Genomic DNA, 267381 nt, shown 5'->3' with positions numbered 1-267381 from the left:
TCACAGTTCACTCTGAGAGCCAGTTATTGACCCCTTTGTCATAATGTTACAGAATTCCCCTATATGACTCTTACGAAATATACGTTTTCTTGTGAAGCTCACAAATTAGAAATACGTATAAAAATTACGATTTAAATGTAATTAAACATTAAAAGAATAAAATGGTATGCCAAAACACAAAGTATCAGGTCGGTCTTCAAACCTAAGCTTTAGGGGAATCTGAGGCAGTAGTAGAGGAAAGTACTCTCCCTACGAACGTTCATGCCTTCGAATAATGTGAATTTTCTTTTAGTTTTCCTAAGGGACTTACACATTTCTATTAAATATTAGTTGACTTATCATCAGTTGTTGATAATTTCGTGATAATTTAGTATAAATCTCTTACGAAAAGCAAAAGAAATTCACATTATTCGAAGGCATGAACGTTCGAAGGGAGAGGACTTTCCCCTAAACAGTTGTGTTGTAAGCATTGATTTTTATGGATACAATACTTGGACTTACGTCGTTACGTCAACCATTAATTCAGTGGACAATGATCAAAATACTATATATGAATTCATATAGGTCTCGTCCTCTTGAAGTCTCATACCTAACTTTAAAAAATCGTAGTGTTTACAACTACCCCATGTTTACTACAGCCTCAGTTTCCTTATCCAATACGGATAACTTTTCTTATTTCTTACCAGACCATAGTTAAAGGGTACGAAACGAACTAACATAATTTCGAACAGGTTTTGAAAGTACAGAAACAGTTGAAATCGTTTATAAACCGGTTATACATCGCAAAGTATAACGCAGTAAATGAGACTGATGGTTTAACCGGTCTAACACTGGTTTCAAATCAAATTCAGACTGGAGACTTAGTCTAGTTCTCGAAGGATTCTAAATCTAAAAAACGTGCCTAATAAAAAATTATGAAAGTTCAGCCATGTGGCTAAACCTTAGGTCTCAAGTCCGTATTATTCCTTTTGCTGCCATGAAATTTTACCACATTAATTTTTTTTTTTAAATTTTTGCGGCTATTAAAAGATAGCCGGACTTTCCGGTTTCTTTAGGCTCGGTTGCCAAATATTCATTTTCGTAGGGAGCGGCTGGGGATTCTGACCGTGGAACTTCCATCACGCTGCTCGTTCGCCTTACCCCCTAGGGATTGAGGCTTGGGGTTTGTCTGATGACTGCCCCCCATTGATTACACCCGCCTCTAGGGTTTTTTTCTGAAGGTCAGAAGAATACACTATAAATACTACAAATAAATAAATAAATAACATTGAAAAATTACAAGATATTTCTTAGATTTTATCACATATTTTTGTATCACGGACGGTTTACGGATTTCAGCTTTTTTCTGTCCTTTTGTTTAAAACGGGGACGACACACGAATAAGTTAAATAAAACAGTCCATAAAAAGTCAGGACTAAGTAAACTAAGTAAATAAGTAAACTCTCGTTTACCCGACCACTCTTTGTTCGGGTTACATGAAATAATCCGTGAGACGCGTGAGACAGTTGAATTTTCAAAATGTTGTTGGCAAATGGTTCACGTTTTGGGGGTTTTGTTAAAGCAAATGTGCTCTAATCTACAGTGATTCTTTCTCGCTGTGACTTTTTAGGAACGTATGCATATTAGGGCGTTTCAACTAGGAAAAATTTTTTTTGGCACTATTCTCACGGTGCTGTATTTGATGAGACAAGAAAGTTTTTCTGCTACGACAATATAATCAGACGCTGTTTAGAGGTGGCTGAACGACCCTCTCTGTAGAACAAATTTCTGATTTTACCGGATTTTACACTACAGAGAGGGTCGTTCAGCCACCTCTAAACAGCGTCTGATCATATGGTTGTAGAAGAAAAACTTTCTTGTCTCATCAAATACAGCACAGTGAGAATAGTGCCAAAAAATTTTTTTCCCAGTTGAAACGCCCTAATGCATACCCAGGGAGAATCAGAGTTTGTCAGATCGGTCAGGTGAGGATTCATTCCACAAATTTACTAAGTAAACAAAAAGAAGTTAGATTTGAAAATGACTCTCATCTGGTAAATACAAATCCGTTTTCAGTTTTAGGATTTTCCGAATAGTTTTTCCTTCGAAAATACTTTTATTAGAAGTGATGACTTGAGAAAAAAGTTATGGAGAAAACAGACTACACTGAGAGTGGCACTTACTCTGTCCACTAAATTGTCTCCAGTTCGCCTTTTCTGCCTTTCTAAACAATTCAAGAAACTGTTGCTCGCCAAAAGGAGCTTATGGAAAACACTTTGAAAAGCATATTATGAAACATTTTCAGTGAGTGGAAAAACAAATGTGAAAATTAAAAAAAATTCTATTCCAAATTAAAGGCTTATGATGCTACATTTAATCTTACCTCAAAATTTTAAATTTCAGCTTCGTTATAGTGAAGTCATGGAGCTAATCTAATGAAAAATGAACATTTTTTAACACTTTACTGTTCTCAAGTGCTTCTGCATTATCGACTTTTCTTTGCATTTGTACCTGTCTCGACTATTTGGTGGTTTTAGAAAATGACAAGGACTGTGGAAAGCAGTCGAGACAGGAACTGACACTAAGTCGATAATGCAGAAGCACTTGAAAACAGTAGTGTTAAAAAAAACTTTTTTCATTGGAATAGCACCATAAACGCTTAAAAATTTATCATAGAAGTGAAGGGAATGTTGTAAATTTAAATATTCTGTATCAGTTTTAGTAAAGCTGCATAAAATCAATGGTGTACACCTGTAAGCAAGGCGTTGTTTTCCCTTGGTTAAGCAAATCGAGGGTTTGGGTCTCTCATTCCCTCCGGAGATAGAAATAGCACCAGGTAGGAGCTCTTCAGTGAAATTACACACCAACATACATTGGACGTCACGAAGCAGGAGCAGAAAATGTAAGAGACAAGGAAAAGTGAGGGAAAGCTTTTCTCTCTCGCCGGCGAAAGTCATGCGCATGGCACCCTCGACAAGGTGACTGGGAATTGGCGGGGAAAGAATACCGAGAGCGATTGTAGGGAGAAATCAGTGAGACAAATTGAACAAGTGTCTGGACAAAATGTCACATAGAACAACAAAATTATCAGTTTTTCTTAATGCCTTCCGGAGACAGAAGAGGAAAAGCACCATCAATTTCCCCAGAATGGAAACTTTAGGATATGTCAAATAGTTCTAACCGGCTTCAAGCAGAAAGTTAAAGAGCAATACCATCAAAATTGCTACATATAATCATGTTTAAAATACTCAATAAAATTTAATTGTGCTTTTATAGAGATTAATTAATTCAATTAGGCACAGTTTCAGTTGCAAAAACACTTCCTCGATATTTTCAATAAATGCTACTAACCAATTCTAACCAGATTTACCTATCTTTAGACCATGGCAACTGATAAAAGCATTAAATATTTATTGGAAATGCAAATAGTGTTCAATAATTGAGAAATTATTGCTACATTAAAGCTATATTTTAAGGCGAATCTACCACAAAATTCACGCCTTTTTTCAATCAAACACAAACACTCTTCCCTAACATTTTTTTTACGAGTTGCATGCAAAGTATTCATTCCATTGGCCTAAAAATTAGTTAGGCATGAAGCATACTATAAAATTCAGCGCTAAAGCTTTATAACCTAAAGGGGATTGTGATTATTGCATTTTAAATTCTGTTTTTGATCCCACTCGAACGTATTTTCGAGACAAATTTTTTCACATTACTTTCCTTGGTTTATTTAAAATTTTGCGAATATTTACTTGGAAAAAAAATCAATTAATAGGATAGACACTTTTTTTATATTAAAATAAACAAGGCAAGATTGATTTTCCGCAATTTTCTTTCTTTAAGTTTTTACTGAAATACTGAATTTATTTCAATTTATTGGTAAGTTAATTGTTCTGCAACTAATTAAAATTTGCTGCTATTTCAATGAAAAAATGAGCATGTTTTTTTAGCACATTACTGTTCTCATGTACTAAAAAAACCATGACTGTTCCCACATGTCATTTCAATGAAATACCTACCAATAGAGATTATTAATATTACCTACAAACTTTGCAACACTGAGCATTCACGGGAAAGCTCGTGGAAAACCTACGAAAGCTCGCGGTTGAGGCTTAATTTGTCAACTTACGACGATCGAACTGACCAAAGACTGACATAACAGGTCATGCCACACTATACTGACTAAATGTCAGATGGCATTGTGATCGAGTGAAAGCTTACTCGGTGGCGGGAATATTCTGAATTCGAATGATAACTTTTCGACATTATCGAATCGATACTATCGATACATCTATGTCTGTTATTAAACGAATATAGACTTTTTACGCATTGTTGGGCCATTCATTGTGACATTCTTAAAAGAATGTTACTGTTGATAAATATCTATATTAGTTACAGGAAGTTTTGCTATCGTTTAAATTTTGCAGAATCGACAGTCGATAGTATCGAAAATAAGTTATCATGTCACCCCAAATTTCAGTTGGAAAATCGACAACATTAATTTATGAAGATTTTGTATGGAAAGAAGAACCTATCATCTTGCCTTTCATGATAAAGGAAATGTACATAACACAATGAGAATAAAAATAATAAATTAAAGTTGTCAATTTTCCAACCGAAATCGAATTCGAATATTCCCGCTGTCGAGCAAGCTTTCGCCCGATTACGATGCCATTTGATATTCATTGAAATAACATGTGGGAACAGTCATGATCTTTTTTATTAGTACTTGAGAACAGTAATGTGCAAGAAAAACATGCTCATTTTTTCATTGGAATAGCACCATATTGCACTAAATGGCACTAAATTAAGTACTTTATAAGTGTTTAATGTCAACCGTGAGCTAACGAGAGAGTAAAATATGTATGTAATGTGACCAACGTTCTTATGTATGGTCGCAAAATGCACAACCAAAGAAGGGACTTTCCATCGTTTCCATTCTGTAGGTTAGAATCGACGCTAAGGCGGCGATGGTCGCATGGGGGGTGGGACAACAAACAGAGATGACAATAAACAGATCAATCAATATGTAATGCGATATAATGAAATTTGTGGTTCGTGCTACTTAAAAATGAAAAAAAAATACTAACAACGGATTATCACGCAAAAAACTATAATGCCCAACGCACAATAACTTTTGTTTATAAACATGTTTTTAAAGTTTCCTATGAGAGAGAACGAGATGACTAGATCTCTGTTTCATTCACTCTCATTGAAATGTCAAAAACATATTTACAAAACAAAATCTATTGTGCGTTGGGCATAAGAATAAAATCCCCAAAATTAAATTGATCTTTGTTTACATGAAAAAAACATCGTAAAATCGTTCGTAAATGCTCCGAAATTCTCACTAATGACTTACACAACGTTGGTAAATCGTATAGCCAACTAAAAAGTTCGTAAAACTGTGTACTTTTTTCACAAACATTGTATACTTGGCGAACATTTTCTATTCTTTTACAAATATTGTCATTAACAAATATTTATTGGAAAATGCTTGTAAACACACATGAGAATGTTCGTAAAATTTTGTGATTTGTCCGTAAAGTTTTGCCAAACAAAACTGTATGGACAAAATGTATATAAAAGAATAAAAAATGCACGTCAAGTGTTCATTTTACGAAAAATGTTTGTGAAAAAAGTACAAACTTTTACAAACTTTTTAGTTATACGATATACGAACTTAAGTAAGGAAGTTTCCAATAAGTTTCCAGTAAAAATTCACTAAACATTTACTATTTTACAAAATATATTTTTTGTCTAGTGAGAAATTTTCGTACTGCTACCAAGTCTTTCACTAGAGACAATTATATCTTATTAGTTTGATATACTTCAAAATTGTCTAATAAAAGCTGTCCGAAAATGCACAATTCATTATCCTAGTGTAAATAATAAAAGAAATACGAGCAAACTTTTGTTTTAATAGAGATGCAAAGTGTTAACAGGGTAAAGTCATTATTGAAGTCAATTAGTTATATAATTTAAATTGGCCATTAGATCTCTTGAAAAAAACATAACGTTAATTATTCAAACTTGTGAATTAATAAAATTATCTTTATTGAAATAATTAAAACATAGAATATTTTACTGTTAGAAAAAAAATCAATTTACAGACTATATCAACTTTGAGATGGTTTTCTGGAAGATTATGGTCTATTTTAAATTTGTAGTAAAGACAATATAATTAATTTCATCTAGTCCCAATTTTTAAGCGTAAGGTAATTTTCTCAATGCAATTATACGCAGCGTGCTATAATATCCGTAATATTGATTGAAAATTATGACGAAATAATAAAAATGGAAGTAGGGGAAACTGGGGCAAAATATTACGAATCGAAAATTTCTACACTGAGAAAAAACGGGGGTGAGATTAAGTTTTTTTCCTCATAACTTTAACACCTTTTAGGTGTAAAAATATATCAATTTTTTAATGTTAATTTTACACCTTTTTAAGTGTAAAATTAACGTGAAAAGGGTAACTTTAACCCCTAATACACCTAAATAGCATAATATTTACACACACACAACCCCATGGCAAGTTGCCTGAAATTTGAAGTCACTTTCTCATACTTCGATTTAAATTTATATGGGAATTTTCTTGCACTCGCTACCGTTATTCTAAATATTTAAAAAAATGAGAAGTTTTTCCATATTATAAGATATCTTTCCGTATGTAGGGATAAATATACTAAATTTTTGTTTAAATAAATTTTTTGCTCGGAGCACTGGGGGCTGAATCCGAGATCAATTTAGGAATTGGCTTCAAATAGCTCCATATAAAAAGGCCAACTTTCCAGGGGCTTGTTTACACAGATTTCGGATGAATAATGCACGGTAAAATAAATATCTACGGAATGTTATTTTAACTTTTTCGGATTTCTCTCAGTGTAGATTCGATATCTTCCAAAATAAAAGAGGTTGAGGCTTCAAATACTTATCATAAATAGCTTTAAACGCATCAGGGATTCACGTTCAATTTAGGTTCCCGAGGTTTTATATCCTTATGTTCAGAGTCAAAATTTTTCTCTGCGTAAATTATGTGAAAGTGCTTTTGAGGTATAGCACTTAAGTCAAGAGTTCGAGCACTTCACAAAGCCTGAAGCGTTTTTCCACCCCTTTTCGAGTGTAGTTGAAAATTTTCCAAGAAATTCATTAAGAAATTTCTCAAAGGAAATGATCCATTATAATAATAATAATTTATTCAAACCCGACATTTCCCACACTACCATACGTCTGTCGCCGTCTTAGCATTGATGACCAGCCTCCGTAGCCAAACATCAGAAATGCTTCTTCACTGGCTGTGTAATCTTTCAAACACTTGATATTACAAATTTGCATTCAGAATGTTACCATAATGGCAGGAATTTAGCGCAAAGGCAAAGGAATGTAGAGTGCTTTTGTTTTTTAGTTAGCGCGTAGCCAAAAGGTTGTTCGCACTCTCTAAATGGAGATGAGATCTCCAGAAACTTAAAATTAAAATTATTCAAATATAGAAAACAAATTGAAGAGAAAAAGAACTAAAAAAAGAAGACTAAACCATGCCTAATTGTTAATATTTTTAATAAACTCTCAACTTAATTGTAATTCATAGAGCATTCGAAGTTTCATTTCTATTCATTATCTTTTTGAAAAACTATCTCAAAATCCAATTTGCACTTCAGGCTGAAACAGCCTCACCCTCTCCTATTGACCAAGTTAATTAAATTTATAAGAATTTTATATTCGTATACGACGTTTCAGGTACGATTTTTCCCCCTTCCTCAGTTATGAAAATCAAAAAGATAAATCGAGTCTTGGAATTAATTACTATACCACATTCACTCTGAAACAAATTGATACCCGGATCAAATGCTGCATTGGGCTGGAATGCCGTACATATCAATTTGTTCCAGAGTGAATGTGGTAGTAATTAATTCCAAATCCCGATTTATCTTTTTGATATTTATATAAAAAATTTCTTATTCGTTTTTCGAATTTTTCAAAATTAATAACATAAAACTTTAAATACACTCAGTCCCGGGATTAAGTACATTTTCGTGACCGAAAAAACGCGCGAAATGGTATTACGCATCGAGAAAAAAATTGCATACCCGCAGGGGCTTTCTTTTAAATAGATCGGCCGTAGAACGGACGTCGCGCGTAGTAAAAGTAGTTAAAACAAAAAAATTCAACTGTTTAATAGAAATGCATTAACAAACAGTAGGGGAGACTGGGGCAAAAAGTCACAAATCGAAAAATTCAAAATTCAATATCTTCGAAGGTAGGAAAGATAGTGGCTCAAATTTTTTTCTATAGATAGCCTCCATAGACCTTTAATGCCGTTAAGTTTCTTTGAATTCGAAAAAGAAATTTAGAAAATAAAAAAATATCGAAATTTTTAGCCCTATTTTTGAAATATTTTCCTTGCAGTAGATATCAATTATTACCTACTTATTTTCCAAAATTGATGCACTGATGAATATTTTCTAAATAATTTGAATTTTTTGAATACGAATCCTCTATCTATTTTAGAATTTCACAAAAGTTCTTTTCTCCAGAAATCCTTTTATTAAAATGGTCACTTGGGGTAAAAAGTAACAAAAAGCAAAGCAATTTCTGATGTCTCACGGCGAAAAGAAACGTCATTATCATGTCTCGCCGCATTGTTGTTTGCATTGGTCAAACGATTTGCAGTCTTTTTTGCGTTTTTTTTCTAAAACAGCTTGAAAAGCGCTTTTCTCGTTTTCTCACTTTTTTCGCAGAGAAAACGGTGTTTTACAAAGGTGTAGATGAATAAATTTTCTATGAAAATATGTCCTCTAGGTATTTTTTCAAATTTACGGAAACCCGTAATGAAGCGAATCAAAATATGATAATTCCCCATGTCTGGTACTATTTGCCTCAGCATTTTTGAGAATGCCCACAAAATTATCTTTTAGAAATCGGCTCGATAAACATATTTCCTTACAAAATAGAGGAATATTACTTTCACAAAGTTGTAGAGCGGCAAATTTCCTATAAAACTGCGCTAATTGGAAATTTTTGAAGCGCTCGAGTACCCTGTAAAAAAATAAAATATCCGTTTTGTGACTTTTTGCCCCAGTCTCCCCTACTTTTTAGTCAGAGTTCTTCAATAAATGGTTAGAATATTTAAAAATTTTGCCTTAATAAAAGAAATTAAAGTTTTTTTCTAAAAAAGTTGCAAAATGTTTTGAAATTTCCCGTGTCGCAAAGTAGTATACATTCAGGCGTATTTCAAAAATAATTTCATAAATTGACTCCTAATGGCAGGCAAACTTGCATAATTGTATGTGCATAATTCCGTCAGGTGCATAATCCCGAAGTACTTAATGCCGGGACTGAGTGTATATTATTTTAGCAACTAAATTAAATGTTTATCTATTGTATCACGTAGCTATTTACAGTCAAGTGTGCTAATCCGGGCGCTTCGCTATCTGGATCGTTTGTGACTAATCCACTTAAAATAATATTTTTATTTTTATTTCCGTAATAGTCACTACAGTAACATAATATAACTATTCAAGTTTGAGAAAAAGCAAAAATAATATTTTAATCCATTAAATAAGTGAGTGTAGGGTGAAAGGAACGTCTATTGACACTTTAAGAACTCGTGTCAGCACCTATTGACACCCTACTCTGTACTATTTGGAAAACAAAATTTGAACATCTCTGTTTATAGTAAAAGGTATATTACAGAAAAAACGTTATATTACTTATATTTTACTAGATACATTAAATAATTTTCAACATTTTGACAAAAATGTCAATAGGGGTTCCCTGTCGAAGAGACGTTCCTCCGACCCTAAATCGACTCATTTCAATCTTGTGCCAGCTGGGTTTTTCACTAAAAATTTTCTAGCAGTGATATTTTCGCTAATGACGGCTGGTTGATTGAAAACATTTATTGTTTTTTCCTTGTAAAAAAAAAAGTATTTTAAATTCAAAGGTTTAATTAAAAGTGAATTAGCCAAAAAGGAGATCCAGTTAGTGCATGATGACTTATTTCAGTATTATTATTATTTTATAAAATTTCTTTAATATTTTTGATAATTTTTTTTTATATTATGTTTCTGAATGAAACAGCGAATAATTCTATGGATTTAGAAGAAGTAAAAACGAATTTCATCAGTTAAAAAACAAGCGTTTAAGTAGCACTGTTCGGAAAAAGATCCAGTTACTCCACCTTCCTATACTAAAGGATTTTTAACAAATCTGTTTCTAGTTTCACTGTGTACTATTTTGAAAGGTTTGTAAAGCTCGTAAAGCAGCCAACACAATTTTGTTAAAAGTTTGTCAAAAGCATGTTCTTTTGTAATTTGAAAAAAAAACTTTTTTACCTATTGTGACAAAAACAGAAGAACATCTTTTTCACAAGTTTTTAAGAAACACAAGACCCCTCGAGGATTACAAAATCAGTGATTATGAATGAAGCCTAACTAAAAACAAATCACGTCACAATAATAGGTAAAAAATGCACAATGAGTGTGATAGGATTGCTAAAGCTCTAAATCAGGAGGAGGATGAGAAACTTACCCAGATAAAAATATCACAGAATTTCAATTCCCATTTAATTCACTATACAAATTGAATTAATTTCAATCACATCATACTGATAGAGAACTATCACAAAAAAAAACTATTTAAAATTATGCATAAACATAATTAGTAAACTCATTAAGGATTTTAAACTAGGAACGTACAAATACATCCCTAATTCACTCACAAAGTCACCCTTAAGCACTCGCGAGGCCATAAACAGGCCAAATATCCATTTTATTACACACTAAATTGCTGCTGTAACGCACTGCAGTAGCGAAAAAGCACGATCCGGACAAGATTAAGGGGAATATGCAGTCCTGCAAATTTTGTGCAAATTAAAAACCCCTTCAATTGAATATTTATTCTGCATTTCATCTTCTGCTTTTTTATTCCATTGTTTTTTTCTTTTATTCACTCGCTATTTTGGGGAATGTTGGTAAATTTAAAATTCCTTAATTGTTTAAGTTTTCTTTTTAATCTAATTTATGCAAACAAATAAAAATAAAATGAAAAAAAAATCTCTTGAGACACAAAACAAAAAAAACTGACATTTCCCAAATGGAAAATACTGAGGAGACATTTTTTTTAATAGATAAGCCCTGTCAACAGAAAAGAAGAACTAATAATTTACCAAGAAAGTAAAAGTCAAAAGTTATTCTAAAATCAATTAATTAACTCAAAAATCTACAATATTTTGTTTGTTTCTTTTTTTTTTACGAAAATTATACCATTCAATTTTATTATAACTATCCTAAAACTTAAAAAAAAAATATTATATGGATTGAACCCCTTAAGAAATCTTGTGTTGGAGAGACTTTAAATATAGATGTGAGAAATATATTTGCTAAATGTATGCTGATTTATCCATCTCCTGAATCGAAACACAAATATCTCTCACAGTGCAGCGTTAACGCAAAGATAACGTCTTTTCCATGCTGAACAGCTTTTGTTATTTCTCAGAAAAAGACACGCTACACAGCATTGAGAAGATTTTAAAATTCAATGATTTGTGTTTTACTGAAAACAACAAGAAAAAAGTTACTTTAGTCTTGGAATTTGACCAAGTGTTATTGCACACAATGAGAATCGCCAGAAAATGTTACTCAAGCTTCAGTTGTTCCATCCAATCTTTGACATCATGAAAGACAGCTCCAAAATTCAACATTTAACAGTAAAAAAGGAATCATCTAAGGATCAAAAATCCAACTTTTACATAATATTTTCAGAAACATTTAAATTGAAGTATAAATAGAACCGAATATCAACCTAGAGACCATTCACAGAACATCGCATGATAATAAAAATGCCGCTACAGGCGTTAAACCTTCTTAATTGGTCAGTCTGAACACAGTCAAAGTTTTAAAACTGAAACCCATAAAATTAATTTCCTACTAAAAATTCCTTTGCTAAATAAAATGAAATAATTTGAAAGAGAATCACGAAAGTTTAAAATGAAAACACTTTAACTTCCACAAATAAAACTTTCCAAATGTCACTGGAGCTTTTGTTCAAATAGATTCGTATTTATTTTTTATTTGTCTGACTCTATTTTGATTAAAAACTATTTTCAAAACTACTATAATATTTCCACAATTGTAAAATCAAAAAATCAAGATGTGGAGTGTCTTGGAAAACTTGATATCTAAGACACACACCATCATTTCAAGACTTTAAAACGTCAAAAAGTCCATAGAATCACCCACAACCATAACCATGAAGTTAGTCGCAGTAGCTTTTGGATTTTATTTTACTGCTCGAACTCAAAGAGAGAGAGAGAGCAGTTTATATAATCGTCTTTTTCATGTTATGACCGTCCTGGAGCTTAAGCGGTAAAAGATATCAACCCCCATGATGATGATGACCCCCAATAAAAAAAAAACAATATCTCCAGACGTTTTTTTCTTTCCTCCCAGCCCCCCTCCATCTCCTGAAAACCATGTCTTTTTTAGTTTTTCTCAAAATTTGTCCAAGCTTTTTCAATGATTTTCGGATGTTTTAGTGGTAGGATAATAATGTCCTAATTCAAAACCATTTCCAGACGCTTTAACTTTGACAGAAGATTCAACACATTAACTTCAATTTTTTCTGAAGAGAATTACATAAATTTGCTCCTTGACTCTTCTAGAATGTTACTGTTTAGTGAAAATTCTTTAGATATAATTTGAAAACTTCTTAAATACAAGAAAACACACAAGTGCAAAATGCTTCTAATGGAAACAAAATAATCCAAATGGAGACAAGGGAAAGTTTCTTATTGGAGACAAACAGTGTATAAATGAAACCGTGACGACAGACTTCCAAAACCTTGTTAAGTTGCTCTTGAGTGCAAGATTTGTACTTATTCGTGGTCTTTTCTCCTTTCCCATCCAAAACAATAAGAAAATCTCTCCAAAAAAAAATCATATTTCCGGAGTTTCCAATTGAAGCATTTGCAGACACTTCAGAAAAAAACCTTTTTGTTCACGAAATAGGTAATTATTTCATTTGAAAACTTCACGTACCGTTAACAATAAAGATTATCACTTAAATTTAACTAAAATTAGCCAGAAATATGACATAAATATTAAACAAAACGAATAAATAATAGGCACTTATTGTGTTTTTTATTGGAAAACATGGTCGATCGATGAAAATTTGATAGTGAAAAGGTACACTTTTAATTTTTCTGAGAAATTAACGAATTAAAATTTGTGAATATGAATGGATTTTCGCTTTATTTAGAGCAAAATTAACTAAACAATGAAACTGAGGTATTGAAAATATAAAAATATAGCAATTTAGTACTGTATTTATCATGAAAACAATGACGTTTCCATTTGGAGTAGCGAAAAATTTCCATTTGGAGCAAGTTTTGAATTAGCTTAATTTACCGTAGTCCTGGCGAACATTTCGTCTAAACATACCTATGACCGGAATATTCGTAATTTTGATTTATTGATGGTCAAAGGTCAACCACTTTGTAGGGCCCATTTTCAACTGATTTGGTTAAATTTGGATTTTTTTGGAAAGGTATTGAAATTTCCAAAACGATTTCATCAGTCACAATCGATAATGAATCAGTTAAGTACCCGTAAATGACCAATCCTTTTTAAATGTTTTTTTTTTCTGTCCGTAAACTTGTTACACATCTCGAGACGAAACTGTAAAACATACGAACTTTCGATCTTCGGAGGACCCCCCATATATCGACCCTAGGAATACTATGATTTTTATTTTACCTCCAAAACCATGTTTTTTAAAAATTTTTTCGAAAACGGCTTCCACGATTTCTTTTATTTTTGTATACGTTATAAGAGTGGTTCAGACGAACATTTCGTTCAAACATACCTATGACCTAAAAAAAACGCCATCCTGAAGTTTCGAAAGTTAAAGTTTAACTGGTCTTAAAATCACTTGAATCACTTAAATATCCGAAAACGACTTATCTTTCTCGTGTTTACATTTTTTTTTTGTCCATATGCTTGTAACTCATGCCAGAACATTCTAAATGATTATACATTATGATTATATACTAAATTTTCGGACAAGGTGGGGAAAATTTATCAATTATCACACTAAAAAGCTGGCAAGAGTTACTCAGTGTCTATAGAGTGATTAAATACTGGGACAAGAACTGTAAAAGTCGTTGTTCTATTTTTTTCCTCACAAAAATGTGAAGACCGTCACATTTTGACACTTGAGCACTTCGAAATTCGAACAGGATGTACCTCAGCCACCTTGCGGAATTATCAAGAAGAAAGTCTCTTTTCTGGATCTTCAAAAAGATTTTCGAATTTTTCAAGATCTACTTCTGTATGGAAAGAATGAATATTCCTAATAACGTTTTTTCGAAATCAAATGTTTAAAAGGTTCTAGTGCATCCCACCGATGCACAAAGTCAGTCAGCAAAAACACGACCTCGAAGGCTACACGATAAGATGATGCCTGGCTTTAGTGGGTGCATCTTGATGGATGATGAACATACGTAAAAGGAAACTTCAAACAATTACCAGGACAGCAAGATATTTGTTTGTTCCAAAAAGTTTTCTTTACAGTTTCGCTACGAAATATAGTTACAATTTTGTTAGAGTTTTCTTTTGGAACCGTTTTGATACGGTGGAATGTCTACAAATTTGAATTGATTTCGTTTTGTACAAATTTGTTCCTGAAGGTTGGAATAGAATTTGTTGCACTCGGCTGTTTTGTTCCCAATGTCAGGAACAAATTGGTACACTTTTTCTTTATAACAATATTATTCCTACATCTGTGACATATTTGTTCCAAAAATGTTCAGTGTCCGTGGATAAGGTAATTTTTGGAACGGTGTTGTTACTCATATGGGGAATCTTTTTGTTCCCATTGTCGGGAACAAATTCGTGTAAAAGATTTCGTCTTACAGTTAAGGCTTATACTTCAGTCGAGATGGATTTCGGTGACGAAAGAAAGGTGGAGGAAGGGAATCTCTAATTAAAAAAGTGAAACCATTTCAACTGATTTGGTTAAATTTGGATTTTTTTGGAAAGGTATTGAAATTTCCAAAACGATTTCATCAGTCACAATCGATAATGAATCAGTTAAGTACCCGTAAATGACCAATCCTTTTTAAATGTTTTTTTTTTCTGTCCGTAAACTTGTTACACATCTCGAGACGAAACTGTAAAACATACGAACTTTCGATCTTCGGAGGACCCCCCATATATCGACCCTAGGAATACTATGATTTTTATTTTACCTCCAAAACCATGTTTTTTAAAAATTTTTTCGAAAACGGCTTCCACGATTTCTTTTATTTTTGTATACGTTATAAGAGTGGTTCAGACGAACATTTCGTTCAAACATACCTATGACCTAAAAAAAACGCCATCCTGAAGTTTCGAAAGTTAAAGTTTAACTGGTCTTAAAATCACTTGAATCACTTAAATATCCGAAAACGACTTATCTTTCTCGTGTTTACATTTTTTTTTTGTCCATATGCTTGTAACTCATGCCAGAACATTCTAAATGATTATTTCTTTACCAATTTTTGATTTTGAAATGCTTTTGTGATTTATGAAGCATTTTTATCTCTGGTAGATCAGTAAGCACCAAAATATCATGCGAAAAACTAGTTCACGGAGAGCTCTATTTCGTGAGTTCGAGCATTCCGCAAAAGTGGGACGATTTGCCATATCTTTTTTCCTTGGTATCGTTTCAAGAAAATTTATTCTGCTTTATTTGTGAAATTCTTGTAAAAAAAACAAAAACTAAAATTTGTTGTAAAATTCCAATGACATTATCTTTACGAAAATACATTTGTTTTTTTTTTGCACACTGTGGTTAAAATTCGGAAGCCAGCATTTCGATGGGGAAATTTTCTTCGACACACTGTAATACTAATTAATTTAATTTGAAGATTTATACGAAATGCATTCTCAATCATAAGTATATTGCAAAAAATCTCAGCTAAAAAATACCTGTTTTAAAAATAGAATCAAAAGCTGAAATCTTCTAAAACACGTCCAATTCTACCATGTAATTAAATGGAAATGGCATAGGGAAAAACCTTCAGGCTTCGGACACATTTGGCTTCGAACACTTCATATTATTTTCCCGTATTCCTTTTGGAACTGGCCCTTTTTTTCAGTAAAATACCATAGGCCAGATTCTTTAAGGAATATGGGAAAAATATGAAATGTTTGAAGCCAGAGTGTGTGCAAAGCCTGAAAGCCATCCCCTATATTTCAAGTTATCTTAATCTAAGGAGGTGATATCATAATTGCACATTAAAATTTTAATGTGATTCACATTAATTGCTACTAATGAGCGTCAACATGTATGATTTGTGTCTTTGAATCACTGCATATTTCGAATTTGACCCATTTATTGATAGAAAGTTATACGTGACCCGCAATACTTGGTTTAAATTGATTTATAGCATTAATGAGATTTCCTATTAATTTGTTTTAATAAGCAACATATTTATGCTCTAGGTCAATTTAAACTTGGTTTTGCTTGTCAGAACCACCGTTTCACCCAGTAAATAGATTAAATTCTGAATATTAGATGAATCAAAGACATAAATCATACATTTAGTGACAATTAATGTGAATCACATTAAAATTGTGCAATTATGATATCAAGGTAAAAGGCTTTAATACTAAAACGCATTAAATTTCACAAGAACCAAATAGAAATTGAAGGAAGTCAAATGAACTAAGCTCTTCCACTTGTCTTTAATTTTAAAACTGACCTGGTTTCAACAAATTTAGCCTTTTCTTTTTATTCTTATTCGATTTTACATTTTAGTTTGTCAAACTTACTTGCGTCCATACAATCAAAAATTCTACAACACGAAAATTTTTGTCAAGTGACGTTTTGTTAAGTGTGGACACACTTAAAATTTTGATTTTTAGCTAAGACACAAATTATGTTCCACAAATTTGTTTAAATCACAACTGAAGCTGTTTCTTCTGCATTAAAATCAAACTCCAGCTGTGAATGGGAGAATTCTATTGCGACACAATAAGAAACATTGATTTTTCAATTATTGACAACTTAAAATCTCAATCTTGCTCTCAAAATTGAGACTCAACACATCACTCAAAGTCAATAACTCACTTGAAGAGTGGAAATTTCCTTTGCTTTTAGAGTTAGGACTTATGGTGCTATTCCAATGAAAAAATGAAAAGGAGATCTTGATGAGGAGAAAAATTACTCTACTCATAACTCATGAACTTTAGCTTTATCGACTTTTCTTTGTATTGGTTCCTGTCACAACTGTTTTTCTCAGTCCTCGCAGTGTTCTAAAACTACAGTCAGTTGAGACAGGAACCAATACAAAGAAAAGTCGATAATGCAGAAGCACATGAGAACAATCATATTGTGCCCTTACCAAGATCTCTCCTTTTCGTTTTTCATTGAAATAGTACCATTACTGAATGAAAAGACTCTCAGTGGTTTATGCGATAGAGAACTCGTTCTATGAAGCACATGTTGTAGGTTTGAATCTCCTTTTGGCCACTGGAAATTTTTCTAGCTTCAAAAGAGTGTAAAATGTATGTGATAAGCTTATTATTGAAAAAAATAATAACGCTTTTTTCATGAAGACATTTCGTTCTTATACGAAAACACCAATGAGCCCAAACAGAAGTAGATTTTGATTCTCCAATAGTGTCTTGGATAAAAGGTAAATGGAACTGTATTTGCACAAAAAGTCGTTGAAGTTCGAAGAATTCAAACTCAATTTCGAATTTTCATACTAAATTTTCGGACAAGGAGGGGAAAATTTATCAATTATCACACTAAAAAGCTGGCAAGAGTTACTCAGTGTCTATAGAATGATTAAATACTGGGACAAGAACTGTAAAAGTCGTTCTATTTTTTTCCTCACAAAAATGTGAAGACCGTCACATTTTGACACTTGAGCACTTCGAAATTCGAACAGGATGTACCTCAGCCACCTTGCGGAATTATCAAGAAGAAAGTCTCTTTTCTGGATCTTCAAAAAGATTTTCGAATTTTTCAAGATCTACTTCTGTATGGAAAGAATGAATATTCCTAATAACGTTTTTTCGAAATCAAATGTTTAAAAGGTTCTAGTGCATCCCACCGATGCACAAAGTCAGTCAGCAAAAACACGACCTCGAAGGCTACACGATAAGATGATGCCTGGCTTTAGTGGGTGCATCTTGATGGATGATGAACATACGTAAAAGGAAACTTCAAACAATTACCAGGACAGCAAGATATTTGTTTGTTCCAAAAAGTTTTCTTTACAGTTTCGCTACGAAATATAGTTACAATTTTGTTAGAGTTTTCTTTTGGAACCGTTTTGATACGGTGGAATGTCTACAAATTTGAATTGATTTCGTTTTGTACAAATTTGTTCCTGAAGGTTGGAATAGAATTTGTTGCACTCGGCTGTTTTGTTCCCAATGTCAGGAACAAATTGGTACACTTTTTCTTTATAACAATATTATTCCTACATCTGTGACATATTTGTTCCAAAAATGTTCAGTGTCCGTGGATAAGGTAATTTTTGGAACGGTGTTGTTACTCATATGGGGAATCTTTTTGTTCCCATTGTCGGGAACAAATTCGTGTAAAAGATTTCGTCTTACAGTTAAGGCTTATACTTCAGTCGAGATGGATTTCGGTGACGAAAGAAAGGTGGAGGAAGGGAATCTCTAATTAAAAAAGTGAAACCATGTAGCACGAAAATTACCATAGATTTGGCGTCCTCCTCGCTTCGGTGACGGGTGACTGAGTGTGAGAGGAAGGGATACGATTTTATACTAGACGAGCTATTTTTTGGAACAAATTCGTTACTAATGTTAGGTATCTTTTTGTTTCTCTTAGAAAGTACAAATTTATTCCAAAAATTTTCGGTGTCAAGGTTTTTCAAGGTCAAAGGTTAAAAGGCTCTAGAGAGGGCATTTATCAGGCAAATGGGGTCATGTTTGCGCTCGTTGGAAAGGTCTTGGAATTTCCGACAAAACTGAACCGGTTCAAATCGGTTGTGAACCGCTAATGAACCGATTATGGACCGATAAGTAATTTTTGTCAGAAAATCAAGTTTGTTATTCATTAAACTATTTTGTGTGTAGTCGAGATTTTCCACCTGAATTTTAATTTGTTAATTTTTTAAGACAAATCAAAAGTGTACCTTTTCACCATCGAATTTTTCATCGATCTACCATGTTTTCCAATGAAAAACACAATAATCATATTTCTGGGTAATTTTAGTTAAATTAAGTGCTAATCTTTATTGTTAACGGTACGTAAAGTTTTCAAATGAAATAATTACATATTTCGTGAACAAAAAGGGTTTTTCTGAAGTGTCTGCAAATGCTTCTATAGGAAACCCCGGAAATATGATATTTTTGGAGAGATTTTTTATTGTTTTAGATGGGAAAGGAGAAAAGACCACGAATAAGAACAAATCCTGCACTCAGGAGCAACTCAACAGGGTTTTAGAAGCCTTTCGTCGTGGTTTCAGTTACACTGTTTGTCTCCAATTAGAAAATTTCTCTTGTCTCCATTTGGATTAATTTGTTTCCAATAGAAGCATTTTACGCTCGCGTATTTTTCTTGTATTTAAGAAGTTTTCAAATTATATCTAGAGAATTTTCACTAAATAGTAACATTCTATAAGAGTCAAGGAGCAAATTTATGTAATTCTCTGCAGAAAAAATTGAAGTTAGTGTGTTAAATCTTCTGTCAAACTTAAAGCGTCTGGAAATGGTTTTGAGTTAGGACATTTACCCTAAACGATAAATAACGTGAAAGTACTTTTAATTTTTGTACTTTGTCACGAGTTCGAGCACTTCACAAAGCCTGGAATCCTTTGCTACCGTTTTTTTTTTTTAGAAAAACAACAAAGAATTTCCAACAATCAAGGCCTCATTATTTTTTCCTAAAGCCTTTTTCGTACCACATCTTGGAATAAAGACACGTCATTCTCACTAAATTCTTATTACAAATTTAACTCTTCATGATCCACTCTATTATTCTTACGATGACTGATGTATAAATCCACGATGAATATAAGAACATGACTTTAAGTAATGCCATTGGATTTCAACAAGCTTTCAACAAATATTTTATCCATTCCCAAAATCCCAAAATCAAATATTTCGCTTCAACTTCCTGAATTATTGAGCAATCAGTTTAGCTACTAAAATGCCCTAAATTTGTTCAACCACACGAAAGTTAATCGAAAGTAAACAAGAACTGTTCTAAAACCCAAAAAGTTATCCTCTTGAATTTTTTTTCCTTCTTTTGAAACTTGAGAAAGTCAAATAATCTGGCAATTGGCGATATTTCTCATTGTGCAATGGAAAAGGAACAGGGGAAATGATTGCTATCTTACCTGAGATGTGGGGAATCCCGTTGTTGGTTGTCCGGGAACGGAAAACTGTGGTCTGAAGTTACCAAAGTTGCTTCCTGGACCGCCAAATGACGTCAATGCTGCTCCTTGAAATCCAGTTGGGAACTGGGGCATATTTTGTGCTGCAAATAAATGTCCTGAGTTAGTGGGGAAAGAAGCAAAGTGAGCAGGGCCGTAGCTAGAGTTGAATTTAAGGTAAGACATCAGTAGTTAAAGATAGGGCATTAGTCAGACGTTTGGTTGATCTGTTTTGGTTAATCGATTTCCATCCCACTTCACTTCAATGTAAAGTGAATAAAGTAAAACAAAATGATTCAAAAATACAAATTTTAAAAATAAAAAATATTATTCTGATTCTTCGATACATACACTTAAGGGGTTATATGTGTCAAAACCGACAAAAGAAACAGCATATTTTGTTCTCATTTCTTTTTAACATAATAAAAAATATAATTAATTAAAGCTCCTAGGCATATCAAAGTACAACATTCATACTATATTCCTGAAATTTTCATTTAAAAACTCATCCTGTGGGACAAAATTTTTGGAGAGATTGTTTGAAAAGAAAAAATATACTTTTTGGTGAACAATTTCTCGGAATTGGTTCATCTGAAAACCAAAAACCAAATATTTCCTGTTACCTGATCAGTTGAACTAGTTCTTTGAACAAAGGATTTTTCAAAAAATGAAATTTGATTTTTTAAGAATATTTTTATACGCAAAAATACCAGTTTTGACGTGTTTTACACTACGTTTCGTCTTTTAGAATGTAGAATGAATAAGTTTTGATAAAATATAATCATAAAATCTCAAAAATCGGGTTTTACTGAGTAAATTTTTAAAATTTTTAAACGAAAAAATTAGAAAATATTATATTTTTATAATCTCCTTGACCATGAATTATTTAATTTAATTAATCATCAAATAATTCCAATTTCAACTCATTAATAATAATACCAAATTGATTTATATATTTATATTATATTTTATTTTTATTTTAAGATGTTTGAGAAAATATTTAAATTTATCACAAAATTATCGTTAGACTTTCCTTACGATTTTAACCAATTGCACTAAGCACTTCAATCGATCATTCACGAGCTTACGAGATTTAGAAGCGTTATCGTACGTCAATAATAATTGTTTTTCGAACATGGCATTTTATTGTTTCTTTTACCAATAAATTGAAGTCAAACTTCAATTATATTTATTTCAGTAGGGGAGACTGGGGCAAAATTTACCAAAACGTGTAAGGGACAAACCAACAATCCGTTCTATTATCTATAATAATTGGGAATGACCTGCTTATGCATCGACTGATGTGGGCTCCAGACTGTCGCGAGCTTACACTTCAAATACCATTTATGAACATAATAAGAAAAGGATACTTGTGATTAAATAAAACCGTACACTGAGAAAAAAACGAGGTGCGATTAACTTTTCTCCCTCGTAACTTTAACACTTTTTAGGTGTAAAAATATATCAATATTTTTTAATGTTAATTTTACAACTTTTTAAGTGTATAATTAACATGAAAAAGGGTAATTTTAACCCCTAATACACCTAAAAATAATGCAGGGTAAAATTAACATGCCGGAAATGTATATTTTACCCTGCAGTATTGATCCAAAATCGGTGTAAATATTACCCTTTTTAGGTGTATTAGGGGTTAAATTTACCCTTTTTTTTGTTAATTTTATCCTTACAAAGGTGCAAAATTAACATTAAAAAATGTTGATATATTTTTACACCTAAAAAGTGTCAAAGTTACGAGGAAAAAAGTTAATCGCACCCTCTTTTTTTCTCAGTGTAGGAGATAAATCTTTTTTCTGTCATACTACAAACAGTTTACTTAGAATACTATCTTAGTTTCTGTTTTTTTTTAAGGTAGGGCATTGGAAGTTTTAAGGTACACTGAGAGAAATAACATTCCGGAAATGTTAATTTTACCCTGCATTATTGATTCGAAATCGGTGTAAATATTACCCTTTTTAGGTATATTATGGGTTAAAGTTACCCTTTCTCATGTTAATTTTACACTTATAAAGGTGTAAAATTAACATTAAAAATGTTAATTTGTTTTTAAGAATGTTTTTTTTTTCTCAGTGTAGGGCATTGTCTCTCAATGCCCCCAGCGCTACGGCCCTGAAAGTGAGACTAAGTGGGTTAAAAGAGAAATTTACACTCACCTGCATTGGGTACATTGCCTGCAGTAGCAGCCAGACGGGAGAGTATAGAACGCTCAGACATTTGCAAACGCTGGGCCACCGGTGGAATTCTAGCCAGTGTAGCCGGAAGGCGTGATACATCACTCTTCATATCTGACAGGAGTTCCTCCAGCTGATTGAGCACCTTATGTAGCACCGCATTGGCCGGTTTATTGCCCGCCAGGGATTCCTTACTGAGATGCTGATGACTCTCAGCCAGACACTCAACTTCCGCAAAGCGTGCATTGAGTGACATAGCTGGATGATTTGGATCCTGCGTCAGATTGAGATAGGCAGCACGACGTAGTTGTTCCTCAATCACCAATGCCTGTTCCAGCAATTTAAAACGCCTAGCTAGAAATTTATTTTTAATCTCCAGAAAATTACCCTTTCCAACGTCCATCTTGAAGGGTTCATTGATAATGGCAAATCGAATGTCATTCTGAATATCTTGCCATCGTCCATATCCATGTGTCACAATTCCTGCCAATAGCCAGTAATCGTGACGTCTGTGCCAGATTTCATATTCACGCCCTGGCACAGCTGCCTTCTCCTCATTGAGCCAGAGTGTATGGAGTTCGGTGAAACCACCATCGGCAATGTTAAACATGAAATTTCTCTTGTGCACCTCGAGATTCTCATCAATCTTTGATTCTTTTTCATCCTTCTTTTCACTTTCATAGTCATCCTTGACCACAACAACATCATCATCTTCTTCCTTCTTTGTTGTCGGCACCTCACTCTTAACCCCGTCTGTTGCTTTAACTTCTGGCTCTGAGGACTTCTCTGTTTCTTCAGCACTCTCTGCTGGGGTTTCTTGCTTAACGGACTCTTCGGATTTGATGTCTTTTGATTCCTTCGCATCGGATTCTTCTGCTGAATCTTCTTTCTTTTCTGATGGTTTCTCTTGTGCATCATCGGGGGATTTTGTCTCCTCTTTGACATCCTTTGTGTCAGATTTCTTATCATCCACCTTCTCCTCGTCCTTTTCCACTTTCTCCTTGTCTTCCTTCTCCTGATCCTTATCACCCTGCGGAATAGGACTTGCAGCTGCTGATGTTGCCGGTGTTGCACTTGTACTCGTAGTTGCACTCTTTTCACCATCATTGATCACAATGGGCTTAACCGGTTCACAGGGTTTCCTTATCAATTCCGGCATACTGTAGTATCCGTTGATGTGCTCAAACTCCTGAACTTTCTTCCTTATGAGACTCATAACACCAATTCGCGTGAGAACATGTTGCCTACTGAGACCTTCCCTGGGAACACCATCGGCAAAGGTGTCAGCATTGTCAGTACCAGGTTCACACAGATGTCTCATGAACAGTGATACGTACGCCTTGAAATTCCTCTCACTCTTTCCCCTCAAATCCCGCACGAGCCATTGCGAATTGAATGCATCCTGCGGTGGCATTCCATAACGCATGATAGCATTGAGAAAACTCTTTCTCTGTCTCGCATTGAAGCCCAAAACTTCAATATTACCTCCAACTCTTGCCAATAGAGGCGGCAGTGGACGATCTCTGTCCTCTTTGCGTTCCATACGCCTCTTACTCCGCCTACTGAGATCGGCATTTTCATTCTTCTCATCAAAATCATCATCTTCCTTGTCTTCGTCACTTCCAGCTGAAAAGTCCGAATTGTAGTCCGAAACATTCTCCTGCCAATTTGTATCTTCCCTGGATTCTGTCGCAACAACACCACCATCTGTATAATTTACCTGTTTCCTCACACGTTTCCCCTTCCCAAGGGTACGTCCCAAATCTTCCTGATGTTGCTCATAGTGATGCCTTAGCAATTTCACCCAGTACGCAGGATCAGAATTTTCAGCTTCTTGCTTAATAATTTCCGTATCAACTTCTTCTTCATTCTCCTCTTTTGTCGCATACGATGCCACTTTGAATGATGACAAATACTCATTGGCCCAACTTTCTTTCTCCTCAATTCCCCGATTTGATCTATCCAATAATTCAGCTACAGCTTTATCATCATAGTGAATAGCTTCTTCTTCCTTGCCTTCGTCCTCCTTGAACAATTCCTCCGTGCCAAATCGCAAGATATCATCCAATTCTTGTTTGGTAAAATTGGCACCTTTTCCACCCATTCCCGGACGCACAACCAAATGTGTCAACATCATCTTCCTCTTAGCCACCTGTGTCACACGTTCCTCCACCGAATTCCTCGTGACAAATCGATAGATCATCACTTTATTTGCCTGCCCAATACGATGAGCACGTGAAAATGCCTGAATATCATTGTGAGGATTCCAATCAGAATCATAAATAATAACAGTATCTGCAGTTGCAAGATTAATTCCCAAACCACCAGCTCGTGTTGACAGCAAAAATACAAATTGTGCCGCTCCTGGTGCATTGAAACGATCAATAGCCTCCTGACGCAGTGCACCAGTAATTGATCCATCAATTCTCTCATACTTGTACCCCTCTCCCTCGAGATAATCCTCCAGGATATCCAACATTTTGGTCATTTGGGAGAAAATCAACACTCTATGGCCCTGTTCCTTCAGCAACTTCAGCATCTTCGACAGAAGAACGAGCTTTCCGGCAGCCTTCATCAAACTCGTAAGTTCATAGCCACCACCAGGTCCAAGTGGTGCTTCCTCGGCAGCCGATGGAAACAGATAGGGATGATTGCAGCACTTCTTCAAATCCATCATGACATTGAGGAGGGAACAAGCTCCGCCACCGCTCTTTGAATTCAACGCTTCGTAGTTTCTCGTAAGGATAAATTTGTAGTATTTCTTTTGAAGTGGCGACAATTCAACTCGCACAATAAATTCTGACTTTGATGGCATATTCTTCAGGACATCAGCCTTCAGACGACGCAACATATGAGGTCCTAGCATCTCATGCAGACGCTTAACCTAACAGACGAATAAGGCAATGAAAAATAGAATTATAAAGAGACCAATCTAACTAGACTAAATCGTTATATTCTAAGATTTATAGAAAATTTAAAGATTGAAAGCAGTATATACAATCCCCTTTTTTCTAATTTATAACCGGTTGGGACGTGTGGAACTCAAATCAGATTAAATCGTGTGCGTGAATCAATTTCTCCAACGCCTGACATGAAGTCAGTCGTAATAGGCTTTGGATTTTGTTTTTTTTTGTCGGCATCATTTCAGGAGAATTTAATTAGCTCTCTTTTGGTAAAACTCTTATTAAAAAAAATATTGATGTCTGACTGAGTTATTGCAAAAAGAAGAAGAGCATGCAAAGATTAAAAGTTGACAATCATCTCATAAATTCAAATGCGAGTTATGTTGAGATCTCGAAATTGACCGAGAAGTGTTCGGCTCCACTGTCCGGAAGATTATAATTCGGTTCAAGGAACTCAAGTTTCAATGTTGAGAGTCGACGGTTAGGATGATATGAAAGGAGATGAAAAGAGTTTACCGTCTTTATTTACTCTATAATCATTCTTAATACATTTTAAAATGAATAAAAATGTAGACATAGCTTTGGTGCCCTATTTCGGCCACCTTCATTCTCGTAGTTCTTTGCCCTTCGGGAATTCTTCTAATATCTTTTTCACGTCATCTCGTTTGTCGAAGTTACATTTTTTGTTATTCTTTTACATTGTATAATCTCTAGAGTACGTAAAATCTAAAAGTTCATGGAAATTCGAGGAACGAAAAAGGTGGCCGAAATTGCAAGCTGGCCGGAATTTGGCACACTTACCCTAAGTCAGATTTTGGAATTTCGGTCTAAAAAAAACTTTCTTTCTCTTCTTTATGTTTTTATTGACTGACGTTTCGATCCTTGGTTGGGACCTTCTTCTGGTCATCAAAAACTGAGAGAACAATTGTAAACATAAATTCAACACCATCAACATTTACTGACACTACACATTGCTCCTCATCGATCGGCAGTGGAAGATTAACGTCAATTTTCCACTTCAATTCAATTAACAATTTTGATCAATTATAAATCTAAGTTAAATAACTCAAAAATTCCTTTGTGCATCGGGCTGAAATTTTAGTATGTTATAGCCGCTGATTATACCTATCAAACAAAAAAATACTTAAGTCGATCGATAACCCCTGACCCGAGCTATAAGGGGTCAAAATTTGAAAATTAACCGGCCTATATCTCCGGTTCTAATTAACATTTTCACCTAAATTTTGGGGTTTTATTGAAATAGAATCACTCCTGAAAATTTAGGTATACTAACTTTTGTTAACTTTTTCTAGTATAGGGTAAATTAAGCTAATTCAAAACCTGCTCCAAATGGAAATTTTTCGCTACTCCAAATGGAAACGTCATTGTTTTCACGATAAATACAGTACTAAATGGCTATATTTTTATATTTTCAATACCTCAGTTTCATTATTTAGTTAATTTTGCTCCAAATAAAGCGAAAATCCATTCATATTAACAAATTTTAATTTGCTAATTTTCTCAGAAAAATTAAAAGTGTACCTTTTCACTTTCGATTTTTTCATTGATCGACCATGTTTTCCTATGAAAAATACAATGAGGTAATTGTTGTTTATTCATTTTGTTTAACATTTAAGTCATATTTCTGGCTAATTTTAGTTAAATTAAGTGCTGATCTTTATTGTTAACGGTACGTGAAGTTTTCAAATTAAATAATTACCTATTTCGTGAACAAAAAGGGTTTTTCTGAAGTGTTCGCAAATGCTTCAAAAAGAAACCCGGGAAATATGATTTTTTGGAGAGATTTTCTTATTGTTTTAGATGGGAAAGGAGAAAAGACCAGGAATAAGAACAAATCCTGCACTCAAGAGCAACTCAACAAGGTTTTGGAAGCCTTTCGTCGCGGTTTCACTTACACTGTTTGTCTCCAATTAGAAACTTTCCCTTGTCTCCATTTGGATTAACATGTTTCCAATTGCAGCATTTTACATTCGTGTATTTTTCTTGTATTTAAGAAGTTTTCAAATTATATCTAAAGAATTTTCACTAAATAGTAACATTCTAGAAGAGTAAAGGAGCAAATTTATGTAATTCCTGCCAGAAAAAAATATGAACTTCAGGTATTGAATCTTCTGACAAAGTTAAAGCGTCTGGAAATGGTTTTAAATTAGGACATTTACCCTATTTAAAAAAAAAATAATTTAGAAATGTTAAAGTAATTGCCGTAAATTTCAAACGATTATCGTAGCACGGAAATTTGAAAAGCAAACAAGTCGACTTTTTTTAATAAATTTAAATTAATTATCAAGACACTAAATAATTACTGACATTACACTAAAATTTTGTTATTTTTGAAATACTCGAAATGAATTTCAGTTTATGACTATACATGAAAGTGATTCTATTTTTTGTCCAAGCAGAACATCACTATTGACGCATTTTGAGTCAAAACACAGACTTTTTGTGGGCAATACTGTACTTTTTCGACGTAAGGCAATTACTTTAACATTTCCAATTAAAATTTTTTAAACAAACTAGAAAAAAGTTAACAAAAGTTACTTAATTACTGTAAACAGCCTGAATGGCTCAGCATGTAGTACACTCTTTCTGAACTGTATGTTCCTAAAGATTGAATAAATAGAATTGAATTGAATTGAGTTAAAAAACTGTTTTCACGAGTGATTCTATTTTATTGGCCGACACTGTATTACTGATTCACTACTGATTAAGCCCGACGCTGGCGGGTTGGAAATTTCATGATCTTTCAAAAAAATCCAAATTTAAGCGAATCGGTTGAAAAATAGACCCTCCGAATTGATTAAACTTTGAAATTCGAAAATTCTATATCGAAATGGTTTTCGAACATATGTGTCCAAGGACGAAATATGCGCCTTGACAACACCTCTAAAACATATTCGAAAATGAAAAGAATCGTAGGAGCCGTTTTACGAAAAAAAAAAAAACAAAAAAACATGGTATTGGAGGGGTAGGAGTGAGTGAGGGAAAATAAATGTCCCAGATAATGTCGACTTATGGAGGGGGTCGTCGAAGACCGGAAGTCGATATCTCTTACCGTTTGGCCTCTAGCCGTGTCACAAGTCAAAAAAGTGGATTATATTACTGCAATCTCTTTGACTTCAAGCAGTAAAATTGAATTATCTCGGCTACCGAGCAACCGATAAGATCAAGTTTTGCAGCAAAATTATAGAGGAGATTCTGGTCTATATTCCACTATCATCTTTCTGTCAGTTTATTTACATCTTAGATATTTTAATTTAAATAAAAAGTTTGCAATTTTTCAGTAATTTGATTCCAAATTGCTGTATAATACCTATCATCTTTAGTTCCAAATCGATTTTACATACAATTCAAGTTTGCTCGCGTTAAGAATCGCACCTACAATAAGCTGATCTAGGCTTATCACTAGCTTTTATATTCAAACTATTTTAATTTTTAAATAAGTTGCTAATAAAATTCTTTAAGAAAATTAATATTTGAAAGTAATCCACATAAAAATAAATCTTGAATCCTGTAATACAATTTTTTAAATTCATTCTGACTAACCTGTTCCTCCTTGGAAACATCGGCAAATTCACTCTGGAAAGCAGCCAAATCGTTGAATTTGTCCTTTGACAGGAAGTTCAGCAGATGGAACAATTCTTCCAAATTATTCTGCAACGGAGTTCCAGTCAGCAGAAGTTTGTAGGCAATGTTGTAGTTGGCCAGAATTCTGAAGAATTTACTCTGATTGCTCTTCAACCTGTGAGCTTCATCGACGACCAGAACAGCCCAATCGATACTCCCCAAGCAAGCAGCATCAATTGAAATCAATTCATAACTCGTGAGCAAAACGTTAAATTTCATGCTAGCTGCTTTGAATTTCGACGGACGTCCAGATCTAACAGCTCCCTCCTCAAATGAAAGTTCATTCTCTCTAATCACTGCCCGGGAATCCTTATCTCCCACATAGGTGATGCAGTAGAAATCCGGAGCCCACAATTCAAACTCTCGCTCCCAGTTGATAATCGTGGACAACGGAACAGCCACAAGGAATGGTCCTTTGCAGTGGCCCTCCTTGTACAGTGAATACAGAAATGTTGCTGTCTGAATGGTCTTCCCCAGACCCATTTCATCTGCCAAAATGGTATCAATACCCTGTCCCCAGCTGTATCTCAACCAATTAATTCCCTCCAACTGATACGAATGCAATTGCATGCCCGTATCCGAAATATACTGAGGCTGAACATCGTATTTCTTCTTGAGGTCCGAAATTGGCTTATCCGGAGGCGGAGTATATCTTCGTGGGATGAATTTATCTTCATCTTCCAACTCCTTTGTCCTACTCTTGCGACCCTTCTTGCCCTTTCGCTTAACCGAAGAATCCTGAGTGCAAGCCATCCTCAAATCCATGTAGTACTCAACGGCCTGCTTCAACCCGGGAATATCCTCAGTCTCTTCCTCCCAGGTCGTCTGGTCGTACGCCAAATCACGCCACTTTACTAAATACAGCGTTCTGCCATCGCGCATAGTTCGATGGTTGATCACTCGGTGGACAATCAACCATTCCGGCTTCACGCCGTACTTGTAGTAACGCTCTTCCAGATTGAGATCGTCATCGTCTTCCTTGCCACCTTTATGCTTCAGAATCCTCTTGTACCTCGTGTCAGACTCATCAAGCATTTCTTCTAACTTCGGTGGCTCCTCCATGTCATACTTGCGCGTATAGTATCTGCAATTCAAAATGATTCAAGCTCGGGGCTGTTCTTACACAAAAATGACCTTGAATAACTTCTTGTAAGGGGTTTTCAAGGTCAAAGTTTAAACAGAGGCCTAGAAATCTCTATCAAGATTGAGGTTATTTCAGTCGAATATGCATGAAATTAAATCAGAGTGAGTGACACCCAATCTTCATAATCTTTATTACAATCCCGAAAATCGTTTGAGAGGGTAGAGAGGAAAAAATTGCAACCTTCACTCAGTTTTGTTTTGAGGATTCCTCGCTATCTAAAAACTAAGCTAGACTTCCAGTTCAAAACAATTAAAATACTCAATGGATCAAAAAAATCTGGAATAATCCTAAGTGCTTGGATTCTCATGCACCAATTTGAACCTTTTAAACCAATCTGAGATTGTTTTAAAAGGAGAAAATTTTGAGATTTGTATTCTGTTTTAGATCAAATCGAAAGCTAGAAAAGTATTATCCAGATTCTGAACTGACCACTAAGATTATTCAGATTTGTGTCGCTCCAACCAAGAGAGGGCTATTTAAATAGTGAAATGCAAAAGATGGAGTAATTTGGAATAATGTCTAATTTTAAACTTTGACATTTTCTAACAGTTTTAGATGATAAATGAATAAAAAGACAACGAAGAAGTACTCTCGAATGTAAATTCTTGTACTTCTCCGTAGTTTTCTTTTTATCTTTGACCATTTGAAACAGTGAGAAAATCTCAAGATTCCAAAATAGACATGATGCCAAATTACCCCATTTTGATCTTATCCTACGCACAATTTTTCTAAATATTTTTTTTTACTGTGTATAGGCCCTTTTTGGTCTGAGTATTTCATTTGATTTTACATTTCGAAGTTTCGTTGTAGCCATACAAACACCAAAATGACCCCTAAAATCCTGGAATCCCTAGTATCCCAGAATTCCGAATTTCCTAGGATTTTAAATATTCTAAGAACCAAAAAATCGTGTGATTTTGAAAATTGCGGAATTCTGAAAATCCCAAGACCCTAAAATTCCAGCTTTCCCAAAAATCCCGGGATTCCGAATATCTTGGAATCCCACCTATCCGAGGATCCCAAATTTCCCGAGATCTTAAAAACTCCAGGATTCCGAAAATCCCGGGATCTTGGAAATTACGGAATTCCGAATATTCCACGACCTCCAGGAGTTCTGAAAATACCGAGAACCTAAAATTCCAGCTTTCCCAAAAATCCCGCGATTTGGAAAATCCTGGGATTCCGAAGATCTTAGGACCCCTACCTATCCTAGGAAGCCGAATTTCCCGAGATCTTACATATTTTAGGATCTCGAAAACTCCAGGTTCCTGAAAATACCGGAATTCCGAATACTCCAAAACATTCCAGGATTTTGAAAATCCCGAGCCCAAAATCCAGTTTTCCAAAAAATCCCGCGATTCCGAAAAACGTGAGACGCCCAATTTCCCAATATCTTAAATATACAAGAATCCAAAAAAAATCGGGAGCCTGAAAATACCGTAATTCCGAGTATTTCAAGACTTCCAGGGAGTCTGAAAATCTCGAGCCAAAAAAATCCAGCTTTCCCAAAAATCCCGCGATTCCGAAAATCCTGGGACTCCCAATTTCCCGAGATTTTAAATATTACAGGATCCAAAAAATCCCGGGATCCTGAAAATCCCGGATTCCGAATATTCAAAGACTTCCACAGAGATTCTAAAAATTCCGACAGCCCAAAAAACCAACTTCCTCAAAAATTCTGCGATTTCGAAAATCCTGGTATTCCGAAGATCTTGGGAACCTGGAAAACCGATGATCCCGCGTTTTTTTGGTGGAATCCTCAAGTTCTAGATTTCGGAATCCCAAAATTTAGGATTAGCGCAGTATTTTAATCCCAGTAATTGTCACTTTTCATTTCAGTAGACCAAAAAAATTAGTATTAAAAATTGAAATCACAGAAAACCAAATGCATTTGAAGAAGAAAATTCTCTATTATAACGATAATGTGTTTGTTCATTCATCAATTGGTCGAAATTAAATTTGAACGGGTCTTTAAGCCAGTGTATTCACCAGAACTGGCTCCCAGCGACTTTTACTTGCTTCTCATCCTGAAGAGATTACTCAGCGGTAAACAATTTACATCTACAATTGTCTAAGAGAAATTGGGTCCTATTTTACAAGACTTTTGAAGCACTACTATGATATGATACTATGATATGACTTTTGAAACACTACTGTGATAAAAACGTTGTAAAATTCTTATACACTTTGTATACTAATTTCTAAGGGACATTTTGTTTAAAAAAAAATCAATTGAATCATATATTACTTATACGATTGATAATTTTGATTCAATTTTAAAATTATTTCAAATATCTTTAAATATTTAAGGAAGTTTATTATGCTAATTTTTGGTTAAATATCTAAAAAACTAAAAAATCATAAATATAAAAATTTTAGTAATAAAAATAATAAAAAATAAATAAAAATTTAGATGAAAAAAATAAAAATTTAGATTAAAGCAAAGACTTCCTAGATTTTAAGAAAATTATTTTCCTAATTTTTAAATCATTTTTAAAATTATGTATTTTTCCTTTTAATTGCGATAACTTTGTCAATTTCTTTTAGATCTTTTTTGCTGGAGTGTTTGGTTAATTCTGATCATTTTTCAAATAGGGGAAGGCTTTCAGACTTCGCACAGACCCTAGCTTCGAACACTTCATATTTTTTCCCGTATTTCATAACCCTGAGAGCCTTCTCCGAATTGTTTCTCGTGAAAAAAATGACTGAAAAAAGAAACATTTGAAAATGTGCCTACCTGAACATGAGAGGATGATAGACATCCAGCTGGAGCTCCGACACCCAGTCACAATGCCAGTAACTCCTCTCGTGCCACTTGACAAAGTACTCCCGGCGTCTCACACTGCGTGACTTCTTGGAAGTACTTGGCTCTGACGACGGAGCTTCTTCTTCAGTCCAGCGCCACGTGAGTATCTTAGCCACTTTCCCATTGAGCGGTGGGCAACTGCATCTGGGACACTTCCAATCGCCATCGGGAATCTCCGACAGGGGCGGATTGAGACAGAAAGTGTGATAGGCCGATGGGCACGAATCGCAGCAGAGAAGTTCTCCACCATCTTTGCACACTCTGCAGAACTCCTGATGTTCATCCTCATCCTGCTCCACGGGTCCATCAGCCTCACAGTGGGGACACGACCACTTGCCCTCGGGCGCCTCCTCAAGTTCCGGATCCAGACAGACCAGATGGTAGGCTCGTGGGCAAGTGTCACAGAGAATAATTTCTCCGCCCTGCTGACAAACTTCACAGTAATCCTGATGCTCCTGCTCTCCCTCTTCGCCATCCGGAAAACGATTGGTAGTCTTCTTGCCCTTCCTCTTGGACTTATTCCCAATCTTCGTTTTAGCCTTCTTCCGGACAGCCGGAACAGGTGGTTCAGCAGATCCTCCCTCTTCAGCCTTCTCCACACGCTTCGGACTCTGTTCCTCTGACTTCTGCAGCATCTTCTCAAATTCCACATCAGAATCCCTCTCAGAACCTCCTGATCCTCCATCAGCCTCATCATCGGAACTCCCATGGCGTCTCTTGCCAAATTTAATCTTCAACGTCGGCACCTTCCCCGAAGATTTCTTCCCCTTCTTACTGTTACCCGATCTTCCACGTTTCTTCTTCACCTTCTGCTCCTCCTCATCTTCTTCCTCATCCTCCTCACCCACATACTCTTCCGCCTTCTCAGCCTTAGCCCGACTACGACTCGGCTTGGGCTGATACTCTGGTGATGGTGGTGCTGGTTCCTCCTCTTCTCTCCCCTCCTCACTCTGCAAATTCGGATTGAGTTCCGTGAATTCCCTCCATTTTGCCCCAACAAGCATCATCAGCTTCGACATGGGCACCCTTGGGTTTTCCTTCTGCAGAATCGGTCTCACGTGCATCTGGAACATCTTGTAAGTCACAAGATTCTGGAAATCCGCTTCGGTGTACTCAATAGGAATGTCCGTGATGTCAAAGGATTCACAAACTTCCTCCACCGTCGGCATTCCTCCTGATCCCGAAGCTCCCGAATTCGATGGTGGATTTGTCGCATGACGCTTCTCACTTTCACGCTTCTTCCGACCACGCTTTGGTGTCGAATAGTCCGAATCTCCGGCTGCAGCCTCCTCATGCTGATAATCACTTTCATCTGCACTATCATTCTTCTTCTTCTTTTTCTTCTTCTTCCCACGCTCATTCTTCAACTTTCGCTTCTTCCCCTTCTTCTTCTTCCTTCCGTCCTCCGGTTCGTAGTCATCGTCATCGTCCTGGCAAAAGTGAAGAATATTTATGGAAAATTCAGAAGTACATCCCGAGTAACTTCAAATAAAATGCTTTTCTGTAGAATTTTTTTTCACCGAGCCTACTAAATTTTTCGACGAAATATTTTTGCCTCAGTTATAACCAAAGCACAATAACTTTTGTTTTGTAAATATGTTTTTGACTTTTCAGCAAGACTGAAAGAGATCTAAATCAAGTCATCTCGCTCACTCTCGTAGGAAATTTTAAAAACATGTTTACAAACAATATTTATTGTGCGCTGGGCATTATGCCCAACGCACAATAACTTTTGTTTGTAAGCATGTTTTCAAAATTTTCTATCAGAGAGAGCGAGATGACTAGATCTAGATTTCATTCACTCTCACTGAAATGTCAAAAACATGTTTACAAAACAAAAGTGATTGTGCGTTGGGCATTATGCTCAGCGCACAATAACTTTTGTTTGTAAACATATTTTCAAAGTTGCCTATGTGAGTGAGCGAAATGACTAGATCGAGATTTCATTCACTCTCATTGAAATGTCAAAAACGTGTTTACAAAACAAAAGTTATTGTGCGTTGGGCATTATGCAAAGCGCACAATAACTTTTATTTTTAAACATGTTTTCAAAATGTCTTATAAGAGTGACCGAGACGACTAGATCTAGTTCTCACTCACTCTCATTGAAATGTCAAAAATATGTTTACAAAATAAAAGTTATTGTGCGCCAGGCATAAGTGAGATCCAAATCTAGACATCTTGCTCATTTCCATGGGAAATTTTGGAAACATAATTCCAAACAAAATTTATTGTGTGCTGTCATTATTCCACTTTTTTTACGTTAAAATGGTTAAATTGTAAATAAGGTAAAGTGCCCCCGAGTCGACCGGTCCCTCGACACGACCGGGGGTCAATATTTGAATGTTTGTTGGTAAATTTCTATAAAATTGCCACTGATTCGTATTTATTTATGGAATAAATTGAATAAATAACTCTACCGGTCGAATTGAGGAACCGCTCGACTTGAGGTCACTTTACCTTAGCTAATGACTTCATTTTTCTTAGGATCCAAATTAAAATTCATTTTTTAATCCAATTATTAAACAAAAATTTCAACATTCATTTTACTGCTCAAACCCAAAGAAAGGGCAGCTTTTCTTTCAACTTGTCGCACAACATGACGCACAAATATTAAGAGATATCAACTTCCGATGTTCCGTAACCCCCCCCTCCCCCAAAGTAATCATCACCGCTAGATATGTGTTCTCTTCTTCCTCCCAACACCCCCTGCTTCCTCACCAAAATCCTATATCCTGGTTTATTTCGAAAAATCCTCATTTTTTCTCTATTTTCTGTTTGTTTCCTATTTATGTAAGGGAAACGTAGAATGTCACAAAAAGCCCGGAAACTTTCCATATCATTCATTAAAGTGAGTTGACTTCGGTACTCCAAGTACGTGCGGATTCGCGCATTCCCTGGCCTTTCCGGGAGCCTTTCAAGGCTTTTCTCACTAGGGGGAGGCTTTGAACTTTCGCACACAAAAATGATGTTCAAGTTCAGTGATTTTTTCTGACTACCATGCAAACCGTATGGATTCTCCAACTATGCCAAAAAAATGTCTTACTTATAAGGTTCATAATCCCACCAAACAAAATCCCAGGAAATCCTTAGATTTTCCTCCAGAGGAAAATGAAAATTTAATGGCGATTTGTCCGATAGATGAATCAAGTTTCTATTATCGCACACGATTCACGCCATCATTGAACACCCCATTTTCACCGTAAATTTTGCACCGGACACTAAAAGTTGCACATCATTGTTTAAAGGGAACTCTAATCTACTTGATTAAACCATTTTTATAAGGAATAAATCATTTTAATATCACTTTTTTGGAACTTTTCTGAGAGATGTTTTATTGACATTAAAAACCATTTTTTTGCTTGATTCTACGAGAATTTCACTCCGGAAACGGTTAAATCTGATGAATACTTTCTTGAAAAGTCCAAATATCACTAAATTTACACGAATCAATAAGTTTTTAAAGCTAAAAATTGACTAAAACTCTGCAAGCGAGAAGACCACACAAGATTCCACCATTCCTCCACGGAGCCGGATATGCACAAAAAAGTTTGAATGCGCATCATTGAAGATTTCTCTGTTCCTGCAGCTGCAGGAATCGGGATTTAGCACAGATATTGAGCTTCAGCAGGTGAACAAGCTAAAATTTTCACAAAACATCTTCTTACGGACAATTTCTTTTCTTTGTCATGCAAAACAACACAATATAGTGAGGTTATGTCAAAGATTGTCAAAAAGCAGTTGTAAACTGTATGAGCTTATTGCAGATGTGATTCTTTCATTGCACATTCAGTTTATGCAAGCTTGAAAAATATTTTTATATCAAAGAAATGCAAAATTGTTTAATAATTACTTAACTGCAGCCTATTTGAGTCAAATTACTTCTTGTTTATCAACTTTACGATTTTTAAGTTTTCCTTTTTAGTGGTGGATCAAATCGGTAGATTACAATAGATGTGAATATGAGGGATCGCATCTAAAATGAAGTTTCTTGGAAAATGTGAGAGAAGCCATGTCTTCTATGTGCGATCGATGAATCTGAGTCAAGTTTGTGAATTTTGTTCCACCCACAAAAAGTGCCTGTTCAGCCTAAAAGATTTTTACTTAAATCTGATTCCTAATAACCCTTCTACCCTCTGTGATAGTAGTTTTTCAGAAAAGTGATATTAATTCTGCACAATCGTATGAAATATTGCACAGCAAAATTACAGTTTTGGACCTGTTTTTAATTTTTGTTTCCTAAAACTAGGGGAAAAAGATTAGACTCCCAATTTTTTCAGGAAAGGTGTGATTTAAGACTAGCTACTAAAATATATAGCCATCAGTGAAAGTTATAACGTAATACCGGAGAAATTCGAAGTGTCCGATGGTAGCGTATGTGCGAAACATAAAAGCCTCCCCCTACATCTCGTTCGTAAATATGATGCTTCTTTGTTTCTTCAGGCATTTATACAACCTGGTTATCACAAATGCTTAAAGCTTAAACTTTCCTAAATTTCGAGGAAAAAACACCTGTCCAAAATAAGGACTATTACCTCACTGGTGAATCTCTTAGAAAATGTCAACAACTTCCCCTTAAGTTTTTTTAATGGGATTTTTCCTCTTAAGTTCTGTAGAATGTTCGTAACATTCCCGTAACATACTTAAGAATTTACAAATAAGCGTAAAATTCAGTCGAGACAAAATTCGGAAGTATTTCTTCATATATCGATGAGATATTTATATATGGGAAAGAGACGCGTTCAGTTTACACTTACACAGGGACAATATGGATTTTCGCAAGTTCAGAGAATTTCGCGGTCTCATTATATCAGAAAATTGTGGTTCTAGGGGAATCTAGGCAACCTTCGCACATTTTTTCGTGCTTCATATTCAGGACTTTTTTCTGACTAAACTGTAAAATGGGCAGTGAATTGCTCTACACCAAAAAGTTCTCTGTGATATTTTAGGTTTCTATGCATAGGGGAGACTGGGGCAAAATTTGTCAAAACGAAAATTTCAATATTCACTATTTTCTAAAATAAAAGAGACTTAGGCTTGAAATTTTTATTAGATAGCTTTCATGAACCTTCTTAAACTTAGAAAGTTTCAAGGGATTCGAGGAAGGATAATGTAAAGTAAAAAATAATGAAATTTTGAGCCCTATTTTTGAAATATTTGGTTTACAGAAAATATCAATAATGATTGGCTCAATTTAAGCACATTTCTCGTTAAGATAGAGAAAAATTATCTTCGACAAAGTTGTAGAGGAATAAATTTCCTATAAAAATATGTCTATTTGATATTTTTAATGTTTGCGAGAGTAAAACATCACAAATTATCCGAAGACTGACAAAATTTACCCAAACAACTTTGAGAATCTCTACAAAATCGACTTTTAGAAAATGATTCGAAAATTACATTCCTTTCGAGATATAGGAACATAGTCTTCTGTAATGTTGTAGAGCAGTAAATTTGCTATAAGAATTTACTCATTATAAAACGTTTAAGTTTTCTCAGAGCTCGTAAAAGAATTAAATATGCGTTTTGACAAATTTTGCCTCAGTCTCCCCTACTGGAGCTTTTTAAAAGTGCGCTATTTTTACCATAGAAGGGCCTCTCTGACTATTTTAGAAGTTCTACATATACAAGCATTATTTCAGAAAATTGTGATTGTATATGCCGTACTTTGAGAATTCTTTAACATTATTATGGAGAAGAAAATGCTAGTTGGGTAAGCAATTTCACTATTTTTTTTTTAATATGGTTAAATTGCTCTTATATCCATACTAATACGAAAAATTTAAAAAATTTCACCCATTTAGAAATTCCAGAATTTGCCTTATGGCTAAACGTTAAATCTTAAGGCCGTGTTATGTATACGAAATAAAAATTAAGATTGGACAATACCGGAATCACTGAATCATTCTGTACACGACGAACTAAGAACAAATTACTGAAACAGAATAAAAATTTTGCTTAATCACGTCTCCGAAACGAGTACGGATGGGTCCCGGTCAAAATTCTGAATTCTTAAAAGTATCATAGTTTACTAAAGGAATTTAATCTGTATTTTAAGAAATTATTCCACACATTATTCTCCCCGTCAGAGATTAATCAGGTTTTCGTAAACTACGGACTAGGGCTCAATGGACAAATGATAGGAAATAGGATTTTTTTTTAATAATAAAATATGAAAATCTCAAGATTTCCAAGCTTTTAGCATTCAACTAAAATACGGACACGTTCGAAAAAAAACAACATTTTTTTCTAATAAGTATTTAAAATCGATAATGTTAGAGTTCTGATAGGTGATTACAAACTATAGGGATGTCCTAATCTAGGATATTTTGATCAGTGAACCTTTTTAGGAAATATAAATTAGATATTAAAAGGGGTCTCGCACAATATCTCGAAAGCCGAAATTCTGAGAGTCCAAAATATTGAAACCTCGAATTCGACGGTTTCACGATTTTGACCATTTGGGATTTTGGATTTCGGAATTTTGGTTTCTGGAATTGTTGATTTCGGCTGCCACCGATTAAGATTTGTAATTGTCTTAAATCAAATATCAAGGTATGTAGAAAAACATTCAATACTACGGAACATGGCATTATCCAAAATTCTAAGCCCTTATTAACTAAGATTTCCATAATTTAATTTAATCCGCTTTTGACAAAAAAAAATTAATTTGCAATAAAGGCTACTCTTCTTTTTCATAAAAACAACCAATAAAAATATTATTTTTCATTAATGTATTATGATTTTTCAAAATTTTTCAAGATCTTCATTCCTAGAAATTTTATTAAAATTTGAAAATACATTGCAATTTTGCAATATTTTAATAGGATTTGCATTTTTCGGCTTTTTCGCATCCTATTTTCCTTTTGAATATCCACCCACGTAAAAATAGTCTCCTGCCTCCATATATTTCCAGCTTTTTTTTTAGGTCTCGTATCCCTCGTATTAACGTATTAATGTTTTTTCTTTTTAAATAAAATGCATTGGTCGTCTTAAACTTTAAAGATTACACCGATTAATGCGCAGTATATTGCAGAAACCTCTCTTTCTCCAACTTATCTCAGTTTCCCGGCTTTCCCTATCCCGGCTTAAAGCCTCATCTTAAAAAAAAACACCCAGGAACGCTGACTCATTATTCAAAAACTTTACACTATTCTTTCGCATTTTGACGTAATTGGTTTTTCTTCAATTTCACCTAATTACGTAATTAAAATAAATTCTAAGATTTCCAGTCTTATCAAAAAATGGACATGGATTACCTTTCAGAGTTCTTGGAATCCTCAGCAGTATCTTTATTTTATTAGAAAAATACCTAGAATTTCTAATCCTCTATTTTTGGATGTTTAAGAAATCCCTTTAAATCTAAAGACACCTTTAGGAGCCTTCCAAGAAATAAACTAATCCAAAAAAGCACCAGGAATCCCAAAGAAAAATCCACAAAACAAATTAAAGCAACAAGAGTAAAATGCAACTTACATTCCTCACTTTTTCCAGAGCCTCATCGGAGTCCCCGGACGCCTCACCGCCGCCTCCGCCCTCGAACTCCTGCCGTTCGGCGTCTTCGGCTGCAAAGCAAGAAGAACCAAATAAGAATTGAAAAGGAAAAATATGGTAAAAGATAGTTTCTTCAGTAGCTCAATTCTCTCGCTGGCTCTTTTTCCCACTTTACTCTCTTCCGCTTTGTCTTGTGCTTCTTTTTTTTCTGCCTCTCTTTGCGCTCAATTACCGTTCGCGAGTTTTTTTTCTTTTGCTTTTTGTACACCTGAAAAAAAAGACAGAGCCTTCCCCTTCACCGTCCATCTTGGACACCCTTCTTTGGCCAATTTTCCCACACAAACCACGAGAAAACTGCCCATTGGGGTCACGGAAAATGCTCAGTGGTGTGTGCTGTGGAATGTGGCGGTGGTGCTGATGGGACCAGTGGGGGGAAAACTAGTGAAAATTGCAGTGAAAAGGTGCATTACCGGTGAACGACTCAATTTCATCGTCAGACGCCATTGAAACAATGGGGGCCCCTCAGTTGTCACAGCGGCAACTTTGGACACTTTTTCACGCCAAAATATCGCACTCTGGCACAAAACACCACACACTACGTCTCAATGGGATGCCAATTGACAATTTTGCAGTATTTTTGCACAATTTATTCACTTTTTTGCCACGAAAAAAAGCTGTTTATTAAGCAGAGAGCACGCTTCCTTTTGCCACACAACCTACAGCGCCGCCTGGCAACTCAGCGGTGAACGACTAACCCAGCTGGCTAAACAAATCCCTTACTCCATACGGCATTCGAAGTACTTTCTAATAATCGCTTTGTACACGGTCTTTTAAAAGAAAGTCCAATAAACCCAAACATATTTTACTAATTAATTTTAAAAAAAAGTATGGATGGGAATGCATTAATAAAAATTCTATGTAACATACATTATTAATTTTTCTTCTGTTTTGTTGCCATATTAAAATTGTAATTTAATCTAAAATCAATATTTCATTTTTTTAATACACTTTATAATAGTATTAAAACTGAAATAAATAACATAAAACTTATTTTCTTTCGAAACAGTTTAAACAAGCAATAATAAAATTTACTTTCTAAGAGTTAAGTTAAAGTAACATAAAATTGTAAAATCAACGTACAACGGTACAACATGTTCCGGGATTAAACACGTCATGTAACATCGTCAATTAAAGACTTTCTCCTATTATTGGGAGTTAATTTCTAAAATTATTTTTTTAAATACACCTTAATCATTAGGCATTACAGTTTTTCATGTAGTAAATTTAAAAAAAAATGTACCTTTATTGTAAAAATATTAAAACCATTTCTTTTTTCAGGATTTTTTTAACACAATAATAATAATATGAGGAAATCATGTGAAAATTCTTTATATACAGTGGCGGCCAAAATAATAGAATCAGCTCCGCAAAGACTACTATTTTACCTTTAGCATTTTTGTTTATTCCAATTCGTTGAAATAATTTTGATATGGAAATGTTAAATAATTACCTTACGTCAAATAAGTATTGTTTTGGCCGAAAGAGGTCTCTATTTTTCACAGAATACATCAATAGAGAAATTTGGTTTGAACAGCACGATAGGACCACTTCCACTTAAATTAAAGAATGTGGTCTATAAATCGAATAAGTTTAAATAAAGCCATATTTAGAAACCATAAATGACAGTTTTCCAATTTTTTTGGCTCAACTGAATTTCACTGTAGACGTATTCTGTGTAAAATAGAGACCTCTAGTGGCCAAAACAACCCTTATTCTACGATTCTAATAATTTGAAGATTTCTACTTCAGAAATATATCAACAATTTGGGAAAAAATATAAAAGTTAAAAATATATATATATATGCTTTGCAAAGTGATTCTATTATTTTGGCCGCCACTGTATATCAACACGTGTCTATAACTAATTCTAAATATATCTCTTTATCTAACATTTCATACATCCAGAGACATCCAGAGAATGCCATGAAATGTTTTTTTTTTTAACAATAAAACTTTTAAAAACGTAGTAATGATCTTTAAATTTCAGTTAAGCGACATTTTCGAGCACAGCCAGAGATTGTGTAAGAGCTATGGATTATCTAATATCTAATAGAAATTCTAGGAAAATATTTCAGTATTTTCGCATAAGATCCTCGTCAATGCAACTTCTTCATTAAAATTTCAATGTTATAAAGAATTTTGACTTACAAATTGGCACTAAATCACACCCTACTTAAATAATATTTTCCTCCCTCTGTCTCCACAAAAAATGTACGTTTGAGAAAATATTTTATCCGAGCTAGGCTATTTTTTCATTAAAATTATGGAGAATAAGGAATTTTTAGGGGTAATGTTAAATGTTCTGCAAATTTCTAATGTATGAGCATACTTAAGGTTTTTATCAATAACTAAAGAATTCCTATAAATCGTTTCATAATCTGAATTTTTCCAAACGTACGATTTTTTCGGGAGAAAGGGAGTGTTCATATTTTACAAATTATTTATTCTGTTTAGGATGTATCGTGAAATATGTGTGATTCAAGGTGTGATTAGAAGAAATCACACCTAAAAAGTCTCTCCAGACTTCAGGTGCTTTAATCATTTGCGCCGGGTGGGACTCGAACTCAGAAACTATGACAATTGAGTCGAAAGTCTCACCGCCATATACCGAACACTCTCTCCCAAATTTTTATAAACAAATTATAAATGCAGCAATCAAAAAGCTCCTGTTGACTGCTTATCCGGTTGACAAAGGTAATCATAACAAGCCAGTAAAGATTTTCCTGAATGGCCTTAATATATATAAATATTCAATAAATTTTCTTTCGTTGAATTTTTGTAAAAAATGAAAAAAATTACAAAACAAAAAAAATTTAATGAATCGTAGATTTATGTGTAAAAAAAAACAAGCCTTAAAGAACGATTTAATTTTTTTTTTCGCTTTTGGAAAATATGGAGATCAGACTGATAACTTGAGAAACATATTTGAAAAGACATTTTTTAAACTTTTAATGAGCTCAATATGTAATTTTATATTGCAAATCGGATCAAGATTTTTATCAAGGGGTCTAGCCTAGCCGGACTAGCCAGCCCAGAGCGGAGAATTCTCATATATTTTTTGTACAAAAAAAAATGATTACATTTTTACTTAAGTGAATTTTTAATTTGGGTATAAAACCAAATGCAATGTTGAAACATTTTCCAAATGTAAAATATTCAATGTTATGTTTTTGGAACAAAATTTACAATGATTGCAAGAGAATAATAGTTCCTTAGTCTAAAAAAAAGACGTAAAATATGTAATTTTCTACTTTTTTCAAAAAAAACATTCTATCCCGACAGGTATTTGAAAGTCGTAATTTTTGTCTACTTACAATTGGTTATGAACATTTAATAATCATAATAATTTTTTGTTTCCAATTTTACATATTAATTATTCATAAAATAATTTTTATTAAGCCTACGGCTGCGAATTTTAAATAAATTGCCGAATGGTTAGTGGTCAGCTGGGTTGATCGAATCTCCTTCTTTGCGATCACAGTGCCCTCATTCCGGAAACTCGTGACGTGTTCAGTGTCAAAAAAACCCGAGTATTTGAGAAAATTTCACTTAATCCTCTCAATTTAATTAAATTTGAGGGTTAAGGAGAGTGAATTTGGTGCATTTTCCAATTGGAACTCCTTCTTCACATTCTGTTGATGCAATTTCACGTGTTTTGGGGATAGACGGGTGGTGTTTGTGTGACATATTGGGGTGGTGAAAACAAGTCCCCCAACTAGGTTAGTCAGTGCTTTGTGGCAAGGGAAGAGTCCTCCGGAGGCGTTCAAAATGATGGAAGGAGAGGCTCCCAGTAGAAATATTGTATCTCAATTCTTCATCAGAATATCTCAGGTGAGTTTGGGCATCGTACGATTGTGATGATTCACCCAGCTAATTGGTTTTTTTCTTCCATCCGGCAGCTCTATCAACTCCAACTCGACCGGTTGACTCCGCACACGAGAATCCGATGGGGCGGTGCTGTTTTCCTCATTTTCCTCTTTCTGCTGCGCGTCTTCACCAAGCAGGGATGGTACATTGTCACATATGCCTTGGGCATCTACCACCTCAACCTCTTTATTGCATTTCTAACGCCTAAAATTGATCCAGCGCTGGATTTAGACGGTAAGACCTTTAACCATCTTTCCGGGATGAGATCTCCCTTTATTAAATCCTCCTTCTGGGTTTGTCTTTGCAGATGATCAAGGACCAGAATTGCCAACACATGCCAAAGAGGAATTTCGTCCGTTCATCCGGCGATTACCGGAATTTAAATTTTGGTATGCAGTGGCCAAGAGCACTGTCATTGGCATCATTTGTACCTTCTTCGAGGTGTTCAACGTGCCAGTGTTCTGGCCAATTCTCGTCATGTACTTCATCACACTCTTCTGCATAACGATGAAGAGACAGATTAAGGTAAGTCCCTGGCATCACTTAGAAATTTGATCTAGAATAGGGTCAGTGACCTCAGTTCAGTGATAATCAAATCGACTTTAGAAGGTTAGAGATTACACGGAGACCCTCAAATGACCCAGAAATTAACTAAATTGAGACAGAACTTTTCTTTCTTTTTTTTCTTATGAAAATCAATATCGATAAGACTTAAAATTGATTTTCTTTGGTGAAAAGCTAAACGTTGAGGCCAGGTGGTGATTAAAAAATATAAATTTATATATCCAACACGATTCAAAGACTTCGGACCTTGTGACATAAAAAAACTGAACATAAATTCGCAGGTTTTCGCTATAAAATTTATTTTTTCTCTAACAAATAAACCGGTAGTACTAAAAAATGGAGATAATTACAAAAAAAATGATAAGAAAAATATAGAGATATTACAAGATATAAATGTCTATCCGAATGAATTAATTTTTCTTCTCATTTCCTGAAGATTTAGAAGTTTGAATGCTTTTACACTTTACTTAATCATAGTATTTTTTTCTCAATCTAATTAAATTGTAAATGGCAATTTGCGTTTAAAAACCAGCATTATATTTTTCCTGGATTTCGTTAGATGTTTTTCGCCTAAAAATTGACAATTGTTTAACTTTTAGTACACGCATGTACTAAATATTTTGATCAGCATTTTTTTACGAATTAATTGCTAAGTGTTTTTCTTAAAAATCATAGATACGCATGCCAATGGATAACGCTGAAAAATATTTGTAAATACAAAAATATTAGTACACATATCCGAATTAAAAAAATAAATAAATTTAAACAAGCCAAATTTTAGTATCGAAGCTACGTATCGTTTGAATAAGCAGATAAGTAGCTATTCGCGTTCTTACAATAAAATGATGCTTTTTGTACATTTACGGTTTTATTATTACATTTTATAATAAGACAACCAAGTTTAGAACATAAATTCTTGATAAGGAATAAGATTATCAAAAAAAAATCAAAAGGGACGATTTTATTTAAAAAAAAACTTTGAGTATTTCCCTAAAAAATCTTAATATATAATATAAAATATTAGATATGAAAAAATAGAACTTTAGTACATAGTGTGCTAATTCAATTTCGATGCCGGCCAAGATACTGAAAGCCGAAATACCTCACACTTAAATCTCGAAAAGTCAAAATTCCGAATCGATCACAATCCCGAAAAGCCAAAATCCAAAAAAGCCAAAAATCCCGAACGGAAAAACCTCAATGTCAGAGTCCGGAAGGAACTACAATCCCAAAAAACAAAATTCGAGAAGGGACCAAAATTTTAAAAAATCAAAATCCTGAAAACTCAACACCAAAATTCGGAAAGGGCCAAAATCCTGAATAGTCAAAATCCTGAAGTGGCCAAAATCGTGAATGGGTCAAAATTTCAAAATAATAAAATCCTAAAAATCAAAACTCAGAACACCAAAATCCGGATAGGGCCAAAATCCTGAATAGTCAAAATCCTGAATGGGTCAAAATTTCAAAATAACAAAATCCCAACAATCAAAACTCAGAACACCAAAATCCGGAAAGGTCTAAAATCTCGAATGGGTCAAAATTTGAAAAAATCAAAATCCAGAAAATCAAAACTGAGAACACAAAAAAAATCCCTTTGCCTCTAACAACGGCGAGTGTAATCGTATGTGTAGCTATGACATTTAAGTATTCGGGATTTTAGCTTTTGGGATTTTGACCTTTGCGGGATTTTGCCATTCGGAGTTATGGCTTTCGAGATTTTGCGATTTATGAAATTTGGCTTTTCGGAATTCTGTCACTTTCAGAATTTTTATTCATATGGGATTTTAGCTTCCGGAATTTCGGCTTCCAGGATTTTGGCTTTCGAGATTTTGACTGGAAATGCGCTGTTAAAAGAGTATTAAGTTTGTCCCAAAGTAGGCCCAACCACTGACTGATCTTAAAGCTTTATAATATACTTTGCCATTTGCCCAAACTTACCGTGTAAATTTATGAATTTGGCTTCGTTCATGTATACTAAATCTTAGACTGAAATCTGAAATACATCCGGTAATGAATTATGGTGCCATTTCAATAAAAAAATATGGGAAAATCTTTCTCTTGAACATTTTTTAGTACATGACTTAGGACATGGCATTTCTTTGTATTGGTTCCTGTCACGACTGTTGATGGTTTCAGAACACGACGAGGACTTAGGAAAACAGTCATGACAGAAACCAACACAAAGAAAAGAAACATTACTAACGCAGAAGCACATGAGAGCAGTCGGATCCCGACCAAAAATTCCGAAAATCAAAATCCCGAAAGCCAAAAACCCGAACACCAAAATCCCGAATTCTTAAAAATACCATAGCTACTCCCACGATTGCACCCGCGCTTGCTCTAGGGAAATTTTCTGTGTCTTGGGAAATTATTCTACACATTATCCTCCAAATAATTTCATCACTTTCAGGATTTTGAATATTCGGGATTTTGGCTTTCAGGATCTTGGCTGCCTCCGTGGACAGTCCTGTACTAAAAAAATTTTCAGGAGAAAGATTTTTCCTTTTCATTTTTTTCATTGCAAAAGCATCAATATTTTGTGTTTCTCGGCATTTTTGGATTCGAAAAGTAATCTTTAAAATCTTAAAGCAAAACTAGATATTTAGCACATGCTTATACTAAACTGACAAGTCTAGAAAATAGAAACAAAGTGTTAAAAATAGCTTTTCAAACAGAAAAAATATGTAACTTATTCTCAAATAAATAGAATTTTACCATTTAAGTTGCAATATTCATGTCAAAATTATAAATTTCAAATTTTGAGCGATCATTAGCCTATACTGTATCACTCAAAATTTGGAATGTTCAATTTTGACATTAAAAATTCAATTTAAATCTTAATGGCGCTGGCACACCTTTTCAACTGAGTGAAATTCAATCGATTGAAATTTTACCTCTTACTCTTTCTGTAAATTTTCTGTATTTCAAGATTTAATTTAAATGGTCCTCTGGTTCTAAAATTCAACATTTTTTATTAAGTAAATAAATGTTTAAATTTAGTACAGATATGTACTAAAACTAATAAAGACAGACATGCACTAAAACAAAAAAGGACAAAAATTTAATTTATTTTGTGGGAAATAATGGAGTTTTTAGATTTTAGAACACTGGACAATATATTTTTTCTTAGTACTATATTAGTACTAAATCTGTTTCTTCCTTTATGTGAAAACGCCATAAATATTTCTATTTTTTGAAAAATTTTTCAAGTTTCTATAAAATTCTGGCACCTAATCTAATCTTTTAAGTCCTTCAAAAGATTATTTTTCTCATCAATTGCAATCACATTAATGATTGTCTATTTTTCTTTTAATTTTAGCACATGATAAAGTACAGATATTTGCCGTTTACACATAGTAAACCGCGCTATCAGAGAGTTCCGGAGACACAGTGACAATTAAAAGCACAATCACTGCTGCCCCAAAACGTGGCCCCAGCCGCGACAGCTGAGGCGTCGCGGAATGAGAAGGAGATGATTGCACCATCATCGATTTCAACAGTTTAAACCACGGGGGATTTTTCTCAGTCCATTTTGCCTCTTTTTTTCACCCCCCTTCTTCAGTTTTACCACATATACACCATCAATGTTGTTGTTGTTTCCTCGAAGAAATAAAAAAAAAGACAGGAAGAACCAAAAAGACAACAAAGATCCTGGGCGCGGAAAGGAGACAAAATTTTTTAGAGGAAAATTATTCGGATGACAAAATGCAGTGAATTGTGCTTACTTTGGACGGTATTTCTTTTTGCAAATAATATTTCTTTTTTCTGTTAATATATTGTGGAAAAAGATCCCATTTATTATTTAACAGTCTCTGTAGTGATTTTTGGAAAGCTGGATGGAAGCGTTTAATTATAATTTGTAATTAAAAATAACATTTTGCTGTTTCTCTTGTTGGAGATGTGTTTCATTGGTGTTTCGAGTATGTTTTCACTGAAGGGAAGTAATGTTTCATTGTGGTTTCATGAGACAAAGCTGTCTGAAATATTGTTCAATTGATAGCCACTAGAGGCGCTAATATCAGGACGAAGTCGTAAGAATTTCTTGAGGAATTAGAAAACTTTTTTATTTAGAATATGTTCTTATCAGCAAAAAAGATATTCCAGAATTATCAAAGAAATTTCCAAGCTACTCCTAGTATTATTTGGTAGAAGGATACCAAACTCCCTTTGCAGTCGGAAGAATTCTTTTGCCGTTTTTGGGACTCATTGCATGAAAGAATCATCACATATTTATAAAAACCTTGGAGTTTTTAGCTGTTGTATGATAAAATAAGATTTTGCAATGGATATAAAGGAAAATTCAAATCAGAAAATTTACTATAAAACGGTTATAGCATTCTTACTTCAAAAACAAAAAAACGCGAGAAACATTTTAATGGCGGACATGGCAGTTTCAGTTTCCATCATCGCTCCGTATCCACGAATATCGGAGAGAATCAGGTGAGATTTTCGTGTGGAATTTTTTGTGGAAATCGTTTTTTGACATTCCGCGCGTTGGTTTTGGTCACAAAAGAAACTGAATACTGAAGTAATTATAAATTAAATGAATGAATAAACAATTAACCCTCTAACGGGTAAGACCGCCTCCAGGCGATCTTCACAAAAATCACATTTACAGCGACAATAAAGGTTTTATTTATTTAAAAGTGCTATAGTGTCCTCGGTAATAGTCTTATAAACATCTCTTGAAAGTTTGAACTCATTTTGACTCTTCGTTTTGTTGCTATTCCCAGTTTTGTGTGACAGGTCAGAGAAACCCACCCGGCAAATTCTGCAGAAATTCGTCAGATTTGAATTACTAACTGCCGAAAAATCAGCAGAATTTCTGCAGAATTTTGTTCTAAGGTGGATCCGATCGTTGTATGAAAATTCTGCAGAATTTCTATAGAAAATTTTAAAATTATCGGCAGAATTTCTTTAGAGTATTTAGATGATTTCTACATTTCTTCTACCCTTTCTAATGTTTCTAAACATTATTTTAACTACATAAAAATATGTATTTCAATTTATTTAAAATTCAATTTTTGTTCAACAATTTTACGTGAATACTCTCTTTTTTTACAATATTATTATAATGTTATAATACAATATTATTAAATCAGCCATAATAGAAAATACGAAGGGGAAGGAAATGGTTAGAAAACACGAAAGAAATTCGCGATGCTCACGAAGTCGCACGACTATCCCGAAGCCACACGAAGTATCCGATTGAATGACAAGAAACGTTAAAATTTCAAAAGTGCAGAATTGCAGATCGAAGTTTTGCTGGGAAAAGCAACAAAAAATATTTGTGCAAAAAAACTCATTTCCAATTTCCATAAAAATAGCGATTTAAAGTTATCTGACTAAAATAAATTTATTTTTTACTGAAAGATATATATGTCATTCTACTTTGTATATTTTATTTAAAAAATTTGAAAAAACTAAATGTGAATTTTAGAAGCAAAAAGAATTTCAAAAAATTTTTATATTTTCTCACCTAGCGGCCAAACTAAAAGAGGTAATGAAGAATGGATGGGTTTTTCGACTTTATTGGGTCATAATTATCCTAGAAAACATTGTTTTAGAACTTTTTTTCGCATCCCGTCAAATCATTGCTCTACCTGCCGATTTTACTCTGAGGTTTTTTGAATTTTAACGGTATATTCTAGTACATTCAGAGAAAATCTGCAGATTCTCGGCAGAATTTCTCCCTAGAAAATCTGCATAACCTCCATTACTTCACAAAAATATTGTTGATTTATGAAGAAACTGTAGAAGTTATAAAGAAAATTGTATGCTCTGCTTAACAAGCATTACCGAGTACACATTTTAGATAAGTAAAAAAACTGCGAGCAAAAATACTAATTTCTTAAAAATCACCAATCGAATGATACAAAAACACGAAATTTTGGTCGACACTCTGTTTAAAGTTTTCACTTCACTTTTCTGTACTTGTAACACGGCGTCGCAGAATTCTTTATTTTATATAAACACCGTGATATCACTAAGAATAACTCTATAGAATTTTGCAAACTTCAGTGAAAAATTTTTCCATCTCTTCTGACACATCTTGTCTGGAAAGTCTGGAATGTAGAAAAAATCTACAGAATATCTACAGAAATTCATCAGAGATTCGTCATAAATCTGCCGAAATATTCTGACGAATTTTGTCCCAAGCCCAAATAAAATTCGTAAGAATATCTACAGAATTTATCTGCAGATATTCTGTAGAGGTGTAGATTTTCTCTACAGAAATCTTAAAGATATCTGCAGATATTATTTGACGGGATATTAAAGAAAACACCGTTAGAGGGTTAAATAACATTGTTATAAGCTTTGATTTATTCATCGCGACTTCTCTTAACACTTAAATGACTGCACCGGAATTTTTGCCAAATTTCTCTTTTTAATATTTTACTACAGTAAAAAAAAAACTTAAAAAAAAATCCTTTGCATTTATACTAATTCAATTATAAAAACGTATTTATACGTATAAAGATTTTCTCATTTTGTGGTTTTGTATAAATTTTCTAAAAATTGTCAAATAATGCTAAAGTGAATTTTCAGAGATTTTTGTAAGAAAAAGCCAATTATCATTTAATTTTTCTTTTTTTAAAGTAATTTGTGATTTTTCAAACTAATTTTTTTTGTGATTTTTCAAACCAATTTTCAATCGACAAGGCATATTAAATGTTATGAAGGTTACGAGTTTTCGCCAAGGAAAGTTTTCATAGTGGTTAATTAGGTATTGTTTTCGGATTTGACGAGTATTTTTGTAACGAGAACCTCGACAAACATTCATGATAGTTTCGCAATATTTGATAATCATTTCGAACTTCCGCTATTTTAATGACAGTTTGAGAATTTTTTGATATTTCGATTATTACAGAATTATTACAGAATTATTTCAGAATTCGGTTTTATCTCTATAAGAATATATATAAGAACTATAGTCAATTTGAGAAATATTGAAAGATCGTTGAAAATTTGAAATTTATAAGATGCTGATATACATTACAATCACTCAAGAGTAAAATTCAAAATTGATATATGTTTTTCTCGGAAAATTCTAGACATTATCCGTTTTATTTTCTATTTTCCATTGAGTATTTGAAGGAATTTTCTCGAATAAAAACTTTATTATCCTAAAGAAAAGAGTTTCTAATATTGTAATTTGTTTTTCAATAGAGATGTAACAATTTTTCTTAGATTGTATGTCGAATAAAAGAGAATAATATAGATGCAAATTTAAAGAATCTCACTCAATATATTTTTTCCTAATTTAAGGAGGAACACGTACATATAAAAAATAAAAAAATACTTCTTTAAAATATTTGTTTTGTTAACTCTTGAGATCTAACAATTTCAACTTACTAAAAAAGACCTTTTTCCTGATAAATTATGCGATCTTTTTTCTCCAGTTTTAGTTAAAACAAAAATTAAGAGTTTCAAAGAGTTCACGGCCAAGAAAACTGCTAAAAATCTGTTCAATTTCGTATTTATTAAGAATATAAATAGGTTAATCAAAGATCTAATCATTAAATGGTTACAACTGTTTTCTTATTCACGAGAGCTGAAACAAAATAAAACTAAAATAATAAACAATTTGGAAAATGATTGGTATCAAACTCAAAAAATTAGAAAAATAATGAGATAATAAGAAAAAAGTTCGAAATTCCTGCACAGTTTATTAAGAAAAAAAACTTCATTGAAATTTAAAATAAATATACGGAAATTGAATTTGTTAAGACAAATAATCATTTAAAAACCATTTAAAACTTTAAAAACGCGATATTTTAATTTATTTGCTTATTTTCTATGTAAATTAATCAAACTCTCACCGAGAATACCACTCGAGAATTCTCCCCGGTTTTCCCGGAGAACTCACCAAATAGGTGAGTTTCACACGGAGAGTTGGCTTTTCCCACAAAATCAAACTCTCACATCTGGAGAATACGGCCCCAGGGAAATCTTTTCAACTCTAAAATTTGAAAATTTATGACAGTCCCGCCATTTTTCATTTTATAGCACGTCAAACAATCTTCAACCAACTTCACAATGTTGAAGTGACAGTGTGTGTGTGAAGATGGCTGCCGATTGATTGTCATTTTTCTTGTTCGTACGTGAAAAAGTTTCTGTGAAAAATTCCGTGGAAATTCACATGAATCATAAATCAAAGTAGTGCAAGGATATCCATTGGCATCCCAAGAGGTGATTAATTGTGCAGTATAGCAGCAAAAGTGGGTGAAAGGTGGTGAAAAGTGCCATTGAAATTCGCGTAAGAGCTATTTGATTTTGATTGTGTGTGTGAGAACTCCAAGTGAACGAGAAATTTGCTTGGAGACTTTTTCCCTCGATACTCGCGACTAAACAAAATGGGAGACAGAAAAAACACACCCAGTCGACACTGGTGGACTCCTCAAGCATTTTGCGCAACAATATGGGGTCATTTTGGATGATAAAACCAACCCCGGGAAAATTGGTTTGCGGGAGGGTTTGAGTGGCTTCCCAGGAAAAACACCCACTTGGGGTCAAAAGCCACAGCTATACGAGTGAATTTTGTCCCCAAAAGCCACCCACGGTTTCCCATTGGCACGGTCTACGTGTCCAAATTTCCCATTTTCCAGGTCAATGGGCGAGAAAAGCAGCATTTGGCGAAAAAAAAATTGGTGCATCTCTGTATAGAGAGCACACAGAGTAGGAAAAAAAATGTCCGAGTTTCCGACAGAGACCACAGTACGTCTGTGAAGGCGCGCAACAACACAAAAGGGGGAATGAGAGATGGCGTTCAAAAACACAAACACATCGAAGCGCCACGTAGCGTCGTTCAATTGCAGAGAATGCATTTTTCCTGCAAGTGCGAATGAGACACATTCACATTTCCCTCCTTGTCTCCTCGGGGGGCATTCGCGTTCTCTCATTCCCTCTCACTTACACACACACAGGCACATCCATAAACAAATACAAACATTTGAGGTGAAAAAAAGGCCATTTCAGCGACTTTTCGGGCGTTTTTTGGGGCGCTCGTTCGCCGGACAGCGCTCATAGATTTCCAACAACTTTTTATTTCTTTCCGTCAAAGCATTTGCGTGCGTTTCGCGTCGGTATTTCTCCCATTTGGATGATTTTGCCAAGCGCAACGCAAGGGGTTTATCATTTCCACGAAATAATTCCCCATAGAAATAAATGCATAGAAAATATCAATTTAATCAATAGTTTTTCCCTCCAACTTCCCAGAAACGTCGCAAGACGCAGAGTTTAACGCCTTCAGTGGGATTTTTTCTCGCTAATTCTGGCCTGAATGCGATATTCTGTGGAGTAGCAAACACTTTGGTGCTAATGTTTTTCTTTTGTCGCCGCAGCAAAATGAAAACGTAGCATAGAGTGGACGAAAAAGCAGAAGAATTTGATAACAAAAACAGCAATGAAACGGTTTTGAAGTGAGAAAGATGACAGGATAATATAAACATCTTCCGGGGGGTATTCATTGAGGTTGATTTTGTCTAAACATTTATGCGATCATTAAAAAAATAAAGCGATAGAAACTCATGTTAATAAAAAAGACATTTAGAATTAGCAAGAAATTATATCAAACACAAATTTAAAGTGAATTCATTAAGTAATTTTTTTTTACAATTAAAAATAATAATAAAATATTTGAAGAATTGTCAATAGTCTCATTCTCTGCGAAATATAGTGCTATTTTTTGTTTATTATTGCTTTACGTCCTTAAATTTTGAATCAAATTTTGTAAGGCTCACAATACAATTAGAAAATCGTAGTAGGGGAAAGCGCGCTACCTTCTACGATTTATGCTTCGCACAAATCATTTTTTTTTCAGTATGTTATAAATGAATTTGACTCATTATATTTTAATTGCTAGTTCAATGTTTCAAATTTTCAGAAAAGTGTTATGGGTGAAATCCATAAGGGACATAGAGAAAAAATTGAATTGTGCGAAGCTTGAGTCGTCCAAAGGTAGCGCGCTTTCCCTTACATGAGAGTCTTTTCAGATCGGTCAATGGCACGGCCCTCCAATTTCAGGTTTAACGATATTGATTTCTTTGAAAAATTTTGATTTATGATTTTATTTTAACGGCAAAATTATCAATTAGATTTGGAAAATCAGTAAATTTTCCTTTTTATAATTTTGAGCCCCTTCTCCAGTATAAAAATGTCTAATGCTCTTGACAGATTTACAGCTTAAATCAAGAAACAGCTTATTAGGAAACTAATATGAATGTAGTCTAATCATTATGTTGATTACAATAACGTTAAGCCGTTTCTCGGCTTAAGTTGTAGCTGTAGGTGTGTCTATCTTTAGCACACTTGATAAGATGGGGTAATTCAGAATGATGTCTATTTCGGAATTTTGAGATTTTTTTTACTGTTTTAGATGGTCAAATAGAATAAGAAGTAGAAGAATTTACATTCCAGAGTACTTCGTTGTTTTTTTCTTTTTGCCATCTATTTTTTTTAGAAAATCTTGCAGTTCCAAATTAGAATAATTCCAAATTACTCCATCTTACCCTAAGGTGCTGGACATACTTACTAAGCTAATCAGGAGACGACACTAAACTAAACTAACACACTAAACTCACACTATTCTCTTTAACTCATAAGCCATAACTGGACTTTAGTAGTGTGTCCAGGTTCTTTTTGAAGTAAAACATCTTCTCCATGGTAATAAAAAACAAAGAGTAAGGCTGAAATCTTGATACATTTGCCAAATAACTTAACAAATCAACTACATGCCAGACTCATTCTGTAGAAGGAAATCTTTACATCAGATTTTGTCGAACTAAAAGAAAGCCTTCCTTCTGGTAGTAACCAAGACGAACATGGAAGCATATCAATCGTTTAAGTAGTGTATCTCGTCGAGAGACAACTACAGGCAGTGATGATTCTCTGAATGTGATGTCGTATGTAACTGTAGGGTAAATCCAGTAACTCAAACTATCCTCCACTCTTGTTTTTGTTCGTTACACCCTAGACACACAACTTAAGTCGAAAGACGACTTAATGGCAAATGATGGAAATGAAGTTTAACCATTCTATCGAATATAATTACGCTAAGCCGTCTCTCGGCTCTTTCTCAGGTCTGTGAAGGCCCTTATATGCATTACTTCATGTGAAGTTGAGGACTTAAACCATTTAGTCAATGTACCAGTAATACTTGAGATAGAATGTTCATATTTTGGGATTAGTTCCCCATAGATTAATAGATGATCAAACACATATTTTAACGGTCACTGATTTTAAATTCTGTGCATTAATTCATTACAAACTCTATTGCTTTAGATAGAGTAACTATAAAAAAAAAAAACAAATTGGCAACTAGAATTCAAATCAGGAAAGAGGATGAAGGCCAATTTTAACAAATTCGACCGAATGTCGAATTTTCCATCCGCCATTTTGAGCAAAAATTTTGCATGACCTTCCGCGAAGCAAGAAAATAATAACAAAATGTATTTTCATCACTGTCGGGCTATTTTTTCCAAGTAATTGAAGGACTAGTTACTAAAAATCTATTCCCGACAGCAATTCGGATAGCAATTACCCAGAAATAAATCATCTAAAATCACTCAATTTGCGTATGATGTATAATACCATGGTAAGGAATAGGTTAATAGTCTATTTCTAAGTCAAAATTATCCAAAAATTGTCGACTGATAAGAATCTAGAGAAGTTAAGCCTTATGGCTAAGCCTTAGGTCTGAAGCCCGTATTACTGTAGCTGATATTCTTAACAGGTAACCTAGGAGTGCCTTGTAAATCGGAATGCGAATCAACTAACAATCGAATTTCCACGCATACCGAATTGCATGCATTCCTTAGTCGCCTGCAAAGAATCTCAGGTACCATAAGCTTATTTGGGCTTTTATTTTTATATAAATTTGGGAAATTTTCGTATATTGACATACCCCTTTTTCATAGTAAATTAAATCATTTTGCAATATAATGAAATTTCGACATTTACAATTTTTCTCTCTTTCTCTGTTTTAGGACTACGCAGAAATCTGCCACAGCACTTAAAGCAGAAGCAATAAACAGCGTTTTTTTTTAGAAGAATCTACAAAGAAAATCCTTAGTTAATTGAGCAAGAAGAGGAACCATGCGGTGAGTAAATTTATCCAAGCAGAGAAATGAAACATACATTGACCATTAATAAATTTATGATGCCCTCATACATTCGACTTAGTCACGAATGAAATTTATCTAGTGACTTATGAATTTGACTAAGAATAAATTGAGTAAAAAAAAATATCTTTCGAAGCAAGTATTTTTGCAATAAGCTGAGACACATACCATCGTATTCTACTTGATTATTTGGAATTCTTATTAGTTCCATGGTCCTTATTTCTTATCAGAATTTCTAATGGTTTCAAATATTCGAGAATGAACAGTGGGAAGTCTTCAAAGTCTTTCTATTTGCAGTCCTAATATTTAGCCCTTATTTTTAAACATATCGGGTCTCAATATATCCATGTTACTTCATTTACCGTACTCACAAATCAATATTGATTAATCTCATATTAGGAAAATTAATTGCTATGAAGTAGTTCGTTCTATTTTTGTCTCACTGTAATTCATCAAATAAAATCATTGAGCAACTTCCCTTTGGCCTTCTTAGTGCAATACTCCATAAATTCTCAGAACTTAACGTGAAAATGTAGTTTCTTTGAATATTCGAAATTCAGTTTTCGTTTTCGAAAATCAATGACATTTTGTCCTTATCTACAATTAACGTTTAATAATTCGAAGATCGGTTTCGAAAGTCAAAGAAAAAACATTTTTACTTCTCGTTTCGTCCGCATGGTGACCGAAGTGTTTTCTGTTCGAATGTCGAAGTGTTTCGAGAGTTAAAATGTATCTTTTCTTTTGCTTTCTTGTGGGGAAACTCAAAGCAATATGGCTCACTTCATAGTAATTCCCTTCATAATCACTGAATGATTCTTTTAACAGCTTCTAAGTGTGATATTTCATAAAGTTAACCCACCTTGTACGAAAATCTTGTTTGAAAATTCGAAATTGAGTTTGAATGCTTCGAATATCAACGACTTTTTGTGGAAATAGTGCTCGCTTTACCTTTTATCCAAGACACTATTGAAGACTCATACTTTAGCAATGAATGAGCCCAAACAGAAGTAGATTTTGATTCTCTAATAGTGTCTTGGATAAAAGGTAAATGGAACTCTATTTGCACAAAAAGTCGTTGAAGTTCGAAGAATTCAAATTCAATTTCGAATTTTCATACTAAGTTTTCGAACAAGGTGGGGAAAATTTATCAAATATCACACTAAAAAGCTGGCAAAAGAGTTACTCAGTGATTATGGAGTGATTAAATAATGGGACAGAAACAATAAACGTCGTTTTTCTGTTTTTTTCCTCACAATAATGTGAAGACCGTCACATAAGAAGTAAGAAAGTCTCTTTTTTGGATCTTCAAATAGATTTTCGAATTTTTCAGGATCTACTTCTGTACGGAAAGAATGGGAAGATTATGCAAATTGTTACGTTCCTTTTAGCTGAGACACTTTTATATAAACTTAATCTGTGAACAGATAATTTGGATCAAGGCGTCACTTTTTGTACAAACACGAACCATTTCGGAAAGGGAAGTTTCCAAAAATACGGAAAAACATATAAAAATAACCGTGCTTTTTAAGTTTCTAAAAAAAAAACAGAAGTTAATTAACAATTTTTTTCAAGATTTACCCGTTCGGTGGGATTTCATTTTTTAAGTAAATACTGAGAGGTTGTAGAGAAAAAGGCATTTAAAAAAATCGAGTGATTTAATTTGCCACCGATATGTGTCTCGGTTAATAATGTTCAAGTTTGTTTTTTCAATTATATTTTTTCCATAATTCAAATTTCTATAAACAGAAGAGTCCAAGAGTTTTAAAGAGCTATTCTTTCGAATTGGATTATATTTTTTCTGACTAAATACTGAGAGGATGTAGAGAAAGTTGAGTATTAGTTTAATTTTTAAAGTTAAGTATTAGTTTGATTTTTCAGTACGCTTTTGTCCTTATTTAAGTCTATGAAGCTGAAAATAAGTGACAATTTACAGAAAAGAGATAAGTACGTTTGGTATTAGAATGTGTCTCTGCTAACAATTTTCAAATTACATTTTTTCTAAATATTTCTGCCCTTATTCAAGTTTCTAGAAAAAAAGAAACACTTTTTTTCTAGAAAAAAAAGAAACAAGAAAAAAAGAAACAAAAAAAAGAAAAAAAAAGTTGCTCCTTCAGATTGAATTTAATTTTTAGTAAATAAACTCTTAAAGGTTATAGAAAAAAAATAAATAAATATAATTATGAATGCCATTGGTATGTGTCCTCGCTTAAAATTTCTTAGTTCGGTTTTTAGATGTTTTTAGAAACAGAAGATTATAAGTGACATTTTTCATTGCATTTCACTTTTTTTTTACACAAAACACTGATAAGTTTTATAAAAAAAATGAATTAAATATGATTTCATCAATATATTTCTGCCTTTATTCAAGTTTCTAGAAATAAAAGAGACGCTTTTCTAAAGAGTTACTCCTTCAGATTTAATTTAATTTTTAGTAAATAAACACTAAGAGGTTATAAAAAAAAATAAAAAAAGATAATTATGATTGCCAATGGTATGTGTCCTCGCTAACAATTTCTTAGTTAGGTTTTTAGAAGTTTTTAGAAACAGAAGATTATAAGTGACATTTTTCATTGCATTTCACTTGTTTTTACACAAAACACTGATGAGTTTTATTAAAAAAAATGAATTAAATATGATATCCATTGGTATGTGTCTCCGCTAACAATTTTCCAGTTTTGTTTTTTTTTTCAATACATTTTTGCCCTTACTCCAGAATCTTGGTGATAAGAAATGCAAAATTGGTAATTGCAGTGATCCGTCGTTGGTGAGATGCTCTTGGACGTGTGGAAAAAGCGCGAGACTCTGGCCAGGCGAGGTGTAAGGATTATTGTGGACGCTATGACACGCAAAAGGCGCCCAGTTCGTGACACAAAAGTGCCCAAAGAGGCGAATTATGTGAAAGACACTTACTACGATTCCCTGATTGACAGCACCAAAGTGGCTGGGGGACGGGTGAAGAGTGAGACTGTGCAGGGTAGGGGGGAATCCAATGGTCCGTCGTTGCGCTCAAAGCGTGAAACGTGCAAACGGATCAACTATACAGAACCCAAGGATGAGGAGTGCTTGATAGAGAGGCGCAAAGGGAAGCCACCACTCTACAAAGTTATCGACAAGAGTATGTCGTATACCAAGCAGAATCACACGGGTCGCGATAGATTTCCGGGGCGACCGAAGCCCAAGGTGCTATCGAATCTCGTGGCGAAGATCCGGAAGAGGCGTAAGACGGCACTGTCGGTGCTGAGTGACGAAGCGGATAATTTTATGTTTCCGCGAACGACAACGAGGGCAGACACCGAAGACAGTGATTCCGTTGATCTGGACAGTAAGATAGAGATGCTCAACCATGAGATGGGAGAGTCTCCGGGACGCACCAAGGATGCTCCACCGAATGGACTGAGGCCAAATCGGAGGAAGAAGAATCACGTTGACAGCTATTTGGATGACAACAATTCTGACTATGGGAAATTCTCACCGACAGCATCAAGGCTGTTGGGTCAGGATGCTGTGGAGCCAATGGCTGAAATTGAGGATGTTAAGCCACAGACTCCGGTGATTCCCAATCTCACCAGGATCATCAATAAGGAGGAAATTGTGCGACATAGATTCGCATTTGAAAGGGTGCCAACGACTGAACCGTGGTACGATGCATTCCTAAGGCAGGACGAAGGACGCGAAAAGGTCTTTGAGTACTACGGAAGCACAGGTTAGTGGATCAATTCTCAAGTTGTTCCTTTCCTTTACGATATCTCTATTTGGACGGGAAGAAAAGTACATAGAAAATGCGAAATTCCAGACAAAGTAATTTAGGGTTGGGGACAACTCTCGTAAAACTTGACAAAAAAAACCAATCAAAAAAATAGTTTTGAAAAGTAATCTAAAATTGCATTCTTACCAAATGATGACTAGATCATCAAAATTTATTATCTTTCAAATTGAAATGAAATTATTGTAGGGTAAGGGCTCATAATTTTGACCAGTCTGCTTATAAGTATCGATGTTCCAAGTTTGAAGTGCCATATTTTCAATACTAATTGACTTTTTTTGTTGCTCTCTTTTCAGAAGGGTTGTTTAGAAACTTGGCAAGCTATTTATCGTCTTATTTTTACTAAAATTAGTTTTAATACGTTTAAAAATGAATTGATATGTTGAGGTGAATTTGAGTCTTATTTTGGACAACTTGGTTATTAATTTGGACAACTCCGCTGTAAATTTGGACAGCTAATCCGCCTCAACAGGATGCCCATTGTTCTCCATTTCAAGAACCAATCTTACCAAGTCCTCTTCCTGTTCATGTAAGGGAAACGTAGAATGTCACAAGAAGCCCGGAAACTTTCCATATCATTGATTAAAGTGAGTTGACTTCGGTACTCCAAGTACGTGCGGATTAGCGCATTCCTTAAGCTTTCCTGGAGCCTTTCAAGGCTTTTCTCACTACATCTCTTTCGTAGAGATGATGCTCCTTTGTTTCTCCAGGCATTTGTCCAACCTAGTCATCACAAAAGCTAAAACTTCACGAAATTTCGTGAGAAAAACAACTGTCCAAAATAAGGAGTATCACCTTCCTGGTGAATGTCTTAAAAAATTTCCCATTTTTCAGACGAAAAATCTAATGCACAAGGCAAATCTCACGTCAGGTCAAATATACAAATCACCATTAATGTGAATCAACACAATATTCAATGAATATTCAATAATGTTACTCAAAAAAAAATGCGAAGATACATTGTTAGTACTTCATCACAGCTAAATAAGACTGAAGTAAACACGAAGTTCTGTCATATTTCTCGTAAGCAATTGCTCACACTGAATTTTCAACAATAAAGCAATTTCAACTCAAATTATATTCAAAATTTAACGTATTTAGTGTTAAAATCTTCCAAAAAGAACAAATATTTAGATAGAATGTTATTATTCATCAAATATTGGAATAATTTCATTTTAATCAATTTATTTTTAGTGTAAAATTTTATCCTCAAAGTGTCCAAAATAAGAAACTGGACAAAATTATGAGCCTTTCCCCTACAAAAGTGAAAACATCACACTACGTGTTTTCTAAATTAAGAAAAAAACATGGGTTCGGCGGGTAGGGAAGGGGTGGAGGGGTGGTTGTTCCCTGAAAGTACCAAGTTTCCATCTCTAATCCTTTGGCTTCTAAACGTGGTAGCTACTGAACGGACGGGCGAACAGTGTGACGTCAACAAGCTCGAAACTTCAGATTTCCAAAATTCTACCAAAATACGATCCCGTAGGGGGTCAAAAATCAAGGGATTATAACTGCTCTCTAATCGGAGTAGTACAGGCTTGGACGAATTTTCCGAAAATCAAAGAAAAATCTTGGTTTTGGAGGGCTGGAGGAAAACGCATAAGGTCAAATAAAAAAAATAGTGTACGAGAATGAACCGTTTGATTTCTAGCCGTGTTACAAGCTTTCGACAAAAAAATATTTTTGAAAAATATTTGAGAAAGATTATATCAATTACGGGTACTACACCGACTCATGACCGAAAAAGTCCGACGCAGCAAAATGCAATTTTAATAAGCGAATCTGTTAAAAAGCAGGCACTGCAAAGTGGCTAAAATTTGGCCTTCGAAAATTCGATATCGAAATGATTTTCGAACATAGGTGTCAAGGATGAAATATTCGCGTTGACTACGTCCAAAACATATTCGAAAATGAAAACAATTGTAGGAGCCATTTTCTAAATAAACCAAAATTTATGGATTTGGTGGAGTAGAAAAGGAGGTGGGGTCGTCAAAGACCGGAAGTCTTTATCCTACCTTTATCTTACCGTTTAGCCTCTAGCCGTGTCACAAGTTGCAAAAAGTGGATTATATAACTACCCTCTTTTTGAGTTTGAGCAATAAAATAAAAACAGTAATCAGCGCCACATGTGGGAGATAACAGTGCCCTCATGCGGAAGAATAGGCTGAACGTGTGAATAAATTATATTGGAGTTTTTTCTTAAGTATCTTCGTGACAGTAAAGCTATTTAGCTCTCCTAAAGTTAAAAAAATTAAACAATGAAATATTACCAAAGTGTTTAATAGTAATTCTTCCAACGAGAATTACTTGAAACTCAGATAAGGGAAACCGGGGCAGAGTTATCCGGCAATAGGATTAGATAGTGTGGTGGTATAATTTGTCTTAGAAGGAAGATTGGGCAAACTATTTTTTATTCAGAGTAATTAACTCCTGTCCTATCCATTGAAATATTTATCAGATCAATTTAAATACGTTTTTTATCAATTATAAGCAAGGAAAAAAATTCAGTTAGGGGAAGGTTTTGCAGGTTCGTACTAAAAAAGGAGTCCAAGATTTATGATTTTTTACTGAATGCCACACAAACCGAATCAATTATATCATTATATCAAAAAAATGTCTTACTTATTGGGTTCATAATTCTGCCTCACCAAATTTCTGGAAGTCCTTGGATTTTCCTCTACTTGGATCCTCTGAAGTCTCATTTTGATAGGGAAGTGCGTGTTTTCTTTCGAGATTTTAGTGAAAATTGTTTAATATCCCAAAATTTTCTTGTGAATTTATTCAGTGGAATCTCTGATGAGTCAAATATCCCGAGCGACATGCACAGTTTGGATCAGAATAGTGAGGAATTCTCAAATTCGGTGGTCAATAATTTTGACAGATGTTTTTACGAACCTGCAAAATTCAATTATCTTGAGCTGCAAGGGTGGTAATTTTTATGAATTTTCCTACACCCACAAAAATGACCCCCTTCAAACAAAAGATTTTCACGGTAAATATTAACCCTGATAAACCCTCTATAACTTGGAATAGTTGCTTTTTCGAAAAGACACTTGCAGTGTGCAAATATGAATAAAATATTACACATCAGAATTACGATTTTAGGGCCATTTTTTATTTTTGCCTTTTGGACCCAGGAAAAAAGGCCTAGGCTTCCAAGTTTGTCAGGAAATGTGAGATGTAGGACTAGCTTATTTCCATAGATGAAATTCATTTAGTAACTTGGAAAAAAATCAACTTTTACGAAGCTACAACATTACGAAGGTACAACACCTTCCCCTATTGGCTAATTTTACACTGGTCTCTCCTACAGAAAATTTGGAATTTTGTCTTTTAATATAATCAGAGTTTTATCATGATTATTTTCAATGTATTTTTTGACCATCAGGAATAATTTAATTCTGTTGAATATGAATAATAAATTAATACAGAAAAATGAGGAAAATATAAAAAATTATTTCGATGAATCATAAAATAAATATATTAACTGAAAATTAAATAAAAGTGACAATGAAATGTGCAATTTTAGCTTTTTTTATAAATATATTTTATTAATCAATATTTTGCAAAAGAGAATTAAATTGAAATCATTGTCATAGTATTTTATTTACGTCGTCGGCAGTAAAAGAGAGATATTTTATTTCAAAATATAGGATGTGTAGGGTAAGTGTGCCAAATTTCGGCATAGTTGCATGCAAGCGTCAAAGTCTCAAGTTTAAAATGTAATATTTTCTGAGAGCTGTTCTTGTAATTGTTATTATTATTATTTTTTATTTGTACAGAGGACAGATTGTCCTATGAAATATTAATAAATTGAATTGAATTGAATTAATATTTTAAATACAAATTGATTTTTTTTATTCTTCATTCTGAAAGAGTGTTGCTTGGAAACTTGTAGACAGTTCATCGTCTTTATTTACTCTAAAGATATTCTTAAAACATTTTAAAATGAATAAAAATATAGACATAGCTTTGGTGCCCTATTTCGGCCACCTTCATTCTCATAGTTCCTTGACCTTTGGGAATTCTTCCAATATCTTTTTCACGTCATCTCGTTTGTCGAAGCTACATTTTTTTGTTATACTTTTGCATTGTATAATCTCTAGAGTACGTAAAATCTAAAAGTTCATGGAAATTCGAGAAACAAAAAAGGTGGCCGGAATTGCAAGCTGGCCGGAATTTGAAACACTTACCCTATCATGATTATTTTCAATGTATTTTTTTCGACCATCAGGAATAATTTAATTCTGTTGAATATGAATAGGAAAATGAGGAAAATATAAAAAAATTATTTCGATGAATCATAAAATGAATATAACTGGAAATTAAATAAAAGTGACAATGAAATGTGCAATTTTAGCTTTTTTATAAATATTTTATTAATCAATATTTTGCAAAAGATAGTTAAATTGAATGTGTGTTTTACAGCTTACCGGAAACTGCCATTTGAAATGGGACCTCTTCCTCCCCTGCCACCCAATTGTTGCTCCCTGATGGTGAGCAATTCCAAAACCACCTCCACATGCACCAAAACCTCCGCCACAGACTCCTCCAAGGAGGATCCGAAAAAGTCCTCCTGTCCCTCCTCCAAAGCCACTGGCAGCAGTTCATCCAGCGAAGTGCTGTCGAAGGCGATGAATAAGAAACGCCGACAATTGCTGGACATTGAGTATCCGCGCAAGAGTCCGCGTAGGCATGCATCTACGCTGGCCATTCTGAGTTGTCTGGTGCAGCAGCGGAAAAAGGAGGAGAGTGCCAGTGAGTCGGAGAAGAATGGTGGGTGCAGCGATGAGAGTGATACGCAGAGGGAGAAGAAGAGAACAAAGACTGCCTCGCCAAAGAGGGAACGACGGGACTATATCAATGTGGCTCAGTTAAATCGGGAAATTGAAGAGCTGCTGAGTGATCCGGGCAATGAGAGTTTTGAGAGTGTCGATGTCAATGTGTTGGAAAATGAGAAACTCTTTGTGCCCCTCAATACATTGCCGGATTTTATGAGTTTGGTAGAAAGTGCAGAAGATGAGGGAATAGTTAAGGAGCAAATTGGCAATGAGAGTCAATTGAAGAATACCAAGAAGAGGAAGAACAATAGGACAGGATGGCCAAAGTGCAAGAAGAATCGAGGAGTGAGAAAGAGCACAAATAGTGAAACGGTGGTGAATGTAAAGAGTGAAGATTTATGCGTGGGGACAAATGTGGTGGAAGCCAAATCGCCAGACAGTGAAATTTTCACAGTGTCATCGTCCACGGAGAGTCTTCAGTCGGGATTGAGTGATTTAGATGGGAAAACTGCCACGAAAGATTCCGATACGTTGAGTTTCAGTGCAAAGAGTTGCTTCATCAGTGACGATCCGGAAGAGATCAATGGGACAAATTCGTCAGATAAGGAGGATGTGAGAAAGAGTCCGAGTCCGGAAAGGGTGAAAATTAAGGTGGAAGATGAGGAAGAACGTCGTCTTACCCGAAGAAATTTCTATCAGCCAGTTATTGCGCTCAATCGACTGGATACTCAACTCGTGTACAATTCCTACAGTCTGAGATCATCGGTGGTCACGACCAAGGCCAAAGGGAAGTGCAGACGAAATGAAAAGGGGCAGTATCTAAAGGCACTATCTCTGTCGCCGAAGAAGAAAAAGAACACATACAGATAGGCAGAAATGGACAATCCCGAGCTCTGAGAGACAGGTACTAAATTTTTAGAGAAAAAAAGAAATAACAATAATGGCATAATTTTACTTTACTGGATATTTTTTTGAGAAATAGAAAAAGTTCCTCCCACTAAGAAAAATAGGCCACGCCCCTTCGTGAATTATCGCCAAATAAGTTAAGATTGTTTTTATTTTCAATATTAACTATTTTTAGCAGAATTTAATAATGGAGCTGTTCTTCATTTAACTTTACAAAGAATCTAAGAATGCCGCTTGAGAAAAAGAAGCCACGCCTCTACACTGAGAGAAATCCGAAAAAGTTAAAATAACTTTCCGGAAATGTTTATTTTACCCTGCAGTATTGATCCGAAATCGGTGTAAATATTACCCTTTTTAGGTGTATTGGGGGTTAAAGTTACCCTTTTTCATGTTATTTTTACCCTTAAAAAGGTGTATAATTAACATTAAATAATATTGATATATTTTTACACCCAAAAAGTGTTAAAGTTATGAGGAAAAGAAGTTAATCGCATCCCCTTTTTTCTCAGTGTAGGGTGGAATCACCAGTTCTCGCCAGTGCCCCACTTTTCGCCACCTATATTGAAATCGCTATTTATTGCAATTTATCAAATAAATGAGCCACAAAGTTATTTGTATTTTTTCTGCTGCTACGTATAGAGTCGAAAAATAATAAATATTCGTTTTGGATTTACAATTTTGATAATTTTTTAGAGTAATATTTATTTTTTATTTTTTCAAAAGCCTTAAGAAAAGACATTTTTCTTATGATATATCTTGTTCGAATTTCGTAGTGACCAGACTAGTGTGTGGAAAAAGTCAAAATGAGGCTCATAGTATTCTTGAGTCATTGCTAAATCCTTTCAAAACGACTGAGTTTCTCTTTTACCAGATATCTACTATGGTATTTTGTAAATTTTTGTAACCTTGTGTTTTCGTACAAAATTTCGAAATTCTGTTTAAATTTTTCGAATATCTGTCGATAATTTTTGCAAAGAGAAAACCATTTGCTTTTTAGCCGAGACACTTTAAAGGAATCAAATTCCAGACGAACTCAGCGACTGGTCGGTTTATCAACAGGATAACAATTTTTACAAAGCTGTGAAAATTGTTATTATTATTAATAAATTTTACAAACTTGGATAAAAAAATAATAGAAAGGGAAATTGAGTAGTCTTATGTCCCTTAATGCTCACATTAACTTTTGTTTTGTAAACTTGTTTTAGACACTTCAATGAGAGTGAATGAAATCTAGATGTAGTCATCTCGCTCAGTCTCATAGGAAACTTTCTTTGTAAATATGTTTTCGTAATTGCTTATGAGAGTGAGAGAGATGACTAGATCTAAGTCGCACTCGCTCTCACTGAAATGTCAAAAACATATTTACAAAACAAAAGTTATTGTGCGCTGGACATTACACTATCTATAATGTTTTTTTAAGTGTTTTAGTTAAATCTTTTATTGCTATTTGAAAAGGATTCCCCTTTGTGAAATTATTGGATTTCCATGTAACAGAGAAATTATTTATTGTCTGTCAAATGGGCATTGGGGAAAATCCTTACTGTTTTGTTTTATTTTCATTTTTGTCAACCGGATAAGCATCCAACAGGAGCCTATTGAAGCGTATTTGATTGATGACCGGAAAATTTACACCATTTTATTATTTGTTTAAAAAATTTTGTCAAATAATAAGACCGTTCAAATCTTGGATGGTGAGAGACCTCTGACTCGACTGAGTGTCACAGTTGTGAGTTCTAGTCCCGTCTGGTGCATAAGATCGAAGCGTCGAAACGGATATTTTTCACGATACATTGTAAAGGGGTGGCAAAGCGTACCAGACTTTGCGAAGTGCTCGAATTCGTGACTTTCGTGTTATAGGGTAAATTAAGCTAATTCAAAACCTGCTCTAAATGGAAATTTTACGCTACTCCAAATGGAAACGTCATTGTTTTCATGATAAATACAGTACTAAATTGCTATATTTTTATATCTTCTATACCACAGTTTCATTATTTAGTTAATTTTTCTCCAAATAAAGCGAAAATCCATTCATATTCACAAATTTTTATTTGTTAATTTCTCAAAAATTAAAAGTGTACCTTTTCATCATCGAATTTTTCATTGATCGACCATGTTTTCCAATGAAAAACACAATGAGGTGACTCTTGTTTATTTGTTTTGTTTAACATTTATATCATATTTCTGGCTAATTTTAGTTAAATTAAGTGCTAATCTTTATTGTTAACGGTACGTGAAGTTTTCAAATGAAATAATTACCTATTTCGTGAACAAAAAGGGTTTTTATGAAGTGTCTGCAAATGCTTCAACAGGAAACCCCGGAAATATGATTTTTTTGGAGAGATTTTCTTATTGTTTTGGATGGGAAAGGAAAAAAGACCAGGAATAAGAACAAATCCTGCACTCAGGAGCAACTCAACAAGGTTTTTGGAAGCCTTTCGTCGCGGTTTCACTTACACTGGTCTCCAATTACAAACTTTCCCTTGTCTCCATTTGGATTAATTTGTTTCCAATAGAAGCATTTTACACTCGCGTATTTTTCTTGTATTTAAGAAGTTTTCAAATTATATATAAAGAATTTCCACTAAACAGTAACATTCATGAAGAGACAAGGAGGAAATTTATGTAATTCTCTTCAGAAAAAAATATGAACTTAATGTGTTGAATGTCCTGTCAAAGTTAAAGCGTCTGAAAATAATTTTGAATTTACCCTAATCTCAAAAGTGCTTTCGCACCATTTATTGTTTACCGGTTCTTAACCGATTTGAACCGATTTATAAATTACTAAAAATATTGTCTAAAATACACCTTAAAATCCACCTTGAATTTTGAATAAAAATTAAGTTTAGAATTTATTTAGGACCGATTGGAACTAACTTAATTTTATCGGAAGTTCCAAGACCTTTCCAACGAGAACAAACATGACCCCATTTGCTTGATAAATGCGCTCTCTAGTGTGTTTTTAACCTTTGACCTTAAAAACCCGTTATTAGTAATGATTCAACGGTATTTTCGTATGACAAAATGTTCGCCTGGATAATCTCTATAACGTGAAAAAAATGCACGACGCGTTTTCGAGCAATTCCAAGAAAAAACATGGTATTGGAGGCAAAGGGGAAGGATGGAGTTATATAAGGGGCATGTGAACGATCCTTGAGTCGACATATGAGGGGTCTCCCTTAAGTCCCAAATCGCTATCTGTTACCTTTTGGCCTCTAGAGTTTGCGACAGTCGGACGGACAGACGGACAAACATCGTGACATCATTTCTCAGAAATCGTCTGAAATGCGAAGATTTTTTGAGAAAAGTGGTCTCTTATCATTATTTAACGGTTACTGAATTTAAATTCTTTACAAGAAACCATTTCAAACACTATTTATTTGTATAGTGCAAGTAACTAAGAAAAGAATTTGTCAATCAGAATTCAAATTATAAGAGAAAATGAAGGAAAATATTATCAAAATCGAAGCATTGTCAAATATTTCTTACGTAACTTCGAGCACAAATTTTGCATAACTTTCCAGCATGCGAAAAAATCCAATCAAATGTATTCTACCTCTGTTTTTCGTATTTATAATACGTATTTGAAGACCTGAAAAAAAACTTAAAGTCCCTTTCCAACTTCGATTAGGATTTAATTGTGCAGAAATCAATTAAAGCGGGAATATTTTGGAAATAAATAGGGGCGCACTCGTTTTCGAGACAGGCATCTCTGAAATAGAAAAAATTCTGCTCCTCAGAAAGCATTAATTCTCCTCAATGTTAAAAAAAATCATTTAAAAAATAACGATCTTCGATTGAGCATAATTCATGAAGGGGGCGTGGCCTAAAGTGTTTATAATTGGAATTTACATAAGATGAAATTCTTTTTATCCACAGAAACCATTAAAAGAAAAGTTTCAGTAAAGCAAAAGTGTCCTAAAAAAAAATCTCTTGTGAATAAAAGGAAAAAAGTGAGCGAGATTTTTTGTACCATAAAATTTTCATTTCATTGTACTTCTTCCTCATAGGATCATTGTTTTTTATATTTTATTCATTTTTTTTAGAATAATCTCGCTATGTTTGTATTAAAGAGTCCTTTTTTTATTTCACATTTCTCTCTCTCTCGGACAACCAGAAAAGAAAGATCTTTAAAAAAAGATTCTTAAACCTAACTGTAAGAATTTTATGTAAAAAAAACAACAAGTATTCTTAACAAGAAAAATAGCATATTAAAAAAAATCTCTACTTAGAAAATGATGAGGAAGAAATTAAAAAAAAGAAAAAAACAGAAGACAATTTGTGTGGGGAGAAACAGGGATGATTTTAGTAGAAGAGAAAAGCGTAATTGTATATTTAAAAAACAAATAAGAGAAACGAGAAAAAAAGATTTGTGGGGAGAAAACCTGTCCAAAAAAAAAAATCGTGTAAAAAATAATAAAATAAAAACTCATGAAAGAATTTCAATTGAGGTTGTCTGTTATTCGAGAGTGGCATTGTGGTCAGTTGCAGTGGGAATTAAGAGGTGACTGGAAGTGCAGAATGGAGTCTTCGTGGCAGGATCAATGTTTCACACTCAAGGAGCGCTTCAGGAAGATCATGGAGACGGACTTCATGTCTGACATGAACTTTGTGATTGGCAGGGATAAGATCAAAATTCCGGGTAAGTTTCTTTTTGGGATTCTTGGGCAATTTGAAGCTTTATCAGAGATTCCAAAAAAGTGTGTTCCATTGTCTACAACTTTCTGTTAACTAGCAAATTTGACTCACTTTGCTTAATGACTTGCAATCAATTTTACGGATTAACTGACTAACTTTTGTACTAATTGAATATTAAGAAGAAGATTTTCTTTCTCTGTGAATGTAATTACTTGATGACCAAGAACTTTACGAACCAATTGTTTAAGTTAAACCGCAAATTAAGTGACTCTTACATAATCACATCTATTGTAATCACCAATTTTGTTGAATTATTCCAATTAGTCTGATATTCCCAGGGTAGAAGAAGGTGCGGTCGTTCCACGCATGTATTACTTTCAAAAATATAGATTTCTAGATTGAAAAATAGTTATTTAGGAATTATCCCATAGTCTGCGGCACCAAACCAATTTTTGCGCCAATTTGATGTTTTTTTCCGTTTTCTGAAACATTATTCTTTAACTCTTTCGTCTCTTTTGGGACTCTGAGTACCCAAAGCAGCATACAGTAAGCGAAATTCAAATAGGGACGTACTTATAAGTGTGTGTTGTGGGTGGTCTGTAAGTCGGATAGACCTAATATTCTTTTGTATAATATAGGCCTATCCAACAAGACTTTTTATGGTAGTGACCCACGTGCAATTTCGTTCGTGCGTGCACACCAGCCAAATATCAAATTTTTAGGTGATTTTTGAGTGAAATTCAAATAGGGACGATGCCGATTTTTTAAATAAAAGTGAAACAAATCAGATCAATGAGAATTATTTTAATATTGTGGACTTTATATCTTATTCTTCGTGCCAATAAAATTTCTTATAGCCCTATTTAAGACCAATTCATGAAGAATTTCTTACCTAATTAGCATTACTGAGAGCATCAGGACCTCCACTGTCACTACTGTATGATACTGCTTAACTCTTGCATTAATTTATATTGCAATGATGCCTCATAGATTTTCATTGAGATTTAGGAAGGCAGAAATTACTGAATAAACCAAAATTTGCAGTTTTTTACCTGGAACCACTTCATTAAAAGACTTTCTTCATGAATTTCCCTCATAATTCTGCTGGAAAATGGCATTACCACTAGTTTAGACTTCTGAAAATGGTACCAGTGCATCTTCAATTGGTATTCAACACTTTTGAGATATCATTCTATTGGTCACCCGACAGATTTATGTCTTTTTCTAAAGTGAAAAAGCCGCCCAAGTCATCACAGTTGCACAACCGAAGTTTTTGCTCTGTATGTTATATCAATAATATTTAAAACAATTTCACTCATTCAGTTTAAACTTCTTTTGATCGGAAAAAAGTAAGTTTATTCCAATTTTTATCCATTGAGATATATTTTTCTGTGAATGGTAGACGAGCTTTAATATGACGTTTTAGTCATTTTATGTAAATACACGAAACCGTTGAATCACCACTAAAATTATATCTGAAAAGTGTTGAATATTATTTGAAGATGCACCGGTGGCATTTTCCGAAGTTTAAACTAGTCGTAATATCAAATTCCAGCAGAATAATGCGGGAATTCACGAAGAAAGTCTTGTAATGAAATGGTTTCAGGACAAAAAACTACACATTTTGTATTAGTCAGATGATTTACCTAGCCCAAATTATATTGAAAATCTGTAAGGCATCATTGCAAGATAATTTAACGCAGAAGTTAAGTAGTATCCGACCGTGGGGAACGTAGATGAACTCAAGAACGCTATCAGTAACGCATGGCGCTAATTAAGCAAGAAACTCTTCATGAATTGGTCTTAAGTGTAGCTAAAAGACCTTATTTCTGGCTTAAAGAATAAGACATCAAGTCCACAATATTAAAATAATTCTCATTGATCTGATTTGTTTCACTTTTATTTAAAAAATCGGCATCGTCCCTATTTGAATTTCACTCAAAAATCACCTAAAAATTTGATATTTGGCTGGCGTTCTTGCACGAACGCAATTGCGCGTGTGTCACTACCATAAAAAGTCTTGTTGGATAGGCCTATATTATACAAAAAAATATTAGGTCGATCCGACTTACAGACCACCCACAACACACACTTATACGTCCCTATTTGAATTTCGCTCACTGTATGAATGTTCTGTGAAAAACAATGTTTTTTAATTATTCAGAATTGATAGAAATTCTATTCTTGTGGATGATTACAAACTATAGGGGAGACTGGGGCACATGTAAACATTTTCGATGGATGCGAATTTGAGGTGATTTTCCAAGGACACCGTGATTTTTTGGAAAATCTTTCTTAGCTCATGTTTTGCCCTTGGGTAGAGGCTATTCATCGAGGGTAATGCGGATGCTGGAAAACAATTGGGTTTTCCATAAAAATAAAATTTGTGTCACTGTGCATTTTTCTCTTTTCACAAAATACTTGGGGTAGAAGTAAACACTTTCTGGGGAGGATGTAAACACCTTTTTCCCACCTTTGAAATTAACTTTGTACCACCTTCAATTATTTTAATTATTTAAGAGATATATAAGACTGTTTATTTTTCAAAAAATCACTACACTTTACAAAAATAGTTAAAATAGCAAAAAAAAAACTAAAAGCATGCAAATCAAAGACATTTTTCAATTGATTTTCCACATATTTTGATATCATGTGACTTCTTACTGAACACAGCCAACGAAAAATTTCACACCATGAGATGCAATACCAAGAAAAATATTTTTCCATTCATTCTACACTCGCGACATCTACAATTACGGGGAAATTTCCTGTTTACATCTACCCCAAATCTAGGATGATTAGCTAACGGATCGAGCATTTTAATTTAAAAATGGTATATTTTTCTTAAATTCTTTATAATTTTTAAGTCTTAGATCCCACACAAATAAATATAACACGAAATGGTAGCCACATATACAGAGAATATATTTTTATTGAATTTAATATATTAGTGGTGTTAGAAATAGAAAATTTGTCAGAAAAATTAAAAAAATTGCGAATTTTACGTCTTTTTCATAGAGTTTTTAGGAACTATTATCCTCGTGCAATCATTATAAATTTTGTGCTAAGATCATAAGATTAGATACTCTTTCATTTGGTAAAAGTTTTAAAATGATTGCATTTGGTTTTATATACTAAAACCAAAAAAATCACTTAAGAAAAAATATACCATACTTTTGTACGGACAATGTATGAGAATGCTCCGCCCTGCCCCAAATTCTGTTTTCTGACTAATTTCCTTTTAAAATAATGAAAATCTCAATTTCTCTAGTAAGTGCATTAATATAATCCTAAAAGATGTAGGAAAGAACTGGTATTGTTACATTTCGATTATTTTACACAGTTTTTAATTTCCAGGTGGAGATCCAAATGACAAAAAATAATCGAAATATCAACATTTTCAGGAAAATGATTTTTATTTTTAAAGTATATTAGGATTTTATTGACCAATTCATCTGTGGACATATATCTCCATTGTATCTATGAATGCTTGTTTTATCCTCTGGAGTCTTAAAATTAATGAAAAAATTCACAGTGTTTACAACTACCCCTGTTTACTACTACCCCAGTTCCCCTTAAGGATGTACAAATGTAAGATATTTTTTGTAGAACTTTTAGCGGTAATGGATCAACTAAGGAAAATTTATGCAAAGTAGGAGAAAGCTTTCAGGCTTCGCACACACGCTGGCTTCGAACACTCCATATTTTTCCCATGTTTTTTTAATAAATCCTTGAATTAATCAGGGCGGAGCATTCCAAATGCAATCACTTTAAAACTTACAAAATGAAAGAGTATCTAATGTTATGTTATTGGCACAAAATTTATAATGATTGCACGAGGATAACAGTTCCTAAAACCCATATGAAAAAGACGTAAAATTCGCATTTTTTTGAATTATTCTGACAAATTTTCTATTTGTAACACCAGTAAAGTTTTAAATTCAATTAAAATATAATAATTCTCTTTATATGTCGATACCATTTCATGTTATATTTATTTTTGTGTGATCTAAGACTTAAAAATTATAAAGAATTTAGGAAAATTTTACCATTTATGAATTAAAATGCTCCATCCGTTAGTCAATCATCCTAGGAATTAATCTGACCTATCTATGGAAGATTTTAACAGCCTGTCCTAAGTCACACATTTCCTAGAAAAAAATTTGAAGAGAGTGTGTACGAAGCTTGTAAGCCTTCACCTATAATACCTTTACTCTCTGATCCTAGTATCTTACTTAGTGTATGATAGTTTGGGCTTTGGGCTGATCATTTATCACCATTTATCACCAATGAATCTATCTGGGGCTAGGCTCATTCTTCTTAAAGGATTAAAATGAACTTCATTTCAGCTCATCGTCTTATTGTCTCCTGTGCGAGCTACGAATTAGCCAAAATAGTCGAAAAGCTAACTCCAGAAGCCAATGATGTCCCTATCTCTGGGACAACTCCTGCCATTTTCCACATCTTCCTGGAGTACATATACACTGGCGACATCGTCATTGGCCCAGATGATGAAGTGAATATGATCTACGTGTGGCAATTGGCGAAGCGTTTCGCAGTCAAGGATTTGGAGCTTGAATGCCTACATTTTCTGCGAAACGTTCTCGCTTCTGACCAATCTGAAACTGCCCTGAAGAATCGCACAACTATTCATTTGTGTCTCAAAGCGCAATCCTTAGACCTGGATGGAGTCAATGGAATGCCCCTGAAAAATGTTCTTGACCGTGTTCTTCCCCAATGGGCAAAAGATTACTCTGACTCAATTGTGACGCGCTTCTGGAGAACAATAAGTGGTCAAAAAAGTACTTGGAACTGGAGTCACTAAATGTGGGTAATATTTTCGTCCGATTTATATGAAAAATATTACTCATTAAAAAGTAATCGAAAGTACTCAAAATGAACGTCCTTTGCCTTACTGTTATTTAACGCGTTAGAATGTCGTCAACACAGAAACTTTAATACGAGTAATGTGACTCCGACTATGTCGGTGTAACACAACGGTTATTTTGAGTAATTTTAGTGTACAAACAGTGAAATTGACATTTCGTGGCAAAACACAAAGAAAATCTTCTGAAAATGAGTAAAAGACCGTTCAAATACTCTTCAACATATTATAGAAAATTAAAGAAACTTTCTGAAAATCACACTGAGATTTCTGGATGCAGCTCGAAAGAGGAAATTTGCGCAATATCTTCTTCAATTAGTCGAAGCAATAGAGGTCCGTACTAATTATATTCTTGAGAAAGAATTTCACTGCTACTTCAACCCATTTCAGACCACTGTAGTTCCTCAGAAGTGAATCAGATTGATGAAGTTCGTAGAGTATCATCGGAAGACGAGGAATCCTGTTTTAAAAAGGGACTAACTGATTGGGCAATTGAGCACAATGAGACTCGTGCTTCAGTCGATCATCTTTTAAATTTGTTGAGGACTCATAAATGCTTGGAGTATCTTCCGAAAAATAGTAGAACTCTGCTGAAATCTCCACAACACGTAAACATCACTTCTATGGGATCTGATGGTGAATTTTGGTACAATGGACTGGCGATAAACTTGAAGAAGCAATTCTGTGACATAAGGGAAGACACACAGATTTCCCTCAAAATTCACGTGGACGGTGTACAAATATACCGTAGCTCCAAAGTAGATTTTTGGCCAATATTGTACATGATTGAAGAGAAGCCAGAATTTTCACCGGAAGTTGTTGCTATTTATTGTGGAGATAAAAAGCCAGACAACTGTTCTGTATTCCTCAAGCAATTTGTTGATGAGCTGGAAGAACTTATGGCCAATGGATTAGTAGTTAACAACCACACACTTTCCATCAAAATAAAATGTGTCATCTGCGATTCACCTGCAAGAGCATTTATTAAAGGTAAAATTTCTAAATTATTGTCATTGTGCATGGTATTATTGTTTTATTCGTTCTACTTAGAGCGTACTAGAGAAACTGTCTGGTACACATTCGGAAGTTGCAAATTTGAATATTTTTCAACAAAATATTTAGAACTTTTTAGAAAAATGCTACATATTTTATCGCTAAGTATGGGTCTTATACAGCAAATTATCTGTGCAAAAATCAAACACTTTTACATATATATTATTGTGAGAAAATTGTCCTTTTGAATCGTTTTCTAAATCTATTTAAAAAAAAAACTGTCAAATTCTTTAATAACATTAATAAAATATTATGACAAACTTACTTCACATTAGAACAATTGCCTTCTAAAGATTTACATCTAGTATAAAAATAAAAAAAGTCAGATTCCTACGTGTGCTATTCAACCTGGTTTCGCCTATTTAAATATCAATTAATATTGATTTTTGTTGATATTGATTTATTGCACTGATTATTTTGAAATTTTTTTTTTTTATTTCCAGGGACGGTTTATTTCAATCATTCGCATGGTTGTGGTAAATGTGAGATTGAGGGTACTTATTACAAACAAGAGAGACATATGTCTTTTGTCAGATCGAATGCCCGAAAGAGAACAGATGAAAGTTTTCGTGGAAGAAGAGATGAGTTCCATCACAGGGAAATATCAGAATTTGAACGCCTCAAAATTGATATGGTGCGTGATTTCCCTATAGCTGATTCACTTCATCTAATTGATTTAGGTGTAATGAAGAAAATGTTGCTTACCTGGGTTGTAACGAATAAGAATTACAACACAAAATTTTGCTGCAGAGACATTCAAGCAATGTCTTCCTTTTTAAAGGAAGTCAATTCTACGATGCCATCAGAAATTCATAGACGCGCTAGGCCTCTCTCACATCTCAAAAATTGGAAAGGAACAGAGTTCCGTACATTTATTCTATATTTGGGTCCAGTGATTTTAAGAAACCTTTTGCCAGACGATGCATATTTCAACTTTATGTTGCTTTTTTGTGCAGTAACCATCTGTTCATCAGATTATTACAAAAATTTGCTTAATGTTGCTGAAGTTCTATTCGCCGAATTCATTGAGACTTACATAAATGTCTATGGAATAGATGCAATTGGGAGCAACTTACATGGCCTCATTCATCTTGTAGATGATGTGAGACATCACGGCTCTTTGGATAAAATATCATCCTATCCTTTCGAGAGCTACCTCCATCAAATTACTCAAATGGTAAGGGGTGGACACAAACCACTCACACAAGCAGCAAAGAGAATTATTGAAAAATCTCGTCGACAAAATGAAAGCGTACCAGAAATCACCTATCCAATTTTGAAAGGAAAAATATCACAGGATCACGATCTTCCAGATTGTAGTGGATCATTCAATTGCGTCCTGATTACTCATGATTTGTTTTTGAAAAACGATTTAAAAAACAAATGGTTTTTAACTAAGGGCAACAAAATTGTTCAAATGATTAATGCAACTAAGCTCAATGGTGAGATAAATATTTATGTCACAGAGATTAGAAAATGTGGGGATTACTTTGAAAAACCAATAAGATCATCTCATTTAAATATTTATTCCACTAAATTTGTTACTGGTGAAAGACAAAGTTTGTACAGAATCCAGGATTTGAAATGCAAACTTTTTTCAATTTATAGTTCAAACGAAATAATTTTTTTTCCATTACTTCATACTCTTACTGATTAGCTTTAATATCCCGAGCAAAAATAAAATCTTATAACTTCACACATTATTGTTTCCTTTACAAAAAATAATGCACAAATCTTGCTTCCTTACTGTATATTTGCTATAGATATTGATCGCTCATAAACAAATATTTTTAATCAGCGTTTGTCGAACCTTCTGAATATTTTACTTTTTCTTCTGCTTGGATCTAGCCAAACTATGTTTGAGGATCTTTTCTTTGAAAAATTTCTCGTTTTCGATGGTGGAGTATCTTTCATCAGCAAGCTTGACTATATCATAAAATGCTTCAATAAAGTGAGTATAGGTCGAAAATTGTTTCTTAATATATTTGGTCTTAGCGCCTGTCCATGAGTAGTTAGTTAATAAATCACTTGTGAAAATTTTATCAATTAGTCGGAATGCAATTTTATTACCATCACGATTGCCTGATGTACCTCCAAAGGATGACATCTGATGAACAAATTGCTCCCTGTAAGTCTTATTTGCAAGGTGCGCCTCAAAATCCTCCAGAACTGATTCATCTCCAATTGGAAAAATATCAATTTTTGGTGTATTCTTCCTCTTTATACCCCCTTTTGGATTTTCCTGCTCTTCCAACAGTCTGTCCAACTTTACATCAATCGCAGGCAAAAGTGAAAGATATTTCAAATTATCTTTTATCTGGTTAAGTTCCTCAAGAAACACAGCACAATTGTCGCATTGCGACAAAGTTTGTTCGACTGGAGCTTCGTTTCCTGATTCTATGTCTTCTTCTGCTCTTGCAGGAAAGTACTCTGGTTCTGGACACTCGACAATTTTGATTGAAGTTGGATCAGGACCAGTTTCATTTGCTAATGACGTCTCATAGTGACCTTCTGCTGATTCCGAGAAGTACACTGCATTGCATCCCTCAGTTTTAGAGACCAAAAAGTTAAAATCTTGCGACGCTGTACCTTGTCCGAGAGAGCATGTAGATTGCTTCCCCTTGCGGTGTTCCACTATTTCCGCCTCACTTTCAGTGTCTACAGTACTGAGAGCTTTTTCATATCGAACAGCCTCTCCGAAGGAGGCGATATCTCTCATCTTCACCTGACATTTCAACTTCATCCAAGATTTTTCTGAAATAAAGCAAAAATTGATTCGTGTATTTTCAGGGACATAAGAAATTGAGGTTATGTTCTCACTTACGAGGCTTGATCTTATCGTTGCTCCTGATTTTGTCAATATTTACACACTCCTTTGGCCAATAAAGCCTGCTGCCCTCCACCCATGTATCAGGACATGCCGCAACACAAGGGATACCGTCCTCAATTGTTTTTACGACTAGAAACGGCATTTTTAAGCTTTTCGCGATATCACTGTAATGGCGGGAGGTAGCTGTCACTATTTTTTTCTCTACACATACTCAAGGCGTTTAAACAACATACACTACCTTTTGTTTTGATCTTTCTTTTTGTGATTTTTTTAATCACATGAGCAAGAAACTATATCAGAATCTTGAACACCATTACTTTTAGAGCTTTCAGAACATATTAAAATTCATAAAAGAGACTGATTTGCAGAAAGAAGTCTTTTGAAAGAAAATTGAATTGAGACAATCATTCGTGCATTCTCTAAACACCTTGACTCAAGATTTATGTCTTGTTATGGAGGATGGAATATGAAAGATTCACCACGACGCACAATAATCATTAATTATTGGGGCTTCTATAACTTTGTTCACCGAAATTGATGTAAAATATTGAATTAGAAGAATGGAGCAATTTTCTATGGCAAATACAATTGCATATTGTAAAAAACATTAAATTTTAATTTGATATACGATATAATTTATTTTTTCCTGTATTTTTATTTGGGACCATAATTTACACGAAAACTATGTCATTTTCTTTCGGAAATGGTATGTTCCATGAATTTTCTTCACAAATTTATTATCTTACAGACTATTTAAGATGAATAGAATGTTACTTGAAGGAAAATGAGTGATGGAACACCGACATTGCTTCAGTCATAAGAATTGCTAACGACTACGAATTATTGTCCAATAAGTTTTAATTCGTATTCCGAAGACTAGCTGAAACTCGGCTTACAATTTCCAAGTCATCGTTTCTCAACAAAAATTACGAGTTATCGAGAAGTAAAACTAGGGTCATTTTTAAGGGCAATTTTACTGCACGTTACCGTTAAAATTACCGACATATTATTCCCCACTTTCTGTCATCCAACCCTCTGAGGACCGTCACAGGACTCGTTTTCGGATCCAGAGAACCTTAATCTGACAGTATTCTTCCTTAAAATTGCCGTTTGGGTCAGCTGACAACTAAGTTGAAACCTAATCTTTTAGCGAAATGTATGCAGAATCTGCAGATAACCAATAATAACACTGCCATCCAACAACAAGAAAAAAATGTTCAGAAGCCCTCCTTTAAAGATATCCTGGCCAGCGAGAAGTTGTCCAAACTGTTTATAGGTCAGAAGTTTTCCGATATCACCGTCCATGAGGAATCTGTGAAGGACTGTGAGCTGCAATTTCAGCCCAATCAGCAAATTCATGTGATTGGTTTTGGGGTTTTTGCTCAGAAAAACAAGAAACTCACTGGAATCCTGTCCATTGAGCGACTTGACGCTAAGAATTGGGACTGGATTGATCATAAATTTCTTACAAACTACAAAGTTTTTGAACGCTTTGACTATGATACTCACAATGAGGTAGTTTTCATCAAGATTTTCCCATCAATTTGTGCAATGAAAAATGGAACCTATCGACTTATCTTCAGGGAAACCAATGGCTTGTATCAAATAACTGGCCAGGAAAATATCACACTTGAATTTCCAGGGAACAAGGAGAATTTTGCAATTGATTTCAGGACAAAATATGAAAGTTTTTCCGAAAATTCCATTCCATTGTTACTCTTTGAGACAAACAACAAGGATGCTGCAACTCAGACGACAGATAACAGACTTATCACAAGGACACAGAGAGGCATCCTCAGAGAACTTTCATACAACTAAAAGTCTCTAAAGGCTGTTGAGCGAAAACTTTCTGCAACATTTTAAAATAAATTGCTTTATCATAGTGCTTTTTGTGAGTTTAATTCCTTCTGGATGAAGATAATTTTCTGAAAACATTTTTTTGCACCTTCAGAAATTATTCTCCTTTATGAAAATTTTGTTGAGCACTGATGCAGGAAAAGATACTCATTTTGGTAAGTTTTTGGTATCAAAAAAAGCAAATTGGGTTAGTAGATTATCAAAAACGCATCTTAATTTAACAAAATAAAATAATTATGATCTCAGGAATAGTTTAAATTTTAAATGAATTGATTGTGATCAATTTAGAGTTAATTACTGAGAAAAATATATGTTTTACTATTTCGATTGTTCATTGAAAATATACAGCACATATCCCATTATATTAGTTTAATATCCTGAAATTTTATATTTGTGAAAGCCATATAATCCTTAAACCGCCCCACCTTCATCCCCAATAATCCTTCCATATCTTCAAATAATTTATGGCATGACATGAAACAGTTCCATTTGTAATAAAAGTTTTATTTAATTTGAGCGAAAACTGTTTTTATCATCCCCAATCAATTGTGATAAATATTTCAAAAATGCAATAACTCAGGGTTGGAAGACAATCAGTATTTAATTTAATTGATGAGTATAATAAAAATTTTTGAAACATTTACAAATTAGTTTCATTTAAATGATATCTTTGAAATTAGAAAACATTTACTTAAAGAAAATGCTTATAAGAGAAGTTAAATAAATCTTACTAATTAAATCTGACAAAACTTATCATAATTTTCATAATTTCACTAATTCCTTGGTATAAATCGAATAAATTATTTTCCATTCTTTAATGATCAATTTATTTCTTCTGAAAATTTAATAAAATTACTAACCAATTAAACTTTAAACGGATCTATTTAGCAATTACTTAAAATCTTATTATTTTCATTCAATACCCTTGTAATGATAAAAATGTTCTTGAGTAAAACACACTTCATTCTCTTAAGGTGTTTATTCGTTCCACGCTCTTTTCCAACTCCTCCTACATAATTCTTTACAAAAGAGTTTTATTTGGGGACTTAATGCAAGCTTGCATAGGCTGAGGTACATGCACTCATTTTGGACATTGCTCATTGCAAGTCTAGCAATTTGCACTAAGTTAACCCTTTATCTCATAAGAGGGGTATTCATACTACACCCTTTAGAATTTATCATCTTTTCTTATGGATTATTAAAAACAATTAAGATATCCAAATCTACCATATTTTTTGCAAAAACCTGATTTAATATGTGAACTAATTTTTTTCGAATCCAGAAAGAATTAGCCCTAAATCTGTCTAAGCCAATTTATTTTCAAAAATCTTTGATATACTAGTATGTATACTTCGACATTTAATATCACTTTTTCATTAGTGTTAAAATTAGTAAAAACGCCTTTTCCATTAATATTGAATTATCTTGATTTAAAAAATGCAATATTTAAAGTTGATTACAACCCCGTATGTTTCTTATTAATCATGCAATCAACCATTAAGAAAAATTGATTTTGGTATTTTGGTGGTAGCAATTGTATTCAGTTTTAACAAGGAATTATCAAAAATTTCTTATATTGATGCTCCATTCAGGGTGCACCAAATGCCAAATATCAAATTGTGCATCTATTTTACTCAAAAAGAAGGCTAAGATTTACTCTGTGGTAAGTGGTGATGAATTTATGTGCTACTGAACAATTTAGAATCATCAAAATCGGATTAAAATCGAATTTATGCCGTTTTTTTTTCTAGGATAGGCTAAACCTAACGCCTTAAGAACATTTCTTTTGAAACATTATTTTTACAAAAAAAATACAAAAACGTTTTTGAGCTATTTTAAGCCTTTGTCTAAATCTATCAAAATCGATAAAGTCGCTACAGAATATCCTCCAAAAATACTTCGTAGGTGTATTTTTTTCCTAAAGATCTTAGTAAAGAATTTTATTGGCTTTTCAATGATAATTCATAATATTGAAGTAAAATTAGATTTTTTTTACACTTTTCCGAGAAAACTTTAGTTCTTTGCATTTAAAAAAAAAACATTTCTTTTTTCGGAATAAATAACGGCTAAAACATTTTTGGTAAGTATTTTGGTAAAAACGGTAAGTAAAACATCTAAATTGGTGAGTAAAAAAAATCAATTTTGGTAAGTAAAAAATTAGGTTTGGTGAGTAAAATGTTGGAAAGATAAGTAAAATTGTAAGTTTGATAAGTAAAATATCAAAATTGGTAAGTAAAAAAGAGAAATTTGGTAAGTAAAGAAAATCAAAAATTGTAAGTAAAAAAACCAAAAATGATACAAGTGGTTCAGGTATATTTTATAACTTTCCAAAAATTTCCTTTTTCCCAGGAAATTTGCTTTTACCCCAAAGGGTGAAACTAATAATTTCTCAAAAGACAGAAAATTTTCCGAATAATTTCCAAAAACATAGAATATTTTCCTTTGCCTCAACAAGCGACACTGATAACTGCCCAAAACACAGAAAATTTCCCTTTGCCCTAAAGAGCGAAATTCATAATTACACAGACAGAACTAATAACTTTCCAAAACACGGAAATTTCCCTTAGCTCCAAAGGGCAGAACTAATAATTTACCAAAACACAGAAAAAATTCCCTTTGCCCCAACAGGTATTACTGAAAAATTCCTAAACAGAAAATTTTCTATTGTCCTAACAGAGAAACATTTTAATATTTTTGATTTTTTTACCTACCAATTTTGTATTTTTTACTTACCACTTTAAATATTCTTCCTTACCATCCATATGAGATATTTTTACGTACCATTTTAGTTTTTTTCTATTTACCAGTTTTGATTTTTATCTCACCATTCTCGATTTTTTTACTTACCAAATTTGATTTATTTACTTACCATTTTTGATTATTTTACTTACCAATTTTTAATTTTTTCATACCAATTTTTATGTTTTACTTACCAATTTTGATGTTTTACTTACCAATTTTGATGTTTTAGTTACCAATTTTGATTTTTAACTTACCAATTTTGAATTTTTACTTACCAATTTTTATGTTTCACTTACCAATTTTTAGTTTTTACTTACCAATTTTGATTTTTTACTTACCAAATTTGCATTTTTTGCTTTCCAATTTTGATTTTTTACTTACCAAATTTGCATTTTCTACTTACCATTTTTGATTTTTTTACTTATCATTTTACCAAAATACTTACCTTTCTGCTGCAGCCATAAATACCTACAGAATAATAATTTATTAAGCTAAATGCTAATTCATAATTTCAAATTAAGTTTATAAGAGAAAAGAGAAACTCTATTTTTTAATAAGTTTTTCGCTTACCGTTTATTTCTACTGCTGGAATTCAAAGACAGACCACCCTCATATCTTTCCATAAAATAATTCTTTTTCCATTTTCGCAGTTTGCTCTCGATTTCCATAAACTTCGATGCTTTAAGCAAGTTCTTTTTCTATTTTACTACTAAAATTTTAATTACTAAAATTTTACTACAGAATTAAAAGTGCACAGCAGAAAATATTTTCTAAAATTGTTCGTAAATGTTTGTGAATTCCTATTGGGGAATTAAGTCGTAAATCGTGCATCGCACAAAAAAAGTTTATAAAAGTTTGTACTTTCCACAAACATTGTTTGTAAAACGATAACTTGACGAGCATTTTTTGTTTTGTTTTATAAATATTTGTTCATACGCTTCTGTTGGTCTGACTAAACCTTACGAACAAATGACGAAATTTTACGAACATTTTTTGTGTGTTTACAAACAATTACGAACATATTTTTGTATAAAAAGAATAAATACTCTTCACGTGCTCATATTACGAACAATTTATGTGGAAAAGTACAAACTTTTTCGAACTTTTTTTGTGGATTAGGGTGGCAGCATTACTTGTGGTCTGTCTTTACTTATGGTCTCATCGCAATTTTTGTCAGAAAATGATTCCGAAAACCATAAAAATGTAATGTGTTATCATAAAAACATGAAATATTTTTAATTTTGAGATTTTTCTAAATCATTTTGTGACCTTGTAAAGTTTTTTGCGAGGACGCTATAACTAAAGATATAGGCCACAAATTATGCCGTCACCCTATACGATTTACGAGTATTCTGTAAGTCCCCAGAAAGGGAATTCGCAAACATTTGCGAACAATTTTGCAGAATCTTTTTTTTTCTGTGTGGTGAAAATATGCTTTCCTAGTCATAGAATATATCACAAAGGAAAATTTCGACAAGGAAACACAAAAAAAAATTATTTTTTTTGGGAGTTTTGATAATTATTTCTCCAATTCAAGGTAAAGCTCCAGAGAAAAACTGAACTTACCAAAAACTTATAAAGAACACTGAAATAAATTCACATTCCCACATATTTTTCTTTTGACGCCAAATCCCAAGAGTGCTGTAAATTTTAAGAGTTAATTCATGAGGAGAAAAAACAACCATTGATGGCCACTTTTCACGCAATTGGCGGAACCAACAAGAGTCCTTTTAGCAAAATTAAAAGATACCATCAAACATTTCACCATTGTATTTGATTTTACTTTTTTGTTGCTACAGTAACACTATGATAATTTTTTTATAATGTAAATATCTCTGTTCTTTTAGTTTTATATATTTTTTGTTTTCTTTGTAAGCCATTCTCTGCACAATATTGTTGTTTTTCTTCTCCTGATTTATTTATTTTTTTTTTTAGCTTTTATAGAGATTCTAGAATTAAGTTAAGATTGCCACATAAAATTTTTAAGGCAGGTTTTGAGGGCATTGCATTTTTTTTTTGCAAAGGGTTTTCGAAAGCATCACAGGGACTTTCTTTTTTAAATATTTGAGTGTTTGGTATTTTTGCGGAAATGTCAGACATTGAAAGCAGCTTCATTTTTTTTCTATTCTCTTCTTTATTCTGTTGCAGACTCTTTGATTCTCAACATGGAAGAACTGATTCTGCGTTAATCAATTTAATTAATCGTAAACAATATCTATCGCATTATTATATTTTTGGTTTAACGCTAACTAAAATACTCTCTTAGGAGTACCCTAAAGTATACTCTTTAAATGCTTTAAATGCTATTTTGTGCATCTACCATAAAATGGACGACAAGGCGGAAGTATACGATTTATTAATCCTCCTTTTTATACCTTTTTTTTCTTCAAAGTATAATACCATGTTTTCGGATTTAAATCGTATTATTCAGTTTATATTTTAACTCCTAAACAGACTCAAAATTTGCATTTATACGTTTATAAGGGAATTTATATAGTTATTTTTGATATATTTTAATAATTTTTTTTTGATAATACTTCTAAATAGCATTTTGAAGCCCTCCATTGAGTTTAGCTTGCAAGATTTTTGTTTTCATTTACTCTTTTTCCTATGTTTTATTTCCTAATCTCTGATTTTAAAATTTTTGACAAAAAAAGAAACCAGTTTAAAGTCTTTTTTTTTCAAATCGAGAAAAAAATACCAAATTGTAATTATTTCTTCTCAGAAATCCATTGAAAAATTTTATGTAATTTTTTTTCTAATTTCCGTGTACAAAATACACTTGGAATGTATATAATGTTTATTTAGTCTCATTTTATTTCTCGTCTCATCATCCTACAAAATCCTCCGCCTACAAAACGTTTTCTCATCTAATTTTACACGACATCAAAGTCAATTAATTTGTGCAGATTGGATTGATGGGTAATAAAATTCCATTTCCGCTCTCTATCTTCTTTTTAATTTTCAGCTTAATCAATGGAGACTAATTTATTTTACACTTTCAATTCCCTGTCACTAGTTTTTCACTACTAACACTTTTTTCACACTAAAATTTTTTGTCATTTTTTTTAATAACAAATATGTTAATTTTGCACTTTTCGTCAATATCTACTCACTCACCCTTGTCCACACTTCTCCTATAACAGCCTTGAGAGTCGCCTGATCCTAAACTTTATCAAAAATATAACTCTTCGAGGCCACCGCGTGATCCACTGTCTCTTTTTGCAATGCACTCAATTGGAGTTTCCCGATTTGAGAATCGATACGATTGGATTGTTGTCAGCATCGCTGGATTGTGCTTGGACGCTGTCCTGATCCATAATCGGCGGAAGAACGTTCTGTTGGAAGGCACCAACTAGGTTTCCAGGCGGAAAGTAGTAGGCCACCACGAAGATCTTACCTGTCTTGGAAGTTGCTTTGCCCACACCAAAGTATCGACTGCTTCGCCAGACCATTTGCGTGAAATGACCTGGTAAAATCGTTAGCCACTTTTAATCTTTAAAAATTCCGTATTGAATATTTTCTTTTCAAAATTTCATCTTTGATATTTCGTGATCAATATTTCATCTACGGTATTTTGTCTTCGGTACTTCATCTACGTTCGTTTTCAATATATTACTTTCGACATTTTTATTTTAATGTTTTATCTTTTCAATATTTCGTTTCGAACATTTTGTCTTCAATATTTTGGGTTCACTATTCCGTTCTTGATAGTTCGACTTCTATCATCTTCAACATTTCGTTTTTGATATTTTGTCTTCGATATTAGATATCTGCAATAATTCGTTTTCAGTTTTTTGTCAGTTATAATCATTTCGTATTTTATTATTTCGCATTCAACAATTTACTTTTGTAAATTTTTAATTATTTTCTATTTAAAATAACAGTGCATAAAGAACAATGGGCAAAATATACCAACCTTTCGCCACGAATGTGTCCCATACCATCGCATAGGTATTGGCAAAGGTATCAATTTTTGTTCCGGGTCCAACCTCGAAAGTATGTAGGAAAAGCACCAGAACTTAAAACAAATTCTTAAAAAATCTGACGATTTTTTTTTACAAAATTCCTTTTATACAATAACGGTTTATCTTATGTTGGTCGTTTTAGAGAACAATTTGTAAAGCTGGGCTCAAGAAAAGTTTTTCTAGAACAAACTATATCTTTATCTCTTTATTTTCACTACAATTTTTCAGATTTAGCTAATAAATCCTTGAATATCTTCAAGTTCATAAAAATGGTTCTAGGTTCTAGGAAAATGTCTCCTATGCAGAAATATTTCCCTTGAAAATAAAGTTAAAGCATTTGAAGATCGCAAGGCCCTAAGAGTTACAGTAATCCAAAACTTTAAATAATAAGTTCAGGGTAAAAATATTTTTATAACAAAGCCATTATATTTTTAAACTTTTGTTAAATTCCGTTGGCAATGGTACTTTTAAACTCTGTGATCTTCACCAACTCTAGCTCCTGTTTTAATGAGATTTTTTCAGTAAAGGAGACAAAAGGACGCAATACTTTTAGTGGAATTAAAGGATATTCCAGGATATTTGAGGAAATTCTGGATAGGGATACTGTTTCTTCTAGGAAAATGTTCCTATCTCCTTTAGAAATCATTCTTTGACACAGTATACCGATACCCTTTATCGAGAATAAAAGCAAGCTTCATAAAAATAGTTATACTTATTTCTCAGGATCACTTACGTTAAGATATCTCAGAAAATTGACGTAATGGACTATAAGTTTCTTCGGGAGATATGTTGAAGACACACCAAGGACTCTGACAATACCAGTGGCTCAGGGCGGTAGCGCTGGGGGGCATTGAAGGACAATGCCCAACCCTAATACTTCCAATGCCCTACCTTAAAAACCAGAAACTAAGATAATGTTCTAAGTAAAATGTTTGTAGTATGATATGGTAGAAAAGAAATTAATCTCCTATTAAATGGCCTGTAATCGGTAAGTGATCGATTGGATTGAAGTGCTTAATGCAATTGGTTAAAATCGTATGAAAAGTCAAGCGATAATTTTGTAAAAAATTTAAATATTTTCTCAAACATCTTTAAAAAAATAAAATAGAATATTTATCCATCAATTTGGCATTGTTATTGTTGGGGACGTAGAAAGATTATAATTGGTTTGGTTCAGTCAGTTGACAGAGCTAAGTAAAAATTGTTTCCTTTCGGCTTGAACACAATTACTATGATTTTTCAAAATCATTTTTAACAGTTATTAATGAGTTGCAATTGCAATTATTTGATGATTAATTAAATGAAATAATGTTTTTCAATTATCCTGAGAAAAATGAGCGTAAAGATTCTTACATTTCTTACATAAAAAACTCAATATATTTCTTTTTCTCAGTTACGCATTTTCAATATAGTTAAGGGGTTACATGGATCAAGAAGACTGTAAAAATATAATCTCTCAATTTTTTCAACATATTAGAATTCAAATTTCATTTTTTGAAACTTCCTTCGTTCAAATACTAGTTTAACTCATCAAGTAACATGAAATGCATGAAATATTTGATTTTTAGGATTTAAAGTTATCTGACTAAAATAAATTTATTTTTTACTGAAAGATATGTCATTCTACTTTGTATATTTTATTTAAAAAATTTAAAAAAAAACTAAAAATGTGAATTTTAGAAGCAAAAAGAGTTTCAAAACATTTTTATATTTTCTCACTTAGCGCCTAAAGTAAAAGAGATAATGAAGAATGGATGATTTTTTCGACTTTATTGGATCATAGTTATCTTAGAAAACACTGTTTTAGAACACCTCCCTGAAGCTGGCCGAAGGCCAGCCGAATGCGGGTTTGTGACTTGGCTAAGAAAAACCGTTGCAAATTCAAATATTTTTTTTGTGTCTTGACTAAAAAACACTGAGAAAAATTAAAATAAATGCAGGAAAATGAAATGAAAATTCAGGAAAAACTTCATTTAAATGAAAATTAAGGTGCGTGTCTTGGCTAAAATAAAATATTTTCTCTCATATTTTCCAATATTTTCTTTCAAAACATAATTCATAAAGATACAAATTTCAAACAAAATATCCTGATCCACTTAATTGATACCACTAGGTAGGAGTTGAAAAAACTCAGTAATAATCACATTTACATGTATTTTCATAAATCCAATGAAGAAAATTAGCAAACATATCAAAGAATCAATTTCCTCAATTTTCTCCTACGGGGTTGCTGGAGATGTGACATCCCAAAATAAATAGCCCACTTCATCCTGAACATGATCTACCATGCGTCATGTGCGAAGGAATTCTGACTTCCGGTTTATAAGCCCATGACTCTGACCCATGTAAGAAAAACTCAATGAGAATTAATTTCTACTAAATAGTTAATTCTTCCAATTTTCTCCTACGGGGTTGCTGGAGATGTGACATCCCAAAATAAGTAGCCCACTTCATCCTGAACATGATCTACCATGCGTCATGTGCGAAGGAATTCTGACTTCCGGTTTATGAGCCCATGACTCTGACCCATGTAAGAAAAACTCAATGAGAATCCATTTCTACTAAATAGTTAATTCTTCCAATTTTCTCCTACGGGGTTGCTGGAGATGTGACATCCCAAAATAAGTAGCCCACTTCATCCTGAACATGATCTACCATGCGTCATGTGCGAAGGAATTCTGACTTCCGGTTTATAAGCCCATGACTCTGACCCATGTAAGAAAAACTCAATGAGAATCCATTTCTACTAAATAGTTAATTCTTCCAATTTTCTCCTACGGGGTTGCTGGAGATGTGACATCCCAAAATAAATAGCCCACTTCATCCTGAACATGATCTACCATGCGTCATGTGCGGAGGAATTCTGACTTCCGGTTTATGAGCCCATGACTCTGACCCATGTAAGAAAAACTCAATGAGAATTAATTTCTACTAAATAGTTAATTCTTCCAATTTTCTCCTACGGGGTTGCTGGAGATGTGACATCCCAAAATAAATAGCCCACTTCATCCTGAACATGATCTACCATGCGTCATGTGCGAAGGAATTCTGACTTCCGGTTTATAAGCCCATGACTCTGACCCATGTAAGAAAAACTCAATGAGAATTAATTTCTACTAAATAGTTAATTCTTCCAATTTTCTCCTACGGGGTTGCTGGAGATGTGACATCCCAAAATAAATAGCCCACTTCATCCTGAACATGATCTACCATGCGTCATGTGCGAAGGAATTCTGACTTCCGGTTTATAAGCCCATGACTCTGACCCATGTAAGAAAAACTCAATGAGAATCCATTTCTACTAAATAGTTAATTCTTCCAATTTTCTCCTACGGGGTTGCTGGAGATGTGACATCCCAAAATAAATAGCCCACTTCATCCTGAACATGATCTACCATGCGTCATGTGCGGAGGAATTCTGACTTCCGGTTTATGAGCCCATGACTCTGACCCATGTAAGAAAAACTCAATGAGAATTAATTTCTACTAAATAGTTAATTCTTCCAATTTTCTCCTACGGGGTTGCTGGAGATGTGACATCCCAAAATAAATAGCCCACTTCATCCTGAACATGATCTACCATGCGTCATGTGCGAAGGAATTCTGACTTCCGGTTTATAAGCCCATGACTCTGACCCATGTAAGAAAAACTCAATGAGAATTAATTTCTACTAAATAGTTAATTCTTCCAATTTTCTCCTACGGGGTTGCTGGAGATGTGACATCCCAAAATAAATAGCCCACTTCATCCTGAACATGATCTACCATGCGTCATGTGCGAAGGAATTCTGACTTCCGGTTTATGAGCCCATGACTCTGACCCATGTAAGAAAAACTCAATGAGAATCCATTTCTACTAAATAGTTAATTCTTCCAATTTTCTCCTACGGGGTTGCTGGAGATGTGACATCCCAAAATAAGTAGCCCACTTCATCCTGAACATGATCTACCATGCGTCATGTGCGAAGGAATTCTGACTTCCGGTTTATGAGCCCATGACTCTGACCCATGTAAGAAAAACTCAATGAGAATCCATTTCTACTAAATAGTTAATTCTTCCAATTTTCTCCTACGGGGTTGCTGGAGATGTGACATCCCAAAATAAGTAGCCCACTTCATCCTGAACATGATCTACCATGCGTCATGTGCGAAGGAATTCTGACTTCCGGTTTATAAGCCCATGACTCTGACCCATGTAAGAAAAACTCAATGAGAATCCATTTCTACTAAATAGTTAATTCTTCCAATTTTCTCCTACGGGGTTGCTGGAGATGTGACATCCCAAAATAAATAGCCCACTTCATCCTGAACATGATCTACCATGCGTCATGTGCGAAGGAATTCTGACTTCCGGTTTATGAGCCCATGACTCTGACCCATGTAAGAAAAACTCAATGAGAATCCATTTCTACTAAATAGTTAATTCTTCCAATTTTCTCCTACGGGGTTGCTGGAGATGTGACATCCCAAAATAAGTAGCCCACTTCATCCTGAACATGATCTACCATGCGTCATGTGCGAAGGAATTCTGACTTCCGGTTTATGAGCCCATGACTCTGACCCATGTAAGAAAAACTCAATGAGAATCCATTTCTACTAAATAGTTAATTCTTCCAATTTTCTCCTACGGGGTTGCTGGAGATGTGACATCCCAAAATAAGTAGCCCACTTCATCCTGAACATGATCTACCATGCGTCATGTGCGAAGGAATTCTGACTTCCGGTTTATGAGCCCATGACTCTGACCCATGTAAGAAAAACTCAATGAGAATCCATTTCTACTAAATAGTTAATTCTTCCAATTTTCTCCTACGGGGTTGCTGGAGATGTGACATCCCAAAATAAGTAGCCCACTTCATCCTGAACATGATCTACCATGCGTCATGTGCGAAGGAATTCTGACTTCCGGTTTATAAGCCCATGACTCTGACCCATGTAAGAAAAACTCAATGAGAATTAATTTCTACTAAATAGTTAATTCTTCCAATTTTCTCCTACGGGGTTGCTGGAGATGTGACATCCCAAAATAAATAGCCCACTTCATCCTGAACATGATCTACCATGCGTCATGTGCGAAGGAATTCTGACTTCCGGTTTATAAGCCCATGACTCTGACCCATGTAAGAAAAACTCAATGAGAATTAATTTCTACTAAATAGTTAATTCTTCCAATTTTCTCCTACGGGGTTGCTGGAGATGTGACATCCCAAAATAAATAGCCCACTTCATCCTGAACATGATCTACCATGCGTCATGTGCGAAGGAATTCTGACTTCCGGTTTATGAGCCCATGACTCTGACCCATGTAAGAAAAACTCAATGAGAATCCATTTCTACTAAATAGTTAATTCTTCCAATTTTCTCCTACGGGGTTGCTGGAGATGTGACATCCCAAAATAAATAGCCCACTTCATCCTGAACATGATCTACCATGCGTCATGTGCGAAGGAATTCTGACTTCCGGTTTATGAGCCCATGACTCTGACCCATGTAAGAAAAACTCAATGAGAATCCATTTCTACTAAATAGTTAATTCTTCCAATTTTCTCCTACGGGGTTGCTGGAGATGTGACATCCCAAAATAAGTAGCCCACTTCATCCTGAACATGATCTACCATGCGTCATGTGCGAAGGAATTCTGACTTCCGGTTTATAAGCCCATGACTCTGACCCATGTAAGAAAAACTCAATGAGAATCCATTTCTACTAAATAGTTAATTCTTCCAATTTTCTCCTACGGGGTTGCTGGAGATGTGACATCCCAAAATAAATAGCCCACTTCATCCTGAACATGATCTACCATGCGTCATGTGCGAAGGAATTCTGACTTCCGGTTTATGAGCCCATGACTCTGACCCATGTAAGAAAAACTCAATGAGAATCCATTTCTACTAAATAGTTAATTCTTCCAATTTTCTCCTACGGGGTTGCTGGAGATGTGACATCCCAAAATAAATAGCCCACTTCATCCTGAACATGATCTACCATGCGTCATGTGCGAAGGAATTCTGACTTCCGGTTTATGAGCCCATGACTCTGACCCATGTAAGAAAAACTCAATGAGAATCCATTTCTACTAAATAGTTAATTCTTCCAATTTTCTCCTACGGGGTTGCTGGAGATGTGACATCCCAAAATAAGTAGCCCACTTCATCCTGAACATGATCTACCATGCGTCATGTGCGAAGGAATTCTGACTTCCGGTTTATGAGCCCATGACTCTGACCCATGTAAGAAAAACTCAATGAGAATCCATTTCTACTAAATAGTTAATTCTTCCAATTTTCTCCTACGGGGTTGCTGGAGATGTGACATCCCAAAATAAGTAGCCCACTTCATCCTGAACATGATCTACCATGCGTCATGTGCGAAGGAATTCTGACTTCCGGTTTATGAGCCCATGACTCTGACCCATGTAAGAAAAACTCAATGAGAATCCATTTCTACTAAATAGTTAATTCTTCCAATTTTCTCCTACGGGGTTGCTGGAGATGTGACATCCCAAAATAAGTAGCCCACTTCATCCTGAACATGATCTACCATGCGTCATGTGCGAAGGAATTCTGACTTCCGGTTTATAAGCCCATGACTCTGACCCATGTAAGAAAAACTCAATGAGAATCCATTTCTACTAAATAGTTAATTCTTCCAATTTTCTCCTACGGGGTTGCTGGAGATGTGACATCCCAAAATAAGTAGCCCACTTCATCCTGAACATGATCTACCATGCGTCATGTGCGAAGGAATTCTGACTTCCGGTTTATGAGCCCATGACTCTGACCCATGTAAGAAAAAAATAAGTAGCCCACTTCATCCTGAACATGATCTACCATGCGTCATATGCGAAGGAATTCTGACTTCCGGTTTATGAGCCCATGACTAGAGATCGACGCCGAGAAAAATTCGGCGGCTGCGTTGAAATTTTAGCCGATGTCTACGGCTCGCTGCGCGCCGGCGCGCAGCGAGCCGTAGACATTTTTAAAATTTTAGCCGCAGCCGCCGAAAATTTCTCGGCGTCGATCTCTCATATGACTCATTGGCTCATAAACCGGAAGTCAGAATTCCTTCGCATATGACGCATGGTGGATCATGTTCAGGATGAAGTGGGCTATTTATTTTGGGATGTCACATCTCCAGCAACCCCGTAGGAGAAAATTGAGGAAATTGATTCTTTGATATGTTTGCTAATTTTCTTCATTGGATTTATGAAAATACATGTAAATGTGATTATTACTGAGTTTTTTCAACTCCTACCTAGTGGTATCAATTAAGTGGATCAGGATATTTTGTTTGAAATTTGTATCTTTATGAATTATGTTTTGAAAGAAAATATTGGAAAATATGAGAGAAAATATTTTATTTTAGCCAAGACACGCACCTTAATTTTCATTTAAATGAAGTTTTTCCTGAATTTTCATTTCATTTTCCTGCATTTATTTTAATTTTTCTCAGTGTTTTTTAGTCAAGACACAAAAAAAATATTTGAATTTGCAACGGTTTTTCTTAGCCAAGTCACAAACCCGCATTCGGCTGGTCTTCGGCCAGCTTCAGGGAGGTGAATTTGTAGTAGAATATAATTAATTTCACTAGGACTGACACTTCTTTCTGACTCGGGTCTTGGTAATTTTTAAGTCATATACCAATACCAATGGGCCTAGTCTCAACTCTGGCGAAGGGTTGGACAAGCTTTCATACATTTCTGCCCATTGCCCTTTACCATTCTAGTTGCTCTGCGATAGCGGCGATAGCATAAAAATTTAGAATATATATTTTTTTATATCACCATGCAATTTAATCAAATTTCAGAATATTGTAGTCTAGGATATGAAGTTTACAAAAAGTCGCGGGGTTCCAAGAGAACCGGAGATAAGGGAGGCCAAAGTTCGCGGAATTCAAAACATTTCTAAGGTTATATTTAACCGAATTTGATGTGTAAGAACGCAAATGAAAGGTCCTTACTAAGCCCATAGTCTAAGCGCCACAGTTGAGAAAGATAAACCAATTTTCATGATATATAAATCACAATTATCGCGACATCCGCTTAACCTACTTTGATGATTTACTTCGGCACAATTTACGGACATTTTAAGAAGCTTAGGATTGTACGAAGCATGGGACCATTCCTCAACAGAATGAACTGATTTAAGCTTATCAATCACTTAATTTCAATGATGTGTAAATATAATGCTTCAATAGTTATTTCCATTGAATATTAATTTTTATTGATTTACTCTGAAATTTTTTTGTGAAATTCTGTTTTAAAAACTAATTAAATGGATTTATTTTTTTTTCCATTCAATTCATACTTTTCATAGACGTGATAAAAAAGCATATTTGTGTTTCATTAACTGATGTCCAAACCATCGAAATTATTTCATTGCCCAATTTAGTTTTTTGATACTGACAATAATAATGTAATTAAAATTTGCCTATATTGATTTTATAATGAAAACTTACACAACTAACCATTGAACAGGGAAAAATTACATTTAGTGCACCTTTTAGATCAGAAAAATTATATGAAATCCAAATTCAGATCTTTTTCTTTCTCAGAAGTTTCCTATACATCTATCTCCCTTTTTGAACTCTTCTTCTTCTTTTGAATGTCACAACAATTTAGTTCAGTTTCTTTTTGAATGCAGGCCAATGAGACAGACATAATGAAACTTTAGAGAAAGACAGAGACGTGAATTTTGATTTCATGAATTTTTCCTGTTCCAAGAAGTGTGCCAGAGGAACCTGAATTTCGACAAAAAACTAATCTAATTTAGATAATTTACTTTGAAGATAGTTTTGGGCAAAATGTACATTTTTTATTTTCCCCTTGCCAAAACTTTTGATAATGTTTCGGATTTTAATGGCTCCGGCACAGCTTTTATGTCAGGAAAATTTCATGAAGTCAAAATTCACATCACTTTCATTCTCAAACGTTTTGTCTATGTCTATCCTACTCATTCACACTCTTCTTCTTCTTCTTTTGAACACCACGCCAAATTAAATTTAGTTTAATCCAATTTTGTGCCCAAGAAAAATATTTTGAGAAAGAAAGTTACGCGAATTTTGATTTCATAAAATTTTACTGATCTAAAAGGTATGCCGGGTGCACAAACTTCTAAATTGAGTATTATTAAATTTTGATTTTTTCTTAAACAATCTTAAGTTTTTGTCCCTAATTTATACAGTGCCAGAACTTTTTGCAAAATCCTTTCTTTCTCTTGGGTGTTAATTTCACTCACGCTCCTGTGACTTGAGCTCTTCAATGGCATCCTTGTGCCAAGAAAAGCGCTAAAAATAAAATGTTATATACAATAGAAACATAATAATTTTATGCAATGTTTATGTGGAATTTGCTTTACAACATTCAAAATTGCTTCGTTCTACACATGCTTATTAATGACTTAATTTATCTAAAGAGACGAACATTTGGCCAGAGTCCTGCATTTATTAAGAGAAAGAACATTATGTTCTTGGGACAATCCTACGTTAAGTCCATGGGATTCTGTAGTTTATAGCATTGAGGACTATCAATATGATTTTGGGGGTCATTGTCGAGGGAATGCTGAATTTGGCATTTGTTGATAGTTTGCATATGGATCCTTTCTTGGCTTCCCTTTCCAAGAACTTGGCGCTATCCACATAATCTCTTGAATGAAGTGGAGGATTTTCAGAGATAAACCCTCTAGCAGACTTCATATTTTTTTCTATAGCATGTGCCAAGAATCCTTCCCATTAAACAAACTAATTCTCGTAAATTATTTTCATTCGCCATTCAATTTTTTTCTAGCCTCTCTCGCCTTATTCAAATCTAGATTTATTTGAAGATTGTACCCATCGGCAATGACTTTGGAAGATAAGTATAAAGCGATGGAAAAGTTCATGACCTTACGTTAATGATTTTCCTATGGAAATATATTTGCTATTGTTTTTATTGCAAGAACAGTAACAATTTCTTTCTAATATGAAATATAAACGATACAATGTGTAGGAATTAAAAAAAAATAGTTTTAATTTTTTAAGCATTTGTTATTTCATGAAATAGGGACAAAATGTTTATATTTTGTGAACTTGACAAAAAAAATTTAAATCAATTAAAGTTAAATAAAAAGTTCAATTGAATTTATTATAATACTTATAAATAAATTAATCCAAATTGTCCAAGCGTTTTTTAATACAAATAGGAATAAAATATAAGCGACAAAGTGTCCCATTTTGCTGAATGTTCTAAGTGGTGACATAATTAGGGGAAATTGGCTATGCTTTGTACGATCCCAAGCTTCGTAATGAATGAATAAATGTAACTCCGCAATATATTTTAAGAACTGGGTACTTTCTCCTAGTTTTTAAAATATGAATGCGATGAGTCACATTTACTAAGAAACATAGAAAAATTTAGTCCTTACGAAGTTTGGAATCGTACGAAGCATGGGCACTACTAGTTATATTGAAAAATACCAAAGGTTTCGCCAATCAAAGACTGTGTAATTGAGTAAAAAATATGACGGGATTAAATATTTATTTACACAGATAACAGATATTAAATTGGCTTTTATTTCTTATATGTATTATTTTCTAATTTATTCTGCAATGACAGAAAACAGGTAATAAACTCAAAAGTTTTTTCGGCACGCTAGTTTTTTCAGCACTTCTTCAACAAATGCGGCCAATGAGCACAAGATACACTGGACTAAACGGTCTGAACTTCGACATGCTTAGCTAATCCTGGAACCATACGTGCACAAACCGATAGATTTCAATTAATGTAAATGGTCAAAAAAGATTGTTTTTTCCCTGGGTCATATATAACGCGAAAGAGTTAGCGATTAAAATCCTTAAAACGATTTTTATAGGTTAAAGACCCAACCTACACTAAAAAACATATATTGCTAAAATTTCTTCTTCAAAATTGGATTTATTTAAAAGGTCTTGAAATTTTTAATGATTTCGAATGCTTTGAATCAATTATTAATCCGTAAAAAGAAGTATTAATAAGGTAAAGTGCCCTCGAGTCGACCGGTTCTTCGACTTGACCGATGGTCACTATTTGAATGTTTGATGGTGAATTACTATAAAATTGTCACTGATTTGTATTTATTTATGGAATGATTGACCTATTAATGTTAGATCATACGCCAAATATTAGTGCAAATATAAATAAATTGAATAAATAACTTTACCGGTCGACTTGAGGGCACTTTACCTTACCCATAATTTAATCAAGAAGCACTGTCCTTTTTTCTTCAATTTAAAGTGGATTAGACAAACTTTTTTTTTACTTTTGTACATTGTTCTCTATATTTATTTCTACTTACAAAAACGTTTGATATCGTACTTCAAGAAAAAAAAAATTTAATAAAATAAATGTGGAAAACAAAATATTTGAGATGAAATATTGAAAACGAAATTTTGAAGACGAAATGGGGGAAACTGGGGCACCGCCAAACACGGGGTAGCACCAAGGTGTTTACATTCACACTTCACCTCCCTATAAGGTGAATCACTAAATGCATTTTTTAGGTTATGAGTCAAATTTCTTCCGAAACACATTCCGAAGAATAAGAAGAAGAATGAAAAAATATCATTTGACAATTCCGAATAATTACTGTGATTCTCTTATTTTCACAGCTATTGTAATCGACCGATTTGATCAATTGTCTTTGATAATAGTACGGAATATTTCTGATTTCATAAATTACCTTCATAAAACACAATTCTCAAGAAAAAGAACATTTTTTACGCAACTTATACTACGATGCGACGCTAATACCTTTCTGTATTGTAAAAGTGGTGGATTATTTTTGCTGTGGGTGTGTCGTTTTGTCACAAAATTATTGCACCCAGGATTGTTTTGAGACACTTCGGAAGAAATTTACAGGTAATTAGAGGATTTGCTTCGAATGCTGCAATAGAAAAGACTTCCCTGTATGACGAATCAGTGTAAATCAATTTCAGGGGATTCCTGCTGCTTGTTTAGTGTGAAGATTTTAGTATTGCTGCATCACGCAATCACCACAGGAGGACACAGGCATCGATCTTCGATGCCTTCTACATGCTTCAGACCCTAAGTCAAAGTACGTAACGAACGTTACGTACGTACGTACATTACGTTTTTGAATCCTAACACTTAGTAAATTCTCGCGTAAGCAATTTTAAATTAAAAAATAAGTTAGAAATCACATTAAATATGTTTCGTGATACTACTCTTGAAGGGTAAAAGGTCATTAGAGAATTAGTGGGGTGCAAGAAGACGGTAAAATTCAAATCAAGAAAATTTATTTTTCCTGATTTGAAATATTTATTTTATTTGGTTCTCAATGGGTCAATATAAAGACATAGCATTTCAATATCTTCTATATACAAGGAATTATTTTATTTTTATAAATATATATAAGTAGCGTTACAAATTATAACTAATGCGTTAACTTGCGCATCTTGCTTTGCTCAAGCGACTTAAAATAACGGCGGCGCTTCTCAGCTTGCTTTCTATCGTTATCTTGCATTTGACTATTTAACACTCTCATTCTGATTTTTATTCTAAGCCTTGAAAATTCATCAATAATTTGTTCTAAATTTTCAATGACTGGTATTTTTTCAAGGCATTTCAGGGCATTTTTAATAGCTGCAGATGTGTTTGCGACAAAGTTTTTCTTAAATGAAAACTCTCCTAAACTGTGAACTTTTTTGAAAATGCTGTCCATCTTAGTGCATAGCTCCATGAGGTCGATGTTTGGAATTACTAAACCTCCTCGGCTTCTCGCTTCAACCCATGACGATCTTCCCTGTTCCTTTTCTTTTTTGTTTAAGGATTTTGATCCAATGCTGGTGTCGATTACCATGAATTTTTTAGCGATATATCCTGAATTTGGAGAGGTCAATGGAGCAGCCACAGAGTGACGTTGTGCCGGTGACATGTGTGGAACAGCCACAGTGTGAAGTTGTGCTGGCGAGAGCTTTGGAGGCTGCACAATTGAGAAGGATGCTGAATCTCTTGATTTCGGGCTTGATTTCGGGTCTTCAAATTGGGTTCGCGGAATTGATGGTACAGCTGAAAAAATATATCTCATAGTATGCAAGAAGTAATAAAATTTAGCAAACTTACCCTCATTTTTGAGCATTTGTCGCGCCCCCGGAAACATTTTCATGAAAACAGATGTTCTCATGAAATCTTCAGCTTCGAAGTGGTCTGAGCAAATGCGGGGAAATTCAACCTTTCCACCGCAAAAAGCCCTCCATTTGAGTTTTACATTCTTTTCAGCTGTTTTTTGAAGGCGATCAAAGGATAAATTCGTCTTTTTTTGCCAAATACATTATCACACAAAGGAACATCACATTTCTGCGACATTGTAAACGTTTACCTACCATTTAAAAACTTTGACAAGTTGCATATTTTATTTTTCGGATTTCTTGGAATTTCTTCAGAAAATTTTTTTTCGCGAAACTTAAAAAAATCATTAAATGTGTTTAATTTTAGACTAGATTATTTGTGATGCAAATATCTTTCATTTTTTGTCCATAAATTTGTACCCAGTTTGCATTCAAATTAAAAATGAAAGGAGAATCACACCACACATAAGCTATAGCAACCTTACTCTGAATTTTTATTTGGCGCCATCCGAAAATTCGGATCCCGCCAAACCCGAGAAGCCATTTTGATGACGTAGATAATCTCATTGTGACGTCGCTGGTTTTAGTGATTCACCTTATAGGGAGGTGAAGTGTGAATGTAAACACCTTGGGGTAGCACCAAACACTAATTTTTTTCTAAACTACCTGAGGATAGTCTCGACCATTTCTTCTGTGGATAATGCATCCTTTTACTAAAGAATTTCTGTAAGTCTTGTCTCTTGAAGTCGAATATCTGATTAAAAAATCAGTGTTCGGTACTACCCCGTGTTTGTTTGTGCCTCTTTTTTCATTTACTGTTCTTCAGGGAATTGGGAAATTAATCGAAATTAGAGTAGCACTTACCAGCATTAACGTTGGTGTGCAGAAGACGAGGTTCCTTGAAATAATTGTAGCGCCGGACAGTGCTGTACCAGTAAGAGGCTACCTCCTGTCCCGTGAGATCAGTTACGAGTGCACTGATTGGGCAGCAGAAGAGATTCTGGCCCAAATTCTTATCTGAACGATAGTAGAATTCATTCGTGCTGGCCAGATGATTCGCCCAATTCTGTGCCCATTCACACAACTGCATAAAAATGTGTATGAGAATGGTTTTATTGGCATAGAAAATGCGTCTGTCGGGTCTGTCGCATTCAACATTTGGGGTGGTAAAAAATTTCTGGGATTCATGCCAGACGGGAATAGTCATCAAACTTGAACTTGAATAATGCCGGAGCATAAAAAAGGCGCCATAGTTTGACCACAAAATTTCTCATCCGTGAGAAATGTCCCTTATGGAAAAAAAAACCTTTTTTCCCTCCCACAAAACTCACCTCGGTGGAAACTGTGAGAGCTGGAGCTGCGTGACGAGCCCGATATTCATTGTGCCAGCACAGACAATCGAGGATGAAGTCTTTGTCCTGAATTACCGTCATCTTTGGGGACTCCTCACCACCATTCATGTCCCTGTGCTTCGAAGACACCTTTATGATCATCCCAGACAAATAAAAATCGATATAAAACTCTGTTGTATTTTGTGGACAATTCTCAGGGATTTATTTGGAGTGCGGGCCATTAAAAGGATTACACAATTAAAAGGTTACATTGGACCGCGAGATTATCTCAATTTTCTGTCGGTGAATCATTCGTCTTACAGAGTTGACTCTACTGATGGATTGGGGAATTGCGTGAGTCTGATTAACACACTTGATATTTCCTTTTGAATTTATTCGCATTTTCTTATGATTCCATCACCTTCGTGAGGTAAACAATACTTTTCCTGGTGAGGGACTTTCAAAGAAAAGCCATAAAGCTTCTGACATTATTCACAATATTTATGTCGTGTCAGGAAGAGTTTATTCTTCACTATTATTTTTTTTGCTTTTTAGTTCAGCAAAATTAATTTTTAAAACATATTTCTTAACCGACTGGGGCAAATTTCGACTCATTCGAAAGGCTTAGAAATCCAATGGATAAAACGAGAAAATTGACAAATTTAGTCTAAATAAGGGAGAGTAAAGCAGTTAACGACAGGACAGTTTCAATTTTTGCATATTCTTCTTATCTCTTTGAAAAGAATGGAGTGAAACCTTTATATTACTGAAGGTATCAATCCTACACTGAGAAAAAAAGAGGGTGCGATTAACTTTTTTTCCTCAGAACTTTAACACTTTTTAGTTGTAAAAACATATCAACAATTTTTAATGTTAATTTTACACCTTTTTAAGTGTAAAATTAACATGAAAAAGGGTAACTTTAACCCCTAATACACCTAAAAAGGGTAATATTTACACCGATTTTGGATCAATACTGCAGGGTAAAATTAACATTTCCGGAATGTCATTTTAACTTCTTCGGATTTTTCTCAGTGTAAGACGACTCTGAAATTTTAATTCATATTCCGAAAGTGCTTGAGGAGCAGTTTCGTACAAACACATGGAGAAGATTCCTGTGCCCAATAATGTCCTTTTTAATTAAATTAACTTAAAATAATCACTAAAAACGTTTTATAGATATTTTTGTCGATAAAGTTCGAAATCTAACAAAGTAGATTTCCTAAAAGCTCATTACCAAAAAAAAATAAATAAAATAAAACAAATAATCTTTCAGTGTTTTTTTAATGCTTAGAAAATAATTGATTGATTTAATTGTTATAATATTTTTTTATAATATTTTCAGCAAGATAAGGTAAAGTATCCTCGAGTCGACCACCTCTCGACTCGACCACCCTGGGTTCCATAAGTCGACCGATGGAAATATTTATTCAATTTATTTATTTTTGCAATAATATTTAGCGAATGCTTTAACGTCATTGAGTCAATTATTTTATAAATAATACGAATCAGTTAAAAATTTGTAAAAATTTACCATTAAAAACTGAAAAAATAATAAAAATGCGAAGCGTGAAAGTAATTTCTTAAATAAAAATTCGTTATTTTCCAGTAAATTATGACATGTTTCTTGATATCCTTGACTTTTTTCTTAAGGAATTATTTCGATTATTACCCTTAAAGATTACTAGAAAATTTAAATTTTTAGTCTAATCGCAAGTCCAGGACTTTATCTATGTTACTGTGTATCACTTTTAGTTCTATGATTAAGTTAAATATTAATTTTGAGTTTTAAAATTGAAGGTGTATTTCAAATATGATGTTCCACAATTCGACCGGTCGACGAATCCATAGAAAGTGAAGCTTTTTTTCACTGAAATATTGTTCTATTTTGCAACAATTCCTAAAAGTGTGCTTACCTATTTTATTTTAACGAATTCTTAATTTTAAGTGTTATCCGTGAAGTGTAAAGAAAGCCTAAGTTAAATTAATTACATTATAGTTCTGTGGTTTATTTAATTTTAAAAAAAAAATGGGTGGTCGAGTAGAGGAACCCTGGGCGATCGAGTAGAGGCACTCTGATATCAAAGTGGTCGAATAGAGGAACGCTTCGTATTTCTGAAACATTTTTTTTTTTTATTTTAAATTATATTATGGCTAAATGAAGTTCACAATTAGATAGATAAAGATATTAGACATATTAGATGAGCACATATATTCTGTCAGTAGAAGAGGTTGAAAGTTTGGAGTGGTATATCTCAGCTCCTGATGAATATAATTGGATGAGTGAACTATTGTTGGAAAGCTTGGTTCATTAGCTTTTAGAATCTGGTATACTTAATCTGCTATGGATAAACCATGGTCATCCAGAACCATTTATGTCGAAGAAAACACATTTTGCAACGTCTTTTTTGGCCATCTAATTCTGGGACCAGGAGTGACCCACTTTTCTCGCACAGGGACTATTTGTTAGAGGAACTCAAAGGGTATAATTTGTGGAAGAAACATTTTTTTTTGGACATTTAGTTTTTTTTATTCATCGACTTTTGCAAGACTTTTTGATTATTTATTGCCTAGCTGGAAGTGTTTTTTAGATGACACTGTAGCTTTCTTTAAGAAAATTTGTTCAAAATCCTTGCCAAATATACCTCGCAAAAATTCATTTAAAGTTTATAAAATTAGATATACAGTCAAGTGTGCTAATCCGGGCGCTTCGCTATCTGGATCGTTTATGCCTAATCCACTTAAAATAATATTTTTATTTTTATTTCCGTAATATAGTCACTACAGTAATATAACTATTCAAGTTTGAGAAAAAGCAAAAATAATATTTTTATCTATTAAATAAGTGAGTGTAATCGACTCATTTCAATCTTGTGCCAGCTGGGTTCTTCACTAAAAATTTTCTAGTCAGTGATATTTTTGCTAATGACGGCTGGTTGATTGAAAACATTTATTGTTTTTTCCTTGTGAAAAAAAAGTATTTTAAAACCAAAGGTTTAATTAAAAGTGAATTAGCGAAAAGGCGACCCAGTTAGTGCATGCTGACTTATTTCAGTATTATCATTATTTTATAAATTTTCTTTAATATTTTTGATAATTATTTTTATATTATGTTTCTGAATGAAACAGTGAATAATTCTGTGGATTTAAAAGAAGTAAAAAAGAATTTCATCAGTCTAAAAACAAGCGTTTAAGTAGCACTCTTCGGAAAACGATCCCTCACATTACTATAGTACTGCAAAACTTAAAAAAAAATCACAGATCCATTTTTAATCCCAAATTTAATGATTTTGTTTTTTGGAAGCTCATAAGATTCAAGAAAAGGGATTTTAAGGTAGTAAAAGCGCTTTTCACGGGTGAAAATGCCTTAACTCTTTCCGGACCGCAGCATATGCTGCAAGCCAATTTCACAATTTTTTAATCAAAAATATCTAAGATCAGGAATTAATTGAGGTCCTACAAAAAATATCTTACATTTGGACATCCTTATAGTTTGTAATCATCCACAAGAATAGAATTTTTATCAGTTCTGAATAATTAAAAAACATTATTTTTCACAGAACATTCATATGCTTCTTTGGGTACTACAGTCCCAAAAGAGACGAAAGAGTTAAAGGAAATAGAACTTAGAGTTCTCGATTTATCTTTGATTTCATGTTTGTTTTATTAATTGAATATCGTGTAGGGGGAGGTCAACCGTTCTTCTCTGTCCCAAGAAACTTAAACGTAGGGTAAAATTAGGTAATTTGGAACCATTTACAATATAGAATATTTGAGATTTTTTCATTGTTTAAGATATTCAAAAGGAAGAAAAGCTCTTCCATTTCTTCTTGATCGTCTTTTTCTTTTATTTAGCGGTCCTTTTTTTCTCTTTGCTCATCTGAAACAGTGAGAAAATCTCAAATGTCCCAAATTGTAAATGGTTCAAAATTACCTCACTTTACCCTAATTGTATTAAATTTTCAATCTAAAGTCCGCATAATTTTTTAACGGTGACCAGTGATGATGATAAGGATTTGACGGATAATGTATTTGAACCTTTAAAATGAGCCACATATACCTTGGGAAGAGGCAGCAGTGGACGATTGTCCAGGAGGGGTTCTGTGACCCCTCCTTGTCCGCCATTGGACTCATTGGCATTTATATCATCCACACCACTAACTCCTGGAAGACGTCTTCGGGTCAGGTCACAAGCAGCCACTCTCTTCCGCAGATTAGCCATCACAATCGCTTCCTCTCTGTCCACATGACAGAAAAAAAAGAGAATCCCATAGAAAATATACTTTCAAAGGATTTCCGCTGCATGTTCTTCTCACCTTTTACGCCCTGGCAGCATGACCCTATTCCCGGGAATGGCGGAAATCGGCGTGACACTGCATTCTGGGGTGGAAAATTGCAATTTTTTCTGTGCCGGACGCTTCGACTGTTTCGATGACATGGAAGATTGGCTATTTTGTTTCTTCAAAGGCACCATTTCGATTCCACTCCGATCCGCTGGAGCACCCCCAAGTGCCGGACTTGCATTTAAGGCCATTCTACTTTTCTCTTTTTTTTGATACGTTTGCCCACCTCCTTGCTCTCAAATCACAGCCACCAAGTGATAACTCTACACAAAACCCAAAACTAAACCCTCGTCTCGTCTTCTTTAAGGATATTCAACTTTTTTTTGCACACACAAAAAATGCGTGATGGAAGCTCACAAAAGGAATCACACAAAACTTTACTGATAAAAGATACCGATAGATAAGAAAATCATCGGGGAAATTTCATCAGAATGACAAGTAAGATGAGGAAAATTCGGATTGGAAGAAAGTTTGAAAAGAAGTGAAAGTGTGTGAGAAAAAGGAAGAAATATTAGGATAACTGCACTGCACTTCACTAAATGGTCCTCGCAGGGCTTTTCACCAGCAACAACAAGAAGGAAAAGAATTTCGTTGTGTAGTCACTTTTGTCGCCCCAACTCAATTGACCATCCGTGTCAGATGGAACATCATTTTCAGTCCCATCGAGGGAGACTTCTTTGGAGAAAGCACTGGAAGTATTTCCAACAACTCTCTGCCCATGCGTATCCAAATTTCTCCTCAAAGAGGGATTTCCTCGCATACAGTATTGTGGAAGATTAATAGCGCAATCTTAGTTCAAAATTTATCGCTCGATTGGAATTTAGAAAAAATAGATTTTTTTGGACGACAAGTGACGGAATATTATTTTTTCGGATAAGAAAAAAGGTCAATTTATTGTTATAAACAATCCGTCAAAATTTGCCATGGAAATTATTTTTTTTGCCAAACAATCGAGCGGAAAAATGGTGCTTCTTAAGTAGTGGTTCCTTTAGCGGTTTTATTCACTGTAGGCAGTTTGTAGTCATCAGGATTTGTCGGATGCGACATGTAGTGATTGGTACTACAATATCCTTCCAGTATTTGAGAAGTTTTATAAGTAAAAGTCACCGCTTCGCAATAAATTTGTACCAATTCCATATCAGATAACATGGTATTACCTCTGAAAGTGCAGTATTTTCGCCCTTAGGAGTACTATTTCTTGAAGAATTGATAAATAATGTTACCCAAACGACTCATCCTCTTCGTAAAAGCTTTCACTTTTACACTAATTCCCCTAGAGACTTTGATTAAGCTGTTTTCATTACATAAAAGCTTATGGCCTCTATCAATCACAAATTCTAGTTTTCAAATAAAATTTTCCTTCTGTTGAAAGGTTCCAATTTGAATAAAAAGACAGATTTGATCATTTTATTGCCAATATAAACCATTTCTTATTAAAGAATGGTTTTAGAAACATTAAAAAAATAAAAATACCTTTTTGAATTTCGCACTTTTTCATACCAGGAAATTGAATTAACGGACAGTATGCACGCACGGGCGACAATGAGTGCGGGTCACTACGATAAAAATGGATGTTGGGTAGACCTCTTCTTGACATAATAATACTAAGTTGATCCGACCCACCGACCACCCACATATCTATTTCAATTTCGATATACCTATTTGAATTTCGTGCACTGTATGACTTTTTTTTTAAACTTCTCGAACTTCACAAGAGCTGTTTCCACAATCCATTTTTTTTTCAACTTCTCACCATCCTGGCTTATAAACGGTAAGAGACATTGACTTCAGGTCTTAGGTGGGTCCTCCTCCCCCTCCCCCCCCCATCTCAAGTCAACATTCTCCAGAGAACTAACTTGGTTTTTTGACTGATCTCAAAAACCAGAAAAATCGTCATCCTGAATTATTCAAGGCCAAAGTTCAACCACCCTGGAGGGCCTAATTTTCAAGGGATTTGGTTAAATTTGGACTTTTTTGAAAGATTTTGTAATTCTAAACCCGACTGCATCGGTCATAATCGGTGATGGTTCGGGAAAGTAACGGTAATAGCTCTATTTTAAAAATACTGTGTTTTTTTTAGCATTTTTTCGATCTTTTGAACCACCTAAAATTCAAACAATAAGATATATCGATATCCGGTCGTCGATGACCCTCCTAAAATGACATTATATCAAGACCAGTCGCTTTATTTTTCCTCCTTCCCCTTCATTCGTTTGTTAACCAGCTGAAATTCGTCAACAATGGTTTTTTTTTTCAAAATTCGCATAAGTTTTTCAAAGATTTTCGGATAATTTTGTTGTTACTCAAACTGAATATTTCGTCCTTAGACACTTTTCACCGGTTAAATCGCCATCCTGAATTATTTAAGGGCAAAAGAGCCTAATTTTCACCCGATTTGACCAAATAATTAATTCAAATATTTATGATTTTTTGAATTACCATTTCTTTAAAATACCCTCTTATTGAACCGTTTTCAATTTCGTAATGATGATTTATAGACAAATTTAAATCGACATTAATCTTATATGCATCCAAAAACCTTGCGAAGGACAGATAAGACAGAGCTCCTTCTCAGTAATTCGAGCAGTTCGCAAAGCAAGCCTCGGACGCTTTGCCACCTCTTTTTTTCTGTGTAAATTCTAATTAAAATTTTAATGACTAATTTCGTACACTTGAATTAAACTTTGATCAACTGTATTCTCATGAAAAACTTACAATATGTAGATCAGAATAAGCAACGACAAATTCTGCAATTTTTGAGGTGAGAAGGAAGCCATTATTTCATCAAGGAAAATAAAGGACTCCAACTCAAAACCATTTAAGAATAGCTTTTCCTTTCAAAGTCTTCATATTTATAGCACAAAACTGTCTTCAGCAAATCCTGCAATTTATATCAAGAGAACAAAATAAATACTCACCATCGTGCAAAAGTCCTTGAAGAATTCCTCAAGTAAAAAGAAAACGTGTCAATTCATCAATTTTCCATGACACATTTCTGGCAAGAGAAAATCCTCCCCTTCAACACAGAAAAATACTATTTACTTTTTCTTCCCACCTTCTTCTTTATTAACGCGTCTTTCTTTTCTTAATAAATAAGAAAATAAATTTTGATCCTATCTACTTAGGATCGTGGTCGTTCCTTCTTCTCTTTGTAGAGCGCCAAGAGCGACACGTTCGCCACTTTAACCACCTGCGAAAGTCAACACAAAATAAGGTCAATTGAGCTGATTGCCACAGATAAATTCATCATTGCATGCATTTACCTTAAAACGGACACCGGGAATGTCACCGACGGCATGACCTTTGCGTCCGAAACCAGCCACTAGGACTTCATCGTTCTCCTCAATGTAGTTCAAACTGCCGTCTCGCGGTACGAAAGCCGTAATTTTCTTGCCATTCTTAATTAATTGGACACGAACGCACTTTCTGATGGCAGAGTTGGGCTGTTTGGCTTCTACACCCCTACAAGGGCAAAAACAAAAAAAAAACACCACAAAATTAACACTCTGCCCCCTCTCAAATTTATTCCAAAACGCAAAAACTTCAACTGAAGGACACTTTCGGCGATAAGGAGTGTTTCAGTTTCGTAAAAACAATATCAATTCACAGAGAGGAGGATAAAGAACCCGGGGAAAGTTTCATGTGCAAGGAGAGCAAACAAGTGAACGTGTGAAAGTTTCCAATTTCGAAGGATGCTCCAATTTTAGTGATAAAACGCAAAGATACTTTGGCATTCATAGCTTCTATATAGGTTGGGCTTCTCTTTAATTTTCTTCATAGATAAAATACATATTTGTTTCAGCACAAATTACATTTTTTCTCCTTTAACATAAAAAAGCACTGAATGTTACGTTTTGCTAATATTTGCCAATTTGCAGCAGCTGTTACGAGCAATTCTTGTGGGAAATTCTTGGTAGAAATATGCTTACTTGCATACATGTGCATACCGTAAAAAAATAATATTCAGAACAAATAGCAAACATTGCGAAACTTTAATCAAAATGTGAAAAAGAAATTGGGAGATTACCTAACTTAAAGGTTTTAATGGGCTTTATTTGTCAATTTTCGTTACTAGAATAATAAGTTGTCATATTAGAGAATATGATGTGTTTTTGTAATAACACTTTATAAAATTTAAAATAAGCAAGTTTGTTAAAATAATCCTTTATGGCTCCGGCACACCTTTTAGATCAGGAAAATTTCCTGAAATCGAAATTCTAAACCCATTCTTTCTCGCATGTTTTGCATATAACTATCTCATTCTTTCGCATAGCAAATTCGATTGAGCTAAATTGAATTTGGAGTGATGTTTAAGAGAAGAAGAAGAGTGCGAGAGAATGAAATAGACATATTCAAAACATGTGAGAAAGAAAGGGATCCGAATTTCGACTTCATGAAATTTTCCCGATCTAAAAGGTGAGCCGGAGGCATTATGGCTTCTGCGCACCTTTTAGACCAGGAAATTATAAAACCAAATTCACATTCCTTTCTTTCTTAAAAGCTTTGCATTTCTGTCCTATTCTTTCGCACTCTTCTTCTTCTTCTTTTGAACATCACACAAAATTAAATTTAGTTCGGTCCAAACTTTTGAGAAAGAAAGGAACGCGAATTTTGATTTCATGAAATTTTACCGATCTGAAAGGTGTGCCGGAGGAGCCATGACTCCAACACAAATTTTAGATCAGGAAATTTTCATCTTTTTCTTTCTTAAACGTATTGCATATGTCTATCTCAATCTTTATGCCATCGGCACACCTTTTAGGTCGGTATAATTTCATAAAAACGAAATTTGCGGCTTTTTCTTCCTCAAAGGCTTGCATAAGGCTATCCCACTCTTTTGGTCTCGAAATTAGACTGAACTAAATTTAATTTGGTGTGATGTCCAAAAGAAGAAGAGTACGAAAGAGTGGAATAGACATACAAAGCTTTTAAGAAAGAAAGGGATGTGAATTTTGATTTTATGAAATTTTCATGATCTAAAAGGTGTTCCTGAGCCATTAACACTCAAATTGATTTGAACCCAAATGAATTTGTAATGATTTTTAAAAGGAAAAAAATGTGAAAGAATCAGATACTCTTAATGGCCTCTACACATTGGGAGCAATTTTTGTCAAAAATTGCTTTTTTGAAGGAAATTCCCTGCAGCGTTGTAGGGGGAAACGTCAAATTTCTGTCAAAAACGCAATTTTTGATGAAAATTGCTCCCCATGTGTAGACGCCTTAATGCAAAATGTTTCAGAGATAAAAGGACATCAATTTTGATTTCATAAAATTTGTTTCAAAGGCCTTCAAATTTTGAAGATATTCTCATAAAGATTTAGAATATTTTCTTAAAGGCTTTATTTCACATTACATTCCGGTGCATGTTTTAGATCAGAAAAATTTTCTGAAATAAATTCACATCCTTTTCTCTCTCAAACGTTTTGCACATTTTGCATAGGGTAGAGTCAACCCTTTTCGCCATGAAAGCACTTTTTCGCCATCTAATATAAAACAACTAATTTAAGGCATTTATGAATAAGTAGCATTTCAACAAAAAAAAATTGAAATTCGTTTTAGAACAGGTGGCGAAAAGTACTGAAACAAGCATAATTGGGGAAAATGCATATTTTTCAATGAGATTCTTTAAAATTCTCAAGACGTATTCTAGATATATAAACAGATATTGCTTCAAAGCATCTTTATACAAAAATTCATTTTAGTCTGACAAAAATATCACACCTTACGAGGCCCCTAAAGCTTAATGGTGGCAAAAAGTACTGACTCTACCCTACCTCTATCTAATTTTTCCCCCTTTGAAGTTAGAGGGAATTAAATTGAATTTGACATTATGTTTAAAATAATAAGAGTACAAAAGAGTAAGATAGACTCATGAAAACAATTTGAGAAGGAAAAGGACGTGAATTTCGATTTCAACAATTTATTTCTTAATCTAAAAGGTGTACCAGTGCCATGAATAACAATTTATCTAAATTTTATTATTTTATTTATCACGGATTTTATAAATAAAGTCCTTAATCGGTGTAATGGTGGTGATATTCAACAAAACGACAAATTCAAGGCTTTGACACTCCTTTTTCCCTTTTTTTTCAAAATTCACTGATTTCGAAAACCACAAAATTTGTTAATCACATGAACTACTATTTTTATGACTTTTTGGAATCTGTTTTAGGTAAGCGTTAAAAAATTTTTGCACGCTGTCCATAACTTTATGACATCCATAAGTGCATAGACTCCACCCTACAACATTTTATGCTATTTTCTGAAATTTTCATTTAAAAAGTCGGCTTTTTGGGGCGATTTTCGAAAACATTTTGAAAAAAAAAAACACGGTTTAAGGTGGACAAGATTGCTCAGAGTAAATTCATCTGACATCGGATTCTGAAAGTGCTCAAAATTCTCTAATTCTCTAATAATCAAAAAATAAAGAAAAGAAAAAAGACGATTGTTCTTTTTACTTTTCTGCAGAAGTGTACTCGTCAGATTAAGAGTCAGACATTTTTTTCTGACTTTTCAGAGGAAAATATTACTTTTTAGATGGCCGCAGGGACAAAAAATTTTGAGTTACTTCTGGCCCGATTCTCTTTAAATGGTTAAGCAGGATAGTCAATTTTTAGCAGTCTTGCAGAATCGAAAGAAAAATGACTAAAAGATAAATAAATAAAAAGTACACTTTCTATTGTAATACGGATGACTTGACAGATGAACTAATTTCGACTTTTATAATCTAGTAACAATTTAATAATTACACTAGACTCTCTCAAATTTGGGCATTTATAGCTCCGACACACCTTTTAGATCAAGAAAATTTCATGAAGTCGAAATTCTAAACCCTTTCTTTCTCACATGTTTTGCATATGACTATCTCATTCTTTCGCATACCAAATTCGATTGAGCTAAATTGAATTTGGAGTGATGTTTAAGAGAAGAAGAAGAGTGCGAGAGAATGAGATAGTTATATGCAAAACATGTAAAAAAGAAAGGGATCCAAAATTCGACTTTATGAAATTTTCTTGATCTAAAAGGTGTGCCCGAACTAGGACCAAAATATCATCCGAATTAGAGAAATTAGGGCGGCAAACTTTTTGAAATGAAACGATTTTTATTCTTCTGCATGCTCATGCTGAGTTTACGTACTCATTTATATTGTAATTTCATGAAAAGCCCTTAATAATGCAAAATCAAATCAAAACTAAGTCAAACCATGACAAATTTGAGTACATTTGCTTCATTTGATAATCATAATCAAACTTGAAAAATGTCAACAAATATTTTTCAAATTTAACTGCTGCCCGAATTAAAAAGTAGCCCGATCTTAAAACATCCGAATTAGCGAGTGTATATGAATTTATTTTAAAAATTATTTTATTTATTCGAGAGCTGTCTTAAAATATTTTAAAAACTTCATTTTCTATTTTTGAACATATGCGTGAGGAAGCACTAATAGGGGAAGGCTTTCAGGTTTCGCACATACTCTTTCTTCGAACACTTCATATTTTTCTCGTTATTACTTGAGTAACTTTTACCTATTTCTTTCTCTCAAGAAATGGGTGATTCACAAATTTTTCTTAAAATCTGACTATCCCAGCGAGTATATTTAGCGAAAACGGTAACATATTTTCAGCATGTTTTTGCTGAATCGATCAGTAAAAATGTGCTGACAGGTCAGCAGTTCTCGAACAAAAAGTGCTAACCAAATATCGAGTGTCGTTTTAAGGATGGCAGAGTTTAGCTGAAAATACATAATTTTCAGCTGAATTAAAATCGGTTAGCATTTGAGCTTTACACCGGGTTATGGCCTCTACACATTGTAAGAAATTTTCGCCAAAATTGAACATTTTAAAAAAAAAAAATGTCAAGCTTAAAGATTTAAAAGGCTCTAGAGTTTATTTCTCAACAGATTTGGACAATTTTGAATCTGTTGAAAAGGTCTTGGAATCCCTGACAAGTCTAAACCAAAAATCAATTTTTATTACTTCTAAGCTATTCAAAGAAATCTTTTGAGTTAGGGGAAAGTGCCCATGCTTTACACCGTCCCAAGCTTTACAATGACTAAATTTTTCGTATGTTTTTTAATAAATGTGACTCATATCAATATTTTAAAAACTAGGGGAGTCTTGTTTTTAAAATATATTGCGGAGTTACATTTATTCAGAAACATAGGAAAAATTTAGTCATTGCATTGTGATGCTTGGGACTTTCCCCTATTAGTAAATAAATTTTGAACTGTTACGTAAATTTATTGCGAATTGACTAAGTTGGAGTGTGAAAAATAATGTAAAACTATTTTTATAATGTAGATATAGAGCATTCTGCAAAACTGGATACTTTGACACTCCTTTTTGCAGAATTTATAATCTTGAGGCATTTTTACACTATCGAGTTCGAAATTAAATTTTGCAACCTTTGAAATATTGTTAAATAAACTGTTTATTAAATAACTGATTATTAAACTGCTGTACAGTGAGTCAGAAAACGCGATTAGACTAAAATATTTCTTTTGCGACTTATATTGTTTATTTATTTTGGATAATGCAATAAGAAACTTTATATCAATTTTGACATTTTTACGATTTTCTGCCTTTGGAAGCGATGGCGACTTCCAAAGCAATCCAAATATTGTTTATTTTTCTTTGGATTGCAGATCTTTCTAGGTCAATGTATTCATTTGCGAGATGAATGCTGAAAGATTACAATTGCGACAAAAAGAATTTATGGTTTGGAAAACATTGATGAGGAACCGAGAAAATTGGAGTCATGCAAAGAAGTCAAAGCCCTATGGGCTGTAATTCAGTAAAAAAATATTTGTGTACACAATATAATTCATCCTGAAATGCTTAAAGAGCTATTTTGCAAAACAGTGCCTAAATTAAAGAGAAACTGTATCAGCAATATGAGTGCTTATAATGCCCAAGCAGAAATTCCTGCAAACTTTTCACATTATTTATGTTAAAATTGCAAGATTATTGAGATGGAAAATAACTTCAGCATGGGCATGGATATCAAATAAATTTGCAAGCCAGAACAAATTTGGCCTGTTTATTCTCATCTCGTCTTACAAACTCTTTTATATTATGTGCACATCACTGCATTTAATTTCTATGGAAGTTTCCCATGAGGGAATGCATTTCGCATAGTAAATGGCACATCAGGGATATTTTCTTTTAATAATTTATTGATTTTGTGCTCTTGGAGAAGCTCTCACTCCTCCCTTTTTTTTTTTAAATTATCGTAATTTCCAGCGCAAATTAACAATTTCACGGTCAAGTGACCTTGGGAAAGTTCAATAAACTCTTGATATATTTAATAAAATGTACACAGACATCAATCAAAAAATCCACTAACGGCGTCTGATGCTCCTAAGTAACTCACAGTATATACTCCTGTGATCGGAATCTCAAAACAACCGAATCACAGGGATATACTGCGAGTCACCAGATTCTCTCCTCAGGCTGCAAAAAAGGCAATTTGGCATGAATTAAGAGAAATTCTTGGACACTTACACCTTCTCCAGGACAATTCCTTTGGCGTGAGATGCTCCACCGAATGGATTGGCCTTCCAGCGGGTACCCAAATGGGCTTTTTTGTAGTCCTTATCCGCCCATCGTTGGTCACGGCGGTGGTTCACGTGCTTCCGGGCAGTTCGAAGACCTCGGGGCTTTCCTGCAATGCCAAAGAAAAAACAAAACGTCAGAATGAGGTTATGTTGTCACAAAACACGCCTTCGACGGCTTTTCTCAACTTTTCCTCATGGAAAGCTGTAAGGGGTGCGTGGGAAAAGTGTGAGGCGTGAACTTCTTCGCGAAGAATTCGGAGAAAATCAATATTTTCCCCCCATTTCAGTGGGAGAGGCAAACTGAGCAAAAATTCCAATTTTTGTCCATTTTCCCAAATTCCTCAGCATTATATCCCTAGACAATAGTAAATTCATGAATAATCTCCAAGAAAAAGCCATTTTCATCCAATTCTTGAGAAGGATGATTGAAATAATTGCGGCTTTTGCCAAGAAACACGCCGATGCCATCATGGCACACAATTGGCACAGAGACAATTTTCAAAGTTTTCCACTGATTTTCTCAAAAAATTTACAGAAATTTAACTTTTAACCCTTTCACTGTTCACTTAAAAGCAACTTTTCAACAAATTTTCCCCCAAATTACTTGATTTTCCCACAATTTTTCAGCAAAATATCAGCACTTACCCATTTTTGAGTGTACAAGTACAAGCGACGGAAGTAAAAGAGAAAAAAAGTTGTCGAAGTTGACACGACGAAGTGCAGCGAGAAAATGCCGAGAGAAAAACCGAACGGAGATTTGGGTGACATTCTGAAAGTGACCCAAAAACTGAACGAAGTGTTTGAATTTGAAGGAGCATTCGACCGTTTTATAAAACAGGGTGATTCTATTCAAATAATTTTATAAACATTTTTATTTAAAATGAATTTACAATGCACAAACCTCAAATTATTTCTTATTATGTAAAAATTAATCGTTAAAAGAATATTTCAGATCATGGAGATTATTTAATATGCTTCCTCTAATTTCTGTTAAATATTTAATTTAATTCTCAGAAAGAGAGTGATAATTGCTGAGAAATTATTCAACAAAAACTAAATTTGGTAAAAACTAAAATTTTCAATACATAAAAAATGATTGGCTAAGAGGAAACTAAGAGTTTAAGATCCATCTCGTCATTTTAGTCATCCATTTTAGAATTTATGATAAATTTTGCACTTTTTACTGACATTTTCGATTTTTGGTTGATAAAACAGTTAGGATGGAGTAAGTACTTTTGGCCACTTTAAGGTTTTATGTGCTTGTAATTTTTATAATCTTTATTTAAATAAAATGACATTTTGTACAAGGATATGTACCTTAAAGCCGTTTCTTCCTAATAATCCAAGAGAATTCCCAAATTCTTTTGGATATTTCAGTGAAAAATGCATTTTATGTAACTATGCATGTTTCAATACTTTTGGCCACTTTGTAAGCACTTTTGGTCATTGTGTGTAAGCACTTTTGGCTACTTGTTTCCAATAGAATTTTAATAAAATAACAGAAGAAATAGCTCTCGAAAATTTTCACAAATACACAGCACAAGTCTTATTCTTATTTAACACCAATTTTATGTGATTATTAGAGTATTTTAAACGACTTTTTGCACATTTTCTATTTGATGTAAAAATCAGTCAAAAGTCACGATTGTTTCTACTGAAATCCGCGAGGTGCGACACGTGTAAAATGTATGGGAAAATGAATGGCCTCTAAAGTACTTACACAGTCGAAAAAAGTAAGCTCTTTTAGCCACATCCAATTTTCATTTAATTTGTTAGAAAATCTTATTAAGGATGATATCACAATAAAATTTAGTTAATTAAGAAATGGACTTTCATTGAATAACTTCAAATATTTTCATCAAAAATATGAAATAATGGAAAACAATTTCTCTTAACATTAACAATTTTCTTAAGAATCCCATGTTTTTCTTAGTGATTGTTTACCTTGTCGAGAATTTCTTTCAATAACTTAGAATTAATCAAGTCGATACAAAATCAAATATGGTTTTCTGATTCGTTAGATTAGAGGTCATGAAATAAGACATATTTTCCTGTTGTTGTTGTAAATAAACTCATAATTGCCTTACAATGTGATTTTACTTTAGGTGGCCAAAAGTGCTTACATGGCCAAAAGGGCTGACTCTACCTTATTTCACTATTTATAGAGATTATCTCTTCTCCTTTTATCAAGAAACTTCCCCTAACTTTAACTCTCATAGGAGACAACTTTGAATAAATATCTATACATAATAAAAAAAACTTCGACAAAGACCAAAGATAAAGTTTTGAGTTTTAAATGTAATATTTTTTAATACATTTTTATATTTTTGTTACTTATTTTTAAGAAGTGTTGCTGGGAACTTTGTAAATAATTTATCATCTTTGTTTTCTCTAAAAATCATTCTTAATACATTTTACAATCAATAAAAATATTGACATATATAGGGTGATATTTCGGTCACCTTTATTCTTAGAGTTCCATCCCCATTCGAAATTCTTTCAAACTCTTTTTCACATCATCTCATTCGGCGTAGAGACATTTTTCTTTTGCTTTTTTACATTGTATTATAATCTCCAGCTTACCCATAAACTAAAATATAATTATAAATGAAATTTGAGAAACAAAAGAAATGGCCGAGGAGGTGGCTGAAGTTTGGTACAATTACCCTATTCTACAAATTTTCATAATTTTATGATTTCCAAGACATTTGTTTTTTATCAATACTTCATTTTGTTAATTTAAACCTGCATCACTGATTTCACATGGTATTTGGTTTAGATTTACAGGTTTAAATTAGGTACAGTCTGTTTAGTAAGAGCGTAACCGGTATAAGTGGCAGTTGACTTCAAATATCGTACTAATTTTTGATGAGAACTACAGTAGACTCTCACTCAATCGGCTCTTTATCAATCGGGCGACAAATTTTGTTGACAGTTTTCACGCTTAATTATGAAGCTAATTCACTCAAATTCGCTGTAGTTCTTCCTATTATATCGTGATTCTTTATAATTGAGCACTTTTTGTGGAATTTACAGAGGCTTTGACGCTAAATTCTATCGCTAAACTGGATGACATTTTGCCCCATATTCACGATTGAGAGAGAGTCTACTGTACAGTAGGCTCTCTCAAATTCGGGCATTTGGGACCGAAATGTCACCCGAATTAGAGAGAAATTCGGGCAACAAACTTTTTGAAATGCAACGATTTTTTAAACATCTTCATACACTGAGTCCCGGCATTAAGTCCTTCGGGATTATGCACCAAATGGAATTATGCAGATTAAAAAAGAATCATTTCTTCAACACATTAGGCCGGTGACGCTCTTACTAAACAGAATGTTCTGAATGAATTTTCGGTCTGATGAGATATAGCAGATAGTGGACGGAAAAATTAGAAGACCTCTCTTGATTTTTACTCTTTAATTCTTCACGACGTTTCGAGGATGAATGTCCTCTTCATCAGATTTCGAATTGGAGGAAAAATCACGTACAGGTGGGAAATTTTACTGCTGCACTTCATTTGAACTTTTTTGCAATTTGTCACTGAGATGTTCATCATCCAAAAGGCTGACACAGAAGTTTCTGGCCAATTTTCTGGAAAAAAAAGTTCAAGTGAAGTGCAGCAGTAAATTTTCCCACCTGTACGTGATTTTTCCTCCAATTCGAAACCTGATGAAGAGGACATTCATCCTCGAAACGCCATGAAGAATTAAAGAGTAAAAATCAAGAGAGGTCTCATTTTTCCGTCCACTATCTGTTACTAAACAGACTGTAAAATAATTATTGGTCAATGAGTTAGCAAATTTGGTAGATAATTACAATGGCCTGTAAAAATTAGGATCATTTAGAAATTATTTAAATGAAAATTAAATGATAACTTCATAATTGTCCCATTATGCCAATAAAATTTCATTACTTAGCAATTATCATTTTTACTGACCATTAACTAAAATCCTGAGACTTTGCCCTTAATGGCTTACAATTCTTACAGCTCAATTAGAACCAAAAGCCAGGCATTTTTTCTAATTTTTCATATATCTCACAATGTTCACAATCATAGTGGAATATTTTTTTATTTAAAACTAAAACATTAAGTTATATAAATTTTATGATTGGGATCATTGTCAGGTTTAGTCAGGAGAACTAAAGTAGTCTTCAGACTAGAACTAGAGGTTTAGCCCAGTTCCCGAAAGTTTCAAATTCATAAATATCAATTAATTTTTTTGATTTTTGAAAATTTATGGATCATTTACTCTCAATATTAATTACTAAATCACAATTTTCCCAAAAATTTTTACTATAATAACTGGTCAGAGAAGTTAAGCCGTTTGGCTAAGCCTTAGATCTGAAGCCCGTATAACACTAAGAGAGCGATGGACACTGAAGATTTATACAGTTTATCATCCTAACGAAATTTCCCTTTCTACAAAAGACAAGTAGGGGAAAGTCGTCTGCCTTCAAACGAAAAATGGAGTTCCAAATTTAAGATTTTTTTCTGAAGAATCCACAAAATGGACTTTATTTTCTACTACACCAAAAAATTCTCTTGTTCATTTAGCGTATATGATTACCTCATTTAGCACTTGCAAGTCCTCAGTTTTTCCTTCTGAGGAAATTAAAAAGTGATGTCGATTTGTATGAAGGCAGCTGGCATAGTCTGCCTTTAAACGCGAGGCAGCTGCCTTTAAATGTTTTTTTTCACTGAGAATATTGAATCAATAAAACTAAATGGGCTATAAATGATTAGATTGAAGCCTAACGCACTCACTAAAATCATCACTGCAGTCAAAAGACATTACACAATAACTTTTCTTCACATTTTTCTGAAGCACTGTTTTGCACTTGAAAATTTGGAAGAAAAAGCCATTGAAGTTGAAAATTGTCAACTTGAAACATCCCGGCCGGAGCAAGATAGCAGGTTATAAGTATTTGTATGACGTTCGTCAGAGAAAAGTAGGAGTTCGATTTCACATGTTTTGATGTATGGAAAGATACAGTAGACTCTCGCTTATCCGTGGACTCTTTTTCCGGGTGACATAAAAAAATCCGTGAGACAGTTGAATTTTAAAAATTTTGTTGACATATTTTCCCCGTTTTGGGTTTTTTTGTTAAAGCAAATGTGCTCTATCTGCTGTTAATTCTTTCTCATTGTAACTTTTTTGGACAGTACGCATGTTTAGAGAGAATGTCGATTCAGTCAGATCAGAATTCACTCCATAGATTTGCAATGTAAACAAAAAAAGGCTGCTGCAGGGTGATATTTTCAAATTTTTGCCACCCACAAAAATTGTGTCATCTGAACCAAAATGTATTAACAGAAATATTAAGCCTGATTAACCTTCTATGTGTCACAATGGAAGATTTATTTGTAAAATGATTTTTACTATGAAAAATCACATGATTTGTGGAGCATCAAAATTACAGTTTAGAGCTCATTTTCATTTTTTTTTATCTACCATCTAGGAAATAAGAGCTAGGCTCTCCATTTTTTGATGATTTGTGAGGATGATGGATAGCTACCTAATAGTTAATAGAATATAATTTATGCTTTTGAGAACAACGAAAAAATCGCAACATTTGAAGGCTGCTGCATTTAAAGGCAGACGACTTTCCCCTAGTAGGACTTTTGAAACCCCGAAGTGGCTATCTTTTATGGTTTGTTCTCCATAGGCAACACCTAATCGAAGAATTGAACTGCTTGAAATTTTGAGAATGAATACAAATTGTTCATTGATTTAACAATACGCCAAGAGTTGACTGACACTATCTCAGGATCTTGATAAATATGCAGGAAATAATGTGCAAGATAATTCTTTACCTTTCTTCATCTCAAGTATAGCTTCCGGAAATCGAGATTATCTTTCACGATGATTTGTGAAGAATCCATATATTATTATTTTTTCTATGAAGTCTCTTTAGTGGTTGGGCTAAAATTTAAGCGGCGTATTCAAGAAAATGATTGATCAATGAATTGTCTTTAAGATTAAGGGAAATATGTGAAGATTACGTGCCCCTATCAGCGCTTACCTTTGATGATGAGAAGTCAATTGACGATAGATAATTCGCTATATTGGTCTTTTGGCACAGTTTTTTATGGATCCGGAGACAGCGTTTTTTGTTTGGCACAAGACACACCACTTTTCGATTAATCGGGAGTCGAATTACGATAAGGATTACAGACGATACAGAGTGTATAAAACTGCTAAGGTAGCTCAAAATTGACCATTAGTTCCCATTGTCTTGTCATCAACGAATATAGTGTCTCACTTGGGATCATTCAACAAAAAATAAGGATGCTGAAGTGTAAGTGTTTTAATTTATAAAAAATAATGAGGGGATTAAATTTGGAAGAAAATATACAAAGCGGAAAATGAAGCATTTTGTGTCGAAAAAGAATATCTTTTTGGCGGGAAAAACATTTTTTTTGTAGAGTGTTTAATTTTTTTTCTTAATTTATTTTATGGAGATAATATTATATAAACATATTATAATCTTTTAATCAATACAATAAAAGTCTTAAACAATTACTCACCTTCCAAATCGGTTATCTATTGCAAGCCAACATGAACTTGAAAACGATAAGGTGGCAAACGAAAAATGAAATGTGGTTATATTCAAGTATTTTCTGGGCTATTTTGTAATATTATCTAAAGAAGTTCGTTAAAAGATGCATATGTATATAACAATAATTAATTTTTCAGATATTCTTGTTCTGGCTCTGGCCTCATTCGCTTATGCGGATGTGACTACAATGTACCCTTGCCCAACTTATGGGTTGGCCAGATTACCACATTCATCCAGTTGTTCTCACTATGTCCAGTGTGTGTCCGGAGTAGCTATTGTTAGAGAATGCGCTCCTGGATTTTACTTCAGCATCGAATCCGGTGAATGCAAACATCCTTATTTGGCAGAATGCGACATCGAACAGCGTGTATGTCCCCTCTTCAATGATCCTGAGAATATGGTCTACCTGCCCGATGAGAATCAATGTGATGTCTATTACATTTGCTACTTCGGAGATCCAATTGCCCACCGTTGCTTCGATGGTCTCCACTGGGACCCAGTCAATGAAAATTGCAACTACCCATCTCTGGCCAATTGCCAGGCTGTCAATGTGACCTGTACCGATACTGGCATCTACACCGTTCCTCATCCATTCCTCTGCAACAGATTCTTCCACTGTGTCGAAGGCGAGAGATTCGCTGATGTTTGCCCTGGAAATCTCTATTACGACATCACCAGGATGGCTTGCTGGCATCCCGATGAGGCTGTCTGTGCAGACTGGGGACAATCACCTCCAACAACAGCTGAACCCACTCCCATCATTGAAGGCTAGAATTCAGCGTAAATGGCATCGGTTACGCTCATTTCTCATCTCAAAAGCCCTATAATGTAATCTTTAAAAATAAAAATTGAAAAAAACATCATTTGGCTTGTTTTATGTGAATGAAATCCATACAAAACCCAATTAAGAATTGAGAAGACCACAAGGGGAGATACAGAAGTTCTTTATCAAAATATGGACTGTTTATAGCTGGTCGGTGATCTTTGATGATAGAGAATTGTATTGTAAACCTGGCCCACATATCAAGTTGTTATCTACTCAACTTTAGATTTATACTTTTTGAGTTATTCACCTTACCATGTTTTGAGAAGTTTTGTATGCTTTAATTTCCTTATGATAAGTAAATTCTAAGACTCTGGTCATTTTGTTCCTTTTGCCTGTCTATCCGGCTGGTCATCAAAAATAGATGCTGTACGGTTAGAGATAGCGATTTTGAGTCTTCAGAGGAGCCCTCAATGGGGCAAGTGGTAGAGCACTCGCTCTATGATGCAAGTGTCCCGGGTTCGAATCCCCTTTATATCAACAGGATTTTTTTCTGGCGTTAAAGGTGTTCGAATTGCTTCCAGTGAGCTTCACTGCACTTGATTCCACGGGCATGGTATACTGACAATCCCATTCCTGTAAAAGAAAAAATAATAAATGGGTGTTCCGAACTCCCCTTGTGGGAAGGCTTAAGTCTCTCTAAGTCTATGTAACGTTATGACACCAATAATATTATTATTAAAAGAGCTCTTAAGTTCCTTATATCGACTAAAGGATCATTAGGATGATCTTCACTTTTTTCCTCATATGTGTTAGGATTGCTTTTATTTTTGAAAGTATTTAAGATCTAGAAAGCGCATTCCTTAACCGATTAAAACAAATGTGAATTTATTTGAAAGGTCTTGGAATTCTAGTCGAGTTAGAAGTAGTTCCAATTGGTTACGAAGCCATAATTAGTTTTTATCAAAGGTCAATTATAAAATATTTATACTTTTTAAAACAATCTTACTGATTTAGGTGGTTAAATCGTTAATAAAACGATTAAGATCATGCAAACATAAAAAATGGCAGAGTAGAAAAACAAAATTTACAAAATGGTATCTATAAACTCAATGCTTTTCAAATAAGTTAGACTGCTAAATAATTTTATTAATAGACAAATAATTCGAAACTTTATGCCTCTGGCACACCTTTTAGATCAGAAAAACTTTGTAAAACCAAAATTAATATCCCTTTCTTTCTCATACGTTTTCCATATATCTTTCTCAATTTTTCCACTCTTCTTCTTTTTTTAAACATCACAACAAATTCAATTTAGCTCTATTTTGGAGTACGTAAGAAGGAGATACGCATATACAAAACGTATGAAAAAGAAAAGGATGTAAAATTTGATTTACTGAAATATTCCTGATCTACAAGGTGTGTCAGATTCTTTAGGATATAAAAATTTAAAGATTTGATATTTCGCTTTAAAATTAAATAGTTTTTTCAATAATTTTTAGATACTTTTATTAAACTTGTACATTTAAGTACAAATTAGACACAAAAAAGATTCTCTAAATAGGTGTTCAACATTTCAGTTTTAGACTGATAGAGATCTAACATTTCTTCTTCACATTCATATACATAATTTCAAAAATATATTTCTAAATTAAATACAAGGGGAAGTAAGTAAAGCAATTTTACATACCTTTTAAATAGGGCAGAGGTGTGCAAGAACCGTTGAAACCGAATAAACGTCAAAATAAGTTTGCTCAGGTAGCGTTTTGACCATTAACGAACAAGCTTTATTTGACGTTTTCTCGGTTTCAAACGGTTCTTGCACACCTCTGAAATAGGGCCTTATCCTCATTTTCTAACTAGAACTGGACAATATCATAATACATTTACATTCAGCAAACCAATTGTGAAGCCAAATTATATTGTGATACGGTTCAGCTACTTTCAAAAATAGAAGAAAAAGTCTTAATTTCCAAGGTGACTTACTTCCCCCTAATTGAGTTTTATCGCTAGGGTTCAAATTACATAAAACTAAATGTTAAAAAAAGAAAAACACAAAAAGATTAAATAAGTATATTTTTTTATTTAAATATTTTTTTATATATAATTTATAAAATTTAGGTATGCTTTAGGTTCATGAGTATTTTTGGTAAAATTTTTACTTTTATTTTTAGTTAGTGTAAGTTTTTGTGTATAGTTTACTATTCCTAAAAATTGGTGGTAAAGTGTCCCAGAGGCTTTGCGAAATGCTTGAGCTTGTGACTAATACCGGCTTCAGATCTAAGCTTAGCCACATGGCTTAACTTCTCTAATTTTCTTTTTTTTATCGATCAAGTTCTTTTATGGAAAATTTTGACTTAGGGGGAAGTTGGGCACCTTTGAAATTGGGATTTTTCACCTATTTTTAAATAAAATTGAGCCTTATCGTGATATAATTTAGCTGCACAAACAGATTGAGAAGCTAAATTACATTTTGATATGGCTCAATTCCACTTAAACATAGGTGAAAAATCCCAATTTCAAAGGTTCCCCACTTTCAAAGGTCCCCACTTCCCCATATGATTGGATTATTAATGGCAAATAGGCTATTAGATTGTGAAAAATCAATAAATAGGTTGTTTAAGGTTTTGAGACCCTTGGAAACTAGACTAAACCTCTGTTCTGAAAATGGTTTTAGATGTTATACCTCAAAAGTATTTTCGCACCATTTACTGTTTACCAGTTCTCAACTGACTTAAACCGATTAGCAAATACTCAAAAGATCCCACAAAATAGCTTTAAGAGCAGTGAAATTGAGTTTCGGTTAAAACTTACTTATCGAGTTATAACTGGTTTTTTACCGGGTCACAACCGATTTGAATCGATTTATAAATCACTCAAAACATTGTTCAAAATACACCTTAGGAGTAATATAATTGAAAATCGGATAAAAATTAGTTATCGGTTATGAACCGGTAATGGAGCCTTACAATCGGACCAGGATTATCATAAATTAGCAACATTGTTAATGTTTAACAGATTTAACATGCATTTTAACATTGAATGCTTAATAGTTCTTGCCTCCTTTGTCCCTTTAAGGACGATTGGAACACCGGTGTCCCATATAGAAAATTATGTTTCCTGACTACCCAAAGTTATTTTTTCCTTATGTTTGTACGTAATTGGAAAGTAGAAGGTTGAAGGAATCTAGGATATGTTTTGCAAGTCTCTAGCTATTTGCTATACAGCAAATTTTTAAGCTAAAAAACGACGAATTTTTAAATTCTCATCTTGAAAATTAATTTTAATTATTTTTTTATACTTCCAATTTTTTTAAGCAAAAAAAATTGGATTTTTATTTTGTTTGAATTTTTTTTATTTCTCTTGCTTAATAAGATTCTCAAAATCTGTTGTTCGTAAGGCGGCGACGGACGTTAAGAAGCCAATAGAGCGGCTTGTTTATTATGAAAAACCTAAATAATCCCACTAACAAGCTTACAAGACATTAAGTGTAATATACGAATTTGAACTTTTTGACCATGTATAAACATTGATTAGTTTTAAAGTTCCTGGTTCGAAATTTTAAAATATCGCTATAACTTCCTTATTACCTGTATCTCTATCCTTGATATTATGTGAATTAGAGGAAAAACTATCGAGAATTGATAATACTTGAATAAGAGAATAAGTTTCAAAAATGATCTATGATCATTGGAACTTGTGATCATATTAGTCAGTTTCCTCTATTGTAACTTAATACATCAAATTTACTCCTAAATCTTCAAGCTGTCGGATGTTTTGGCGATTCACGTAGATTTACTCTGAGATAGTCTTGGGTTGTCGGCGATGAGCGTTGAACGGATGTTTGTAAGATTAGATGAGCAATCCATAAAGTTATCAGGCGCTTTCTTTTGATGATCTGAAGGAGGCTCGAATTTTATCAGACGTTTGTGAATTTTTTATGGATCCGCTAGACAATTGAATTGGTCTCTAGTAATGACTCCCAGTTGGTGATAATCATTCTTTCTACTAATAGCACCCCAATTGAAATGATAGCAAGAATATAAAACTCCTTTGGTAGCCCGAAATTCCCATCAGTTTAGGAATTTTTCTAGTGCTGTGAAGTGATCACAATGTTGAAGTGTTAGTTTTTTTTTTTAATTTGAAGTTTTTATCCTGCGAGAATGCTAATGATTCTTTGATATATTTGTAGATTTGGTACTTGTGCTAGCTGCTGTGTCCTGTGCACTTGCATCTACTACGACGATATATCCATGTCCTTCGACTGGACTTGAGCGTCTTCCTCACTCTTCCAGCTGTAGTCACTATGTTCAGTGCGTCTCTGGAATTCCTGTAATCAGGCAGTGTGCTCCAGGATTCTACTTCAGTGTTGAGTATCATGAGTGTAAACATCCTTATCTGGCTGAGTGTGACATCGAAGATCACGTCTGCCCACTATTCAACGATCCTCAGAATTTAGTCTTTCTTCCCGATGAACAAGACTGCGAAGCCTACCATCTCTGTTACGATGGTGAACCTGTTCGCTTTACTTGCTTCGACGGACTTCACTGGGATCCAGTCAATCAACGATGCGACTACCCATCGTTGGCTAACTGCCAGGCAGTGAACGTAAACTGCAATGCTACTGGTATCTCTGTAGTTCCCCATCCCTTCCTTTGCAACAGATTCTTCCACTGTGTCGAAGGTGAAAGTTTCCCAGATATTTGCCCTGGTAACTTGGTCTTTGATGTCGTAAGGTGGAGATGCCATTCTCCAGATGAATCTACTTGTGTATACTGGGACGATGAATACACAACAGTTGGCCCTACACCTTACCACAGATAAGAATAAAATCACCTATCCCAAAGAGTAATAGAAAGTCTCAATCTATACAATAAAAATATATGAAATCAGAAACAATTTATTAGTCTCCGATGTGCCAGATTTCCTAAGACTACCCACATAAATCATGATAAAATCATAATTAGTATTTTCCCATTTTGTCAATAAATGAATGAAAATCTTCACAGGCAGAGGAAAACGCTAAAGCTCTACTAATGTCGAGCTAGTCTTGTTATCAAGAAAGATTACTTGTGTTTGTTGGTGGTTTTGCTAAAACTTGCAATTCACTTTGTAATTCTTTCAAAACGTTCTTCCCCTCTCTTTATTTCTAGTCCTACCCGAGTGCATGGTTATTTAGAATTACACTTATCAAAATTAGCATTAATTTCTTATTTGATTTATGGAGCTGTATTTTGACACACTTTTAAGACAATGGGTGATAAATTGTGGCAGGTGTCCACAAAATTTGCAATTTTTCTTTGCAAAGTATTTAGGAATATGAATTGATGCACTTTCTTGGCGGTTAAGACTTTTGAATTTTAAAGAAAGGACGGTGGTAGGGGGAGCTGGGGCTATTTTGAGCTGTGGGGCTAAATAAATAATTGATAAGGGAAGACTGGGGCAGAATTAGCCACGTATAGTATTAGATAGTGGTATTTTACAATTTACCTTCGAAGGAATATTGAGGAAGCCACTCTTTATTCTAAAAATATACTTCCTTTACTATTCATTGAAATACTTATTAGTCTCATACAAGATACAAAGTTTTTTTGTACAAATTATACGCAATGAAAAATTTCATTTGGTGGCTAATTCTACCCTGATCTCCCCTAAATGATTTTTTTAAAAATATTTTTAAAGGATCTGGCCTTACCGTAATTTAATTTAGATCCATAAGTGTTTTGTTTATCTAAATTACATAATGTTAAAGCCCAGTTTCTTATAGAAATATGCGAAAAAATCGTATAGGGTAAGTGTGCCAAATTCCGGCCAGCTTGCAATTTCGGCCACCTTTTTTGTTCCTCGAATTTCCATGAACTTTTAGATTTTACGTACTCTAGAGATTATACAATGCAAAAGAATAACAAACAATGTAGGTTCGACAAAGCAGATAACGTGAAAAAGATATTGGAAGAATTACCGAAGGGCAAGGAACTATGAGAATGAAGGTGGCCGAAATAGGGCACCAAAGCTATGTCTATATTTTTTATTTATTTTAAAATGTTTTAAGAATGATTTTAGAGTAAATAAAGACGGTAAACTCTTTGCAAGGTTCCAAGCAACACTCTTTCAGAAGAAAGAATAAAAAAAATCAATTTTAATTTAAAATATTATGGCGCTGGCACACCTTTTCAATTTAATGAAATTCAATCGATTGAAATTTTACCTCTTACTCTTTCAAACTGTAATCACATATAGCTGTCTCTTTTCTTTCAAATGGAAATTGAAATTTCAATTTCAATTTTAATGGTGCTGGCACACCTTTTCAATTGAGTGAAATTCTACCTCTTACTCTTTCAAACTGAAATCACATATAGCTGTCTCTTTCCGTCAAATGAAATTTCAAATTGAAATTGAAAATAAAATTTTAATTGAAATTTTCATTTGACATAGAGAGGCAACTATATCTGATTTCAGTTTGAAAAAGTGAGAGGTAAAATGTCAATCAATTGAATTTCACTCAATTGAAAAGGTGTGCCAGCGCCATTACATTTCAAACTTGAGACTTTGACGCTTGCATGCAACTATGCCGAAATTTGGCACACTTACCCTACATCGTATATCAATGTAGCCCCACAAGTCAAAGTAGCCCTATCTCCCCCTACAGTATTGTAGGTTTTATCCAATGGGTGGTACATTGGACCTTCTTTAATCTTTGTCTCATACATTTCAAATATCATTTCATTCTACAAAGTAGGGGATACGGATTGTATGGACCTGTCCCTGCGTGAACGTATTAAACCTTTCTTTACCTAATAAATTTATACTTTTTTGCATTTTTCCTTTTATTAATGTTCTGAATCCCAAATAAATGACTCAACATTTCCTTTATATTGCGGCGTTGTACTGACTGGTGGAGTAGGCCTTGGAGTAGGCGTTGTGTTAAGTGGAGGAGTAGGCGTTGTGTTAATGGTTGTTGTTTCTGGAGTCGTGTTAATCGGGGGCGTAGGAGCAGTTGTGTTCAAAGGCGGATTTGGTGTTGTACTAACTGGAGGAGACGGTTCAAAACACTTGGCGGAATTTCGGTCATAGCATTCCCCTCGAATGACATCAAAGCTCATCTCATCAGGACACCTCGCTTCGTACGAACGTCCATTTACGCAGCGGAAGAATCTGTCGCAGTTGTAAGGATGCGGTACTACTGTAAATCCACTTTCTGGGCAATCAATGTTGACAAGCTGAAAATTGAAAATTTGATTAGAATTTGTTTTGATTAACAAATTAGTTATAATTTAAATAAACTCACTCGGCAGTTAGCCCTATCTGGAAAGTCGCATTTTTGATCTCTGATGTTCCATTGAAGACCAGGGTCACATTCGAATCTCTCTGGGACGCCATTATGACAAAGGAAGTAGATTGAACAGTTCTCATTGTCTGAAAGATAGACCAAGTTTTCAGGATCATCGAAGAGTGGACAGAGAAATTCATCGTGACCGCATCCAGCAACATCGGGAGTTCGACATCTGTCGTTGATGGTACTGAACCGAAGTCCTTCAGCACAATGCCTGACTACAGGAATTCCAGATATGCACTGAATATAACGCGTGCAAGATGTTGCATGAGGAAGACGAGCGATACCCGTTTCAGGACATGGATAGATCACTGATGACGCACTAACAGCACTGATGAGTACCACGATTCCCAGAATAATTCCTTCAAAAACAGAATACAATTATTATAGACTCTATGAATCAGTTGAATACAATTGCCTCAATAGAGTTTGAATTTCTCACCTTCCATTTTTGACTTCAGAACAATAATTGGATGAATAAACGAATAATACTTTTAATAGAAGTTAAGAATTTGAGGTATATCTCTCAGAGGAAGTCATTAGCGTCTTATTAATAGGAACTCATAAAGATAATTCAGCTGCTGACCAAATAGATTAGATATCCCAGACTTCGAAGTAAACATCGAAGTAGTTTAAGTGAGATAACTCACGTATATTTTCAGTATAAATGAAAATTGACTTCTAAGAAATAAACCTATCGATATGTTATGACGATGAAATGAAGTTTTGAATCATACAGCAGAAAAAATTATATGATCTTCACGAAGAATGTTTGATCTATTTTAAAAGTTAAATACGATTCATCCTTGCAAAAATTTAATAATTTTTTTCTAAATGTTAGGAGATTATTAAGAGTGGTCTTTCCAAAGTTTGCGCGTTTCAAACGATTCTTTGACTGTGAGACTTTTGAAAGGATCCCCGGCGATCAAACTTTTTTTTTACTGTAACCAGTTTGAGAAATCAATGTCGAATTATTGGATTTTTATTAGGTTTTTGACTGTAATCCAATTTAATAAAATTGATAACTTGATAATGAAATAATGAAAATAAGTTTATTTGTGCAATAAATATCACAACAATATTACAAAGAAGATAACAAAATTGGTTTCAAAGACATATTTTTTATTCGGTGTATTTTAATGACTTGTTGAAATCAAACAATTAATCTGGGTTACGGTGTTACTCAATTAGTAATTGTTGTTATTTAAAAAAAAAAGTCTTTAAAAAATCTACGAGATACGCAAATAAACCCTCCTTGGTTTTAATGCTTAAACTGTACAAAGCCCTGTGAAAATACTAGACTTCTGATAAGGAAAGTAATTCAAAACAATAAATTTGTCATTTAAATTTACGAAATTCTAATTATTCTACGTCTTGCGTTATATTTCGTTTTTGTATACAGGTATTTTTTTGTGGATCTTTTGTAGGAAATAGCCAAAGCTTATAAAGCAATAAAATACATACTTCCTGTTGGCAATTTGACAAAAAAAGCTAAAAGCACCGAAACTCTTTCATACACTTCTTATCACCGGTACTAGATGCAAGACATTCAGTAAGGTAGCCTAAGTGTGAATGAAATTGATGACACGTTTATAACTTCTATGGGAATTATACGTCTTAATAGCAGTGTGTGACAAAAAAAAGTCTTTGCACGTAAACTTCAATAAACAATGCGAAAAATTGGGAGAAATAAATGATTTTTTGAATGTGATAACCAATAATAAATTATTGCAGCTTAATTTTTATTGATTGTGACGCTTATGATTCACAATCTTTAAGACTTTGGTCTATCACAGCACCGATTTAAGCATGAGCGTTCCATGAAAGAACAGTCAGTTGTGTTTCCATCTTCAACGAGAACGGGAAAAATTAGGAAAAATAGAAAGTGTTTAAAAAGTTATATTTTCTTCTTTTATAAAATTAAACAACAAGTAACCTCTTACATAAATGAAAAGCAAGTTAATCAATTTACATATTCAATCAATGACAATTATTAATGGAAAATTTTCTGTAGTTTTATTCGTAGTGTTTGCTCTCCAGTTTGGAGTAGCTCTGTCGAGTAATGGAGATACAGTATTTGGAAAAATCGGCACTGTGCAGTATCCTTGTCCAGATGTAGGATACCGAAGACTTCCTCATACAAATTCCTGTGATAAATACGTCCAATGTCTTGGATCAAATGCTTACGTGGTTAACTGTGGATCTGGAATGCATTTCAATGCTTTCGATGGTCAATGCATGAGTCCCGAATTGGCTGGATGTAATGTTGATCGTATGCCATGTCCTCAGTACAACGATCACAAAAATCCTGTTTATTTGACCAGCAACAAGAACTGCAATCTATATTATCTGTGTTACAACAATCTACCAGTTCCATTTACATGTGCTCAAGATTTATTGTTCGATCCGTTCTACTGGCAATGCAGAAAACCAGATGAAACTATTTGTGATGTAAGTTACCAATGGAATTATAAATTTTTATTTAATAATTCAAAATTATTTTGTTTGGAATTATTTCAGAGAGTGGAAGTAACCTGTCCAGAGGTTGGACTAGCAGCTTTTCCACATCCTAATTTCTGTGATAGATACGTCGTTTGCTGGCACGGCGCTGACTACGGAGCCACTTGTCCGTATGGTCATCATTTTGATATTAATGAGCGGAAGTGTCTCCCAGCATATCAAGCAACTTGCTATTCGCAAGTAACAACGCCGGAGCCTACAACTACTGAGTCTACAACACCAGAACCGACAACTCCTGAACCAGAGCCAACTACACCAGAGCCTACTACATCAGAGCCAACAACACCTGAACCTACAACACCAGAGCCAACAACACCAGAGCCTACAACGCAGGAGCCTACAACATCAGAGCCAACAACATCAGAGCCAACAACACCAGAACCCACAACTCCAGAACCTACGACTCCAGAGCCTACGACTTCAGAGCCAACAACTTCAGAGCCAACTACATCTGAACCTACAACTCCAGAGCCTACAACATCAGAGCCAACTACATCTGAGCCTACAACATCAGAACCTACAACATCAGAGCCAACTACACCCGAACCTACCACTACAGAGCCTACAACACCAGAGCCAACTACATCTCAGCCTACTACTACAGATCCTACAACACCAGAACCGGAGACTACGACAACAGAGCCTACAACAACAGAATCTGAGCCTACGACAACAGAGCCAACAACTCCTGAACCAGAACCTACAACACCAGAACCTACAACTCCAGAGCCAACTACACCCGAACCTACCACTACAGAGCCTACAACACCAGAACCTACAACACCAGAACCTACAACTCCAGAGCCAACTACACCCGAACCTACCACTACAGAGCCTACAACACCAGCACCTACAACACCAGAACCTACAACTCCAGAACCAACAACTCCAGAGCCAACTACAACAGAACCTACAACTCCAGAGCCAACTACTCCAGAGCCAACTACTCCAGAGCCAACAACTCCTGAACCAACAACACCCGAACCCACAACATCCGAACCAACTACTCCAGAATGGGACATAAGCCAATTTGAATGTCCATCTGGAGTTATAAGGTGGAAGTACGAGCATCCTTTGACATGCACAAAGTACATTCTGTGCTACTGGGGTACAGCCAGTGAACAAGAATGTGGCGCAAATACAATATTCTACAAGTCTCTGCAAGCGTGCCTCTACGGTAATCCAGTGACGTGCAGTTTATTTAAAGCATAGTATCGTGAGACTTTAGGAAACATCTTTTTTTGATAACACTGTTACGCACTTTTCATAGGAATCATTAAAATAAAAATTAAACGTCATTGATATACATTTGTATGGAATTTGGATTGGTTGTTTCTGAAGTCATTGGCAATCTCAACATCAGTTATTTGTTTTTTCATCTTATCAGGTCTCTTTAGAAACTTCTGAGACGGTGTAGAGGAAATGACCCGAATTGACAAAATTAATACTAAGACTGTTTGATGGTGTTGGGGAGAGGATTAATAAAATTTTGTACATCTTTGTGGCCGGGGAAAGATAATGCTTACCGTTCGGATAAGAGATTATTCGTTTTCCCTTTCAAAATTGATATACTTTGACAAGAGTCTTTAGGAAAACCCAGTTGTAATCCAAAATTCAGAGATTCGAGTAGTGTTTCTGTGGAAGGGAATAAAAAGATGGGTAAGACTGTTGATGTGAAATAACTGTAATTGCTGGAGATAAATAAAAAATTTTATTTGAAGGTAACAGAATCTGGATTGTGCTATTTCTTACCCAAATTGTCGGAATATTGGCTGGAGTTCAGTATCCTTGTCCACCGTTTTCACCCTTCAGACTTCCCCATACCACATCCTGTTCGAAGTTTGTTCAATGCATTGGGGGTGTTGCAACCGTACTTGATTGTGATGAAGGATTGCAGTTCAATTCCCTTCTAAACGAATGCACTCTCCCAGAATTTGCAAACTGCAATCATGATTACGATCCATGTCCTCTCTTCAATGATCCTGATAACCTAGTTTATCTATCAGATAGTGAATCATGCGAAAACTACTACTTGTGCTACAACAATCAACCTAACCCTTTCCGCTGTATCGATGGGCTCCATTGGGATAACGAGAGAAATCAATGTCGACGTCCTGCAGATGCTGGTTGCGCACCATCTGGAGTGATTTGTCCTCCATATGGTACTGCTCTAGTCCCCAGCCCGGTGTCTTGTGAGTACTTTTATTTCTGCATCGATGGTCATGGATATGGATCTCAGTGCCCAGACGAAACACTGTTTGACATTGAGAGGAACTTCTGTGTACCTGCTGATGAGGCTACGTGCTTAGGTCCAAGACCAACGACCCCGACAACAACGACGACAACTACAACAACTACAACTACAACTACAACGACTACAACATTACGTCCAACGCCGCCAGTAAGTACAACGCCTTCAGAAGCCTAAACAACAAAAGGAAGGAAGTACGCATCTTACGATGGCGTTCCACAGTCAATTCGTCATGGCAATTTGTCAAAATGGTTGAACAATAAATTGATTCTTTTAAATTTATTGCTCATATGATGTGATGAGATGATATCTCACAACAGAATATTTTCAAAATTCTCTCTATCGAAGGGTGATAAGGAAAAATCACCTCTTAGATTTTAGACTCTTGTAGAATTGTAGCCGAATGCTCTGTTTTGTTTAAAAATCAAATCAATCAAGTATTTGAGTGATTAAACTTTAATCATTTTTACAGACTATCAAAAGTGCAATTACTCAGAATAGATTAGTATGTTTTATTTACCGATCTTATATTCAAAATCATACTTATTGATCACTTGAACAATTCTTAATCCGCTTTCAAGAAGAGACACATGGATGTGACTAATATATTTTATTTTTAGTACTCGTGTTGTGGATTTATTTAATTCAAAACATTATGAGATTTGACTAACTTACGCAGATAAGTACTTGAAATCGTTATCTTTTGTTCATGAAACGCTTGCGTGTAAATTGAACTGTAATGTATTTGCTTCCGATTAAAATTCTGGGATTACGCTTATGATAGAAGTACACTCAAGTTGAAGATGTTATATGTTATTATGTTGATTTCGATTGAGATTTATATGAGTTCAAGACTTTTCAAACAAGTATAAAAGACCAGTGCATTTAGTCGATCTTCATCAGTTAATTTTCGAGTTCTCTGAAAGTATAGTAGAGCAAAATGAAGAACGTTGCAGTGATTTTAGTGGGTTTCTTTGTCGTTGTTGCCATGGGAGCTCATGAAGAGTTTTGCATGGATAAACCAAATGGTACTGCATATCCCCAAGAAAATTCTTGCTCAGGATACTTTTTCTGTGACAATGGCGAGGGCTTTGACATGAGCTGTGAAGACGGTTTCCACTTCAGTGTCAGGGAAGGAACATGTTTGAAGGCTGAAGAAGTCCCCTGCTACGATGGAGTGAGACTGTGCAATAATGACAACGTTGGACACTTTTTCCAAGAACCGGAAAACTGCAATGGATATTTCACGTGCAAATCAGGAGACGTAGCTGAACACTTCACTTGCTCTAATGGACTCCATTTCAATCCTAATACGTTCCAATGTGACTTCCCTTATAACGCAAACTGCCAGTACAATCATGAGGAACATAATTACTGTACCGCTTACAGCGACAATGGAAACAAGAACTTCTTCTTTGTTCCAGACGCCCATAAATGCTCCAGGTAGGTCTGCAGCATTTCTTATTTTAAGATTAAGTACGGAGCTTTGGATCGAAAAACTAAAAAACTAAATAAAAACTGAATATTCTAAATTCTGAATATTCTTAAATCTACATCTTCTCTCTCTATTAGATACTACTTCTGCTACAACGGACAGCAAAAGGAATTCGTCTGCCCTGAAGGCTCTCATTTTGATCCTTTCAATAACTACTGCACGAAACCTCACGAAGCTGGATGCAAAGCTACACCAGAATGCCCAACTGAAGGCTTCCACGTGTTCCCACATCCTGCCAATTGTCGCAAGTACGTCTTCTGCGTTGACGGCACTCCTCATGTGCAGTCTTGCGGTCCCAACTTCTTCTTCGACTACCAAGCGTCAGAGTGTCGTGCAACTGACGAATCAGTCTGCTTCGACCACTAAGATACCAATCGAACTGGATGAGGAAGTCCCTTCCACTGACGATCGTCGTTCATTGACGCCTCTATGTGTGGTAAAAATTGGAGTAGTTTTCAGAAATTAATATTTCTATTTTTATCAGTATGATAAGAGAAAATCAAAAGTGTAATGAAACTCAATTCAAATAAATTTTCAATTTGTCTGCAAAATACTATTGTGAAAACTTATTTGATCTTACAAGAGATTCAATAGCTTTATTTGAATTTTTGGCTGAATTCTTAGAATCAATCCGAATTTTTATGAATTAAAAACCATTCAAGAGGCGAATAATTGCAATTCAGGAGCCGGAAAAGTCTGTTCCGGGAGGTTGTTATCGTTCAATTAGGAGTCAAGCAAAAGAGAAGGAGAGAAGATGGTATCTCCATAACCACCGGCGTGGGAGACATAAGAAATTACCCGACCAATTAGTGTCGTAGTGGTGTGAGACATGAAAAATGTTTTAAGGTACCGATAAAATATCTTCCGTTCTGCTGTGTTAAATGGGATAATTGAAGGAAAATCTCATTCATTTGCCTCTCAGTCGTTGTTTTGGTAACACGTGGTGCTCGTTACAAATAGATTTTCTTCTCTTTTGAAATGAAAAATTGTACGAATCATTTTGAAAATCAACTCATTATGAAATCATTCAATAACTTTTTTTCCTTCTTAATAGTGTTCTTCAGTGTTTTTCTACTAGTATTACTACAAATAACACATACTGTATCATTTACCTTGCCACGACTTGCAGACGTGTGTAGAGATTCACCGGATGGAAAGACATATCCAAATTCTCAGAAATGTGGAACATTTCTAGTATGTCAGGACGGTCTGGCACTTCCATCAGTCTGTTTCCAAGGACTGTATAACCCTGAACTCGATATATGTGACTCTGCCTACGTCTGCCCCTCAGACTTGGATTACGAGGCAGATAATGATAACCCGGTGCAATTGCAAGAAACGACAGTTGCAGACGATGGCGGAACAGAAAATCCTGCAACTGATGGTGAAGAAAGTGAAAGTGAAGTGACTGAAGAAGTGACAGATGAAGTAAATGAGGATGAAACTACCCAGGAAGTAACTGAAGAATCAACAGAAGAACCTACTGATGAAAATATTGAAGAAACCACAGAAGAAGCAAATGAAGATACGACGACACTTGAAGACGAAGATACTACAATAGATCCAGAAGATGAAGAGACTACAGAAGAAGTGACATCGGAAGCACCAGAGGAGGAGACGACAACAGATGAAACCTCTGAGCAATCTGAAACAACTGAAGATACTGAAGAAACAAACTCTACAGATGAAGAAAATGATAATTCTACAACGGAAAGCTCAGCGGAGACAGGAACTACTCTGTCACCTACTGATGAAACCGATGATGAAAATTCTACTACCCAAACAACATCAGAAATCGAATCAACAACAGAAGATGGAACTACAAATGATGAGGAAACTACAACCACTGATGATGATGTTACTGATGAGCCCGAAACTGAAGAAACAACTACGGATGATAGTGAAACAACGACAGATGAGGGTGAAGGACAGGATACAACAGAAGAAGGAGAATCTACAACATCAGAACAAGAATCTACAACAACAGACGAAGAGGCATCTACAACGCCAGATGGAGTAGAATCTACAACACCAGAAGAGGTAGAATCCACAACAGAAGAAGAGGAAGAAACAACAACTATAGTAACCACAACTACAACACAAGAGCCTACCACAGTTGTTCCAGGAGAAGTCACATGTCCCATCAAGGATCCAGCTTCATTGCTGTTCCTGCCAAGTTCAGTTGATTGTGGCAGGTAGGGTCTAACGATCTGTAATGCTTGTTCTGAGATATTCAGAACAAAACTAATCGTAAATGCATATCCAAATTAAAATAGCCCACTTTTGCTCTGAGTGACACAGAATTTTTGAAGATTTTGGATTTAATTAGCTCATTTTCTTCCTAGATACTTTCTCTGTTATCATTCACGACCCGTTCAGATGGAATGCCTACATGGGATGCACTGGAATCAAGAAACGAAAGTGTGTGACTGGCCAGAGAATGTAAACTGTTCTATTGAGAATGAATCTGTTCCTGACTCCAACAATTCTCCCAAGTGCCAAAGTTCACGCGGACACTACATAATGGCACATCCGTCTCAATGTGAACTTTACATCTATTGCTATGATGGCGAAGCGGCCATTCAACAATGCGAAGCTTTTCACTATTGGGATGTTAATGAGGAGCGATGCGTAATAAAAGATCGTGCAACTTGTATTCTCGACTTGGACGAGTAATTTTGTAAGAATCCCTCAATATCTTAGTTCAAATTCCCTTAAGTGATATTACAAATAGAAGTAGCTGCACATTTTTCTAGTATTCCAATAAAATGGTCAACAAATTATTTATGTAGTTTTATGTCTTTTTTTTGTACATTGATAGGCGGAAGTACAGCTCTTTGCCACGGCCGCAGAAGAAGCATTTCAGTATCAAAGAGATCCGCAACTGATTTCCGTTTCAATGTCTGCCATGATAATATCAACAGTGTGACAAATAACATTTTAACAGAGCACTTTTGCACCATTCAAACAAAACCATATAATTGTTAAATTGATAAGGAAATTAAATGTTAAGCTTCTAGCAGTGCGAAATTAGTTTTAATTTTGATTAACGTGTGATTTTGGGTCAAGAAATTTTATTTTTGAATAAACTCGGCTTGAAATTATTTGGGATACAAAGATTTTGTTGAGCCAGATCAACTGATCTATTTCTTTTTTAATTCTCAATTTAATTTCCTCTAATTGCTTTTCATAAACACCTTGTATAAGAGTTGATATTTTGTGATGGTTATCACGGAAGGAAATGGCAATAAGGAGACGTCACAAACCATGTTCTTGATTACGAGACCTTCACCGAGATGTTGTGATAGTTCTTGCCACGAACGATAACGAAAATCAACTTGAGCAACTGAAATGCTACCACATTTTGTCTGTAGCACGATTAGTTGCCTTTGAGGCTCCTGAGAGCTAGCACTGATTTACTGAACAGGGAGGACTCTCTTATATCAATTAGAATCTAAAATGAGAGGTTAGTGAAAAGTGTTAAAGGATACAAACAATACAGGAGTTTTAGTATATGAAAGTTATGTTGATAAGGAACTTTCTTAAATAGTGGTTTTTTTTTAAATAACTATAAACAGATTAATGAGGATAGGAAAAAATATTTCTTTATAAACTTTGTTTATTTCTTTAACGAAAATACTGAAAATATTATTTGAATTATTTTAATTGCATCAACTCAGGCGTATTTTGTTGATGAAGAATATGCACAACGAAGTTTTCAAATTGAAGATGTGTTATTCAAATAAAATTTCTGTTATTTTACTTTGAATTTAAGAGTATAAATTTTAACATAGCATTTCATGAAATTCTTTCTAGAAATTAAGATCTTGATATGTGGACTCTTTGTGTGCATCTTCAGTATAACACCTTTGTCAACACAGGATGTTGATTTAGATGAAATTTGTCAAGGAATGCCAAATGGAACTTATGTGCCAGATCCTTTAGCATGCGAATCATTCTACCTATGTTTAACAGGTAAGACATCAACACTCTACACATCAACCAAATGGATAAAATAGCGTTGTTTTTTACAGATGAACCACCACGATGGGCAGAGTGCCCAAATGATTACTGGTTCAATCCTGATACAGCTGTTTGCGATTTGCAGGAAAATGTTGATTGCGTGCACGTTACAACTGAACCCCCTACAACTACGACAACAACTACAACGACAACAACTGTCGCTACAACAACCTGGGATCCAGATATTGAGCCTGGAATTTATTGTCCAAGTCAAGACAATCCCTTTACCATTCTCTTCCTTCAGAGTTTTGTTGATTGTGGCACGTACTACATTTGCTACCATGGACGTCCCCATCGGTTTCAGTGTGTTTCGGGAATGTATTGGAATCCCTTCTGGAATCAATGCGACTACCCACAGAATACTCACTGTCAAATCAATCCGAATCCTTTTCCTGTGTGCCCAAGGAATGGCTTGTCTATCTTTCCACATCCTGATGAATGTGATTCATATATTTACTGTCTCAATGGGGAACCATCAATCCAGAAATGCCCTTTCTATCATCACTGGGATATTGGAAGTCAATCCTGCATGTTGAGAGATAGAGCCAGATGCGTTTCTGACTAATGTATAACTTGGTATGTCCTGTATGCGATGTTTATGTAGGAATTTACAATAATAAAGTTTTATAAGAGGAAATCTCAAGAATGATTGATTGGATTTTAAATCTTTTTATTAATCTCTTTATTGGTTAGTCAGGCATTTAATCTTGATAAATGACGGATTTTAATGTCGGAAAACTACATGACCATTTTTACAAGTCTATCAAACACAGGATGTTTGATGCATTGGTACGCAGACATTTTGGTCGCGGTCCCAAGCTAGTCCTTCAGAACAGGAGATAAGTTGTGCATCGCCATTGACACAGAGAAAGGCTTGACGGCAATTTGTTGGATGTGGTCGGAAGGCCATTCCTGTTACTGGACAGTCTACGCTGATGATCTCGGGCAGAGGATTAGGGATGGGCACAGGTCCACTTGGCTATTCGTTAAAAAAATATTTAACGTTATGTTGATTAAAATTTCATAAGATCAAACTTACAGTGCAAATTACGTTGGTATCAAAGTCACAGCCATTAATTGCAGGATTGAATTTAAGCCCTGAAAAAAATGCATTTTAATTTGTGGCTCTAGATAAAAGGATTTCTTAATTAACCTGTAGGACATTCGCGTGCCATAGCATTTCCTTGATGGCAGATGAAGTACCGTCGGCAATCAAATTTGCTAGGTACAAAAACAAATCTGCTTGGATTCATGTCAGTTGTGCAAAGTTCTGCTCCACATTCAGCCATTGTGACAAGATTGCAACGTCCTCGGAATTCGTCGTATATAAATCCAACTGGACATCTAACTAGCTCCCTTTCACCGTTCCTGCATCTCACAAAGGAATCACAAGTTTTAGATTCAGGATTAGTCATAGTCATTTCCTTATCTGATGGACAGTTCTTGCATTCGACATTGCGTTGATGGTCACAGGCTTGCTTGGCTTCGTTAAAGAAGAAAGGATCTGGACATGCATCAGAATGAGATACACCATTGACACACACAAAGTAATTTTCACAACGACGGAAATCTTTGAGAAAACTGCGATTTGGTACACCAATACACATTTCATTAGGGTCCTTCTGTCCTAGAGAACAGTGGACCAGGACAAGTAAAACCAAACCACACAGAATTCTTCCCATCTTTGAGGATATGGTGAACACCTTGGACACTATAAATTGGTTGCACAAGAAGTGACTGAAGAGAAAGTTCTGTCGTCCAATAAATAGCCCTGCTCCTGTAAACATTGCGATCTGATTTGGTAGCGATTCCGTTTATCATACAACATTCAATCGAATGCATGAGATAACATAACACTAAACTTAATTGACTGTTTTCGAACATATGCAATACATTTTTCAAAGTTGTGCTGGACAAATTGATCCATGTACGTCAGTTCTTATCATATAGGTATGCTCGTGCAACAGACACTATGGATCCCCTGAAGAGTCTTCAATGTTGCATTGCTAGAAAGGTCACAAACATGTTCAATACCACGTTTTACTTATCATGCTTAAAAGCTTACCGTTCTGCAATATCGCTCTTATCCTTAAAATAGCTTAACTCTTTCGTCTCTTTTGGGACTCTGAGTACCCAAAGCAGCATATGAATATTCAGTGAAAAACGATGTTTTTTAATTATTCATAACTGATAAAAATCCGATTCTTGTGGATGATTTTACAAACTATAAGGATGTCCAAATGTAACCTCAATTAATTCCTGAGCTTAGATAATTTTGATTAAAAAATGGTGAAATTGGCTTGCAGCGCTGCGGTCCGGAAAGAGTTAACAACATACTCAAATTTCGTAGTGTAAATTAAATTTATTTTATTGAGTTTATTCGGTTTCTATATTTAAAGATAATACATTTTATACGGAGACAAATTCCTTGAATTAAAATAATGTGGTTTTAATAAGGACATGTGAAATTGTCCTGAGGTTCACAACGCTGTGTTGTGGGATTGAAATATAGATCGGGAGCACATCTCTGTTCATGTGCAGAGCCATCGATGCACAGAACGTACCTTGAGCAATCTCCTGAGTAGGGCAGGAAATGAATTCCAGAATAAGGGCACTCAAAATCAGATAGTGAATGCACTCCAAAGACTTCTAGGGGAGTTGGTGGAGTACACACAGCCTGTCCTATTGGTCTACAGAATCTGAAATCCTGGCAGAAGTGGTAGTTTGGTGGACACGCATGGCGATGTGGATATTGATTGAAGTCACAGATGTAGAAGTGATCGCAACTGGTGGGGTCGGGAATAAGAGTAACACCACCAGAATCAGGACAACTAACTCCTGGGGGGCCTGGGGGAGGTGCAGCTGGTTCGCAGTTGGCTAGATGAGGGAAGTTGCATTTACGAAGGACTGGGTCGAAGTGGAGATCATTAGCACAAGACATTTGAATTGGCGTAACATCTCCAGTGCAGAGGAAGTACAGGTTGCAATTTGCTGGATGAGGCTCCCTTGAAACCTGTCCAACGGTGCAAGTAACATTGGCAGCGTAGATGTCACAGTTGGCGAAATCGGGATAAGTGCAGGTTTGGGTATCAGGATCGAAGTGCAAGAAGCCACTACAAATTCCACAATTGGCTACATTTGCATTAATGCATTGTATCCAGTACTGACAGCCACGGAAACTGCTGATAAAACGATTTTCCAAGATGCCCTGGCAAAGGGTATGAGGGTAGATGTCAGTGCATGTCGTCTGGGAGAGGACCAGAGGAGCAAATAGCAGCAGGAAGGACACGATTACTAAAATAGATTACAGAAGAAATTGCGTTAATTTTACTACGTTAATTTACGTTAATATAAAATGTTGATCTGAAAAAAATAATTTTCAATCCTAAAGCATGAAGGTAAGTAAAGCAGAAACGGAAAGAGAGGATATCATAATCAATGTTGATTGATTGATTACGGCTGATTGATTATAAACATCTTTAGGATGGTATGGTCGAAGGCACACCTATTAGCACTTTAAGAACTTTGTAATGACCATATCCTACCATTTGAGTACGAAATTTTAACACCTATCCTTGTACAAAAAGGTAAATTAATTAAAAAACATTACCTATATTATTTTTATTTATTAGGTAAATTAAATAAATTTCAATATTTTAACAAAATTGCCCACAAGTGTTTCCTTTCGAATAGGTGTTCCTTTGACCATAACTTCAAACCTTAAATCTGTTTCAAAACGGTCAACGTATAATCAATAGCAGTATAGCGTTCCGATGCAAATTCAAAATCCCGTTAATCCTTTAAGGACGAGAAGGTCAAAAATTGAGGGTCAGAAAAATTTTTTTTCTGACTTTTTAAAGCAAAACACAACTTTAGAAGGCCGTAGCAAGAATTTCATTTTTGGGTCGCCGGTGACCCAATTGTCCTTAAAGGGTTAAATGCGAATGACTTTGCTCGCCTGCTTTTCGTAGGCTCTTCTTTAAATGTAGCACTTAAAGATAATCTTTAGACCGTACTGGAAAGCTTATTTTGCAACTAAATTCTTCAAAATTAAGTTTATTTGAAAGGTCTTTGAATTTCATATTTGAACAAATATTAAATTAATTTTGAATATAAATTAGTTTAGAAATTCGTAGGTAATCATTTAGGAAAACAGAAATACCCCACTAATTTTTGTATTTTTCAAATTTTGTTATCAGTTTCTGTATTTTTTAAGATCGACCGTTATAGATTCCTCAGTTAGTTTTAACTGAAGAATCTAGTTATGAGAATATTATCAAAGACCAATCTTAAATAAGAAGAATAATCTTAAATTTTTCCCCTGTAAATTATAGTATTATTTTTTTTAATTCAACATCTTTTCGTTCTTTAAATTTAATTTCTAAATGATCAGCTTTTATTTTTTTATAATCAAATTTTCTTTTATTTTACCTGATAGTAATTTTTTTTAAAGATTTTCTTATTACACAAACAAAAAACTAAAAACAGAGAAAGAAAAAACTTTGTAAGTCTAAATTTTTAAATTTATTCTATACGAAAAATGATTAAATATTCTTGTGCTGTCGTGAAAATTTTTATTATCTTTTTCTTACTAAACGTACTAAACTCTCATTTTTTTCTCAGTGACGTAATTTAAAACGTTAACGTAGATGCGACTGACATGCACACAGGAGGGGGTGACTTTGCACTCCTGCTTTTCGTAAGCTTTTCATTAATTCCACACTTAAGAATAATCTTTAGACCATCCTTAATGGCCTCTACACACTATACATTTATGCCCATATTGAAGAGTTTTTCCTATACAAGCGTAGGGAATTTTCTCCAATATGGACATAAATTTCTCTTGTTAGTATAGGCCATAAGTCTCCTTAGAGTTTTTGGACTATTCTTAAGAAAAGCTTACGAAATGTATTGGTGAATCTGCGGTACTTAATAGAAGTAAAATTAATGATATAATCCTTTTTTTCTCAAATTTATCAAGTAACTTCTTTTCAGTCTTTCAAAGTAGATTAAAATACATACGAATGGTGCTACACAGAGTATCCTCTATTTTTTTTGTTTAATACATGAAGTGATTTTTTATCTCTTAACTTAAGAGATTGTTAGGTCAGCCACGAACTTTACGCTTCCGCATTAACATGTGACTGCGAAAAATATTTTTTATGTGAAAATAATCCACAAATGAACTATTCACTATACATCACTTAACCAAATAGTCACTCTTCAGAAACTTACATCTCATTGTTAAACAGGAAATTCCAATTATTTTCAACACTTCACTCTACACTTATTGGGAATATTTTTCCTTGTTCATCAACTAAAAGGTAGTGCGAAACTGAGGTGAAACCAACCAGGCCAAGGTAGATATTCATGAATTTATATGTAATCCCCAACTTGATAAGGACTATCTCATTCATCGGCCAAAATAGGAATTAGAGACTTTAGCTCTCTTTCCTCTTTTTACAAACCTACCGTCTTATTGATAAATGATATGGCAAGAATTTTCGGCAAAAATGTCACCTGAAAACAGAAGCTTACGACTTAATTGTCTTTCACAATCTTACCATTGTTCATAAGTACAGGAAGGAGATTTACGAAAATTATAAAATTCCAATATTACAGTAGTTATATTTCATGAAATTGATTATGTCAATTTTGCGCTGACTGATACTTTAAGGGAAATTGGGCCATATTTTGCAAAAAAAAAAATTCCTAGTCGCAGAATCATTTCATTCGATTGAACGTGATAAACTTTGATCTTACAAAAGAGATAAATTCTCAAAGGTATATTATTATCAGTACACTGATTAGGAAAGCATTTAATAGATATCAATAGAGATACAGAGTTGCTAAATTTTTAGGAAAGTGACTCATAACTTAAGATAAAGGCAAGAAACATGAGCAATATATTAGAAGAATGGAATTTATTAATGTGAAAGAATGCTACCAGATTGAAAAAGTGGGCAGAGCTTTCTTTTTAATCGTAATCTCAATGCCCTAAATATTTTTGGTGCATCTTTTTAATAGTAATAATAAATTTATTATCTAATACCTAAGCACGGGACGCGACAAACTGGATGACTTTCATGTTCAAGCACTTAACAAAATTTATCACATTCACCATTCAACTGAATGGCTGTAAAATGAAAGATTCGTGAATCCAGCAAAAATTGCTTTTTTGGTAAGCTACCAAAACCTTAAAGATGACATCTGGAAACGTTAGGGTTTTAGGACGGGACAAACTAGAAAACGTACCTGCAAGTTGTTTATTTAAAATTATAGGGGTATAACTCAATTGTTAAAGGGAGCCTCAATAATTGAGAGGACGAAAATACGCGAGAAGAAGGGAACGATTAAAGTTTAATTAAATTTATGACAAACGTTTGAGTGCCTCATTAAAGCCGTCATAGTCGTACCAGCGATCGGCAGTGTATCTCAGATCGTCAGGCTATTACCATATTTTGTTGCACCAATTCAAATGAGTTTTTAAAAATTATTAGCTACTCTTTACCATTTAACTCTCACAATAATTCAGTGCATTAGTTCAGATTTATTTTTACGACCAATTTTACGTGAGAAACCTGATTAAATTCGTGACGATCAGAGGTACAGTACAGAGTACAGTAGACTCTTCCAAATTCGAGCATTTGGGACCGAAATGTCAACCGAATTAGAGAGAAATTCGGGCAGCAAATTGTTTGAAATGCAACAATTTTTTGTTCATCTGCATAATCATATTGAGTTTATATACTCATTGCTATTATAAATCTCATGAAAACCTCTTAATAATGCAAAATCACATCAAAGCTAAGACAAATCATGGCAAATTTGAGCATACAGTAGACTCTTCGATATCCGGCTGACTGGGGGACAAAATGACATTTAGGTTTTTTGAATGATCAACGGTTTTTCTATTTTGTGCAGTGTGAATTTATTTTCTGTCTGACAAAGAAAAAGAGAATTTTCTTCATGGTGTGCTTATGTTTCATTTTTTATCACAATTATGTATTAAAAACTTCGATACAATGTTAATAATACTTTAATTCACTCTGGACAAACTTCATATTTAGTGAAAATAATTTTGAATACATCAACCGCCAGTGTTTGGCAGCTGTCACCCGGATATCGAAGTGCTGGATATCGAAGAGTCTACTGTATTTGCTTCATTTGATAATCATAATTGAACTTGAAAAATGTCAACAAACATTTTTCGAATCTAACTGCCGCCCGAATTATAAAGTAGCCCGATCTTAAAAGAGCCGAATTAGCGAGAGTCTACTGTACATAGTTGCGCTAACATCTATTTTTTATTAATTTACTGCAAAATTTAAAATTAAAATTCACTGATATAGTTAAATGGATCACTAATACACCGATTAGTATACATAAAATTACCAAATAGTATTTTGAGGCTTATATTTTTCAACTAAATATCGAACATGTCTCTTAACATTCCGATCCGGGGTACTCTTCCCTTACAATTTCAAATTTTACGGATTTTTACATTTACATTTATTTTCTTTATTTGCTTTCATTGTACTAAAGAATACTCCGGTAGCATCTACATAATCGGTCAATCAAGGTCTCCATCGGGAGATTACAATTTCGGGATTGGAAATTTACTTCATAGATTTTTTTCAAGACAGCCTACAGGAGTATTTTAATTAAAGTCCTGAAACTGCTGTTTTAGTCTATCAAGAGTATTTTCGTACTAAAAAAAACTTCTACAAGACTATGATACTGTAAGTTTTTTCATCAGAAACGCGGGTTCTCAAAAATAGAGTTTTACACTTGCCGCGTTTGAAGTGATAAGGATCTTTGGTCTCGTGTGTTATGCCCTAGACACACTTACGACGACGTAAGCCGAGAGACGACTTAGTGGAAAATTATGGAAATGTAGTTTAACCATTCGGATATAATTACAGTAGACTCTCTCTCAGTCGGGAATATGGGGCAAAATGTCATCCGATTTAGCGATAGAATTGAGCGTCAAAGCCTTTGTAAATTCCACAAAAAGCGCTCAATTATAAAGAATGACGATAAAATAGGAAGAACTACAGCGAATTTGATCGAATTAGCTTCATAATTAAACGTGAAAATTGTCAACAAAGTTTGTCGCCCGATTGAGAAAGAGCCGATTGAGCGAGAGCCTACTGTACACTAAGTCGTCTCTCGGCTAATCCTCAGGTCTGTCAAGGCCCTTAGGATGGACGTTTATGGAGCTTATTTAACCATGATACGTATGAGCGCTACCAAGAAACTGTTCGTCAAGGAAATACACTTCGATAGATTCCGCTGGGTCGGTCGTCTGGTTCCCAATGATGAGGATGGCCCTGCTTAGAAAGTTATTGGGGACTAACTCTATATTTTGTGAAGACAACGTCGATATTGTCGCAGGACGCCAGTTCATTAGGGGTGCAGAATTGGAAAACAATGGCGCGTACAGGCTCGAAAAGCGACGACTCCTGACCTGACTCCAGCTAAAACCAGCAATTGGTTATATCACTGGTTAAGTAAGTAAATAGTAAAGAATAAAATAGATGAATTTTAAAACTGTTGCTATAATCGTATCCTTTACTTTGAATAAGCAAAATAAATTCTTATCAGACGTTTAAGAAAAATCAATAGATTTTTCACTACAGTAATACATATTCTAAGTAAGATCTTCATTTAGTAAATTGATTGCAGCCGATTGCCCAGTATCTTGGCATAAATTCTCAGTGAAAATGAAAATTGGAAACTAGTGAAATATTATTGGAAAGCACGAACATAAGAAGTTATAAACCATTTTTTTCTGTCCAAAGTAATTTTTCTTTGGGAAATTAACTAAATTGTAAAAATTTAAAATCCGATTAAATGATTTAAAATGGATTGTGCCAAAATTTCATCGCAAATTTTAAGAGTCTAAAACCTTCCGCTTCTCTATAAAAGCCACACTACCAGTAAATCGTCTGTTTGACTTAAGATCGACAATTACGTATATTTTTCCAATAATTTTTTATACAGATTGAAAAATACAAATAATTTAGATTTTTTTCAAGCTTTTAACAATATGAAAGACTGTTATTTAAATTTAGAAAAAAAGGTAAATTTTAGGTACATTTTAGAAAATAATGAATATTGAAATTTTCGTTTAGACAAATTTTGCCCCAGTCTCCTACTCGATAGAACTTGGAAAACAACTGAATTTTCTTGGAAGAGATAAAACATTTAACTTGACGCTTTGTCCAAAACCTCTCCGATTTGGAGCAGTATGGGACGCAACCAAAGGGTGAAAGCGCCATCAGGAAGGTGGTCAGATTTCTTTCCGTTCGTCTATTTTTGTCCGCCTGGAGTGGTGCCTACATTTGAGCAGTTAACATTTTCTTGCCAATCGCAGGTCTGTTTAAGAAATGATTATTATTTCGCTATTATTAGTACTTTTTTCATAAATGTCCAAGTTTTACTTACGTTGGTTTCAGTGTTGAAGTAGAGTCCTTCTTTGCACGAAAGTTCCCATGGAACACCATTAGAGCAAAGATAGAACTTTGAGCAGTCTGATTCGTGAGGAAGGACGACGGCTTCACCATGTTCATCATCAACTGGTGGGCAAGAAACATTGGCAGCAGCAGCCAAGGCGACAATCGCGAACAGGAAAACCAGGCAAGTCTTCATATTGAGAGAATATTTAGGAATTGCACCAAATACTGACTTGAAAATGATCAAGTCTTTACCTTTTATACCCAATATTGCCACGATTGCCATACTCCTTGATAAGCACCTCTTATGGATTTATTATGAATTGGAAGCTTATAAAGATAAAATACGCAATTTACCACGAAATTTGATTAAATTTATAATAATACGATTGTCGATGTACTTAAAGATTGTGCCTTTCGATGACTAACACTTCTTCCTGCTGAATTGAAATAAACACACGCTTGAGGAATTATTATAGGTTTTTTTTATTGAATATAATATCAGTCAATTGCTTGTTCAATTTAATAATGCGTCTGATTTTGCTTAATGCAATAACTGATAAATACGCGTTTCAATAAGATGTGACATTGCGAAAACTTCGATTTATTACTTTTATCTTATTTCAATAAAAAAAAGAATATACTTATTTTAGCACAGAATATCTAAAGAAAAATAGAATTGCGACTACAATTCAAAATCTAAAAAATATTTTTAAAGCAATAAAATAAACTTTATTTGATATTTTTGATAAATCAATATAAAAGTTATTGCAACGCATAAATTTTCAAGATCACTAATGGCTTTGTATCACACCAATATAAATTAAAGAAACAAAAAAAAAATCAATTTAGTGTCTCTTGTCTTTTCTAAGCTAAAACATCCAAAATTTTTATCTCAAATTGAAAGAAATTATTTCTGATTTGAAATGAAATCTGAAGATGGAACAAATGTGATTGTGCAACCTCCTTGTGGTGCTATTAGAGGAATATTGGAGATTTCTGCTTTTGGATACGAATACGCGAATTTTTATGATATTCCATATGCTAAACCACCTCTTGGACCTCTACGCTTTAAGGTGAGAATCAATTGCATTTTATGCTTATTTTGTGATTTGCAATTGTAATTTCCATAGGATCCTGAACCTCTAGAACCGTGGTCGGATTTACTCGATGCAAGTATAAATGCTCCAAATACTCTTGATACTCAAGTTTTAAATGAAGATTGTCTTAAGTTGAATGTCTACACGAAATATGCCCGACTTGAACATAATCCTCAGCCTGTAATGATTTTCATTACTGGAGGATGGTTTCTACGGTGTCCAGCCCATAAGGATGAAGTAGGACCAGAATTCCTTTTACAGAAAGATGTAGTTTTGGTTACATTTAAATACCGATGCGGTGCCTTAGGATTTCTGTCCAGTGATGATCCTGAAATTGGTGTTCCTGGCAATGCTGGGCTCAAAGATCAAGTCATGGCACTGAAATGGGTTCAACAAAATATCAGTGCATTCGGAGGCGATCCTAACAATGTTACAATTTTCGGTTGTAGTGCCGGAGGTTGCAGTGTTCACTATCACATGCTTTCACCTCTATCTAAGGATCTTTTTCACAGTGCTGTGATTATGTCTGGATCGGCATTTTATCCACGTGGACTTATACCTAAACTCAATTGGACAACACGCTTAGCCAGGAAATTGGGATGGCGTGGTCGAGGTGAAGCTTCTGCATTTCAGTTCTTAAGAGGAGTCGATGTAAAAACGATCAAAGCACATGAAGAAAATCTTCTGACTGAACAAGAACAGGATAATGGATTAACTTCAATTTACGGAGCAGTTTTGGAAGCCTACAAATCGAGGATGTGCATGATCCCTGAGCATCCTGAAGAAATGGTGAAACACGCTTGGAGTCATCAGATCCCTCTTATGATTGGAGGAACGCAAAATGAAGGACTTATCTTCTATCGAGGTAAAGAATTTAATACATTATTTAATTAAATTTGAAAGTTTATTTTTATTGAATTTTACAGAGGCATTGGAAAATCCTGAAGTTTGGAGTAAAATCAATACAACACCTGCAACACTTTTACCATACAACTTAACGCAGGACCCGTTTAAGAGGAAACTTTACGGAGACAAAATGAAACAGTTTTACTTTGGAACAGAATATGCAACAGTCGATGATATGGATTCATACATATTCGTAAGAAGTGGCAGATGTTTTGCTGTTCTTGAATGAAAAACGTAAAATTATGTTTTCAGCTAATGGGAGATACAACATATTGGTATCCAATCTACAAGGCTCTGATGAGCCGGCTTAGGTATTCACAGATTGGGGTCACTGCTCCTACTTGGCTCTATAATTTTGCATATGAGTCCCCGGAATTGTATAAACATCGTCTAATTCCTACCAGTGGATTCCCTGGAGTATCTCATGCCGATGATTTACTACTCCTTTTCCCAAATAACGGTGGTTTTGGGATACCACGCAAAGGAACTCCAGAGTATCATATGATGCAACTCATGGTGGAAATTTATACATCCTTTGCCATCAATGGAAATCCCAATAATGAATTACTGACTAAAATCATGGGCGAATGGAAACCAGCAACAAGAACTCGTCCAACAATATGTTGCAACATCGCAAATCCTCCACAAATTATGGATCTACCTGAGAAGGACAGGGTCATTTTCTGGGAAGGTCTTTATGAAGATAGCAAGGGTCAAGCAAATACTTTTAGACGCAGAATATCAGAAAAATATAGTCGAAAGAACTTTACATGGAAAGATATCGAAGATATCATTCAGAAAAATTTTCCAGACCGAGAAATCGATTTTCAGGACTTTCCATCGGTTAAGATAGATAGAGTAGTGATAGATAATTCGAAAAAATTGTCTAGCAATATTGTTGAGTCATTCTTACCAACTCTTATATTAATTATTGTTTTCATAATTTTTGGGTTGATCTATCTACTATCAATTTTTCTAAAATGACAATTTTAAATCTATTGTATTTTCCATGTATATTTTTAATCTATAGGGTAAAATGATATAATTTTGAATTAGTGTTACAAGTTGGACAATTCGCCGGTACAAGTTAGACATGGCTTTTTTCTTGATAAATACAGTACAAAATTTGTTTTTAAGCACAAGGAACCAAATTATAAAACTAAAGCATTAAAAATATACAAATAAAAATGAAGTACTAAATTTATCAAGACAAAAAGCCCTGTCCAAATTGTACCATTGTCCAATTTGTACCACTGTCCAACTTGTACCACTTTACCCTAAATTGTCAAATAAAAATTTACAAATTCTATAGACTATAAAAAAAATAAACATTTAAATTATTAAACGTAAATCATGAAAATTGGTTGAAATTTTCGTAAATGAGCCGAGACAAAATATCTTAGTTATCAGCACTACTTCGTCGCATGTAATACAGGCTTGAGACCTAAGGCTTAGCAATATGGCTTAAGTATGCTAATTTCTTATCAATCACAGTTTTTTGAAAATTTTTTATTCAGGATTGGATTATTAAAGATAAATGACCTAATATTACGGTTATACCTAATATTAGGTTCTCAAAAAGCAATAAAATCTTCCTCGCTATTAAAGACTTTGAGACCTTCGGAAACTGGTCTAAACCTCTAGTCTGAAGACCGCTTAATGGCAACTTTAGGAGATCATCATTTCATTTTAATTACCTTCTATAAACACTAGTAAACCCTTAAGCCAACCTATTCTTTGCACATTATAAAACTCAAATTCGAAAATTTTGGTGATTTTTTTTTGTGAAATTGATACCCGAATTATACGACTAACAGAGGTTGAAATATATTTTGTAGTTCGAATTGACGTATATGGAAAGTTTGACATTGTATCGATTTTGATAATATTTTTCTTCGTTCTTTTTCCTGATTTGAATTCTGTGTGACAAATTCTTTTTTTTAGATTGTTATACTGTTTAGCTGTAAATTGTTTTTCAGATTAAATAAATGTTGTTTAAAAAAAATTTTATGCAAAAAAATCAGTGACCTTTTGTGTTTGATAAGATCTCCCCGCGTTCTCGTTAGATAGTTTTTCTTAGACAATAATAACTAGACTCTTTTTTACCTCTCTAAATTGAAATTGAAATTGAAATAATCATAGATTAATCTGTAAGGAACTAAAAATAAAAATATGAACATTTCGCTCCTTGGAAATTACAAGGGGCCAACTCACTTTTTGGCGATTTTGAAGTTTTAATGCACTCAAACAGAGAAGAATTTAATAAAATTTCATATGATATGAATCATTAAATTTCGTAATTACAAAAGTTTTTCAAAATTTTACTCTTTATGATTGCTTGCGCGGTTTTGTTTGAAGTCAAGGGACACAAAATAGATTTATCGTTCAAATTTTTGTGAAACAAGGGACTAACTCAAGCAAGTTGATCCCGTGTCATTCTAATTTCATGAAAATTTGCGCATCATTTAGAATGACAAAGAGCTAACTCATAAAAAAAACATATTTTGAAAGGTAAAAATTTGTATGTTTCGATGTTTATAATAATGCTCATACAAATAGAAAAGAATTAAATTGTTTTTATTAACATACTTAATTGAGATAATTATTTATATAAAGTTGAATCTTTCATGCTGTCTCCTGAAAAATGGCTCATATTGAGTTGGCCCCTTGTAATTTCCAAGGAGCGATTTGTATATACAGTAGGGGAGACCGGGGCATAAATTATCCAGTGAAAGTTTTCATTGCAATAAAATGTTTGTATCAGGAAAAATATGGAAAGGGGGTTTTTATTTGGAATAAATAGTGTTTTCTTTAATATACCTTATAACCCTTCAAGGACGATAGGGACACCGGTGTCCCAAAAAAAATATTTTTTTTCCTACGGCCGGCATTGTAAAGTTATATTTTGCCTATTTTGCCCTCAGAAGTCAGAAAAAGTGATTTTTTCTGACCCCCAATTTTTGATCGTCTTCTACTTAAAGGATTAAGGTAAACTGTAATATTCCACTGTCTGTGGCTAATTCTACACCGGTCTCTCGTATACCTAGTAGGGAAAACCGGGGCAGAATTAGCCACGTATATAGTATTAGTTAAGTTAGTAGTATCTTTAATTTGTCTTTGAAGGGATATTTAGGACTATTCATTGAAATATTTATCAGCCTCATTCAAACATTTTTGTATAAATTATAGGCAATGAAAAATTTCATTTGGTGGCTAATTCTACCCCGGTCTCTCCTATGGTTGACCGATATTTAAAAATACAGTTGTAAGAAGAATAATGACTAAATCTGACAGCTAATACTTGAAGATACTGCCTAATGGGTTGTTTTACCAACATCGAAATATTTTCTCTGAGATTATTTATGATGTGTACTTAGCACATTTGCTGATAAAAACAAACATTTTTCTTTCAAATTCTATATCTACTATACAGTTGCTATCGATGCTATGACTGTTCTTTCAGCAATTATATATCTGTGTCTTGATTCAAGGCTCCTATAATTTGTGATTGTGATGATCAATTTTAGGCTTCATTACCATTAAAGTTTTATTAAAAATAATGTTTTTTTTTAATAAATGAATAGTTTTATGATTATAGCGTTGATATTATTTTCTTTGACATTGAAAATTATCAAGTGGAAAATTATTTAACTGACATACATACCTGTTTAAATAACCAATATAAATGATGGTCCTTGTCCCTGATACTTTAACAGTTTGTATTGAAAAGACTGCAAATATTTTGTTCTTTGTTTTTTAATATCTGCTTTATTGGCAATCTGACATACAGATCTTCCATCTAATTTCTTTATACTACTCAATAATCTTTTCATTTCTGTTTTACATTTTATAGCTTTTTTTTACCTCTCTTTATTCACATCGTAAAACAAAGATCATATAGATATAGAAAAAGAATTGAAAATTCATTTAAAAATAATCACATTTAGAAAATATTCGATTCAGTTCAACTGTTTTTTATAATCGCACTGTAATTCAGTGCTTTGCGCTAGAGGGCAGTAGATTTGAGATTAGTGGAATTATGAGAATGAAACATGGCTTATGTTTCAAGCATTATACAGAAATCCATTGGAGAAATTTGCTATTGGCTCGTCCGTTGAGATGTTCTTTAAAATACTTTTTTTTTATATTGTATCGAATGTCCTTTTCGAGCATGAAATGATACTTAAATCACAATTTTGTCGTACGCAGGAGGTGGTGATTCTTCCACTTCCTTTGAATTTTCCGGCAAAAGGATGGCAATATGATACGGTGGCGGAGGAGCCGGTGGTGGTGTCACAGCTACAATTGTTGCAGCATTTGCACTTTGTTGTGACAAACTTGCAACATTTTGCTGAAAAATTAAATTAACAAAAATATTTTTATTAAGATAATTTTATGAAATTATTTGCAGATCTGAAAAATATTCATAATACAAGTTAAAAATTATCTTAAAATAATACACTCATGGTGTTTCATTAAGCATTGTTGTCAATAAATTAAATCTTGATATGGGTTCGTTAGAGTCCAAACAGACTCAGGCTGATCCTCGAGAAAATTTGGCCTGTAAAATTTAATAGTAAAGATTTTTCCCAAACTGTCATACTCTGGCGGCTTAAGATAAACAATTAGAAGTCACTTGATATTCTTAATTAATCTCGCTTTTGAAAAAAATTCTTGAGGATGAGTCTGAATCTATTTGGGTCTTCAGGCCTTAATCTTGTTAAATTTAATTTTGCTTTTAAATTGATCAAATTGATACATTTTATAATGTTATTCTATAGGGTAAGATGGAGTAATTCGGAATCATATTTATTTTGGAATTTTGAGATTTTCTCTGTGTTTCAAATGATCAAAGATAAAAATAAAACCACGAAGAAATATAGGGCTTTGCATTCGATAGTAGGGGAAAGTGCCCATGCTTTGCACGGTCCCAAGCTTCATAACAAGGGCCTCTCCACATTTCATTTTTCCATACGTTTTTGCATAGAGGCACTGAAGACTATTGGCAAGTTTTTTTCCTAAAGAGAATTGACTTATCAGTCTGATATATTTCGAAATCGTGTAGTAAAAGCTATTTAAAAATACATATTTCATAATGCTTGCCGAAGTAATACAAGAACTACGAGGAAATTTGTTTAAGTCGCGGTGCAATAGCTGCAAAATTTTTACAAGGAAAAGTGAAAAATCTTCATTTTTTATTAGGCTTGATGGACCCCTGCTTCATATAAATGACTAAATTTTTCTTTCTGAATAAATGTGACTCCTCAATATATTTTAAAAACAAGACACTTTCCTCAAGTTTTTTTTTTTAAATAAGGGTGTGATGGTTCACATTTATTAAAAAAAACATAGAAAAAATTTAGTCATTATAAAGCTTGGGACCGTGCAAAGCATGGGCACTTTCCTCTACTTCTTTATTGTTTTATTACTTTTACCATCTAAAATCTCAGCTAACTGTTAGGAAATCTCAAATTAATCGAATTAGTTAATTATGTTTTAGACATGTCTAATGGAATTAGACATGATTCCAAATTACCCGATCTTATCCCACACAGAGAAAAATGTTTCGTAAAATTATTCCTAAAGGTTTGTGAATTTATACCTAGGGCTCACGAAATATGTTCGTAAATCGTACAAACCCACTAAAAAATACGTAAAAATTTCTATTTTTCACAAACATTGTTGTTAACATGATCACTTGACAAGCATTTTTGGTCTTTTACAAACATTTGTTCGTTAAATGTTTGTAAACACAGAAAAATTTTTGTAAAATTTTCTCATTTTGTCGTAGAGTTTTCTAGACAACAAAAAAGTTAGAATGAATATTTGTAAAATAACAAAAAAAAATGCTCGTTAAGTTATCATACTAACCATAATGTTTATGAACAATTTTTATACGAACTTATTATTCAAGTGGGAATTCACAAACATTTACAAACAATTTTACGAAATATTTTTTTCTGTGTATAATAACGTTATGGATATTTAATCTATGGAGCTTGCATGAATCTTTTTGAACATCCCATTCTAAACTATTGCAATTTATTATTATTATTATTTTTTTTTTTTTCAAAATACAGTTTTGCATCTTTTCCATCATCATAATATAGTATAAAGCTTTTTATTATTGGGATTTTATCCATCAAATGATTCTTCTATGAATTTATGCCCTTGAATAAAAATGTAAAAGGGCGTTTATAATTTTTTCTTGGTATTATTAATGTGATAAATTACTATTAACCCTCTAACAGGTAAGACCCCCTCCAGGCGGTCATTCTATAAATCGAATTTACTGCGATAATATTACTTATTTGAAGTTGAAATATCTACCGTGTCCTCAGTTATAGTCTTACTAACTTATTTTCTGAAGCTGACCTCATTTTGACCTTTCGTTTGCGTACAATCTTCAGTTTTGTGTGACAGGTCAGAGAAAAAACAACAAAATGTCGCTCGCGACATTAACTAACTTATTCTTAACTGTAGTAAGAATCTTATTTCCTGAAAGATATGTTCTTCTAGTTTGTATATTTCAATTTATAAGTGTGAAAAAACTAGAAATAAGAGTTTTAGAAGAAAAAAGGAAGACCGCTTGGCGGTCTTATCGGTTCAAGGGTAAAATTTTCAAAAATTACCGATTTTTTAATTTAATTGTTTTGGTTGTTCTAGTAAAATATGTTATTATTTTGCAATATATTAATCATGGAAAACAATTGAGATTACACGAAGACTGTCTAGATCTAGAATGAGTAAAATGGTCGATTTCTGCAGATTAAGCGAAATAGATAAAGAAGCAGACTTCAACAGTGACGATGAGTTCCCTAATTCGTCTTTTAATGCCCCAGATCGTGAAATAAAACCAAAAGATGAGCAATGTATTTCAAAGGACCTTCAAATTATACAAGAAGGTGACGTTTTCATACCTAGCTTTTTTTTATTTATTCATGCCCATATACACAAGGTACATCGTAGGACTATACATATTTTTTACTAGATTGAAAAAAAAAGTTTTCTGAACATTTAAAAGTATCAATCAAAAAACAAAAATCACAATATGGGAACAAGACGAACAAGGAACAAGCAATAGTGTCATTATTGTAATTTAATTACTAAAATAATACGTTTTTTAAATAAATATAGATCTTTACAATCATTTTCTGACAGGTGTGGCAATATTAGGTGAGATTCTTAACAATCTCACCTACTATAATCCTAACAAAATTTCATGTCGTCCGATCGACCTCAAACTTGGCCAAAATGTGTTTCGCCACTTCCTGATCACGAATATATATGTGGCTATTTTACGTTCCCGGCCGGCCGGCCGCTCTTTGGAGCTTAATAGCTCCTAAACTAAAAAAGATATCGACTTGCGGTTTTCGGCAAAGGTTATATATCGGGTGAAAATTGTAACATGGTGCATTGACCCCCCACCCCCCACCCCTCCTTCCGCCATTTTGAAGACCCCCCTTTTTTTGTTTTCTCAATAGCTCAGCCCCTATGGCATTCAGCGGACTCAAATTTTAGTATGTTATAGCTGGGCCTTAGGGCTTTCCATCAATACCAAACTTAAGGTCCCCCGACCCCCCTGACCCGAGCTATAAGGGTCCAAAAAAAATTTCTTAAAATGGCCATAACTCCGGTTCTAATTGTCAGAATTTAAAAAATGAAGGCTTTTTGGAAAGCTCTCGTGAAATGCCACTTCCCCTTCTAACATCGCAAGTTCATAAAACCACCGCTAGGGGCGCTTTTTTTAAAAAGAAAATTTTTAAATCTTAAAAGTTAAATAACTCAAAAATTCCTTATGCGATCGGGCTGAAATTTTAGTATGTTGTAGCCGTTGATTATACCTATCAAACAAAAAAAACCTTAAGTCGATCCATAACCCCTGACCCGAGCTATAAGGGGTCAAAGTTCGAACATTGACCGGCCTCTATCTCCGGTTCTAATTAACATAGCGACCTAAATTTTACCTTTTTGGTTTCGTCTCGATGAGCACTTTCAGATGGAAGTTCAAAAAGTCACCACAGGTGGCGCTGTGATAGCGTCAAAATTCATCGAAATTCAAAGTCACTTTTCTCAAAAACGGCATTGTGCAAGTTAATGAAATTTTAGTATGTTGTAGTCCAGTCTAGGACGTTTCCAAAATGGTGCGTATGCGCGCTGTGGTTAAAACAGAACCGGAGATATGAGGGGTCAAAGTTCACAAAATTCAAAAAATCATATCTCCGGTTCTATGTGACCGATTTTGATGAATGAGGGCTTAAACGAAAGATCTCACCAAATGCTACAACTTTCTAAAATATTTGAACTTCGTGGGACCAACACCAGGGGCGCCACAGTCGAAAAACCAATTTCAATATCACATAACCTCAATTATCTCGACTGTCGCTAAACCGATTTTGATGATTACTTCGACATAATTGTAGAGGACATTTGTCTCTACATTTCGTCCATACATCATTTTCCGCTCAGACTACGCTATCACTCCGATTTTGCCGTTTAAGTGTGAAAAAATTGATTTTTCCCATAATAACGCTTTGAAATCACTCAGATGCCAATTTGACTGCCTCTACTCCACCAAGACACTTAAAATATGGTTTTAAATGGAAAGTCCCACAAAATACAACAATTCTTTGATATAGTTGAAGTTCAAGAAATGACTACTTGGGGCACTCTGGATGAAAAAAACGAGTTAAGAAACAAAAAACCTCGCTTATCTTGACTTCTGAGTAATCGATGAGATCATGTTCTATAGGAAAATTATAGAGTACATTCTGGTCTACATTTCACCCATATATTACTTTTGTGCCAGTTCATCCAAATCCTTGATATTTTGGTTTAAATACAAAATTTGTATAATTTCACGAATTTGATTCAAGATAACTGAATGGCGTCTCCCAACTTCAGCTCCAAATCGAATTTGCATGCACTCCGAGTTAGCTCACGTTAAGAATCTCACCTACATAAGCCGGTTAGGATTATCTGTCCCTTTTATTGTATTGACACATTTATTGTATTGTACAGCTTGCGACCTATTAGTTTAAGATCAGTCTCATTGAAACACCTTGAGCTTCATTAACGTCTATAATTATAAATTTATCATTTTTTAGATAATCATACAACATTCATCCATAAAAAAAGTTTAAAATGCATTTATTTCACTATTTGTTCACTATTTTCAATAAAAAAATTCAGTCTTTTTATGTCTTAAACGCATATGACCGCCTGGAGGCGGTCTCTACCTTTTCTCACCTTGCGCCCAAACCGAAAGAGATAATGAAGAATGGATGTTTTTTTTGAGTTCAGTGGACCACTAATTACCCTAGACAAAATTATTTAACTACTTTTTATTGCATATTAAAGAAAACACTGTTAGAGGCTTAAGCACTAATAAAAGTTAAATATAAAAAGACTCAAGAAAACGCATCATGTAAATTTAACTGCAATCTGTAAATGAATTTATCTTTTTTTTTGGTATGTTTCCGTCTGCGGTTAGGTCGGGGATGTTTTATGAAAAGATAACTTCTAAATTTTCTGTACAAATTGGACTTCAAAGTTTATTCATTGAACCAGTCTTGAGTGAACTTCCCAAAGTAAAAGACATAATTAAAAGCAATTTTGTAACAAAGTCAAAGAAATGAAAGATAAAAATGCAAAAATTGTGATTGTGCAACCTCCTTGTGGTCCAATAAAAGGAATATCAGAAATTTCTGCTCTTGGTTATGAATACGCGAATTTCTATGATATTCCATATGCTAAGCCACCTCTTGGTCCCCTACGTTTTAGAGTAAGAATGTGTAAGTGTTCTTTATAAGGTGTTCTATTCAAATTTAAATCCATTTTCGTAGGATCCTGAAATCCTAGAAACTTGGACGGATTTATTTGATGCAACTGAAAGTGCTCCTAATACTCCTGAACACCAAATTTACAGTGAAGATTGTCTGAAGCTCAATGTTTATACGAAAAATGCCAATCTTGAACATAGTCTGCAGACTGTTATTATCTTTATATCTGGTGGTAATTTTCTTCGAAATCCACGCCATAAGAATGTGTATGGCCCAGAATTCCTTCTGCAGAAAGATGTCGTTTTAGTGACATTTTCATATCGATGTGGTGCAATGGGATTTTTGTCTAGTGATGATCCAGAAGTTGGAGTTCCTGGAAATGCTGGACTCAAAGATCAAATCATGGTAATGCGGTGGGTTCAGGATAATATTGCCTCTTTTGGTGGTGATCCTCGCGATGTTACACTCTTGGGAAATAGTGCTGGAGCTTGCAGCATCCACTATCACATGATGTCTCCTCTGTCCAAAGATCTCTTTCACAAAGCAATTATGATATCGGGATCGGCATTTTATGTGCGAGGATTTATGCCGAAACTTCACTGGGCAACACGTTTGGCCAGACTGTTAGGATGGCATGGTCGAGACAATGAAGAAGCCTCCGCATTTGAATTTTTGAGAAGTATTGACGTGAAAATAATTAAAGAGAATGAAGAAAAGATCCTCAGTGAAGAGGAAAAACTAAAGGGATTGCCATCCATTTATGGACCAGTCTTGGAAGCCTACAGATCTAGGATGTGCATCATTCGTGAGCATCCTGACAAATTGATTAAACATGCTTGGAGTCATGAGATCCCTCTTATGATTGGAGGAACGCAAAATGAAGGACTTATCTTCCGCAAAGGTAGGGTATAATACGGTAATTTGGAATTAAACATGAATTAGAATTTTGTGATTTTCTCACAGAGGCAAAAGAAAATGAATGCCAGGCATGTTCTTCCTTGTGATCATCTTTTTTCTTCCAGGCTTCGCATCTTGGCTTCGAACACTTCATATTTTTACGATATTCTTTTAATGAATCTGACCTAGTTTTTCAGTAAATGTGTGAGCTATTGGAAAAATGTGAAATGTTTGAAGCCAGAATGTGTACGAAGCCTGAAAGCCTTTCCCTACCCTTTGAACCCTTAGTTTCATATGAATTTCTTTTCTTCAATTTTCAAGATGCCTTAGAAAATCCTGAAGTTTGGACTAACATAAACACAACGCCATCAACACTTTTGCCATACAATTTGACCCGGGACCCAGCTAAAAGAAAACTTTATGGAGACCGAATGAAATTGTTTTATTTCGGAAGGGATGATGCATCGTCTGATGATGCTAATTCTTATGTTGATGTAAGTTCTCAACATGCGATAATATCTTTTAAAATGCTTTATTTAATTAATTTTCTAGCTCATGGGAGATAAAATGTATTGGCATGCGATATACAAGGCCGTAATAGGACGTCTGAAGTACCCAGAGGTTGGGGTCCGTGGCCCAACATGGCTGTACAATTTTGCTTTGGAAAGTCCTGAATTATACAAATATCGTATAACTATTCCTCTTCGTGGTGTCCCTGGAGTGGGTCATGCTGATGATCTCCTATTCCTGTTTTCTAATGACTTTGGCTTTGGCATCCCAAAATTAGGTACCAAGGAATACGTTATGATGGAACTCATGGTGGAAATTTATACATCCTTTGCCATCAATGGAAATCCTAACAATGAATTACTGACCAAAATCATGGGCAAATGGGAACCCGTGACATGTTCCTTTCCGATGATCTGTTGCAACATTGCAAATCCTCCGCAAATGATTGATCTTCCCAAGAAACCGGGAATTATTTTTTGGGAAACGCTCTACCAAGTTAGCAAAAAGCAAACAATCGTACAAAAAAAAGATCCTGAAATCTGGGACTAAAACCTACAATCTCTTGTAACTTTTAAAATATCCCTGAATAAAAAATTAAATCATGAGCAATAAAAGTGTTAAATCTTTTCAAATTGAAAAAGTATAAATAAATATTCCTCTTTAAAACTCACAATAGAAAAATATGCACACAGACTTATTTGGATAGTATATAATGTTGTCAATACTAACTCAATACTAACAATATTTTCTTTTGCGGTTTTGTTGGTGCAATGGCTTTGATAAATTGATAAATAAGTTGGGGATATATTAGCTTGAAAAGCATTTATCGAATTAGTTCTTCATAGGAGTTCTAAAATAAAACACAATTTGCTTTTAAAATGGTAGACAAAAAAGATAAATCAGTGGTTGTTCAACCCCCGTGTGGTCTTATTAAAGGAATATCGGAAATTTCCGTTTTAGGATACGAATACGTGAATTTTTATGATATTCCCTATGCTAAACCTCCTCTTGGACCCCTGCGTTTTAAGGTGATTTTTCCGTGTTTATCAGTTTCGTACAAAGCCTTAAACCGTTTTTCTAAATATCTCTTAAGGATCCTGAGCCCCTTGAACCATGGGCTCATTTATTTGATGCAAGTGAATGTGCTCCAAATACTCTTGATGATCAAGTTTTAAATGAAGATTGCCTCAAATTGAACGTCTACACGAAAAATGCCCGACTTGTACATGATCTTCAGCCTGTAATGATTTTCATTACTGGAGGGTTCTTTTTAAGGAGTCCTAGCCATAAAGATGTCTACGGACCAGAATTTCTTCTGCAGAAAGATGTAGTTTTGGTTACATTTAAATACCGATGTGGTGCCTTAGGCTTTCTGTCCAGTGATGATCCTGAAATTGGTGTTCCTGGCAATGCTGGACTCAAAGATCAAGTCATGGCACTGAAATGGGTTCAGCAAAATATCAGTGCATTCGGAGGCGATCCTAACAATGTTACGGTTTTCGGTTATAGCGCTGGAGCCTGCAGCATCCACTATCACATGATGTCACCTCTATGCAAGAATCTCTTTCACAAAGCAGTAATGATGTCCGGATCGGCATTTTATGTGCGAGGATTTATGCCAAAACTCAACTGGGCTACACGTTTGGCCAGAAAATTAGGATGGCGTGGTCGAGACAATGAAGAGGCTTCGGCATTTCAGTTTTTGAGAGGAATCGATGTAAAAACGTTAAAGGCACATGAAGAGAAACTTCTCACTGAGCAGGAAAAACTAAACGGTCTAAATTCGATTTACGGACCGGTTTTAGAGACCTACAGATCGAGGATGTGCATGATCCCTGATCACCCTGAAGAAATGATGAAATACTCCTGGAGTCAGGGAATACCTCTTATGATTGGAGGAACGCAAAATGAAGGACTTATCTTCTATCGAGGTAAAGGATCTGGTACAAATTTAATAATACTTAATAGTGTAAATTATTTAAAAAAAAATTGTAGATGCATTGGAAAATCCTGAAGTTTGGAATAATATCAACACAACACCTTCAACACTTTTGCCGTATGACCTAACCCAGGACACAACTAAGAGAATACTTTACGGGGACAAAATGAAACTTTTCTACTTCGGCAGACATGATGCAACAGTCGACGATCTGGAGTCATATATATACGTAAGACTTTACTTACAACAAACCTATGGGGAAATTTTTTAAGCTCTTTTTTTCAGCTCAAGGGAGACACATCCTATTGGTATGCAATTTATAAGGCTCTGATGGGTCGGCTCAAGTACTCACATGCTGGGGCAAGAGGTCCTACATGGCTCTATAATTTTGCTTTTGAGTCTCCAGAATGGTCACAATATCGCGTTTCGATTCCAGCCAATGGATTTCCAGGTGTTGCACATGCTGATGATGCTCTTCTTATCCTTTCCAATTATGTTGGTGGGATCCCACGCAAAGGAACTCTGGAGTACCATATGATGCAATTGATGGTGGAAATTTATACATCCTTTGCCATCAATGGAAATCCCAATAATGAACTACTGACCAAAATCATGGGAAAATGGGGACCTGTGACATGTTCCTTTCCGATGATCTGCTGTAACATCGCAAATCCTCCAGAAATGATGGATTTGCCAGAGAAGCAAAGGGTGATTTTTTGGGAGACTCTCTACAGAGCCAGCAGGGAGGAAACAATTCAAAATACGAATATTGAAGTTTGGGTTTGAGACCCCATTGACGAGAAGAAACATTAATTAGAATTTCAGGAATTAATCAACAAAGAGTTTAAATAAATAAAAATTCTTTTTAAAAATGTCTTTTACTTTGGTTACAGTTCTAGGTGCTGAAAAATGTATTAAGAGTAGGGGAATGAATAGGGGAAAGTGTGTGTGCGAAGCTTCAGGCTTCGCACACACACTGACCTCGAACATTCCATATTTTTTCCATATTTCTTTAATGAATCTCGAGCTAGATCATCAGATTCATTAAAGTAATATAGGAATATATTATATAAAGTGTCTGAAACCAGAGTATGTGCGAGTGCGAAGCCTGAAAACTTTCCCGCAATTTGCAGAAGTAAATTAAATGAACACCATTTGTCCTTTGTTGTTTGAATGGCTATCAATATCCATTAAAAACAGAGTGCTCCTTCATCTGTATATACGAAAATACCCTACTCCTCATGCCCTAATATAAACTTGAAGATAAATATCATCTCTCATCAGACGCTTTTTTCTGAGTGTTTTATGTATACAAATTTAAAAGTGGAATGGACTGAGACAAATAATTATGTTTTTGCTGTTTCCTTGAGTCAACAAACGCATTCTCGAGCAAATACTGTGCTGTTGTATGAGAATAGACTAAAAAGCGTCCAGTCAAAAATAAACTCATCGACCTTGACCTTACGACGCGTCCCAAGTCACATAATGGAAAAAAAAACAGTGGTCACTAACCTGATGGACGATTTGTGGTGATTCGGCTGTCGTGTTGACCACAACGTGATCAACGGAAGCCACTGATGGCGTGATCGGTGGGAAGTGCATGTCGCGTGAACGTCGGCAGAGTGAAACTGTGCAGGCGGCAAGGAAGAATGTGGCCGAAAAAGCGCAGAAGATCAACACTTCCAATCCCGAACCCTGATGATCGAAGTAAAACTTGGCACCAGCCACAAAAACCGTAGCTAGTGCCAGAGATGCCCACATGCCACACTTCAGATGAGCCGGAAGCAGTTGAGACTCTGTTGCGGCTCTCGTGTCATTGCCCAGAAGCAGCTGGGGTCCTGTGTTTGACTCCGATTGAGCACCCAATCCCAAAGATCCATGCTCGAGGTCCAGGGAATGAGATGGACCGCTGGAAAAAGAATTTATGTTAGGAAAATTTTATATTGTGCAATTCTCATTTTCATAACGACATTAAGATCATGATTTTTATTTTTTTTCACTCCACAATCCAGAAACATGTTATCTTGTCCTTCAACGACTTCTTGTTTTTTTTATGTGTCTATTAATAAATGATGAGCATTGTATTAATTTTGCATCATTGTATAATTCTCGTTATCTTAGAGATTTTAGTGGTTTTATTACTGAAACCGCTCATACCCTAAAGACAGGGTATGTGTATTGTCATTTACATCAAATGTTGTCGTAATTGCGCTTTTAATAGTTTTAATTGCCGTCCTCAAAAGGGACATATAAAATCACTCGCTTTTTTGGTACTTTAAATTTTGTAAAAAAAAAAACTTTACGATATGTCACTTTACTTTGTCCGGTCGTTAGCAGAGCTAAAGACCAAACGGTTAGAGTTAGTGATTTTGCATCTTCAGGGAATTCCCATAACTCGACCTGTCTTCTCTTCTGAAACAGAAATTCCTAAGATTCTTGAATATTCTTTGGAAAAGGATTTCAAGCTAGCATTTTGATTATATAGGGTAAAAGTTGGAAAGTCGGACTGTACGGAATGTCGGTCAAACCAATTCGGAAGTTCGGTTTTTATAATCTAATAATAATTTAGTAATTATGCAATTTTAAAGTACTTTGAAGATTAAGAGACATAAAAAAAATTATTTATTGCTTTTCCTCAAGTTGAAAAGGAATTTTCGAATTTAAAAAAAAAATATTTGTCCAAGTTTCCAACGTCTATCCTGCGCTAGTGATCTTAGATCTTATTTTCGAAGGCATTTAACGTTTAAAGCTTAGAATGATCTGCGATGTCTTGAAAATAAATTAATCCTCTTCCCAAAACATGTTTATTTCGCAAAAAATCTTAATGATATTATTATTTAATTGTCCGGAAGGGGAATTTCTAAAACGGTATGATAATATCATATGACAAATTTTTCTAATAAATTCGAGAATGGGACGAAGATAAACCCCAGTTAGCACCGAATATCCATTGCAAGCAAATCTATGAAGCTTTTAGTAATTGATATGAGACAGATTTTTGATTTATTCGTCCGAATTTACATCATAACAATTTTTAAATTTGTCATATGACATTGTCATACTGTTACGGAATTTCCTTACAGATATACAGTCAGATATTTCGTTCAATTACTGTTATCCTTCTTACTGTTGCAAATAAGTACAGTGCCCTCTTTATTACTCGGACGATTGGGATACAAAATGACAGATGTCCGCTTCATCTGGATGGATTTTTTGAACTTGTTCAACGTCTTGAAAATATTAGACGAGTTTTTTTATTTTTTCGTGGAATTATGACAAAAATTTTAAAGAAGACTAAAAAGACATAATTAGAGAATTCTATGCTTTGTTAAACAAAAACATCACAGGACAATTCATTTTCATTGCTGAACACACATGATTACATAACCTCAAAATTATTTTAAATGTAACCGTCGAGAACTCGTCTGGATTACGCCGATCCGGATTAAAATACGGGCACTGTGTTTTAAACTGATCTTGTCGAGATTGTATTAATTTAAAAAGCTTAAAGCTCTTAATAATTCCGAATGGCTTACAATCAAATCAATTCGTATATACAGTAGAGCCTCGCTATAGTCCATCTTTGGTTCCAGATTTGACACTTGGGTCGCACTTAGTCCATGTCATTTTTTTAAATTATCAACGACTTTTAGTATTGAAATTACTCGACGGCTTCCACTTTCTTTGCGATTGTGGTACTTATCCTCGCTCTCTTGGTTATAGATCACAATTATCACAACTACTCAATTAAGTTTGCCAAAAATATTAAAATAATTATGACAACTTTGCATGTCGCGTACTAAAAAACATAACCTAACTTCTGATTTTAAGTTAGGTTAAAAACATAACCTAACTTAAAATCAGTGTTTTGAAATCAACGGTCGATAAATTGTGGACTATAGAGCGATGGCCTATAGCGGGGTTCTACTGTAGAACAGGGGGAACGGTGTCTGTGATAGGTAAGCCAGGGGCTAAATTGATTGATTTTCTAACTTGTAAAAGGAATATTGAGCAGACTAATGTAAGTACTTCAGGATCATCCCAGAATTAACAATCTAATTATCCCAAAACTTTTAATAATAATTTATGGCAAAAAACAAACGATCAGTAAAAAATTCTAAATGGGCAGTAAAAAATTAAAAAAGAGCAGTAAAATATCTAATTATGGTCAGTAAAAAACTAAAATCTTTACAAAAATGGGCCTAATTTACATATTTAACATTTAAAATTGTTCCATATAGAGTGAAAAGCCCTTTATTTTCCCTTTGCCAAAATTTGGACGATAATATCACTGTTTCAAATTTTTTTGTTACTGATCAATTTTAACTTTTTACTGCTCGTTTATTCAATGCCATAATTTATTAGCTGGAAAATTTAAATTACTATTTATCAATCGTATTCTTGTATTTTTAGCAAGTTTTGGGATTAATGCAGTTTACATAGATAATAAGCTAAATAAGGTAAATTGAGTTTTTACAATTATGATCAGAAGTTGCATGCACCTGGAATAAAAAATTCTGATTTTAAGTTAGGTTATGTTTTTTAGTACGCGACATGAAATGTTGTCATAATTATTTTAATATTTTTGGCAAACTACATTGAGTAGTTGTGATAATTGTGATCCATAATGAAGAGAGCGAGGAAAAGTACCACAATCGCAAATAAAGTGGAAGACGTCGAATAATTTCAATACTAAAAGTCGTTGATAATTTTAAAAAATGACATGGACTATAGTGCGACCCAAGTGTCTAAATCAATACTAAAAGTCGTTGATAATGGTGTCAAATCTGGAACCAAATATGGACTATAGCGAGGCTCTACTGTAACAGCAATGTCTCGGGATTAAGCACATATCCGAGGCCGAAAAATTGTGAGAATTCACAATAATAGTACAGTGGAGTCTCCTAAATTCGAACGCTCGGGGGGTATTTTTGACATTTCTCACCTCCCAAATTCGAACGATTTTTTCAAAACTAACGAAATTTGTGTGAAATTAAATTGTACTTTGAATCAAATTCCTGTACTTTCTCGCAAGTCTTAGTGGTAACATACTTCCTTTTCATTTTACACGACCATAATGTATGTAAACATTCAGTAAGAAGCACATAAATATGATTTTCATTCACCAAGAATACGAACTTTCTAACATAACCTCACAATTGACGTTTTGAATCCAAACGGCGTTCGAATTTGAGAGATTCAGATTTGAGAGACTCTACTGTAACATTAAAATATTGGTATTTTGAAGATTTTGAAGTAAATGGCCCGCAAATGGTCACAAAACAGCGTCAAAATGCTTCATTTTGATGAAAATTTTTGGCAATAAAGGCCACTAGTCCATATTTCCAATGGACTTCCTTTGATCCGTTTCAGGTTATCCGTTTCAGGTTTATTTTAAGATCAATATAGTTCAAAGTGTTGTAAAATGCATATTTCAGATTCGATTTGGACAAAATTAAATTCATATTCGAAGTAATTTTGATTTAGACTGTTGGTCTCAAGTATTTTGCCATTTGACAATCGAACTTTAAGTACCTATTTGCGCCATTATTTGTGCATTAACCCCATAGTGTAGTTGCATCAAAAAGAACATCAAAGGATCAAAGACACAAAAGAAAAGTCAATGGTTTCATATGAGCTAGTGGATCTGGGCTGATTTTGTACTGGGGGAATCATGCAAATTTTCATAGTCTTTGACCTCAAATAACATTGATATATGAATACACTGTAGTATAATGTATGTATTGTATATGATTTATTTGCAGTACATGCTAATGATTCCGTAAACATTTTACCTCTTATCTACGAATGTTCTCTTTTTATCATGTCTTCACTGCTTAGTGCAATTCTATTTATTTCTCGCACACACAATTTCCATGTTTTCCTCGGTTTTCCATCTTCACATGGCTGTACGTCTACTCGGCCAGGAAAAAAGTGATCGCATTTCAATGTGCAGCACCATTAATTTATCTTATTTTCTCACATTTTCTCAGTATGATGCTCTTGTGTACTGTTTGAAGACATTTGATAAAAGCGCGCGCAACACCGATAAGAAAATCAATTTTAAACTAGGAATAATGGGACAGAGAGGGAGAAAATGATGTACGCAGAAAAAAGTGATTTTTCTCTGTATTTCCAACTGCAAATAAATTCTTTCCTAATCTCTTTCAATTTCCTTGAAATTCCTTCAGTCACTCCCTAAAGCACAACTTCCCGAATTAGCACTTTTTTGCATCTCTCAGCACCTGTCCGAATAAATAATCAATTAATTCTATTCGCACTTTCCCGCAGCACCATCATTTTCAACGTATGGCCAGGGTTTTCATTGTTTTTCGCACAATTTTTTATCCACCTGGTTTACGCGATTTCCCACCAAGTCTTCACAGAATCACATCCAGTAATTTCTTGGTGCAGTTTCACCCAAAATTTTACAATTTAAAGTTAATTTTCACGGGACAAACATGGTTTTTCCGCACTGCTCTGACCAGACCACCAATAAGTGTTTATATGAGATTGAAAAAACTGGGCCGAGTGGAATGAGCTGGGGAAATTGGGAAAACGAAGGAAAATGCGCAGACTCTACGAAATTCTGACCATTTGGCAGCCCCTTGCACCTGGACCCTATTATCTTCACTCAAAACTTAATTTATTACGCGTTTGACGATGGAATCTATGTGTAACTTAGTAGTTATATTTATAATGTACATAGGGGAAAGTGTGTTACCTTCGGACGACCTCAGCTTCGGACATCTTAATTTTTTGGACTGGCTACATTAAAATACAATATCATAATGGGTCAAATTAATTTAAAACACATTAAAAAAAAAGAATTGTTCGAAGCTACAAAGGTATAAAATAAAAAATGACTGATTAAAAAAAATGTAAGAAAATCGAAAAAGATTTAAGGGATTACGTGGGTCAATAAATTCAAAAATCACTATATTTTCCTCAAATATATTTTTCCAACAAAATGAAAAAAAAATTAATTCAAACTCTTAGGCATTAAATGTATAACGTGTATAACATTCCGACAAATTTTCTGAAATTCGCGATAAATGATTTTAAAAATTCAGCCCTTATGGCTCCGGCACACCCTTTAGATCAGGAAAATTTCATAAAGTCGAAATTCGAATCTCTTTCTTTCTCAAAAAATTTGCATAAGTTTGTTTCACTCTTTCGGTCTCAAAATTGGACTGAACTAAATTAAATTTGATGTGATGTCCAAAAGAAGAAGAAGAGTGCGAAAGAATAGGATAGACTTATGCAAACAATTAAACAAACAATTATTATTATGAGAATAATAATTAGAATTATGCAAACAATTACGTTATCTCTGATGGGGTAAACTCGTACTTGGACGAAGAATATTTAAAAAAAAAAATTAAATTTGCAGTTTTGGAAGAATTTCACTTAAAAAAATATTTTATTCGACGTATTATACTTTTTACACTGCGTTTCATTTTGTAAAATAAGTTGTGATAAAGACAATAAAAAATCCTTCATCGTTTAACTTATTTGTTAACAGAAAATATTTCCTTTTTTGACTTCTTATGAATCTGCTTTGCAGTGTTCTGTATTTAAAAAAAAAAGATCTACGTAAATTAGGTCGCAAAGGTAAAACTTTACTGCTCGAACTCAAGAGGGAGAGCAGTTATATAATCCTCTTTTTTTTAATTGTGCTAGAGGCCAAACAGTACGAGATATCGACTTCCGGTCTTTGATGACCCCACCCCCCATAAAATAATATAATCTAGGACAGTCTTTTTTCCTTTTTCTCTCAACTACCTCCTTCCCTTCAAAATAATGTTTTTTGGTTTATTTCGAAAACGGAATATGTTTTTGAGGTAGTCAAGGCGACTATTTCGTCCTTAACATCTGTCTGAAAAACATTTCGATAGCGAATTTTCGAAGTTCAGGGTTAAACTATTTTGGAGAGCCTATTTTTCAACCAATTTACTTAAATTTGGAGTTTTCTGAAAACCGATTGCATCGGACCTTATTGGGAATGCTTCTTTCAAATTTTTCTTTTTATCTTTCCGTAGCTTGTTACACATGCTAAAATATTCTAAAATTAGTTTTTCTAAAGCAATTTATTTCATTTTGGAATGTTTTTTTTAATGTATGTATCAATTTAATTGGTAGTAAACCGGTATTCCCATCACATACATATAAACTAGACGAAAAGATAATACACGAAACATCATTAAAACTTTTGTACTTTTATATGCCTAAGAGCTAGAATTAAATTTTTTCTAATATGCTGAGATATAATGTACCTAAGGAAAATATGCTCATTTTTAGTTTTCGTGACCTACGTAACCCCTTAAGAAAAATGAAAAAATGATCCAAAAATTAACATTACATCATAACAATATTTCGCTTTTGATTTTTTTTACTAATTAATTACTAAAGAATATCTTAATGGATAATAAAATTTCGAAAAACAAAATTTTGATATAATTATAAATTATAAATTTTAATTTTATTGCTGTCATTTAAGACCGTACTATGATCTCTGTTAAATTTTAAATTAAGATCTGAAAAAAATAGGAGTGGAGCGACCTACATTGAGCTGGGTTCATGCTGAAAACGCTATTTTAACGCATATTTCTAAACTTAAAGGACGTTGGAGCTAGCCCTAATGCAAATTTATATCCACAATGATTTTGTCGATTTTGTCTATCTAAATTACAATACGTTAAACCCAAGCTTCCTTTAGAAATATGCGAAAAATACCGTTTTCAATGTAGCCCTATCTTACTCTACCTGAAAACATTATGGCAATTCGAAATTTATTTCAATATATTTCAAACAATTGAATTGACTACACTTTAGCAAAAATATCTTTTTTTTTTATATAAATTCAGTTTTATTATTTTTCTATAAAACCAAAATAAATTACATTTAGTAATGTCGAAAAAAATTCATTTTGTTTTAAAATAAAAATTCACATAATGTCCAACGCACAATAACGTTTGTTTGTAAACATGTTTTCAAAATTTCCTACGAGAGTGAGTATGACTAGATTTAAGTTTCATTCACTCCCATTAAAAAGTCAAAAACATGTTTGCAAAACAAAAGTTATTGTGCGCTGGGTATAAGAGTCTCGTTTACTCGTCAGCTTGCTAGCCACTTATTTTTTAAATATTTTTTTTTATTTATTTTATTATTGTTCTAACGGTGCTATCACACTAGAATTTTTCACGTTTTAATTTTAAATTCAATTGAGCCAATTGAGCATTAAGATTTCTAGAATTCACTTGAAAATTCTCATAGTCAGGACACATTTTGCAAGAAATTTGCTCAATTTTAAATAGTGCCGCGAGATTTTTGATTGTGAATGACCCCGGAAAATGTGTGATAGTACTTAAAATGTTTTATAAGTTACTTATCTGTTATTCAGAAGGATTCCCAAAGCCAGAAATAAATATTTGTAGGCAAAGGGTTCATGCAGCGACTCTCATACAGTCTTATTGAAAATCTGTATGAATTCGTCCCAACTTTCAACTGAAATTCCTTAACACAACAATTTCCTTCGAATGGCTTTGGAGGAACTTAATGAATTACTCCCGATACTTAAGCTTCACTTAATATTAATTACGAGTAAATAAATTTAATAAGAATAATTTTCTTCAAAAGACTACTTATTTAACTCCAATAAAATTGAAATTATTGAGCAATTTTAACATTTTAATTTGCTGAGTTCATATTTATTTGAGCAACCACATTTATGCTATTTTAACATATTTAAGCAGGTTTTTCTGGACCAAGTATTAATTTTTATTAATACATAAGTGAAGATCTATCAATTCAATTGGTTTCTAGTGCAAAATAACGCAAAGGAACAATTCATCTGAAAATTAAATTGAATTTACAAATTGAAAAAATTCTGGTGTGATAGCACGGTAAAAATTGCAAAGCTTAAAACTATTAATATAATTTTTTAATTTTTATTTTAAAGTTTTTATTGACGAATTGTTGGATTGCCTTTTTGTAATAACGAAATAGTAAATCTTTTATTTTTCATTTGTTGGAGAAGTTGAAGAAGTATTTGTGCAATAACAGTATTAAATCAGAAGGTATTTTGTTTTCTAAAAATATTCTTATCTGTTAAACTTATCACTACCGGATTCTTATCTAGAACAAATTAAATTACTGCCTCTTGCATACAAAACATTATTAGCTATATCTATTGCAAATTCAATAATATCACTCGAGATAGCGAATTAGGTAGAAAGGGTACAAAAGTGATATAATAAGCAACTGATAATTAATTATTAAAAAATAAATTAGCAAATCAAAAAAAACCTTTTATTTTTAAGAGATTTGTGTTTAGGTTTTTAGATACAAATTTCTTGACCGGTCTTAACTCTTCCTAAATTTGCATAAAGACAGTAGATTTTAGCATCTCAATAGTTTTTATTATTTCATGATTACTGTTAGTTCTGGTCTTAACAACAATTTGTAATTTTTGTAAATCACTTTATCCCACGTATAATATTTTTTTTGTTTTTCTGCAAAAAAATTGGATATTCAGCGCATTTATTTGCATGCTCTATGATGCAATTGCAAATCACCAAGTGCTGCATTTATCAATTTCTTCATGGAATATTTCTAAAAGTATGACGCAGTTTGGAATAATTCAGCAGTTTTATTACATATATCCACAATCGCGACATTTTTTTCCATTTGAAAGCATTATTGAGATTTTATTGAGCATCGACATTATCGCGCTCAACCTACTTTCATGGATAACCGTTGCTTCATTTAAAATCTTTTCCGAAAGTCGGCATGACGTCACGATGGCGGAGTTTTGACGTGTTGGTAATGAAAACAAAGGAAAAAGTTGGGCGCAGTGTCGAAGATCGTCGCAAAGTGAAGAAGTTTCTGGATTTTTTTTGAAGTTTTGCAATTTTATTGATAATTTAAGGTTGTGGGTCCGTGTGGAGACTGTAAAAGAGGTTGTGAAGTGATCAGAAATCAAAGGATAATGGGACTGCTTTCGATGATTTATGCGGATATTGATCAACGAAGCACAAAAGTTCCGCCGTTCTGCAGTTGTTTCATCCGGCAGGAACGTGAAGATCCCACTAGGAGACACATAATTGACCATTGTCGATGTGGAGAGGAGCACTGTGATGTGTACGAGTGGTCCTGGGATACAGGGATTCCACATCCCGATTCGTACATCACCAACGCCCTCGTGATCTTTCACCCGGTATACAGCCAAGGTACGGATTAGGGTTGTGGGCGTTTGAAAGTTTCAATGTTTATGTGTTGAAAATTTCATGAAATATTTATTTGCCAAGTTAAAAAAAAACTTAAGAAGCCCTTAAATCCACTAAATGCTCGGATAAAGTTTGAAAAAGACACAAAAAAACAAAGAAAAGGATAATATCGATTATGCCTGGCCTATAGGAGCAATTTATTTAAAAAAAAAATGCCTTTTAAAAGAAAATTTCCCTTATCCTTGTAGGCAGACACGTCAGAATTTTTTTTAATAAAGGCAATTTTTGATGAAAATTGCTTCTAGTGTGTAGACTGTAGACACTATTAAGGACGATATTGAATTACTGATGACCCTGGTGACCAAAGAAAAATCTGTATCCATTGTAAACTAAATTTATGTTTTCCACTAAAAATAATCAGAGAATTTTTTTCTGACACGAGATAGGCGGAAGTACTGAACCTCTCTTGATTTTCAGAATGTTATTCTCTACTGTACGTGATTTTGCTGATCATACTCGATACCTGATGAAGAGGATATTCATCCTGAAAACATAGTAGAGAATAAAATTGTGAAAATCAAGAGAGGTTCAGTGTTTCAGTGCTATATTTCGACCGTATACGTATATAAGCTCAAGTCAAAGTGGGAAATTCGGTCTAATTTTTTGTTCTTCAATTTGAACACAATAAAGTCAAATTGAAGAACAAAAAATTAGATCGAGTTCAGTGTTTCCATCCATCGTTCAACCGTCCCCTGTTACATTCCATTCATTCCAAAAGATCGAAAGACTTCTGAAATGGTTTTTTGACAACCAAATTCCGAACTTATAGTCCTCAAAGGACTATACAGCAGTCCCGCATAAGGGCCTTTACACATTGGGATCATTTTTTGTAAAAAATGGCATTTCTGATAGAATTTTGACGTTTCTACCTACAGCACTGCTAGCAATTTCCTTCAATTTAATGAAAATTGCTCCCAATGTGTAGAGTAGAGGCCTTTATGGCGTCTACACACTAGTAGAATTTTTTTTTAAATGCCTTTTTTAAAAAAATCTGACGTTTTTGCCTATAAGGATAGGGGAAATTTTCTTTAAAAAGGCATCAAATCAATTTCTCGGTAAAAGAAAGTTCAGTATAAGGGCCTCGACAGACCTGAGGATTAGCCGAGAGACGGCTTAGCGTAATTATATTCGAAATAATGATTAAACTACATTTCCATAATTTTCCACTAAGTCGTCTCTCGGCTTAAGTCGTAAGTGTGTCTAGGGCATAAGAACCTCCTACTGAATTTTCTGCACTATTAATCCACGAACTCGGAAGCAAGTGAATTTGTAAAATACGATTCAAAACAAAAGTACCTAACCAAGAAAGAAGCTCAGCAATTTTAGATGAGATTGCTGTCACTGGGATGCTTTTAATTTTCTTTCTATAAATATATTATCATTTTGATTTTATTGTACTTTTTGTAATTTTGTAATTCTACTTAAAAATCTAATTTTAATGCTTAACAATTCACACGAGTTCCATAAAAAAATAAAAGCTTTCTTTACTAGTTTACGAGCTTTAAAATTTAAACTTTCCATCAATGTGAAATGTTAAAAATGGTTTAAGTATGTTTTCCTTCCTCTAATTCTTCTTTCTATATTTTTCTATTGAATAAATTGGTTTTTTTCTGTTTTGTAAACAAACTTAACTTTACAAAATTGCAACGTACTTCTTAAAGAGCAGAAAAACAGTTAAATTTTATTACAGGTGCCACGGACAGTCTGATATTCCAAATGTGATAAATGTCATAAAAATCATGTAGTCTTCTTTCAAGACTATAAAAACATGGAGTTATTAGTACTTAAAAATCGTTTTTCTAATTAAATAGTTCATTATTCATGCCCAAAAGTAAATAATTTAATACTTTACAGTAGACTCTCACTCAATTCGGCTCTTTTTCAATCGGGCGCAAAATTACAGTAGAGTCTCTCAAATCTGAATCTCTCAAATTCGAACGCCGTTTGGATTCAAAATGTCAATTGTGAGGTTATGTTAGAATGTTCGTATTCTTGGTGAATAAAAATCATATTTATGTGCTTCTTCCTGAATGTTTACATACATTATGATCGTATATATTGAAAAGGAAGTATGTTACTACAAAGACTTGTGAGAAAGTACGGAAATTTCATTCAAAGTACAATTTAATCTCACATAAATTTCGTTAGTTTTGAAAAAATCGTTCGAATTTCGGAGGTGAGAAATGTCAGAAATACCCCCCGAGCGTTCGAATTTAAGAGACTCTACTGTATGTTGACAATTTTCACGTTTTATTTTAAAGCAAATTTGTTCAAATTCGCTGTAGTTCCTCTTATTTTATCGTGATTCTTTATATTTGAGCGCTTTATGTGGAATTTACAATGACTATCGATAATTTGGATGACATTTTGCCCCATATGTCCGATTGAGAGAGTCAGTCTACTGTACGTAAAAAAAACCATTTAAAGTCCTTAAAAAACAGCAGTGATTAATCCCTTTAAAGGAAAAAAAAACTAAAATATTAAGATTGTTCATAACTTCTTCGTTATACCTCTGTACCCAAATCGGTTCAAAAATATGTTTTTCCTTTTCGAAACCTGAATTTTCAATAAAATTTTATCAAAAAATTTGTTTTTTGGAGGAATAGTTTTTATTATCAAGAGATCGAGCAAAAAAATATCGTCAAAAATAGCATAATGTAGCGTTTCATAAAGTACTTGTATTTGCTGAAATTTGGTGAATTTCATGAAATTTTGAAACACTAGGTACAGCCATGGTGCGTGGCAACAAGGCCTTGAGGATGGGCATGTGTCACTACTGGGAGATCAAGATGATGTCTCCAGTGTCTGGCACGGATATGATGGTGGGGGTGGGCACGGATAAAGTTGACCTGTGCTCCCATCAGTATTCCTTTGGCAGTACCATCGGCCTCGATGAGCACTCCTGGGGCTACTCCTATCGCGGTGTTATTCTGCATCGCGGTAGGAGTTTCTTCTTTGGCAAGAAGTTCACGCAGGGCTCCATTGTTGGTGTTCTGCTGAATCTGCGCCGAGGCACAATGGACCTGTACATCAACCGTGTGCATCAGGGCCAAGCCTTTCATGACCTGCCCACAGATCCTAGCGTTCAGCTATATCCGTTGATAAGTTCAACGGCGGCCAAGTCACAGATGAAACTGCTGAATGCTGTTTCTTTCCACGAAAATCTTCAATATCACGCCATGAAAACCATCTATCGTCATCCGCAGCTTCTGGCTGAACTCCAGAGCTATCCAATGTTCCAGTCGCTGGTGAAGCGTTTCTGGTTCCTTAGGCAGGACGATAACGTGTACAATACAGATCGTGTAGATCGTATCTCGAAGCGACTGCAGCAGCAGCCGGAGATTCTTGAGAATGCCGTCCTGCTGAAAAATCTCGGCGAGGGGACTTCGTCCAAGGCCGCTAAAGGTGAGCCCTTGCCCTCTCTGCAGTCCCACTAGGGACAAGTACACTCGGGAGACTACCCTAGCCCCCAACATCATGGGTGCTCTGCAATATCAATATCACCAAATCCAGGTCTTTCTCATGCATTTCAACGAGTTGCTCCCACATCTCTATCTATACTCAGAGTCACACTTGTTTGTGTTTCTCACTCACTTTCGAGAGACTTCTATTTTTTTAAACTGCAGAAAAGAAAAGGCTGGTTCAAATATATATATATGTATATTTTTTTGCATAGTTGTTTATTTTTGTCATTTGCCAGAGTCAGAGGATTTTTATTGACGTGCTATTTTCGATTTTATGCAAATTTTTCAGTCAAGTTTTTGGCGATCGCGGGGAAATCGCACACCTTACCGGAACGTGTCAATTAATTCTAATTGGTGGCTATACATTTTTGGATCTTTTTTTTCTGACGAATCCCCCATATTCTTGGATTTGTTTATGCTTTTCTAGCTAGTCTCTGACTGAGAGATTTTGTTTATTCTTATTTTTTTGTTGAGGGGCTTCAAAATACTTTTTGGTTTGCAACATCAAGGTCAATTTTATTGAACGATCTTTTTTCATCGAGTTTTACATAAAATTCTTGATAAAACCTTGATAAACTTTTTTAACCCAGGTTTTTAAGAATTATTAAAAAGTCGAGCTAATTTTCTCTTGAAACTTTGAATGAAAATGAAAAGAATTTTTAATGATTTCTTATAGATAGTAAAATTTTCATCCTCTTTTGTTGAATATTTTAATATTTTAGTCAGCAATGTGAATTATCCGGGGTCAATGCTGTAAGAAGACTAGAAAAAATTAAAATTTAAACTAATAATACATTTTCTATAAAATGTTTAATTATTTTGAAAACATATTTGTCCTATTAAGAAAAGAACAAGTTTTTATTCTCTCTTATACTGCAAATTATTTACCGCACTTTTTGCAGTTGTGCGAAGAATTAAACAATTTAATAATAAAAAATTCTTTAATACAATTTTTAGAGAAATTTTGAGTTGCATTTTCAAAAAGAAAAAAAACAAACAAACAAACAAAAAAGCAATTTGATAGAAACGTGCACTATTTTGGAATGTTTTACCTTTAACAAGTAGATTGCATGCCCGGTATGTATAGCATATCGCAGTTCCAAGTTTCCTGGTGAAGTATTTTAGGATCTAAATAGATTTCTGATTGGAATTAGAATTGAGGAATTTAGAATTCGGATTGAAAGTGTGTAAATAAGAAGCTTTATATTCAATTCCTTAACACTTAAAAGTCTGAAGTGGCATTTTACGCCAATTTCATTTTTTTATTACTTTATTACAGTGAAGAAATCTTTAAACATATAGCAGATTAGATTAGGGTTGTGTTGTGGCATTACTCTTGGCCTGGTTTTTACTTATGAAGCCCTCGTTAAAAACTTCACTTTTTGTCACAAAATGATTTCGAAAACCCTCAAAATTACAAATATTTGATCTGTTCTGATACATCTCATTTTTTGGTTTTCGAAATCATTTTGTGATAAAAATTGCGATCTGTAGGGGAATTCTGTAATTTTCGTGGCATTGTCACGCGAGAGTTCTAAACCTGACAATGCCAATCGAGCTTTTTTTGCCATATCCTATGAGTTCGAAAATGCAATTCATTGAATTTTTAATGAAATTCCTTTTATGATTTTATGAAAATACAGTACGTCTTGGTTGATTTGTTTTACAAAATTCATTGTCTTTGAATTGCCAGAAATCCCAAATATGTGACTTCTGATAATGCCACGTGAGCTGAAATGACAATGTCACGGCTACAGAATAGCATTTTCGAAAAAGCTCTCCTAAGATTCGAACCTTGTCATATGGCATTTCCAGAGTGTTACAGAATCTTTCCGTACAGAAGTAGATATTGAAAAATTTGAAAATCTATTTGAAGATCCAAAAAAGAGACTTTCTTACTTCTTAATACTTTCGCAAGGTGATGGGAGTTACATCCTTTTCGAATTTCGAAGTGTTCAAGTGTCAAAATGTGACGCTCTCCACATTTTTGTGAGGAAAAAAAACAGAACAACGACGTTTACTGTTCTTGCCCTAGTATTTAATCAGTCCATAATCACTGAGTAACTCTTTTGTCACCTTTTAGTGTGATATTTGATAAATTTTCCTTACCTTGTTCGAAAATCTACTTGTGTTTGGGCTCAATTCCCCTCCTGGCCATAAAAAGACAGGCCAAAAGTAGTCCGCACCTAATACGTATGACCATAGAATTTATTTGGCTCTATTTTTTTTAAAAAAAATTTAAACACTAAAAAATTACTTAATTTGCAATTTTAATTCTTTAATTCCTTAAATCCACAGCACAAAAAAATATTTTTTCAAATTACCAAAATTTCACGAAAGTATTAAAAGTTTCGTGAAATTTTAAAGTTCCTTGAAGCTTAAGATCATAAAAGGATTCCTCGATGTTGCATACCCAAAGGCGTTTTTTGCGCACGAAATATTTTCGTTTTCTGCGACGGCACTTTCCTTGTCAGTGGATTATTTTCTTGAGTGTCCGAAGCCCTACTATCGCTTTTCTCGTTTTCCAGATGAGACTGATGAGTACGAAGTGTGTGAGGATGTTTACGGCAATTTAGAGATAACTCACAGAACCAAGGAAATTTCCAATGATTCTTCTGACGATGAAGCTGATGTTGATTTCTTTGACTTCTTCTGCAATCACAAATTGTCCTAAATGGAAAGATTGTCGGAATATTGTTGATTCCCAAATTGCTCAAAATATTTTTCATACAAAAGTGCAAATAAAAGCGATAAGATAAGCCGTTGAGTATTTGATTTGAGTTGGATTAGTCGCTCAATTTTCCGAAACATGGCCGACTTAGCGACAGAATTTCCCCTTCTGCGCAGCTGAGAGGAAAGCTGTCAAAAAATTATGCAACATTTCGTGCGGGGTTGAAGAAAAGATCGGTTTTTTGGGTTGATTTTGCAAGAAAATCTAGTGAGTTTTCCCAGTTTCACATTGTTAATTACAATGGCATCTCTCGTGCGTGGTGTTAGTAGTGCATTTAGTCGAAATAGATGCCTGATTCGTGTGGTAGCACCGAGAATTGCTGGTGTATCTGCCGTTTTGCCACAGAGGTTGCTTCACTGCGAAAAACACCCCAAAACTGCCACCCTTCTCAACAATAACAATCAGGTGAGATGCCCCCATGGGGCAATGTGAGTATATGTGGGGAGAATGGGGTGAAAAATGAGTTTTCTTTGCCGGGAAATCGACCTTCTCTCCCCACCACATTTGTCCGGAGATGTCAATTTGACGATGACATAACCTCACATTTGACCCCCCGGAACAACTATAAAAATGCCTATTTTTCACACGATTTCTTTGTTTTTCTCGTCTGTTTTTCCTCACACAACACTCTCCGTTATCAGTGGCAAATGATTGAGAAAAAATATTTTGCCACAAAGCCGAGTATCGAGGAGATTCGGACACGAGTACTGAAAGTCGTTGCTGCTTATGACAAAGTCAATGTGTCGAAGGTATTTAAAACAATTTCTTTTTTTGGCTTAATTCAGGTGCATGGCTGGCAGTATCAGATTTTGAGAAACTACTCAGCCAAACAGCCTCTCACGATCCAATTTATCACGGAGCGCGTTCTCTTGGTGCTGAAGTTGTACGACAAAATTGACCCCGGAAAGGTATATTGGAGGTTTTCTTTTTGTTTATCCCTCAATTAAGTAGCTATTTTGTCACTCTGAAACTGCCAACAATGACCAGAAACATTGGCCAAATCCTAATTCCATTGAATGCTAGATTAATAATTTCCCAGGTTTATTTTAATGACACTATTTTTCTTTCCGGAAGCTCACAGTTGATTCACACTTTATCAATGACCTGGGATTGGATTCCCTGGATCATGTGGAGGTGATTATGGCCATGGAGGATGAATTTGGCTTTGAGATTCCTGACCATGATGCCGAGAAGCTGAACAGGCCAGCGGATATCGTGCGATATGTGGCGGATAAGGAGGATGTTTATGAGTAAATACTGATTATTTTGCTACAACCCAGCAACTAAAACAAAGCACCCAGAATGTGTAAAGCTATCATGTCTACAGCTGAAATTGAGAAATAGAGATGGAATTTAGAGAATAAAAATCTCCAAGATGATTTTTCCCAAAAGACTGATTTTTTTTTGGCGCCGGCGCTGATTTTTCGGAGTTGAAATGGCCGCCCCGGATTGTTCGGCGCAGACATGACGCCATTTTTGGTATCTGGCAACACTATTCAGTGCTCTGTTGTCACTTCGCTTGTGAATTTTGGTCATCCAATTTTAATTGAGGAATTCACTGAAAATATTGCATTTTCGGGATTAAAAACACAGCAGTCGTGTACATTAGTGTTTCCTGCAACCCCGTGAGGTGATTTCGTGTCACAGGGTTGTGCAGAAAGTGGTTAAATGTTCGTGTAAAGTGAGTCTCTTGTGGACAGACAAACGAAGCCATCTTGTGTTTTGTTCTTCAGTGAATTTTCACTTGAGCTTTTACCGCATAAATCTATTGGAAAACCGAGAAAGAACTGTGGAAAATGGCGAGTCCATCGCCACAGAGTAGTCCTATGCCGCCACCACAGGCACCGAGTCCAATGGGACCGCCGTCTCAGTCACCGGCACCCTCCCCATCTCCCCAGAGTCCCTATCAACATCCTCCACATCCCCATGGCCCGGCGCCTCCGCAGCCTCATCCTCCACCACCCCATCTCAATGGACCACCGCCTCCACACCATATCCCACCAACTGGACCGCCCCATATGCAGCATCATCCGGGAATGGGGCCCCATGGAGGAATGCCTCAAGGTGAGTTGGTAATCGCGGTGCTGCCCAGGTGTTCCTTTCCTCACACAGTCTGTGCCATTGCAGGGCCACATCCGGGCATGTCGATGCCACCACAGGGACCTCCGATGCCCCCTATGGGCTACCAGCCCCACAACATGCCCCCAAATGCCGTGAGTCCCACTCATTCCCTTTTCCATGGACAGAGAAATGTGAGTGTTGAACGATTGAGAGATCTTTTCTTGTGGCCAGTGTTGAGTTCCGTAGATTTGTATGTAGTCGAATTGGGAAGATAGGAAAATGTCTCAAAGGGAGAGCCTTGAACTAAGGGCACAATCACATTGACAGTAAGATGCTGACCGTATTTCGTTATTTTACGCATTTTCATTGCAATTCTTACGCAAATTCTCGATTACCGTATTACCTTATCTCATACTCGGTGACACTATGTGAAAATAGTATTGAAAAAATTGAAGAAATAAAACGAAAACGATAAACGGTAAGCAAAAAAAACCGTAAGAGAATTTATTCGTACAGTTTTTTGCTCACCGTTTATCATATTTTCGTTTTATTTCTTCATTTTTTTTTTATATTATTTTCACATAGTGCTACCGAGTATGAGATAAGGTAATACGGTAATTGGGAATTTGCATTGGAATTGCAATGAAAATCCGTAAATTAACGAAATACGGTGAGGCTTTGTCGGTGACGGGTGAGCGTTTTACTGTCAATGTGATTCTGTCCTAAATGGTATTTAAAAATCTTATCTAGGGGAGACTGGGGTAAAATTTGTCAAAACGAAAATTTCAATATACACTATTTTCTAAAATAAAAGAGGCTGAGGCTTGAAATTTTTATTATAGATAGCCTTCATGAACATTCATAAACTCACAGAGTTTCAAGGGATTCGAGGAAGAATTATGTAGAATAAAAAATAATGAAATTTTGAGCCCTATTTTTTGGAATATTTGGTTTACAGAAATATCAATACTGATTAGCTCAATTTAAGCACATTTTTCGTTAAGATAGAGAAAAATTATCTTCGACAAAGTTGTCGAGAAATAAGTTTCCTATAAAAATATGTCTATTTGATATTTTTAACGTTTGCGAGAGTAAAACGTCACAAATTGTCCAAAGACTGACAAAATTTGCCCCAATCGACTTTTAGAAAATGATTCGAAAATCACATTTCTTTCGAAATAGAGTAAAATAGTCTTCTGCAATGTTGTAGAGCAGTAAATTTCCTATAAGAATATGCTCATTATAAAACGTTTAGTTTTCTCAGAGCTCGTGAAAGAATTAAATATATGTTTTGACAAGTTTTGCCTCAAGCTCCCCCAATCCTCTTCGATACTTGCCTGACCAAAGAACTTACAATCTCTTTCGAGATTATTTAGTCCCAGGCTGAAAGAGTCGATTTTAGAAATTTTTAATCGAAAAGAGAAGTTACTGTATTTTCTAAATACTTTCAAAAATTAATCGATTAAGATTCATTCAAGACGATTTTATTCGTATGAAGCATATGCATCATCTGAATCATAAAATAGTTTTTATTTAAGAAATTTGATTTTATTAGTGAAAGTAGGGTAAAATAGGTAATTTTGGAACCATTTTATCTTTGGATTTGACTTAATAAAGCGGAATAGGAATCAGGCGAATCAAAAAAAAAAAAAAGTAAGGTTGAAAGAAAAACAAAACAGGATTGATTCAAACGATTTTCCATAAAATTTAGATTATTGAATTTAATGTGCAAGGAGTTTAAAGTTTAAAGTAAAAAGGGATGGTAAAGGGTCTCATGCTTTGCGCAAAGCTCGAACTCGCAATTTAGATGCTATATCTAAAAAGTATTTTACACAATTTACCGTTTATTGGTCCACAACTCATTTGAACCGGTTCATGAATCAGTCAAAAAAATATTTTAAATATTACTTAGTGGTACGTAATCGGTTCATAACCGATTGGAACCGGTTCAGACTTGCCTAAAATTCCAAGACCTTTCCAAAGAATCCAAATATGATACCATTCGATTGAAAAGTACGCTTTCTAGGGTGTTTTAAACTTTCACCTTAAAAAGTCGATATTAGGAATGATTCAACGGTATTTTCACATATTGACAAAATATCCTCGTGGCGACAGCCAATGGACAGAATTTTTGTAGTTGAAAAGCAATTTTATAATTATTTTAAGGGAGCAACCTGAATTACAAGGGCAAGGGAAGTCTACAGCTATTGCATAAATCGATAGATTATCTAAAAATATATGATAAAAAATTCAAAAACCAATTCGAATCATTTCCGAGTATATACAGGGACGAAAGCAAAGGAAAGTCTATAAGATTTTAAAACTATAGGACAAACATTCAAAACCTTTAATCGTGTTCTCTAAACTTCTCATTTTAACAATTTGTCCGAATTGACAGAAAAGATTAAGAAAAAACTTATTGATCGAATAAAACGAGTACTTATTCTATTCAGAATTAAATTATCTTCTAGTTGGAATAAAATAATTGTTGAAAATCTTTTTTTCTAAATTTTATATTATGATAAAGTCAAAATTTTGCCCAAAAAGTGATTTTTTTTAAATCACCGAAGAGAAAGTTACAATTTCACAATTTTTTCTGTTTTATTTTCTTTTTTTTTCAAATAAGAATTATGAGCTGCACATCTTCTGCCAATTAGAGACTGATTTGACGAGACCCTTCAATTAACAACTTATTAGTCAGCTATTTTGTAATATTTTTTTTTCAAAAAAAAAAAAAACTTATTTAAGCACTTTAAATATGTTTAAACAAGTATGAAAAATTTCAAGAAGCTTGGACTTTGCATTTTATTTAAAAGAAAAAACTAAATCGCGAAAAACAGCTCATTTTTAGTCCCCTAATTCAGGTTACAGGGGGTCTGTGGTACAATTGCTAAGAGCGTTCGGCTCTTGGGCGGTGTGATCCCCGGCTCGACTGTCACAGTTGTGAGTTCGAGTCCCGCCCGGTGCAAATGATTGAAACGTCTGAATGGACATATTTCTCATACACAATGTAGTAATCTGTATAAGAAAACTTGTAAAACTGAAAAAATGTACAAAATGGCGAAAAAAGCCCGGTAGGGGAAAGTGACCATGCTTGATAACGTCCAACCTTGATAATAACTAACTTTTTCCTATGTTAATCAATAATTGTAACTCAAGGCAATATATTTTAATAGCTGGTCCTAAGCCTCACATTTCCTGAAAAAATTAGGAGCCTAGCCCTTTGTTCCTAGTTCCAGGAAGCAAAAATCGAAAATAGACCCAAATCTGTAATTTCTATGGATGATATTTCATTCGATTTTTCATAGTTAATAATATTTATCAGAAGAAATTCCTATTACAGGTCATTGAGGGTTGACCATGGTTAATATTTCTGGAAAAATCTTTTTCATAAGAAAGCCTTGTTTTGTGGGTGGTGGAAAATCAATAAATCCTTCTTCTGTCCATGCTTTACAATAAGAAAGAGCCATGCTTGATAATTCACTGTCATTGTATCAGATTCTTTCGTCCTCACACCTATTGCAATCATGTGATTTCATCGAATACTAGAATCTAGAAAATAAAAACCATAAAGTCAATAAATCAAAAATAATCTCACACAATTATGCCGCAGTTGAGTATTTATGGAACAAATTTGCATTATTTACACATAAGAATATTTTTTCAAGATTGCACAAACCGATTACACAATGAAAGAATCATATCTCCCATAAGCTCCTACAGCTTATAATTGATTTTTGTGTATCTTTAACATAACCTCACTTTCATATTTTGTTTTTGTTTTTTTTTTCAAAAGAAGTAAGTTCATGAAGATTGTGAAACATTTTGTGATTCAGTTTAAAGTAAGGTGAGTTAATTATTTTATTTATTTTAGCGATAAATACAATACAAAATATATTCTATTTATTTACGCAGAAGATCCAGAAGATGGTGAAAAACAAAGTAAGAAGCGAGAAACGCAACAGTGTGGATGAGACAGTAAATGCAGACTAATCTTCAGGAAATTTCCCAAAACAGAACGAGAACTGGGGACAGGATACTTCTGCAGCCTTTGGAATCCTGATCTTCCGGAAAGTCAGCAGTGAACTTTGAGTTCAATGGTTTCCGGAAGTGGCATCTTTCTCAATGAAATCTTACGCAAATCTTACTCAATGACAACCGCTTGAGATGCTCAACTGCCCCTGTTCATCCTGATGATGATGATCTTGTTCATCCGATAAAGCTTCAATCCTGAGCCAAATCCCTCATTCTGCTACTGTGTAGATTGGATATGTTCAGGGAGTTGTGCGCGCCTCCAAATAAATTTTTAGAGGATATCAGGCTTCACAGGGCAACAGTGGAACTTAGGTGGTCATTAAACATTAAATTAAACAATGGAAAATAGATTTTTTTAGCGATATTATAAATAAATAATAAAAGGGGTTTATTCAAAGGAATTTTTTGTACAGTGTCTGTCCAGGAGGTTTCTCATTTCATCTATGCTTTCGGGGATCCGGGAAGATTCCCGGAAACCCTTTAAAATATTCTTCCTTCTGCTATTTAGGGTTTCTGAGAGTCTTTTAGGGTTTCTCGATCTGGGGCTTCTCTGATTCTCCTGGAGATTTCCTGCCGAAAGATCAGGTCGATTTTGTGCAATTCCGATGGTTCAACTTTCTCCTTTTCCCTCGGCGGCTCTGGAGGCTCCTCCGGATTGGCCAGGTGGTAAAGTACATTTTCTCTGAACTCATTGAAGTCCAGGCTTTGATTTTCCTCAATGGTAAGGGTCTGCAGATTGGTATCTTGAGGAGGAGGCTCAATTTTTGAAAAGAGATTAGCAATTGTGACATCCGGAACCGCATTCGAACGGCTCCTGTTCCTCTCCAGGGCTTTTTCCAGGGAAATCATAAACCACACCTGAAAGTACCCAGTTCTGTGCTTCCTAGCCACACTAAAAACTTCCTTCCTCATGCTGCTGTACGTCATAATGTCGTCGATAATCAAAACACCCGGATCCTCCAATTCCTGGAATTTCTCAACAAACTCCTCTATTCTCCGCAACATTTCCATATATATATAGCATGTCCCAGGCTTCACAAAATCATCATAGCACAGATGATAAACTGTTAGATCACTGGACATGCTGGAAATCCTCCTGGCTGTTGACGTCTTCCCGAAAGCTGGAATTCCAGCGAAGAGACACAAACATAGAGGAATTTTCTAATCATTCATTGAAGCTTCCGTCACTCCAACGACGGTGGGGGCAGTTTCCTGAATTGCTTTGGCCTGGTTAGCCTCCAATTCAGCTATCCTCCTGGTGTTTATCTCCTGCTGAACTTCAATGTAAACTCCAAGAATTTTTTTTTTATTCACCAGATGTTTTCGTTTATGTCAATAATTGACATAACCTTAAACTTTCGTGTTCATATTTTAGAAAAATGGTTTCATTTTTGTTGTGAAAATACGTCCTAGAAAAATTGCTTGAAAGTGATTCTTTATTATCTTATCCCTTGTGCAAACAAATTAATCAGCTAGATTAGAGTTCTGTCTAAATATTATTGTGTAATTTTTTGTGTCCGGTGTAATATTTACAGCGGAAAATGGGCTTATATTGGTAGGGAAAATCTCTATACAGGTAGGCATTTGGTCCAACCTTTATAATAATCGCCACTGTATTTTCATTTTCCTTCTGGGGAAATCAGAAGGATTTCCAGGAATTACTTCAGGTGGGATTATGAACCTAATAAGTGAGACATTTTTTTGTCCTAGTGGAAAAAACGCTGCGATTTATGTGGCAGTCAGAAAAAAAATCCAAATCTCAGACATCATTTCACAGTATCAAGCATGGTCACTTTCCCCTACATCAAAATAAATAAAAAAAAAGAATAATAAAAAAATCGGGATCGCTGCATATGCACATTTTGATGAAAAACATATGAGTTCAGGAATTAATCCAGATCATACAAAAAAATATTCTACGCACCAAAAGATCTAAAAAAATGCGTAAGGGTTAAATAACTGTGCAGCATTATTAGAAACTTTTAATTGCATTTTCTTCAATTTTTTAACTTTTTCAATCAGGCTTGACCTTGAACCCTTTAAGGCTCAATGCAATGGGTTACAGCCCAAAAATCAAAACCTTCTTATATGACAAAATAACTTTCCATAGTCAAAAATTTGTTTTTATTTTCAAAGCCCGTTTTTTAAAGATTTTAAAGTTGATATAGAGACTTAAATATTTCAGTTCAAGTGTTTAAATTTTTTAAGCTTTTAAGCTTAAATGCAACAAATTAAAGAATTATCCGAATAAAAATATCAACGTTTTTCAGATGAAATTTTCTAACATACCGTAGATGCGAGTGACCGTCCTCCGTTAGTGACTTTGACCCCCTACTCTTCATCAACTGTTCTTTAATTCTAATGCTTGAGAACGATCTTTACCGATATTAGACATTGTTGGTCACCCACGGAGGACAAAGTTATCCGTATCTACGGTACCGTAAAAACGAGTTTGTCTTCCGACGGTGACTTTGTCACCCTGTTTCTTGTAAGCTCTTCTTTAATTCTAGCACTTAAGGATTGTATTTACCAAAACGATATGTTAGATTTGATTAGTGAATTGCTAGAATTTAAGACAAGCTAATGAACAGCTGAATGGCTGTTGGTTGCATCTACGATTATATTTAAAATTTTGACTTTCCATCCTTGCTTTTCGTAAGCTTCTCTTTAATTCAAGCACTTAAGACTTTAAAGGCTTTAGAATTATTTAGATTTAGACCATCCTTAAGTGCTAGAATTAAAGAAAAGTTTATGAAAAGCCACCCGAATCTACGGTAAGCTTGAAATACTTGAACCTTTCTTAGTCTTTGATTCTGAATTAGAGATATTTCATTCTGTCTCAAAATATTTAATTAATCTTCACCTGTAATCAAGAGGACGATAAAAAAAAACTTAATGTAGATTTGAGATAGTCGTCCAAGACGAAAATGTTCCTATTTATAAAACTAATATTTTCGCAGATCCTGGTATATTCAAATTTTTTTTTATCTACACAGTAAAAAATTGTGTGAGAAATAAAGTTGTGTATTTGAAAAGTTGTGTAAATTCACAAGCAATATGGTTGTAAATTGTAAAATTACTATCATAGTGGTGGTACGATACTAACATAATGCTAGTAAAATTATGTATTGTGTAAGGAAATTTGTGTATTGGAAAATTTGTGTGAGAACTGTCAAAATTCCATTGTTTACTATTGCAATTTTTCTAAGATTTCAGATAGATTTTGCATTTTTAACTGCCTAATTGTCTTCTGGAATCATTCATTGGATTCTTAAAATGTGCCTCAGTCGTGAAAAATTAGGAATAATTATGTAATAACAGAAAACAGAGGAAGCTTCATGTAAATTAGAAAAATTGACGATGCAACTCTTGGCCATTTGCTGAAGAGAAGTAAGCAAGTCGGTAACGCAGGCAGAAAACACGAGACCATCAACGCAAAGATTATGGGTTCAAGTCTCAGACTCTCTCTTATTTTTTTTCCTTTTTTTATTCTTTTTTTCTTTTTTTTCTTAGTTTAATACCGAGACATATCACAGATAATACAAATAAACCGAACAAAATTGCTCTACAATCAAAATTATAGACAGGAAGCCATTTTATAAAATTTAAAATACACAACTTTGCCAATACACAACATTGCCAATACACAAAACTTACAACCATAGCGCTCGTGCAAAAATTACCAATCGTAGTGGTTGTAAATTTTTTTTACTGTGTAAATAAACGCATTTTGCAAAACATATTTTTGTCTTACATTATCCGGAAACTAACCTTTATTATCTAAAGAAATGAAGATCTTTTTTGTTAAGTCTGATTTTTTTTATTTGCAACTTTTCAGTATGACTGTAACATTGTAAAACTTACATTTGTTTTATTCTTTATTTGAAAAACATGTTTTTACCGTAATACGTTTTCTGTACTTATTATGTGTAACATTTAAATTGACAAAATAAATCCTAATTAGTTCAAGGCATTATATTTGAGACATTTTCACTTTTCAACTATTTTGTAAATTGCATGCAACAATGTGTGAGTGTGATGATGATGTTTTATTATTTTATAAAAAAAAAGATATTGGGGTAATAACGACAAAAATCATATAAGCAAAAAGAAAAATAATGATTTTGATTTCGAGGTTAATATAATTGACAATATTTTTCGAGATGAAAATCATTTGGAAAAGGTAATAACTTTTCCCTCACATTCCCTATTGACGGCTAGCATCTCGTCGTAGAGTTGTAGAGTTCCGGCAACTAAAACTTGAGCCTCCATAATGTCATAGGGGCCTCCTTTGTGGTTTTTAACCACTCCACCGGCTTCCTGGATTAGCAGAGCTCCAGCTGCTATATCCCAAGGCATTAGGTATTCCATTTGGTAGGCATCAATAGATCCCCGTGCGACGTAGCAAAGGGCTACGACGATTGATCCTAGAGAACGAATCCCAATGGCACGGCTACTTAGAATATAAGTACGGCCAATGACGTCGTCACGGAGACTTTGAGCCCATCCTAGAGACACTTCCACTGAAATTACGGCATTCTTGAGTTCAGTAATTCGACTGCAGTGGATTTGTTGGCCATTTAGGAAGGCTCCTCGGCCTCGGATGGCCGTGTAGAATTCGTTATGGATGGGATTGAAACAGATGGCTAGAAGAAGTTTCTTGTCCACTGCAAGAGCCACAGAGATGGAAATGAGGGGATTGCAGTGGATAAAATTCGTTGTTCCGTCAATTGGGTCAATGATCCATGTAGGATCACTGGTCAAGGGATTCTTTGCAGCTGATTCTTCAGCGATAAATCTGAAAAAAAGGTTTTTATTTATTTTGAAAGGAAAATTGGATTAAAGAATGTCTAACTTGTGATTTGGATATTTTTCCTTGATGCCGTCAATGATGATATCTTCAACTTTTTTGTCGTATTCCGTAACAAGATCCACTGCTACAGTCTTTACTTTAACATCTTTGGTCTTGGTAAAACCCTCAACAATTAGATCACCTCCTTTTTTCACTAAATCCTTCACGTAATTGAAACACTCTTGGAGATTTTCCTCAGTGGAAAAATCAGGAAATTCTGCCAATTCACTAAAATTAACCATTTTTTCTTGCAAAATGCCAAATTCAAAGAACAATACCTAATGGATTTGAGATAGCAACTAAATAATGCTTCTCAAATGTATTTGTATTGGAGTCTAATATTCTCCCTACTCCGAAAATTTGCGGTTTTTTTTCTAGAAGTGATTATTAAGCAAAGCGATAAAGACTTTTTATCTCCTGAAACCACATTTTCAAATGTGAGAATCAGTATTAGAAAACCACGTAAAACACATATTTGACTTAACACATTGTAAATGACATAGATTTTTGTCTTCTAACAATTACCATGATAAGTATTCTTAGCAAAGATTTTGCATATCAGTATGCCCAATTGATTTTCTTGGGAAGCAATATTGATGATTGGTTTTTTCCACAATTGGATCCGATTAGATTTTTTTTGCACTCTGTCGGCAGTACAAGAATAATTAATTGATCAATTGAATTCCATCAGAAGAATCAGAAGATCTAGAGTAGAAAAAATTAAATTTTACACACGAGAGATTCTTTTGATTGATGCTAGAGGTCATAGTTTGTTGATTCAGCGCTGATAATGTCTGACCTTCCTTAAGAATAAAAAGATAGCTCTTTTTATTTGCTGAAAACGCGAGTATCTTTGTTGTGTAAGAATATTTAGTTCAGTAGAACTTTTTTACTGGGAAATTTATTTATTTGTTTTATTTTCTGTCAATAGAGGAAGGTCTTCAGGCATCGCACATGCTGTGACTTCGAACATTTAATATTTTTTCTATATTCTTTTAATGAAATTCTGACCATGGAACACTTACTTTTTGAAATTAGGCCCTTATGCCTCTGACACAACTTTTAGATTGGTAAAATTTTGTAAAGTCAAAACTCGCGTGTCAATTTCGGTCTTAAAATGGGATTAGACTAAATTGAATTTGCAGTGACGTTCAAAAGAAGAAGAAGAATCCAAAAGAGTGGCATAGACAAATACAAAGATTTAAACAAAGATATGTGAATTTCGAGTACATGGAATTTTTCTAATCTTAAAGATGTGCCAGAGCCATTAATGTCTTCAGCACACATTTCAGATCGGTAGAATTTCATGAAATCAAAATTAAGTCCCTTTCTCAAACTATTTGCATAAGTCTATCTCTTTCATACACAAAATTGGACTGAACCTAAATTTAATTTGGTGTGATGTTGAAAAGAAGACGAAGAAGAGTGCGAAAGGATAGACATATGAAAAGCTTTTAAGAAAGAGAGGGATGTGAATTTTGACTTTATGAAATTTTCCTGATCTAAAAGATGAGCCTGATCCATTACAGATTAGATGACTGCTGTGAAAAGAAAAAAATATATTTAGGAGCAAGCGCCCATGCTTTATACGATCCCAAGCTTCGTAATATACTAAATGTTTCCTATGTTTCTGAATAAATGTGACTTCGAAAATATATTTTAAAAACTGGGCACATTTCCCTTGTTTATTTTTATATTGATGAGATCAATCACATTTATTGAGAAACATAGAAAACATTTAGTCATTATAAAGCCTAGGATCGTTCGAAGCATAGGTACTTTCTCCTAGTTCACTTATTTGTTTTTTTTTAATGATTCAAAAAATTCCAGCTAAAATATTTATCTATTAAGAACGAGGGAAGACGCTTTCAAGCACTTGTCTTAACAGACACTGAATTTTATTTTTCTCCATTTCAATTCTAAAAAAAAGAATTATTTTATCGTGTAACCATATAAGAAGTGATTTTGTCACATAGCGTTTAAATCCGAAAACTGAATGAAGAAAAATATTATTAAAATCGACGCAATGTCAAACTTTCCGTGTATGACTTTAAGGAAAAACCTTTCAAAATCAAAATCCCGAAAAGATAAAATCCCTGAATGGGTCGAAATCTCGAATATGTAAAAAATCTGAATGAGCCAAAATCTTAAATGGGTCAAAATTTCGAAAAGATATTGTTATAGATAATTATTTTCAAACATATAGGGTCCACTCCTCTTACATTGCTTGATAAAGGCAAAATCTACAATAGGTCGAAATCCTGAAACCAAAATCCCGAATACACCATAATCCCGAAAACTAAAATTCCGAAGGCAACCATAACGCCAAAATCTCGAAAAGCTAAACTCCCGATAAAAATTCCGAATAGATCGAATTGATCGAAATGTTGATTGGATCGAAATCTCGAATACTGTAGTCTCTCTCTCAATCGGGCATATGAAGCAAAATGTCATGCAAATTATTGATGGATTTGGGCATCAAAATCATTGTAAATTCCACAAAAAGCGCTCAATTATAAAGAATCATGGTAAAATAAGAGGAACTACAGCGAATTTGAACAAATTTGCTTTAAAATCTAAGGTGAAAATTGTCAACAAAATTTTGCACCCGATTGAAAAAGAGCCGATTGAGCGAGAGGCTACTGTATTACACAGTTCTCTCCGATATCCGGTTGACAGCTGCCAAACACTGACGGTTGACGAATTCAAAACTTTTTTTACGAAACATGCAGCTTGTCCAGAGTGAATTAATGTGTCATTTTAATTTTATCAAAACCTTTGATACTTAATTGTGGTACAAAATGAAACATAAGCGCACCACAAAGAAAATTCTGTTGTTTTTTGACAGAAAATAATTTCACACAGCGCAACATTGAAAAAGCATTGACCAGATTCAAAAAACCCAAATGTCATTTTGTGCCCCCGTCAGCCGGATATCGAAAAGAGCTATGTAGTTCGAAAATTCGAATGGCCAAAATCGGAAAAGCCAAAATCCCAACAGCCAACCCGAAGGCCAAACTCCCGACAAGACAAAATCCAGAATAGGTAGAAATCCCAAATGGGTGCAAAATTCCGTAAAGTCAAAATCCTGAAGTATGGACAAAATCCTGAAATGAGTAAAATCTTAAATGATCAAAATCCTAAAGAATACGAAATTATACGGAGGATAATGTGTGGGAACAATTTCCTAAAACAGAAAATTTCCCTTTGCCTCCAGTAAACACGGGTACAATTGTGGGACTAGGTATGACACTGTTAAAAATTCGAGGTTTTGGCTTCTGGGATTTTGGTTTTCGGGATATTGGCTTTTGGGTTTTTGGCTTAAGGATTTTCAGTCATTCGGGATTTCGGCTTTAGAGATTTTGGCGTTCTGGATTTTGGCTTTTAGGATTTTGTCCGGGATCTGTTCATGCCTTTTACAAACCCTCGATCAGAGAACGGCGGGACAAATTCAGGCAGCTGAAGTATTTTTTTAAGAATCGGCAAGACTACTGACAATCTACTCAAAATTCCGAATGGGCCAAAATCCCGAATTCTTGATTCTTCGCTCTTGCTGGACGCAAAGGGAAATTTTCTGTGTCCGAAGTATTCTTTTTAAGAATCTGCAAACTCTGACAATCTACTTATTTTTTTTTATTGAAATCGTGAAAATACAAAATAAAGAAAAGTATAAGGATTCAGTAAATTATGGAATATTTATCATTTGAAACAGTATTATTTTGCTAATTATAGAAGTTTCAGTATCTCGCTGTTCAAAGCGTTGCCTTTGTAGTGCAGAATTCTTCGGTTTGATCCTTGGTTGAACTACCTCATCGAGCGAAAGAAAAGTCAATAAACAATTTTCTCACCAAAATTAAGGGCAACAAACAATGATAAATACTTTTGTAAACTTTAGCGAGCACTTCATTACTGAAACTAAATTAAATTAATAATACGAGCTTTAAATTAATGTATTGAAAAATTTATTTTTCACAAAATTCCCAAATTATTCCTTTTTAATATTGCTTTAATGTAAGATGTTATTATTATTTTACGTAACGAGTTTTTCTATGACTGCTCTATTTCACTATTTCTTATGCCCAACGCACAATAACTTTTGTTTAGTAAACATGTTTTTGACTTTTCAATGAGAGTGAGTGAGATCTAAATCTAGTCATCTCGCTCATTCTCATGGGAAATTTTGAAAACATGTTTACAAACAAAAATTATTGTGCGCTGATCATTACAATTCAAAGAGAGCTCCTCAATGATGATTAAATCATTTAACTAAAAGCTGACCCTTATCTACAGCCAATCAAAAATTTTTGCAGTGTAATGAATTATTATCAATAATATTAGCATCCAATACTGATAATGTGCAATTCAGGAAATATAAATATTGAAGTTTTCCATGTGAGAGGACGTTGCAGAATCAAAAGATGATTTTCCTACTTATCCCTTAATTCCAATACTTTTCCACTGACTTCGCGATTGAAGGTGAGAATTTGCTGGTGTAGCTCTTGATTTGCTGATACACAGATACTCCCATTCATGATGTCATAGGGTGATCCATCAGGATGTGAAATTATTCCACCTGCTTCCTGGACAATAATAGCTCCAGCTGCCAAGTCCCATGGATAAATTCCAATCACTTGGTAGACATCGAGAATACCGCGAGCAACGTAGACTAGCCCTAGAACGGCTGATCCTACTGCTCGAATTCCGGAAACTCGATTGGTTAGGGCATAGGTTCGAACCATAATGTCATTGCGGTATTTGTCCCGTGATGCCAGGGATGGTTCATCGCCCACGAGGGAGTTTATGAGATTTGTAATGGGGCTTGTGTGGATTTTCTGGCCATTCATTGTGGCTCCTTTCCCACGGCGAGCACAGTAGATTTCTCGCTGGATGGGAGCGGAAACGACACCAAGAACTAGTTCTTTGCGATATGCAAGGGCAACGGAAATGGCTACAAGTGGATAGCCATGGACGAAACTCGTGGTACCGTCAATAGGGTCGATAATCCATGTGGGATTGTCAGTTAGAGGTTCCTTGGCATGTTTCTCTTCAGCAATTATTCTGGAAGGATTGCAAGGATTATTTAGGATATTCTTAGATTGTTCGTTCTATAACTTTGCTCACTTGTGTTCTGGGTACTTTTTGTGGATTTCAGACACGAGGAAATCCTCCACTTGCCCATCGTATTCCGTGACTAAGTCAAATACACTCGTTTTTGTCTCTACCTTCTTCACAGCGTCAATACCACGTCTCACAATATCACCGGCTTTCTCAATTGCTTCACACATGAATTCCTGACACTCCTGAAGTACATTGTCCTGGGAAAAATCACTAGTTTCTGTCATTTTTACTGAATTCTTGATGTTTGCCCTTTAAGACAAATCTCACGACTGTGACAATTTTTGATTCAGCTGAAAGTGAGGTGGAACTTTAGTGGAAAATGATTGGGGAAGTAGTCATTCGCGTAAATCGATAAAAAGTGCAAATGAGACGAAGGCTTTTTTGTGGCAGAGTCACGTTGGAGAGAATGAAATGACTGGATGAAGATTTGTGCGCTTGTGTTGATAAATGCCAAGAGTTGAGTTTGTATTTGCCGGGACTGTCATGCACAGAGAGTATCTCGGAAAATCCCACTAATATTGTCAATGAGAATTTTCCACTGTCAGTGAACTGTATTTAAGTAACTGAAAATACGACAAAATTCTGCCAAAAAAATCAAAAATAGGGTCGAGACATCCCTTTTTGGCTTCTATGCATTTTTAAAAAATGAATGCCTCTTAAAATTTTAAAATTGTAATCCCCAAAAAGAAACCTACATGATTTCTCAACATTTTTTTATCAGTTCAGAACAAGCTGGAGATAATTCTAATTATCTTTCTTCATTCACATGCATGTTTTCAAAAATATGCTTATATAATATTAATTGAGATATTTTAGAACAGACATGTACTAAAAATTAGTACTCTTACGGATTTGATCAGAGGGGTCAGAGATTGCGATGACAGGAGATGTACAGACAAAATCAGAGGGTCTAATGGGTCTAATCTCAAAACACTTTATTTAAAATTTAACGTTTTTTGCGTTAATACATCCTTAATTGCTTAATTAATTGCTTGGCCGAAATTACACTCAAAGTGGCCGAAATATAAAGCTTGCCGAAATTTGGCACATTTACCCAATACATCTAAACCATCTAAACAAAATTTTTTCATGCGGTAAATTTGAAGTGGACTTTTTATGAATATTTAGCGCTAAAAATAGGCTGAAAAATTCGATGCAGAAAATTTTTGCATACCTCACGGCTTTTCCATTCCAAAGATAAATTCCTAGGAATATGCAATTTTTTGTGTAATAGGAGTGAATTCATGAAATTTTTTCAGTCATGACAATGTCATTCAAACCGGAACTCCATGTATTTCATTCACTGAAAGGTGCATAATACACCTAAGCTTGGACTTAACATGAGAAAAATCGACTTACATTCTTGCGGGTATAAGTTGCTCTTGTGAAGTATAGGGATAAACGTAAAATATAGTATAGCGTAATACTCATCCCATAAAGCAAACCTGTACTCGTTAAAAGTCGTGTAATATCGGAAATTTTGTGTTGATAATTCTAATGGAAATTGCAGATAGCTGTGCTGGTAACACTATAATCCCGCTTATTTGCGGTGCCATGATGAATATATTTGCTCCAAAAAGATATAATAGAAAGAAAAACTCACATAAAAAGAAATTGTTTTCGTGATATCTTTGTCAGAAGACGGGTAGCTCTTCACTACACACCCTTTTCCTTGAATCTTGTAGAAATACAAAGAAATTAAAAGTAAATATCACTACAAATGGAAAGTTCTTAAATTGCGCGCAATTCAACTGTGAGAGAGAGATAGAGAGACAAATATTCAATTGGCAAACGTCTGGCGACGCTGCGGTTGCGAAAAATTTCTAAAATGCGACAAAATATTTTCTTCTCTAATTTATGCTTATTAGCAGGTCGTGTCCCTGCTTGTAATACGTACTTTTGCATTCCTTATTAAGCAAAATAGTGTTATACAAAAGGATTTTTTTTCAAACCTATCCTGAATTTTGAGACAGCTCAAAAGTATATGAGTCTTCCAGCTCAAAATTTCATCCCAATGTTTTTGTTGTAAAATCGACAAGTATTTACAAGCAAGCTCAATAGCTGTATTCAACTAAATTATAAAAAGGATTTTCTTGTGAAAATGACTTAACTCTAAGGAATTAAGCAATTTTAACATTAAAAAACCCCTCATTTTCTCTACGTGAATTTTCGCGGCATTTCGAAGAATCTTAACAGGCACCACCATATTCCCTTCGGCTTTTATTTTAACTCAGGCCTGCCATAAAGAGCATCGAATAGCGTCCCTTATACAACGTATGCTTAAAAGCAGGCCGTAACAATACAAATATTTCACAATTTCACAGTAGCGAAAAACTTTCAGGCTTCGCACATATTCTGCCTTCGAACATTTCATATTTTTTCCATATTCCTTTATTGAATCTGACCTACAACAATATATTTTAATAGCTAGTCTTAAGTGACACATATTTAGAAAAAATAGGTCAAATTCGTTAAAGAAATGTGGGAAAAATATGAAGAGTTCAAAGGCAGAGTGTGTGCCAAGCCTGAAAGCCTTTCCCTAATATACAAAAAGTGATGCTGTAAGAATAATTAGAGTAATTATCTAGTTTTCTGGTTGACCGGTCGGTAGTTCATTAAAAAAGAAAAACCGCTTCTAGAGAGAAAACGGTAAGGGATATTAATTTGTGGTTTTAGGTGCCGTAGATGGAATGACTTTGTCCCCTGTTGTTTGTGAGCTTTTATTTAATTCTAGCATTTAAAAGATAGTCTTTACCGATTGAATATGGTAGATCGGGTCCGTGAAGACCATTCCTACGTCCTAGAATTAAAGAAAACCTTCGAACAATAAGGGGTAAAGTCACCCGAAGCTATACGGTAAATCCCAAATAACCCGTGTCTCTTTTAAAGAGTGAATAATCCGATTTCAAAGATCCCTATGATTCGAAGTTTGGAAATGACATTTAAAGTACCTGATGAAAATTTAATGAGCAAATTTTGCTCATAAATTTGCTCAATTCTCATTAATTTGCTCATTAATTATCTATCGTATTTATGCTATTTTAACCTATTTAAACCAATTTTTGTGACTCGAGTCCACTTTTTTATCACTAAATGAATCGATTTCTAAAAGCTCTTGACGAAAATTGCACAATTTAGGACACATATCAGCAACAATTAATGTGAATCACATTAAAATTTTAATGTGAAATTCTCTAGTGTGATAACTTCGTAAGTCTAAGTAATCAGGGACTACTTTTTTATATAGTATAATTTTGTTTTGGTGTATTTATTGGTGTGTTTTGCGTGTTAAATCGTAAAATAAATAATTTTTCCACTTTTTAACATTGTGAATGTTCTGTAGGGACCTCCTGGTCCACCTCCGGGTCAAGGACAACCACCTGGTGGTCCTCCGGTGGGTCCTCCACCAGGTGGTCCACCGCCCGGCCAGGAGAACTTGAGTGCCCTCCAGAGGGCAATTGATTCAATGGAGGAGAAGGGTCTGCAGGAAGATCCGCGGTATTCGCAATTATTGGCCCTCAAGGCTAATTCTAAGCAGCAGATTCTCAATGTCAATCAGATGCATATGCTGCGTGCACAGATAATGGCCTATCGTCTGCTGGCACGCAATCAGCCACTGACTAAGCAGATTGCAGCTGTGATTCAGGGTCAGAGGCCAGATGGTACACCACCACAGTGTCCAACACCACCGGCAAGTCCCTTTCAGCAGCAACAGCAGGCACAGCAGCAGCAAATGCAGCAGCAGCAGGCGCAGCAACAGCAACAGCAGCAGCCACAAATGCCGGGACCTCCGCAGCAGCAGACAAAGTCACCCAATATGGATCAGAAACCGCCACCACCGGTGAGTTTCGGCGGGAGTCAAATGGGCTATAGAGTTGCTCATGTGAACGCTTTCCCGCAGGTGAGCGGTGGCCAGCCACCGGTTCAGAGTCCGATGGCGGGCATGGTGCCGAGTGGTCAGCCGCCACATGGGCAACAGCCGCCTCCGCAGCAGCAACAACCGCCGCATATGCATCAGCAGCAGCAGCAACAACCGGCTAGACCGAGTTCTCAGGGTCCAGCTCAGGCACCACGGCCAGGAGCCCAGGCTCCGCCACAGCCTCAGCAAATGCCCAAGCAGAATCGTGTGACCACTGTTCCCAAGCCGGCTGGTCTCGATCCCATTACCATTCTGCAGGAGAGAGAGAATCGCTTGGCCACCAGGATTGCCCTGCGAATGGAAGAGTTGACCAATTTGCCCACATCGATGCCGGAGGATTTGAGAATTCAGGCACAGATTGAATTGCGAGCTCTGCGGGTGCTCAACTTCCAGCGACAGCTTCGCAGTGAGATTATCCAGTGCACCAGGAGGGACACAACTCTCGAGACAGCTGTCAATGTGAAGGCGTACAAGAGGACAAAGCGTCAGGGATTGCGAGAGGCTAGAGCCACGGAGAAGCTGGAGAAGCAGCAGAAATTGGAGGCAGAACGCAAGAGGAGGCAGAAGCACCAGGAATTCCTCGCGGCTGTTCTGCAGCATGGCAAGGATTTCAAGGTAAGACTTTTCTCTGGTTTTCAGCCTTTTTGATTAACCCTTTAAGGACGAGAAGCTTTCCGCTGAGCGAAATTCAATCAAATCAAGTTTCCCTCGATATTTTAGCCTAAGTAAGAGATTTACGGTTAAAAAGAAATTTTCCCATCGCTAGGAGTCCTGGAAAACTATGGGTCATATATGACCCAATCGTCCTTAAAGGTAAAAAAGCACAAAATTTTCCAGACGACTAGTATACTCGTTTGCTCTGTTATTTTTGAAAGATAAATAACTTGAATAGGGGGAGGCTTTGAACTTTCGCACACACAAATGATGTTCAAGTTCAGTGATTTTTTCTGACTACCATGCAAACCGTATGGATTCTCCAACTATGCCAAAAAAATGTCTTACTGATAAGGTTCATAATCCCATCAAACAAACTCCCAGGAAATCCTTAGATTTTCCTCCAGAGGAAAATGAAAATTTAATGGCGATTTGTCCGATAGATGAATGAAATTTCTATTTTCGCACACGATTCACGCCATCATTGAACACCCCATTTTCACCGTAAATTTTGCACCGGACCCTGAAAGTTGCACATCATTGTTTGAAGGGAACTTTAATCTACTTGATTAAACCGTTTTTATAACGAATAAAACGCTTTAATATCACTTTTTTGGAACTTTTCTGAGAGATGTTTTATTGACACTAAAAACCATTTTTTTGCTTGATTCTACGAGAATTTCACTCCGAAAACGGTTAAATCTGATGAATACTTTCTTGAAAAGTCCAAATATCACCAAATTTATACGAATCAATAAGTTTTTAAAGCTAAAAATTGACTAAAACTCTGCAAGCGAGAAGACCACACAAGATTCCACCATTCCTCCACGGAGCCGGATATGCACAGAAACGTTTGAATGCGCATCACTGAAGATTTCTCTGTTCCTGCAGCTGCAGGAATCGGGATTTAGATTAGAGGATTTGGACCTGTTTTTATTTTTTGCTTCCTGTGACTAGGAAAAAGGGATTAGACTCTCATTTTTTTCAGGAAAGATGGGATTTAAGGCTAGCTATTACAATATATAGCCATATGTGAGATTCATAAAGGAATATGGGAGAAATATGAAGTGTTTGAAGGTAGCGTATGTGCGAAACATTAAAGCCTCCCCCTATATTTGTAATAATTTAAAAAAAATTTAGAGTACGAGTAAAAATTAAACCGATCAAAAATTTATTTTAAAAAATCTCATTCAATTTTTGGTCTCAAAGAATCTTGAAGACTGGTACACAAAAACAATAATTTTTATGAAAAAATGTTTTATTGTTTAACTTCATTTTTAATTTTTGATATTCATCGAAACAATTTCGAGTACTGGTAACACAGAGATAAATGTCGCATGCCTCACAAATACAATTGGTCTTATAATCCTCTTTTCTGATAGCACCATGTGCACCTCAGTTTTCTTCGAAACATGTCTGATGGTAATGAGTTGGTGCAATGCTGCTTGTCTCTGGGAATTTCAGACGTACAGTTGCACATTGCTGTGGATCCGGGAGTTCTTCCGGAGTTGATGCGTTTTCGATGAAGACTTCAAAGTCCACTTCATCCACGTCTTGTTCCAAATAATATTATGTCGCTTTCGTTCAGAACAAGATTGTCGGCATCATCGCTATCTTCCGGGCATAATATGTGGATCATTTCGGGTTCACTGATCATGAATTTTTTTTTTCCATTTTTGAAGTCATCTACAAGAGTAAAAAGTTATGAATTTACAACATATACGCAGAAGTATCTTATAAATTATCAAAATATTACCTTCTTCAGTCAGTATTGCACTGGGAAATCTCAGATAATTGATATATCACACAATATTACACGAATAATTAACTATTTTGCGCACACATACACAAAAACATGAAACAGTCTAACCTCAAATCTTCGAAAATCCACTAAAGACAAATTCGGTGTTTTTTTACCTGTAGGGACGATTGGGTCATATATGACCCATGAAAATTATGAAGCTTTCCTGAAAATACCAATAAACTATAATTTTTACTTTGTTGAGAAATATTATGTATAGTTATTATAGTTTCTAGTCCCAAGAGGTTTTTGCTTAAAAAAAATTAGAAATATTAAAAATATTAAAATTCAAGCACCAAAGTGAAAATTTGAAAATTCGTTATTTTTGAGCTCAAATATTTTTTAGCTGAAGATTTTCAAAAAATATCCTAGATTCCTACATCTTTCTACTTTGTGATTATTAGACAGAAATAACTTCAGGTAGTCAGGAAAAATTATTTTCTCTATGGGTCACGGGTGACCCAGTCGTCCTTAAAGGGTTAAAATACTCCAACTTTTTGGGACACCTAAACTTCACTTGGGCAACGATAGAGAGCGCGCAAGTCTGAAAAAATTAACCTCAAATTTTGAAAATGTGGCAATGTTTGGTTTACAGGAATTCCACAGGAACAATCAAGCCCGTATGGGGCGCATGAACAAAGCAATTATGAATTACCATGCCAATGCTGAGCGTGAGCAGAAAAAGGAGCAAGAGAGAATTGAGAAGGAACGTATGAGACGTCTAATGGCTGAAGATGAAGAGGGATATAGGAAGTTGATTGATCAGAAGAAGGATAAGCGTCTGGCATTTTTGCTGTCGCAGACAGATGAATACATTGGCAATCTCACAGAAATGGTGAAGCAACACAAGGTGGAGCAGAAGAAGAAGCAGGCTGATGAGATGGTGCGCAAGAAGCGCTGGAAGAGGGAATTGTTGCAGAATGGTGAGTATATGTCAATCGATGAGAGTTGCCAGGCGGCCGATTTGCGCGTGACGGTGATGGATCCCAGCACTGGGCAGAAGCTCCAGGGTGAGGAGGCACCGATGCTGCGTGATCTGCATCGTTGGCTTGAGGCTCATCCGGGATGGGAATGGGTGGAGAGTGAAAGTGATTTGGATAGTGATGAAGAGGAAGAGAGGCGGAAGGAGAAGAAGGAAGCTGAGGATAACCAGAACAAGGGAGATAAGACCGAAGAAGACAAGACCAAGGAGATGATCAAGAAGGCAAAGGTAAGTTTTTATAATGCAGTTATTCCATTTAGAAAAAATCTTTTATTTAGAAAAAATAGAAATTATAATGCAGTTATTAAATTTAGAAAAAGAAGAAATTGCCTTAAATTGTGCTATTCCAATGAAAAATTAAAAGGGGAAATCTTTCTGCTGAACATTTTTTTTAGTACTGTACTGCTCTCATTTGCTTCTGCATTATCGACTTTTCTTTGTGTTGGTTCTTGTCTCGACTATTTGGTGGTTTTAGAACATGTCGATGACCGGAGAAAATAGTCATGAGAGGAACCACCACAAAGAAAAGTCGATAACGCAGAAGCACATGAGAACAGTAAAGTGCTAAAAAAATGTTTATTTCTAAACGCAAAAGCACCATAACCGTTCTTTTTATTAAATTTTTTTTTCTGAATAAACGACTTATTTTAGAACAAAACTTTTTTCTCGAATTTTTGAAACAGGTGTTACAAATATTTCAATTTTTTCTCTATGATTACTTTGATATCTGGAATCTTCCAAGTGTGTACTAAAAAAAAATCCAGCGGTATTTCTTGAACATGTTTAAAATTTAGTACAAAGGAGTACTGAGGAATTGCATAAAGCTTTCCGTTCCGGAGGTAGAAATAGTAATTGAATGTGGCAGACATCAACCAATTGCGGAGGATATCCAATGACGCTTTCACTAGATTTCACTGTAAATGGTCGAGATTAATAAAATTCATGTAATTAGGTAAAGAAAAAAAAGTGAAGTTCCGTTCTATGCTTTTCATCAAGTGATGCATTTTTAAGAAATTGGCATAAAATATTTTCAGTTCGTGGTATTTTAGACCTTGACTTATCCAATTAAACAGATTTTTATTCGCAGTGTAAAAACGGTTGAAAACGTTGTACATAGGCCGAATCTTTCACTCATATACCATCAAATAGTTTATTTCACTTAGAAATTCTGAATTTAAGCCGCGTAGATTTAGTACAGGCATGTACTAAATTTTAGTTCAAACGTTTTTTATTATATTCTTCTATTTGTCGTATTCGGGGATATAACGTAGACATATAGTATTCAGAATACCCAAATTAAAGAGATTATATTGCTATTCCAATAAAAAATTTATCATTTTTATTTGAGATATTTTTAGCTCTTGAATGTTTAGTCGAGACAGGTACCAACACAAAGAACAAATGATAATATAGAAGCACTTGAGAATAGTCAAATGCTAAAAATATGTTCAGGAAAGAGATTTTTCCATTTTATTTTTCATAGGAATAGCACAATCAGGTGCCCTTGATCATGAAACAAAATAGTGTATACTTCAGTGATCTTATCATATCATTTTTGAAAAACTGTGCTCATAAGTACGCATAAGTACGTATCTCTGTAAACCCTGTCTATTTCGGTTTAGAGTTAGTTCCCAGTAACAGTCTTGTCTTGGTTCGTTATTAGTACTCGCCCGTCGAGATTAGTACTCAAATAAATTTGTACGCATTGGAACAAAATTCCACGAAGTTTTTTTCAAGAATCCTAATTGTTGCATCGTTTTTAAGTTTTCATATTTTATTTTAAATTAATTTAGTACACACTTGTACGAAAATATTGGTACAGTTTTTTGGAATACTTCAATTGGGATTCAAACAAATTTGTACGCATTGGAACAAAATTCCACGAAGTTGTTTTTAAGAATCCTAATTGCTGCACGGTTTTTCAGTTTTCAAATTTATTTTGAATTATTTTAGTACAGACATGTACTAAAATATTAGTACAAACAGTTTTTTGGAATACTTCAATTGGGATTTTCAGGTGGAGGATGATGAGTATCGAACGGAAGAACAAACATACTACAGCATTGCCCATACAGTTCACGAGAGTGTAACTGAGCAGGCTAGTATCCTGGTGAATGGGAAGCTAAAGGAATACCAGATAAAGGGTCTTGAATGGTTGGTGTCTCTGTACAACAATAATTTGAATGGAATCTTGGCTGATGAAATGGGTTTGGGCAAAACGATTCAAACTATCGCTCTGATTACGTATTTGATGGAGAAGAAGAAGAACAATGGACCATTCTTGGTCATTGTACCCCTTTCTACATTGTCTAATTGGGTTTTGGAATTTGAGAAATGGGCGCCATCTGTGTGCGTTGTGTCGTACAAAGGAAGTCCAGCTGGACGACGTCATGTGCAGAATCAGATGAGATCAACTAAATTCAATGTACTCCTCACAACGTATGAGTATGTCATCAAGGATAAGTCGGTTTTGGCCAAATTGTCCTGGAAGTACATGATTATCGATGAAGGTCATCGTATGAAGAATCATCATTGCAAATTGACTCAAGTGCTCAATACGCACTACAATGCACCCCATCGGCTTTTGCTAACAGGAACTCCGCTACAGAATAAATTGCCTGAGCTCTGGGCCCTACTAAACTTCCTCCTTCCGTCGATCTTTAAGAGTTGCTCGACATTCGAGCAATGGTTCAATGCTCCGTTCGCTACAACGGGCGAGAAGGTGGAACTGAATGAGGAAGAAACTATTTTGATTATTCGACGTCTGCACAAGGTACTGCGGCCCTTCTTGCTGAGGCGCTTGAAGAAAGAAGTGGAGTCACAGCTGCCGGATAAGATTGAGTACATCATCAAGTGCGAAATGTCTGGATTGCAGAGAGTTCTCTACAAGCACATGCAGAGCAAAGGTAGGGTTTTGTTTGTTTTTTTTTGTAGAATTGAAAATTATTTGTTTTAACATAAAAACTAAAAAAAAGATGTTTTTTTAAAGTGATTAATAAAGCTTATGCTGGAATTCCTTATAATTTTTAAGCAGAAAACTTGAGGATGTTCTGAATTTGAATTGTTTTAGGCCACGCCCCTTTTTAATTTATGACCTAATGACAGTGATATTTTCTTATACAAAATCATAGGGTGGAATAACCGGCTATCGCCATGTTTAGGAAAAAATTAAATTCAATTAATCATAACTTTTGAATCCTTGTTACAAGATAAGTCAAATTTGACACAAAGTTACTTAGATGTATTGGCTCTAGATACGTGAAAACAATAATCCTAGAACATAACGCTGGACTACTTAAAAAACTGATTTTTATTAATATTGCAAAAATAACCATTTCGTCGCCACTTTTTACCACTTTTCGCCAGTTTTGTAAAATTTGTAACCACTTTTCGCCACCCACTTGAAAAGAACCACACTCGGTTATTTTAGGCAATGCTATGAAAAGAATACATTCACCATTTCTCTTTCCTTGTGATCACTTTATTATTACTCTCTTTAAATGATTTTTCTTCACTTTTATTTGAGAATTCAAATTATGGGGCTTTTGCAGAAAGTAAACAATGCAGATTTGACAACTGAGAATGTACGAAGTGAAGTTAGCGTCGCCTATTGAAAAGATATGGCGACAGGTGGTAAAATCAATTCCAGAATATTACCACTTCTCGCCATGCCTCATTTTTATACAAAAATAATATAAAATGAAATATTAATTGACTAAATACAAATTTTATGTATTCCACAAGTGCAATTAAATATTCAATAGACAAATTATTTACCCAAATAGGTATTTTTGGCCTGATGAAAATTTGACGACACTTAGTACATTTGGTAAGAGATGTTGGATTCGATGCACTTGCTTAAAATATTGCTCTAAAAAGTGATCAAAATCGTGAATCCAAAACGAATAATTATTATTTTTCGATTCTATGCGTAGAAGCAGAAACAATACAAAAAAATTGCGACTCATTTATTTCATAAATTGCGAAAAATAGCGATTTCAATGTAAGTGGCGAGAAGTGGGGCACTGGCGAGAACTGGTGATTCCACCCTAGTTATATGGAATTCTATACCATTTGCAGAGAAAACCACTGCAATTAATCCAAAATGCGAAGGAAAACTCATTTATGAAAAAATTAGCCACGCCCCTTTTAACATGCGTAACTGAAAGATAAAATCAGGCTATTTTGGCCGTTAGAAATATTTTCTTTAATTTGAAAATTAAGATTATTATAATCAATTCTTACCGTCATTTTGACGATTGACATAACGGATAACTATTTTTTTTGCTGTATTATAAGGCATAAAAAAGATTTTAGCAAAAAATTGGAAAAATAATAAATTAAAGTAACATTTATTTTCTTTAATTTAAAATTTGTAGGGGCGTGGTCTATTAATGCTTGGGAGTTGAAAACGATGGATGCTCTTGGCTGTATGGATTTTTATAGCATTGCTATTTTAAATATTGAAAATTCAATATTGTCAACTGGGGTTGATTTTCTGTATTGCTCTTGAATGGGGCGTGGCCTAAAGTTCTTTATGAATTAATTGACCTTAAAGTAAATTTTCGCTTCCTTCAGGCAGCTAAAAACTTAAAAGATATTAATATTCAAAATATTTCAGCTTAATTTTAATTTTTGATCTTGACTTTATATTTAAATAAGGTCAAGTAAAAAGTTCTGAGGCCTTTTAAGATTTACGAGGGCAGTCTCAGAAGTCCCTGGCCTCGGAGGGAAGACAAAAAATATTTTGAACTTTTTTATTTCTCAACATAGTCTCCTTGTAGGCCGACACACTTTTCCCAATGATGCTGGATAGCCTCTATACCCATCTTATAGTGGGCCAATCCATCTCAAGACGACCGAAAAAATCGCAAATCGCGGGGTCATGGTCTCAGATGTTTCTGAGTTTTACATATGTTAAAATACACGATCAAATAATATACCTCTATTTTTTTTTCGCCCAAAAAAAATTCCTGGCCAGAGATACATGGCGCCAAAGATGGCGTCTCGCGCTTCATTCGTCAAATGAGATTTTTGGAAAATATTTCAAAATGCTCTATCTCGCGAACGGGTTGAGATTTCTTCTTACTCTTTTTTTTATTTGAAAGATAATTTTATACTCTTTAAAATGATATACGAGTTTTCGCATTATCTGCTCAAGTTTTTTTTTGTAACGGTTTTTTGAATTTTTTTTTGAAAAAAATTAAGAATTAATTTTTCTCAAAAAACCCCATTCTCAAAAATTTTCATTTCTTTTACTGTTGATCAGTAACATTGAGTACTACATTCCCTGAAAAGGCGAGCTTCCACTTTTTTTTCAGGAAATACAGTACTCCACAATGCTTATAAACAGTTAAAATATCAAAATTTTTCGAACTCGCGTTTTTCAAAAAATTTTTTTTTTTGATTTTCAAATAAAAATGCATTTTATTAACAAATTTACAACTTTAAGATACATTTAACACACTTGTTAAAATGTTGATTTTTTTAACCTAGAATTTTAAAAAAAAATTAATTTTTCAAAAAAAATCCAAAAATTTTCAAAAAAAATTTTTTTGAAAATTTTTGATCAATAAATTTTCTATGAAATAATGTCCTCTAGGTATTTTTTCAAATTTACGGAAGCCCATAATGAAGCGAATCAAAATATGATAATACCCAATGTCTGATACTATTAGCTCCAGCATTTTTGAGAATAGTCACAAAATTACCTTTTAGAACTCGGCTCGATAAACGTACAGTAGACTCTCGCCAATTCGGCTCTTTTAAGATCGGGTTACTTTTTAATTCGGGCAGCAGTTGAATTTAAAAAAAAAATTGTTGACATTTTTCAAGTGTGATTAAGATTATCAAATGAAGCAAATATGCTCAAATTTGCCATAGTTTGTCTTAGTTCTGATGTGTTTTTGCATTATTAAAGGGTTTTCATGAAATTTACCATAAACATGAGTATGTAAACTGAATATGTGTATGTAGATGAATAATAAGTCGTTGCATTTAAAAAAATGTGTCGCCCGAATTTCTCACTAATTCGGGTGACATCTTGGTCCCAAATGTCCGAATTTGAGAGAGTCTACTGTATTTCCTTACAAAATAGAGAAAAATTATTTTCACAAAGTTGTAGTGATAAATTTTCTATAAAACTGCGCTAATTAGAAATTTTTGAAGTCTTCTCTACCAAACGCAAAATTGTCAAAGAACTTTTTTGAAGAATGTTGTCAGATTGGAAACACCGTTTAGTAAGTTCAGATGCGATTTTTATATCGTGAGGATCATGAGATATTGCTCACTATAAAGTAACCTTACGTAAATGCCTCAGAACCTTTTACGTGACCTGATATTAAGCATGAAGTTTGTTCGAATTCCCTCCTCCAGAAATCTTTTTGGTCAGGAAATAATTTTCTTTTTCAGGTGTTCTCTTGACGGACGGCAGTGAGAAGGGTTCAAAGGGCAAGGGTGGCGCTAAAGCTCTAATGAACACCATTGTACAGCTTCGTAAACTGTGCAATCATCCATTTATGTTCCAGCACATTGAAGAGAAATATTGCGATCATATTGGGGGTCATGGTGTTGTTTCTGGACCTGATCTCTATCGGGTTTCTGGGAAATTTGAACTTCTCGATCGGATCTTGCCGAAGCTCAAGGCAACCAATCATCGAGTTCTGCTCTTCTGTCAGATGACTCAGTGCATGACAATTATTGAGGATTATCTCAGCTGGAGGCAATTCCTCTATTTGCGTCTCGATGGTACGACAAAGGCCGAGGAGCGTGGGGATTTGCTGAAGAAGTTCAATGCTAAGGATTCGGATTATTTTGTCTTCTTACTGTCAACTCGAGCTGGTGGTTTGGGATTGAATCTCCAGGCGGCCGATACGGTGATAATCTTCGATTCGGACTGGAATCCCCATCAGGATCTCCAGGCGCAGGATCGTGCTCACAGAATTGGACAGAGAAATGAAGTGCGAGTGCTGAGGTTGATGACGGTGAATTCGGTGGAAGAGAGAATTCTGGCGGCAGCTCGTTACAAACTGAATATGGATGAGAAAGTCATTCAGGCGGGAATGTTCGATCAGAAGTCAACAGGGAGTGAACGTCAACAGTTCTTGCAGAGTATTCTGCATCAGGATGAGGCTGAGGAGGAGGAGGAGAATGAGGTGCCGGAAGATGAGATGATTAATTTGATGATATCGAGGAGTGATGATGAATTGGAGTTGTTCAAGAAGATGGATGCTGAACGAAAAGTCGAAGAGACGAAAGATGGAAGGCAGAAGGGAAGACTTATTGATGAATCTGAGTTGCCGGATTGGCTAGTAAAAGAGGATGAAGAAGTGGACAGATGGAATTATGAGGAGGATAGTATTCTCGGAAGGGGATCGCGACAGAGAAAAGAGGTGAGTTGAAAGTTACCAAATGGTGCTTAAAAAGGAAGTTTTCGAGTCCGGAATGGAATGTTCTTTTCCAGGTCGACTACACGGATAGTTTGACAGAGAAGGAATGGCTAAAGGCAATAGATGATGGGATTGATTTTGATGATGAGGAAGAAGAGGAGAAAGAAAAGAAGAAAAAAGGTCGAAAGCGCAAAAGCAAGCGTGCTGAAGATTCAGATGATGATAGCGTAAGTGGAATGCCGGTAAAGAAGCGCAAGGGTCAGACGGATCCGAAGTTGAAGAAGCAAATGAAGCGTATTATGAATGTCGTGATGAAGTATTCAGATGCCGATGGACGAATACTCAGTGAGCCTTTTATGAAGTTACCGTCAAAACGGGAACTTCCCGATTACTACGAGATCATCAAGAAGCCTCTGGATATCAAGAAGATCCTCCAGAGAATTGATGATGGAAAATATGTGGATTTCTCCGATCTCGAGCGTGATTTTATTCAATTGTGTCAGAATGCTCAGATCTACAATGAGGAGACCTCTTTGATCTATGCTGATAGCATCATGCTGCAATCGGTCTTCTCAAATGCCAAGCAAAGGGCAGGGGAAGCTGTTGAGGAGTCTGAAGGGGAAGGTAAGTGATGCATTCATTTATTTTCATTTATAATGCTCTAGGAATTTTTAGAAAAATACAAGTAAAAATTCGCAAAAGAGGGAGAAAATTGGGGTAATACTAAAATAGTCAAGGTAACAAAAAGGACACCAGGTTGATTAAAGAAAAGGAGTTTGAACTGTTGAACCTGGGGCAAAATGTGACAAGTCGAAAATGTCAAAATTCAATATCTTCCACGATGAAACACACGAAACCTTCAAAGTTTTATCAAAGGCTTATCACCAGCCTAGATCAGCTTATTGTAGGTGAGATTCTTAACGTGAATTAACTCAGAATGCATGCAAATTCGATTTAGAGCTGAAGTTGGGGGACGCAATTCAGTTATCTTTAATCAAATTCGTGAAATTATACAAATTTTGTATTTAAACCAAAATATCAAGGATTTGGATGGAGTGACAGAAAAGTGATATGGGATCGGGAATCATCGTTTTTTCCATATTGTTTTTTACACTTTTGTTTTTTCCAGTTTGTCTTTGGAATCTTTGTCTTCGGTAATTTTTGTTTTTTGGAAACTTTGTCTTTGGAAATCTTGCCTTTCAAACATTTTGTACAATTTTCGTAAATTTTGTCTGTAACACATTTTGCACAAGTATATTTTATAACTTTCCAAAAATTTCCCTTTTCTCAGAAAATTTCCCTTTGCTCCAAAGGACAAAACTAAAAACTTCCCAAAACACAAAATTCCCTTTTGCCCCAAAGAACGAAACTAAAAATTTCCCAAAACACAGTAGAATTTCCTTTTGCCCAAAATGACAAAACTAAAAACCTCCCAAAAACAGAAAATATCTCTTTGTCCCGACAGGCGATACTGATCACTTCCCAAAACACAGAAAATATCCATTTGCCCTAAAGAACGAAACTAAAAATTTCCCAAAACACAGTAGAATTTCCTTTTGCCCAAAATAACAAAACTAAAAACCTCCCAAAAACAGAAAATATCTCTTTGTCCCGACAGGCGATACTGATCACTTCCCAAAACACAGAAAATATCCATTTGCCCTAAAGGACGAAACTAAAAATTTCCCAAAACACAGTAGAATTTCCTTTTGCCCAAAATGACAAAACTAAAAACCTCCCAAAAACAGAAAATATCTCTTTGTCCCGACAGGCGATACTGATCACTTCCCAAAACACAGAAAATATCCATTTGCCCTAAAGGACGAAACTAAAAATTTCCCAAAACACAGTAGAATTTCCTTTTGCCCAAAATGACAAAACTAAAAACCTCCCAAAAACAGAAAATATCTTTTTGTCCCGACAGGCGATACTGATCACTTCCCAAAACACAGAAAATATCCCTTTGCCCCAAAGGAAGAAACTAAAAATTTCCCAAAACACAGTAGAATTTCCCTTTGCCCCAAAGAACGAAACTAAAAATTTCCCGAAGAAACAGAAAATATCTTTTTGTCCCGACAGGCGATACTGATCACTTCCCAAAACACAGAAAATATCCCTTTGCCCCAAAGGAAGAAACTAAAAATTTCCCAAAACACAGTAGAATTTCCCTTTGCCCAAAATGACAAAACTAAAAACCTCCCAAAAACAGAAAATATCTCTTTGTCCCGACAGGCGATACTGATCACTTCCCAAAACACAGAAAATATCCATTTGCCCTAAAGGACGAAACTAAAAATTTCCCAAAACACAGTAGAATTTCCTTTTGCCCAAAATGACAAAACTAAAAACCTCCCAAAAACAGAAAATATCTCTTTGTCCCGACAGGCGATACTGATCACTTCCCAAAACACAGAAAATATCCATTTGCCCTAAAGGACGAAACTAAAAATTTCCCAAAACACAGTAGAATTTCCTTTTGCCCAAAATGACAAAACTAAAAACCTCCCAAAAACAGAAAATATCTTTTTGTCCCGACAGGCGATACTGATCACTTCCCAAAACACAGAAAATATCCCTTTGCCCCAAAGGAAGAAACTAAAAATTTCCCAAAACACAGTAGAATTTCCCTTTGCCCCAAAGGACGAAACTAAAAATTTCCCGAAGAAACAGAAAATATCTTTTTGTCCCGACAGGCGATACTGATCACTTCCCAAAACACAGAAAATATCCATTTGCCCTAAAGGACGAAACTAAAAATTTCCCAAAACACAGTAGAATTTCCTTTTGCCCAAAATGACAAAACTAAAAACCTCCCAAAAACAGAAAATATCTCTTTGTCCCGACAGGCGATACTGATCACTTCCCAAAACACAGAAAATATCCATTTGCCCTAAAGGACGAAACTAAAAATTTCCCAAAACACAGTAGAATTTCCTTTTGCCCAAAATGACAAAACTAAAAACCTCCCAAAAACAGAAAATATCTCTTTGTCCCGACAGGCGATACTGATCACTTCCCAAAACACAGAAAATATCCATTTGCCCTAAAGGACGAAACTAAAAATTTCCCAAAACACAGTAGAATTTCCTTTTGCCCAAAATGACAAAACTAAAAACCTCCCAAAAACAGAAAATATCTTTTTGTCCCGACAGGCGATACTGATCACTTCCCAAAACACAGAAAATATCCCTTTGCCCCAAAGGAAGAAACTAAAAATTTCCCAAAACACAGTAGAATTTCCCTTTGCCCCAAAGGACGAAACTAAAAATTTCCCGAAGAAACAGAAAATATCTTTTTGTCCCGACAGGCGATACTGATCACTTCCCAAAACACAGAAAATATCCATTTGCCCTAAAGGACGAAACTAAAAATTTCCCAAAACACAGTAGAATTTCCTTTTGCCCAAAATGACAAAACTAAAAACCTCCCAAAAACAGAAAATATCTTTTTGTCCCGACAGGCGATACTGATCACTTCCCAAAACACAGAAAATATCCCTTTGCCCCAAAGGAAGAAACTAAAAATTTCCCAAAACACAGTAGAATTTCCTTTTGCCCAAAATGACAAAACTAAAAACCTCCCAAAAACAGAAAATATCTTTTTGTCCCGACAGGCGATACTGATCACTTCCCAAAACACAGAAAATATCCCTTTGCCCCAAAGGAAGAAACTAAAAATTTCCCAAAACACAGTAGAATTTCCTTTTGCCCAAAATGACAAAACTAAAAACCTCCCAAAAACAGAAAATATCTCTTTGTCCCGACAGGCGATACTGATCACTTCCCAAAACACAGAAAATATCCCTTTGCCCCAAAGGAAGAAACTAAAAATTTCCCAAAACACAGTAGAATTTCCCTTTGCCCCAAAGGACGAAACTAAAAATTTCCCGAAGAAACAGAAATTTTCCTTTTGCCCTGAGGGACGAAACTAAGAACTTCAAAAAACACCATTGTAATATCATTATTTCATTTAATAAAATATATACTTGTTTACAATATATGAAAGACAAGATTTCCAAAGACAAAGTTTCCAAAAAAAAAAAAAAACAAAAATTACCGAAGACAAAGATTCCAAAAACAAACTGGGAAAACAAAAGTGTAAACAACAAATTGGAAAAAAACAAAGATTCCGCAAACGACTTTGTGAGACTTTCCATTTAAAACCCTATTTTAAGTGTCTTGGTCGAGTAGAAGCAATCAAATTGGCATCTTAGTGGTTTCAAAGCGTTATTATGGGAAAAATCAATAAATAAATAAAATAAATAACGGAAAAATCGGAAAGATAGCGTAGTGTGAGCGGAAAATGATGTATGGACGAAATGTAGAGACAAATGTCCTCTACAATTATACTAAAGTAATCATCAAGATCAGTTAAAAGCGTGTCGAGATAATTAAGGTTATGTGTTAAAAAAATTGTTTTTCGACTGTGGCGCCCCTAGCGTTGGTCATACGAAGTTAAAATGTTCTAGAAAGTTGTTACGCTTTGCGAGATCTTTAATTTGTCAAAATCGGTCAAATAGAACGGGAGATAAGGCGTTTTGAATTTCGTGAACATTGATCCGTGATATCTCCGGTTCTATTATAACCACAGCGAACCACGTCACTTTTTGGAAACTTCATAGCCTAGACTAGACTATAACACTCTAAAATTTGATTAACTTGCACAATTGCGTTTTTGAGAAAAATGAGTTTGAATTTTGATGAATTTTGACGCTATTGCATCGCCACCCGTGGTGACTTTGTGAACTTTGAACTCAAAAATTCTCCCAAAATAACTAAGGAGCAATACAATTGATTTTCGGATAAAAATTACTTATCAGTTCATGACAGTTTTATAAAATCGATTGGAATCGGTTCAAGCTTAACAGGAATCCCAAGACCTTTCGAACGAGCCCAAAGATGATTTCTTTCGGTTGAGGAATATGTTCTCTGCCTTATGGTAATATCAATATAGTAACATCAAAATTTTTGGAGGGGAAAGGGAGACTGACACAAGAACGAGTTTCGGAATGAAAGTGATAGGGGAAAGTGGTCTGCCTTTGAACGAAAAATGATGTTCAAAATTCGAGATTTTTTTCAGAGTAAACTACAACATGAGTTTTACTTTTCACTATACCAAAATATTCTCTTGTTCATTAAGCTTCTATGCTTACCCCATTCAGGACTCGCAAGTCCTCAGTTTTTCCTGGTGAGGAACTTAAAAATGTTATGTCAATATATTCAAAGGCAGCCTGCATGGTCTGCCTTTGAATGTGTTTGGGCAGCCTTTGAATCTTAATTTTTCACTGAGAATATTAGGGCTGTAACATTAAACGGCCCATAATTGATTAGCATGAACCCTAATGCACTCAATAAAACCACCACTGTAGTCAAAAGTCATTATACAACATTTTTTACATTTTTCTAAAGCATTGTTTTTCACTTGAAAATTTGTAATAAAACGCCATTGAAGTTGACAATTGTCAGTTTGAAACATCTCGGCCGGAGCAAGATAGCATTTTATAAGTATTTGTATGACATTCGTCAGACCAAAGTAGGAGTTCTATTCTGCTCCCGGACAGGAAGCTGTCAGATGTTTCAATGTATGGAAAAAGAGGATTCAAAGGCACACAACATTAAGATTCAAAGGCTGCCGCAGAGCAATATTTGCAAACTTTTATCACTCACAAAATTTGTCTCATCTGAATCAAAATGTATTTGGAGAAATACCATCAAAGAATAACCTTCTATGACTCACAATAGAAGATTTGTTCGAAAAATTATTTTAATTATGAAAAAACACATTAATTGTGGAACATCAAAATTACAGTTTAGAGCTCAGATTCGTTTTTTTACCCTAGCACCTAGAAAATAAGAGCTAGGGTCTGCATTTTTTGATGACTTGTGAGGATTATGAATAGCTATCTAATAGTTAATAGAAAAGAATTTATGCTTTAAAGAAAAGTGAAAAAATTACAATATTCAAAGGCTGCCGCATTCAAAGGCAGACCACTTTCCCCTACTTCAGTCGATACAAATATTCACTGTCACTGATCCAAATACACAGCGCGATGGGCTGTTGTGATATAGGGGAAAGTGCTCTCCCTTCGAACGTTCATGCCTTCGAATAATGTGAATTTCTTTTGTTTTTCGTAAGAGATTTACACTAAATTATCACGGAATTATCAACAATTGATGATAAGCCAAATAATATTTAATAGAAATGTGTAAATCTCTTAGGAAAAATAAAAGAAAATTCACATTATTCGAAGGCATGAACGCTCGAAGAAAAGTACTTTCCCCTAGTACCGGCAATGGGTGAGTACAGAAAAGCTGTGATGTGGTGCGGCATCCGTATCGGGGGATAAGATATAATAGAATTCGGATGCATAAGGGGCCCAATTCTGGGCCCGGATGCATCGGGAATCTGAAATGAAGAACTGACCCTGGAAAAATCTGTGATCTTTTACCGAACTTGATTATGGGAGGGTCACCATGTCACCAGAAGATTTTAGGGCGCGAGGAATTTCGGGATATTGACAAAAGGAAAGGATGTATCCTAAATGCAATCCTTCTGCAGCAGCTGGTTCCTTTGGCGAAGATGACGACAATTCGGACGATGAATCTGGAAGTGTGAAGATGAAGCTGAAACTGTCGAAGGGCGGAGCAGCATCATCTTCATCGTCATCGTCAGCAAAGAAGGCGACGCCTGTTGTGACGACTTCGGGGCGCAGGAAGAGGACTCAGAAGAAGTACACCATCTCTGATGACGATGATGATGACATGGATTGAAAAAGGTGCCCAGGAGGAGGAAGCAAAAGTGGTAGGACTCGATCACAGCAGTAGGTAATTAATAATTATCATGCGCACCAACTTTCTCTTCATCTCTCTAAAATGGGTAAGGTTTATTCGATTAAGAGTCTCCGAGGAAATTTTCGTCTTTTTTTTTGATAGTTCTTTTATCAATTTGTAGTGATTTAGTGATTTTTTCTTTCAATCTAATAAACATTATTAACTAAGTGTATTGTGGAATGTCACGTAGAATGAAGGTAATAGAGGAGTTTTGCTGCTTTTTTAGCTGCAAAAGAAGGGAATGGTGGGAAGGGATTAAACAGAAACGTGACAAAAAAATTGCATAGAATAAATACGATATTCAAAGTAGATTTAACATAATATTATAAAAATTTATGGATTAATTCATGAAGCTTAATAAAATTTCTTCAATACATAATAAAAAGCAAAAAATAGTGTTTTGAAGAACGAAGGAGACAACATTTATTGCATTGAGGTTTCCCAAGTAGAATCCCATTGCAATAGAATTGAATTTTGGACTTCGTCGGTTCGTTATCAGTGTTAAAACCTATTCAGGATTGTCAAGAATTCCAAGACCTTTCCAATATACCCAAACTTCCCTAAATCAGTTGACAAATGAGCTCCCTATGTCCTTTTTATCCTTTGACCTTAAAAAACTGCTACAAAAGAACCAAGATAATTTTTGTATATGGATGAAATGTCTAGTTTCCAGATGTTTTCGAGAAATCAGAAAAAGTTGGTTTTTGAATGGAATCCGGACCGGAATCCGGAGGTCTCTGGAAGACTCGAAGTTGGTATCTTTAACCGTTTGGCTTAAAGATCTGCTCACGGTCAGAGAAATGTACGAACAGACGGAACTGACGAACAAATATCATGATCATGTTCAGGGGCGTAACAACGGGGAGGGGCAGGGGTACATTTCCCCCGCCCCTAACCTGTCTCTACCCCCTCCCCTCCGAGAAGGTCAATCACTGTTTCAAAATTTGCTAAAATTATCGATTGTTCTTCTGCAAAATCAAAACTCGGTAAAATATTGCCACATTTTTGTGACAAATTAAGAAAAACGTACTAGTTATTTGTTATTCATGTATTGATCTTTAAAAATATTACTATTTTTCAAGTTTCAAAGCAATATATCAATAAAAAATGCTTAAAATTATAAGTTTATGAATTCGAGAGCGCCTTTGTAAAATATATCCAAAACAAAAGTTTTTCAAATTTGCCTCTGCGGTTAAAGACTTCTTTTAAACGTAAAGGCCTCTACACATTATTGAGAGCAATTTTCGCCAAAAATTGCATTTTTGACAGAATTTTTACGTTTCTATCTACAGCACTGCAAGCACTTTCCTTCAAAAACGCATTTGTTTTAGGGAAAGAAAAGTTCATAAGGAGCAATTTTCGTCGAAAGCTGTTCTCTTAACAGATTTTTTGTACATTTCTTCCTGGAGGAAATATCGTTAATTTCTTAAAATAAAACAATTTTTGACATAAATTACTGCCAGTGTAGATACCTTAAGAAACAGTTTCTTAGCTGATCGATTTTCTTTCAGCCATTCAAAGAAATATTTATTAAACGATAAAGTAAAGAAGCATATTGTTTTACTTTTTCACGACAAAATTTTTGAATGAAAATTAATTTTTTTAATTTATTAAAAAGTTATACAAATGGTAATTTTTATTTAATATTTTAGTTCATATCTAGCAAAAATTTTGATAATATTTAATTTTTTCGGAACAACTCGATCTGCCAAGTATTTTTCTTCATCATCGCAACAATCAAATATCATAATTTTTGCATCTATTTACTCTTAAAAAAAATTGATATAAATTTTTTAAATCAAAACTCTATACAAGATACATTAATAGATTTTAACTTTGAGTAGTAGGGAAGACTGGGGCAAAAAGTCACAAATCGAAAAATTCAAAATTCAATATCTTCCAAGGTAAAAAAGATAGCGGCTCAAATTTTTTTCTGCAGATTGCCTCCATAGACCTTCTTCAATGTTATAAGTTTCTTAGAATTCGAACAAGAAATTAGAAAATCAAAAAATATTGAAATTTTTAGCCCCAAATTGATGCACTGGTGAATATTTTCTAAATAATTTGGATTTTTTGAATACGAATCCGCTATCTATTTTAGAATTTCACAAAAGTTCTTTTCTCCAGAAATCCTTTTATTAAAAATGGCCACTTGGGGTAAAAAGTAACAAAAGTAACAAAAGTCTCACGGCGAAAAGAAACGTCAATTCCATGTGTCGCCGCTTGTTATTTGCATTGGTCAAACGATTTGCAATCTTTTGTGTGTTTTTTTCTAAAATAGCTTGAAAAGCGCTTTTCTCGTTTTCTCACTTTTCTCACAGAGAAAACGGTGTTTTACAAAGGTGTAGAAGAATAAATTTTCTATGAAAATATGTCCTCTCAGTATTTTTTCAAATTTACTTAAGCCCGTAATGAAGCGAATTACAATATGATAATACCCATTGTCTGGTACCATTTGCCCCAGCATTTTTGAGAATGGTCACAAAATTACCTTTTAGAAATTGGCTCGATAAACGTATTTCCTTACAAAGTGGAGCAAAATTACTTTCCCAAAGTTGTAGAGCGGTAAATTTCCTATAAAACTGCGCTAATTAGAAATTTTTGAAGCGCTCGAGTTTTTTGCCCCAGTCTCCCCTATAAAATAAAAAATTAAGAAAAACACGTTTTTGCAATTTGAATTCAGGATCAACCCTTAAACATTTTTATGAAGCCTCTTGGTTTCGTTGTTTTTTTTATTAAAAACGATTTTTGAAAACTTATGTATAATAAAAATGTTTGTATTTTCGAAAATACAGAGACGAAAGCTAAAGACTGTCGAGTAAATTTGCATATATTTGAGCAAACATAAAAAAATTTTGAAGCACGTGATTTCAAGATTTTTTCTAGTTTTTATTGGTTTATGAAACAAACTTATGAAAATCGAAAATTATTTTAATTTTATAAGATTATTTATTTATTATTAATATAAGAATTATACCAGACACATTTCACGTTTCAGCGACAAGACGCTCTAGTGAAGTACTTTAGACAACTATTTTGTAATATTTTTTTTTCGAAAAAAATAAAGACTTGATCGTGTCCTTATTAAGGATGAGTAATATTTACAAAAATTTGAAAAGTAAAAAAAATTGCCCCCCCCCCCGTGAGGAAATTTTGTTCCTACGCCCCTGATCATGTTAATAGTTATTAAAGAAAAAGTTTATTTGAAATACTACCGCCCCTGGCGAGAATTCTATAAACTAGCGATATACTGAAGAGTTGTAGAACTTCACGAAGCCTTTAATTTACGGCGGAAATGACCGCAAAATAAATTCTTTAATAAAAGAATCATCGTTTAGTTTCTTGCATAGATGATCATCTAGGGTTGTTTTTTTTAGTTATTTTTAATTTAGGGTTCACAATTAAAACTCTGGAAAAAGTTTGAGCCTAATCGAAGGACATTAAACATTAATCAAATTCAAATAAAAAATCGGATTTCAAGTTTTTGTTTCTTAAATTTTATTGATCGCTAAATAAAAATCTCTAAAAAATTAGAGAGAGCAACTGTGTGGCCATCTGGGGAAGGGAATAACGTCCCTAATGTTGTGGACGTTGAGGAGGTACTGCAGATAGCGTTCAAAGCCCATTCCAAAGCCCGCCGTTGGGATTCCTCCGAAGCGTCTTAGGTTCAAGTACCATTCACTTCCTGCTGGAATTTTCTCCTTTAAACGTTCATAGTCATTTTCCCTGAGGCTGCCTCCGATCAGTTCCCCAATTCTCGGCACCAGGAAATCCAGGGCACTCACGAGGGCGGGATTGTGATCAGTGGGGCGCATGTAGAAGGGTTTGAGGGCAGCAGGCCAGTCAACGATGAACACAGGAGAGCAGCAAAAATCTGTGAGGAAGAGTTCATGGCTCTTCATTAGACCCTCCTTGGGATCAATTGGCACCTTGAGGCGATCAGAATTTCTCTGTAAGATCTCCACGGCTTCCTGGAAAGTGAGAATGGGGAATTCCTTAGAATCCCCAAGCCACTCAAAGAGATTTCCTTTGGATTCTCCATGGCAGACGGAAATATCATCCGAGCAGGTGTCAAGGAGCTTTTCTGTCACGCTTCTCACCATCCTGGAAATGAGAAGGATGCAGTCGCTGAGGGAAGATGTGAAGACTTGTTCAACTTCCAGCATGTAGAATTCTGAGAGGTGAATGGGCGATTTGTTGTTTTCAGCTCGAAATGTCGGGCCAAATGTGAAACAATTCCCAATACCATGAGCCATGGCTTCTAGGTGAAGCTGCCCTGAGACGCTGAGGTATGTCCGGCAATCGAAAAATGCTTCTTCGAGTGGAATCTCTTCCTTTTGCATCCCTTTCAGCAATTCCTGGCTGTCTGGACGGACCCTGAACACCTCTCCAGCTCCCTCACAGTCACTTGCGGTGAGAATTGGGGTGTGAATCTGGAGGAATCCTTCCGTGTGCAGGAAATCGACAATAGCTCGCTGGGCAGCATTTCTCACACGAAGCATAGCGGCAAAGGGAGCTATCCGGGAGCGAAGATGGAGATGTTCTCGGACATAGTCTGAATTGTAGGAATGCCTAGCGGCAAAGGGGAATCCTTCAGCCGGACAATTCCCAATGACACGGTAATCTTCGGCTCGAAGCTCCAATTGCTTTTTTGGTGTACTCCCAATTACCCCCGAAACCTCAACTGAACTGCCAAAAACCACATCTACTGAGTCAGAAAGATTCTTCCCGAGGACTACTTGCAGTGCAGAGGCACATGAGCCATCGACAATGTCCACGAAGGAGGTTTTCTTCATTTTCCGGGTGTTGTTGACCCATCCCTGAAACAAAAATATTCATCACTGCGTCTATTTGCAAGGTAATACACCCCAATTTATACTTTTATCGTCACATTGTCACCCTCCTTGCATCCCTTAAGGTCAGAGATGCGGAGATATGTATGAAGGGGGCGAATGGGGCATTTTGTAGCCCGGAACAGCCGGAAAGAAAACATTGCAGGATATAACCTCACTTTACACTTTGCTCAGTTGTGCTGTATCTTTTGTAAGAAAATTGACAGCTGAGGCTTCAGCTGAGTAAAAGTTGTTTATATTTTGGTTTTCCTGGTCAGAAAATCCTAATCTTCTCAGAAAAGCCCAGTTTTCCTTGTGAATAAGCTCCAAGAATTACCAAAAAGATGGAGAATGAAGAGATACCCGATGCTATGACGGCGTCTTACAGTGAGATCACAAATTCAGTCCCCGGGGAGGAATTGGGAGCGGTCCGGAAGCGCCCAAATCGCTTCCCTTACAATCTCGAAGGTACTGTCTGCATGGATGGGGACATGACGCATTTCATCACGGAAAACCTGGAGCATAAGATCAAGCTGTCGAGTCCAATTGCCAAGAGCAGAGACTCACCCAGAGGAGGTGATTCTGACAGCACACCATCCACAAGTGGCTTCCATCCACGTCCGGGAAGCTTCTACAATCCGCCGGAGATTGACTCCAATGTTCTCAATGATGTGGAAATTGAGGCACAATACTTGGCAGCTTCAGTGGACAATCTCACGGAGAACCTCTGCAATTTGCTGCATTCGGTAAGGAAGTTCTGGGACGAGTTTCTAGGATTGTGAGGATAATAATCTTTGTTTTTCGCAGATTTCGTCTATCACAGCGGACAATGTTGAAGTGTACAAGAACTCTGTGAGCAAATTAACGGACTGCATGGACGCCAATATAAAGAATATGTACACGATTATGGCAAAAACGGAAGAGATTTCCAATGCCATCAAGCCCACGAAGCAGCTGATGAACAGAATGTGAGTATTATTTATTTATTTATTTTTTAAATAGATTTTTGGGTTGGGAAATTCGCTTTTACATTTGTTTTTTTTGTGTTTCTTGCACATGAATCATATGCTTGATGCAAATCTTGTATATGCAGCATATGTTTGTGGGACTCTGTGAGTACCCAAAGCAGCATATGTATCATATGAATATTCAGTGAAAAACAGTGTTTTTTTAATTATTCAGAACTAATAAAAATACGATTCTTGTGGATGATTACAAACTATAAGGATGTCCAAATGTAAGATATTTTTTGTAGGACCTCAATTAATTCCTGAGCTTAGATATTTTTGATTAAAAATTGTGAAATTGGCTTGCAGCATATGCTGCGGTCCGGAAAGAGTTAAAAAGGCAAAAAACAAATGGTCAGTAAAAAGTCAAAAGTGGTCAGCAGAAAATCAAATTTGATCAGCAAATAATTCGAAATAATCAGCAAAAATTTTAAATTTTGTCAGTAAAAAATAAAAATTTGTCAGTAAAAAGAAAATATGGTCAGTAAAAAATTAAAAATGAGCAGTAAAAAGATTCGAGTTGACCAGCAAAAAATTAAAAATGAGCAGCAAAAAAATTAAAAAAGCAGTAAAAAATTAAAAATGAGCAGTAAAAAATAAAAAGTGGTCAGCAAAAAATTAAAAAGGAGCAGTAAAAAATGAAAATTGGTCAGCAAAAAATTAAAAGTGGTCAGTAAAAAATAAAAATCAGTCAGTAAAAAATTAAAATCGGTCAGTAAAAAATTAAAAGTGGTCAGTAAAAAATAAAAATTGATCAGTAAAAAAATAAAAGTGAACAGTAAAAAATTAAAAGTGAACAATAAAAAATTAAAAGTGGTCAGTAAAAAATACAAATTGGTCAGTAAAAAATTAAAAACGAGCAGTAAAAAATAAAAATTGATCAGTAAAAAATAAAATTTGATCAGTAGAAAATCAAAATTGGTTAGCAAGAAATAAAAAGTGGTCAGTAAAAAAAAATGAAGTGATCAGCAAAAATTAAAAGTGATCAGTGAAAAATAAAATATGGTCAGTAAAAAAATTAAAATTGAGCAGTAAAAAATAAAATTTGATCAGTAGAAAATCAAAAGTGGTCAGTAGAAAATAAAAAATGGACAGTAAAAAATTAAAAGTAAAAGGGGGAAAGATTTATTTGACATTTGAAGAGAAGCCAGAGTAAATTAAAAGTAAACAATAAAAAAATAATTGTGGGCAGTAAAAAATAAAAAGTGGTCAGTAAAAAATGAAATGTGGTCAGAAAAAATTAAAAGAGGTCAGTAAATAAAAAATTAAGAGTGGTCAGTAAAAAATTAAAATTGGTCAGCGAAGAATTAAGTCAGTGATAATCCTAAATCAGCTTATAGAGGTGCATTTCCTTCGGGATCGGCAATCTTCGTTTTTTCCATTTTGTTTTCTACACTCTTGTTTTTCCCAGTTTTTTCTTTGGAATCTTTGTCTTCGGAAATCTTGTCTTTCATACATTTTTCACAATTTTCATAAATTTTGTCTGTAACACATTTTGCACAAGTATATTTTATAACTTTCCAAAAAATTCCTTTTTCTCAAAAAATTTCCCTTTGCCCCAAAGGACGAAACTAAAAATTTCCCAAACCACAGAGAATTTCCCTTTGTCCCAAAGTACGAAACTAAAAATTCCCAAAAAACAGAAAATTTCCTTTTGCCCCGACAAACAATATTGATAAGTTCCCAAAACACAGAAAATTTTTCTTTGCCCAAAATGACGAAACTAAAAATTTCGCAAAACAGAAAATTTCCCTTTGCCCTGAAGGACGAAACTAAAATCCTCCCAAAAACAGAAAATTTCCCTTTGTCCCGACAGACGATACTGTTAACTTTCCAAAATACCCTTGTCTTAAAGGACGAAACTAAAAATTTCCCAAAATACAGAAAATTTCCCTTTACCCAAAAATGACGAAACTAAAAATTTCCCAAAATACAGAAATTTTCCCTTTGCCCAAAATGACGAAACTAAAAATTTGCCAAAACAAAATTTCCCTTCGCCCCAAAAGACGATACTAAAAATTTCCCAAAACACAGAAAATTTTCCTTTGCCCTGAAGGACGTAACTAAAAACTTCAAAAAACACCGTTGTAATATCATTATTTTATTTAATAAAATATATTTGTTTAACTCTTTCGTCTCTTTTGGGACTCTAGTACCCAAAGAAGCATATGAATATTCTATGAAAAACAATGTTTTTTAATTATTCAGAACTGATATAAATCCGATTCTTGTGGATGATTACAAACTATAAGGATGTCCAAATGTGAGATATTTTTTGTAGGACCTCAATTCCTGAGCTTAGATATTTTTGATTAAAAATTGTGAAATTGGCTTGAAGCATATGCTGTGGTCCGGAAAGAGTTAAAATATATAAAAGACAAGATTTCCAAAAACAAAGGTTACCGAACACAAAGATTCCAAATACAAATTGGAAAAACACAAAATGGAAAAAGACAAAGATTCCGCAAACCCTTGGAAACTATGAGAGATAGAGGCCTCATACTTTACACCCTCTTAAAGTCTCCTTTAGGCTCAAGATGTCCGAAATTTCACTTGAAAATGAAGAAAATTACTGCTCATTTTTAATTTTTTACTGACCACTTTTTATTTTTTATTGTCTATTTTTTATTTTTTGCTAACCACATTTTATTTTTTACTGCACATTTCTAATTTTTGCTGATCAATTTTTTACCGAATTGAATATTTTCAATTTCTTGTTTTTTATTGAACTTTTTACTGACCACTTTATTTTCTACTAATCAAATTTTATTTTCTACAGCTCATTTTTAATTTTTAACTGTCTACTTTTTATTTTTTACTGATCACTTTATTTTTTACTAATCAAATTTTATTTTTTACTGATCAATTTTAATTTTTTACTGACTATTTTTAATTATTTACTGTCCACTTCTTATTTTCTACTGATTAAATTTTATTTTTTACTGCTCAATTTCAATTTTTTACTGACCATATTTTATTTTTCACTGATCACTTAATTTTTTGCTGATCACTTTTAATTTTTTACTGACCACTTTATTTTTTACTGACCACTTTTTATTTTTTGCTGACCACTTTTGATTTTCTACTGATCAAATTTTATTTTTTACTGCTCATTTTTAATTTTTTACCGACCATATTTTATTTTTCGCTGATCACTTAATTTTTTACTGATCACTTTTAATTTTGTGCTGACCACTTTATTTTTTACTGACCACTTTTTATTTTTTGCTGACCACTTTTGATTTTCTACTGATCAAATTTTATTTTTTACTGCTCATTTTTAATTTTTTACTGACCATATTTTATTTTTCACTGATCACTTTTTAATTTTTTGCTGACCACTTTTTATTTTTTACTGCTCATTTTTAATTGTTTGCTGCTTTTTTAAATATTGTTACTGATCATTTTTAATTTTTTACTGACCAAATTCAATATTTTTGCTGCTCATTTTAAATTTTTACTGACCACTTTTTATTTTTTACTGACCACTTTTTGTTTTTTACTGATCATCTTTTACTTTTTTACTGATCATGTTTTATTTTTCACTGATCACTTTTTACTTTTTACTGATCATGTTTAATTTTTTGTTGACCACTTTTAGTTTTTTACTGACCGCTTTTAATAAAATACTGCTCTTTTTTAAGTTTTTACTGATCTTTTTATAATTTTTTGCTGCCTTTTTTTATTTTTTACTTACCATTTTTTTTATTTTTTACTGATCATTTCGAATTTTTTGCTGACCAGTTTTGACTTTTTACCTGCTCGTTTATTTAATTCCTTAAAAAGCAGCATAATGAGTTGGTTTAGTGGGAAAGGTCAGAAGAAAAGTAACAAAGAGTACCTAACAGAACAATTTTTTTTTCGCAAAATTTTCCAAAATTGAACTGTTAAATGGGAGAGTAGAATTTTTGTTTTAAAAAGTCCGTTTTACCTTTTTTTCTAAAAATTACCAGAACATTGGAATTTTTCGAAAAGTTGCAAATATTTTCTTAACCTTTCTAAGACATCCAAAAGAATAAAAAAAATGAATCTATAAACACCCTCAATTTTAATTCCAAATCGAATTTTATGGATTTAAGTTTAGTTGCCGTTTAGAATGTTACCTAAAATTGAAACAAGCTTATTACCATTTTTCTTTTCGGAGATATTAAAATGAGAAAATATTTTTCTCTTTTTCACTTTCAGACGAGAAATAAAACGATTAGTTGATATGCTGGAGAACACGCTGTAGATTTTTTCATTCTTGGATGCAGCTTTGTGATTTTGTGATCTCTTGAATTTAATTTGAAGGAATGAAATCCCAGTTAATGTAAGTTGTTTTACTTTTGTATTTTTATTATTTTGGCTTTCCAAGGAGTAGTAGAATTGAGTGAAATAAAGACGTTAACGGCATAGAGATAAATTTATTTACATTTTTTACAGCATCTCAATAATAACACTTAACATCGATATAAAGTTTGCTTTCGATCAAAATGTTGCATCGATTTGAAAAATATACTTTGCTCTATTTGTTCCCTAAACCTGTTGCACTTTGTTTGATTTTCTCAGTGTTTTCTTGTACGAGAAAATACTTTTTTTTAGCAACCTGCCGATTGTTGCTCAAGTGATTCATTTTACCCTGCAATATCGCAAGGATTTATTTAATTTATTTGCAAAATAGTTTTCTTTTGTCCTACAAGACAGGATTCTTCTTAAAAATACATTTATTAGGCCCCAGAAAATCTATTGGAGAGCACACAAAATTGTTGGCCCCTGAAAACGTCTTCTTCATTCATTTTTTTTTTATTTTTGAGCGCTGGATTTCGATTTTGCTCATTGATTGAGATTTTGCCTTATTCTTCTAATGCATCTAACATTTGCAATTCCGTCATGGTGTAGATTGTTTGGAGGGTTTCCCTGAAATGCATTCCCTATTTTGTGTTGACGAGGGTTAGGAATTCCTCTCTGGTCTTGGGATCGTCCCGGAAGACGCCCAACATAGTCGATGTCACAGTTTTGCTGTTGATCTTCTGAACACCTCGCATCACCATGCACATGTGCCTGAAAGAGATAAAGGAAATACTTCATTTACGTATTTACTGGTGGGTAAATTAAGCTTTCATCCTATTCTGACGACGTAGTTTATAAGATAAATATTTATTTGCTTTAGAAACCAAATTGCCATGGTATAAGTTCAGTTAAAGATTTAGATTTTGCTTACTTCTGATCATTTTTATGATAATTTTTTAGATCAGTTCTTTTTTCAAATCTAGTTTTTTAAGCTTTTTATGTTCGCTGGCGAATATCAGTTTGTATTTTTAAAACATAAATATAAAAAAATCTTATTATAATTATTTTTTAAATTATGTTCATCCATATCTCATTATTGTATTGGCCTCAAGTTTTATAATTTTTTTTAAATATCAATGCTTGAAATATTTTCCAAAGTTTGCATAATTTCCTTGAGTTTTAAAAGTTTAATTATATTTTAAGACGTAACATATTAAGGTTTTTTTTTGCAAATTTTACTGCATCGATTTCGCAACTTATTTGCTAAATTGTCGAAGCAAGTCTTTAATTCTGTGATAAATCTTTAAGAGTTAAATCTTTAAATTGATTTTTAAAGACTAGTTCGTATGCTTTGACAATAAATTTAATTTCAGTGTAAAATTTCTCTAGTTCTTTAACTCTTTCCGGACCGCAGCATATGCTGCAAGCCAATTTCACAATTTTTAATCAAAAATATCTAAGCTCAGGAATTAATTGAGGTCCTACAAAAAATATCTCACATTTGGACATCCTTATAGTTTGTAATCATCCACAAGAATCGGATTTATATCAATTCTGAATACTTAAAAAACATTGTTTTTCACAGAACATTCATATGCTGCTTTGGGTACTCTCGTGCCAAAAGAGACGAAAGAGTTAAGGTGAAACACCAAAAATTTTAGAATAATTAAACTCACTTTAAAATGCTTATCTTCTTCAGGTTTTCTTTAATTTTAAAGCTTATTGTAAGAAAGCTTTAAACATCTGAATACTGAGACTTTCGAATCAAACTAACCTTGCATTTATTATATCAGGCCGGCCAGTAAATTGAGTATCAGAGACAGTAAAACACAGTATTGACCTTTGGTTCCTTTCTTCTTTTAATTTCTTAAGTCCCTCCGAAACGTTGGCTTGAGAAATTAAAAGGAGAAAGGGAGCCAAAGGTCAATACCATGCTTTACTGGTACTGAAACTATCATATCATTAGCTTTTGACTTAAAGTTGGTAATTTTCAACTTTGATCAATTTAAAGGTTCATTTGTATCCTTTACGTAGGACCTTTATTTTTAAATCGACAATTTTCCTGAAGCCTTGAAGCTTGAATGTAAAATATAGTTGCACAATAACGAAGCTGAAATGGAAATCTTAAACTCTTATAAGATTTCTTTAATTTTAAATCTGGTCGGGGGAAATCTTTTAAACATTAAACGTTGTAATACAAAAAATGAGGCAAGTTTACAATAAATGGAAGTAGGGGGAGGCATCTGGGGCACCTTTGAACTGGCGCAGCTTTGAAATTAGGATTTTTTCTCCTTTCTTTTAAATAAAACTAGATTTTATTATGATATAATTTAGTTCAGCAAATCGATTGCAAAGCTAAATTACATCATGAAAAAGCTGAATTCCATTTAAAAATAGGAGAAAAAGGCCCAATTTCAAAGCTGGCTCACTTCAAATGTGCCAATTTCCTTCTATTTTTAGTCTGTAACCACTGAGAGTAGGAAATCTATAAGCTTGATACTAAATATTTACCGTAAGTGCGGGCGACTTTTCCCCCTCCTATTCATAAGTTTTTCTTTAAGTCTAATGTTTAAGAACGGCTTTCACCGATTAGACATGGTAGATTAGATCGGTAAAGATCATCTTTAAGTACTAGAAGTAAAGAAAAGCTTACGAACAAGAGGGTGTCAAAGTCATCCGCACTTACGGTATATTAAATCTTAAAGCTATTATCAGAATTGAGGAGAAAATTTAGAATTATTTTTAATTCTGCTAATTCTCTAATTTTCTGAATTTTCTAAATTCATATGATAATGAGATGTGTACAGGAGGAATCATAAGTTTGTTACGGTGCTTATTCCTAGTGAAAGAGGCTTTTAAAACTATTATAAATATCTTTTAAAATTAAGTCTTCTACTCCATTTACATTCTATGGTCATTACTCTTTCTAATTATAGGTTTGAAAAAAAAATAATTTTAATTTTTCGTTACTAATAAAATTAATTAAAAAACTATAGAGTGAAATAATGTAATTTGGAACCATTTACAATTTGGAGCATTTGAGATTTTCTTACTGTTTCAGATGAGAAAAGAGAAAACAAAGACCGCGAAATAGAAGAACCAGACGATTAAGAAGCAAAGCAACAGCTTTTCTTAGCGATTTTTTTCTTTTGCATCTCTAGAAATTGTAAATGGTTCCAAATTACCTTATTTTACCCTATTGTAACATTTCATCGGGAAATCAAGCTTTAATACTTTCGACTCTTTTAGAATTCAGGGTACTAAAGAAGAAAACTTTTTTTTAGCTATTTAGAATTATGAAAGATTTGGTGTTCTAGATAATTGTGAAATAGAAGGACAGCAAAATCTAAGATAATTTTCTTAAGTATTTACTTAACCCTTGTACCCTTGTAACACTTTTAAAAGTTTCTTTCAAAGAACAGAGTCGGGATTAATTTATCAAAATTTTCAAGTGTTTTTAATTTATATTAAAAACATTATTAAATTTTATTTATTAAAAAATTACTAAATACCGTTTTACTAAATATTTAATTAACTTTTATGATTCTCTCTGAACCACGCAAAATGTTTGAAGTCTAAAGGTCTTTTTAATCAGAAAATACTCTTTCTTACTTAGATTTCTTATTGAGGCCCTAATAAATTATTGAAAAAAAGAGTAAAACGCCGATCTCAAGATTTAACGATCAAAGAGTTTTCTTGAAATTACACAGCAAGAATATATTTCGTAAAATTGTTCGCAAATGTTTGTTAATTCTCACGGGAGACTTAATAAATTCTCGTAAATCGTATAGGGGAAACTGGGGCACCACCAAACACGGGGTAGCACCAAACACTAATTTTTATTTCTAAACTACTTGGGATATCTCGACCATTTCTTCAATGGACAAGCATCCCTATAGTACCTATAAATTCCTATAAGCCTTGTCCTCAGAAGTCGAATATCTGATTAAAAAATCGCAGTGTTTGGTGGTACCCCGTGTTTGGTGGTGCCCCAGTTTTCCCTAATCGACTAAAAAGTTCGCAAAAGTTTGTACCTTTTTCGCAAATATTTTTCGTAATTTGATTACTTGACGAGCATTTTTCATTCTTTTACAAACATTCGTTTGCAAAGGTTCGTAAACATGTAGAAAATATACGTAAAATTTTGTCAATTTTTCGTAAAGCTCTTCCAGGCAAACAAAAATGTACCAACAAAAATATTTGTAAAAAAAGACAAAAAATGTTGGTAATATGATCATGTTACGAACCATGTTTGTAAAAAGTACAAACATTTACGAATTTTTTGGTGGGTTATAACGATTTACGAAAACTTTGTATTTAACATTAACGAACAATTTTACAAGGTATTTGTCAGATATAAATTTGTACATTTAGCTGAAGCACGCAACATGTAAGCTAGATATTTTTCTTTTCTTGTTTTCTTTCAAACATGTTCTTGACAAAGGGTATTTACATTGCAAATAAAAATAAAAGAATACCTTATCTCAATTGAAAAGGAAAAAGGGAGCAGTTTTAGTCACGTAGATTTATTGTTGGTTCTTTAAAGATAAGGAAAAATTAAAGTTCTTTTCTTTTGATAATTTTTTGCTTAGACGGATCTTAAAGGAAAGGCGAAAAAATCCTCGTGAAGAGAAATAATGGATCTAGGGTAAAGTGGTACAAGTTGGACAATCAATGGTTTGGACAGGGCTTTTTTTCTTGATAAATTTAGTACTTCATTTTTATTTGTATATTTTTAGTGCTTTAGTTTTATAATTTGGTTCCTTGTGCTGAAAAACAAATTTTGTACTGTTTTATCAAGAAAAAGACCATGTCCAACTTGTACCGGCGAATTGTCCAACTTGTAACACTATGCCCAACTTGTATCACTTTACCCTATTCCATTGAAAAATGTTTGAAGACTGAAAAAATTGCCCCATTTATTCGGGTGTCTCGTTCATGTACTAAAGGAAATTAAGGGAAAATTCCATTTTCCCTTTTTCATTTATTTTTTTTTTTAATTTTTCAATGGAATATCACCATATCACTTCAGCTTGTTAACAGTTCTCAATCCATTTATCTTCAGGTACAATTTATTTTACGTCTTTGCTTGTATTTTAACTCTAAAATCAATAATGTTACAAGTGATTTTCTTCCACTTTGTCCCTTTAAATTTATCACAAACACGTGTTCCTGAGGTAAAGGTAGGAGACGCCAGTATAGGAGCTGATTTATGGCAAAATGTAGAGAGACTGAAGGTGTGACTACACCATAGTTTTACTTTTATTAATGCTTTCCCTAGTGCAAAAGGTATAGAGCTGTTATATAGATTTGACTTACACTCCCTCAATAATAACAGCCACACCGGCTGGTTGTACGGCTTGTGTGACGGCGACAGCAATTTGCTTCGTGAGTCTCTCCTGAACCTGAAGGCGCCTCGAGAAAATTTCCACGATTCTGGGAATGGGAGACAAAACCAATTTAATTATGGCATTTCAATGGTGAATCAAATTCAATGATAGTGTCTCAAATGGCAAAATCTAATTGAATTTCCACCTGAAAATCAAATTGAGACCTTTTGGTGGGTTTCCCATTAGTTCCTCATTCACTTTTCGTCATTGCATTTTGACTGTGTGATTGTTTTGGGAGGGAAAAGCTCGAGGAATAACGGAATTAGATTAAAAATGAGGATTGTGCAAATTTAAAGAGAGGAAATAATTGACTTTCAACAAGGAAGGTAAAAATAATTTGATTCTATTCTACAAGTGGAGGGATATTTTTTTTTGTTTAAATTTCTGAAAAGTAAAAGTTTATAAAGTTCGAATGCGAAGAAGTGTACGAAAAAGACTTGTTTGTATTAATAAAGAAAAAATATTGATTAAGATTTTATTGCAAGTATTATTGTATAGAAAAAGTTTCATGCCTTTCAATCGAAAGTTTTCTTTAAACTGTGAGTCATTCAATTGGATTTTGTAATTTCTCGTTTTCAAATAAATGAAATGAGGGAAAGCTTTCATGTTTCGCACACACTGTGGCTTCGATATTCGCGATATTCTTTTAATAAATCTAACCATATGGCAATATGTTTTAGTAGTCTTAAAGTCATAAATTCCCTGAAAAAAAAATGAGGTTATATTCATTTAAAATATGGGAAATATAAAGTGTTCGAAGCCTGAAAGCGCTCCCCTGCGAATCTGCTTCAGAAATTTTATTTATTTAAAATTTTATGCATGAAAATGCTTTCATTTCCTTTTAAAATGAATTAAATTAAACTCTTGTATTTTTTCACAGAAGTAGAATTTGTTTCTTGAGTGTAAGTTTCACAAATGAATAGCTTTAGAATTTAGACCACGCCTTCCTTCTTTAGGAATGCTTAACGGAAATTTTGCTTGTAGCTTTTGGGAGGTTATAATACACAAGATTTTCGAATTTAAAAAGGGAATTTTGAATGTCGCTTAAACAATTTAATCACGTAATATTATTATGCCCAGAAAGACTCTAGAAAATCCAATTTTGGAAATTGAGGCCCCGCCCCCGCCTCTTATTAAACAAGTTATGATCTGTCTGAACCACTTAACCCTTTAACGACGAGACAGTTTTCACTGACCGAAAATCAGTAATAAAAATGAAATTAAAAAAAATTAACAAAACTTGTGAAACGTCTTACATCTAATCTTCGAAAATCCAACAGAGTCTGATTCTGTGTATTTTTTACCTCTATGAACGATAGGAACAAAAATAGCCCAAAAGTTTAAGTAATTTTTCTGACGATACCAATGACTGATCATTTTCAATCTAATGAAAAATATTATGTTTGAGTATTGTAGTTTCTTTTTGCAAAACGGTTTTTCTTAAAAAAAAAATAAAATAATTTTGAATATGAGAATTTCAGAATTCGCAATTTTCGAGCTTAAAGTTTACAATATAGTAACTTGCTGGAGACTTTTAAAAAATATCCTAAATTCTTTCAACCTTCTACTTTGCAATTACGTACGAACATTAGAAATAAAATAGTTTAAGGTAGTCAGGAAAAATTATTTTCTTTATGGGACACCGGTGTTTCAATCGTCCTTAAAGGGTTAAAATCATAAAAATCGGATTAAAATAAGACTTATGTCAGTAAAGAATCTAAAAGTCTGTTTAGAATAAGAATGTCGCTTAAGGAAATTCTTTTTGAAGTTTTCAAATGCAATTTTCTCCAATAAAAAGCTTTTCAGATCCATGAGAACGTTTTTGGACTTCTTTGAGTAAATCTAAAAAAAAAACAGTTTCCTCGAAAAACAGTTCCTGTAAATGGTTTTCGTTTTCCTTGAGGTCCATATTAAGAATTTTATTGATTTTTAAATAAGCTCAAATTCGTAGAAAATTGAACTTATTTTTTTTGAAAATTTTCGAGAAGATTCTTTTTTGCGTTTGAAAAAAGTCGATTGTGAAAACTGCTCTCTTTTGGAGTTCGAGCAGTTAAAAGGTTTGTTTTGGGGATAATTCTCCTCCAATGTGGCTACTTCTCTTTCTAATATCCCAGCTATACTTTTGACACTAATTAGAACTTCTTATCAATCCTAAATTATGGGCATCTCAATCTAGCGTAATACCTATACAATTTAGTATTCACAATTTGGTTCTTGGTATCCCGAGGCCCGCATTATCCATTTGCCGACTAGGTCTTTCATGCTGTATCCGCCACTGCACTGTTCTTCACATTTTAATTAGAAATCTTTAAGAAAGTCTGCCAAAAACGTGTACTTAGGGGAGTGTACGTTGGGGAGCAAAAATACAATAAGTGGGCGTGACTAAAGAGACAATTTACCTATATCCCTGAATATTTATAATTTTTTAAGTGGAGGGGGGATAAATATTGGAGTATGTTGCTCATTATAAAATACGCAACATATTTATTTAGTGAATATAACAACATTATGTTAACTTATTTAGTGTATTAAGTGGGCGTGGCCTATTTTTATAAAAGGGATCCTTTTAATGGGTTTCTTTATAGATTAAATTTGAAAGCGTGGTTTACTCAAAGAAATTATTTTATTCTATCAAACATTATAAAAACTTTCAACTTTAAAATGTATTAAAAATAATATCAGTTTGGAAATGAAAATAAACGGGATTAAAGTGTTTCGAAAAACAATTATACTTAATTTTACAAAAAAAGAAATTTGCTCTTGGTAATTCTTTTATTTAATAATTTATGGTCAGGAGATCTACGACAATTTGTATTTGTAAGATGTTTAAACATTTCTTTAAAGATCGGTTTACATTTTCAGTGGGAATTTGAAATAGGTACGGTAAGTGTGCCAAATTTCGGCCAGCTTCTAATTTCGGCCACTTTGAGTATAATTTCGGCCATGCAAATAAATTAATTAAAATTATGTATGTAATCTTCGAATAGTCAATGAATTCATTTTGCTTTCAAATATTTATTCATTTTAGGATGTATTAACACAAAGACAGTTAAATTATAGGTATAATTTGAATTTAAATTGTGTTGTAAAAACTCAGTGTGGAAAGAGTCTTACAAAAAATGTGATAGATCGATTGTCTCTCTAGCAGTGTTGTGATTTGTGGTGAAGTGCAGAAGGTTTTCCTTCGGTGTTTTTCATGAAAATTGATTAGTTTTCACTAAAGATTGTTTCTGTTTATGTTAATAGTGAATCAATCTTTAAATTTCGGGTAAAATTTCCCAGCTGGATCCTGTATATCGCGTAAAAAAGTATATACTTTGTGAGCGTCTCTACAGTGAGGTAGTGTTGCCTATTTCGGCCACATCTTTTGCTTTCCTAAATTTCTTATTCATTTTATGTTTTCTTTTTCAATTTCTGAATTCTACAATGTCCAGAGAAAAAAACCATCGCTTCTATGAAAAAGATGATGTGGAAAAGGCCTTGGAAGAGTTCAGGAAGTGCAAATTGCTACGGGAATCTGCGCGTAAATTTGAGATGCTACTCTTCAGGCCTTCAGGACAAATTACGCGGAAGATATCAAGGCTTGTGAGTCATATAAACGTATTAAATTAAATATTAAACTCGTTCCGTTTGACGTTTTGAAATTTTCTATCCGTTCCGTCACAAAATGTGGTCAGAAAAAAGGTGGCCGAAATTTCACACAAAGTGGCCGAAATACTACCCAAAGCAATGTCCATATTTTTATTAATTTTTCAATATTTTAAGAAGTGATTTAAAGAAAACAAAAATGATAAACTAGTCTTGAAGGTTCCACACAACCCTCCCGAAAAGGAAGTAACAAAAAATATCAATATGAATTAAAAATATTGCATTTCAAACTTAGGACTTCGGTGCTTACATGCAACTATGCCGAAATTTGGCACACTTACCCTATATGGTCTTTCAAAACTTTATTTTCTTGCCAAATAAAACTCACCTGGCTAATTTGCTGAGTCCAAGGATTTTCTTGCATGGCAAGTATCCAATTGAGACTTTCCCATAAAAGGGCACCAAGTGATGCTCACACATTGAAAACATTTCGATATCCTTCACCACAACCATCTCGTCGGTGTCTTCCTCGAAAATAGCGCCATTGAGGGCTTCTGAAAATGATTAAATTGACCAGTAAATACCTTTATTATCTCAATTCACAGTGGCAATTAATCTAACAAATGGTCCAATCTTTAGTAATTAATAACCGTCCATTTAATGCTATTCAAGCAGTAAAATATTAAATCGATTTGCATTCTCATTTGCTCATTAGAATGCAAATTCCAAGCATTATGCCCTAATCATGCTGTTATTGTGTTGTAAATTGCGCAATTGCACGTTTCATTAAAATTTAGTTAACAAGTTTCTAAATTATTCGCTTCAAAATTAATTCCGATTAAGGGATGTATGCACAGCAGGAAGCTTAATGAGGCTGATAAATAGCCTCTTTATGTAGAATTCCAATGAGGAGGAACTATATTAATATGTCAATATTTTGATAATTCTCTTAAATAATTAAATTGAAGGAGAATTTAAACATTTCGTTGATGAACCTAATTCCTAGTGAAAGTCTAAGACAGGAAATAATTTTCTAACGAAAAAATAACTGAGTAAAACAACAGATTAATTGATTTTCGAGAAGCAAATCTCAAGAAGCGAATGAGGAGAAAATAAGACTTGACTTTTTGATCTGTGACCAGCAATAAAGTCTGTATTATGACATTGTGATAAGAAAAATTTCAGCATGTTCTGCTTTGTCACCATTGCTGTGGGGAAATTTTAAAAATAAATTAAAAACAACATTATAAAACAATCATCACTCTTTGAGACTTCCTCTGTAATTCTTTGATTTAAATCCCTAAATCAATTTTTTAAGGCCGATTTGTACTTTGCGATGACGATTTTAAGGCAAAATTTACTTAAATTAATATTTGACATTTTTTAAATTTAAATATTTAATAAATTAAAAGGTTTAGGGTGCAATGGGGTAATTTAGAATTTTGGGATTTCTTAAAAAAAACACTTGGAAGTAGGGGAAAGTGCGGTACTTTTGGACGACTCAAGCTTCCAACAACTCAATATTTTCTATGTTCTTAATGGATTTGGCCCATATTTAAGTATATTATAATGGTTCAAATTCATTAAAAACATATTGAAAAAATGAGTTTTTTGTCGAAGCTAGAGGCGTTCGAAGGTAGCGCGCTTTCCCTTAGAAGCCCTATAATAAAAGCTTTGTAGTCTTTTTCTTTTGCCCATCTATAACAGTTAGGAAATATCAATATTCTAATTTAAATCCGATTCCAAATTACCTCCTTGTGCCCTAATAAGGAAAATTTTGAGTTGAATTTGTTGAATATGAAGTGGTTTTACTATTTATCTCTGTTTTGGAAAATTTTAATTTAAGGGAAAGCGCGCTACCTTTGGACGACTCAAGCTTCGAACAATTCATTTTTTGAAAATTTTTTTTAATGAATTTGATCCATTATAATATTATATTTCAATAGCTAATCCAATGCCTCAAATTTCCTTAAAAAAAACCAAGAATAAAGTCCATTAAGAACGTAGAAAAAAGTTAGTTGTCCGAAGCTTGAATCGTCCGAAAGTAGGGCGCTCTCCTCTGATTATTAAATAAATAAAAGTGATTTAATAACCTATTTTCATGAGAGTATAAAATTCAAAATTAATATTTTCAACACCTAAAAGCTTGAAAGAACACTCAGTTTGTCTTAAGTGGTTACATGGGTCAAAAACTAAAAAAAAACAGTATCTCTTCTTTAAGTTTTTTCAACATTGTAAAAATTTAATTTAACTTCTTAGACATAAAAGTGTAACATTTAAACTAATTTTTGAAATTTTTATTTAAAAAAATAAAAATTCAGCCATTGGGATGAGATTTTGGAGAACTTTTTGGAAAAAACTCACTTTTTTGTGAACAAGATTATTAAAAGAAACAGTGAGTGTCAATAGTTTGTTGCTTAATGCATGTTTGAGAAAACAACTGAAAAAATTATAGAAAAAAATACTTTTTCAAATTTTTTCTTTTTGCAAATGGGTTCTCTGTAATCCGTAGATATTATTTATATTTTTCAAAAAAAATAATTAATTTTATTTCATCAAAAATAATTGTTTTTCAAAATATGATCATTTTTGAAAAATCAAAAGTTTGTTGCCCCATTTGAAAAAGTAATTCAAAATGGTTAAAACATGCAAACAACTTAATGTAAACCGGTTACATTTTGAGTTTATGTCATTTGAGAGGCAAATGGTGGGTTTGTACATTTTTATAGTTGTCAATGGTAAATATTTGTATATAAAAGTGATTATAGATAACAAGAAATAATCTGTTTTTGATAAATTTATAATTTAGGTTAAAATTGGAAAATTACCAAAAGTTAAAAGGTGGGAAAATCGTCTAGAGATACTGTTGGAATGTATCGGTGTCGCTTAATTGCCAAATTTTATAGAAACTCACGAAAGGTTATACATAAAATGGTCAGATATTATAGTGATGAGGTACGAGTACATCTGAAAAACTCTACTGGTAGACCCAGCAAAATTAATTTTTTTGAAAAATATAAATAATATCTAAGCAAAAAGAAAAATTTGAAAAAGGATTTTTTTTATATCTTTTTTTTTCACTTGATTTCTCAAACATTAATTAATCAACAAACTATTGACACCCACTGTAGATGCATCGGAAAAAAACTAGGTAGGGTGGAAGGAACATCTATTGACACTTTAAGATCTCGTGTCAGCACCTATTGACACCCTACTCTGTGGCATTTGGGATATGAAATTTGCACATCTCTGTTTATAGTAAAAGGTATATTACAGAAAAAACGATATATTACTTATATTTTACTAGATACATTAAATAATTTTCAACATTTTGACAAAAGTGTCAATAGGGGTTCCCTGTCGAACAGACGTTCCTCCGACCCTATTTCTTGTTAAATTAAATTTGTGAATTAAATTAGTCCTTGGTCGAACGATTGTGTATTTCCTTGATAGCAACTTATTTTACAGGACAAAACGTGGTTAAAATTACGTCGTACATGGTAATTTTTGTATAAAATACTCCGAAAAACACAAATTTATGTTATTTTCAAAAATCCTTGGTCCAAATACGAGTTTTACTAATCAGCTAATAGGAAATATTTTTTTGACTTCATGTATTTATTCCAGTAATCATGGATATCGAAAAGTAAGTTGGTTTTCAAAAAAGGGTTTCGAAAATCAGGTTCCATGGGCAGAATTTTCAAAATTTTTAAACGAATTATATCAGATGTAGTTTAAGTGTTATACTTTTATATGATTAAAAAATTTTAATTTTATAGGTATTTTATTAGAATGAAAAAAAACTATTAAAAGAAAATGAGGTATTTTTTAGTTAAATCTCCCGATAGCGGCGCTGTTAACTGTTCTCAATTTTTAGTTCTTAAAATTTACATTAGGGGAAAGTGGCCTGCCTTTGAATGCGGCAGCCTTTGAATATTTCAATTTTTATTTTATTTTTCAAAGCAAAAACCTTATTCTCTAAACTATAGTCAATACAACTAACTATTTTCTATTAACTTCGGTTAACAAAATAGAATTTTTACTTTGGGAAATAGGAGAAAAAATAAATGTTCAAAGGTTACCGCATTCAAATACAGACCACTTTCCCATACCTAATTATTTATTTTTCAATTATTATATAGATTTCTTGATAAATTGGAGAGGTAAAAATTTTTTAAAGAAGTATTCGAATAAATTGTTTGTTAAAGTTAATAGATTAATATTAAAAGAAAAGAAAAAACGATCATCCATAAAAAAACGAAATCATTTTAAAATAATGATGGAAGAATCAATAGCGGAAAACAGGATTTATTCGATTCATTCCAATCATTTGAAGAATTCATTCATTTTATCATGCAAATCAAAACACAAGGGTTATCCTCCCCCATAACAAATTCGTTAGGTAAACACCCACAAAATCAGATACGTATTGGAAAACTTTATGGAAATTTCGTGTACGATCCTTCACGTTCCATTTGCTGATAAATTTAAAACAATTCGCATAATGATGAAGAATCTTTGAATACTTTAAGGAATTTTTCATCATAGAACAGTTGAAGTTTGGGGAAAGAGGGAAATGATACATTGACAGAGCTTCTATATGTATAAATCCAACATCATTTCCAATTGACTAAATTTATTTAAGAATCACGTTCTAACGTCGATAAATTTTTTTTTCGTCTCGATACTACACCACACGAGCTTTTCCCCCGACATTTTTCTCTCTTGTTGGAGATGGCAATTGTCATGAGTCGAATACCTTACCCATACCCTTGGTCTCCTCCTCTTTTTCTCTCTCTTGGGCATCTTTCACCCTGGGATGATGATAAAATATACGAACTCTTGGGGGTTTGGATGTGATTTAGAGTGTGTCTGGGATTTTTTTTTGCTCCAGCACTACCCACATTCCATCCATTCAGTTCTTGGATATTGCGGGGGCGTTCAAACTTGACTCTTCGTTGGTTGTGCTGGTGCTAAGCCCCAAGGAAGTAGAACAAATCAATACTTTGGGGAGAAAAGTGTTCACATGCTGAAAGTGACTTCACCACCCTCCTTGGACAATTGACACCAACGCAGGAGAATGTGAAGGATTTAATGTCATGAGATAGTTTCGTTACAACTTGTTGAATTTTATTTGCTACGACATGGAAGGGGAGAGGACATTAAATGGGGCCACTTAAACGACAAGGAAAAACACTCGCAGAGGATGGAAAATTTGTTACGACACAAATTGGCCGAATTCCTCAACGTACCATCGTCCATTTAATCGATGTTCTAACTCAATCTTTAGCTAAAGTGCTCTTGAGAAGTTTTACCATTTATGATTGTCAAATTATGAGCTTATATTTAGTGGTAGAACAAATGCTACCAAAGAAAAAAGAGACGGAAAAGTGTCCCAGTTTTGGGGAATGCTCAAATCTACGAGATAGAAACTCTCCATGAATTGTCTTTTCGCGTGATTTTTGGATGTACGAGTATAACGGTTAAATTGATTCACAAATGAGAAATCAATTCTCAACTAGAAAACTGGTTGAAAACTGTGCAAAATAGTGTGTAAAAAAGGAATAAAGACCGTCCGATATAATTGCCCACTTATGGAGGGGAGGGGTCTTCGAAAATCGGAACTCGATATCTCTTAGCATTTAAGTTTCGGAATAGTGACAAGCTGAAAAAATCACTGTAAGGAACACTGATTGACACTTTAAGAACTCGTGTCAGGACCTATTGGAACCTTATTTTGTACCATTTTGGATAGGAATTTCGAACATATCTCTTTATAGGAACAGGTATAATACAGAAAAAACATCACACTAGGGAATAGTAGGGTGGAGTCAGCCCTTTTGGCCACCTAAAGTAAAATCACATTGTAAGGCAATCATGAGTTTATTTAGAACAGGAAAATCGGTCATATTTCGTGACATCTAATCTAACGAATCAGAAAACCATATTTGATTTTGTATCGACTTGATTAATTCTAAGTTATTGAAAGAAATTATCGACAAGGTAAATAATCACTAAAAAAGCATGGGATTCTTAAGAAACTTGTTAATGTTAAGAGAAATTGTTTTGCATTATTTCATATTTTTGATGAAAATATTTGATGTTTTTCAATGAAAGTCCATTTCTTAATTAACTAAATTTTAATTTAGTTAATTTAGATATTATCCTTATTAAGATTTTCTAACAAATTAAATGAAAATCGGATGTGGCTAAAAGAGCTTACTTTTTTCGTCTGTGTAAGTACTTTTGGCCATTCATTTTCCCATACATTTTACACATGGCGCACCTCGCGGATTTCAGTAAAAACAATCGTGACTTTTGACTGATTTTTACATCAAATAGAAAATATGCAAAAAATCGTTTAAAATACTCTAAATCACATAAAATTTGTGTTAAATAAGAATAGAACTTTTGCTGTGTATTTGTGAAAGTTTTCGAAAGCTATTTCTTCTCTTATTTTATTAAAATTCTGTTGAAAACAAGTGGCCAAAAGTGCTTACAAAGTGGCCAAAAGTACTGAAACATGCATAGTTGCATAAAATGCATTTTTCACTAAAATATCCAAAAAAGAATTGGGAATTCTCTTGGGTTATTAGGAAGAAACGGCTTTATGGTAACTTTGTACAAAATTTCATTTTATTTAAATAAAGATTATAAAAATTACAAGCACATGAAACCTTAAAGTGGCCAAAAGTACTTACTCCACCCTACTCTCCCTTCGGACGTTCATGCCTTCGAATAATATGAATTTCTTTTAATTTTTCTAAGATATTTCCACAGATTGTCACATAATTATCAATAATTGATAATTATGTGACAATTATGATAATTATAATTAACTAATATTTAATAGAAAAGTTTAAGTCTCTTAGGAAAACTAAAAGAAAATTCACATTATTCGAAGGCATGAACGTTCGAAGGGAGAGTACTTTCCTGTTGAATAAATTTCAACATTTTGATAAAAATGCCAATAGGGATTTCCTCTTGAACAGGTGTTCCTTCGACCCGATATACCGGTCTTTCTTTGAGTTCGAGCAGTAGAAAGCTGTAATATCTAGACCATTTTCAAAGAATGACTAAGGATTGTTACGAATTTAGGATAAAGCTGTCTTCAGACTTGAGGTTAAGCCTAGTTCCCAAAGGTCTCAAAATCCTAAATTGCAACCAAATTAATTGATTCCGCAGAATGTAATAGATTATTTGTCCTTAATAATCCAATTCTAAGTCAAAATTTCCCAAAAAAATTGCCTGATAAGAAATTAGAGAAGTTAAGCCATGTGGCTAAGCCTTAGGTCTGAAGCCTGTGTAACACATTATAAAGTTAAATAAATATATTTTATGTTTAGAAATTGAGAGAATTTTGGTGCAATTCTTAAGTAAAATCACCTGAGACACATACCGTTCATTTACGGCTGGAGTTTGATTCTCGAATAGTGTCTTGGCTAAAAGATAAATGGAATTCTATTTGCATAAAATGTCGTTGGTGTTCGAAAAGTTTAAATTTAAGTCCGAATTTTAAATGCAAGCTTTCACAAAATGTTGGAAAAATTAAGAAATTTCTTAACTAAGAAGCTATTAAGAGAGGAACTCAGTGATTATATTAGAGGCAATAAAAATATTGAACCTCATTGCTTTGACTTTTCTGTGAAAAGTGTAAAAAAAGGAAGACTGATATTTTTTAATACCTGAGATATTTCGAAGTTTGAAAAGAAAATTACCGTAAGTGCGTGTGATTTTCTTTAATTCTAATGTTTAAGAACGGTCCTCAACCTCAAGTTCTAGAAGTAAAGAAAACCTTGCGAATTTTCAGGTAAAACTAAAGGTTTGAAAAAATTTATGAAATATCACGGTGAGAATTTAAGCTGCCAAAGAAGTGAATCAGTGATTATAAAGAAAATTGTAATGGATATGCATAATATGAACTTCCAGAAGTAAAATAGTCTTTTTTGGCTTTCTAAACCTATTTTCGAATTTGTTTTTTTTTTTCTTGAGGACATTTTGGCTGTGAGTTCTGAAGAAAAATTACCATATTTCTTTTAAAGCTGTAACAGAAAAATACCATAAAAGATACCATAAAATAATAAAATTTTGCGATTTTATGATTCTATGGTATTTTTTTCTTTTAAATTAAGGCTTCAGGAAAACTGAAGTGAAACGTTGAAAAACCGTTTTCTGAATTCTTTTAGTATGGAAAACTCATTTCATTTTTATTTTTATGGCAACTTGGTATGTGTCTCGGCTAATTTATAAGTGGTTTGTGTTACGTGGAACCTTAACACATAATTAGATCTTATAGCACTGTTCATTTAGAACACATTTAAGTAATAGCGAGCAGAAAAGTCTACAAAAATGATCTGTAAATCAAGAAGAGATTCTTTGAATTTTATGGGCTGTAAAATTGCTATTGGATGAAGACCATTTAACGTATAAACAATAATCTTAATTCATTGGACCTCACTTGCAATAATCCAATTTCAGAAAGTTGTATAATAACATTTGGGATGTGATATAATATTTCCTGTACCACAAAAGCTCAACAAGTGTGTTGTGTGAAGTTCATCGTGACGAATTGTTCTCAAAAACTTTACCATGTTAATTCTGAAGACTTCTGCGACATCCCAAAGCTTCATTTCATTACCCCCTGTAGTAATGAAACTAAAACGTTTTGTCAGAAACTATTATGTTTTAGAATGAGTAAAGTTTAATTATATTTCTATGACAAGATTTAATCTATCTGTTAAGCAATTCAAATAAAATGTTAAGTTGTCTTTTGACTAAAAGTGCCAAAATTTGAAAATTGACGCTTTTTCTTGATGAATGGCATTTTATGCTTTGTTTGTGACCATTGCAAAAATGGTCGGTTCTTTGTGAGTTTACTTGGGTGTTCTACTCCGCAAAAACCACAGAGGCAATTTAATTTATATTTCTGTATTTAGCCACAGTCAGTCTTGAATGAAGACATTCGAGAGGCGATTAAGCCACTGAGGAGCTTCCCTTTGGCATGAACATTATGCGATGTATGTGATGCCATTAGCAGACCGCCTCTCATGTCAAGAACATTCAGCAGAGGCAATTCACAGAGATTGGATGGGGGTCCTGGGAGGGTTTTAGGGGCCTCTGAACCACAAAATGGAAATTCCAGGCGGAATTCTTCAAAGGATTCCTCGTTAGGTGCTATAAAGTGAAATATATATGCTGAATGTTTGATGATTCATGGGGAAAAGGATTTTGGTGTTAAGTTCAGAGAATTCCACTCTACAATCTCACATTTTGCAAAGGCTAAGATTTTACAAGTCAAAGTAGAAAATTGGATTATTATCTGCTTCTTGGAAAGTATCAGTCTAGTATTCAATTTGTCGTTTACGTCTTCCAGTATCGAATCTACATATGTGGAGCTTATTATCTTCCAAGACCATATTATTACAGTTTATATTACAGTTCAATATCTTACGGTACCGTATACAAATTAGCAGTAAAAAATCAACTTCGATTAGTACTCAATTTAGAACATTACGCTTCTGACACAACTTTAGATCAGTAAAATTTCGTGTAATTAAAATTGAATTGAACTAAATTAAATTTGTCGTGACGTTCAGAAGAAAAAGAAGAGTCAGAAAGAGACAGATATAGGTATGCAAAAGGTTAAAAAAAGAGAGGGATGTGAATCTTGATTACGTAAACTTTTGCGTGATCTATATTTGAATATCAAAATCCACATTTCTTTCTTTCTCAAACGTCTTGCATTTGCCTATACAACTCTTTAGCACATACAATGTATTGATCTAAATAGATCTTCCCGATATTCGGGCGACAGCTTGTCAAACACCGGATTTTTTTTAAATCCCCCTTCTCGCATGGGATGTTTTATTTGTTATTTTCGGTCCCTATCAGCCCAATATCGGGAAGTCTAGTGTAAATTGAATTAATTGTGATGTTTACAAGAAGAAGAAAACTACGAACTACGAAAGATTGAGATAGAAATATACAGTACGCTTGAGGAAACCGAAAGTTATGGCTCTGGCACACCTTTTAGATCGGTCAAATTTCATAAAATCAAAATTCACATCCCTTTCTTTCTTAAAAGTTTAGCATAATGTCTATCCTACTCTTTCGCACTCTTCTTCTTCTTTTGAACATCACACCAAATTAAATTTGGTTCAGTTCAATTTTGAGACCGAAAGAGTGGTATAGACTTATGCAAGTTTTTTAAGAAAGAAAGAGAAATGAATTTTGATTTCATGAAATTTGACCGATCTAAAAGGTGTGCCGGAGCCTTTAATTTCGATTTCATGAAATTTTCCTGATCTAAAACATGTGCTGGAGCTATTTTTTTGAAAAATAGCTCCGAAAAGTGCTAAAATATTGTTCTTTGGTTTAGTACACGTTTCCTTTTCTAGTATACCGAATTATTGAATATTGTATAATAACAATCTCATATTGCTTTCTTTTGGAACTAAACGAGAAGAGTTTGAAATTGAAGAAAGTCAAAAATGCAATTTGCTAGTATCTCTATAAAATCAATATTTGATCTAAAGTGAGAAGATAAACAAAAATGAATACATGGTCGAAATAGTGTTTCTAACTGACCAATAATGCTACACTATGGACATTTTTACTGCAAACTATCATTCAATTTGGAACATCTCTCTTGGAATTTAATCATCTAACAATAATGTTATTTTGCTGAATTATGCATAAATATCTTTAAGTACAAATATATGAGAGCCTTAAGGATTTATTTTAATAAAATATTGCTTAAATGGTCAGCAATTTCTTCCTCAAAAAGAAATACAATTGTTTCAATTTACAAAGAAATTGAAAACGATTAAAATGAAAGCACTCGATTGTGAGTTAATATTTGATCTGAATACCGAGTAAACAATTCGCGGAATATTCTTGTTTATTTTATCAGAGAGGCTTTTGGCAAATATTTGAGCTTTTGAAGCGCTGAATATTTATTTATTTCAAATTGAAAAAATGCTGTATATTTTAGTAATTGAAATTGTTCATTTTTCAAATGTTCAAATAGAGAATTTAGGGGCAAAGTACCTTCTGAAAAAGTAGCCCTAATTTTGGTGAGAATTTGTGATATTTTTACATTGATTGTAAAATGGTCTAATAAAAGGCTCGATAAAATTGATCTGCATTTCTTCATTCGCGATTAGATTTTTGAGATTTATTAATGATTCTGCTAAGTTCAAAAATTTTGTATTGATTTAAAATTTACTTCATTTTAACCTACGTTAGTTTATTATCAAAATAAAGAAATAACAATGCGATTGTCTTATTGAACAGTATTAACGTGATATTCCTTATTTTAATATCAAATAATATTACAGTTAAATATTTAGTACACGAATGTACTAAACGAGAAACTTAAAATTTACACTTTATGCTAAATTGTTAACATTAAACCTAATCAAGCCGGTTTATAAAGTTTTTAAGATTAATACATATTTATAGAGTGGCAATATCGCTATCAAATTTTATGACTTTCTTAAAATACGCATGTAATATATTTTTCAGTGTTTGAATTTTAAATTTTTCCTCTTATCCAAGAAAAGTTTGTTGAGTCTACATCCTATCCAACCGCGATATTTGACAGAGCGCGCTAGGGAAAACGACCAAAAACAGTCGGTAGGTTCAGTTTTAAGAAAAAAAGAGATAAATGCAAATTATTATTCAATTTTTTTATACACTGCTGACAGAGGATTGTTTTTATATTTTTAGTACAATTTAAAATAGTGTAATGGGTCTTTTGTGAAATTTTACAAATAAAATAATTAAATAACAAGCATAAGCAATTAACTCTGATTTATTAGGATATTTTTTTTTATAAAACCTGATATCTGTTGCACTAAAATAAAACAACTTATATTTAAGTACTAAATATGATATCAGGACAGCACGAGTGATTTTCATCATGAAGTGCTAGAAACGTTTAGAAGTCTTTTGTGAATTTTAGAGGAAAAATTTTCTATAAATGCAGGTATTTGAATAGCGTATAACACTCTTTTACCCCCAATTCTGATAAAGATTTAAGCAATTGATTTTTAAATTGAGTACTAAATTGAAAAAAAAACTAAAAAAGGAGGTTTAAAATCTAAGTATAACGTGATGTAAATTTTCTTAGACCAAGAAAAATTTCAAAACCATTTCTTTAAAAGTTGTCCTAAGAATTTGTGAAGTTATATAAAGATCTAAATGTTCCGTTCTTATTTAGAAAAATGCGAAATTTTAAAATACTATACTCTCTGGAGTTTTTTGCAAAATTTATTATACCGACGAAAATGCAGGAAATATAAAAACGTTCTAAAGAATAATTTTACTCAGTATTATTTTTCTCTATACACAAAAAATGATGAAATTTCTATAATGTCAAAAAAAGAAAGAAGCTCTGCCTGAGGCTTTGCTAACTTGTACCCTGATAAAATGTTATTTTTTCAATAAATATTCTTTGAAAAAACTTTGTAATTTCTTTTTCTCAAAATTGAATAATTTCTATAGATAATGTTGGATTGTTAAGTAGTTCCTATTAAGCACATAAAGGGTTTTAGATTTTCTAGAAATTTTCTGTGATTCATACAGTGAGTTCTTCTAAGGAAAGTTGTACCGTGTTCTTATTTTATATGTATTAGGGGGAGGCTTTGAACTTTCGCATACAAAAATGATGTTCAAGTTCAGTGATTTTTTCTGACTACCATGCAAACTGTATGGATTCTCCAACTATGCCAAAAAAATGTCTTACTTATAAGGTTTATAATCCCACCAAACAAAATTCCAGGAAATCCTTAGATTTTCCTCCAGAGGAAAATGAAAATTTAATGGCGATTTATCCGATAGATGAATCAAGTTTCTATTATCGCACACGATTCACGCCATCATTGAACACCCCATTTTCACCGTAAATTTTGCACCGGACACTAAAAGTTGCACATCATTGTTTAAAGGGAACTCTAATCTACTTGATTAAACCATTTTTATATAGAATAAAACATTTTAATATCACTTTTTTGGAACTTTTCTGAGAGATGTTTTATTGACATTAAAAACCATTTTTTTGATTGGTTCTACGAGAATTTCACTCCCGAAACGGTTAAATCTGATGAATACTTTCTTGAAAAGTCCAAATATCACCAAATTTACACGAATCAATAAGTTTTTAAAGCTAAAAATTGACTAAAACTTTGCAAGCGAGAAGACCACACATGATTCCACTATTCCTCCACGGAGCCGGATATGCACAAAAACGTTTGAATGCGCATCATTGAAGATTTCTCTGTTCCTGCAGCTGCAGGAATCGGGATTTAGCACAGATATTGAGCTTCAGCAGGTGAACAAGCTAAAATTTTCACAAAACAGCTTCTCACGGACAATTTCTTTTCTTTGTCATGCAAAACAACACAATAGTGAGGTTATGTCAAAGATTGTCAAAAAACCAGTTGTAAACTGTATGAGCTTATTGCAGATGTGATTCTTTCATTGCACATTCAGTTTGTGCAAGCTTGAAAAGCTTGAAAAATATTTTTATATCAAAGAAATGCAAAATTGCTTAATAATTACTCAACTGCGGCCTATTTGAGTCAAATTACTTCTTGTTTATCAACTTTACGATTTTTAAGTTTTCCTTTTTAGTGGTGGATCAAATCGGTAGATTACAATAGATGTGAATATGAGGGATCGTATCTAAAATGAAGTTTCCTGGAAAATATCTGAAAGAAGCAGTCTTCTATATGCGATCGATGAATCTGAGTCAAGTTTGTGAATTTTGTTCCACCCACAAAAAGTGCCTGTTCAGCCTAAAAGATTTTTACATAAATCTGATTCCTAATAACCCTTCTACCCTTTGTGATAGTAGTTTTTCAGAAAAGTGATATTAATTCTGCACAATCGTATGAAATATTGCACAGCAAAATTACAGTTTTGGACCTGTTTTTATTTTTTGTTTCCTGAAACTAGGAAAAAAGGATTAGACTCTCAACTTTTTCAGGAAAGATGGGATTTAAGGTTAGCTATTACAATATATAGCCATATGTGAGATTCATAAAGGAATATGGGAGAAATATGAAGTGTCTGAAGGTAGCGTATGTGCGAACGATCAAAGCCTCCCCCTATGGTGGTTGGGTTTTAAGAATGTCTCTATGCTGTTTGAAATATTTTTTTATGGAAAATATTTAATATACGGAATTATTCCATGTTTTTTTTTGTAATAGTTTTTACTTATAGTAGGGGAAAGTGCTCTCCCTTCGAACGTTCATGCCTTCGAATAATGTGAATTTCTTTTGTTTTTAGAAAGAGATTTACACTAAATTATCACGAAATTATCAACAACTGATGATAAGCCAGCCAACTAATATTTAATAGAAATATGTAAATCTCTTAGGAAAGCTAAAAGAAAATTCACATTATTCGAAGGCATGAATGTTCGAAGGGTGAGTACTTTCCCCTAATAATGTTATCAATGGAGCTTTTATGTTTATTTGGCAATTCAAAAATTGTGTGTTTTTTTTCTATTCTATTTTCTTTAAAGAAAGAAATTCTATTGTAAATGGCACGGTATTATGATAAAGAATCGGGATGTTAGAATGAAATATTTAGTGATATAGTGAGGAACTTACCTTCGAGACTTTGATCGTATCCTTTGGTGAAGAAGAGCATCGCTTTAGCTGCTCTCTCGGGTGTCTTGAGGAGACCCTGGCGATCGGGATCCTCGCCTAGGCCAGTCAACAGAAGCCGGTAAGATCGCGTCATCTCTGGCAGGAGGGCCTCACGCGTCGGTGGCTTGTGGTCCAACTCCAGATCATGGTGGAATGTGCAATTTTCATGACCTGCAGAAGAGAAAAAAATTGAGAGAGAATGGAGTGTTAGCTATCTGAAGGTGATTTGAATACATGAATTTAATTGATGCCTATAGAGATCGAGATTTATTTTTCTATCATCCACAAATAATGCATTCCAGCAGACACATACAGAGATTACACTCTTGAAAATTCATAAACAGTTGCACTAATTAAAACACTTAAGTGATCCCTCTCACTCTCGTGGCTGCTGGACATGATTGACTTCAATGTTGATTTGCTTGATGGAATAACAAAATGTGGCGATACAAAAAAGAGCCAACCACAGTTGGGAATTATTAAAATACATGGCTTTAAGAAAACGAGTTGAAATATTGTGAAATTGCCGGCAAGTTAGCAGTTTTTCTTTCTATCTCGTTCTGTCTTGTAATTATTTGTCACATGGAAGGAAAATTACAACATGCTCAATTGAATAAATGCCTTTTTTTCTGTAAAGGCAACACGTCATACTTTTGCCCCCAGGCAAGTGTTTTGGACGACATATTCGATAGAAAACACCGTGATAACCTCGGTCGTGACCCGATCATCGCACTTAGTTTTGCTCATGAGCTTTAAGCATTTGTTTTAATATACGGATTCTGTGAAAAAAATATTTTGATAGTAAAACATTTAGTTATTTAAATTTATATTGTAGCGTCTCTATTATTACATTAATATTTAACAAACGTGCCTTTCGTATTTATTGAAATGAAATAGAAACCATTATTCGTTCTTTATGAGATATATAATATAAATTGACCTCCCTTTCCTCAATTTTGTCATAATTTTGGTAAGGTTTTTTTTAAAACAATTTGTGCAACTAATTGACTTTCAAACCAAACTATTTTGGATATCGCTTTAAGATCATGAGTGGCCGCTATAAACGTTTTTATAAATTATCTTTCAGAAATTCTAAAAGTTCTTTTAATTCCATCATATTCATCTTAACTTTGAGGTATCTTAAAGACGTTCTAACCTTAATTCTTCCATTCATTTTAAGTGCAAAACCGTAATTCATTAAGGAACTTATACTTCATTAAACATATTTAGGGGAAAGCGCGCTACCTTCGGACGCCTGAAGCTTCGAACAATTCATTTTTTTCAAAGTTTTTTAAATTAATTTGGCTCATAGCTAATCCAATCCCTTACATTTTCAGAAAAGAGTTATTGGTGAAATCCATTAGGAACATAGAAAAAAATTAAGTTATCTGAAGTTTGAGCCGTTCGAAAATAGCGCGCTTTCCCCTATATTCGATTTATACAACATTATTGAATGCCTTAAAGTTCCTTGTAAGCCTTACTCAATTTTTTCAAGTTGAGTAAAATATAAATTTTATTATTTATTTTTTTCTGGTTATTCGGTCATCTGAGAGAGTCACAAATCAATTATTATTTTAATAATAACCCTATGTTTATGATTTTTACATTAAAATATGGTAAAGCATTATTCACAGGAAATTCAATATATTATCTTCATCGTGTTAAAAAATTTCAAAACTCTAACCAATCACAGAATTTGGTTTGTCTACATTTTTTTAATTTGATTTAATTTAATTTGATTAAATATTTAATTAAAATATGAATACTTTATTTCCCAGATTCTTGAAAGGAACAATTATTTATTGATTTATTTTATTTATATTAAAAAAAAGGTTTTTTTGGTATTCTAACAGATGCCTTATAATCCTAAAATTTTACGAATGCTGTGATTCAAGTGTAACTTATTTAAAACCAAAATTGCCAAACATATTAAATTAACAAAATGCCTTTCATTTAAAACAAAAAGGATTCTAATGGGTAAAATTTAAAATCTGCATGAAATCAAGCACATTGGGTAGTATTTTGGTTTAAAGGACTAACAGGAAAACAAAATGACAAAGCGTCCCAGCTTTGCAGAATGCTTGAACTCACGAGATAGAGTTCTCCATGTGTTTTGCGCGATTTTATTGTTCATAGAAGTCATCTACCGTTTTACTTTCCAATTCTTTTCCAAATGTAAGCAAATCGATTGAGAAGTAGGCTCTCTACAATGTGGTTTAATTTTGTCCTATGAAAATTCGATATCGAAATTTTTTTCGATCATACATGTTTATTGAGAAATGTTTACAAGGACTACCTCAAAAACATATCCAAAAATAACATTATTTAATAATGGAATAATTGTCTTGGAATAATTTCTATAAGGTTCAACGGTTCAGAAGTATTTCAATTTTTCAAGAAAGATTTTCAAGAAGTATTTCAGGCCTATATCCGAAAATAAAAGTAATCTCTTAAGTCGTTTCTCGAGAAATACTCAATGAACATGGTTTTGGAGGGGATGTACCTCTAGAAAATATAGACTTATGGGAGGGGGTCGCCGAAGACCGGAAGCCGATATTTCTTACCGTTTAGCCGTTAGATAAAAAATAGGGTTACGTGTGGTATTTCTAGAGAAGGTGCTTTTCGGGACATAATATGGGTATTTTGGGATACATCAAAAACCTATAAATATTTGTTTCTAATTATTTATAAGTTCTATATGAAATATTAAGCTCTTTACGTGTCAGATAAACATAAAACTTCTGAAATTTTATTTAATTTAAAGCGTGAAATATGCGTGAATTGTGAGTATCACATTTCATTTTTTACAAAACCTTCAATGTGGTCAATTTTGCAGATGTCAACACAAACAGTGTTTAGATTTTTTCGATTTAAGTCACTTTATAAGTAAAATTTAAACAAAATTTTTATGAAAGGGTGAAGTTTAGAACTTCTACTTAAAGGTTAATCAGGCTCGGTGATATTTATTTGCATAATAGCGACTTTTGTCTATCCCGAAATACCCAACTGTCCCGAAATATACCACTTTTACTTCTTTACATTTTTTGCTATTTTGTATAAAAAATTATGCATGTTTCAACATTTTTCGATAATAATCTTATTCTGTATAACATAAGGAACATAAATATTTGTACCAACAAAGAGAAAAAAATATTTGAGAAGTCGTTAAACTGTTTGAAACTTGAAAGTGCTAAAAAGTGTCCCGAAATACCACACGTTACCCTATACAACTAAAAAATAAAAATTTTCGAAAAAAGACACGAGCTATATGATTAATTTCTCTTCAATTTAACGTGTTATTATTGACTAAAATAGATTTTTTGCCGAAAATATTTTTTTCTATATTAAAAACAATTTAATAAAGCCTAAATAAGTATTTACAGAATAGAGAAAAATATTCTGGTGAATTTTTAACATTAGAAGTAGGGTAACTGTGCCAGGCATAGTTGCATGCAAGCGCCAAAGTCTCAAGTTTGAAATGTAATATCTTTAATAGAAATTTTTTTCATTCCTTCTACTTTAGGAGTTTTGCTTAGAACCTTGTAGACAGTTTATCGTCTTTATTTACTTTAAAATCGTTTTTAATACATTTTAAAATGAATAAAAATGTAGACATAGCTTTGGTGCCCTATTTCGGCCACCTTCATTCTCATAGTTCCTTGCCCTTCGGGAATTCTTCCAATGTCTTTTTCACGTCATCTCGTTTGTCAAAGCTATATTTTTTGTTATTTTTTTGCATTGTATAATCTCTAGAGTATGTAAAAACTAAAAATCATGGAAATTCGAGAAACAAAAAAGGTAGCTGAAATTGCAAGCTGGCCGGAGTTTGGCACACTTACCCTATTTACTAGTGCTCTTTTGCTCATTCAGTGGCTATAGAACACTGATAGAGGGCAAACGGTTAGAGATACTGACTTTAGGTTTTAGGTAACCCCTCCCATTAAATAATATAAAATGGTTGCAAGAGTATTTCCACTTTTCAAATTTTTCTAATTTTTTGTTTGAGAAGATATTTTACTCATACTTTGAGAGCTTTGAGAGGTCATTCAGGTGGGAAAATTGACACCCAAGAAGGCGCAAGAGTCAAAGGAATCGGATAGAGGAAAAAAGATGAGCACCTTGACAACTTTCACCTACTTGGCGCCAATATCTTTATCTTCAATTAATCACTCAACAGTTGTAAATTCAAGGTTCGAGATCAAGGTACTTTCACGAGTGTTTTTCCTCTTGCAAAACCTCTGTGTGCGTGTTAGGTCTTAAGATGGTCATTGAGAGAAGAAGTTTTGTAAATGGAGTGGAAAAGAAAAATGACCTGGAGTGGTGGATGTTCTTGGTGTTTGAGGTGTTCCTGGAACATAGAGTACCCTCTCAGCTTCAGGGGATTTTGGAGTCATTTTGAGTGGTGCTGGATGCTGACGTTTCTTGCACATCCCATTGGACTCGACTTCTTCCTCATCGCTCTTCTTGCCATTGGTACACTTGGCGGAAGTGGAGGCGTTCTGGGGGAAGTTTCTGTCGTCGATGGCATCATTGAGTTCGGTAGTGGACATTTGGGACAGAAGTTTGAACATTTTCTTTTCCCTGGACATAATTTATTGCACTGCTCCCTTTTGCGCAATGCCCCTGGCAAGGAGTTTTACACACAGAGACGTCCACTCACAGTCACACTTGAGAATCAGAAGCACAGATTCACAGATAGCACCATCCGGGCGGGAGACAAGGGTATGAGGGTGGGTCTGGGAAGTGACGCTGGAGGATAAAGGAGCTTCTCTGGAAAGGATGGAACACAAGATACACTCTTTCTCTGTCAGTTCAATGGAAGTGTAAGAGAGAGGGAAGACTGGAGCCCGAGATCGTGGTGCTGCCTTTGGCATGGAGCAGCGTGAGGCACAAACTGAAAGGCGTTTCGATGCCACCGAATTATTTATACGAGCTGTTCGGTTCACTTCCCATCCACTTTGGCCACAAAGAGAGAAATGTGCACAGAGAGAAACCGAGAGAGGAGAGCCCAAGAGATTCAATATTGACTCTGTACCATGGGAAAATTTTCCATCAGTTGGAAAATGTGCGCAAAAAAGCTTCAATGAAAAGAAGAGCTTTTGAGAGTTGCAACAAGAAAATCCCTTTTTGCTACTATGAGGAAATTCTGAGTGGAAGTAAAACTGGGCGACTGAGTCAGTGGGAAATCGATGGAGATTCTCCCACTGACTCAGAGGAACGGTTAGGAAGAGAGGATGAGGTACTCTCGCTTAATTACCCGGGAAAGGCCCGCAGAACTTTCCATAAAAGAGAATAAACAATATCGGCTGAAAGGCAATCAGGCACCGAATTGGATGGATTCCCAATTCTTGAAACTTTGCTTTGGAAACACTTAACTTTATGAAGTTGTTAAATACATACTTTGATACTTAGATCAAATAATTCTTAAAGACAATGATTTTTATCATGTTTCTGAATTATTTTCTTTCTCCACTTGAAAGATTAATAATCCAAGATTATCTCAATTGATCCCTAATGCCCTAGTCCACTTACGGCTTAACTCTTTCGTCTCTTTTGGGACTCTGAGTACCCAAAGCAGCATATGAATATTCTGTGAAAAACTATGATTTTTAATTATTCATAACTGATAAAAATTCTATTCTTGTCGATGATTAAAAACTATAAGGATGTCCAAATGTAAGATGTTTTTAAATTAATTCCTCAAAATTCCTCAATTAATTCCTGAGCTTAGATATTTTTGATTAAAAAATGGTGAAATTGGCTTGCAGCATATGCTGCGGTCCTGAAAGAGTTAAGCCTAGAGACGACTTAGTGGAAAATGATAGAAATGTAGTTTGACGATTATTTCTAATAAAATTACGCTAAGCCGTCTTTCGGCTAATCCTCAGGTCTGTCGAGGCCCTAAGTCAGCTCATTAGGGCTAAGAAAGCAATTTCTCAAAATTTTTAAGTTCTAAAAATTTTTGAAGGAAAACTATTGCGAGTTTAGATAGGACTAGATCTAAAAGTAATAGTAAATTTTTACATAGGGTGAAATGAGGTGTTTTGGAACCACGTCTAATTTGAAACTATGAGATTTTTTAACAGTTTTAAATGACAAAGGGACAAACTAACGAAGAAGTACTCTTGAACATAAAGTCTTTATACTTCTTTCTGGTTTTCTTTTTCTCTCTGACCATCTGAAACAGTGAGAAAATCTCAAAATTCCAAAATAGACATGATTCCAAATTACGCCATCTTACTCTTGGCCTTTATTATGAATTACAAAACTTCAAACTTGCTGATTTTTAATTTTGAGAATGTTTTCCTGTTCTAGAACCTTATCTAAAGTACCGTAAGTGTGGGTGACTTTGTTCCCTGTGGCTGGTTTTGTCACCCTCCTGTTCGTAAGCTTTTATTTACTTCTAGAACTTAAGGATGGTCTTTACTGATCCGATCTACCATGTCTAATCGATGAGAACCGTTCTAAAACATTAGAATTAAAGAAAAGCTTACGAATAGGAGGGTGTCAAAGTTATACGGGCTTCAGACCTGAGGCTTAGATATATGGCTTAACTTCTCTAATTCCTTATCAATCAAGCTTTGTTGGGAAAATATGACTTAGATTGGACAATATAGGCAAATGATCCAGTTAATTCTGAAAAATCAATAAAATTTATTGCTATTTTGAAATTTGATACTTTCGGGAACTGGGCTAAACCTCATGTCTGAAGCCGGCCTTACCCGCATGGGACCAAGTCACCCGTATTTACGGTAATGAATTCTTCCAGGATTTAGTAAGTAAGATTCTCTTTGCTTTTGGAATAAAATAATTTGTTTCTGTTTCTCTCAAAAAATTCAGAAAAGAATTATTTTTTTTAGGTAGTACATTATTTTGTTTTTTTTTTTGTTGGCTGTTAAGTAGTTTCAAAAGCTTAGGTTGATTCTGAAGAAATATATAGCCTGTAAAATGTGGCAGTAAAGATTTATCCCAAAATTGTTATACACTGAGGGCTTAGGATCATTGATTAGAGGTCCTATGCATGAATTTCCTTTACCCAATTGTTTATTGTTTTAGGATAATCCTCAGTCCATTTGGGCCATAAGGATAATAATAATTTTGGCAGAATTGTGTTTAATGTCCCAGCAAAAATTAATAAATTTGAGAAGAAATTATGACATGTAACTTAAGGCTTCGAATAAGTGAAATATTTATGTCGATTTAAAAAAAATTCAAGAGTTGTTCTTATAATAATTTTAGAATTTTAAAATTTTGATATGAAACGAAGTATTAAAGAAAATAAATCAAATAGAAATATAATCCAAAAATAAATGAAGACAAAAAACAGGATATTAAAAAATAATAAGTTTAATCAAGTATAATCGGTAAAATATATCTTATTAAATTTGTTGAATGAAAAACTGGGAAAAATAAGAATAAACAATACAGAATAATAAATAAAATATTCTTATTTTTCCCAGTTTTTCATTCAACAAATTTAATAAGATATATTTTACCGATTATACTTGATTAAACTTATTATTTTTGAATATCTTGTTTTTTTGTCTTCATTTATTTTTGGATTATATTTATATTTGATTTATTTTCTTTAATATTTCGTTTCATATCAAAATTTTAAAATTCTAAAAATATTATAGGCTTATCCTAAAAAACCTAAAAAGATCTTTTTCAAATATTTTCTCGTTATTATAGTAACGAATAGATTTACAAAAGTTACTCAAAATGTTATATTAAATATCTAAGAAAAACTTCATTTTAATTTTGAGTCATTTTGAGAGTAAAAGAAATATTTTACGAATTTGTATACAAATTTTATTTAGACATTTAAAATTATATTACACATTTTAGCTGAGATTTTTGGATCCCAAGAATAAAACTCGTTCTTAAATAGTTATAATCTTATTTTTAAACAAAAGAAATGCGTGCAACGAACTTTTAAATTTCAAAAGATATTATGCTTTAATTTGCTTCTCGAACCTAAAATTATTCAAATGATCTTTTAGTTATGGAATTCTAGATCTTAAGCTTTCTCACTGAAGTTTTTTTTTTAAACCGTTTGGTATGAAAATTCGTTGTTACGATGTTTATGCAACTTATTAAACAATAAATCTTGCTAGAGGGATATTTTCGGTTTATTGCCAGTGAAAAGGTGGTCACACAAACCAAAAAAGGGTTTTCATTCTAGGGTGACCACCTTTTCACTGGCAATCACCGGAAATATCCCTCTAAAATCAATTGCATCTGTCCATCTTTGAGCGTAATAAATCTTTCCATTAACATTTAATTAATTTAATTAAATTGCCATTTCTAATTGTTTTTTTTTAACAGATTTAATTGTCATTTATTTTCAACATTAAACAGGTATCCTAAACGCCTTCTTGTTGAATCGAGTTTTTTTCGCAGAAGAAACCTTATCGTTTGAATAATTTTTAACTCATATTCTCGTTCTCGTTAGCATATTTTGATGGTGATAGGCATGTGAGAATTAAAATTGGGAGTTGTAAAAATTTTTGGGTCACTCCCAAAATAAGTTTTGTTGGGAAAGCTTTTACACATTTCACTTCAAAGGGCTTTAATGAGGGATTCGTACAGCAAAGTAGTAGTTTACCACAGAAAGCTCTATAATAAGATCATGAAAAATTTCGATTGCGATTGCTCTTTAAATCTTCGAATATTTTTTTCGGTCTGTTATTAAGTACAATTAATTAAGTTATGCTGAATAATGAGATCCTCACAGAGCTTTCTCTTACGAAAACATGTGCTTTATTCAATCTGTGAGAGATATGGGACTTTGGAAATTTTCCCAATAGAATAGAAACTTCTTGAAAAACTAGGGTAAAGTGGGGATGTTTGGGACAGGAATAGTTTGAGATGCCGCAATTATTTACTTTAGTTATTGAACTTAGTTTTTATCATACTATACTCAATATGAGCCATTTATTTTTTATTTGTTTTATTTAGTTTTTTGAGAAAGACTTGAACTAGACAATTTTTTTTAAATATAAGAATCAGCCGGGATTTTAGATTAATATGCTTCTTCACTACAGATAGTATAAGACTTAGTTTAGATGTTAAAAAGGTTTTTTTTAAAGTACCGTAGTTAAGTAGTATGTTCTCGATATTTAAGTTCTTCTCTTTGCTTTGAACTACAGATGCTTATAAATAGTCTAAAATTTGTTAATTTTTAATTATTTTCTTATTATTTCAGGGTGATAATTACGTATTGTTTACAGAGCTGAAAAATCATTTTTAGAAAAAAAGAAAATTAAATGTGAGAAATACGCTTGGGGCAATTTTAGACAAGCATAAATTTGCCAGAAAAACTCGATTTTTTCTGTAATCATGAAAAATACAGTTTTTTCAGGTTTTTTACTCTCTCAACAATTAAAAACTTCGGATAGTCTGGGTTGTCGGGAAATTCAAAGCTGTTTGATAATCTTCACTCTATAAATAATTAGATGGTACTACAAGCCTTCCAAAGATCTGGTTGTAAAGTAAAGTTGTATTCTGTGTATTTAAACAAAACGATAAAAATTTTAAGCGGTAAAATTGATGTTTTAAATTACTCCAATATTGTCCCATTCTGCCCCATAGAAAAGTTGTAGACGGCACTGTATCATTTTAAGGATTTTATTTTCTCTGGGAACACTTACTTCTTTTGCGTATTAGGGTGGAATCACCACTTCTCGTCAGTGCTCCACTTCTCGCCACTTATCGCTTTTATAAATCACTTATCATTTCATAAATCGCTATTTTTCACGATTTATGAAATGATTGAGCCGCAAATTTATTTGTATTTTTATTGATGCTACGTATAGAGTCGAAAAATAATTAATATTTGTTTTGGATTGAAGGTCTTAAGCATTTTTTAGAGCAATATTTTAAGTAAGTGCATCGAGTCCAATATTTCTTACCAAATATAACAAGTTAAATATTTAATTACATTCGTAGAATACATAAAATTTGTATTTAGTTAATTAATATTTCATTTAATATTATTTTTATGTAAAAATGAGGCATGGCGGAGAGTGGTAATGTTTTGAATTGAGTTTACCACCTGTCGCCATTGTTTTTCAATAGGCGACGCTAACTTCACTTCGCAGATTCTGAATTATCAAAACTGCTTTGTTTACTTTCTGCAACAGTCTATTAATTAGATTTCCTAAATAAAAGTGAAGAAAATTCTTTTAAAGTCAGTAATAACATGGTGGTCATGAGGAAAAAGAAATGCTGAATGTATTCTTTGCATTAATATTGCCTAAAGTAATTGAGTTTAGAAGTTTTCAAGACGATGGTGAGAAGTGGTTACAAAACTGGCGAAAAGTAGTAAAAAGTGGCGATGAAGTGGTTATTTTTGCATTGTTAACAAAAATCATTTTTTTAAGTAATGAATAGAATATTCATCATGTAGTTCCCTATATTAAAACTAAGCTAAGTAGATAACAAACATAACAAAGCTTATAAAATTGAAAAATTAGGGGAAATATTATATAAGTTACTAAAAACATTATTATATCAAATATCCGACTTTGGATATGGGATCATATAATCGAAGACCGGTTTTATTTAACATTTTTTATAATTTAATTAATTAGAATTTATAGTTAATTCTTAAAATGAATATAAGAAATAATTAAAAAATATAACAATTGGATTGAATAAAAATAAAAAGGCATAGAATTAGATGCATAACTTTAGTAATATTAGCTGTAATTCTTCCATGACAACAACTACCTTCTTCAATGATTCATTCAACGAATATGTTTTCAAGTTCTCTAACGTGCAAAATTTATTAAAGAAGAAAAATGATTATATAATATAATCATAATTAATAAAAAAAATAGTTTCAAAGTAATAAATTACTGAGGAAGCTTGCTAAATAATGCAAAGCCAATAGTTTCGATTACAATCTAATTAATTATTTTAACCCAGTTTGAGTCAGTTTGAATTAGTTTTTTGGGAAATTCTTGAACTTAACAAAATGTTTCTTTTTTTTAATTGGTAAGAATCAGCCGGTTTAATTTTGGTTTTGACCGGTGTGTAATAAAATTATTCAATTCAACATCCTTGATGAAATTGGAATCATTGAGAGTTTTTAACAGGTTTCATGCAGATGCAGTAAAATTTGTTACATTGAATTTTTACCTATAAATTATATTTGATTTTTTTTTCAAAAAAAATTTTCAGAGAATATTGGAACTAACCTTTGATGTTACATACGCAGGATGGTTTTTTTGCTCCTCCATTGGTAGCCACAATCATTGAATGATTATCGTTGATCGATGTATTATTTTGTGCTTTAGCCAAGGTATCTTTCATCTTTGTTGCACTTTTTAAATTAATTTAAATATTATTTGGAACAAATTTGCTGGGTATTTTTTTTTTAGTCACAGAACTCTATCACAGATTAATTTCCTTTGTGAATCCTTTGTAGGAAAATATCGTGGAAATTTATTACTATGGTGACACTATCAATTGCAATAATGTGGAAAAATTTAGTGGATCACATTCAAGTTTGCTGATTTGTATCAACCAGTAAAATCACTTTTTGAGGTCTTTTCCACAGAAATCACTGATTTATGATGGTTGGTTTTGCAAATGTGGATTGAGGAGGTTTTAGGGGATGGAGAGGGGGTTTATGTTTAAGTGACTTGTGTATTATTTTTTGGTCGAGTTTGATCGCTTGAGGCAATATCAACAACGTCCGATCGCGCCCATAATTTAACACTGACTAAAGTAGTAACAAGCAATTTGGCGCCTTTTTATATTAAAGAGCACTCACTCACGCACACATCACAGATTTACCTCCAATCGGAAGGAGTAAGTGAGATAGCAATAGCGTGCGAGTGAGAGGGAAGAAGCGTGTAAATTTGCTTTTTTTTCTCTTCATTCTCAGTTAATAATGTTTTGTCTTTGGGAGGAAAGAGAATTCGCACGACTTTTTAGAGGACTTCAGGAAATTCATTAAACTGTATTAAGCCCACAATTAAAGTGGAAAGAAACCAAAAGATATGCCGCAATATAATTGATGAATTACATCTTA

General features: G+C 34.0%; 26 protein-coding genes across 40 annotated transcripts; 13 read left to right on the top strand and 13 right to left on the bottom strand.

Annotated features, from left to right (window-relative positions):
* Positions 1–10872: 10872 nt before the first annotated feature.
* Positions 10873–41312, bottom strand: LOC129802669 (chromodomain-helicase-DNA-binding protein Mi-2 homolog). Its single transcript, XM_055848662.1, has 7 exons — positions 41038–41312; positions 40550–40638; positions 33005–34503; positions 29043–30207; positions 22558–25459; positions 20351–20490; positions 10873–11538 (listed from the first exon to the last, which is right to left on the bottom strand). The coding sequence occupies exons 1-7, from the start codon at positions 41069–41071 to the stop codon at positions 11536–11538; spliced, it is 5832 nt and encodes a 1943-aa protein (XP_055704637.1). The 5' UTR covers positions 41072–41312; the 3' UTR covers positions 10873–11535.
* Positions 41313–44101: 2789 nt separating this feature from the next.
* Positions 44102–48933, top strand: LOC129802668 (protein RER1). Its single transcript, XM_055848661.1, has 4 exons — positions 44102–44458; positions 44527–44728; positions 44802–45019; positions 48378–48933. The coding sequence occupies exons 1-4, from the start codon at positions 44396–44398 to the stop codon at positions 48450–48452; spliced, it is 558 nt and encodes a 185-aa protein (XP_055704636.1). The 5' UTR covers positions 44102–44395; the 3' UTR covers positions 48453–48933.
* Positions 48934–53097: 4164 nt separating this feature from the next.
* LOC129802665 (protein chiffon) lies at positions 53098–70831 on the top strand. Of its 8 annotated transcripts, none has more exons than XM_055848657.1 (5): positions 53098–53251; positions 57046–57159; positions 59932–60883; positions 65372–66628; positions 70507–70831. In XM_055848657.1, the coding sequence occupies exons 3-4, from the start codon at positions 59950–59952 to the stop codon at positions 66592–66594; spliced, it is 2157 nt and encodes a 718-aa protein (XP_055704632.1). In that variant the 5' UTR covers positions 53098–53251; positions 57046–57159; positions 59932–59949; the 3' UTR covers positions 66595–66628; positions 70507–70831. The 8 variants fall into 8 exon arrangements, with proteins under 8 accessions (XP_055704632.1, XP_055704628.1, XP_055704631.1 ...); XM_055848656.1 differs by having other exon boundaries at positions 53113–53251; positions 70745–70831; XM_055848655.1 differs by having other exon boundaries at positions 53113–53251; positions 59894–60883.
* A 71-nt stretch (positions 70832–70902) lies between these two features.
* Positions 70903–78901, top strand: LOC129802667 (BTB/POZ domain-containing protein 1-like). Its single transcript, XM_055848660.1, has 3 exons — positions 70903–71269; positions 75615–77140; positions 77647–78901. The coding sequence occupies exons 1-2, from the start codon at positions 71059–71061 to the stop codon at positions 76088–76090; spliced, it is 687 nt and encodes a 228-aa protein (XP_055704635.1). The 5' UTR covers positions 70903–71058; the 3' UTR covers positions 76091–77140; positions 77647–78901.
* Positions 78167–80220, bottom strand: LOC129802666 (uncharacterized). The gene is made up of 2 exons (XM_055848659.1): positions 80028–80220; positions 78167–79957 (listed from the first exon to the last, which is right to left on the bottom strand). Exons 1-2 carry the CDS (start codon positions 80173–80175, stop codon positions 79026–79028), a joined length of 1080 nt encoding a protein of 359 aa, XP_055704634.1. The 5' UTR covers positions 80176–80220; the 3' UTR covers positions 78167–79025.
* Positions 80221–86386: 6166 nt separating this feature from the next.
* On the bottom strand, positions 86387–108145 carry LOC129802664 (uncharacterized). The gene is made up of 5 exons (XM_055848649.1): positions 107349–108145; positions 107093–107270; positions 103033–103182; positions 102566–102785; positions 86387–88101 (listed from the first exon to the last, which is right to left on the bottom strand). Exons 1-5 carry the CDS (start codon positions 107564–107566, stop codon positions 87866–87868), a joined length of 1002 nt encoding a protein of 333 aa, XP_055704624.1. The 5' UTR covers positions 107567–108145; the 3' UTR covers positions 86387–87865.
* Positions 108146–110412: 2267 nt separating this feature from the next.
* LOC129802663 (40S ribosomal protein S23) lies at positions 110413–117660 on the bottom strand. The gene is made up of 4 exons (XM_055848647.1): positions 117577–117660; positions 116879–117038; positions 110639–110837; positions 110413–110565 (listed from the first exon to the last, which is right to left on the bottom strand). The coding sequence occupies exons 1-4, from the start codon at positions 117578–117580 to the stop codon at positions 110497–110499; spliced, it is 432 nt and encodes a 143-aa protein (XP_055704622.1). The 5' UTR covers positions 117581–117660; the 3' UTR covers positions 110413–110496.
* A 5458-nt stretch (positions 117661–123118) lies between these two features.
* On the top strand, positions 123119–124356 carry LOC129802662 (peritrophin-1-like). The gene is made up of 2 exons (XM_055848646.1): positions 123119–123234; positions 123633–124356. The coding sequence occupies exons 1-2, from the start codon at positions 123225–123227 to the stop codon at positions 124265–124267; spliced, it is 645 nt and encodes a 214-aa protein (XP_055704621.1). The 5' UTR covers positions 123119–123224; the 3' UTR covers positions 124268–124356.
* Positions 124357–128082: 3726 nt separating this feature from the next.
* LOC129802660 (peritrophin-1-like) lies at positions 128083–129105 on the top strand. Its single transcript, XM_055848644.1, has 2 exons — positions 128083–128380; positions 128451–129105. Exons 1-2 carry the CDS (start codon positions 128371–128373, stop codon positions 129080–129082), a joined length of 642 nt encoding a protein of 213 aa, XP_055704619.1. The 5' UTR covers positions 128083–128370; the 3' UTR covers positions 129083–129105.
* A 1983-nt stretch (positions 129106–131088) lies between these two features.
* Positions 131089–132040, bottom strand: LOC129800254 (protein obstructor-E-like). The gene is made up of 3 exons (XM_055844522.1): positions 132034–132040; positions 131547–131953; positions 131089–131478 (listed from the first exon to the last, which is right to left on the bottom strand). Exons 1-3 carry the CDS (start codon positions 132038–132040, stop codon positions 131089–131091), a joined length of 804 nt encoding a protein of 267 aa, XP_055700497.1.
* Positions 132041–133538: 1498 nt separating this feature from the next.
* On the top strand, positions 133539–140882 carry LOC129800253 (uncharacterized). Its single transcript, XM_055844521.1, has 8 exons — positions 133539–133545; positions 133618–134042; positions 134112–135288; positions 135833–136512; positions 137297–137805; positions 137935–138220; positions 138818–140052; positions 140203–140882. The coding sequence occupies exons 1-8, from the start codon at positions 133539–133541 to the stop codon at positions 140531–140533; spliced, it is 4650 nt and encodes a 1549-aa protein (XP_055700496.1). The 3' UTR covers positions 140534–140882.
* A 434-nt stretch (positions 140883–141316) lies between these two features.
* Positions 141317–142445, top strand: LOC129800251 (peritrophin-44-like). The gene is made up of 3 exons (XM_055844520.1): positions 141317–141323; positions 141674–141832; positions 141892–142445. The coding sequence occupies exons 1-3, from the start codon at positions 141317–141319 to the stop codon at positions 142443–142445; spliced, it is 720 nt and encodes a 239-aa protein (XP_055700495.1).
* An 88-nt stretch (positions 142446–142533) lies between these two features.
* On the bottom strand, positions 142534–143947 carry LOC129802658 (protein obstructor-E-like). The gene is made up of 3 exons (XM_055848642.1): positions 143034–143947; positions 142920–142978; positions 142534–142859 (listed from the first exon to the last, which is right to left on the bottom strand). The coding sequence occupies exons 1-3, from the start codon at positions 143665–143667 to the stop codon at positions 142644–142646; spliced, it is 909 nt and encodes a 302-aa protein (XP_055704617.1). The 5' UTR covers positions 143668–143947; the 3' UTR covers positions 142534–142643.
* A 275-nt stretch (positions 143948–144222) lies between these two features.
* On the bottom strand, positions 144223–148132 carry LOC129802659 (peritrophin-1-like). The gene is made up of 2 exons (XM_055848643.1): positions 147116–148132; positions 144223–145174 (listed from the first exon to the last, which is right to left on the bottom strand). The coding sequence occupies exons 1-2, from the start codon at positions 147120–147122 to the stop codon at positions 144330–144332; spliced, it is 852 nt and encodes a 283-aa protein (XP_055704618.1). The 5' UTR covers positions 147123–148132; the 3' UTR covers positions 144223–144329.
* A 2708-nt stretch (positions 148133–150840) lies between these two features.
* LOC129802661 (peritrophin-1-like) lies at positions 150841–151600 on the bottom strand. Its single transcript, XM_055848645.1, has 2 exons — positions 151331–151600; positions 150841–151261 (listed from the first exon to the last, which is right to left on the bottom strand). Exons 1-2 carry the CDS (start codon positions 151532–151534, stop codon positions 151196–151198), a joined length of 270 nt encoding a protein of 89 aa, XP_055704620.1. The 5' UTR covers positions 151535–151600; the 3' UTR covers positions 150841–151195.
* Positions 151601–152102: 502 nt separating this feature from the next.
* Positions 152103–154695, top strand: LOC129802656 (esterase B1-like). Its single transcript, XM_055848639.1, has 4 exons — positions 152103–152414; positions 152472–153303; positions 153365–153537; positions 153597–154695. The coding sequence occupies exons 1-4, from the start codon at positions 152265–152267 to the stop codon at positions 154326–154328; spliced, it is 1887 nt and encodes a 628-aa protein (XP_055704614.1). The 5' UTR covers positions 152103–152264; the 3' UTR covers positions 154329–154695.
* A 2389-nt stretch (positions 154696–157084) lies between these two features.
* Positions 157085–173222, bottom strand: LOC129800250 (uncharacterized). Its single transcript, XM_055844519.1, has 3 exons — positions 173197–173222; positions 167985–168381; positions 157085–157695 (listed from the first exon to the last, which is right to left on the bottom strand). The coding sequence occupies exons 1-3, from the start codon at positions 173220–173222 to the stop codon at positions 157528–157530; spliced, it is 591 nt and encodes a 196-aa protein (XP_055700494.1). The 3' UTR covers positions 157085–157527.
* LOC129802657 (esterase B1-like) lies at positions 165375–166743 on the top strand. The gene is made up of 3 exons (XM_055848640.1): positions 165375–165561; positions 165627–166464; positions 166529–166743. The coding sequence occupies exons 1-3, from the start codon at positions 165412–165414 to the stop codon at positions 166741–166743; spliced, it is 1203 nt and encodes a 400-aa protein (XP_055704615.1). The 5' UTR covers positions 165375–165411.
* Positions 173223–175809: 2587 nt separating the features above from the next.
* On the top strand, positions 175810–183991 carry LOC129800901 (SPRY domain-containing SOCS box protein 3). The gene is made up of 3 exons (XM_055845635.1): positions 175810–177703; positions 180485–181165; positions 183753–183991. Exons 1-3 carry the CDS (start codon positions 177463–177465, stop codon positions 183896–183898), a joined length of 1068 nt encoding a protein of 355 aa, XP_055701610.1. The 5' UTR covers positions 175810–177462; the 3' UTR covers positions 183899–183991.
* Positions 183992–184059: 68 nt separating this feature from the next.
* LOC129800902 (acyl carrier protein, mitochondrial) lies at positions 184060–185348 on the top strand. Of its 3 annotated transcripts, XM_055845639.1 has the most exons (4): positions 184060–184360; positions 184597–184695; positions 184741–184863; positions 185030–185348. In XM_055845639.1, exons 1-4 carry the CDS (start codon positions 184196–184198, stop codon positions 185207–185209), a joined length of 567 nt encoding a protein of 188 aa, XP_055701614.1. In that variant the 5' UTR covers positions 184060–184195; the 3' UTR covers positions 185210–185348. The 3 variants fall into 3 exon arrangements, with proteins under 3 accessions (XP_055701614.1, XP_055701611.1, XP_055701612.1); XM_055845636.1 differs by lacking the exon at positions 184597–184695 and having other exon boundaries at positions 184061–184360; XM_055845637.1 differs by lacking the exon at positions 184741–184863 and having other exon boundaries at positions 184061–184360; positions 184597–184704.
* A 94-nt stretch (positions 185349–185442) lies between these two features.
* Positions 185443–221904, top strand: LOC129803853 (ATP-dependent helicase brm). Of its 5 annotated transcripts, none has more exons than XM_055850668.1 (9): positions 185443–186019; positions 186083–186168; positions 203365–203862; positions 203923–204555; positions 206991–207605; positions 209395–210283; positions 213789–214768; positions 214840–215389; positions 221324–221904. In XM_055850668.1, the coding sequence occupies exons 1-9, from the start codon at positions 185752–185754 to the stop codon at positions 221533–221535; spliced, it is 4731 nt and encodes a 1576-aa protein (XP_055706643.1). In that variant the 5' UTR covers positions 185443–185751; the 3' UTR covers positions 221536–221904. The 5 variants fall into 5 exon arrangements, with proteins under 5 accessions (XP_055706643.1, XP_055706642.1, XP_055706641.1 ...); XM_055850667.1 differs by having other exon boundaries at positions 186083–186207; XM_055850666.1 differs by having other exon boundaries at positions 203365–204555.
* Positions 193849–195889, bottom strand: LOC129803858 (inositol monophosphatase 1-like). Its single transcript, XM_055850674.1, has 2 exons — positions 194907–195889; positions 193849–194849 (listed from the first exon to the last, which is right to left on the bottom strand). The coding sequence occupies exons 1-2, from the start codon at positions 195143–195145 to the stop codon at positions 194222–194224; spliced, it is 867 nt and encodes a 288-aa protein (XP_055706649.1). The 5' UTR covers positions 195146–195889; the 3' UTR covers positions 193849–194221.
* LOC129803859 (inositol monophosphatase 1-like) lies at positions 198843–200496 on the bottom strand. The gene is made up of 2 exons (XM_055850675.1): positions 200025–200496; positions 198843–199961 (listed from the first exon to the last, which is right to left on the bottom strand). Exons 1-2 carry the CDS (start codon positions 200243–200245, stop codon positions 199331–199333), a joined length of 852 nt encoding a protein of 283 aa, XP_055706650.1. The 5' UTR covers positions 200246–200496; the 3' UTR covers positions 198843–199330.
* Positions 221905–225069: 3165 nt separating the features above from the next.
* On the bottom strand, positions 225070–226632 carry LOC129803856 (probable asparagine--tRNA ligase, mitochondrial). Its single transcript, XM_055850671.1, has 2 exons — positions 226475–226632; positions 225070–226415 (listed from the first exon to the last, which is right to left on the bottom strand). The coding sequence occupies exons 1-2, from the start codon at positions 226586–226588 to the stop codon at positions 225126–225128; spliced, it is 1404 nt and encodes a 467-aa protein (XP_055706646.1). The 5' UTR covers positions 226589–226632; the 3' UTR covers positions 225070–225125.
* Positions 226633–226644: 12 nt separating this feature from the next.
* Positions 226645–231826, top strand: LOC129803860 (BLOC-1-related complex subunit 6). The gene is made up of 3 exons (XM_055850676.1): positions 226645–227173; positions 227235–227395; positions 231620–231826. The coding sequence occupies exons 1-3, from the start codon at positions 226772–226774 to the stop codon at positions 231663–231665; spliced, it is 609 nt and encodes a 202-aa protein (XP_055706651.1). The 5' UTR covers positions 226645–226771; the 3' UTR covers positions 231666–231826.
* LOC129803857 (GTP cyclohydrolase 1) lies at positions 231818–267119 on the bottom strand. Of its 2 annotated transcripts, none has more exons than XM_055850673.1 (5): positions 266543–267119; positions 255300–255509; positions 241070–241235; positions 237023–237139; positions 231818–232474 (listed from the first exon to the last, which is right to left on the bottom strand). In XM_055850673.1, the coding sequence occupies exons 1-5, from the start codon at positions 266655–266657 to the stop codon at positions 232345–232347; spliced, it is 738 nt and encodes a 245-aa protein (XP_055706648.1). In that variant the 5' UTR covers positions 266658–267119; the 3' UTR covers positions 231818–232344. The 2 variants fall into 2 exon arrangements, with proteins under 2 accessions (XP_055706648.1, XP_055706647.1); XM_055850672.1 differs by lacking the exon at positions 266543–267119 and adding an exon at positions 259651–260253.
* Between the last annotated feature and the right edge of the window lie 262 nt (positions 267120–267381).

This window comes from Phlebotomus papatasi, chromosome 2 (genome assembly GCF_024763615.1).
Source record: "Phlebotomus papatasi isolate M1 chromosome 2, Ppap_2.1, whole genome shotgun sequence".
NCBI classification, from domain to species: domain Eukaryota; kingdom Metazoa; phylum Arthropoda; class Insecta; order Diptera; family Psychodidae; genus Phlebotomus; species Phlebotomus papatasi.
The sequence above is the reverse complement of the archived record's forward strand: the minus strand, read 5'-3'. Positions and strand labels throughout refer to the sequence as shown.

What these genes read in the sequence shown, in the direction of transcription:
- LOC129802669 (XM_055848662.1), bottom strand. Translation starts at nt 41,071, where the DNA reads ATGGCGTCTGACGATGAAATTGAGTCGTTCACCG. An exon ending in TGAAATTGAGTCGTTCACCG is followed by an intron (nt 40,639 to 41,037) that starts GTAATGCACCTT and finishes CTTGCTTTGCAG; the next exon opens with CCGAAGACGCCGAACGGCAG. An exon ending in ATGTTTCCAAGGAGGAACAG is followed by an intron (nt 25,460 to 29,042) that starts GTTAGTCAGAAT and finishes TTCGTCTGTTAG; the next exon opens with GTTAAGCGTCTGCATGAGAT.
- LOC129802668 (XM_055848661.1), top strand. Translation starts at nt 44,396, where the DNA reads ATGATGGAAGGAGAGGCTCCCAGTAGAAATATTGTATCTCAATTCTTC. An exon ending in TCTTCATCAGAATATCTCAG is followed by an intron (nt 44,459 to 44,526) that starts GTGAGTTTGGGC and finishes TCCATCCGGCAG; the next exon opens with CTCTATCAACTCCAACTCGA. An exon ending in TCCAGCGCTGGATTTAGACG is followed by an intron (nt 44,729 to 44,801) that starts GTAAGACCTTTA and finishes TTGTCTTTGCAG; the next exon opens with ATGATCAAGGACCAGAATTG.
- LOC129802665 (XM_055848657.1), top strand. Translation starts at nt 59,950, where the DNA reads ATGCTCTTGGACGTGTGGAAAAAGCGCGAGACTCTGGCCAGGCGAGGT. An exon ending in TGAGTACTACGGAAGCACAG is followed by an intron (nt 60,884 to 65,371) that starts GTTAGTGGATCA and finishes TGTGTTTTACAG; the next exon opens with CTTACCGGAAACTGCCATTT.
- LOC129802667 (XM_055848660.1), top strand. Translation starts at nt 71,059, where the DNA reads ATGAAAGAATTTCAATTGAGGTTGTCTGTTATTCGAGAGTGGCATTGT. An exon ending in GGATAAGATCAAAATTCCGG is followed by an intron (nt 71,270 to 75,614) that starts GTAAGTTTCTTT and finishes ACTTCATTTCAG; the next exon opens with CTCATCGTCTTATTGTCTCC.
- LOC129802666 (XM_055848659.1), bottom strand. Translation starts at nt 80,175, where the DNA reads ATGCCGTTTCTAGTCGTAAAAACAATTGAGGACGGTATCCCTTGTGTT. An exon ending in CAACGATAAGATCAAGCCTC is followed by an intron (nt 79,958 to 80,027) that starts GTAAGTGAGAAC and finishes GCTTTATTTCAG; the next exon opens with AAAAATCTTGGATGAAGTTG.
- LOC129802664 (XM_055848649.1), bottom strand. Translation starts at nt 107,566, where the DNA reads ATGGCCTTAAATGCAAGTCCGGCACTTGGGGGTGCTCCAGCGGATCGG. An exon ending in ATGCTGCCAGGGCGTAAAAG is followed by an intron (nt 107,271 to 107,348) that starts GTGAGAAGAACA and finishes TCATGTGGACAG; the next exon opens with AGAGGAAGCGATTGTGATGG. An exon ending in GCACACCAACGTTAATGCTG is followed by an intron (nt 88,102 to 102,565) that starts GTAAGTGCTACT and finishes CGATTTTACCAG; the next exon opens with GTCATTTCACGCAAATGGTC.
- LOC129802663 (XM_055848647.1), bottom strand. An exon ending in GGAATTGTCCTGGAGAAGGT is followed by an intron (nt 110,838 to 116,878) that starts GTAAGTGTCCAA and finishes TTGCCCTTGTAG; the next exon opens with GGGTGTAGAAGCCAAACAGC. An exon ending in TTCCCGGTGTCCGTTTTAAG is followed by an intron (nt 110,566 to 110,638) that starts GTAAATGCATGC and finishes TGACTTTCGCAG; the next exon opens with GTGGTTAAAGTGGCGAACGT.
- LOC129800254 (XM_055844522.1), bottom strand. An exon ending in CAGATAGGGCTAACTGCCGA is followed by an intron (nt 131,479 to 131,546) that starts GTGAGTTTATTT and finishes TTCAATTTTCAG; the next exon opens with CTTGTCAACATTGATTGCCC.
- LOC129800253 (XM_055844521.1), top strand. An exon ending in GACGCCCATAAATGCTCCAG is followed by an intron (nt 137,806 to 137,934) that starts GTAGGTCTGCAG and finishes TCTCTCTATTAG; the next exon opens with ATACTACTTCTGCTACAACG. An exon ending in AGTTCAGTTGATTGTGGCAG is followed by an intron (nt 140,053 to 140,202) that starts GTAGGGTCTAAC and finishes TTTTCTTCCTAG; the next exon opens with ATACTTTCTCTGTTATCATT.
- LOC129800251 (XM_055844520.1), top strand. An exon ending in ATTCTACCTATGTTTAACAG is followed by an intron (nt 141,833 to 141,891) that starts GTAAGACATCAA and finishes TGTTTTTTACAG; the next exon opens with ATGAACCACCACGATGGGCA.
- LOC129802658 (XM_055848642.1), bottom strand. Translation starts at nt 143,667, where the DNA reads ATGTTTACAGGAGCAGGGCTATTTATTGGACGACAGAACTTTCTCTTC. An exon ending in GGCACGCGAATGTCCTACAG is followed by an intron (nt 142,979 to 143,033) that starts GTTAATTAAGAA and finishes CATTTTTTTCAG; the next exon opens with GGCTTAAATTCAATCCTGCA. An exon ending in ATACCAACGTAATTTGCACT is followed by an intron (nt 142,860 to 142,919) that starts GTAAGTTTGATC and finishes TTTAACGAATAG; the next exon opens with CCAAGTGGACCTGTGCCCAT.
- LOC129802661 (XM_055848645.1), bottom strand. Translation starts at nt 151,534, where the DNA reads ATGAAGACTTGCCTGGTTTTCCTGTTCGCGATTGTCGCCTTGGCTGCT. An exon ending in ACTTCAACACTGAAACCAAC is followed by an intron (nt 151,262 to 151,330) that starts GTAAGTAAAACT and finishes TTTCTTAAACAG; the next exon opens with ACCTGCGATTGGCAAGAAAA.
- LOC129802656 (XM_055848639.1), top strand. Translation starts at nt 152,265, where the DNA reads ATGAAATCTGAAGATGGAACAAATGTGATTGTGCAACCTCCTTGTGGT. An exon ending in TTGGACCTCTACGCTTTAAG is followed by an intron (nt 152,415 to 152,471) that starts GTGAGAATCAAT and finishes TAATTTCCATAG; the next exon opens with GATCCTGAACCTCTAGAACC. An exon ending in ATATGGATTCATACATATTC is followed by an intron (nt 153,538 to 153,596) that starts GTAAGAAGTGGC and finishes TTATGTTTTCAG; the next exon opens with CTAATGGGAGATACAACATA.
- LOC129802657 (XM_055848640.1), top strand. Translation starts at nt 165,412, where the DNA reads ATGGTAGACAAAAAAGATAAATCAGTGGTTGTTCAACCCCCGTGTGGT. An exon ending in TTGGACCCCTGCGTTTTAAG is followed by an intron (nt 165,562 to 165,626) that starts GTGATTTTTCCG and finishes ATATCTCTTAAG; the next exon opens with GATCCTGAGCCCCTTGAACC. An exon ending in AGGACTTATCTTCTATCGAG is followed by an intron (nt 166,465 to 166,528) that starts GTAAAGGATCTG and finishes AAAAAATTGTAG; the next exon opens with ATGCATTGGAAAATCCTGAA.
- LOC129800250 (XM_055844519.1), bottom strand. Translation starts at nt 173,222, where the DNA reads ATGTCCGAAGCTGAGGTCGTCCGAAG. An exon ending in GAAGCTGAGGTCGTCCGAAG is followed by an intron (nt 168,382 to 173,196) that starts GTAACACACTTT and finishes TTCTTTTTCCAG; the next exon opens with CGGTCCATCTCATTCCCTGG. An exon ending in CACCACAAATCGTCCATCAG is followed by an intron (nt 157,696 to 167,984) that starts GTTAGTGACCAC and finishes TTAATTTTTCAG; the next exon opens with CAAAATGTTGCAAGTTTGTC.
- LOC129800901 (XM_055845635.1), top strand. Translation starts at nt 177,463, where the DNA reads ATGGGACTGCTTTCGATGATTTATGCGGATATTGATCAACGAAGCACA. An exon ending in TCACCCGGTATACAGCCAAG is followed by an intron (nt 177,704 to 180,484) that starts GTACGGATTAGG and finishes TTGAAACACTAG; the next exon opens with GTACAGCCATGGTGCGTGGC. An exon ending in TTCGTCCAAGGCCGCTAAAG is followed by an intron (nt 181,166 to 183,752) that starts GTGAGCCCTTGC and finishes CTCGTTTTCCAG; the next exon opens with ATGAGACTGATGAGTACGAA.
- LOC129800902 (XM_055845639.1), top strand. Translation starts at nt 184,196, where the DNA reads ATGGCATCTCTCGTGCGTGGTGTTAGTAGTGCATTTAGTCGAAATAGA. An exon ending in TTCTCAACAATAACAATCAG is followed by an intron (nt 184,361 to 184,596) that starts GTGAGATGCCCC and finishes CTCCGTTATCAG; the next exon opens with TGGCAAATGATTGAGAAAAA. An exon ending in CTGCTTATGACAAAGTCAAT is followed by an intron (nt 184,696 to 184,740) that starts GTGTCGAAGGTA and finishes GGCTTAATTCAG; the next exon opens with GTGCATGGCTGGCAGTATCA.
- LOC129803853 (XM_055850664.1), top strand. Translation starts at nt 185,752, where the DNA reads ATGGCGAGTCCATCGCCACAGAGTAGTCCTATGCCGCCACCACAGGCA. An exon ending in TTTTCCATGGACAGAGAAAT is followed by an intron (nt 186,208 to 203,364) that starts GTGAGTGTTGAA and finishes AATGTTCTGTAG; the next exon opens with GGACCTCCTGGTCCACCTCC. An exon ending in GATCGCGACAGAGAAAAGAG is followed by an intron (nt 214,769 to 214,839) that starts GTGAGTTGAAAG and finishes GTTCTTTTCCAG; the next exon opens with GTCGACTACACGGATAGTTT.
- LOC129803858 (XM_055850674.1), bottom strand. Translation starts at nt 195,145, where the DNA reads ATGGTTAATTTTAGTGAATTGGCAGAATTTCCTGATTTTTCCACTGAG. An exon ending in GAAAAATATCCAAATCACAA is followed by an intron (nt 194,850 to 194,906) that starts GTTAGACATTCT and finishes CCTTTTTTTCAG; the next exon opens with ATTTATCGCTGAAGAATCAG.
- LOC129803859 (XM_055850675.1), bottom strand. Translation starts at nt 200,245, where the DNA reads ATGACAGAAACTAGTGATTTTTCCCAGGACAATGTACTTCAGGAGTGT. An exon ending in AAAAAGTACCCAGAACACAA is followed by an intron (nt 199,962 to 200,024) that starts GTGAGCAAAGTT and finishes CAATCCTTCCAG; the next exon opens with AATAATTGCTGAAGAGAAAC.
- LOC129803856 (XM_055850671.1), bottom strand. Translation starts at nt 226,588, where the DNA reads ATGTTTTCTTTCCGGCTGTTCCGGGCTACAAAATGCCCCATTCGCCCC. An exon ending in GTGACAATGTGACGATAAAA is followed by an intron (nt 226,416 to 226,474) that starts GTATAAATTGGG and finishes TTTTTGTTTCAG; the next exon opens with GGATGGGTCAACAACACCCG.
- LOC129803860 (XM_055850676.1), top strand. Translation starts at nt 226,772, where the DNA reads ATGGAGAATGAAGAGATACCCGATGCTATGACGGCGTCTTACAGTGAG. An exon ending in TCTGCAATTTGCTGCATTCG is followed by an intron (nt 227,174 to 227,234) that starts GTAAGGAAGTTC and finishes TGTTTTTCGCAG; the next exon opens with ATTTCGTCTATCACAGCGGA. An exon ending in AAGCAGCTGATGAACAGAAT is followed by an intron (nt 227,396 to 231,619) that starts GTGAGTATTATT and finishes TTTCACTTTCAG; the next exon opens with ACGAGAAATAAAACGATTAG.
- LOC129803857 (XM_055850672.1), bottom strand. Translation starts at nt 259,927, where the DNA reads ATGTCCAGGGAAAAGAAAATGTTCAAACTTCTGTCCCAAATGTCCACT. An exon ending in AAGAACATCCACCACTCCAG is followed by an intron (nt 255,510 to 259,650) that starts GTCATTTTTCTT and finishes TCTCTTCTGCAG; the next exon opens with GTCATGAAAATTGCACATTC. An exon ending in ATACGATCAAAGTCTCGAAG is followed by an intron (nt 241,236 to 255,299) that starts GTAAGTTCCTCA and finishes AATCATTTTCAG; the next exon opens with AAGCCCTCAATGGCGCTATT.